Here is a 288,358-nt window from a genome sequence, read left to right as displayed (position 1 = left end):
ACAGACTGCCATAGGACTTCAGCCTGCAGCTCTGGCATCACACAACATTGCTGGGCCCCAGCTAGGCCTGGTGGTGGTTGGGGTGCACAGGGCTGGTGGCTGTTCCCCCCCCCCCCAACTCCCACCCCCTTGCCCATTCCCTCCCCTGAACAGACCTCTCTGCTGGGGGAGCTCCCTTTCCCTCAACTTCCCTTACGTTTTTCTTGGCCTTGGCTCATGCTGTTCCTTCTGCCTTGAATCCCTCTCTTCCCATTTCCACCTGGTAAAATCCTTATTTTTCAAGCCTTGTTTTAATGTCGTCCTGACCTCCCTGCCCTCCCCTGTCAGAATTAATTGCTCCCTCCTTTGTGTTGCTCAACAGCACTTATCACAGTGAATAGTAGTTACTTGTTTTGCGGCTCCGCCTGGGGGAAGAGATGGCAGAGGCCCCGTCTGATCCACCTCCTCCTTTCGGGGCACAGGGGCCACCCAGTGAGTGTTGCTAAAGCCCAATGGGATTGGGGCAGGGACTATGAAGCTTGACTGGGGGTCTGTGGGATGGGACCTGGCTTTTCCCTGCCTCCCTGCTGTCTGTCTGAGCTCTTTCTCCCTGGCCGGTCAAAACCAGATTGCAGGGACTATGACAGGATTCCCCTCAGCCGGAATGCGTCTGTCTTCTTTCCCCTCCACGCAAACCTCCCTCTTCAGTTGCCAGCCTGCCCACCTGCCTGCCTCCCGCCTGGTAACCGCTCTAGCCACCCAGCTCTCCCCATTTAGCAGCATCGGTGGATTTCATTAACTTGCTACTTAACCCCTCTCGCTCAGATCGGCTCTAAAGATGATAAATCAGGCCCAGGGCTCATCCCTGCAGCGGTCGTCCTCTCCACACCCCTCTAACGAGGCTCTGGCTGCCCCTATTCATCACTGGCTGCCCTCTCTTTCTCCTCCAGTGTCATTGCCTGTGCCTCACATGGACCGTGTCACTGTTGTTATAGCACAGACACTTTGGATTGAATCCTGGAACCAGATTTCAGGACAGCCCTTGGACCACCTCTGTCCTCCTGGGGGGCTGTGGGCCTTGGCTTCCCTGGAAAGTGGGGTTGGCCCAAAAGCAGCATCAAAGACTACAGGGGAGGATGGATGCCGGCCTGGGAAAGTTGGGGAGGGGAGGCACAGGGCTCTCTTCCTAGCCATGGAACCATGTTCATTTGTGCATGAGAGGAGGCAAGAGGTGTTCCCGTTGTGGCTCAGAGGGTTAAGAACCCAATGTAATGTCCGTGAGGATGTGGGCTTGATTCCTGGTCTCACTCAGCAGGTTAAGGATCTGGTGTTGTTGCAAGCTGTAGTGTATGTTGCAGATATGGCTCAGATCTGGTGTTGCTGTGGCTGTGGCATAGTCTGGCAGCTGTAGCTCCAATTAGACCCCTAGCCAGGGAACTTCCATATGCTGTGGGTGCGGCCCTAAAAAGATAAATAAGTAAATAAATAAATAAATAAGATTTTTAATATACTCTTTAAAAAAAACAGGGGGAAAAAGATGGGGCATGGGTGGGGCTTGAGTGGACCTGCATTCTCCCTATCTTACTTTTATTATTATTATTATTTCTGCTTTTTAGGGCTCCACCCATGGCATATGGAGGTTCCCAGGCTAGGGGTCTAATCGGAGCTACAGCTGCCGGCCTACACCACAGCCACAGCAATGCCAGATCCTTAACCCACTGAGGGAGGCCAGGGATCAAACCCAAAACCTCATGGTTCCTAGTCGGATCCATTTCCACTGTGCCGTGATGGGAACTCCATCCTTCTGCTACTTTCTTACTCAAGACCCTCCCTTCCCTCACTGCCTAGATCTTCCCAAGAGCCCAGCTTTAAATTTCTTCTGTGACCCTGCTCATCTCACAGGCACCCGCTCTGTCTCCACCTCCTCAGAGAGAGTGGGTGGGATGAGTATTTATTGCTGTACCAGTGCCCTGGGGACTTCACCCTTTCTCTGGGACTTCTTTATCATCCTCATCTTCCTAGCTCACCCTTCTTTTATTTTTTTCTTTTCTTTTCTTTTCTTTTCTTTTCCTTTCTTTTTCTTGAGGGCCTCACCCGTGGCACATGGAGGTGCCCAGGCTAGGGATCCAATCAGAGCTACAGCTGCCAGCCTACACCACAGCCACAGCCACGTAGGATCTGAGCCTCGTCTGTGACCTACATCACAGCTCACAGCAATGCTGGATCCTTAACCCACCAGGGATCAACTGGCAACCTCATGGTTCCTAGTCAGATTCATTTCCACTGCACCATGACGGGAACTCCTGTTAGGATCCTCCTCAATCTTTCCATAATCAGGAACACAGGCTCTGAGCCCAGACTGCAGGGGAGGCCCAGTTGTGCACCCGCTACCTGAAGCCTGTTGCTGCCTGCAAATTCCGGGTGAGTGATGAGGTGGCCAATGAGGACAGTGATCCCAAGTCAGGGTGTGGGCCTCACACAGATAGCCTCAAGGACCCCTGGGCTGCCATCATCAAATGCCAAGTCATTCTCTTCTCTTTAGATATGAAAGCTCTGAGTACGCCCTTAAAAGATTCCCAGAATCATCTTGCCTGACCTGGAGGTACAGCTACCCTCCAGCAGCAGTAGCTGGGAGCAGCAGCAGTGCCCGGTAGGAGTCCCTTGGGGCCAAGCCCTGGAAGCCGTGTTTTTACACTAAAAGACCTTGTTTCTTGTCTCATCCTGGTCATAACCCTGCTTAATAGAGACATTAAGATGAATGATTGAAGCTGCCTCTCTCCCTGCAGCCAGAAGGAGGGGCAGCCTGGGTGACCCTGGACAGAGGGGACCCTACGGGGAAGGACTGAGGTAGGAGGGAATCTGCAAAGTGCCCCCTCCAACATGGAGCCTCAGCTTTGGGAGGTTAAAGCCTCCTGTCCTGTTAGTCTCCCCAAAATCTGCCATCCACTGGGGCTTCTGTGCACTGATGGCCTTGGGCTGTGTCCTGCCTCCCCAGCGTTAGGGAGGGGCTGATGCAAGCAGGAAGAGCTACTGTAGCTGGGGGTGGGGCGGGGGAACAACAGGGACAGGGACTATCCTTTAGACAGGCTCTCTCTCTCCCTTCCTTCCTTCTTCTTTCTTTCTTCAGGGCCATACCCACAGCATATGGAAATTTCCAGGCTAGGGGTCCAACCTGAGCTGCAGCTGCTGGCCATAGCCACAGCACAGCCCCACATCCTCATGGATACTAGTCGGGTTTATTACCTCAACGCGAACTCCTCTTAGCCTTTCAAAGCTCTTTGTAAGCTTTTTTTTTGTCTTTTCTAGGGCAGCACCCATGGCACATGGAAATTCCCAGGCTAGGGATCTAATCAGAACTGTAGCCGCCGGCCTAGACACAGCCACAGCAACTCAGGATCTGAGCTGTATCTGCAACCTACACCACAGCTCACGGCAACGCCAGATTCTTGACTCACTGAGCAAGGCCAGGGATTGAACCCTCAACCTCATCGTTCCTAGTTGGATTCATTAACCACTGAGCCACGATGGGAACTCCTGTAAGCTCTTGTACATACAGGTTTTTGGATTTATAAAAACAGTAGATGGATTTCCTGTTGTGGCTCAGCAGTAACAAACCCAACTAGTATTCATAAGGACTTGGGTTTGATCCCTGGCCCTGCTCAGTGGGTTAAAGATCTGGTGTTGCCATGAGCTACAGTGTTGATTCCAGATCCTACGTTTGTAGACCTGCAGATACAGCTCCAATTCAACCCCCAGCCTGGGAACTCCCATGTGCTGTGGGCGTGACCATAAAAAAACAAAAACAAAATAAACAAACAAAAACAGTAACCAACACTTATGGGTGCTCTCTGCTTGTTTTAGGGGCTGTGGTTTACAGGCATTGCCCCACCCGACCCTCAGAGACAGCCTCATGACACAGGAAGAGTTACCATCTCCAATTTACAGATGAAAAGACTAAAGTTTAGGGAAGTTAAGCCACTTGCCCAAGGCTGCCCAGCTGATAAGTAGTGGAGTTGGGCTGTGAACCCAGCAGTCTGACTTCAGAGCCTGAGCCTGTAACTCCTGTCATCACACACTGCCTCCAGTTTTACAAACTGACATAGCCTGGAACTGGGAGGAGGGTTGGGGAGGACTGCGGGTTTTGTATCAGATGGGGAATTGATTTAGAGGTTGGAGACAACCGTTAGGGATAAACAGGCTCATCGCTGGATGGGGCTGCCAAGGAGGTGGGGCCCCAGGGAGCACCACCGAGACGGGCCTCATTTACCATGTTTATGACATGTCTGGCAGAGGGCAGCTCAGGGAAAACCACCCCTTCCTAGATGCTGCTGAACACTTTTGGGCAGAAAAATGTCTTGCTTTTTGTCCTCTTCCAGCCCTGTGCCCCCTGCACTTGATCCTTGGCTAAGTGTGGAACAAATATTTAATGAATAGCTTCTAAAATATGGAAGCTGGAGTTCCTCTTGTGGCTCAGTGGTAACAAACACAACTAGTGTCCATGAGGTTGCAGGTTCGATTCCTGGCCCTGCTCAGTGAGTTAAGGATCCGGTGTTGCCTTGAGCTGTGGTATAGGTTGCAGACACAGCTCAGATCTGATGTTGCTGTGGCTGTGGTGTAGTCTGGCAGCTGTAGCACCAATGTGACCCCTAGCCTGGGAACTTCCATATGCTGCACCTGTGACCCTAAAAAAAAAAAAATTAAAAAATTAAAAAATAAATATATATACACACACACACTAAATAAATGTGAGGAGCCACAGTAGCCTTGAACCATTTTCCGTGTGACTAAAAGTATGCTCTGTGAGTGGACACATTGGGGAAGGCGGGAGGTTAGACCAGAGAGATTACACTAAGACCTGGCTACTTCTTGTGTGGTCTGAGGAACAGCAAAAGCAGCTTCAGCAGGGAACTTGTTAGCAGTACAGAATCTGAGGCCTTGCCCAGAACCACAGAATCACAATTTGCATTTTAACAAGATCCCCAGGTGACTGGAATGCCAGCACATGAAAAGTTTGAGTTAGCACCACCGTAACTCAGAAATGCCCTAGTCACTGCCCTGCTTTAAACCCTTCCTTGGTGCTCTACTGCCTTCAAGATCAAGTCCAAACATTTTGAGAAGGCTTGCTTAGAAGACTATACATGAACTTAACTCTTGCCTCCTTCTTCAAAATCTTTTTTCACACTCTTTGCCATGCTTTCTGCTCCTGTAGTACTGAGTTTCTCCCTGTCCACCTGTGGGCCTTTTCTTTGCCTTGAGCCTTTGCTCATTTTATTCCCTTTGCCGGGATTACCCTCTCCTCTTCACTCTTTTCTTCCACCTCTCTTTGGCCTGGGAAGTTCCTACTCAACCTCTAAGACTTAAACATTACCTGCTCCGGGAACCTTTTCCAGCTGTGACTGCCCCTCGTCCTCAGACCTTCATTGCAACTGGCTCTATGACCACAGTTATCATCCTGAGGGACACTTGTGTCCTTACCTGTGTGTCCCCTTCATTAAAGTGTAAACCCCGTGAGGGCGGGAGCTGTGTCTGTTGCTCATGACACATAAGCTCCAGTGTCTTCAAGGAGCTTAGCACAAATCATGTATTCAAAGAATGTTTGTTGCGTCTTGAAAAAGTATACACTCACGATCTTAGTTCAGCTGGGGTTACTGGAGGAGATCCCCTGAAGGCCTCGGATGCCCTGCCAAAAGCCTACTGCATTCTCAGGTCCTGGGGGCTGTGGTCAGGCACTGCCTAGAGATTAAGAGTGCCAGGTAAGCCCCGCCTGTGGGTTGGTGAGTGCAGTTCAGGGCAGGACAGGGAGATAGGGTTTGGGGACTCAGGGAGGGGGAAGAAACAGCCACTTGAGGATGAGGAAATGCATTCTGAGACAGGGTGTATTTCTCCAGGAGTCTAGCGGTAGAAATGGGGATCCAGCTCAGAGAACACCACCAGCAAAGTCTTGGAGGTAGAACAGTGCAAAGCACCTCAGTACGTAACAATCAGTCCCTCTGGCCTGGAAGAGAAGAGTTAAAGAACTATAAGGAAATGAGGCTGGAAGCATCGGTGGGGGCATAAGTGCAGAGCACTCGAATGCCCAGACCAGGAAGGAGGAACTATGAAGCCACAAGGGGCCCAGTGTAAGGACAAGGCCCTCCTAGTTTGGGAAGGTAGGGAAAGGTGGAAGGCAGTGACAGGGTTTCATTCATTAAATCCTGGGGTGGGGTGGGGGGAGGAAAGCAGTGCAATGGGGATCCTAGTGGGTTTGGAGATGACGCTTGGCTACATCCAGTGTGGGGAGTCAGGCAACATGTCCTGACCCAAATATCTGTTTGAATCCACTGTTTTACATGGGGCTGAAAATCCTCTCAGAGGAAAGCAAATTTGAACCAAGCCTATAACTAGATCTGCAGGACTGGATAACCCATTGGACACTATATTGCTGAAAGGGCCAGCAGAGCTTCAAAGAGAAACTTAATATAGAGGCAAAGGGAGCCTGGCAGATGAGCTGGGTTCCACAATAGGACTAAGGGTTGAAGGGGGCTCATGGCTCTGGTTCAATATGGTGACTCTTATTCAACTCACCCCATCTTTGCTCCTCTGGTGGTGGCAGTGTGCACAACGAGAAGGAAAAGATCAGTTCAACTGGTGGAAGGAGCTGTCTCCGAAACACCCAAGAGCTCAAATCCTCCTGCTGTGGGGCTTCCTGTCCCCCTAACTGCATGTGATATGGAGAGAGCCTTTCTCCTTGTGAGAGAGTATGATGCTCTCACATTGTCATGGTGCCATGAGAACTGAGCACATCAAGCAGAGGCATTCAAGGCCAGCATCCGTGGTCACTTAGCAATGAAGCCAGTGGAACATAGTGGCTTAGCCTGCTCCATGGCACAACTACAACTGAGGCTTTTTTAGGGGAACATTGCCAGCCAGGTAGTGGTATTCCTACAGGAGCAGGTGGGGGCCTAGAATTAGCAAGATTGGTTAAGGTAAACTCATTGGTACCACCAGCTGGTATAGATGGTAGGGGCATCTGCATTGCCACAGACACACCACAAGGCAGTCCAGGGCCTAGAGCCACTGGGTGATGGCAGTTTGTGGATAGATCTGAAAAAAAAACGGAGGGAGCCTGGTCTAGAGGAGAGAAATACCACTTTAAAGGGACAAGGATGAGTGCTGGCATCTGATCAGTGATGGAAGAGATCCAGCAGGCAACAGGAGAGGGCTGAACTTGAAGCTGAATGGCAACGGGCAAAAGCTGGGAGGGCTGGTGGCTGATGACCAATCTCAAGGGAAAATTGATGAAGGAAACTTCACTCACTGGGCACCCCCCCCCCGCCCCATGCTGGTTGGGTGCTGTGGTAGGTGCTTTTTTCATTTTGTTTATGTAGGTATTATCTCCATGTTATAGTAAACAGTCTTTACTTATTCATCAAATAGACACACGTGCACTAGAAAGATGATTAAAACACAGCTTCTTCCTTGAGGATCTCAGAATATTTTAGGTGAGAGATACAGAGTGGGCCACTTAGACCAGAGGAGAGGTAAGCACAAGGTACCATGGAGCCACAGAGAGACTCCCCAAGTCACTGTATCAGCATGTGTCAGAGCCAAGCTTCACGTCCTGGACTGTCTGGCACCCTTTCACTCCAGCTGCACAGCTATAGGACTCTGAGTCACAGTCCGAGTTCTGAGGAGGAGCAGTAGCCCCTGCTGCTGGCATGGAGTGTTTAAGAGCAAGGAGAAGGTGGAGTTCCCTGGTGATACTGAAAAGGAGTTTTAACTAAAGAACAACCCCCCCTTGGCTAAGAAGGCAGCTGCAAGCCTTATCCAGCTGTGCTCATCACTATGCCACCCTTCTTGTAATAATGTAACAACTGTGTGCCCTCTGTCCAAGCCAGCAGCCCTGCTAATCAGGTACCCAGCATTGCTTATCAGTTCTGCTTCTGTAACCTTGCTGGCTCAGTTTCTTAGGGAGGAACACTGTCTGCTTGGGGGTGGGGGAGGTCCGGGATGCTTACATGGGAAAATCAAGACCTTGTAGTGTATAAAAGTTACTGAGAACAAAGACCTGGTGGTGCTCAGACTCTGGGGGTGACTCCTCTGAGCCCGCACCGGTGCTGAATAAACCTTGCTTTTCCATATCTCCCAGTGCTGTTCGTCTCCTTCCGTTGCCACAGTTTTTGCGGTTTCCGCAACAATAGAGGGGGTTAAGGAGACAGCGTTGTCACTGCTCTGGGGCAGGTTGGATCCCTGGCCCGGGAACTTGTGCAGGCCGTGGGTGTGGCCAAAAAGAACAAAGCAGGGGGCGCAAGGAGAAGACACTGGGAATTGGGATGCGCATGTACCAGGGCCCTGGGAGCACCTCAGGCCCAGAAGAGGTGATGATGACCAGGAGAGGAGAGGTCACCAGATCATGAAGACCCTCCCCTGGGACAGCATGGATTCCAGGTGGCAGTGAGTGGTTCAACCTATATAGGAATCACCAGGGCAAGCAAGAAATGGGGCTGTTCTCAAAGAAGCAGAGTGGTACCAGCACATGGAGGGTTTCAAAAAACAAGTTGGGATTGAGAGGAGGGGCCACATGGGGAGTGGCAGTGGGGATGTGAGACTGAAATCACACAGTCCTTGGGCTGGAAGGAAAATCTGCCCCGTCTCTAGGATTATCGTCTCCTTTTTGCTTCTGTTGAGTTCAGTGGATTTGACAGGACTGTCTGCCTTTCAGAAAACAGGTTTTTTTTTGCTTTAAAAACTGTTTTTTCCTCCCTTCTGAGCACCATATCTGGAAGAAGTTCCAATCTTTCCTGGGGATTCTTTACCTCTGACTAGTGGCTGGATAGCCTACACCAACCTTCCACTGTTGGGACAGGCCTGTGGGCATACCTCTGGGGCATGTGAATCACAACTCTTTCTGGAACAATGGGCAAGGCAGGGAGAAGTCAAGATGAGAGGGGAGGGAGGCTAGGGCCAGGGGAGAAAACATGAGCAGCTTGGGCAAGAGAGGCTCCCTGGGCAGGTGGCTCCATTTGATTTCTCCATTTGATTTAAAGGGGAGGCTTAGATAGCCGAGAAGAAAAAGGCTAACAAGAAAAATATTAAACTGCAGTGCATGCATCCCCAGGGACTTCCTGTTGCCATGACTGACCTCCCGGAGAGCGCCATTCGTTCCCGAGCATGGCAGCTTTATAGGCACTTGTAGGCCTGCAAAGAACACCAATTTGCTGCTACAGTTTGTTTTGATAACTGCAAGTTTCAATAAATCTATACTAAAATCAAAGGGAAAATTAACTAGGCCCCAGTGAGGGGCACAGAGATAAGGGAGCACATTACCACCCTGGCCTCAGCCACCCCACATCTGTCTCTTGGTTCAGATTCAGGTCACCAGGGAGATGAATGGCTCAGGCTCATGGGAAGAGTCCTGGGGAAAGCAGGGCAAAGAAGGCACGGTCGGGTCTAGCCCCCACTGCTCTTGGAGTAAAGACTGTGGCATGGGAGTGGGGGGTGAGAGGGTGGTTATGGTGGGAAGAGGAGTTGGAAAATGGATGAGGGAGGGGCAAGAATAACAGTAATAGCCAATATTTACTAAGTCTTTATGCAGGATGCTGCACTAAGCATTTTAATTCTAATAACAAGTAGGTCCCATTATGATCCACACTATATAGAGATGAAGCCACTGAGCCTCAGAGAATATGTCACTTGCCTAAGGTCACAGGGAGAGCCAGGACTCAAACCTTGGTGGGCTCTCTCTGAGATCCCACTCCTCATAACTCTCTTATGTAGCTTACAGGGACTGAGAATGGCAGCAGTTTTTCCAGTTCTCAGATAAAATGATTTCAGACCCAGTCTGGGTTCTCTCAGTTGTGACAAGTTTGGGGGTTGCCATGTACTGTCCTTGATTCCTGGGTTCCCTGCCCTTCACTTGTTGATTAAGGTCTCAATTTTGATGGCCATCTTGCTGTTTTTCTAGTGGTTTGATGGGACAGTAGAAGAACCAATGAAGTCCTCTTTGGCCTTTGCTCTCAGGGTTCACTTTAGCTCAGCCACTTAATCCAGCAGCCAGGCAGTCTACCCAGGGTGTATCTGTGCCTGTATTGGACTCAGTTCACCAGCCTTCAAAAACTCACTTGCCCCATCTGCATGCTGTACCCAGGGCCTTGGCCCCCTGTTTTTTGGACAGGCCAGGGGCTACTATTATTATCTCATTTACAAACACATCTGGTTGTTTTAGCTTCCCTTGGGAGGACAGTTAGGTCTTGACAGAGCTTCTAATGTGCCCACGGTGGTGAGACGGCAGTGGCCTAATTTGACTAAATATAGGTTCCTCTCACCATTTTTGGTCTCAGATGAACCACTACGCTTTGGGTGTCGGATGTGGTCAGGGATCGAATCCGCAACCTGATGGTTCCTAGTCGGATTCGCTTCCACTGTGCCACAACAGGAACTCCCTAGCTCTCTCTCTCTCTCTCTCTCTCTGTGTGTGTGTGTGTGTGTGTGTGTGTGTGTGTTTAAGCTTTGGTCATACTATTTATGTTTTCTTTCCTTCCTTCCCTGACTCACTTCCCTTTCCCCTCTTATTCTTGTGGTCCTGGGATTATACTTCCTGATGAAATTTTACCACCTCAGCTTTGCTTCAGGCTCTGTTTTCTAGGGAACCAGAGACCACGAGCAACCGCAATATAGCCAAAGGCTTGAGGGAGCCAAATGCTGGGTTAGGCAGCAGTGTGAGGCACCAAGTATATACTGAGCTCTTAAACTGTTCTATTATTTCAAAGCCTTTCGCCTGGTCTCTGTCCAAAAGGAGCTTACATTCCGGTGAGGCCCTGGACATTGTTCAGATGAACTCTAGAGCACCAAGGAGGAAAAAACACATTTTGGAGAAGTCAAGGGGACCATGGAAGGCTCCATGGAGGCCACTGCGGATGGGCCTTAAAGAAAGTCTCCAGTCCTCGCAGTGTAGGTTTACATCATTCTTACAACCAAGAAGGCTGGCTGTGCCCGAGACTCAGGACACACTCAGGATGTAACAAAACCAGAGAGAAGAGAGGCCATCTTCGGGCCTCTTACTTGTCTAATTTCATTTACCTATTTACTTATTTGTTTATTGTTTGTTCTTTCTCCCCCTCCTTGATGTACAAGCTCCTTGAGGGTACAGGTTTTGTCTTATTTACCCGTGAAGCCTCAGCAACAGAAACAGTGCCTGACACTTAGCAGAGGCACTATAAATATGTTGACTGATTCGATCATCTGGGATTAACATCCAGATAACTTTGACGGAGGAAAAATGTTATCCAGCTCCAAGAGTCAAGGAATAGGCAGATGTGCCTCTACCGTACTGACCTTAGGTTTACTGACTTTGGGTTTACTGATCTTGGGTTAAGTGACACTTGTCCCTGATGTTTATTCCCTCATTTCTTCACATTTGTCGTGTGCCTGCTTTATGCCTGGCACTGTTGTCGGTATTACTGTCACAGCATGAAAAATACGGAAATAACGCCTACCTTGAGGGAGCTTACAGACTTCAGAGAGCGACCATGATAACACACAGACAATTGTAAAACAATGTGATAAATTCTGTAGCTGCTGAGTAGAATTAGCTAATTCATCATGTGGGATTGAGGAAGGTAGGCCCTGACTGGGGGGTCACCAAGCTTTCCCAACTCAGGTGGGACCCATTCATTACATTAAGGTCAGACCTATCTCAGAGGTGACAGGGCCCAGAAATGGCATTAGCTTCTCATGTGAAAGTAGGTAGATGGCAGACAGAGGGCTTGGGAACGGAAGCTGGGCCCAGAAGATGGGGCTGATGCGGAGGCCGTGGCGCCGTCCCTGGCTTGGCCGAGGCTGGGCCTCCCAGCCCGGGACCTGGTGCCTATGATTTCCCAGAGGCGTAACCAAGGTGAGGACACCCTTCTCCGGCTTTGGCTGAAGTTACCTCCAGCTTCTGCAAGAGGCTGAGGGCAGAAGCGCCCACAGCTGAGGCCAGAACCCTCTTCGCCACGAAGCTTCCTGTGCAGCTGCCCCAAGCAACGCAGCTCCCTCTTCCCTGGGAAGCCCTTCAGGAGTCTAAGCATTTTCTCCTTCGCCTAACATCCCCCTCCTCTCAGGTCTCCCCCAGGCCCACCTGAGACGGTGGATGCTAATAAGGACTTGTTGAATGACCTAATCATTAGAGGATGACGTCTAAATACATGTCACCTGGTGAGACTGCGCTCCCCTCATGAGAACAGTGGAAGGTGGAAAAGCGGAAGTGGGCGCCTTGGGTCCTTCTAGGCCTTTAGGAAGTTTCATTCATCCATCCATTCATTCATTCATCCATCCATCCATTCATTCATTCATTCATTCTTCATTCATTCATTCATTCTTCATTCATTCATTCTTCATTCATTCATTCATTCATTCATTTCACAGCTGGGAAGTGAGGCCGCCTTCACCGCTAAGTACGTGCAACCTCGAAACTGCAAGTCCCACAGGCCGGCCCGGGGCGCCACCATCTTGACACAGCTTAGCGCGCACGTCGGCGGGAGGGAGAGCGTTTGGGGAGGAGAAGCCCCGCCTCCCTGCAGCCCATTGGTGGAGGGAGCCGGCAGCGGGCTCAGCGGTTGGCCACCGCGCCCGCCCGTCCGTCACGTCGGCCGGGGTCCGAGTGCGCGGAGCTGAGTCGCTGTGTTGTGGACTGGTGGTGCCGGCTGCCGCTGTTGAGGCGGCGGGGAACGGGCGGTGGGGAGCGGGCGGAGCTGGCCCTGCTTCTGCCTGGCCGGCGCCGCAGTCGGCGCGGGCCGCGCCCGCCGCGGAAAAACTGCGCTGAGCGCCAGCTCAGGCCGAGGGAGACGTCGGGGCCTGCACCTGGAGCGAGGCTGCCGCGCTGGCCCTGAAGAGGGGCGTTGCCATGGCGACAGCCTCTCCCGCAGCTGACGGGGGGCGGGGGCGGCCCTGGGAAGGAGGGCTGGTCTCCTGGCCCCCTGCTCCTCCCCTTACTCTCCCCTGGACTTGGATGGACCCGAGCTGGGGGCAGCACCCCGGGGTGGGTGATGCGGAGAGGCCCCCCAGATTGGGCCCTGGTCATGCATGCGGGGTGAGGGTCGCGGCGCGCAGTTTGTGCAGCCTGGGGTGCTCGCCCATGTGCTCACCCTGGGTGCACGATCTACTGAGTAACGTTCTGGTGGAGAGGGAGAAGGGCAGGGTTTTGCAAGACAAACCGGCCAAGGTGATTAAGGGTGCTGACTTCTTTCCTGGGATTACTTAGGAGGAGGAAGAGGGGTTTGACTGAAGAGGTGAGAAACCCAGCAAGTAGATAGTAGATGGAACATCCCCTTTACCCACTCCCCATCCGGTAGGCAGACACACAAGGCTAGCTGTTTACTTCTTAGTAAGTCTGTAGCGATGGTAGTGAGGGTGGAAGGAGTGAATAAGGAGGCTAACCTGGCTAGCTTTCTGTTTGCTTTTCCTGCAAGTGTTCCAGCAACAGCTGTTTTCTTAAAAAGGCATGAATTTGGATTGGGGCTTGACTGTGAACTCTTGTGAAATATAACTGCGACTTACTGACTTGGGACATTCTGAATGTGGCCCCTCATTGGGGACTTTTAGGTCTGGATTTTGCAAAATGGTAGTGCCCATCATTGCCTGTGCTGTAAGTCGCTGGCCCCCTCTCTGGTATTAGTTCTTGTCAGACGTTTTATTAGTCTCCCTGCGGAAGGGCAAAAAACCAGGAATCCCATTGGCTAAAGACTGTGTACACTATTTGACCTCTAGTGAGTTGTGATTGGTTGGATGATTTTTGTTTGTAGAGTTCCTAGGGGAAATTGGCTTCATCAAATTCTGCTTTATTCTGACTTTATTATACACAGCATGCCTTGTTTTAGTGGGTTCATGCCTGGAGCCTAAGTATGTTATACCTGAATCCCCTACCATTTAAAAGGCAATTTATAAACAGGGTCTTGGAATGTGACTCCACTAACGTGTGTGTCTGTGGTCTTGGTTAGAAACCCACTTGGCTGCCTTTGTCAGAGAGGTGGGGGCGGTGGTGGTGGGGGAAGGTAGCTGCTGGGAGGTGATTGATAAGGTTTCTTTTACAGATTCTGTGCTGCTTCTCTGGAGCTCAGAGCACTTTGGCAACTTAAGCACTCCAAATTAAAAGCTCATTAACAATTCCTGCCCAAAGATTCTGTAAATGATAATCGGCTACCTAGGTCACAGAGTTTGGCTGAGAGCTTTCCTTCTAATTTGAAATTTCCAAGTAAACGTGCTTTTATTCCCTTTCATTTTGGAAAGTGTTTTCTTTGGGTTGGGGTAGATTGGTGAGTGGCATTTTCCCAGGGGATCTGAGCAGGATAAAATGTTAAGAATGTAGAATGGTGGACAGGAATAGATTGCTTTCAAACCTAGCAGTTTCTTTGTTCAAAGGATGTTGCTAGCTGTAAGGGCACCTTTGCAACTTCTAGTCCTTTGGAAGATCTGATTGGTAAAAGGCATTAAGATTTGTGTGACCTCAAGAGAAACCAGAGCGTGGAAGATTTGTGAATTAAGTGATAAAAATGATAGGTATCCCTTGATAATTTGACCTGGAGTTTGGCTATCTTGACTTTTTTAGAACTTGAGGCAGACCTTAATGTATCCTGCAAGTGTTTCATGTGTGGCCATTTGCAGTATGGCCTGTAGCTTTGTGGCACCCAACCCTTCCTCCAGTCCTGGCCTCAGTTCCTGACTTCTGAATATTGTTAGCCTTTACCTGTGCCTCCTCTTTGACTAGACTAGGATTCTGGATTATTCTGAGAGCTACCACTTCATGGTCATCTTTCTCAGTCGAAGCTCAGATGTTTTAAATGTTCAGTTTCTAGGTTAAGATAAACTCCTTAGGAAGAAAAGTATGCCAGTAGAGTGCATGAAATTCATCATTCTTAAAATATATACAGTTGACCATTGAAAAATGCAGGGCTTAGGGATGCTGACACCGCCCTCCAGTAGTTGAAAATCTGCTTATAACTTTTGACTTTCCCCAGAGTTTACTAATTGCTTACTGTTGACCAGGAGCCTTGCTGATAACATAAGCTTGATTAACATATTTTGGAATGTTAGATGTATATCTACATGTATTTAAAGCATTCATGACATCCTAACTTAAATTTTTTTTTGGTATTTCTAGGCTATGTGGTTTAGCTGCAAATTTTTTCAAATTGTTACAAATTTCCAAGAAAATGTCCATTATATTTATTGAAAAACATCTGTGTATAAGTTGACCCACAGAGTTCAAACCTGTGTTACTCAAGGGTCAACTCTAGTACCAGTAGCTTCTGAAAGCTCTGTACCAGCCCTGTGCTTCCACATAGATAGCTGTTGCACCAAAGTAGTTTGACTTTAGGAGTTTGAAGTATAGTGTGGCCCTTCAATTATTTCAAACAGCATCCTCCTGGGGATTTGATCCTTTCTATTGAAATAGACTTGTTGCAGAGATGTGTATTTATCCACAGCATTGGGGCTTTCCAGCTCTAACAGAACCTTCAGCATCCCCGGCGGCCAGTCTTGGCATCTTCAAAGTAAGGAGAGGTGAGAATCCTGCTGCCTGATCAGCAGGCTTGACTTCTTCCTTATGAGTATATGGGCTTGGAGGGTGGGGAGTGGGGACTGGTGCAGATTGTATTTTCTGTAACTTTTTTTGGCAAGATGCCATATGCTGAAAGGCTACTGAAACTTAACCTAAAGTTTATAAAGTGGTGAGGGTTGGAGGTGGGTTGTCTAGACTTTCAAGTTCTGTCATGATTGCTTTGTGGGCATTACATAGGAGGGTTTACTTGAAGTTCAGGAAGCTTGAATACAGCTGGAATAATCCTTTATCCTGAGAAATGCACATCTTAAGGTAACAGGAGGATCTTGTTCATTTGACTCTTGATAAATGCATTTGACCAAAGCCCTTGGGATCTTGGTTTAATTTGGGCAGCTCACCTTTGGGTAGATGGTCAATCCCAGTTTAACTCCATTTTGCAAGGATTGGGGCTGGTTAAAACGTGGACTCTGATGATTGATATCCAGGATCTCAGAGGCTGTTTGTTGAATAACTAAGGTCCAGGCATTTTGCTAGGTCCTGGGATTGTGGTGGTGAACAAGACAGCCACTTCCCTGACACCAAAGAGCTTACAAAGTCATGGGAGAGACAGATAGTATAGAGGCAGTTATGAAGCCTCTGAGAATGCTAGAACAAGGTAGATGTATGTGTGTTAAGCGTACTTAAAAGGACCTCCAGCCCAGACTGGTGGGCTCAGGGAAGGCTTTTCAGAAGAAGAAACCTTCTCAGCTAGAATTTGATGAAGACATGAAGGTGTGTGAAGTGTGAAGGTCAGAGCGTTGTTGACTTTGAGAAACTGAAGTTCAGTGGGATTGAGATATAGAGTACTCAGTGGGCAGAGGGCAGGCGAGAATGGTGAGAAATGAAGGAGACAAGGTGAGCAGAGGCCAGGGCCTTATAAGCTAGCTCTTAGGATTAAATGGTGAATAGGAAAAAAGACTAGGTCAGCAAACCTTCTGTAAAGGACCAAACAGTAAATATTTAGTCTTTGTGGGTCTCTGTAACAACTGTTCATCTCTGTTCAACTCTGCTGCTATAGCATGAAAGCAGCCATAGTACAAGAATGAATGAGCTTGGCTGTTCCAGTAAAACTTTATAAAAACAAGTGGCAGCTGGATTTGGCCTATGGACCAACCATTGGGTCAGACAAATCATAGAAACAAGGAGATGCCATTACAAGGTTTAAGCAGTGGACTGATAGTAGATTTGTGTTTTAGAGAGTTTGCTTTGATCTCAGTGTTAAGAATGGATTGAAGGGGACAATCCCTGAGGCAGAGAGACCAGTAAGGAGGCGGCGGCAGTTATATGGGTAGCATTTGTTATCTTCACCTTTGAGTCAATGTATTGACAATTAAAAATTGAGTATTCCTGACTTTTTTTTTCCTTTTTTTTTTTTTTTTTTTTTGCCTTTTCTGGGGCGACTCCCGCGGCATATGGAGGTTCCCAGGCTAGGGGTCGAATCGGAGCTGTAGCCACTGGCCTATGTCAGAGCCACAGCAACACACGATCTTAGTTGCGTCTGCGACCCACACCACAGCTCACGGCAATGCCGGATCCTGAACCCATTGAGCAAGGCCAGGGTTCGAACCCACAACCTCATGGTTCCTAGTTGGATTCGTTAACCACTGAGCCACGACGGGACCTCCTGAGTATACTTGACTTTTGACATCTGTGTGTATACTGGCTCTTTTTCTAATTTCTTGGCCGTCTAGGTGAGCTTAGACATTGTCTGTCAGAGAAATTCGGTGATACCAGCTCCTTTTACTGAGACTAGAAAAGATGTGGGAAGGAGAAGTGGGTGTGGAATAGTTGAGAAGTTTTGGGGACCTCTTTTCTATTGAAAGAAGTAGGGAATGGAGCCTGGGAGAGATTATGGCCTTTGGGGTTGTAGCTTAATGTCAGTTGCTTTGAACTTCTTGAACACTACACTAGGAGAAGGACCCATCTTCCTAAGCTTACCAGGTATTGTCTCGTTCTATGTATGTCCTACTCAGCCTCTCCTTGCTTGTCGGATGATCTTTTTCTTGTTTTGGGAATGTCTCCTACTTGTGTATGATGGTCTATGTCATATGTAGGGATCAGAGACAGTATTTGTTGAGCATCTAATGGATTGTCTTTCTCCTCCTACAAGCCCCTGTGTACAGGGCTGGAGGGAAGCCTACTGATAACAGTGCTTATGTGACCTTGGACAAGTGACTTACCTCTTTGAGTTTAGCTTTTTTTTTTTTTTTTTTTTTTTTATTTTCCCACTGTACAGCAAGGGGGTCAGGTTATCCTTACATGTATACATTACAATTACATTTTTTCCCCCACCCTTTCTTCTGTTGCAACATGAGTATCTAGACATAGTTCTCAATGCTATTCAGCAGGATCTCCTTGTAAATCTATTCTAAGTTGTGTCTGATAAGCCCAAGCTCCCGATCCCTCCCACTCCCTCCCCCTCCCATCAGGCAGCCACAAGTCTCTTCTCCAAGTCCATGATTTTCTTTTCTGAGGAGATGGTCATTTGTGCTGGATATTAGATTCTAGTTATAAGTGATATCATATGGTATTTGTCTTTGTCTTTCTGGCTCATTTCACTCAGGATGAGATTCTCTAGTTCCATCCATGTTGCTGCAAATGGCATGATGTCATTCTTTTTTATGGCTGAGTAGTATTCCATTGTGTATATAGACCACCTCTTCTGAATCCAATCCTCTGTCGATGGACATTTGGGTTGTTTCCATGTCCTGGCTATTGTGAATAGTGCTGCAATGAACACGCGGGTGCATGTGTCTCTTTTATGTAGAGCTTTGTCCGGATAGATGCCCAAGAGTGGGATTGCGGGGTCATATGGAAGTTCTATGGATAGATTTCTAAGGTATCTCCAAACTGTTCTCCATAGTGGCTGTACCAGTTTACATTCCCACCAACAGTGCAGGAGTTTACACATTTTTTTAAAAGAGCCAGCAATTGGGTGATCTGGCCTTTGGCTTAGTAATTTTGGGGTCCTTGCAGTTGTCGTTGTGGTCATGTGATAGAAACCTAGCCCCTGGCTGAGGCAGCAAGCAGACAGGAGGAATTTAGAACTAAAGCAAGATGCTGCTCTTCCTAATGGAAAATTTTCAGAGAGCAGGAGTCTCATGCAGAATTCCAGACCTTTTTCCAGGGTGAACCTCAGCCCCAACACCATCAGTGAAACAAACTAAGTGAACAGCTACCCAAGGAAATTCAGCAAAGTGTGACCAGTCATTTCTTCTGGTCTTTCAGGGTCATTTATCAGTGTTGCTACCCTGTGGCCCTACGTCTGTGTAAAATGCCTCTTGAAATTTTTTTTTTAATTACTTTTTACCACCACTCTGGGAAGTGGGTAAGGTGGTCAGCATTATTGTCACTGCTGTGCATGTGAGGAAACTGAGGCCTAGGCAGGTTAAGCGTGTTGTCTGAGGTCATGCTGTGAGGTACTGTTCGAGCTGGTGCAGAGTTGCTTCCAGATGAAGTTGTGTTAGTTTATTGCTGGTGCAGAGTTGCTTCCAAATGAAATTGTGTTAGTCTCTTCCTTTGGGTGAGGGATGTGTGGTCATTACAGAACTGCAGTCGGAGGCATGCCTCGTCCGGATCTGCTAGTCTTGATTTGGGTCCCACTTCATCCACTTGGTCCTGTTGGGTTTTAATTGATGACTGCTAGGGACAGGCCTGCTGGGAAGCAGATTCTCTTTGGGTCATTGTTTTTAGTCCATCCTCCTTTGGGGACATTCTTGGGGGAGCCTTGGGTTACGAGAGATTGCTTTGATATGTTCAAAATTGTGCCTTGTGCCCCACAGCTACAGGTAAAATCAAAAGGCGGATAATTTATGGGAGTGTCAGAGCTGGCCGCTGGCACCTCAGGAGGCCATTAGTATGCCTGTTCAGACCCTCTGTGTCCTTGCAATTGATTCCTCTTTGCATGAGCCTGATTTGGGAAGCTGTAGATCTGTGGGTAGTGATTGGATCTGACAGTCCAAACACCGGTCCCTAAATGAATCCTTTTAATAGTATTCTGGCACCAAGGCAGTGCTCACTCACTCTCTCTAACCGGGAAGGACAGAATCTATATGTGTGTGTGGCGGGGGAGGGGGGGTGGGAAGAAGGAGCAGGACAGAAGAAAAGAAGCTTTTCCTGGTTCTTAGGCCCTGCTCTGTTTAGTCATGTTCTGATTCTAGAGCAGTTGACATCATAATTCATTCAGCAAACATCAGCTTCCACTCCCTTGGTGCCTGGCCCTGTGCTGGGAGGACAGAAATGAATAAAACACGGTCCTTGCCCTTAGGGTCTTTGTCTAGCGCCGTGTTCCTCAGACTTTGTGAGCTCATGCACTCTTCAGGTGGAGAAAACTCATCTTCTACTTTTCTTTAAGGCTACTTGGAATTTTAAAATGCACTCAAGGGTCTGACAAAAAACAAGTACAAGAAGTAATTTCTTCAAATATGCCTTTGACGCACACATACATATACACACGCCACACACCCCCGTACCTGCTCTATTCCATCCTTCTCACCTGACTCCCTGAAAATCACTGGTAAGAGGAGAAACACATAAGGAAAATCTTACAGTATAGTGAGACGGAAGGTATGAAATAGGAATAGACTGTGCTCCCAGATCACTTAGGCAGTTAACTTTCTGATGAGGTGTCAGAGAAAGCCCCCCAAAAGGGGGGCTTTTGAAGAAGGAGCAATAATTTGCCTGGTGAAAATGCATTTTAAAATGGAGAGAGTAGCACTTGCCAAGGCACAGATTTGCCAGAGGAAATGTCACATTTAGGGGCTTGAGCAAGAGCAGGGCTAGTTGTCACCCTGCTTCCTGCCAGTGCTGCTCTGTGAGATGGGAAGATTTGCTCCCCTGGGTTTGAGAAGAGGCTTTGAGTTGCTTGTGCTGCGGTTGTTTTAATCTAAGACACTGCTTCCTGTTTCCAGGGCTGTGATTTGTTTTTCTCGTTAAAAATGAATTTGGGTGATTTGGACAGACTTCATTATTGCTTATGGTTGAGTTTCTTTTAGTTAAAGTCATACCTTAGCTCAAAGGAAAAACAGAAGTTGGTATGCATTGTTAACCCTACGGCAGATGGGACAACCAGCCAAATGGAGGAAGGTGGGCCCTCAAAGGTGGGAGAGAACAGGATCCTGAAGGGCTGAGTACCTCTGGGCCTTCGTGTTCTCTTGTGTGAAATGGGAATTCTGGTGCCTGTTTTGCTTGATCGTTGGGAGACTTAGATAAGATGGCATATGTAAATCACTAATACAGTGCCTGGTTTATAGTTGATTTTCAGAAAATAGTGTTTCACTTTTCTCTTTCTAATGTATTAACAACAATTGCTCCCTTTTACTGAGAAACTGCTATTTTGTGTGTTGTATGGTTGAATCAGACCCCTGACAAATAGATTATTATAACTATTATTACAAAGAATGTGTGGTAGAGTCAGGATTTGAACCTGTGTTTGTCTAATACCAGCATTTTAACCACCAGCTGTATGACTCCTTGTTTCTGCTCCAGTTGCCCATCTTGGAAGCAGGGGCAGAGGAGGTTCTGGGCGCCTCCCTGCTTGGGTCAGATGCTGTCTGCAGTGGGAGAGGGATGAGAGTACCGCACCATACCCTGTCCCGCCTCCATTCCTGTCCTATTGATGGTGTGTTAGGAGGCTAACCTTTGCCCCTCGTGTGTGTGATGGGGTCACAGCTGATGTGCAGGTCTCTGCAAAGAGATGCTTCCCTGCCCCGGCCCCTTGGAGTTTGCCCCGGCTTCTGGGTATGGCTGATGGATTAACAGACAGCAAGCACATCCCAAGCAGGTACTTGTTTTTCTGTGCTGCCTTGAGCTGTTGAGACAGGTTAATCAAGGGTGAGAAGGCGCCTCCTATGCCTGCGGTGTTGCCGTCAGAATTGGGTGTTCTTGAAGGTCTTCAGTGACTTCAGCATCTGCTGCTGATGTTGGGCAGGTTCTCCCTAGCCCTGCCTTGGGGCAGAAGCCACTGAAGCTGCAGGCCAGTGGGGTGACAGGGTGTAGCGAGGAGGAGAGTGTTTTAAGGGGAGCACCCGGCTTTAGGGTGCTTGCTTCCGCTCCACTTTGGAGCCATCAGGAATTGGCACAGAGGTTCCAGGGCACGTCAGACTTTGTTCCCCCTTCGGCAGACTGGGCAGAGCCCTCAGATCCGAGGCCTCCGCTGTGAGACTGCGGAGGAGCTTGGGGGAGAGTGGTGGCGCCTGCTCCTTGTGTTGGGGCATGGCCAGGGGCTCTGAGCTGGGAATCAGGAGCCCTGGGGTCTGTACCCTTACTTGCTGTGTGAACCTGGGGCTGCCCTTTTCTCTTCCTGGGGCTCATTTTCCCTGGCTGGTTGGACTGTCTCCTCTTGGGTTTTCTTTCACCTTTGACAGTCTGATTTTCACAGAAAGTGCTCTGGCAGTAAGGATGCATTCGTCAGTTTGAACATTATGACTTTTGAAGGCATGCAGTTTATTTATATTTTTCCCAGGCTATTTCTAGCCACCTGAGACAGGGCCTGTGACTGAGCGAGTTCCAGACAGGTGTTCTCTGTGGATGCTTCTGTGGCTAGGGTGCCTGAGCCCTTGTGCTCCCACAGTCAGGTTGGGACAGGGACTTGCCCCAGGAATGGGACCTGGAGAAGCTGCAGGTGTCCCATGTGCTTCTCGTGTGCTGAACCCAGAACCTGCCTCAGTGCCCTGGAGTTTCTCTGGCATGTACCCCTGCCTCCCAAGCTGGTTTTATGGAACAGATTGAATCCAGGGATGGTAACTTACACCCTCCCCAGAGATCCCAAGTACATATAGACAGGGAGATGGGTGGGAATGGGCTCCCTATTTCATGATGGGCTGCTTTTCTGTCCCCCAGGCTCCCCTGGCCTGTATGTGGATATTAAAAGGTGGCCCCCTCCCTTCTCCCTTCCTTACTCCCTCCAGTAATGGAAGGCTATAAAATGTCTATTTACTCAAGAAGTGTAATGACTCCTCTGTGGTTTCGGTAATCTGGTGATTTGGTGCTTCTCTGGTCTCTCAGGTAAATACAGATGAAAGCTTTTTATAAAGGCATATCATTTTCCCTCATTAAATGTGTGTTTTGGCACATGCGTTATTTACCTGGCGGACAGTAATGGCTGCAGAGGAGCCATTGTGTCTGTTGTGTAAATATTCTGCACAGAAACTGTCTTCCGGGGGCTGTGGCACAGACCTGCTCCTCTGAATCTGGCTGGCCCTGTGGCAGTCCCTGTTTTCCCCTCTTATGCCCCACTGAGGGGTTGGTCCCTTTATTTGGAGGAGAGAATCATTCATTTTCCTCTTTGCCACAGGCTGCTTACTACCTTTAATTTGCTAGGAGGAGGAAATGGATGTTAGAGAATAAATGTGTGTAAATGTTGGTCTCTGGTGAAAGATGGCGTGCAGATAGATAGATGCCGAGCCGTAGACTGTTGCTTTTGAGTTCTGCCCCTCAACTAGATTCTGAGTCCCAGTGGATGATGTAAGCCATAGACTTATATTCTGTGAACTTGAGACCGAAGTGTAATGACATCAGTAGGAAGGGGAAATCCCTAAGATGTCAGAGGGTAGACAGGCAGTGGAGAGCCTCTGCCAGAGTGCAGGAGTGTTTCCCGAGCAGACTCTGCTGTTAGGAGTGGCCATTGAGGGGCGCTGGGCGGGGCTCTTAGGGTGGAGACTGCACACTTTGAGGGCTGGCTTTTGCTGGCCTCCCTACTGGAGGAGAGTGTGCAGCCTCCTTTTGTGGGCAGTACTGGGAGATGGCTCCTTTGTTTACTGTTTTCTGTTTCTTTTTTTTAAAAAAAAAAAAAAACAGCAAAAAACACCATTCCATGTGGATTAAAAACATTTTAAAAAAAGTTTGAAATAGGCCAAATTTGCATAAAAGTTGGAAGTAGGGCACAAAGAAATTTTTTCCTGAACCGTTTGTGAGTTAAGTTGCTGACCTAACACCGCATCACAGTAAATACTGTGCATGTATTTCCTACGTGCAAGGACCTTTTCCTGCCTAACCGTAATGCAACCATTACATCCGAAAATTAACACTGATAGTGTTAGTTACCTCCATCTAATCCTCAAACCCCATTCAGGTTTTGCCCATTGTCCCAGTAATGTTCTTTGTAGCAGAGTGACCCAGTCCAGGATGGTACGTTGCATTTAGCTATGAAATTTCTCTTTATTCTCCCCTAGCCTTTTTTTAGTAAATGTTCCTCGACACACATCACCTTGATACTTTTGAAGGTTACAGGCTGGTTGTTGTATAGACTGTCCCTCAAAATGGTTTGTTTGATATTTTCTCATGATCAGATTCAAGTTATGCTTCTTTAACAGGAATGTCACAGAAATGATGCTTTGTTTTTCTCATTGCATCTCGTGTGATGCATGATTTTGATCCATCCCATTACTGATGATGTTCATTTCGTTCACTTGACTAAAGTGACGTCTGCCCGGCTTCTCCTTTGTAAACTTACTCCCTGTTACAATGATGAACTTTGAAACTTGTGAAATCCCTTACCAAACTTTAATTTTAAAAATTTACTTATGTATTCATTTACTTATTTATATCTTTATGACCTCATGGTTTCCCTTTTTATTCAGTGCATTGTAGTCCATTATTTACTTACCAGTGGGAACCCCTTCAAGCTAGCTTCTGGGTCCTTTTGATGTGTTCCCATCATTCTTTGAGCATTTCCTTGCTTTCTGGCACAACAAGATGTTCTAGGGTCATCTTGTGCTTCCCCTGCCACAGCCCTGGAATCAGCCATTTCTCCAAAGATCTGAGTCGTTCAGTGGAGAACGTTATTTAGAAGACAACTAGGTGTCAGATGTGCTCCTTGCTATTGAGTGTTGCTGGTTCCTGGCCCATCAGTAAACAGAGCTATAAAATATATATACATGTGTGTATATGTTTGTGTGTGGATATATACTCTTCCTCACATTTCCATCTAGCTTTGCTTTTATATATTATTTATATATATCAGAAATTGTGGTTCACACTGTTACCTCCAATTCCAGTTCGACCCCATGGATTTTGATTTTCCCTTTCCGTATTTTAATTCTATCCTCTGAGAAACCCGGCCCCCTTACCCTTAGTATACGCCCTCTTTGGATCAATCCCTCTGTCTGTAACGAATCTCCTGTTGTTTCCACTGCCCTTTCCCCTTCGTGGGTGCTTCTTTTGCTCTGCCCACAACTCTCCACATCAGGCTCCCCCTCCATGTCGCCAAGCAGATGCCCTTCATACTGTACTCGGGCTCTGGCATGCTGCATCACACCTTCCTGCCTCTGTGGATGCCTCCCCACCTGCTGCTCTCCCACTTCAACTGATGTAGAACCGACTTTCCTCAGCCACGACTAATGGCTCTAGAGCTCTTAGAATTTCTCAGAAAGGGAAGAAGAGCTTCCTTCTGTTTCTTGCATTGAACTTGGTTTTTAGAAGTAAGGGGAAGTATGGAACCCAGTGACTGCTGATATAGGGGGCCTGGTCACCTAATGTCTGCTTTCAAGAGATATGGGTGAAATCACCTGAGAAAGCAAGGCCTACAGGCATGAGGACCTCTGGCCGTCCATGTGTTGTCCACTGGAAGAGATATGGCCTATATAGTATGCTCTATGGCAGGTCCAGAGCAATCTGGGGATGCAGGAGACATTGATGTTACCCTCTGAGGTGGCCTTATGCATTAATTGGATTTATAGGCCCAAAGTATGGGGGTCCAGCTTGGCCAGGGGGGCATAGGCCAGTAGGATTATAGTACTAGTAATGGTAAGCTAGTATTTATTGAGCTGTATGTGTCAGCCCCTGCTTGAAGTGCTTTACATGTGTCCTCTCATATATTCTCACTTAAGGAGTAGGAGCTGCTATTATTATTTTACAGGTGAGGAATTGAGGAACAGAGCTTGCCCAAGGTGCCATGGCAAATAAATGGTAAAATAAAACCTGGAAACCCTCCTAACCAAGGCACTTCTTTGCTTGTAGTATTTGGCAGGTGGGGTCTGGTTGACCATAGACACTTTATACGACATACATACACACTGGAGAACTTTAAGACTTTCAAAAGTCCTTACACATGGCCTGACTTTGAGGGGTTGGAGGAGAGTTCTAAGGCCCTGAGGGACTCTAGATCCAAACTAAAATGTGTCACACTGAGCAGACAGGTGTCTTCTTTCTTAGCAAGGCTTCCAGTACTGTTCAGGAGTGGGTGATGTGAAGAGTTATTTTGGATTCCAGCTTTCAAAGGGATGTTGGCCCATTTGCCTTTCCAAGGGATTCCATAATGCAACTCAAGCCAACCTTTGTCTGTCCTAGGCTGAGGAGTTTGGTTGCATTTTTGGAGAGGCTGTAAAACTTCGGTGAAAACAAGTACTGTGCTTGTGCTGGATCCATGAAGAACTTAAAATACTTTTTGGTCTTACTTCACAGGGGATCTCATCATAGGGAGAGGGAGATTGCGGACCCACACAGCAGGCAAGTTATTGTAGGTTGTTGCGTTGGTCCTGGGAGAGCCGGGACAAGAAGTGATACTTGGCATTGTCCATGCCCACTCAGCTAGCAGTGACCTCCTTGCCTCTAGTGTGCTCTGGATTTCACAGGCTGCCAGCTTCCTCCACCTGTAGGAGGGAGGGAGTCTTTCAGAGGCAAGCTTTTGGCTCAGAGTGATGCTTCAGAAAGCTTAGACTGTGGCCATTTCCATTCTGAGCAGCAACATGTCTTGTTAGACTTTGAGGATTAAAGTGGAGGGAATTTGAGTGTTGTGTATAAAAGGGGGAAAACAAAATTTCTGCTTTATTCTTTTTTTTTTTAAAGGAAACTTATTTGTGAGTAAAACTTAGGCTTTGATTTTTATATTTAGTTAGCCCTCTAAGGAGCAGACATTCTGCAAATTTAAAGGGAAAACTTGAAAAGTGATTTGGATTTTTTTTTTTTTTTATTTTGCACATGCCCACTCAGAAAACCTTACCAGCCTTTCAGCAATGCTCCCATTACTGCCACATCTGGGTTTTCTCTTTTTCTTCCCTATTTAAAAAAGTCCTGCAGTCATTCAAGGCCTCTGGTAGAGAGTGAGTCTAAAAGCAGCAAGTGGAAAGGCCTGAGGCTCTGAGGCTGTTGCCAGCTGTGCTTTGCAGGCTTCGTTTATTCCCCCAGAGCGCTGCTTACTGGCTGGGGGCTGGGGAATCACCAGTAAAAGGTGAGCTAGCTCCCTGTGACTGGCTCTGCTCCTTTCATGCTTTCACATTGGGAGAAGGGAGGGGGTATGTGGAGAGGTCAAGACATGGACGGGAAACCTGGGGCAGATGGCTGGTAAGGGAGCTGAGGAGAGACTCCCAGGCCTTTTCTGCTGTCTCTCTGAGTCTGCTCAGCTCCCAGGCCTCATTGTACTACTGGGTCACTCAGGTTACTTGGGAAACTTAGCTGTAATGTTAGCCATTGCCACCTGAGGAGTGACCACAGCCTTCTCTCTCCTCTCTTTTGACCTTTGGAGCTCCACTTAAAGATGAAGGCCAGTGCTGCGTCTGGCTTTGAGAAAGATCTGGGAGACTCGGAGCTGTCGTAATGCTGCAGGGCCAGTATGAAGGGTCTTGAACTTCAGCAGTGAACCCGGGGATGTAGGAAAGGGGCCTGAAACACTGGGGCGGGGTTCATGTTGTGTGACTGTTCCTGAAGCCTAGATGAACAGGCCGTGATAGGAGGGAGTAACCCAGGCTCTCTGTTCTTTTCTCCCCCCGCCCCGTTTTTCTTTTTAACTTTCCTCCCCTAAGTTTTAGATGCTTCTGGATGGTCAATGCTAGCACCTTTACAGACTGGAGCAGCTCGATTTTCATCATACTTACTTTCAAGAGCAAGAAAAGTGCTGGGCTCCCACTTATTTTCTCCCTGTGGTGTTCTGGAGTTCTGCTCCATATCCACCAGAAAGCTGGCGGCTCATGGCTTTGGCGCATCCATGGCGGCAATGGTGTCCTTCCCTCCCCAGAGGTATCACTACTTTTTAGTGCTGGACTTTGAGGTAACTGTTGCATCATTGCTTCAGAAGAGGTGGGGTGGGCAAGGAGGGAGGGAGCGTAGACTTGCTTTCTGGAACCCGAAGGACCTTTCTCATGTTTCCTTGGCTTTTGGCTACTCATCCGGAGTTCCTCCCTTTGAAGCAGGACCTGATTCAGGTATGCCAGGTAAGGTGTACCTTCGAGGTCTCACCCAGTGGGCACACCGTTTCTCCCTGGTCTCCGCCTTTGGGAATCAAAATATTTCCTTCTGTTCCATGCTTACTCTCCCATTTCCCTTCCCGCCTTCCTTTTCCTGTGGCTGCTGCATGTTCTTTTAAGGAGCACAGTGATAGTCAGCCTCCAAGGCGGCCCCCGGTGATCCTTGCCTCCTGATATTCATCCCTTTGGTAGTTCCCATCCCACACTGCAGCAGAGCCAGCCCCGGATAACCGAGAGACTATAGTGGAGGAAACCTTGTGTGACTTTGAGGCTACTTCAAAAAAGCATTGCAGTCTCCCTTGCTCTGTTGGGTCACTTGCTCTGGAAGAAGCCAGCCACCATGTTTTTTTTTTTTTTTTTTTTCTTTTTGGGGCCACACCTGTGGTATTTGGAAGTTCCCAGGCTAGGGGTTGAATCAGAGCTGCAGCTGCCAGCCTACACCACAGCCACAGCAATGCCAGATCCTTAACCCACTAAGCGAGGCCAGGGATCGAACCCGCATCCTCATGGATCCTAGTCAGGTTCGTTAACCACTGAGCCAGGAAGGGAACTCCCAAGCCACAGTGCTTTGAGGACACTCAGGCTGCCCTGGCGAGAGGCTCATGTGGACAGGAACTGAGGCTCTTAGCTCAAAGCCAGTACCAACCTGCCAGACATGTTCTTGGCACTGTCTTAGAGGTGATAACTCTAAGCCTTCAGATAACTACTGTCCCAGGGGACATCTGACTTCAACCTCAGGAGAAGCCCTGAGCCAGACTGACCAGCTGAGCTACTCCTGAATTCCTGGCTTGTAAAGGCTGTGGAGAGATAATAAATGACTATTGATGTTTGAGGTCACTATGTTTTGGGATGATTTGTCATGCAGCATTAGGTAAACTGAACAGATACCATTGTTGATGTGTCGGAAAGGAAAATTTCTTTGCTTGCTTTTTTTTCTTAGCTGCCGACTGTGTTCAGAGATCTTTTTACTTTTTAAAGTAGTGCTGCTAGGAAGCTGGGTTAGCAGCAGAGAGGCACCTATGCCAGGTGATATCGGGGTGCTTAGTTTTTACTTTGGGGGTGTGATTGGGGGCAGATGTGGCAGTCCATTATACACAAGTGGGGGACTTGGGTATGCTTAACTCTAGGACTATAACTTTTCTGTGTCGGGCTGGTGTCAGGTGTGTAATTTTGGGCTGCGTAGGCCTGTTGGTCTGGGAGCAGCTTTCAGTAGTGAGGAGGAGGAGGAGAGGACTGTATAGAAGCAGGCACTTGGGAGACAGGGCGAAGATGAACTGGGTTTCTTTCTTTTTTTTTTAATTTTTATTTTTTGTCTTTTTGCCTTTTGAGAGCCGCTCCTGCGGCATATGGAGGTTCCCAGGCTAGGGGTCTAAGGAGCTGTAGCCAGAGCCACAGCAACGCGGGGACTGAGCCGCGTCTGCAACCTACACCACAGCTCACGGCAACGCCAGATCCTTAACCCAGTGAGCAAGGCCAGGGATTGAGCCCACAACCTCATGGTCCCTAGTCGGATTCATTAACCACTGAGCCATGATGGGAACTCCAAACTGGGTTTATTTCTCATGGTTATTTTTCTTCTAGGAAGTGGTTCTATCTTTAGGGTATTTCCATAAAACCAATAGATACCACACACTTTTACCCTCCTCCTCCTCCTCCTCTCCTCTTTCCCATTCTCCCTTAAAGTAGTGGTCTGCTTTGGGGGAGGATTGGAATCAGGCCTGCTGAGGCTTGGGAAGACAGGAGCTGGATGAGGAGAGTGTCCTGGGGAAGGAACTTTGCAAGAAAGGGAAGTCGGCTCCGGAGCTGCCGAGCCACACGTTCTCAGCCTCTTGCTCCTACCCATGCTCTAGAGGCTTCTTCTCCACCTCTCAAACTACTGGAGATTCTAGTGGGTGTGCCTGGGTAGCAGGTGGGAGTTTAAAACGTCTCTCAGATTGAGAATGAGGGATCCACATCCCAGATGCCACATTATTTCCCTTCCTCATGATCTCATTCATTGAGTAAAGCCCTAGTAGGACCTGAACCTAAAAGCCAGCACGTCCCTGTTGCATAGGATTCATCCTTTTTTTTAATTTTTTTTTATTTTTTGTCTTTTGTCTTTTTAGGGCCGCACCTGTGACATATGGAGGTTCCCAGGTTAGGGGTCTAATCGGAGCTACAGCTGCTGGCCTACGCCGGAGCCACAGCAATGCCAGATCCGAGCCGCATCTGCAACCTACACCACAGCTCATGGCAATGCCCGATCCTTAACCCACTGAGCGAGGTCAGGGATTGAGCCCACAACCTCATGGTTCCTGGTCGGATTCGTTTCTGCTGTGCCACGATGGGAACTCCTCATCCTTCTTCTAAAAGTCTCACAATTGCTTGGCACCGTCCTTGTGACATTTCCTGCTTTCTGCTTCCTGGTACATGCGTCCATATGTTTGTTTCTGAATTTTTCAGTTCGATTATAAGCTCCGATAATTATGCAGCTCTGTTCTCTTGTCCTACAGAGAGTCCTGCCAGTATTGCTGAAGGTGAAGCTTGATTCATGTCTCCATTTGGTCTGTCAATATCACATTTCATCTGCCTTTCAAGGGCATTGTTCTTTTTATTTTTTGTTCTTTTAATTTATTTATTGCAGTGCTGAAGACTTAATGCAGTATGGTTTTAAATCACGTGTATCACCAACTTCCTCCCCAGATTTAGGCACGGAGGCCTTCCAGACCTAGGCTGAGATTGGGCTTCCTGCTGTCTACCAGGATCTGAGCCTGATTAAAGATTGTCTCCAGAATCAATGAATCCTGATGATGTGATTCCAAGGGCACTTAAGGAATTGGCTGCCCTGGTTCATTATTAGCAAAGCATTAGCTGTTGCTTTAGAGAACTCAGGAAGAAGCATTTGCTGTCTTGCTTATCTTTAAAAGGCGAATACGAATGATCTTGGAAATTATAGACCCGTTAGTTTACTGTGATTCAGGAGAAGACACTTGACCTGATCGTCAGATAATCAATCAGCAAACAGCTAGAAGAGCATAGGGTACTGAGTAATAACTTAACATGGGTTTGTGAAGACGAGCAAATCCTGTCAGATCAATCTAACTTCTTGCTGTGACATAGTGATGGATTTGAGTGGATCTAGGGCAAGTGATGAATGTAATGCATCTCTACTTCATTAAGCCTCTACGATGCTGTGAGCAACAGGTAGGAAGGTGAGTTTGGGGCCAGTCAGCTCTGTGGTTGAACTACCCACTGGACCATTCAGAAGAAAGGGATGGGCAGCTCAGAAGTGACTTGAAACATTGTTACTGTCAAGATTAAGTCCCCCCCACTCTCTCTTTTTTTTTTAAGATCTTCCTGAAAGTTTGCAGGTCGCAGGGTCCTGATAGGAAAGGTTGGAGGATGGATCAGAGAAGTTGTCAGCCCAGATAGGACATTGTCCTTCCACTGAGGTCATCCAGGTCAGGTTATCGTTGTAGCCTTGGTACTGTTTAGGTCTGTTGGTCAACAAGGGCAGTGGAGAAGTTGGAAAAGCTCATGAGAAGAGGAGCAAAAACCATCAGAGGCACAAAAATAAAACTTAGAAAAGAAATTGAATGTAATTTGTGTCTGATTTTTTTTGTCCAGACAGACGTAGTTGTTCTTAGGCATATGGTAGTAAAACGTGCTCTTCTTTTATTAATTAGGACAAAAAGTAAATGAACTTAAATGGAAGCAGGAGAGATCTGAGATTCGGGATTAGAACCAACTTTTAGAAGAGACAGTAAAAGGACCAGACTCTGGTGTCAGCTGAGATAAGCCCTCCCGCTCTGTCAGTGCAACCTGGTGATTGTTCACTTGATAGCGGTGCTGTATGGGCAAGGTCTGTGTGCCTCCTGGGGAGGCGTTTGGGCCGTGAACCACCCCAGCTCCTCTCCTGCCCAGCTCCCAAGTGTTGAACACTTGAGACCTCTGTAGAGTGCACTTCCGCTTCTTACGGGAGTGGGTCATGCCCCTCACTTGTGTAGGAGGCAGGGACAAGTTTGGGGTCAGGGGCTCTCAGGAGGCTTGACATGGGGTTCATTTCTCCATCTGTGTCTGGTTTTCAGAAGTCTGTGTGTCAGCTCGTTGGGACTCTCCTAAAGGAAGGCCACCACGGAAGCACAGGTTGCAAGCTCTGATGTACTTGAGTGACAATACTGGTTATAAACATGGTAGAACATCTGGTTTCTTCCATTTATCATGATTTTTGCTATTTATTTTTGTATTTTGTTCAGCTTGGTGAAACTGGAGTGTTTGGTTTCCAGAAACAGACTTTTCACTTTCTGGTTTTTGCACTCACTTTGTTTTACATGTTTTGATTGAGATTAATATGATAGGTATTCGTTGAATAGGAGACTGTTTTTCATTTGAAAAATATTTTTTCACTTAAATATTAACTTAGGTGGCTTAAAATGTTTTAGAGGGAGTTCCTGTCATGGCGCAGTGGTTAACGAATCCGACTAGGAACCATGAGGTTGCGGGTTCGGTCCCTGCCCTTGCTCAGTGGGTTGACGATCCGGTGTTGCCCTGAGCTGTGGTGTAGGTTGCAGATGCTGCCCGGATCCCGCGTTGCTGTGGCCCTGGCGTAGGCCCGTGGCTACAGCTCCGATTCGACCCCTAGCCTGAGAACCTCCATATGCCGCAGGAGTGGCCCAAGAAATGGCAAAAAGACAAAAAAAAAAAAAAAAGTTTTAGAGCCTGAAAATTTGAGGCATGCAATTCCTTTCTTGCTTTAGGAGTTGTTTCCTGACATGGAAGTCGGTTTTTATCTGGTTTGGAGAATCGTGGCTCTTTTGTCCTCGCCAGCAGGAGTTCATGTTGCTCATTTTTTGTGTGGATGTGCATCGAATGATGGTGGCTGTGACCCTGAAGCCCAGGGAGCAGCCTGAAAGCTTTGGTGGGAACTTTAATTGTGCAGCTTTATCCTGGGGGCAAGTTCTCTCACCACCTCAGTGTTCAGAAAAGTCCAAAGCAAATGTAAGTGAGGAAAATGAGGTACAGGCCACAGCGCACAGGGAGGAGGAAGTCACCTCAGCTGTCCAAATGGCCAGGGAGGGGCTGCCTGGGAGCACTCATCCTGGCTGCCGCCTCCCTCCCTCCCTTCCTGAGGCCCCCTGTGGCTGTCAGATCCGAGGCCTAGTCTCTCTCTCCTTGCTCTGCAGCAGCCGGGCTGACTGTTTTCCTTCTCATGTGTGTTCAGGTACCTGTAAACTTGGGAGAAAAATGACCTTTGGGGGTGAGGATTTCTGGTGTTTGGTCTTTGTCCACAGGAGCTTTTTTTTTTTTTTTTTTTTTAAAGGAAACCTTGAAGAGACTCCATCTGCATTTTGAGTTAAAACTATGAGTGAAGGAGTTTCTCTTTTATAGAAAACTGTCCAGATGCTGGGTTATTTTGAGGAGGGGAGGGTAGCGGTGGCGGGGAGGGCTGATGGTGCAGAAGGAATCATATAGAAAAGAGGCATTTGGAGGATTTCAGTATGACTTGAAGCTGGCTCCTCATTATTAGTCTTTTGTGAGAGAAACGTTTTGGAAAACTTCACAGGAAGTTGATTAAGATCCCTACAAATCACACTATGGATTCCCTTCTCTTCCATTCAAGGCCGAGAGGCAGGAGCACCCCCTACTCCCTGCCAACCCCCACCCCCACCCCCATGCACACACATTGCTCTCCTACCAGATTCAGCCTCTTTCTCTCTCTGCACTCTCCGAATGGATGAAAAGGCCATTCCCTAGAGAAAGAATCTACCCTTTCCTCCCCATTCCCTTGGCCTGGTCTTGGTTCCTCCAGGCTGGAGGGGTTGGGCCTGGCTTTTTAGCAGGAGGGCCCAGTTGTTGGTCCATTTGCCTGTGGCCCCAGTCAGCCCGCCCCTTTTTCTGCACAGACAGGTGAAGGCGCTGACGCTGTTCTTCTAAACTGGAAAATGAAATGCAAAACCGAAGTTAATGTAACATGGTTGAGATTAAATGCACCCAAATCAGGAAATTCAAAGTTATGCTTCCCATAGCAGCTATAACTCAGCCTCGTGTGGTGTGTGTAGTATTTTGTGTTAGTGCAGATGGTGTTATATGTTAAGGCGTTAAAGTTAACACCATAAGCAGAGCACAAAATGCTTGAGGGGGGCTGAGTTATGACTACCGTGTGAGCTGTAAGTGTTCTTGCATAGGCTCTCGACTCCTGGAATAATTTTTCCCCTGCCCATCAGGCCAATTATTGCCTTTCTTTTCAGTTATATCTCTGCTTTAATACATCTCTTCTTCCAGGGTCACCATAAATGAATTCTTCTATTGGTGGGAAAGGGGCAGCCCGCTAGGCCCTTTTGTCCTTTTTGTTGCTGCTTCCATAAATGTGGTGCTTCTCCCTCCCCATCCCCAGCCCCCTTGGCAGGTTGCCGTCTGGCTTTCCCTGTGGTCCCCTCATAGGGATGGGCCTCCCCCGGCTCTCACTGTGGCTCCTCCCCAGTGCTCCCCATATGGGAACAAACGTTTGCTGTGTCCAGGTCTTGGCCCTGTTGTAACTTCATGTGAAAGCTGAAGGGCCCTTTTCTATTTGGAGCAGACACAGCAACATAAAAAGTAAAATATACATCTCGGGGAGGGGAGCACTGCTGCATGGTGGTGCTACCTTGTGTTTTCGGCATATCAGAGGTACAATCGAAGGAGTTTATTTGCTCTATTTGGACGGCTTCTCTACCTTCCCCAGGGTTTATACCTTTAAGCTGCCATAGCGTGGGGTTAGGCTGTGGAGTTGCCTGGGGGTGGCACCAGGAACTTTCCTTGGGGAGTGTTCGGTCACTGGTAACAAAATCACCATGTAATTTAGTGCAAATCGGGACACATTCCCCCCGCCCAGGCTCTTCTTATCCTGGTGGCCCCTCCAGAGCAGAGACAGCTGTTGGAATGCAGATTTTATTAGATACTAGGCTAAGGTTGGTGGTGGAGAAGAGCTTTAAAGAATAGCGCCATTGCTAAATGGCGAATGAAATCAGGGACTGTAAACTAACAGAGACACTGAGCTGCCTTTCAGGGTTTTTGACGGACACAACAAAACCAAACAAGTTGGTAAAGGGAATGGGGAGGACCCGATGGCAACTACTTTAGAGGCACAAAAAGACTTCTTTTGGAGTTCCCTGGCGGCTCAGTGGCTTAAGGATCCAGCGCTGTCACTGCTGTGGCGCAGGTTCAGTCCCTGGCCTGAGAACTTCTGCATGCTGCAGGTGCTGCCCCCCAACCCCCCCAAGTCAAACAAAAGCCCCCTCTTTTTACTCTTTGGATAACAGCTTCAAGCTCTGAGTTAGATGATGGCACGTAAAGGCCAGGAAGGCTCCCTGCCCTCAAGGGGCGCCTAGTCAGAGGGAGGGCGTCTGTGTTACACCATGAAGCGGTGTGGTAGCTACCACTGCCTGGGTAAGTACTTAGGACAGTGGGTGCTTGGTGGAGGGGCCAGTCAGCCCCTCTTGCAGTGTGGGGGGGTGTTGCATAGTCTTAACATTAAGGGAAGGCCAAGAGGGCCAAGTGGAGGCCTCTCGGAAGCGCTGTGGCCGGAATGAAGGAAGGTGCTCACAGGGTAAGCCAGAGCCAGCCGACCAAAGGCTAAGAGACTGACCTGGATGGCCGGCTCATTTGTGGAAATGTTGAAAATGAGGTGGGGGGAGCACATTATTTCACCGATTGGCTCGTAGGGCTGTCAGTATCGGTGCTGTGCTATTTGCCATGTTCTAGTAGAAAGTGTTATTGGGGTGCTGCAGGTGAGAGTATGAAGGTGGCAAGAGATTTAAGAGAATTTTTGCCAGTAAAATGTGGGCCAAAAAGGGTGAGGGTCCGGGTAGAAAGAGGAGCTGAGGCCCTGAGGCCTTGTGGGTTTGGGGGGGCCGTCTGATACCTCAACTGCCACTGAAGGGAGGGCTGGGCTGGGCTGGGCTGCCAGGTCACTAGGGAGAGGCAGGGGCTGGGGAATGAGCTGACACCTCCCCCCACCCCACTCCACCCACCCAGAGTGCTGGCAGCTTGGATCTGGGTCTGCTGGGCATCCCCTGGGAGGACCTCCTTGCCTAGACTGGGGAGGCTTATGTCCTTCAAGCAGATGAACAGCTGCTGACTAACGTGGAGAGACGGGAGGAGGGCCTGGCTGAGAAGAGATGCTCCAACTGAGGTGACTGGGGGGCGTGGGAGGGGGGTACGAGCTGTCCCCCTAAGCAGCAGCAACAGGTCCACAGCCACGGAGAGAAAGCCAGTAGGGGTTGGCAAGTGGGGGCAGGGGCGTGAAACCCAGAGGAGCGTTGAGGGTAAGTCCATGGGCTTCACGTCTCCCTGCCCCCATCCTGTCTTGTTTTTTCTCCCCCCTCTGAGGATTCCATTTCTTGCTTTGTAGACTGAACTCGGTTGTCTGACATGAGGAAAGTGATTTTAGGAGATGCTTCCTCCATCTTTGTGTCTTATTGGGAAAAAGGATCCCGCATCATTTTGTCTTTTTTTTTTTTTTTTTTTGCTATTTCTTTGGGCCGCTCCCGCGGCATATGGAGGTTCCCAGGCTAGGGGTCTAATCGGAGCTGTAGCCACTGGCCTACACCAGAGCCACAACAACGCGGGATCCGGGCTGCATCTGCAACCTACACCACAGCTCACGGCAACGCCGGATCTTTAACCCACTGAGCAAGGACAGGGACCGAACCCGCAACCTCGTGGTTCCTAGTTGGATTCGTTAACCACTGCGCCACGACGGGAACTCCCCGCATCATTTTGATTAAGATGCCATTGGAATGATTATTTTTTATTCTCTTATCCTGGGTGTTCACAATACTTAAAAAGCCTCCACAGTCATACATTTATGTGATGAGTTTTGAACTCTAGCTGTGAAAATTGAGTCACTGCCTAAAATCCTGAAACAAGAGCGTTCCCAGATTGACACGCGCCCCCGGGCTGGCAGGTCTGCAGCAGATGGGTGAGCAGCCTAGGACAGGCGGAGAAGGGCTTGTGTGTGTTGAGTGCCGCCATGAGCAAAGCCTGGTTAGGTGCTGGCGGAATCAGGCGGGGTGGGTAAACTCCAGAGGGACAGTCAGACATCAAGGAAGCTCTTAGCCTGAAGTAGAGTTGCCCCTGTTTGTAGCTGGCAGTGGGTGATCTTGGTTTGTGGCAGCAAACTTCTGTTGCATGAGCTCCACACCCATTCCAGTGCTGTGGTCAGTGTCTCCTTCTGGCCGAGGACTCATCTGAAGGCTGAACCCTGCCAGGGGCTCTCACTGGGAGATGCTGATGTTGCTGAAAGGACGGGAAGTGCAGAGTCCATCGCAAGGCTGAGGGCGAAATTGGCAAGCCAGAGAAGGAGACGAGAAGGTGCTGTTGAGTGGTAGAGAGGAATCAGAAGTAGATGCTGGAAGCCAGAACCCCTGGGAGTGTAGGAGAAGGCGAGCCACGGGTTCAGTGTGGACATAGGGAAACTGTTAGGAGGCATGACTTGAAAGTGGGTTTGTGGATTGGACTGAGGGGGTGACGGTGGGGATGGAGAGGAGTTTTGTGCTGTAGCCCTTAGATGTGCTGGGAAAGAAGCAAGCTTGAGAACCATGCTCTTAAGTAGCTCATAGCTCTTTTGGATACTCATGGGCTCTGGTAGTCTCTGGTGATAAGACTCGGCAAGGAGCAGAATGAAGGAACCCGTGGTTGTTGTAAATGGAGGCAGGGAGACCTGACATAGGTGAGCGCCTTAGTGGTGCTTAGTTGCTCCTCTAGGATCTGTTTGAGGAATTGAAGACCATTGGCTTTTGAGAAGTAGGTAGTGATGGTTGGGTAGATAGGATGGTAACTGGCTGAAAATCTTGGAATCTTGCTCTCCAAAAGTGCAGTGCAGACTGAGGGCCATGGCTTGAGATTTCGATGTCGGAAATGGAGATGGTGAGATTGTGGTGAGGCATCTCCAGCTTGGGGCCTCTGGGTATCGTAGGAATTGCTATGATCCCGTTTGAGGTCTGTGGCTAGTGTCAGGCCTTTCTCAGGACCAGGGGCAGAAAGATAGCTCCTGCCTTATGTCTGTAATGAGAGCTGTTAGGAGAGGTATCCATTCTTGCTTCTTGGTTCATTTGTTCAGAAGGAAGGTGTTTTTCTGGGGCAGATAGTAGGTTGAGTGCTTTGTAGGTAGTGATGCCCTGGGTCTTGGCTGCATTCTTAAAAGGAGCAGGTGTTGCCATGGCAAGAAGACCTCTTGCTGGCTTCCTGACAGAGATGTGCCAGCTTGCTCTACAAAGCTCTGGGCTGTGACATGCCAGTTTCTCCCACCCTGGATCTTGGCAGCCAGGAGAATGAAATGTCTGATGGCAGGAGGCGGGGGTGCTTGACAGCTCTAAAGGGCTCACCCGAGGGCTTGAAAGTGGGCCAGGTAAGGGTTTGTTCTGAGAGAAGAGCTGAGACCCTTGGGCTCCGATTCTCACTTGGTCAGCATCTCTGTGACAGGGATTAGTCACATGGATGTTCTAGCTACACATTTGCTATTCAAAGTGTGGTCTGAGAACCAGCAGCACCCCGTCCCCCGGGAGCGCGTTCGACATGCAGACCCTCAGGCCCTTTCCAGCGCGAATTAGAGTCTGTAATTTGACCAGATCTTCAGGTGATTTGAAGTCTGAGAAACACCGCTCTACTCTAGACCAGTGAGTCTCAATCTTCAGCAAGTATCAGAATCACCTGGAAGGCTTGTTAAACCACAGACCACTGGTCCCACCCTCAGGGTTTCTGGCTCAGAAAGCCTGGGGTAAAGGCCAGGAATTTGCATGTCTCATAAGTTCCTGGGTGACGGAATGCTGCCTGTAAGGGACCATGCTTTAAAGCACTGGCTGCCTTAGCCGGGTCTATAAAATAGGGCTGTGATACCTATCTGCCTCCAGAGATGCCGGTTCAGATGAGCCGGTGTGTGAGAGAGGTGTGCAGGGCACTGTGGGCAGGATGTTGGTTTGTGTGTTGCTTGCCGTGATTTTGAAAATCTGCCGTCATGCCAGCACAACTCTTTCCCTGTCCTGGATTCTGGCTGTCAGATTCAGGAAGAGAACAGGGAAGCTGTGAAGACACCAGGAGCCCCTGGGCCTGGGGCTGGGGATTACTGAGTGGGCTTCCTGAAGCTCAGCCAGCCTCTGGGCCTCTGTCCAAGGTGCCTGATCAGAACCTGCTGTCTGCCTGAGTGAGCCTATCATGCCTTGCTAGTGGGTCTTCACTTATTTGTACTTATTGGAAAAATGATCCTTGTCAAGCCCAGCCTCTGATTTATCTTTTGATCCTGAGTATGTTCCATCTCTTTCCTCACCCCACTGGGTGATTAACTGGTCCCAGAATGTGGCCTCTCAGTCTCCAAAGTGAGGGGAATTGAGGCAGAGTCTGTTCTGGTGAGAAGCAATATTGCAAAGTGGCTCAGAGCACGGACTCCAGAACTGGACCCTCTGGATTTTGATCTGGTCTCCACCACCTGCTAGCAGTATGATTTACCTTGAGCCAGTTCCCTGTACTCTTTATGCCTTAGTTGCCTTATTGGCAGAATGGGGTTAATAGTGGTACCAATCTTACAGGACTGTTGGGAGGATAAAATGCAAGAGCTTAGAACAGTGCCTGGCATGTCATAGCTGTGTGTGTCAGGTCTTGTTAGTAGAATTACTGCTAGTATTATTTTGACTCACGGCCTCTTAGAAAGCTGTTGAGATACAGCAGGTGGCTGGGAGGCAGGCCCTGCCTCTCTGGGGAGCATAAAGAGAGCCTGCAGGCCCTCTGTCAACATGTAGACAGAGCCACAGAGCTATCCAAAGGGATTTTTTCCCCCACTAGAATGGTTAAGTTGGGCTTGGCGCCCTTCCACTTGCATGCCTTCCTGTAGTGCTGCCTCTGGGGGACCTCTCCTGCACACAACCTGAGATTTGTTTAAATTAATTCCATGGCAAATACGTGTATACAGGTAGCTACAGAGAAACCATTTGGTTGTTTGCTGCCCTGAAGAGTCAGCTTCCCTGAGGCCACTAATACCAGAAGTTATTTACAATTGAGTATCTAAAAATGTCTGAACTGAGGCTGATTTGGAGTCGTGTGTGTAGAGGTGGACAAAGACCCATATACCCCTGGGTGAGGATGCCGTTTCTAAGACTTTCGGTCTCCTTCAGTGATTCGTAGTATATATATATATTTTTTTAAATTCAGATTCCAGTAAAAGTAAATTATAATACACTCCCCCTTTCAAAAAAAGAATAGCAGTGTCTATTTTCAGCTTCTTTTCTATATTTTAATTGCTTTGGGGTCTGTGGAAATGGATGAAGAGGGACATGTAGGTGAAATATCAGCCTTTTAAAGCTCTAATTTTTTACCCTTCCTTGTCCTGAAACTTTGAGCATAAGCTCTCATCTATCAAAGTGTAAATCAGCAATTAAAACCCAAACAGCCAAATGCCAAAGATGACCCAAAGCGCAAAGCAACTGACAAGTCCGGACAAATCGACGGGTAATTTATAAGCCTTACCCTAAAATCTAATTATTTGGCAATTCGAATTTGCAGCCAGCCAGGGCTCGGCAATGAATTTAACCTGCCGTAAATTATTTAGGAGCATACTGTGGTGTAAATCAAAACCACGAGTATTTGTTTAGGAAATAAGTTCCTTGTGCATAAAATGTCTTTTTCCCCCCTTTTCCGAAGGAGAAATTGTTGAGCAAACCATGTTCTCATTGCAGCCCTCACTTCTCCCTCTCAACTTCTCCTCTTCCTTTGGCCAAGAAGCTCCTTGATCCCCTGGAGAAAAGGACCTGTCTTTGCATGAAACTTGCATCCAAAAATCATGGTTTGGATAAAATCCATGTTTTTGCCATCACATGATGAGGTTGCTTTTTGGGTTTTATTAAGCCTTCTAGTGCAGGGTGCCCACTTCGTGGACTTTGCGCCCATGGGTAGAGAGAAGGGACAGATTGGTTGTTACTGTCTCTGAAGTGGAAGAGTGCCAGTTCCTAGGTTCCTGAGGCGGGGGGAGCGTGAATAATGAACTGCTCATTTTCAAACAGGACCATAGACACATCAGCTCAGTCTAAGAAGGCTCTGTGCTTTGGGAAACCAGTGTGTGAGCATAGCTACACTGTTAAGCCCTCTGACCCGAACCCAGGGCGCTTCTGCTTAAAAGCCCTTTGTTGTAGTATCTTCCACTGTGATCTTATCACTGCACACATGTTAGTTTAAGGGAGTTTGAATACACAAAAAGCAACCTATTCCTTTGTTTTTTGTAATCTACTGATCTTGGGTGAAATTTCGTTTGAAATGCTGTTGTGGTTTTGTCCTCAGTTTATCACGAGAATCACTGGGGTTCCTACTTAAGCAATTAGAAAATAACTGTATTTAAAACCTCTGCTTCAGCTGAAACCTACTCATTTAGAAAGGTAAAAAAATATTTGGTGCTTCCTTTTTATCTCTCTGTCTTTCCTCCCCTTGAATTTTTTTTTTGAGTGAGCAGATATTATAGGTTTGGAACCAAGGATGCTTCAAAAAAATCCAAGTTTTTAGACTTAGGGCCTTGATTGTCATCTTGAGGCCAATTCCCATCCACCATCAGTAGACCAGTTTTTTGGGATTATGATGCTCTACCCTTGGGCAGCCTAGTAGTGCAGGTAGCTGTGGCTGGTGTAGGGTGACCAGCTGTCCCAATTTAAGCAAATTCGTGGTCCCAGGCAAACAGAATGTTGGTGGTTTGCAGCAGTTGAGGGAGAATGAGAGACCGCTTGGAGCAATATTTGTCTGCTTTTGAATCCTGGCTCTACCACCTACCCTCTTGTCACTTTAGGTAGATCCCTTCACCTGTCTGGTCCTAAGGAGAGCTCTATGAAAACAGAGTATTTTCTGTTAGAGCCATGCACTTGGCTTCTATCTTGCCATTTATCAGCCTCTTGTAGTTTACTCGCCCAAAGCTGAGAGTGAGGTCTGGGTGCTAGAACAGACCTGGTGCTGGAGATGCAGACTTGAAGGCTCATAGTTCTCGACCTCTCGTGCCCAGAGCTCAGCACCATCTGTGTCACTGCTTCCGCAGTGGAGGCTTTTCAGGAGCAGTCCTACAGGACTTTCTGCCGGGACGGTCTACGTTCATTGCTCTCCTAGGAGATGGGAGACTGAGCTCCTTGAAGACAGCCTTTCAGACTGAAAGATTCAGATCTTTCTCGACCCTTCAGATTTTGAAAGCCGTTAGTCCTGCTCTCTTTAAGACTCGTTTTCCCTATTTGGAGTCCCAGCTCTGTCCCTTCCTAGCAGCGTAACCTTGAGCAAGTGATGACTGCCTCTTGGGCCTTGGTGTTACAGTAAAATAGGGATAATGGTGATGCCTGTCCCAGCAGTTGTTAGACGGGTTCAGTGGTCATTCCTGTTTATTATTTAGCAGAGCGTCTGCCACATAGTAAAACAGTAAATGGAAAGAATGAAATGATTCTGTTTTTTGTGCATCTCTGAGGGTGTGGGGTCAACTCCTCTCTACCCCTTGCCCAGACTCTGAGCACCTCAGACGGAGGAGCCCCATCTCATTGTATTTGCTTGTGTGTCCACATCCAGCCCTGCCTGGTAAATAGTAGGTGCTTAATAGTATTATGACCCAGTGATGGTTATGCTGTGACTCATCTTCCAGGATTAAAAGGGTTGAGATCAGAAGATGTGTTTCAAAGCACACTGGAATGAAAATCCTTACACTGGTGTGTTCCTCCACCAAGGTATTTACCATAGTGCCTTGTTCATTATTCACTTCCATATGCGCTTGTTCTCATACTTCTCCAAAGCAGACTACACCTTATCTCTAAATCCCACTTCAGCACCCACCCAGTGTCCTGTGCAGAGTAGATGCTCAGGGCAAATGTCATATAAAAGTAAGGAATTGTGGGAGTTCCCATGGCGCAGTGGGAACCATGAGCTTGCGGGTTCGATCCCTGGCCTTGCTCAGTGGGTTAAGGATCCGGCATTGTGGTGAGCTGTGGCGTAGGTCGCAGATGAGGCTCAGATCCGGCATGGCTGTGGCTGTGGCATAGGCCGGCGGCTACAGCTCCGATTAGACCCCTAGCCTGGGAACCTCCATATGCTGTGGGAGTGGCCGTCAAAAGACAAAAGACAAAAAATAAAAAAGTAAGGAATTGTGAAATTATTATTAGGGTTTGGAAAGAGGGCTAGTAAATACAAACTGGTTCTTCTTTCTTTCATGGCACTACCTTTACACAAGCAGACACTCAACTGTTCCTTAAAAAAAAAAAAAAGCCTTTCAGGGGAAGGATGAGATTGAAGGAAGGGCAAAGGAGGAAGAGCAGGAATAAGTTTCATGATCTGAGCACCTGGCCCTAGAAGCTTGCACATAGGGCACACATCTTCCCAAGCTCTTGGTTGGAATTAATCAACCTTTGGCTTTGGGGTTCCCTCTCTGATCATTATCAGCTGAAAGCTGTTGAGGTGTTTGGCGTACCCCCTGTGTGCTGGCTACAGAGTTGTGCCAGCTAGCGCAGATTGAGGCTCCTCTCCTGTGAATGCGCTTTTGGGGCCAGTGTTTTGAGGTTCTGGGCTTGGCTGGGCAGTATGGGAAAGTAAGAGGTACCTCCGTGAAATTCTTTCCGTCCTGACTCCCCAAAGGGTCTTCTCTCAGAAGTTCCTCTTTTTCATTCTCAGTGGCTTAAAAGAATACGCCAGTGTGCAAGGTCATTGTTACAGGAGCTGATGGCGATGCTGAGGAAGGGCCCCTGCAGAGTCATGTTCTGTGACTGACCTTCTCTTTGGGCTTGGAGAGAAGGCTTGGCTGATGGGTGAGCAGCTTTAAAGAGATGTTTAGGACAGATCCAGTCTGCTGGTTCATGGTTCCAGGGCATCTCAGGGGTTATCCCTCTTCACATGGAGCTGAGGTTGGCTTGTCCTCCCTCTCTGGGAGGGTTACACTGTAAGCATTTAGGCTGGCTTCATTTCCCCAGGGATGAGGAAACCAGCGAGAGGAAAGACTGAGCTGCAGTGGGGAACCCAAAGGCCAAGTTTAAGAGTCCACTGGGGATGCTGACTTGGTGCTGGTCAGAGTGGGAGCTGAAGCGCTTACTATTTTATGATAAAATTCCAGATCTATAATAACATTTCACATATCTAAAACAAACCATGGGCTTGTAAAGAAGTGGAAAGAGATCAACTTTAAGCCATAAATTCTTGGTAATAGAGGGTTTTTTCCCTATTTATGTTTGATAGATATTTTTGTTTCCAGAGGAATGTCACCTCCTAATTTCATAATGTATCATGGACTTAAGAAAATTGAATTTAATAAAAGCCAGAGATGAATGGCATCCTTAAAGGTCCCAACACTTGTCTTTATTAGCAGGACAAACTGCAGGTCTCCAAACACTGCTTCTCTCCAAGTGAAAGTTTAAATGAAATGTACGGTTGTGTCCCAGGTTAAATCTCATTGTGGGCCCAGCTAACGCTGTTAGCGGGGAGCTGGCTGTGTTTGTGTCCTTAGACGCCGGGGCAACCCAACTCACCAGGCTATGGAGGTCTTTTTTGTTGGGAAGGAAAGTGTTTCTTCTACTTAGTGGCGGAGGAGGGCTGTATCAGGAATTTGGGAGTCAGATGCACCTGACTCAAATGAGCCCCACCTTCGAGGCAGCACTGGGAAATCTGGAGGATCTGATTTTTCAGGGGGACCAATGTGTATTTTGTGTGTGTGTGTGTACCTCGGTGTTGCTTTTCAGAACAAAACTCTTTCTCTGGCCTACTGTGTAGTGCTCTGGGGGGAGAGGTATTTGAGTTTAAGCAGGAGCCTGGGCCTCCTCCTCTGTCCCACCTCAGACTCAGTCTTGCAGTCTTTCTGCCGTTCCTATCTCTGCCCCATCTTCAGGGCAGCCTGGGACACTGTGCCCCCAGAACCTTTGCCTTTCTCTGTCATGAAGTGTGGCTGCCGTGATTTGGTCTTCAGTCCTGCTGTGAGGTGTTGGATAAAGATGCTCTGAAAACGAGCCCCATAGGGCAGGTATGTTTGGTGGGGAGACAGCTGGCTGCCTTGGAATATCCGGGAGATGGGCCATTGCTCCTGTCTCCCGCATCATCTGTTTCCCAAGGTGCTGTCAGGTGTCAGCAGCTTCGGTGTTGCTTGCCCAGCCATCCCTGGTGAGAGCCACTTGGTCTTGGCTTTAGCGATACTGGAAAGATCCACACAGGATTGGAGAGCTGGGGTAGGGACGCCACTGGAGCTGGTGGCTGGGGCCACGGAGTGGGCCAAGCCCCCCTCTTCTCTCTGCAGCGGGGGCCTTTTTCACACGCTAATTTTCCTCAGAGGATTTTGCTTTTATTTATTTTTTTATTATTTCCTATTTGTCTCTTCCAGATGTTTTCAGGGCCATTTTTTTTGTGTTGTAAACTAATTCCATTGATGTTTTAAAAATTTATGAAAGTGCTAATAAAAATGTCGAAGTGGTAAAAATGTTAGCTTTTCCTCTGCTTTGATTAAATTTTGCAAACTTTTTGCATATTAAAATGCAATCCTTTTTTTTATTCTCTCTCCTGGCTTTCCCTCTTTTCTCCGGCACATGCATGCGTGCTCTCTTCAGTCCCCCCACCCCTGGCGTGTTCCTCCCTTCCCAGGAGCGATGTATGAGGCGGGCTGCACAGCCGGAGTGCTGCAAGCCTGTTTACACACCAGGACCTTGGTGCCGTGCATCTCTATTAAATAATGGAGACAAATTAATCTTAGAGACACCAAATTGTCACTCCTCCTTCTCTTCCAGTGGACTGGGAAGGGCTGGCTAGGCGATGGGGGGGCAGGCTGAGGAGAGGGTGTACTGCTCAAAAGAAAGGTGGGGGGCACCAGCTCTTAGTGCTCTTACTCATTTTTCTCCTCTCCAGTATCCCCTTTGGCTTTATTAATCATTTATCTTTTTTTTTGTTTGTTTTATGAAAACTAATGAAACTCATCAGCTCTTGTTTAAACTTCATATGTGGAAATCTGTGCATTAGTCCAATGGCTGCTTGTCTATGTGGCTGGAGACCTAGGCCCATTCTAGGGTGAGGGAGCTGGGCAAGAGGAAGAGGGGCCTACTTTTCGGGGCTCCAGGGAACAGGCCTCTGCTGGAGAACCAGTTGGGGAACCTGGGCAGATGTTACTGTTGTCTTCCTTCCCCTTTCCAGGGGCACTGGGGATGGTGGGTGTGTGGAGTCCCTGGAACTTGTGAGGACGTTGACAGTGGGAGCGTCAGGAGTCTTAACTAAGCTTGAACCATCTCACTCAGTCTTGCATTTGGCCTGGCAGGAGCTCGTGAGTCCAAGACACCCCCTCATTCTTGACTCCAAGTTATTAAAAAAAACTTACTCCTCCTTTTTCTGTGCCTTTGCCATTCCAGGAAATCATCGAGTTCCCCATCCTGAAGCTAAATGGCTGGACCATGGAGATCGAGTCTACCTTTCACGTGTATGTCCGGCCTGTAGTCCACCCACAGCTCACTCCCTTCTGTACAGGGGTAAGGGCCCTGGGGCTGGGCAGCAAGTGCTGCCGGGACAGGGGCTTGGGGACCATTGCTGCTCTTAGGGAAAGCTTATGTCTTCTCAGGGGTTAGGGCAGGTACGCACTGGACCCAGCAGTTGGCTTTCTACAAAGCCTGCCACTCCCCTTGGACTGCACTGGTTACTGGGGAAGCCAGGGAGCAGTGGCACAGTCTGTCCCAGCTTTCCCCAACTTTGCCTTCCTTGTCATCCCTACCCTTCCTGATGACAGGTACATGGAGTCTAGGAGCAGGGTGGTGCCTCTGGGGTCAGCTTTTCAGGTTCATTTCCCTTGGGATCCTTGGCAAGAGGTAGAGTGTCAGCTTCTTGGAAGGACAGGTTCTGTTCAGGCTTTCTTAGCTTTCTGGTGGTGCTTTTCTGTCCTCGAGCACAGTGGTCCTGTGTGAAGCACTGATTGAATCTGTGGGAAGCACAGCTCTTCCATCCCTGAGGAAGGGAAGGCCAGTCCAGGAGGGGTATGAGGACTGCTTGGCCGAGGCTCACATGTCCTTAGCCTTATCCCAAGCTGATTCTATATGTGGCCGCCTTGCCAGCAGGTGAGCGTTGGCTCCATTTTACAGATTTTGAAACTGGGACTGAGATCTCGATCTTTGCTGGAGGCTCCAAAGAGTCATTGGTGAGAGGAAGCGCCCCTGAAGAGTTTGACTGTCAGGGCGACATGGAGAGGCCTTCTGTGGCTACTTTTCCCTGGGGTGCATCGTGTCACACGCTACAGTGGCCACAGGCTGTAGTGGAATCAGGTTCGGGTGTGTGTGGCAGCAGAGGTGAGGGGAAAACACAAGTGTTTCTGGAATTGTAAGCATTGGGGTCATTTGGGGTCCATTAGAGACTTGGTGCCTTCGTTTAGAGACCTGATTTCTCCTTGAGTGAAACAGGAAGAAAGACATTCTTGAGTAATCCTGAAACGGTTGCTTTGCTTTGGGGAGGCTGTGAAAGGGCAGTAGAAGGAAAATCCCCCTCGTCCGGACTCGGAAGAGGCGACACCCCAAATCACTCACGAGAAGGGGTCTTGATGCAAACAGCAAGAGGATTTTTATTCCAAGCGCGCTGGGGCCCACAGTCGTACGCCACGCAGGGGTAGAGGACTGTGGCCACGAGTGCGGAATCGGGGCAGCTTTTATGGGGTTCACAACAAAGCCTGCGCGTCGCAAACCAATCATTTTAAAACATCGAGAGCCCGCGCTCCGTGGACCAATCATTTTTTTTTTATTTATTTATTTATTTATTTTTTTAATTTTCCCACTGTACAGCAAGGGGGTCAGGTTATCCTTACATGTATACATTACAATTACATTTTTTCCCCCACTCTTTGTTCTGTTGCAACATGAGTATCTAGATATAGTTCTCAATGCTATTCAGTAGGATCTCCTCGTAAATCTATTCTAAGTTGTGTCTGATAAGCCCAAGCTCCCAATCCCTCCCACTCCCTCCCCCTCCCATCAGGCAGCCACAAGTCTCTCTCCAAGTCCATGATTTTCTTTTCTGAGGAGATGTTCATTTGTGCTGGATATTAGATTCCAGTTATAAGTGATATCATATGGTATTTGTCTTTGTCTTTCTGGCTCATTTCACTCAGGATGAGAGTCTCTAGTTCCATCCATGCTGCTGCAAATGGCATTATGTCATTCTTTTTTATGGCTGAGTAGTATTCCATTGTGTATATAGACCACCTCTTCTGAATCCAATCATCTGTCGTTGGACATTTGGGTTGTTTCCATGTCCTGGCTATTGTGAATAGTGCTGCAATGAACATGTTGGTGCACGTGCCTCTTTTAAGTAGAGTTTTGTCCGGATAGATGCCCAAGAGTGGGATTGCAGGGTCATATGGAAGTTCTATGTATAGATTTCTAAGGTACCTCCAAACTATTCTCCATAGTGGCTGTACCAGTTTCCATTCCCACCAGCAGTGCAGGAGGGTTCCCTTTTCTCCACAGTCCCTCCAGCACTTGTTATTTGTGGATTTATTAATGATGGCTATTCTGACTGGTGGGAGGTGATAGCTCATGGTAGTTTTGATTTGCATTTCTCTTATAATCAGCGATGTTGAGCATTTTTTCATGTGTTTGCTGGCCATCTGTATATCTTCTTTGGAGAAATGTCTATTCAGGTCTTTTGCCCATTTTTCCATTGATTGATTGGCTTTTTTGCTGTTGGGTTGTATAAGTTGTTTATATATTCTAGAGATTAAGCCCTTGTCAGTTGCATCATTTGAAACTATTTTCTCCCATTCTGTAAGTTGTCTTTTTGTTTTCTTTTGGGTTTCCTTTGCTGTGCAAAAGCTTTTCAGGTTGATGAGGTCCCATGGGTTTATTTTTGCTCCAGTTTCTATTGCTTTGGGAGACTGACCTGAGAAAATATTCATGATGTTGATGTCAGAGAGTGTTTTGCCTATGTTTTCTTCTAGGAGTTTGATGGTGTCCTGTCGTATATTTAAGTCTTTCAGCCATTTGGAGTTTATTTTTGTGCATGGTGTGAGGGTGTGTTCTAGTTTCATTGCTTTGCATGTTGCTGTCCAGGTTTCCCAGCAATGCTTGCTGAATAGACTTTCTTTTTCCCATTTTATGTTCTTGCCTCCCTTGTCAAAGCTTAATTGACCATAGGTGTCAGGGTTTATTTCCGGATTCTCTATTCTGTTCCATTGGTCTGTCTGTCTGTTTTGATACCAGTACCACACTGTTTTGATGACTGTGGCTTTGTAGTATTTCTTGAAGTCTGGGAGAGTTATGCCTCCTGCTTGGTTTTTGTTTCTCAGGATTGCTTTGGCAATTCTGGGTCTTTTGTGGTTCCATGTAAATGTTTGGATTGTTTATTCTAGTTCTGTGAGAAATGTCATGGGTAATTTGATAGGGAGTGCATTGAATCTGTAGATTGCTTTGGGTAGTATGGCCATTTTTACAATATTGATTTTCCCAATCCAGGAACATGGAATATCTTTCCATTTCTTTACATCTTCTTTGATTTCTTTGATTAAAGTTTTATAGTTCTCGGCATATAGGTCCTTTACCTCCTTGGTCAGGTGTATTCTGATGTATTTGATTTTGTGAGGTACAATTTTAAAAGGTATCGTATTTTTGTATTCCTTTTCTAATGTTTCATTGCTGGTATACAGAAATGCAACTGACTTCTGAATGTTAATCTTATATCCTGCTACTTTGCTGAATTTATTAATCAGTTCATGTAGTTTTGGGGTTGAGTCCTTAGGGTTTTCTATGTATAGTATCATGTCATCTGCATACAGTGACAGTTTTATCTTTTCTCTTCCTATATGGATGCCTTTTATTTCTTTTGTTTGTCTAACTGCTGTGGCCAGGACTTCCAAAACTATGTTGAAGAGCAGTGGTGAGAGTGGGCATCCCTGTTTTGTTCCAGATTTGAGTGAGAAGGCTTTCAATTTTTCCCCATTGAGTATTATATTTGCTGTGGGTTTATCATAAATGGCTTTGATCATATTCAGGAATGTTCCCTCTATACCCACTTTGGCGAGGGTCTTGTTCATGAATGGATGTTGAACTTTGTCAAATGCTTTTTCTGCGTCTATTGAGATGATCATATGATTTTTGACTTTTTTTTTGTTAATGTGGTGTATGATGCTGATTGATTTGCGAACGTTGAACCATCCTTGTGAACTTGGGATGAACCCAACTTGGACCAATCATTTTAAAACATCGAGAGCCCGCGCTCCGTGGACCAATCATTTTTTCTACAGTTCCGGAGGTCTGCATTTGCGCGGGCTCCTGGGCAGAGTGCCAGATTGCAGTTGAGATAGGTCACTAGGGCTTTCAATGTGTAATCAATTCTTCTATGGCGCCAGTCAGTTTTACAGAATCCAGATAAGCGATTAGTCAACTCATTTCCTGTTATCTTACTTAGGCCAGGATAGCAGGCCCTGGAACAGCAAGAAGTGTGACCTTCTACCTATTTACTGGCAGCGAGCAGGGTCTGGAATTCGGGGCATCTGGGGCTTTTTAGGAAGCTGGAGTTAGGGCTCTTTACTACCTTCTTGGGGTCTTGGAGGGTTAGGCGGCATTTTCATCCTTTCAGCTGGGGAAGGGCTTGCCTGCTCTTGCTGGGAGGGCTCTGTGGGCTCTGACCTAGCTCAGCTATGAGGTCTGAGGGTCACTCCTGGGCTTGATCATGCCGGTGACCCAGGTGGGCCTTTTGTTGGTAGGCATCCAGCTGCCCAGGTGTCTGGTCTCTCAAGCCTTTTGTTGTTCCAGCCAGCGATGTTGAGGCTTTTACTCCCTCTGGGGTCAACTTCTCCCCCCCACCCCCCACCCCTTTCCCCTGGGAGTTATCTATACCACCAGGGGGCGCTAATCTGTCCTTTTTGCCCCTTTTGGAAAAGAAAAAAAAAAAAAAATCACCATTTTAATGATGATGAAAATCCCCTGGGGAGTTCCTGGTGTGGATCAGTGGAAAGGAATCTGACTAGCATCCATGAGGATGCAGATTCGCTCCCTGGCCTTGCTCAGTGGGTTAAGGATCCAGTGTTGCCCTGAGCTGTGGTGTAGGCCAGCAGCTACAGCTCTAATTTGACCCCTAGCCTAGGAACCTCCATATGCCATGGGTGCAGCCCTAAAAAAACAATTAAAAAAAAAGAGAGAAAGAAAATGTCTTTCCTTATGGGAAGGGTAGGGAAGACTTTCCTTAAACCAGTCAGATACCTGAGGCCTCCGCTGGCTCAAAAGTATAATGTATTCTTCTCTTCTTTCCTCCTCTCCTCCTCCCTCTGCCTCCCCTTGGGGGCTCCAGCTCCAGCTGCCTGTCATAGACAGGTAGGCCTAAATGTGGGGAGGGTTGCTACTTGTTTTGGAATGGAACAGAGCACTGCTGGAGCTCAGCCCTTGGCAGGAAGGTGCTTGAGAATATTGGGGAAAAGCTTTTTTTTTTCTCTCTTACCCCCACAGCAGGCATACTACTGCTTCTCTTTTTGGGAAGGGGAAGGAGGGATTGTGAGACTCTGATGAAAGCTGTTTCTTTTTTTCTAGAAAGTTTCGCCCAAGGACATACATAATTTGGAGCGTAGTAGGCCCGGGGGTGGTGGGATCCTTGTCATGAAGCCTCTTCCGAATGTAAGGACGTAGCTGTGCTACAGACGTGATTCTGCCATTTTGTCTCAGGCTTTCAGAGCTCAAAGCACTTCCTGACCTGTCCAGCCTCATGTCTCCCTGCTTCATCTCCCCTCACTTCCCTTACCCAAAGTTTGCCCTGTCACAGTTGGCCTCGGTGTGTGATGGTCCTCCTGCCTGTGTGCTGCTCCTATCCTCCTCCTGGTCCTTCAGCACTCCGCTTAGGGTCACCTTCTCCGGGAAGCCTTCCCCGAGTCCAGGCTGGTTGTGCTCACCCCAGCCTAGCACCAGTCATTGCATTAAACTTTAATTATTTCTCTGTCTCCTTACTAGACTGTGCATTCCTTGTGGGCAGAAACTGGATCTGATCCATCTTCATCATATCATTAGGGCTTGGCACCAAGTAAAAATACCTGTTTCTCGAATGGATATTGTCAGACTCCCTCTCCCCAGAGCAGCTGTACAGTTGACTTGCTCTTTTGAGTAAGTAAAATCTTCTTTCGAAGACCTCGGGTCATAAATATTGCCCCATTTCTGTACTGAGTGGAATTGAGGTGCAGAGAGAGGCACAGGATGGGGCTGTCACCATTCTGAGCCCTCATCCAGGCCAGGAGCACATGCCTGTGCCGGGAGGAAGGGAGGTCGTTCCAGCCAGAAAGGGCCTTTCATTAGTAAGCACGAGGAACAACCCCGGACCTCCAGATTTTCTTGAGCAGCTCCTTCGGGAGGATTTTCTCTCTTGCACAAGAAGTTTTTAAGAACCTTGGCTGTGCGTGCTCGTGTACACACAGGAGCACATGCTGGTGTTGGGGGAGCGTGCTGGGCGGCAGGAAGAGGGCTCCTGCCTTGAGTGAGTCTGTAGCCCACATGTAGACATGCTGTTTAATGAACGTGTCTTAGCCTTCTTGAGTTCCTTTCTTAGTTCCAGTTGACAGTCTGCTTGGAGACATGGTTCTGCAGAGATAGGATGGGCTGTGCTTCCTTCCTTCTCACGCCCTTCCCCTGCCACCTCTAGAATCTGGTCCAACCCAGATCTCTGTCTCTGGCAGCTGGGCTGCTGCACAGTCCTTGACCATGTACAGTCTTTCGTTGTTGTCATTATGAAAAAAAAAATAGGAAAAATACTGATTTTGGTAAATGCCAGTAAAGGGCTTTGTCTTGCACCTGTACTTATAAAGGATGAGATTTATTGGTCTCTTTGTCTGAGGAGAAAGAGTGGGTTTGATTATCAGATTGCACACCAGAGACAAGTGCTTCTGTAATCAACAGACTGTCTTGGGGTCAGAATATGATTGCGCTGGAGATAAACTCTGAATGGAGGAAGCACTGGGTGCTGACGTGCTGTTGGCACTGAGTGTCCTGGGTTGCTTCCTGGCTGGGCTGTTTCTGAGGAAGCCAGCACATTCTTGGATAAAGCCCTTGTGCAGGTGGGGTACCTCAGTAACCAGCCATGTTATCAGTCAGGGTCAAAAGCCCCTTACCTTGTGGTTTCCAAGTCTGGAGAAGTGGGAGTTAATCTGTAATCCTTCAGTGAAAGGAGCCACAGAGCACACATTAATTCTTCCTCTCACCTCTCCTGCTTTAAGTGGTTGAGGTCTTTGAGTGCTATGTAGCCTGTGAGCCCTGGTTCTCAGCTTAATAATACTTGGCTTTGCTCTAGTACCTTTCATTGAAAGGATGTGAAAGTTCTTTACAAACATACATTAACCCAAATGGGAATGGACTTAAATAGCAGCATGAAACGTTTAGGTTAGGCCTAAGGTAGACCTTTACAAATTTTTTCGTTGTTGTTGTCGTGTCTCGCTCACAGTTTCATTCCTTTTTTTTCTCTCTTCATTTCTTTCTTTCTCTTTCTTTCCTTCCTTCCTTCTTTCTTTCTTTTTAGGGCCACACCTGTAGCACATGGAAGTTCCTGGGCTAGGGGTCGAATCAGCTGCAGCTGCTGGCCTACCCCAGAGCCACAGCAACACGGGATCCTAGCTGCGCCTATGACCTACACCACACCTCATGTCAATGGCACATCCTCAAACCCACTGAGAGAGGCCAGGAATCGAACTTGCATCCTCATGGATACCAGTTGTATTCTTAACCAGCTAAGCTGCAACAGGAATGCCCAGTTTCTTTCTTTCTTTTTCATTTTTGGCCTCCCCGAGGCATATGGAGTTCTCAGGCCAGGGATCAGATCCAAGCTGCAGTTGTGACTTGCACTGCAGCTGTGGCAATACCAAATCCTTTAACCCGCAGTGCCAGACCAAGGATTGAACCTGTGTCCTGGCATTGCAGAGATGCCACTGATCCTCCTTCCTCACAGTTTCTGATATGTCTTACAGGTTGTCAGTATCAGGTTCAGGGACTAACTTTAGATTTCACCCCCTATTCCTCCAGTGCTGCTAAGATGTAGTCTGTTGGAGACATTAATGCAGAGGAGTGAGGCCTCCTCCTGAAAGGATGCTTCCATTTAAACCAGTAGCTCAAGTACCTATGTCTCTGGGGGTTGCGTTCGAGTCCTTTAGCTGTAAGCTATGTCTTGTTGGACCATAGGTGGTCTGGGAAGTGTGGAGAGGAAGGGAGCTGAGCTCACTAGGTTCCTCCTGCACTGATGATGCCAGGACTGCTGACCACTGGAGAGGGGTGTGAGAAAGCCCCAGGATCCTGGGGCCACCCCCTTCCCTCCTAGAGCAGCAAGAGGTGGGCCTAGTCTGTAGGGAGAGACCCTGCAGAGAAGGGCCCTAGTTTTCCTTTTTGGTGTAGTGCTTTTTCCTGGAGCCCAGGGCAGGTGCATGTGCACCTGTACAGAGGCTGACCTAAATCCCATCTCCAGGGAGGGAGGGAGGGTTCTTGGCAGGGTTGCCAGTGGTTTCCTGTGTAAGTGAGACTTTCTGAAGGCCCTTCAGTATGCATCTGAGTGAGCCAAGAGAAGTAGACCTAACTTGGCCCCAGGGAACTCAGACTGGACACGAGACAGCATGCAGACCCTGGAGCTTTCCAAGGAGCGTGGCTGTGGGCCCTCTTTTCCAGGATAGTCCTGCCCCAAAGCCCCAGCTCTAGGCTTAGGGATGTGACTGCCATGGAAGAACTGAGCAGGAGAGAAACTAGGCGAGACAGGGCAGTGGCGGGCACATGGTGCCAGCCAGTCATCTGGCTGTTGGACCTGGTGTTGGCACCAGGCCTCCTCTGGACTCTGGCCCCTGCTTGAGACAAAACACAGATCTCAGGCTGCTCAGTGTCTGGCCCTGGGTGGCCGATGGGCCTGGATGCTGGCTGAGCTGGGACAGGATGGGACTACCAAGAAAACACAGGTTCCATGAGGGCAGTGTCCATGCTCCTTTTCGCTGCTGAATCCCTGCATCCTGAATGGCGCAGACACTTGTGGTCTCCGGGAGTAGCTGTTGACTAAATGAAAGGAGGAGTCTGAGCACTTCAAGGTGAAAGCTGCAGTCTCTGCCCGCCCCCGCCCCAGCCTCCGGGGACAACCTTTTCTTCTCTTTGGCTCAGGCCCTCCCTCTGCTGGGCAATTCTTTGGTCTCCCAAGCAAGGAAAGGGTGTGGAGGTGCCAGCCGGGTGGCATGCTGTGGGTTAAAGCCTCGAGGAACAACAGTGTAGTTAATCTTTCTAATTTATTTTCCTTTTAGACCATGGGAAGTCTGTAGGCAGCAGCTGTTACCCAATTAAAATACAGGTTAATATAAAAACAGTTTCTGGAATATAAAAGAGTTGCTGTGTCCTTACACTTCCTTAAAATACCATCTAATAATGACGTGATGAACTACAGAAGCCCACCTAGAGGAACCCAGCATTCTTAAAATGAAAATTTCTTCCCTAAAAGGTGTGTATTACCATTCCGTGTAAGTCACTATGAGAAAATAACCTTCCCTCTTAGAGCCAGCGGGTTCTGTGAGTTGGGTATTTGGTATTCATTAAATGTAATTATAGTTTAATTGGAGTCTAATCCCCATCCCCAACACTTAAAAAAAAAAAAAAAAAAGGAAGTTTCCAAGCAGGCTTGAGGTGCTCCTCTGTGTAGAAGTGGCCAGGGGCACCCTGGCCCTGGTGATTTCAAGCTGAGTCACGTCTTTGCGGGGGGCCTTCTGCTGCAGACCCTCCAGGCAGCCTGTCTAGTCTGCAATTGAGGGATATTTTCACTTCAAAACAAAGACAAAGCAAAGCAACAAGCTCGTTTGAACCTCAGCCTGACCTAGGTGGAGCTGAGGCCCTTGAGTTCTAGAAATTCTCTAGATTAGGTTTGTGGGCTTTTTTTCTGCTGAAGGTGCCTGTTTCCTGCCCGGCTAGCTGGTACTGAGGGCCCAGGCATGCAGGGTGAAGGGTGGATGCCTGGGGGCTCCCCCAGCCCTTCAGCACTGTTGAGGGGAGGTGCTGGACATTGGGGCCCAGAGAGGAGGTGGACTTGGAAGCCAGGGCCTGTCCTGTGTGAGCATTCCCCAAGTTCTACAGCAACTTCTGTGAAGCTTGGAGATGAATTGACTTCAGACTGTAATTTGCGGGGACTTACCGAGCCTCTTGAATACGAAAGGCACGTAAAAATCAGGTTTTTTACGAAACAAAAGCTAAAACAGTGGTCAGTGTAGCTGTGCATGTCCATTTCCGGACAGGACCTTGTGGGGAGTTCACCCTGTGTCCTGGGACTCGATTCCCAAGGCTCCTGTCAGATTCAGAGTTTGCAGCTGTGCAGTTCGGAGTCTTTCAAAACAGAAGGAGAAAGACAGAAAGGAGAGGATCCCGTCCAGCTCTGAGTGGCTGCGCCCAGGTTTTCCACCCATTGGCTCTTTCTCCTTCCTTTCAGCTCACCGGTGTTATTCAAGCCATGGTGGATGGTCAGCCAAGCCTGCAGTAAGTGCTGGAGGTAGGTTGAGTGACCTTTAATTCCTGACCTATGACCTTCTTCCTGCTGCCCCCCACCCAGAATGTAGCCATGTAATTTGACTATGATTATGGCTTGATTAGAATAACATTTGCTGTCACATCAGTGACATGCTCTTGAGAGTATTGAACCATTGATCTGTCATCTCCAGCTGTTCCCATCAGGGTTACTGACAAGATGTCCAAGCGCCACTGGGAGTGGGTGGAGCCCCTGCCCGTTCCTAGCCCATGGCCTGTGCCACCAGCTCGGGCACCATATGCTGGGTGGGTTGGGAGTAGGGGAGCCGAGCCCGGGGACCGGCAGTGTTGTTTAGCTTGAGTGTTGTTGTTTAGCTTGAGTGTTGTGGCATGTGAGCACTTGATTAACTGGCCCAGAACTCCAGGTCAAAGGCTTTTGTTTGCTGTCAGCTCCTCCAGGAGCCGCGGCTGGGCCTGCCTGCCTTACTGCAGCTTGCTGCTGGATGCATTGTTCCTGTCAGGGGTGCAGAGGCTGCCCTGGGTAATGATTCCTGATCAGAATAATTACAACAATTGCCTTTGTGAGGAAAATCAAATTAAAGGCTGTAGAACCCTTGGCAGAGACCACACCTGTGGGATGTTCTCCTCGGGGAGCTGGAAAAGGTTAAGATGCTGCTTTTTGTGCTCCAGCCTGAGGGAATAAGGAAGCAGTGCTTGGCCTCAGCCTGTCTCCCACCCCTCTCTGGCCAGGGGTTTTCAGAGAGGGGGAAGGTCCCGTTCCCATTCCCTTCTCTCTAGGGGGGAGGGGAGAAGAGAAAAAGCCTGTGGGTCTCAGTAGGTGCCGTATTTATCTTTAAGAGCCATAAGCCCAAAGCTTGGCCCCTGTGACCGGAGAGGGCAGAGCATATGGACAATAGCGGGGCACCTCTGCATTGGAGGTACAGCCTAGAGGAGGTGGGGAGGTGGCAGGAGAGGAGGGAAGAGCTCTTCCTCAAGCCCAGAGGGTCTGTCCCCTGGGGGAGGGAAATGAGGACTGGATTCCCTGGGGCTCCTTGGGATGGAACCAGGGCCAGAGAGACAGATTTAGGCTCATCTGGTGGACGGGCGTGTTCCCTGTCCCTGGGATTGTGCAGGCCCGGGCTCTGTAAGCGGTCAGGCTCCGGTGGGCCTGGGAGAAGATGACCCCTGAGGTGCCTCCTAGCCCCACTGATCCTCTTTTCGGGTGAAGAGATTTGCCCTTATGACTAAGAGGGCTCCTCAGCCTGGACTGCTCCAAGACCAGACTTGAGAAGAAGGGACCCTTCCATCCCTGTCTCTCAGCCAGCACCTTAGAACAAGGCTGGGGGACAGGCAGCCTTTTTGTGGCGTGTCTCTGGGTGGGGTGCTGGGAGGACGATGTATATTCTGGGCTAGCACCAAACCAGGGCTGTTGAGGTTATGGAGGTTCCCTCAGTAGCGCTGGTGGGAGGGGAGATTGGTCTTTAGGAGTCTTCCTCCTGCTGACCCCGGGCCAGCCCTGGAGCAGGGTGCTCAGTGGATACCCAGGCTCATCCAGGAAGCTACTTTCTGCTACTTGCTCTGATTTTGTGGGTGAAGAGGGAAGATTGCTGGCATTGGCCCAGAAAGGGAGTCTCAGGTAGGATAAGGGGACCAGACTGGGCTCTGCTTTGTCCCATTAGCTCTGAGTCGGTTGTTGAGCTAAAGAGCTGGTCCTTTCCCAGCCCAGGCCCTGAGCAGATGGCCAGCTGGATGTTTGCCTGACACTTTTGTCCTAAGCCGGGCTCAGGCGGGGCTCCTCTAGACCTTCAGAGCTGGGAGGGCTGCCTGGCTGATTGGGGGGTGTCTTGGTGGTCCCACCGATCCTTTATCCACTCAGAGAAGGGAAGGCCTGACTCCAATGTATCACGTCCTGGGACAGGCCCATAGCAGAAGCTGCTCATTAAATGTCTGCTGCATGAGTAAAGGGTCTCGACCCTGAGCTTCCAAGGACCCCAGTGAGCAGTAAGCGCTTCTCACGGGGAAGGCCTGGTCTTGCTGGGCATTGCCTCCTGACAGTCCTGTCCTGTTCTGCTCTCTTTTCCAGGACCCTGTGCAGGAATTGGGGCGTTGGGGAGCCCCCTAGCATGTGGGGCACTTACCTTGGGGATTTAAGGCCAGTGAACTGGAGCGTGATTAGCTGACTTAGGGAGCTCCAGGTTTGCCTTACCTCTTTTCTTATATAAAGTCTACCTTATATTCTTTAGGTGACTCTTGGGAAGGGATGTGTGCATGCATGTGTGTGTGTGTGTCTGTGCAAGGGGTGGAGCCAAAATGGCTGGGAGACAAACTGTTCAGTAGTGCAAAGCTCAGAAACTAGTTGCTGGGGCGACCCTTGAGTTGAGGATTCTGTGGTGGACATGCTGTGAAGAGGTTGTGCAGAGTCTGGCATTGGGGAGCAGCCCCGATGTCCCAGGAGGTAGGGCTCTTGTAGCCGTGAAACTCGATGAGATGCTTGGCCCTGCTCAAGGACTGCTTCGGCATGGGCCACGGCCTCCAGGATTTCGGAGATATCCAGGGAGCCCAGGATTCCCATGGGCTCTCTGTTGCCTGCTGGGCACACGAGGCTCTTCACAATCTGGCCTAACCTGCTCCCCCAGCCTCAATTCCTGCTTTTCCTTTCTGTCACCGACTCAGCTACACTGCTCTATACTCATATTTTAGTGAATCAGCAAATATCTATTGAGAAACCATTGTGCTGGGTTCAGGATTAAGACAGTGAAAGAACACAGATGTGCGTCCCTGCCTTCATGATGCCAATAGTCTGGTGGGGAAGGCAGACGGTACACAGTTGCTTCTCAGATACCAAATGTCTATGTTGCCTTTGCCTCTGCCTGGAGTATCCTTTCCTGTGCTCCACCCTGTCAAGCATACTCAACCACCAGGCTTGGAGTCTTACCATCCTCTTTAGGAAACCCTTCTGACTCCTTTCCCTGTAAAAGGTAGGGCTGGCCTCTGCCTCCGCTTGGTCCGATAGCATTCTGGGTGCCTCCCCACTGCTGCCTCTATAATGTCATATTACGATGATTTGTCTGTCTCCCCCCATCCCTAATCTGCTGTCTATTTTTAGGTAGGCACTTAGTACATTATTGCATATAATTCTCAAAACAACCCAGTAAGGTTAGTCATCCTACCTCATTTTATAGATGAAGGCAACTGAAGTTCAGAGGGGTTAAATGACTTTAAAATGACTTCCCATCATGACGCAGCCAGGATATGGAAGAGCCAAGGTTAGAACCCAGATGCGTCTGACTTTTCCAAGGCTCTAACAACTACGTGCTACAGCCTTTAAAAATAGTCCTCCTGTGTGAGTGAAGTAGCAGTGTGATCTGCTGTGCTCACGCCCCATGCCCAGGATCTTCTGAAAAATCGGCAATGATTCATGAATTCTTTATGATAATTCTCTTGTTATATACTGACTTTAGTATTTGTACTTCCAGTGTGAGTGCAAATAGTAAAACCGATCAAAGGGTGAAGGGAAAGAAAGACTTAAAGTGTGTTTGGGAGCAGTTTCTTTCCCTGTCTAGGCATTGAGCTCAGCTTTCAAAAGATTCTGCTGAATTTGAATCCCCAACCAGGAGAGAAGAAGCACAAAGTCTGGGGCCAGTTTATGAGTTTCTGGCACCTGGAGCAGGCAGTGCTCTCCCAGTTGTCAGGATGGGGCTCCAGCCCGGCAGAGGAGTCTCTTCTCTTGACTCACGGTGAAAATTAACTTCCCCTTCATTTGGCGAATACCCAAGTTCGTAAATTTGGGTAGTGAACACTGGGTAGGAGGGTGGAATGAATAAATGAGTGAATGAACCTATGAATTGGAGTTCCCTGCTTGAGGCCCCCTTCCAGCCTGTTCTCTTGGCCCAGGATAGCCTGTGTCGTGCTAGGCTGGGCTTTCGTTTGAGGACTGAAGGCATTTGGATGCACCGACTGGGATCTGTCCGTATCCCGTCCAGGGTGGGCTCCCAGGCGGTGGGGGAGTGGAGGGCCTCCCTGCCCACCACCCCCCACACCCGGGCTTGTGGGATCTGCCCGCAGGGATAGCCCTGCGAGCGCCCCCATAGTTCTGAGCCAAGGCTGAGAGCCCAGAGTGGAGCTGTGGCGGGTTAAAATTACAATTTTCTCTGCTCTGATTACAAGCAGCTTATCTGCGTCTCACTGTTGTGGCTCTTCACAGACTCAGGGAAGAAGAAAAGGAACATCTCATCTGTTCTTGTGTACTTTTCAGAGGGTCGATGAGTGGATGGCGAAGGAAGGCCTCTTAGATCCAAACGTCAAGTCAGTTTTTGTCACCTGCGGAGACTCGACTTAAAAGTCATGTGAGTATGAGCAGGACTCCTGTGCCAGCAGGGTTCAGAAGCTGCAGGACCAGGTTTTGCCTTTCACAGGCTCCAATGTTCAGGCCCACAGAGCAGCGGGTTCAGGGAGTCCCTGCATCTTGGGGGCCAGCAGGTAAGATGAGGGCTGGGAGCCCTGCCTTCTGCCTCTGGAGCTGGGAGTGGATAAGCCGAGGACCTGCCCAGCACTGCTGTTGCCTTCTGGCCTTTGCCAGGACGGGTCTTCCTGTGGTGGGGCTACCGGTTATTGCCCTGAAAGGAGGGAGTTAAAAGGGGGTCTTTCATTTCTTTTTAAACCAAAAACATAGTGTTTACTGTTCTAAATGCTTTAGAAATAGTAACTCATTTACTAACCCTAGATCCTCTTGTTATTCCTATTTTATAGATGAGGAAATTAAGGCCCAGAAGGTTAAATAACTTGCCCAAGAACACACAACGCCAGGATTCAAACCCGGGCACCCTGGTTCCAGGGCTCATTCTCTTAACCCTTCTACTAGGCTGGGCTCTCATCTGGTATATGAGGCCTGATGACCCCATGGAGAGCCTAGTGGTGGGGATGAGAGAGGGCTGCTTCTAGGAAGCTGCCCAAGTCCCCAGCCTCTTCTTTCCTCCTTTGTCTTCACTGCTTGTTCTCCTTTGTCTCCTGATCCTGCCCTGGTTGTAGAAGACAGAACTGGTTCCTTCTTGGGGCTGATGCTCCTGCCTCTTGTCTGTCCTCATGGATACCTGGCTTCAGGCAGCCCCTGGGGAAGGAAAGCGGAATGGAGGTGGTGGGGGCACTGTTTGCTGAGGATTGATAGAATTGATACTTCTGTGTTCTTTGTGACTGAAGGCGGCAGCAAGCATTGTGTGTGTGTGTGTGTGTGTGAGCGAGCTTTTGAGCATAGGGTGGGGTACTGGTGGGGGTAGGGAGTCGAGGCTCTGGAGTGACATTTCCTACCAATTCAGGCATTGTTTTCTCACCAAGGTCCTTTTTATGTGCCTTTTGGAAGCTGGGTGAAGTTCTGTACCCAGGTGGCTGTCCAGCCTGCTGTTGGACCCCACCCTCGAGGTGAGGTGGGAGGAAGAGCAAGGCCGAGTCCCATGACCACCCGCTCGCCTCGTCTCCCCGGTCTCTAAAGTTGTGCGCGCCTGCTGGCTGCTGGCTGCACACCATACAGCCCCAAAGCTTCTGGATAACGTTCACTGTCAGGGAGATTGTAGGGGCTGGGCCTGGAGGCAGAGTTGAATGCAGGGTGGGGGGATGGTCCTGTGGAGAAGATGAGGAGGGGGAGGAAGGCTGGTGCTCTCCTTGAGGGTATCCTGGGCAGCTTTGAGCGCTTGAAGTGGGGAAGGAACTTGGTGTGGAGCTCCAGCACAGGAGGAGCCATCTGCGGTGGGGCGGGGTTCAGGCTGACACCCAGAGTGCTGGTGTTTGGGCTCTGGTGGCCCAGGCCAGAGGCCCAGTTTCTCCAATTTGCCTTCAGAGACCCCTCTTCTCCCAGTGGTGTTTTCTCTTTGGCGTGTTCATGGCCCAGGCCTGATTTCACCACCTTCTGTGAGAGCTGTGAACAGTGTGATGCGTGTGGGCAGAGGAAAGCTTCCCTGTGCGTGACGTTGGGGCCTCTCTGGCTGGGCCTCCTAAGCTTGGCGTGGGTTTCTCCAGGAGAAGGAGAGGAATTTCAGAGGCTGCTGTCTTCTTTGGGTCTGGCCCTGCAGCACCAGTTCAGGCCTGGGCAGATCCGGGTGACTCAGGAGGCTGCTTTGCATCTTTGTGGGCACTGATGTAGTCAAGAAGAGGCTTAGGGTTGGAGAATCAAAGAAGATGTAAAAGGAAATCAAGTTTTAATGAGCATGGACCATAGCTCACCCAGTCCTCCTGACTACCTTCTTGGGTAGGAGGTGGTATCTCCCTTTGGTAGATGAAACAACCAAAACAAAGCAAAATTAAACACTGACGCTCCAATTGGTAGGCTCAGAGCTAGGCAGAAGTGAATTCTCAAGGCCACACAGCTTCCAAAAGAGGTGGTTCAGGCAGACTGGTGGCCAATTTGGGTCTGGGTCAGGAAGGCCAGTGAAGCTCTGAAAACCAGTGTGCAGGGAGGAGGCAGGAGGCAGGTGGCAGGGTTGGGGGAGGAGAGTTTATGGCTGCTTCTTAGGAGCAGGACTCTGCCTAACTGCTGGGAAGGCTCTTAATTAAATTGTAACAAAGTAAAGCAGCCAGAGAGGAATCTAAGCTGTGCTGCGTGACAGCGCACAGCTTCTCTGTGGTCTTGGAGCCTCTCATTGGATGGCTCTCATCAGAACCATCACCTTCCCAGGCGCTCAGCAAAGCCTGTGGATGAGCCTGACAAGGGTGGTGGGGAATTGACACCCACTACTTGTTAGGATGTGGCTTGCTTCCTATTTTGACATCCATTTCAGATTTAACTTAACATCGGGCATTCAGCAAATATTTTCGTTTCCCACCCTTGTTTCTCAGAGCCATGGTTGCTTCCTGTTGCCGCCCCCCATCCCCACCCCCAGCCAGTTTCATGTCACCTTTGTTGGAAAAAGTCTGATTTAGTGAGGCTCTGAGAAACAGGGACTGAAGTGGCAGCGGAGATCCCACTGGAAAAAAGAAATCTGCTTCCATCCTGACAGAATCATTTTGTGTCCGTCTTTTGTCAGCCTGGATGGGCTGAGATGCAGCTTTACATGGGCTTTGATGCTGTTGTCACAGATCCGGCCAAGGTGGGTTTTAATTTTGTGGATGCAGATTTGATTCTCCTTCGAAACTTGTTTAAGAAATGATACTTTGGGAATTCCTGTTGTGGTGCCGTGGAAACGAATCCAACTAGGGACCATGGTGTTGTGGTTTCCATCCCTGGCTTCGCTCCGTGGGTTAAGGATCTGGCATTGCCCTGAGCTATGGGGTAGGTTGCAGATGTGTTTGGATCTGGCATTGCTGTAGCTGTGACATAGGCTGGCAGCTGAAGCTCCAATTGGACCCGTAGCCCAGGAACCTCCATATGCCATGGGTGCGGCCCTAAAAAGACAAAAAAAAAAAAAAAAGAAAAAAAATGACATTTTTGGTTTTGGCTCAGTTGGCTTGCCTTCCCTACTTGACCTACCTTTCCTTCACCTTCCTGGGTGTTTCTTGAAGCTTCTCTAGAGTTTAGCGTTCTTTCACCAATTTCCTCTTTTCTCTGCTTACCTGGCCTTTTGGTTCTCTGGTTCTCTCGGTAAAAGGCTTCCATCTTTGGCCTGGTGGGAGCGTGAGGTGGAGGCAGCAACACCGGCACAGGTGCTGCCTCTGAGGAGCTCAGCTTTTCGCCAGTAGCTTGAAGACCTGGGTTTACCAGCTGAACACACAGGTAGACCAGAGGCTTTGCCAGTGGCCTGGGAGGCTTCGAAGAGGGGCAGGTTGGGGAGACGGGAGGGGTGCACTGGCGAGGGGTCAGGAAGAGCTGATGGGAGTGTGGATGTGGTCGGCAGCGCTGTCCGGGAAGAGGCCCTTCAGAGAGGGTCTGGATTGTCAGACACTGCTCTGGGGGCCGGGGCCTGCTCAGAGTCTATCGAGAGGACCCTCATCCAGCTCAGCCTCAGCTTTGGAATGGGAAGATGTCCCTTCATCAGAGGTTGAACGTCAGAACGCTTGGCTGGCATTTGACTTGAGTGTCTTCCCTACCTTCCTCCTGAGGCATGTGTGCCACACCCCTGATGACACTGTGCCGATGTGGAGCAGAACATCTGGAGATCAGAAGATACTTGCTCATCATTTAACATAATTTTGTGTGAGCCCATTTGAACTAATTTTGCAACCCAGGGTAGAAAACTATCTGAAAAAAAAAATAACGATAATTTATAAGACTGCCAACGGGGAAAGCACTTAATACTATGCTGTCTGGCCAAAGAAAATGAGATCTAGTCATTTACTTCAGTACTCTGACCTGAAGTTGTTTGTATTATATGTTCTTAATTCATCATGAAGAAGACCCAGTCAGGAGGCAGGTGGGAGCATCTGTGTGAAAGTCACACCTGAGTTCACACTCTTTTTTTTTTTTTTTAAGATGACTCATCCTTTTCCACATGACATAAGCCTCGCTCCTTGTGGTTCCAAGTACAAATAAACATGATGTCTCAGACTTAAAAAAGCAAAAAGCCCCTAGACACTTGCTCAGATTACCCTGCTCACTGTTTGATACAGGGCCATGTACTCAACAGGGATTACAGAGGGTCACACAGCCAAGACTGTTGAGAAGCAGAGACTGCTGCTACCTGGAGTGGAGTCCCATGGCAATGGGACCTCACGCCTGGGAGAGCACGGTCGGGCAGGGCCGGTCCCGAGTCGGGGGAGGTAGATGAAGGCTGAAAGGGTAGCCAGTGACATGCTCGCCGGCGCCAGGCTGGGCCCTCTTGGCATCATTCAGCAGAGTTGACCACTTGAAGCATTCTTTAGCTCTACCAGTGTTTCCTGATTCTCTGACTTTGCCGCCACATTCCTCTTTGCAGAGGCTTCTTTCCTTTTTTTCTTAAATTTAGTGTTTCTTAAATATTGGTGTTTCTTTGATCTCCTAGCTGTCTTGTCTTTTTATGCTACACACTCACGCTTCCCAGGGTGATCTCATCTATTGCCCCAGCTTCACCTCATCTCTGCGTGCTGTCTTCTCATCTTTTTCTCCATCTGAGAAATGGGAACTGACATGGCAGCAGTGATGCCACTGGAGAAAGTGAATCTGCTGAGTCTGCCATCTGAACTCCAAGCCTTCTTTTCTAGCTCCTAGTCTCTGTCTTACCTAGATATCCACAGACCCCTTAAAGCTCAGGTGGTATTTTTCTCCTAACACCTTGTCCTCCATCATTCTCTCAAGCAATGGTTGGTACCATCTATTCAGTAGTTCTGTCAGAAACCTGGGCGTCATCCTTGGTTCTTCCTCTGCCCGTAACCAGTTAATTGTCAGATCCTGTTGACCTTTTCTCCCAGAGGTTTCTCACAGTCGGTGCCTTCTTTCTAAACCCACTACCACTGCCCTAGCTCAGGTCACCATACTCTTCTCGAGTTCTTACGAAAGTCTTCTAGCTGATCTCTCTGTCTTGTTTGTTCTATTCTGTCCTCTTGATTGTGGCAGATTACATCACACCCGCTTCATACCCTTCACAGCTTCCCGTTGCCCTGGAGGCAAAGTCACACTGCTTATTGAAGCTTTCAAAGCTCTTGTTTATTTCTCCAGCCTCATATCTTGATGCTCTCTATGTATTGAGCCCCACCCCAGCCAGAGAGCTCCTGGCCAGTTCCTAATGGTCCCTCTTAACCTCTTTCTCTTGGTGCCTTCTTATGTGTTCCTGGGCATGTGTACTTACTCATACAAGAAATTGTATTGTAGCTGCCATGACTTGTCTCTTTCCTTAGATCGCGGGCGCCATTATAACCCTAGACAATGTTTGACTTGTAATAGTTGTTCCATAAGTATCTGTTGAATAAATGACAACCAAGCCATGGAGTGGGTCTGTGGACTCTGCTCAGGAAGATGGCAGAGGGTCCTGGTGGGTAGATTCAGGGAAAATGGAACGGAGGAAGGACTCTCAGGCCCTCCTGTACCAGCCTGGGAGTGAGAGGCTAGAGAACTGGACTGTTAGTGCCAGGAAGCTCCTGGGTTTTCCGCTGCCAGCTCTGGGTGTTGGGACCTCCACACGGTGGGCACTGGATGAGATGGCACATGGGTCTGGGCCAGGGAGGAGGAGTTTGGTGCTAGGCACCATGTGAAGGGCTTTCTCTGAGAGATTTGTGCTTCTAGGTTAGAGGGCTGGGACTGCTGCAGAAAAGTTTACATAAGGATAGCCAGCATTTATTGAGCACTTACTGTGTATATATATCAGGGGCCTTGCTGTGCTTTTTCTTTTTGGTCTTTTAAGGCCTGCCCCCATGACATATGGAGGTTCCCAGACCAGGGATCAAATTGGAGCTGCAGCTGCTGGCCTACAGTATGGCCACAGCAGCACCAGATCCTTAACCCACTGAGTGAGGCCAGGGATCAAATGCACCCTCTTATGGATACTGGTTGGGTTTGTAACCCTTTGAACCACAATGGGAACTCCCTTGCTGTGCACTTTATACATGAGACATGATCTTGTTTAATCCTTACTACAATCCTGTGAAATAAATCATATTTATAACCATTCCCGCCCCCCAACAAATGAAGAGCCTCAGGTGTTCTCTGACATGTTCTGCTTCCGGTACCTGGTCTGGTGTTGGCAGGGGTCTGGACTGTTAGGTTCCCTTTGATGTGTGGGTGTGGTTGCCCAGGAGGGGTGGTGGGGGATGCTTTGGGGCTGAGAGCCTCCTTGCTGAGCTACAGATGAATGACTCCTTGGGTTTGAAGGAAACCACTGCCAATATTACTTTGGTCACCTCTATCCTGTAGTTCGTTTGGAAGCACATGGGACATCTCATCGTGTCACTAAGCTCATGAGAACCTTGTCCATGGCTTTGCCATTTGGTCCCAGCACTGAGTTGTATCACCTTTGATTAGCAGCCTGCTGGGGGAAGGGGCCGGAGTGACAACTCCCTGGCAGTCTGACTTGTCTCATTTCCTGATACTTTTATCTGTCACTGCAAGGGCTCCCCTCCTGAACTAATTAAGTTTGCATGTGTTTAGACACGTTGCCAAATAGGGCTTAGCAAAGTGGAACTGAGCTACAACTCTTTCTGAGTAGGGAAGGAAGGGTCTATGAATGCTCCACCACAAGGGCCAGGAGAAGCCTTGATGACACGGAGCGGGCACCTGCAGATGATAGGCATTCTGCCCTGGACTCCTTGGGACACAGCAGCCTGCAAAGCAACCTTCTAATTGGCTGGCAGCAGCAGGTGAGCCCTTCTCCCCCCCCCCCCGCCATCTCTCAGAGAACTGGGCATTCTAAGAGGGCTGGGGAAGGATCGAGGGCAGGCGCTAAAGTGGGCTTTCTTTCCCAAGCACAAGTGACACTGAATGTTCAGTGGGATTTGCAGAGGGAGTTTTTAGGCCTGTGTGCTGTGTGCTGCTAGCCTGTACCTGCCCAGCTCCTAGGCCTTAAACAACCTGTGTGGCTGGTGGAGTGCAGACTGGCCTTTTTGCTAGGTCTGTGAGAAGTGCTTTGGAAATGGGGCCATGTTTGCCTTTTTGCCTAGGAGACCCCAGACCACGGTGCTCAGTGTCATGATCCTGTGAGGTGGTGCCAGGAGGAGGGAGGGGGAGCAGTACTGCTCAGGATCTCCCACCCTGGAAGGGGGTTCAGCCTAATGGACCATCACAGTGAGGTGCTGGCTGCCAGCATGTTCCCGTGTCAGACTGATGCCTGCCTTTTCTCTAGTGCAGGTGGCCTGGGCTCTGAGATGCCCTGTGGCAGAACATACTTAGTTCTTGCCCACACAACAGACATGGAAGGAATCTCTCATATGTTATGATGGCTCTCACTGCTTCACTGGTCCTGAGATGAGTGAGGCCGCCTCATTTCTGGTCCCCATTCTGATGCAAGGAGCGCCCCTCGACCCTCCATGAGGTTCTTGCCACGTCTCCTTGCTGGCAGGAGGGGCTGTAGGCACTCAGCCCTTGACCATTGCTCAGAGTTGGGATAATTCAGCCAGTCTCTGCTGAGCTTGTCAGGAAGACAAGTTAGTTCGCTGTCTGGGCTCTTGCAGGCAGTCTGTGGACATCCAGTCTGTGCCCCATGGGGGAATTTGACAGGCTGCTTCAGAGGGCGCCAGGACCAGCGGCACTCAGCTCGGCCATGTATGCCAAGCTCTGCTTCCTTGGAGCTCATGTGGGCTGGAGGAGAGGCTGCACGCAGCCTCCTGCAGGTCACCACCTCCCTGGCCTAAGACTCAGGCTGCTCTCCTTTGTGTTTGGAACAGTTTGGGGCTTTCCCAGGCCTTGGCCATTTGTTTGGGTCCCTCTGTCCTCTGGCAAATAGAGAGTGAAGGCTGGAGGGCTTATGTCCTAAACTCCAGGAAGAAAGAGCCACTGTTAATCCTGAAAAAGATTCTTCTTTGGGGAAGGTATTTCTGTGTTTTTTTTAAATACTCATTATGTTAATCTTGAGACCCAACTTTTTTTTTTAGTTTGTTTTTTTAGAAAGGGAGGTTTGAAATAGGTATAGTAGGGTGCATACAGTATACAAATGTGAAATGGGCAGCTGGATATATTTTTATATAAGTATATTCCTGTGTAATCAGCCCCCAGATCAAGATGGAGAACCCTTTCCACCAATCTAGGAGCTTCCCTGGTGCCCCTTCCCCCATCAGGTAGCTACTGGCTCTTCTATTTTACTTTTGGTTCCTTTGCCTGTCGTTGACTTCCACATAAATGGAATCATACAAGGTGTACTCTCTTGAGTCTGATTTCCTTTGCTCAACATAACATATGAGAGATTCCTTCATGTCATTGTATGTATGTATTGGTAATTCAGCCTTTTTATTGCCAGGTTGGATGCCGTTGTATTATTCCACTGCAGTTTATATCTGCTCCTTTTGTTGGACTACCTTCCTTCTTTAGCCCTTCAGTACATGTTTGTTCCATGACTATGTGAATATCCAATCTGGTATAAGCAGCTCCCTAGGCCTATCAGCATGTCCCAATCTCCCCCATCCTTTCAAACCGAATTGTCTGCCCTGTCTCTCGTGGCATCTGCACTGGCTGCCTTCTTCTCTTAACTCCTGTGATAGAGAGGGGCTGGCTCTAGGCCTGTGAAGTGGCCTTTGAGCCCTTGTGGCCCATTGCTTTATTCTTTCAGCAAATGTTTATTGAACACCCATTTCGTGTCTTACACTGTTCTAGGCATTGAGGATTTAGCAGTGAACAAAGAGATAAAACTTCCAAAACATCCTGCCTTCATGGGGTTTACATTTCAATGCAGGCAGCCAGCACTGCCCTCTGCCTTTTGGACCCTGATGCCAGGAGAATCTTAGTCTTGTCCAGGCTCCTCTGTCCCATGAGATTCTGTGGTGGTGCAGGGAGAGCTGGGTGGCAGTGGTCCTTGGCACCTTGACGGGGCCTCTTTAGGGCTTCTGTGGGCTTTCATCTGCCTTTTCTGCTGCTGCTTGGCAGTGAAAGGGTTTCTCAAGATTGGTGCTTCCTTGAAAAACTTAGGGTTTCCGGAGGAGACAGTTTTGGGGGGTGGGGGGATGTGCTTGGGCTGTGGGATGGAAATCCTGTGAAATCAGATTGTTATGATCATTATACAACTGCAGATGTGATAAATTCATTTGAGTAATTAAAAAAAAAAAAAAGATTGGTGCTTCCATCCACTATCCAGGAGTCTGATTCCCTCTGTGACAGGAGAGAATTAACCCCCATCTTCCCCGGCCTGTAAGATGAGTGACCTCTGTTTTGTCAGTGCTTGCCAATCTGTCCTCTTAATTCCCAGCCAGAGTAATGGAGACATTACTTTGTGCTAAAGAAAACCACCAGCCCTCTCCTGGGTTCTGTCCTGATCTGGGAAGCTCAGTGAGGATCTCCTTACAGCCGCTCAGGCACCTGGGGGTGACAGGGGAGTTGGCACCTGAGCAGCTTTGCTCCTGAACAGTGGCTGGCAGATTCACAGCTGCCATCCAGGCCAGTGGGGTGGTGCTTCTGAAATAGGTTTCTATCATTAGGCCCCTAAGAGCATGTGAGAGGCTGTGAGCACCCTAGGGAGGAAGAAGAGTCAGGAAGGAGGGGTCCTGGAAGGTGAAGGCTGGGAATTTGAGGCTGGGGCTGGTGGTGTAGTGGCCTGTGCCTGAGTGATCTGTGGACTCTGGGGACTTAGCTCTGTTGGGCTTTGAGAAGGGCACCTGTGAGCAGGTGGGATAAATTCTGTGTACCTGACTAAAGGGTGACACGACTTAGACTTGGTAGTTCTGTAAAACTGTTTCTTCCAAAGCCTGCAAGGATGTTGGTTTGAGGAAGAAAGCCAGCCAACCTAGAGAATCCCGGGAGCCTGACAGACCTTTTTCTCTGCAATTCTTTCTTGCAGGCAGCCCGAGGCAGCCTGTCTCTTTGTAAACAGAGTGATAGCAATGTGACACCATGGAAATAATTATTGACAAATCACGGTGCTGACTGCAAACAGCTCCTTGTCTTCAGAGGCATGTCGGTGCATTAGAGCAGGACTGGAGGAGCAGCACGTGGGGCTGAGGCACAGCCTGCATTCAGACGTTCTCCTCTTCTTCCCCCACCCTGACCCCTTTCTGCTGTCTGCCTTTCCTGCTCATGGCCTTTTCCCACTAGGTCAGCTAGGGGACCCGCTGGGTGAGTGGCATGTCTCCAGTCCTGTTTCCCCTGGGCAGGTGGCTAGGACTCCCGTCTTTGTCCAGGAACGCCTGGTTAGTGATGAGATCCAGGAGTTTTTCCACTATGGGGCCCCGAAAGGTGGAAGGATGCTCCTTTTTTGATTTACTCTCTGCTGTTGGTGATGCAGAGTATGTGCACCAGCTGGATCCAGAATGCGGGGGAAGCCTTGCGTCTCAGCGTTGGCTCAGCTCCCTTCCCCCACAGCCCTGGATTCTTCTTCAATTGCCATAGTCAATTTTTGGCAAGTTGACTTCCTCCATTTCCTCTTGGTTAGCAGGGAGATTGCGCTGACTGTCAGGGCTGTAAATAATGTTCTTGACGTGTGTGGCTGGAGGCAGCCCTGTGGGGTGGGAAAGGAGTGGAAGGAGGAGGAGCACTCTGATAGCTCCATCTCCATCACTTGGCCCTCTCCTCACTCATACAATATTTATCCAGGTGTGGGAGTCAGATGCAGCGACCTCAGGGTCACCCAGTCAAATAGCTTCAGAACCTCCCTGCATTGTAATTGCTGCAGTTGTCCTTTGCTCTGGAGACTTCTCCCCATTGTCTGCTCAGGCACACACTAATGGCTCTCCTCCCTGGCCCTGCTGGGAGGCATATGTGGGGTGGGGGGGTGTGGAGGGAGGGAGAAGGCGCATTGCTACTCCCCCCCAATAAGGGGATCTAGGACTTAATAACAAGTGTCTTTGGCTAGGAGGGGCACAATCCCACTACCCCCCCTCCCCAAATCTGGCTGGACAAGGAGACCCAGGTGGTTGATGGGCCCAAGGGGCTTCGCCCATTTCCAGCTCAATGAGCAAAACTGTGGGATAGTGACGCCTCTCCAGGGGAGCAGACCCTTGAGTACTTGGCTGAAGAGCATCATCCTGTATCCTCATGGTCAACGTTCATGGTTTGGAAACTTCTAAGAGTGATCATTCCTGTTGGTATAGACTGTATTTTGCCCAAAGACTGGACAGATGCAAAAGTCTAATTGGTCCCCCAGAGGGTGACACAGATGATTGATGATGGTAGCAAGTGTGCCCCACTTGGTGATTTAAGAGTGGCACGTGCCACGTGTCTTGACTAGGATTTTCCTATAAATATCAGTCACCGTCCACTGCAGTTCTTCTCTTCCAAGGAATCCTGTCGGAAACTGCCATCGAAGGCACACCCCACTGTGTGTCCTGGGAGGATATTCTAGCAGGACCCTGAAATAAGCCCCTGTTGAGAGTTGCTCTGGGCGCAGTAAGTACTGTGCTGAGGACTGTAGGGACCAGCAGGTGATGAGGACAGAAGGAGCAGCACGTGTGTAGCCAATTGCAGGCTAAATAATAAGTGTGGTAGAGCATGAGGACACTACAAGGAAGATACAAGCTGAATGTCATGAGAACCACAAGCAGCACAGTAGAAAGACCAAATGGGTAGGATTTATTTAGCAGGAAACTTTTTGGAAATAAAATGCATAAGCCCAATATAATAAAACATAGAAAAGTTGAGCTGTTCTGATTGAAGCTGGGGCAGGTCCCTGTCCATTCTTCCTCCTCTTGCCCCATTCCACGGAGTAGCCCGATGTCCCTCCTAGAACCCCAGAGCTCCATGGAGCATGGTTTAAAATGCCAATCAGAAGTGTGGTGCTGTAGGCCAAGGGTTACACATCCTATAGGAGTCAGGGAGCTGGGGTCAGGGCAGAGATCAGTGGGGTAAGGGGAACAGCCATGTCCTTGAAGCAGAGGTCAAACTGTATCCCACATCCTGAACGCCTGCGTGATGCTCTCCATGGAGCCTCCAGAGGGCATCATAGGCCACACAAAGCAGCCCAGGCAAAGGGTCAGGATGGCCACAGGCCATGTGGAGACTCTCATGGGCAATGAGTGCGGTGTCTTGGAGACCACACAAACCGCTTCGGAGCTCCTGAGCCAAACAGAGAAGAGCTCCCCAGCTGAGACATGGACCCGCATGCCCTGGGAACCTGTCACCTGCTCATCGTCCTCCCCGGGCCCACTCCTTGCTGCCCACTGGGGAAAGAGCGCTGACCAGGTCCTGGTGGTAGCTCCAAGCAGTCACCCAGCTACAGCAGATGGGGCACTGTGCCCTTTCCCTGGAAGAATTCTGGTGGGAGGGACTCTGGAGAGGCGTTGATCTTACTGTTTCAGTAGAGAGGGGCAGGGAGATAGAGTCTTTGATTTTGTGAAGTATTTGTGGCACTGGGGATGTGCATCTTGTGCTGTTCCACAGGGTGCTTGTGGCTCTTGTGTCCTTCATGTGGTCATTTATATGGACTCTGTGGGAGAAATGGGAGTAGAGATAGTTGGCAAGTGGACCATAAAGCATGGAAGTGCTCTAAGCATATACAGTGCCTTTTGGAGGCTTCGGGAAACTGCTTGCCAATGGGGATTTGAAGCTGGTTTTCTCTGGAAGGCCGGGTGGCTTGGTCTTCGGGGCATCCCTCTGCTCCCACCTGTGTTCTGGTTTGTTTGGGAACTCTCCAGAGAAGCATGTCTTGGAACATTTCCAGCTGTGCTGCCAGACCCAGACGCAGGTGACGACCTTTTGTCTGTACCATAGTGAAACCAGGAGGAAATTAAATGTCATTTGCCCCCTGAACATCAGGCTGCTGCCAGATCAGACACTGCTGATCAGAGCTGTGCCGAGGGTACCCAAGGGAAGGTGTGTGCTTTCAGCCGTGCCCTCTAAGCTGTGGAGACTCCCAGGTGATGGCCTGGCTCATGCCCAGGGCTTTCTCTGCCAGGCTGGGTTCACCCTGGCCTGGAGCCCAGCCCTGTGCTGCATGGCAGCTGTGGCCATGCCAGGCCAGAGGTGCATGTGTATTATGGTGGGAGGGAGTAGAAGCGCAGGACAGGGACACACAGGAGACAGGGAGGTGATCAGCCCCTCCTCAGAGAAGCTGTGTGCCGTTGCGGAAAGAGCAGGACCTTGAGGGTTAAGAGTGACCTGGGTTTCAGTCCTGGCTCTGCCACCTCCTCGTTGCAGGATCTTGGGCAAGTTGCATTACCACCCTTGAGGAACCTCTGTTTCCTCATTTGTCAAGTAGGCAATATAAGCAGCTGTGGCCCCTGACGTCTATGGGGGAAGTAGCTTCCTATTGGGACTGGTGCCAGAGGTACCCCCTCCCCAGATCTGGAAGGATGGCCCAGAGCCCCTTACCCATGGGTCCTCAAGTGAAGGGAGTTGGCTAAGGTTGATGGGAGGTAGGGTGGGGAGTGTTCGGCCAGGGAGGCCCGGGTGATACTTTCTCAGTGCAAGAGGCCTTTCCTTCTTGTTCGGTCCTCTCAACCAAGCAGTCCGAGGCCTTTATGAGAATGATACGGGTGATTCTGGTCCCCCTTCTAATTGGGGGATTCAGCTGGCTCCCTCTAGCCTCACAGTTGCCCTCCTCTTCCTATCTGGGGTGACCTCGGGGCTTGCCTGGAAGTCCTAGTGCCAGGTGTAGTTCTCAGCTCTGCAGTGACATTTTATTTTATTTTATTTTATTTAAATAATTTTTTTATTATTCAAATGAATTTATCACATCTGTAGTTGTATAATGATCATAACAATCTGACTTCACAGGATTTCCATCCCACAGCCCAGGCACATCCCCCGCCCCCCAAACTGTCTCCTCCGGAGACTATAGTTTTTCAATGTCTGTGAGTCAGCATCTGTTCTGCAAAGAAGTTCAGTCTGTCCTGTTTTCAGATTCCACATGTCAGTGAAAGCATTTTATGTTGGTGTCTCATTGTCTGGCTGACTTCACTTAGCATGATAGTTTCTAGGTCCATTCATGTTGCTAAGAATGCCAGTATTTCGTTCTTTTTAATGGCTGAGTAATATTCCATTGTGTATATGTACCACATCTTCTTGATCCACTCCTCTCTCAATGGACATTTAGGTTGTTTCCATGTCTTGGCTATTGTAAATAGTGCAGTAATGAACATCGGAGTACATGTGTCTTTGCGAGTCATGGTTTTCTCTGGATAGATGCCCAGGAGTGGGATTGCTGGATCAAATGATACTTCTATTTTGAGTTTTCTGAAGACTCTCCATACTGCTTTCCCCAGTGGTGGCACCAATTTCCAATCCCACCAACAGTGTACTAGGGTTCCTTTTTCTCCACACCCTCTCCAGCACTTACTGTTTGTAGACTTTTGGATGATGGCCATTCTGGCTGGTGTAAGGTGGTACCTCAGAGAGGTTTTGATTTGCATTTCTCTAATAATGAGTGATGTTTAACATCTTTTCATGTGTTTTTTGGCCATCTGTATGTCTTCTTTGGAGAACTGTCTGTTTAGATCTTGTGCCCATTTGTTGATGGGGTTGTTTGGTTTTTTTTGGTATGGAGCTGCAGGAGGTGTTTGTAAATTTTGGAGATTAATCCCTTGTCAGTCGATTCACTTGCAAAGATTTTCTCCAATTCTGTGGGTTGTCTTTTTGTGTTGTTTAGGGTTTCCTTTGTTATGCAGAAACTTTGAAGTTTGAGTAGGTCACATTTATTTATTTTTGTTTTTATTGTCAGTACTCTGATAGGTGGATCTGAGAAGATGTTGCTGGTTTTTATGTCAGAAAGTATTTGGCCTATGTTATCCTCTAGGAGTTTGATAGTGTCTGGTCTTATATCTATGTCTCTAATCCATTTGGAGTTGATTTTTGTGTATGGTGTTAGGGAGTATTCTAATTTCATCCTTTTCCATGTGGCTGTCCAGTTTTCCCAGCACCACTTGTTGAAGAGGCTGTATTTTCTCCATTGTCTATTCATGCCTCCTTTGTCATAGATTAGTTGGCTGTAGGTGCGTGGGTGTAATTATGGGCTTTCTATCCTTTTCCACTGATCTATATGTCTGTCTTTGTGCCAGTACCATGCGGTTTTGATGACTGTTGCTCTGTAGTATAGTCTGAAGTCCAGAAGCCTGATTCCTCCAGCTCCATTTTTCTTTTTCAGGATGTCTTTGGCTATTCTGGGTCTGTTGTGCTTCCAAACAAACTTTAAAATATTTTGAGTTCTGTGAAAAATGTCCTTGGTAATTTGATAGGGATTGCACTGAATCTGTAGATTGCCTTAGGTAGTATAGTCATTTTGATCATATTAACTCTTCCATTCCACGAGCATGGTATGTCTTTCCATCGATTTGTGTCATCTTTGATTTCTTTCATCAGTGGCTTATAGTTTTCCGAGTACAGGTCTTTTGTTTCTTTAGGTAGGTTTACTCCTAGGTATTTTATTCTTTTGGATGTGATGGTAAAGGGGATTGCTTCCCTATTATCTTTTTCTGATCTTTCATTGTTAGTATATAGAAATGCCATCGATTTCTGTGTATTAATTTTGTATCCTGCGACTTTGCCAAATTCGTGGATGAGCTCTAACAGTTTTCTGGTAGAGTCTTTAGGATTCTCTAGGTATAGTATCATGTGATCTGCAAACAGTGATAGTTTTACTTCTTCCTTTCCAATTTGGATTCCTTTTATTTCTTTTACTTCTCTGATTGCTGTGGCTAGGACTTCCAGAACTATGTTGAAGAGTAGTGGCGAGAGTGGACATCCTTGTCTTGTTCCTGATCTCAGCAGGAAATCTTTCAGCTTTTCACCATTGAGAATGATGTTCACTGTGGGTTTGTCATATATGGCCTTTATCATGTTGAGGTAGGTTCCTGTTATGCCCACTTTCTGAAGGGTTTTTATCAGAAATGGGTGTTGGATTTTGTCAAAGGCTTTTTCCGTGTCTATTGAGAGGTTCATATGGATTTTATTCTTCAGTGTGTTAATGTGGTGTATCACACTGATGGACTTGCGGATATTGAAGAACCCTTGTATCCCTGGGATAAATCCCACTTGACCATGATGTACAATCCTTTTAATGGATTGTTGGATGTGGTTTGCTAGTATTTTGTTGAGGATTTTTGCATCGATGCTCATCAGTGAAATTGGCCTGTGGTTTTATATTGTGTGTGTGGTATCTTTGTCTGGTTTTGGTACCAGGGTGATGGTGGCCTCATAGAATGAGTTTCGGAGTATCCCTTCCTCTGCAGTTTTTTGAAATAGTTACAGAAGGAGAGGTGTTAGTTCTTCTCTAAATGTTTGATAGAATTCGCCTGTGAAGCCATCTTGTCCTGGACTTTAGTTTGTTGGAAGTTTTCAATGTCAGTTCTTGTGATGGGTCCATTCATCTTTTCTATTTCATCTTGGTTTAGTCTTGGAAGATTGTGCTTTTCTAAGAATTTGTCCATTTCTTCTAGGTTTTCCCTTTTATTGGTGTATAGTTGCATATAGTAGTCTCTTATGATCCTTTGTATTTCTGTGATGTCCGTTGTTACTTCTCCTATTTCATTTCTAATTTTACTGATTTGAGTCCTCTCTCTTTTTTGCTTGATAAGTCTAGCTAGGGGTTTATCAATTTTGTTGATATTTTCAAAGAACCAGCTTTTTGTTTCATTGATCTTTTCTATGGTTGTTTCTATTTCATTGATTTCTGCTCTGATCTCTGTGATTTCTTTCCTTCTACTCACTTTAGGTCTTGTTTGTTCTCTCTCGAGCTGCTTTAGATGTAAAGTTAGCTTGTTTATTTGAGATTTTTCTTGTTTCCTGAGGTGGGCTTGTATTGCCATTAACTTTCCTCATAGAACGGGATTTTGCTGCATCCCATAAGTTTTGGAGTGTTATCTTCATTGTCATTTGCTTCTAGGTATGTTTTAATTTCTTCTTTGATTTCTTCAGTGATCCATTGGTTGTTTGTTAGCATGTTGTTGAGTCTCCACGTGTTTGTGTTTTTTGCAGTTTTTTTCTTCTTGTTGATTTCCAGTTGTATAGTGTTGTGGTCCGAAAAAATGCTTGATATGATTTCAATTTTCTTAAAGTTACTGAGGTTGGATTTGTAGCCCAGGATGTGATCACTCTTAGAGAATGTTCCATGTGCACTTGAGAAGAATGTGTATTCTGTTGCTTTTGGATGAATTGTCCTATAAATGTCTATGAAGTCCCTCTGGTTTAATGCTTCATTCAGGGCCTGTGTTTCCTTATGGATTTTCATCTGTTTGATCTGTCCATTGCTGTAAGTGGGTTGTTAAAGTCCCCCACTATGATTGTGTTATTGTTGATTTGTCCTTTGAAGGTTGTTAGCAGTTGCCTTATATATTGTGATGAACCTGTGTTGGGTGCGTACATATTTAAAATTGTTATATCATCTTCTTGGATTGATCCTTTGATCATTATGTCATGTCCTTCTTTGTCCCTGAAAATATTCTTCATTTGAAAGTCTAATTGTCTGATATGAGTATTGCTACTCCAGCTTTCTTTGGATCCCCGTTTGCATGAAATATTTTCTTCTGTCCTCTCTTTCAATTTGTATGTGTCCCTAGAAGTGAAGTGGGTCTCTTGAAGACAGCATATATATGGGTCTTGTTTTTGTATCCATTCATCCAGTCTATGTCTTTTGGTTGGGGCGTTTAGTCCATTCACATTTAAGGTAATTATTGATATGTATGTTCTTATTGCCATTTTATTAATTACTTTGGATTTGTTTTTGCTGCTCTTTTTCCTTTCCTTCTTCTCGTGTTCTTTTCTGCCAAGAGAAGTTCCTTTAGTATTTGTTGTAAGGCTGGTTTAGTGTTGCTGAATTCTCTCAGCTTTTGCTGATCTGTGAAGGTTTTGATTTCTCCTTCAAATCTGAATGAGAGCCTTGCTGGGTAGAGTAATCTTGGTTGGAGGTTTTTCCCTGTCATCACATGAAGTATATCATGCCACTCCCTTCTGGCCTGCAGAGTTTCTGCTGAAAAATCTTTGATAGCCTTATTGGGGTTCCCTTGTATGTTATTTGTTTCTTTTCCTTAGCTGCGTTCAAGATTTTCTCTTTGTCTTTAATTTTGGTCATTTTGATTAGTATGTTGTCTTGGGGTGTTCCTCCTTGGGTTTATTTTATATGGTACTCGTTGTGCTTCCTGGATTTGAGTGAGTGATTCCTTCCCCATGTGAGGGATGTTTTTGGCTATTATCTCTTGGAATATATTTTCTGTCTCCTTCTCTCTCTCTCCTACTTCTGGCACCCCTCTTGATGTGGCGTCCTCTTTTTCTTCAGGGGTAGGGTATCTTTTTTAAGGTTTCCGGTCCATTTGGGTGAAGAGTGCTCAGTCTTTGGTTTTGAATTTTGTTGTTTTTAGGAGAGAAGTTGAGCTCCAGTCCTTCTATTCTGGAAGTTATCTTTTTAAGCAGAGTTTCTAGGAACTAAGTGTTAAGACATGATAGTAAAGATGTCAAGACATCTAGGTCCTGGATTTATATAGTATTAAAATTGTACTGAACTAGTTAGTATTGAATAGTTCTACTTGAAATGGTATTACAGTCAAATAGCACTAGCCCTAAAAGAAGTATTCTCTTAAGACACCAGGTTATAGAATATATACAAATGTTAGAATTGGAACACATTTGATACTTCAGATTTAAGTGTAAAGGAAAAAAGAGCATGAAATTGTTCACACAAAATTTGGGAGTTCCAGGGAGTTCCCTTCGTGGCTCAGCATTTAATGAACCTGACTAGTATCCATGAGGATGCAGGTTTGATCCCTGGCCTTGCTCAGTGGTTTAAGGATCCAGCTTTGTCTTAAGCTGTGGTGTGGACTTCAGATGCAGCTCGGATCTGGCATTGCTGTGGCTATGATATAGGTGGGCAACACCAATTCTACCACTAGTCTTGGAACTTCCATGTGCTGCAGGTGCGGCCCTAAAGGAAAAAAAAAAAAAGAAAAAGAAAGAAAAGGTTGGAAGTTCCACTTCATTGTGTTTAAGGGTAAAAAAAGGGTGGGAATGTGCATTCACCAGATTTGGAGAGAGATTTCGTTTTTTAGTAAGAAATGTTTCCCTTCCATATGCTGTTAGGAGACTTACTTTGGATACTGGGGCTCAGGAATTCTGTGCACTGGCCAGAATTGAATAGTGGAAATATTCTAGGCCATGCCGTGAGTGTCCATTGCAGAGTTACAATTTAAGCACTGTGTTATGTTTCCATGGATAAGATAAGTAAATCTTGGTTACTGCTAGGAAACATCCCATTTTTAGATATAGGATGGCAGTCTCAGTTGAAGGAATTAAAACACAACTTGAAGAAAGCTTTCCACATAGGACAACCTTCCCTTGGAACAAAAGGTGGGGGGGAGGGGCAGGACTCACCACAGGCCTACTCATCAGAGGGGTCCCCACAGTGGTTGATGCCATCACACCTCCAGCTGTCCAGACAAACACCTTGTTCCCGCACTGCCACTACCCAGTCAGACAATGGTTCCAGGGGCAGCAAGATTCTCCAAATCCACCTCCACAGTCCTTATCGCCATCACATGGTTCCCAAACATTGCAACACTTGGGATGTCCTAGACACTGGATTTTTTGGTCTGGACACACTATCAATCTCTCTAAAAGGCAGGAGCTGGCTCAGTGAGATAGTACTGCTGTAGCATGGCCTTGTTTGTTGAGGGATTTCTTGTTTGCTCATGACTGTAATCCACGAAGAACCAAGAACTGAAAGGATGGGAGCCCTCCGAGATGTGGCCACAGCGTTGTATTTTTTTTTTTAATTACTCAATGGATTGTATTACATTTATAAGTGTACAACAATCATCACAAGCAATTTTATTGTCTGTCTTTTCTAGGGCTGCACCTGCAGCATACGGAGGTTCCCAGGCTAGAGGGTCTAATTGGAGCTGTAGCTACCAGCCTATGCAGAGCCACAGCAATGTGGAATCAGAGCTGCATCTTTAACCTACACCACAGCTCATGGCAATGCCAGATCCTGAACCCACTGAGCGAGGCCAGGGATTGAATACAGAACCTCATGTTTCCTCGTCAGATTCCTTGACCAGTGTGCCACGACAGGAACGCCACAAGCAAATTTTATGGCATTTCCATCCCAAACCCTCAGTGCATCCCCCCACCCAAACTGTCTCATTTGGAAACCATAAATTTTTCAAAGTCTCTGAGTCAGTATCTGTTCTACAAAGAAGTTTATTTTGTCCTTTTTTTAGATTCCTCATGTAAGTGATAGCATTTGATGTTGGTGTCTCATTGTCTGACTTCATTTAGATAATTTCTAGGTCCACCCGTGTTACTGCAAATGCTGTTATTTCTTTCCTTTTAATGGCTGAGTAATATTCCACTGTGTATGTGTACCATGTCTTCTTTATCCACTCCTGTGTCAATGGACATTTAGGTTGTTTCCATGTCTTGGCTATTGTATAGGGTGCTGCAACGAACACTGGATTGTATGTGTCTTTTTGAGTCCTGCTTTTCTCTGGATACATGCCCAGGATTCCTGGATCAAATGGTCATTCAGTTTAAGTTTTCAGAGGAAACGCCATACTGTTTCCCACAGTGGTTGCACTAATTGACATTCCCAACAACAGTGTAATAGTGTTCTTTTTTCTCCACCCTCTCCAGCACTTGTTGGTTGTAGATATTTTGATGATGGCCATTCTGGCTGGTGTAAGGTGGTACCTCACAGTGGTTTTGATTTCATTTATCTAATAATGAGTGATATTGAATGTCTTCTTGTGTGTTTTTTGGCTATCTGTATGTGTTCTTTGGAGAATTGTCTGTTTAGATCTTACGCCCACTTTTTGATGGGGTTTGTTTTTTTGGTATTGAGCTGTAGGAGGTGTTTTTTAATTTTGGCGATTAATCCCTTGTCAGTCACTTCCTTTGCAAATATTTTCTCCTATTCTGTGGGTTGTCTTTTCATTTTGTTTGGGGTTTCCTTTGCTGTACAGAAACTTTTAAGTTTAATTAAGTCCCATTTGTTTATTTTTGTTTTTACTGCCATTCCCCTAAGAGGTGGATCTGAGAAGATGTTGCTGTCATTTATGTCAAAGAGTGTTTGGTTTATGTTTTCCTCTAAAAGTTTTATAGTGTCTGGTCTTATATCTAGGTCTTTATTCTGGCTTTATTTTTGTATATTGTGTTAGGAAGTGTTCTGGTTTCATTCTTTTCCATGTGACTGTCCAGTTTTCCCAGCACCACTTATTGAAGGATCTGTCTTTTCTCCATTGTATCTTCTTGCCTCCTTTGTCATAGATTAGTTGCCTGTAGGTGTGTGGGTTTAATTCTGGGATATCAGTAAGTGGTGCACGGCTTTGATTTCTGAAGTTTCACCCAAAATAAGTTTTTTTAAAGTCAATAAAAGTAATCATGTTTCCAATTTTAGGTTGTTTTGAAAAATGTTGGAGTGGGTGAAAATAGTCGCCTGTAATACCAGAGACGATGTAACATCTGGGTTTAGCTCAGATGGCACAAGGCTATTTAGTGACAGGTTTGTTTCATGTGATACTGCTGATGCTAATCAAGGCTGCTAATGCACAGAGTGTGACTGATGGTAAAACTACATTGTACATGCCCCAGTCAACCTCCTCAGAGACATGTGAGCATCAGCAACACCATCACTGTGTCAGCTAATGGCAATACATCTCCCATCATCACACTGCCAGGCCTGAGAGTGTCCATGACATAGTTCCTCTGAGGGCCAGCAGTGGTGTCCAAGAAGAGGTCTAAAGGAAGAGGTGTTTGTCAGGGCACTAGTAGCTTTTAAATTTGGACTTCATATTAAGTATTGTCCCTAGCAGAGGAATAATTAGTTCCTGACTTGCCACTGGAGTCAACCCTAAACTTGCCTATCCTTTTTCATGTTACTTCTGAGGATAAAACTAACTACTTCTACCTTAGGGACAATCCCCTAGCAGATCAATAAAGCATATCCCCCAGACCATCATTCATCTGGACCACTGCTGGCCAGTAAAACCTCCTGTGACAACGGAATCATTTCACAACCATCGATGCTGTCCAAAATGGCAGCCTCTGTGTGTGGGGGCAGAGAACAGGAACACAGCATTCCCCAAGTATGGTGGGGGTTTTCCCTTTTTAATGAGGGATGTTCCCTTCCATAATCGCTGCACTGGGGTGCAAGGCATCCAGGAGAGACTTTCCTCGCACGTAGGTGTTCCTGGGTCCCTTCTGGGGCTTTGAGCTCTGTTGGCAAAGAGAGGTACTTGAACACCATTTCAGGAACGTTATTCAGGGAGACACCAAATGGATAACTGACTTCTAATGGTTTTATAGCTTTTGATCCCATTTGAAAGCTGTTTTTTTTTTTTTCAGTTGTATAAAATCTCTAAGCATAGAAAAGTTGGACTCGTTTATTGTAAATAAGAATAATTGTGTGCACTAGGATCTTCAAGGGTTTCCTATAAAGGACTTTCTGTATTATTCCAAGTAACACTGTCACAGACATTTATGTCTGCATTTAAGATGAAGAGTCAGACTTTTCGCTAGATTTTTTCATCCCAATTGCACTCCGCACTTGTCTGGACAACAGTGTTGCCAACATTTAAAGAAACATCCCTGGCCTTCTCCCATTGAAAGCCTGCAACAACTCCCAACACCCATCATTTCTGAACACCCTCTAAATGGGTGAAAGCCACAAGAATGGACTTTCAACCAGACTTTTAGCAATAAGGGCCAGGTGTCAGTAAGTGCATGCTACAGAACAAGGCCCAGGTGACACTGCTTACTTCACTGCTTATCCACCCCATCTGGGTACTCCTCTCTGTTGCAGAGCCAGGCCACAGGAAATCACAGGAGAATCCCAACACTCACAGCCTGCCTTGTCATGTTACACTGGATTTCATCTGCATTGGACAATGGAGAGGCAAAGCCATAAGAGCTCCTGGCTTCCTGGGGTCTTGCTTTTCATGGTAAGCTGCAGTCAACATTCTCTTCCCTCAGCTATTACTCATAATACCCTAAAACGCACGCAGGGTGTTTAGTACCCTAAAAGCCACCCAGATTTGCCAGTGACAATCTTGGGAACCACTCTTTCTGAGACTCTGGAGTTGTTTCTGGAGAGCTGTCATTCACCTCCCTACTGTCTTGTTAGACTGGCTGAGACTTAAAACTTGCAGTTGAAAAGATACACCTGCCTTTAGTTCTGATTCAGGTGTTTTAAAAAAGTTTGATTGAAGTATAATTAATTTATAATGTTGTGATAATGTCTACTATACAACAAAGGTATTGAATCACACATATACAGGCATCCATTCTTTTTCAGATTCTCTTCCCATACAGATGATCACAGAATATTGGGTAGAGTTCCCTACGCTACATAGCAGGTCCCCATTGGCCAATTATTCCATATATCAGAGTGTTGCAAGTTTAGAGGTCTAGGCTCATAGCACATGGCTTACTCTTCAGATGTGTAGCTAAAGGTTAAAATGAATTTAGGTTTGGGATCTCACATACCATCTTTGTGAGAATCTCAACAGCCTGGTCACAAATCTTTGTTTTCAGTTCTTTGTGGGTCATTTCTTTTTTTTTTTAAGCTTTTTATTAATTTATTTTTCCCCCCACTGTATAGCAAGGGGATCAAGTTATCCTTACATGTATACATTTTTTCCCCCACCCTTTGTTCTGTTGCAGTATGAGTATCTAGACATAGTTCGCAATGCTACTCAGCAGGATCTCCTTGTAAATCTATTCCAAGTTGTGTCTGATAACCCCAAGCTCCCAATCCCTCCCACTCCCTCCCTCTCCCATACTGGCAGCCACAAGTCTATTCTCCAAGTCCATGATTTTCTTTTCTGAGGAGATGTTCATTTGTGCTGGATATTAGATTCCAGTTATAAGTGATATCATATGGTATTTGCCTTTGTCTTTCTGGCTCATTTCACTCAGGATGAGATTCTCTAGTTCCATCCATGTTGCTGCAAATGGCATTATGTCATTCTTTTTTATGGCTGAGTAGTATTCCATTGTGTATATATACCACCTCTTCCAAATCCAATCCTCTGTTGATGGACATTTGGGTTGTTTCCATGTCCTGGCTATTGTGAATAGTGCTGCAATGAACATGAGGGTGCATGTGTCACTTTTAAGTAGAGTTTTGGTTTTATTCAAGTAATGAACTTATGTTATGGTCAAAATAAACCTATTATGGAATGTGGCACCCAGAGGAAAATACTTAGAAGGCCTGACTGTACTTAGTTTACTATGTTGTCCTAACTTTCAAAGAGAAAAAGCCAATCCTGGGCCCCAAGAAAACAGGCCACATGGCCCATTTAGCAGCAGACTCTGCAAGATGCAGTGAAGACCCAGCAGTCCTTCCCCAGGGAAGATGTGTGCATAGGAGGTAGAAAGTCATGTGCAAAACTGTGATGGGAGTTGACAATGGAAGCTCACTGTGTAGACCACACCTTCTTTGCTAAGGAATCCGATGTTAGTCACTTGTGTCCTTCTAAGATAGTGCTTTTAGCATGGTTCTCAATGTCTGATTTCTAAAGGCTGGCTTATAGAAAGCATTATGAATGAAAAACTCTGGACATATTGGTTATTAACAAATGGCTAACAACTCGGCCATTGAGTCACATACCACCCAGGCAATCCCACTTGACTTGACCAAACGCATTCAACTGAGAGCAGCTGAGGTCATAAACCCTTAAGATCGGATCTCAGGCTCAGCTGTCAGGCTGCTAGGTTGGCGTTTTGGTTAGACTGCTTACTAACCACATGACCTCAGGAGCATTACCGCCTCTCTCTGGATCTCCGTTTTTCTTGTCTATAAAATGAGGCTAGTAAATGAGTGATTCTAAGAGAAAGATACAAGGATTAAATGAGTCCAAGGCCACTTGGCACAGTACCCACCACATACATACTCATGACGTCTTAACTCTTTTGCTGGGCACCTCCAGAACCTGGCTAAGTCACAAGCCACTAGCCACTGACCTTTGAGAACAGAGAGTGTCTCAGTCACCCGGGAACCCCTAACCTCTTCCTTGAGCTCTGCCTCCACCTTAGTGATATCAGTAAATGCTGCTGGAAGTTGCTTGCTAACTGCATCTCCCAGCCAAGCTCCATTTCTCCTGGGCTATTTCTGGAAGGAAGCTTCTCTTCCCCATGTCCCTGGACTCGAAATGGCTAAATTTGCTGCCTGGTGGAAGCTGGGTGGTGACCCCAGCAGAAAAGAGGGCTAGAAAGCCAATCCCACTGCCCTTCCCTGGGTTAGGGAAAGAAAGAGCCTAGGAGGGAGAGTGTGCCCTGCCTTCAGGGGCTGAAACATCTTCCAGTCCAACCACTGAGTACCAGAGAGAAAGACATCAAAAAACATGAATTTCTCCACTGTGGCCACCCACCCAGCAGGCTTGTTAATGAGTCAGGGTGCAGAAGTAGGTGGGCCCTTCCAGATGACCCTGCCTCACCTGCCTGATGAAACGTGGCCGCAGGCTGGGGAACATGCAGCTCTCACCCAGCAAGGGCGCCCCAAGCTCTCTGCTGGTGCCCCCAGCCTCGTGCCTGCTGCCTGTGGGGCTGGAATGCAGTCCCTCCCAGGATGGCCTGCTTTTGGGCCCTACTCATTGGCCACAGATTCCCTTGGGCTGTCCAACAAGGCCAGCATAGGCAGCAGGAGCAGAAGGAGCACCCGGCATCCCATGGGCATGAGGGGACGGCACTGGGAACCTGACACAACAAGCGCTATGAATGGATGCCAGGGGTGAGCAGGCATAGTGCATGAGAGCCCAGGTGCTTTGATCTCGTGCTTCTGAGCCACACCAGTAATGGCAGTCGCAGAGTGGGCAGCCTGCATGAGGAATTTGCTTTGCCAGATCTCCAGACAGAGCCATGGAGGATCAGTGGGGCTACAGATGGAGCCACAGAGTGCTTCCCCTCCTTCTCCCAGGGGATGCTTGGTGACCTGGAGTGCTTGGGACTCCACGCCCCTCCTGCAGTGGGACAGCAGACTCACAGCTACCTCAGGACCCTTGCCAGACTTCCGTTCAAGGTGCACATGGTCAGCTATACGTAAGGCTTGTCAGACTTCATTTTTAAGTGGAAGTGTTATTGAGTTACAATGTGTTCATCTCTGCTGTACAGACACACGACTCAGTTATCCCCATATGCACATTCTTTGGAAAATACTCTTTTCCATTAGGGTGCAGTACATGGTATTGAATAAAGGTCCCTCTGCTAAAGGGTAGGACCCTACTGTTCAGCCATTCTGTATTTCATAGTTGGCTAGTCCTGAACCCAACTGAGCCCTTCCCTGTCCTGGTCGTTGGCAACCACAAGTCTGGTTTGTTTGTGAGTCTGTTTCCTTGATGAGTTCATTTGTGTCATATTTTGGATCCCACCTATAGGTGGTATTATATGGTGTTTGTCTCTTTCGGACTTACTTCACTTAGTAGGATCATCTCTAGGTCTATCCATGTTGCTGCACATGATACTCTTTCTATTTTATGGCTGAGTAATATTCTGTTGTGTATATGTACTACATCCTTATCACCTATAGATGGAGGTTAGGTTGTTTTCATGCCTTGGCTATCGTGAAGTGTGCTGCTATGAACATAGAGGTGCATATGTCTTCTCAAATTACAGTTTTCTCCAGATCAATGCCCAGGAGTGAGATTTCCAGGTTAGAAAACCTGTTTTTAGCTTTGGGAGGAACCTCCATACTGTTTTGCATAGTGGCTGCAGCAACTGACATTTCCACCAACTTTTCTCCACACCCTCTACAGCGTTAATAACCGATCTGACAAGTGGGAGGTGAGTAACTTAGAGATGTCTTTCTCTAATCATTCAAATGTGTATTTAGTTTGGCCTATTTTTCAATAGGGTTGTTTGGTTTTTTGTTTTGTTTTGTTTTGAGTTGTATGACCTATCAGTATATTTGGGAAATTAAGTCTTGTTGGTCACACCATTTGCAAATATTCTCTGCCATAGGTTGTCTTTTCTTTTTTTTATGGTTTCCTTTGCTGTGCAAAATCTCATAAATTTAATTAGGTCCCATTTGTTTATTTTTGCTTTTATTTCTATTGCTTTGAGAGAGACCTAAGAAGAAGTTGATGTGATTTATGTCAGAGAAGGTTTTGCCCCTACCTACTCTTCAAGGAGATTTATGGTGTCATGTCTTATGTCTAAGATTTTAAGCCATTTTGAGTTTATTTTTGTATAGGGGGTGAGGGTATGTTCTAACTTAATTGTTTTACTTGTAACTCCTTCACTTTCCCAACACCTCTTGCTGAAGAGACTTTTTCCTATTGTTCTTGCCTCCTTTGTTGAATATTAATTGACCATAGGTGTGTGGGTTTATTTTTGGACTGTCCATTCTGTTCATTAATTCATATGCCTTTTTTGTGCCAAGACTGCCATTTTTATTAGAGTTGTAGTTTTGTCTGAGGTCTGGGAAGGTTCATGCCTTCTGCATGAGGTCAGAAGTTTATGCCTCTTTCTTTGTTCTTTTCCACAGGATGACATGGGTCTTTTATGGTTCCCTATAAATCTTAGGATTCTTCATTCTAGTTATATGAAAAAAATGTTTTGGATCATTTGATAGGGATGACACTAAATCTATAGCTAGCTTAGGGTAGTATGGCCATTTTAACAGCATTCTTCCAATCCAAGAGCATGGAATAGCTTTCCAGTCCTTTGCATCATCTTCAGTTTCCTTAATTACTCTTTTATAGTCCTCGGCATATAAGAAATTTCATCTCTTTGGTCAGGTTTTTTCAGTGCAATTTTTTTTTTTTTGATTCATCCACAAAATCCCTGGAAACCTGCTGAAAATGCAGACTCTTGTCCTGCAGGTCTGGGGAGGAGTCTGAGATTCTAACAACTTTCAGGTGATGCCTTGGTTGCCTGCCCTCAGACCTCACTTTGAAAAGCAAGGGCTTGAGAGCCTCAAGCTGAGGGCACCCCTATGACTGCGGACCTCTGGGCTCCTGTCTATGTGGACTCCTCACTGCCTCCTGGCTTCCCACTTGCGCAATGTCAGTCTTCTGGACCTTGGGTCAGTGAGGACAGCTCTGAGACGGCAGTCCTCTTTGGCTTGAGATTCGTCCATTGTAAGTCCAGAGGAACAGCACAGAAGCCCTGGAAAACACCATTCACCTTTCAGTCTGTCTCACTGCCCAAGGGGTAATGCTTTCATAAACAGGTGGAAATGGATGTGTATCCCATGGAATGGGTCCAAATCAGGGTCCAACCTCATCCCTGTAGGATGGTGGATTGAGAGGACTCGAAGAATTGAGAGGTCATTTTCTCCAAATGTTGCCATTTAGGGATGAGATGGTGACACATTCTGAGGATGCCCAGACCACCCTCCCACCCGCTTAACTAAGCTGCAGTATTCCTCCTTTCTAGTCCACCAGGAGAAGGAAGTGACAGATACTTGTAGAGAACAAGGTGGAGTTTGAATTTTGAATGGAAACTGGCGAGGAACATTTCTAGTGTTTGGGAATGAAAGGCAATGGCAAAACACCAGGAAAAATGAGAGAAACGAATTGCAAAGTGCCTTGTCAGATTTTATTTGCAACATAGTACTCCAACACAGCTTTCTTTCAAATCATATGTCCTCTTCATGTTCACTGTGTTTCGCATCAGACCATCCTTTGAAGACATCAGAATGCCGTCTGCTATGGGATTTTCTTTAAAAGTCATTACATGCTTGCATTTCCTAAGCCAATTAAAAGGATCTTTCTGCTTTTAGCAAAAATCTAAGGTATATTGATTTCTGCTGAAACATTGCTGCTTTGTGCCAGGTTATTTGAGATGCTTAATGATGTTAAATGATGCAATAGAGTAGCTCAGAGGTACCAGACTATAGACCAGTTTTCCTCACTGGTCCTCAGGAAGGCATTGAAGCTAGTGGTAAGGTACCTGGGACTGGGGTGTGAGAGACCTGGGTTCAAATCTGAACTCTATGAGACTATGTATATGTATGTATGTATGTATGTATGTGTGTGTATATATGTATATAGAAATAGCAGCTTTATTATTACATACAGCCAGCTTCAGCTCTTAACCCATACCAGTGGAGGATAGCACATGTGATATAATTTAAATGTTTATGTTTACTTAAAATCTGTATCAAATATTTGAATGCAGGTCCTACAACAACAGGCGTGAAAATTCACAGCTTCCTTGAATTCAGTGAAGTAGGTAAAAACATTTCCTATGTTCCAGGCACTGTTCCAGGCACATCAGTGAACAAGACAGACAAAACTATGCTCCTTCGTGGAGCTCATATTCTAATCATGGGGGGGTGGGCAGTGGTATCTGTAGTTTGACAAAAAAGCAGAACAATAAGCCTAATGATGAAAGCAATCTACCTAGTTCTCTGTCTTCCAGATACCTAGGTTAAAGAGCCCTCTACCTGGAGGCATTATCAAGCCTCAAAAGGGGGGTGGGAGCAAAGCAGTCTCAGAGCACAGAGGAACAGTACAGCATCCAGGGAGCCCGAAGCAGCTGGATTATGAGGGACAGAGATCTGCAGAGTAGGGAGCTACACAGAAAATGGGCTTCTTCTATAGAGGGGTTCACTGGAGTCACTGGCCAAATTCTAAGCTGCACACGTACATGGTGAGCCTCATAGGTCCAGCCAAAGAGTAACTACTAAAGAGTTATAAACTGGACAACTCCTGACCTTGACAGGTTCAAAGGTATTTGTAGCAAATATGGAACACTTGGAATATTGCCTAGGTGCCCACAGTCCACTAGCCCTTAAGGGTGGATTATACTCATAAAATTATTAAGGTCCCCATCCCCCAGTCCTCCAACCAAAGAGGTTTTATTTGTCAATATTTACCCTGTCAATATTTACTATATGATAAATGAAAACTATTTTAAAGAATATTTACTCATTCAAAATAATAAATCTATTATATGTTCACATAAATGACAGTCACATTTTCTAAAATACAAACAATGAACGAACAGAGGCAGTATTTTATATTTTCCAAATCTCTGTAATTACATTAATAGAAGAAGGTAGCTATATTCTTATATGTGGGTTTTGCATTCCTTCTGTTATGATATATTGTATTGGCACAGTATATGAAGAAAACCTGGCCTCACACAGATTATGTGTCAGTCACAGAATTCTTTCCTTAGCTTTTTTAGATAATTGTAGGTCTTCTCCTGTTATAGGTTCAGTTGTGTTCTCCCTGAAGAAGATATCCACTTATGTCTTAACTCAGAATACATCAGAATGTTGACTATTTGTAAGGAGAACCTATAGAGATTTAATCCAGTTCAGGTGAGGGCATTAGAGTGGGTTCTAAGCCATGATGACCGGTGCCCTTAGAAAAGAGAAATTTGGGGAAGTTCCTGTCATGGCTCATCAGATGATGAATCCGAATAGAATCCATGAGAACATGGGTTTGATCCCTGGATTCACTCATTGGGTTAAGGATCAGGCTTTGCCATGAGCTATGGTTTAGGTCACAGGCATGCGTCAGATCCCGTGTTTCTGTGGTTGTGGGTTAGGCTGGCAGCTTCAGCTTCAATTCAACCCCTAGCCTGGGAACCTCCATATGCAGCAAGTGCAGCCCTAAAAAGACAAAAAGAGTGAAATTCAGGCACTGACTTCTATGGGAGGAAACAACATGAAGTGACGCAGGGAAAATGTTATCTGTGGATGGAGGCCGAGATAGGAACCATGCTACCACAAGCCAAGGAACGTCTGGGGCTGCCAGAAACTGGGAGAAGAAAGGATGGCGCCTTCCTCTAGCCTTCAGGAAAAGCATGTATGTACTGTCACCTTGATTTCAGATTTTTAGTCTCTACTGTAGTATAACACAACTTTTTTCTAAGCCACCAAGTAGTGGTAGCTTGTTTTGTTAGCCTATGAAATTAATACAGATACCAATAGCAAACACAATAAAGGTCATATTGAAAAAATCCACAGCAAACATCCTATTCAATGGTGAAGGTTTGAAAGTTTCTCTGCTAAAAATACAAACAAAGTCTGTGTGAACTCACCATTCCTTCCCAACATAATACAGGAAGTTATAGCCAGAGAAATTAGTCAAGAAAAACAAATTAAAGCAGTCTAAATTAGAAGGAAGGAAGTAAAACGATTTTTGTTTGCATTTATAATTTTTTTTTTACATTTTTTTCTTTTTAGGTGCACACCCTTGGCACATGGAAGTTCCCAGGATAGTGGTCGAATCAGAGCTGTAGCTCCTGGCCTATACCACAGCCACAGCAATGTGGGATCTAAGCCACATTTGAGAATTATACCACAGCCCACAACAATACTGGATCCGTAACCCATTGAGCAGGGCCAGGGGTTGAACCTGTATCCTCCTGGACACTAGTCCAGTTCCTTACTGCCAAGGCATGGTGGAAACTCCCTCTTTTTGTGTTTAATACAATCTTATATATAGAAGATCATAAAGATTCCACCAAAAAAAATCTATTCCAAGTATTAGACAAATTCAATCAAGCTATAGGATACAAAATCAGCATGTGAAGAGCAATTGTGTTTCTTTATCTTAACAAACAATATGAAAAGCAAATTTGAAAGCAGTCATATTTGGAGGTTCCCTTGTGGCTCAGCAGATTAAGACTGCAGCATTGCTGCAGCTGTGTCACAGGTTACAATGGCACTATAGATTCAATCCCTGGCTGAGGAATTTCCATATGCAGTAGGTATGGGGGAAAAAAAGCTATGATATTTGAAATGGCATCAAATAAAATGGAACATTTAATAATAGTTAAGTCAAGTAGGGAAAACATCCATACACTGAAAACAACAAAACATTGATGATAAACCTGAAGAAAATACGAATAAATGGGAAAAGGTTTCCATGGTTTTCAACTAGAAGAATTAATATTGTAAAAATGCCTATGCTACGTAAAGCTGCCCATAAATTCAATGCAATCCCTATCAATATTCCTATGATTTTTACACAAAAATAGAAAAAACAATTCAACAATTTGTATGGAACTCCAAAACACATCCAATAGCCAAATCAGTCTGGTCTGAGAAGAACAAATCTAGAGGCATCAAAAATCCTAATTTCAAACTCTATTACAAAGCTATAGTAAGAGTAGACACTGGCAAAAAATAGAGACCCAGTCCAATGAACTGGAATCAAGGAGCCAGAAACAAACCCAGTCATATACTATCAACAACTATTTGACAAGGGAGCCCGGAAGATGCAGTAAGCAAAATATAGTCTCTTCAATAAATGGTGCTGGAGGAGTTCCCATCATGGCTCAGTGGTAATGAACCTGACTAGTATCCATGAGGATGCAGGTTTGAGTCCTGGCCTCACTCACTATGTTAAGGACCCAGTGTTGCCCTGAACTGTGGTGTAGGCCACAGACATGGCTTGGATCTAGCCTTCCTTCGGCTGTGCTTTAGGTCTGTAGCTACAGCACTGATCCTACCCCTACCCTACCCTAGGAACTTCATATGCCATGGGTGTGGCCCTAGAAAGACCAGAAAAACAATGGCACTGGAGAAAAAGAAAAGAGGATAATGGCCTACAGAAGAATAAAATTGGACTCCTTTCTTATACCACTCACAAAAGTGAACTCAAAATGGACTGAAGTCTTAAATGTAAGACCTAAACTGCAAAATAACTTGAAGGAAACATAAAGAAAAAGCTCCTTGACGTTGTTGTGGCAAATATTTATTGCTTTAACACCAAAGGTGCAAGCAAGAAAAGCAAAAATAAACAAGTGTAACTAGAGCAAACTAAAACATATTTTACTAACAAAATAGCAGACTAAAAAGCAACGATAGACCAGGAGGACATATGTTTAAAACATTTTTGAAAGGGGGTTAATACACAAAATCTATAAATAACATAAAATAATAGCCATCAAATGAAAATAAAATTTAAAAATAGGCTAAATAAGTTTAAAAGGCTTTTGAAAAATCATGCAAATGGCCAATAGGTACTTGAAAAGATGATCAACATCTCTAAGCATCAGGAAATGCACATCAAACCCACAATGATGTACATATAACCTCACACCTATCAGAATGGCTATTATAAAAAGACAAGAAAAAATGTAAGGATGTGAAGAAAGAGTAACCCTTATGTTCTTTTTTTAATTACTCAATGAATTTATTATATTTATAGTTGTACAATGATCACAATCCAATTTTATCGGATTTCCATCCCACAACCCCAGGGTATCCCCCCACCCTCCAAACTGTTTCCTTTGAGACCATAATTTTTTCAAAGTCTGTGAGTCAGCATCTGCAACTCTTATGTTCTTTGGTGGAAATATCACCTGGCACAGTCAAATATAAAATAATTAAATTGGACCCCTATCTTATGCTACTCAGAAAAATTAACTCAAAATAGATTAAGTGCATGACTTGAAAACCTAAAAATCCTTAAAAAATCATAGTGGAAAATATCCCTGTCTATGGTCTTGGGAATAATGATTTTTTTACTATGACCCTAAAGGACAGGCCACAAAGCCAAAGTAAGTATAAATATGTAGGAGTTAGTCAATGTAAAACTCTGATGCAAAGCCAGGAAAAAAGAGAGAAAGGAAGGAAGGAAAAGGAAAAGAAAGGGAAGAAAGAAGAAAAAGAAAAGAGAAAAGAAATGAAAGAATCACCAAATAAAAAAGCAGCATATGGAATGGGAGAAAATATCAGCAAACTATCTTTTATAAATCACACAATTTAATTGCAAAAAAAAAATTAAAAATGGGTGGAGGATATGAATAGAATTTTTTTTCCAAAGACATAGATCTAAAGCACTAGACCATCTCAAACCTGTTAGCAAGGTACATTCAAAAGACAAGAGATTCCAAGTGTTGGAATGGATGTGGAGAAAAGAAAATCTTTGTGCACTATTGGGAAAAAGGTCAATTCAGCCACCATGAAAAGCAGTATGGAGGTTCCTCCAAAACTTAAAAGTATCCAGATGTCCCAGTATCATTTGCGGGAGAAACATTTCTTTGCCCAATGAATGAGCCTTACTCCCATTTCAAGTATTACTTGATTATTCCATGCAGGTCAACTTCCAGGCTCTCTGTGCTCTTCCTTTAGCCTATGTGTGAATTTTAATGCCAGTATCGTAGCATCTCATAAATATAGCCTTGTAATACAGTTTTAAATCAGAAAGTGCGAGGCACCCAATTTTGTCTTTCTCAGGTGGGCTGGGGCTACTTGGGCTCTTTTATGATCACAAACCAAATTATTAGGAATGATTCCTCTCTATCTGGAAGAAGATATTGCGTTGGCTTTGGGTAGTGTGCACATTATAACAACATTGATTCTTCTGGTCCATGAGCACTGTCCATCTTTGCCCTTGTTTTGTCTTCTTCCAAAGTCTTGCATTACAAATTTTTCACTTTTGTAGTGCTTTGTTCCTAGGTATTTATTGGTTTTAATGCAATTTTGAATGGGGAAAGGATGGTATCTTCAAGAAATGCTGTTGGGAAAATTGGAAAACCACACACATGCAGAAAAATGAACCTGGAACTTATCTTATAGCACTTACAAATATTAATGTGAGATGGATTAAAGACTGAAACATAAGACCTGGTACTATGAAACTCCTCGAGGAAAACAGGAAGCTACATTACACTGGTTTGGGCAAAAATTTTGGGATATGACCCAAAAACACAAGCCAGAAAAACAAAAATCAACACATGAGACTACATACAAACTAAAGAGCCTGCATTCAAAGAAACAATCAACAAAACACCTGCAAATTTATATTGCACAGGGGATTATTTTCACAGTGTATTTGGAGATGATACACATAAGAGCAAAAAAAGGTGCCAACCCCCCAAAAAGCCAATCCAATGTAAAAAATGGGCAATGCAACTAAATTTGTATTTTTTCAGAGAAGACATCCAAATGGCCAAAAGGTACATGAAAAAGTGTTCAACATTAGTAATCATCAGAGATGTGTAAATCAAAACTGAACTGAGAGGTCAACTCAGTCTTGTTAGGATGGCTGTCATCATGAAGACAGATGAATTTGCCCAGGATGAAGACAAAAGGACACCCTTGTTCACTGTTGGTGGGGATACAAATTTGTTCAGTCACTGTGGAAAAACTATGGAGGTTATTCACAAAGTAAAAAATAGAACGACATTATGCTCCAGCAATCCTTCTTCCTGGTATGTATAGGAGGGCCTTCCTCCTGCCCCTTTTGAAGTGCTGAGGGCTTTGGCCTGATGGGTGAACCTGTTGGTGGGGAGAGAGTTGCAGGAAGCCTAGCACCCAGGGCTGAACTTTCTGGGTCTGTTGCTCTGGGTCCATGGGATGTACAATCTTGGCTCCACGAAACCCCCACTCTATCTGCAGTCCATGGCCTCCCCCCTGTATGGTGTGCTGCAGGCACCGCAGTCACTGGCCATTCCCCCCACCCCACAGCTGCCTTCCCAGTGGAAACCCTGAGTGTGGGCTGCTGTGCCAAACTGGCCAAGGTCATCACAATGAGGTGCTGGTGATGCACCAGGAGGTTCAAGTCCTGCACAGCTAACTGCCTGGGCAGTATGAGGACAGCAGTGAGATGTCTGAGATGGAGATGCCCTGTGACCAGGTGTGGGCAACACACTGGAGGTGCCTGTGGGCTCCAGGCTCAACCTCACAGGCCTGGGCTACTTCTCCTGGCACTGCCACCATGGTCCAGGAATACCCCTATTTCTTCCTCCTCAGGTGAGCCGTGTACATTGTGCCCACCACCCCTTTGGCCTGTTGGCATGACCAGCCGAGGTCACCTTTATCTGGAGCACGGTGGCACCCTACTCCATTCTTTCCTGCTCTTCCTGGCATCTCTACAGAGATCCTGGCTCCCTCTGTCTGAGGCTGTTGGATAAACAGGGATTATTCCTCTGCTTAAAGGACAGAAGAGTGTTTTAGGCATAAGCTCAAGGTGGTTGTATACAACAAACAGCCAGGCCCTTCCCAATAGCAAGGGTTTATGGGCGGGGGAGCTGCTGGGGGAAAACCCTGGACAGTGTGCTTTAAGGAATGGAAAGGTAAATCCAGCAGGAGGCCCTCTCTGTTTGAGGTCCATGAAAGCTGGTTTGTGCTCCAGATGAAATGATTGTGGATGAGAATTCAGGCAATGGGTTGGTTGCATGGAAGCTGACTACCAGGTGGAACCCTAACATCTGTGGAATCATATTTCCAACTGGATTCAGTGGGAGTCATTTGGGATGGATGATTGGCAAAAGAAAACAAAAACATTTTGAGGGGTTCCCGTGGTGGCTCAAAACAAACTAGTATCCAGGAGGATGCAGGTTTGATCCCTGGCCTTGCTTGGGTGGGTTAAGGATCTGGCATTGTGGTGAGCTGTGGTGTAGTTTGCAGATGTGGCATGGAACTGGCATTGATGTGGCTGTGCCATAGGCCAGCAACTCCAGCTCTGATTAGATATCTGGTCTGGGAACTTCCATATACTGAGTGTGTGGCCTTAAAAAGGAAAACATAAATGAAAAGCAAGAACACTTTGGAATCACACCATTGTTGTAATTAGGGTTCTGCTCTTCCTGTAACTTTGAGCAAGTTACCTTATTGAGAATTTAGTAGCCTCCCATTTGTAGTGGGAAAAAGAAGGTTGGTTGAGACTAAAACCTAGGACCTCGTGCAGAACATCAGGTGCAGGTTCGATGCTGAAGGAATCATCACTCTTCTGCTCACATGTTTCAGTGTCAAGCTGGAATGTGTGGAATGCAATGCAGCTGTCCTCTTGTTTTCACTTATTTGAGTACATATCTCCTGCCAACAGACCTCAGGGCCAGGCTTTTCCTATCGCAAAACTTCGAGGGGCCTTGGGGGGTGGTTAGGGCCTGGGTGGGTAAGACCCTGTGTCATGGGGCTTTGAAAACTATGGGGATGAGTTAGGTAGGAGCCCTCTCTGATTGGAGATTCCTGGAACATTGTACAGTTCCATGAAATTTGGCCTGTGGCCATGATGACATGCCTGTGGATAAGAATTCCTACAATGGGTTTCACTGAAGTTTGAGATAAAAAGCAGGAAGTGGAACCCTAAATGGAAAGATTGTCTCCAGTTGAAGGGGCAGATTGATGCAGAGTGATGAAGAGGAAGCTCAGAATGGAATCCCCAGCTTCTGTCAAGATAGCAAATGAATGAATCCACAGTTGCAATGGGCAGTAGTTCCATTCTTCCCAGTTCTTTGAGTAGCATTAGGGATATTGACCATGGCATTGGCCTGCATACTCGCTTTTGGCTCTTGAGATCTCATGTCCCTGAGAACAAAAACAGTAAATTCCACAGAGGGATGTCATAAGCTCATGGCAACATATGTTTTCCATACTGAAGACAGAATGTCTAAGTTTAGAATACATGGTGTGTTGCGTGTTAACTTGGGTAGTTTACCTAGATTAAGTTGGAGTTTTAAAAACTTGATGAGAAGTAACAGTTTCTAAATAAAGTCATTGAGAGGTGAGACAGTACCCTTCTTGATAAAGAGAAACTTAACTGAGATTTTTTTCATGGTTTTCTTTAGATAAAACACTGGGAACCCAGATATAAAACTACTCAATATGAAAACTTTATTTTCCAAAGGAAAAAAAAAAGAGCTGGAGAACTTGAGAAGACATTCTTTTCCAGTTTTTTTCATGGAATACAGTTGTGTCCACCTGCTCTGTGGAGGTTGGCCACCTCTTTCCTCTTTTGCTCTGACACATTTATCAAATGTTAGGGCAGAAATAGAGAGTCAAATGGGACTCTGACAGATTTCTCCCTCCCAGGGCTGGAATGCCCTGAAATGTCTGCATGAGGGCTTACATGTCATACCTCCTGTGTTACTCTGGGACCCACTGAGAAGTGGACAGATTATGGTTGGTGTCACAGGAGAAAGCTTCAGTGGAGCCTCACCAAGGAGCCTCACATGCCCTCTCTGGGCTAGAGTGTAACTCCATCCCTTCCTTTCCTTTCCTTGATGGCTTTCTCTTGCCAACAGCCCTTTACCCCAGGCTCTGTAAAAGTGTTGACTTTGTACTGCACTCCCTGTGTGCCATACACCTTACTTTTATTTATTTACTTATCTTTTTAGGGCCACACCCACAGCATATGGAGGTTCCTGGACTAGGGGTCAAATGGGAGCTGTAGCTGCCAGCTTGCACCACACTCACAGCAACACCAGATCCAAGCCATGTCTGTGACGTACACAGAAGCTCTCAGCAGCACTGGATCCTTAAGCCACTGAGGAAGGCTGGAGATTTAACCCGCACCCCCATGGATACTAGTCAGGTTCATTACCACTGAGTCACAATTGCAACTCTTAACACCTTACTTTTTAAAATGCAATCCTTCAAAGTTCCCTTGTGGTCCAGTGGGATAAGTTTTGCCACAGCTGTTACACAGAGGTCAGAACGGTATGGGTTTGAATCCCTGGTCCAGGAATTTTCACATGCCATGTGTATGACCAAAAAAAAAAAAAAAAAAAAAATCAAAAGCAATCCTTACACCATCATTGGATATTTAGGTTATTCCATGTCTTGTAAGGTGCAAGACATGGAATAACCTTAATATCCATTGCCAGAGGAACTAAAGAAGAACTGGTACATATATGCAATAGGATATTAGCCAGAAAAAAGAGTGAAAACTTGCCATTTGCAGAAACATGGATAAATATAGCTACTAAATGGATAAAATAGAGATACAAAGTATGGTAAATCAGACAGGAAAAGACAAGCATCATATGTTGGGATTTATATATAGAATTTGAAAAAAGATTCAAATGAACTTATTTACAAAATAGAAATAGGCTTACAGACATAGAAAACAAACTTAGGGTTACCAAAGGGGAAACAGTGGAAAGGATAAATTAGTTCGAGATTAACTTATGTACTCAACTGTACATGAAACACAGTGGACATACGGCACAGCACAGAGTACTATATCCAATAATCTTATAGTAGCCTATATATATACAGACACACACACACACACTTTGCTGTACACCTGAATCACTCTGATGTACACCTGAATCACTTTGCTGTACACCTGAAAGTGACACAACATTTTAAATCAATGACAACAAAAATTTGTAATTAAAAAGTTAAGTGCTGTGGCCATCCTCTTTTTATACATTGTAATACTGAAGCTTAGAGAATTTAAGAAATTCATTTTGTGTCAGAAGATAAGTAACAATTACAGGACTGGTCTTTACAACTGCCTTTCCTTTCACCAAGAAATAAGAAACACTTTTCTATGAGTAGGAAGGCCACTTGGGAGACACACAAATTAACAAACATGGACATTTGCACACACTCGCCCCTCTTCACTCACCCACTCACCATTTGGAAAACCTTAGGGATAGGCTTATGCTGTGTGAGGCAGAGAAACAACTAGAAATAATGAGAGCTGAAGGAAGCAGTGTTGTGTAATTGGTGACACTGTCACAGGCTCCTACTGACTCTGGATTCAAGATGGTAGACTCCATGGGTGTCCAGTCTACAGCTCTGCTTTTTCCCTCTTTCCCATTAGGATGGACTCCTCTTGCCTCGTGGAGTCAGTTTCCAAGACACCATCTTCCCAGACGCTCAAGAAAACAGAAGAAAGTTTTCCTCTCTATCCCATTTAAACTGTTCCCAAGGTCAGCAACTGGTGACTTTCTCCAGGGACTGGGAGATCCAAGAAGATAATAAGGTAAGAATCGGCTGTACCCTGAGCCATAGCAAAAGGAGAGAATAGGTACATGGTGTATGAATGTTGTGACCAAGTCAAGTGTACTCTTCCAGAAGCCCAGACCTAAGAGTATTCCCTTCCTTCATCCCCTCCCTTCCAGCAGGTAACAAACAGTCCTCATAAACTTGAGATTCCTGAGGCTTTATGATTTGGCACAGGGGTCCGCACAAAGTGAGGGTACAAGATGGAATGAAGGTTGGCACACTGTGCCTGAGTGCCCCCTTCTGTAAAGTGGAAAGAGTTGTGTGTGTGCCCTATGACCGATGCACTAGGATTTAACTCTTTAGGAAATGTAAACATGCAAAGCCCTCAGTGTAGCACTTGACAGAGCAAGCAATCAATGTGTGAGCTACTGCCATTACTATCAGTAGTCCTATTACTTCTAGAGGTATTTGTATGATTGTTGTGATTGAGAGCATAGGGCTGTAAGGAATCTTCTAAGAGGAAAGCCAAAGTGCTCAAGGGAATGAAATGAAAAAATGGCCGTAGTTAACACCTCCGTGATTCTTATCTACAGTTATTGAGGTGTGGAGGTATAGGGGAACCAAGCTCATTGTAGAGCATGGGGGGAAGATAACTTGGGTCGTGAATATATAGAAAGGATCGTCCACCATGGGGCAGATGCAGGGACATTGTGGGGACTGTCACGTTCCCAAGGCAGTGGCATTGCCATGGCTGGGATGATTGTGGGACCAATGGAGGTGAGGCGGTGGCCCACCACACACAGTCCCTCATCTGAGATGCTTTTGGGGCCATGTGACAGGAGGCTGAAGAGAGTTCTGATGTATGGATGTGGGTGTCCTTTTTTTAAATATATAGGTTAAGGAGACATATTAGGAGGCCTTCCTTTTTTCTACCTGGGGGAAGTGTCTCTTTTATCGGGTGGGTTGGCCCGAGGTGGTGACCTTGTTCTTCCAAACCTCCTCATCCTCTCCCCTGGGCCTCCTGGATCCCAGAGGCCATCTTCATGTTCTTTGCAGAGAATGTTTCCAGATGTGCAGGAAAATCATTGATTGTTGAATTTTTCTGAGTGCTTGCCCTATGGTTTGTTTCCGAATTGGTTCTAAGCCTCTGGTTTTGGTAGTGGTGTTTGTTTGTTTTTTCCCTCTTCATCTGTATAAAGCACCCACTCCACAGTGAACAGGACCCACCAAGTGTAAGCCTGAGTATCCCCAGCCTGAGTAAGACCTTAGCATGTTCCAAATGAAATCATTTTAGCTTTGGTCCTTTGGCTGTTCATTTTGTAGGAGTTCATGTAATATTACTAAATCCTCGGTAGCAATAGACATATCAAGAGATCAGACATTGTTCCAAAAATACCTTGTGGCTACCCAGTTGGGAATTGAAGATCACAGAGTGAGATGAAGAGTTACGGACAATCACTTACTCTTTACTTAAAAAAGAAAAAAAAGAAAGAAAATCTAAAAATTCTCTGCTTGTTCTGTGTGCAGAGGTGCATCCTATTTTCTCTCCGACCAGGGACAAATATATCATGTTATGTCAGACACTGTCGGTGTTTTGTTCTATGATGGCGGGTGCTCAGTCCTAGGAGGGATCGGAGCAGCTGTTCAGGGTACCTTAAATTTTTTTCTTTTATTGTATTGAATTATAGTTGATTTACAAAGTTTTAATTTCTGCTGTGCAGCGAAGTGATTCGGTTATACACATATGCCTTCTTTTCCATATCCCTTTCCATTATCATTATCACAGGGCACTGCATGCGGTTCCTTGTGCTGTACAGTGGGACCTTGTTACTTATCCATCGTGTAGGATATACTCGTGTGCACTTGCTAATCCCAAAGTCCCACTCCATCCTTCCCTCAACACAAGTCTGTTGGCAACCACAAGTCTGTTCTCCATATCCATGAGTTTGTTTCATAGATACTGTTTATTTGTGTGATATTTAGATTCCACACATAAGTGCTATCATATGGTATTTGCCTTTTGCTTATTTCATTTAGTATAATAATCTCTAGGTCCATCCATGTGCTGGAAAGACATCATTTCATTCTTTTTATGGCTGAGGAATATCCCATTATATGTGTTTGTGTGTGTGTGTATCATATATGTATGTGGCATATATATCACATACTCTTTATGTATTTATCTGTGGATGGACATGTAGTTTTTTCCATGTCTTGGCTATTGTGAATTCTGCTATGAACATATGGGTGCATGTATCTTTTTGAAATTGTCCCGATGGATGCCCAGGGTGGGATTACTGGATCATATGGCAACTCTATTTTTAGTTTATTAAGGAACCTCCATACTGCTTTCCTTAGTGGCTGCATCAATTTCCATTCCCATCAACAGTGCAGGAGGGTTCCCTTTACTCCACACCCTCTCTAGTGTTTGTTAATTGCAGACTTTTGCAGGGGGTGTCATCCCCATGGTATACAAAAGTTCCCCAGACCAGGGATCAGACAGGGCCACAGCAGTAACCTGAGCCACAAGCAGTGACATTGCTGATTCCTTTACTGTTAGCCCACCAGGGAATTCCTGTTTATAGACTTCGAAGGATGGTCATTCTGACTGGAGTAAGGTGACACCTCATTGTCTTTTGATTTTCATTTCTTTCATAATTAGCATCATTGAGCATTTTTTCATGTGCCTGTTGAGCTGTATTTCTTCTTTGGAGAAATGTCTGTTTAGGGGTCTTCTGCCCCCTTTTCTTTTTCTTTTCTTTGTTCCTTTTTTGGCTGCCCTAAGGCAGATGGAAGTTCCCTAGCCAGGAACTGTTCTAAGTCCCTGTTATGACCTGCAGGGCACCTGTGGCAACACCAGAGTCTTTAAAACATTGTGCTGGGCTGGGGATCAAACCTGCATCCTGGCTCTGAGAGATGTGACTAATCCCCTTGGCCAGAGCAGGAACTCCTCCCAGTTTTCTGCGGGGATGTTTGGTTCTTTGTTACTGAGTTGTATGGTCTGTTTGTGTATTTTGGAAGTTACTACTTTGTCGGTCATATTATTTGCAAATATTTTCTCTCAGCCCATACATTTTTTTTCCTTTTGTTTATGGTTTCCTTTGCTGTGCAAAAGCTTATAAATTTTATTATTTATTTTTGCTTTTATTCTTATTGCCTAAGGAGACTGTCCTAAGAAAGTATTGGTACAATTTATGTCAGAGAATGTTTTGCTTATGTTTTTGGACTGCTTTTTAATGCCCTTTTCATCTACTCATTACAATAAGAAATTTCGGCGGCCAGATCAAACACAGAGACTTCCTGCTCATTCGAGCTTTTCTCTTATTGTGTCCTACACATCAACTTGACCCCTCCCACTTTGATGTCTTAGATTGCTTTTCCATAGCATGTTTTAGTTTTCAAAGACCTTCCATACACATACCCTTGCATGATGTGATCCCCAGTGCCATCAGACTGGCATCAGGGCTTTCCTTCAAAACATAATGAAGCAGCTTCAAAAGGTAAAGTCTACCACCTTGGTATCAAGTGGTGGTGGAGTGTCTTAACGGGGTCAGTTTTGAGGTGTGTTGGTCTTTGGACTCGTGGAGAAGGGGTGAATACCAGTCCCAGGGACCATGAGTGATGAGGGCGTCACTGCGTGCTCAGTGACATGTGATGGACAGTGCTGGAGAGGGTCCCTGGCAGAGAGGGGCAGAGTGGGCTGCATGCCCCATGGCTCCAACCAGCATGGGGGTATCCATGTGCCCTCCATCTATTCAAGGACTGGGCTTCCCAGGGAAAGCAAAAGAGCCATTTGAAGAGGTGCTTCATCACACCTCATATTCTTAGCTCTGTTTTTGTGACACTTGTTCATCTGAGTCCCTCACAGCCTTTGCACCCCAATTTTCATGACCTTATGAAGAGGCAAGGAAGCTTGGGTATTTTTTTGAACATGATGGGGCACAAGACAAAACCCAGGGTTGGGCAGGGCTTTTGTTTAGGCAACAATCTCCTGTTGTACTCCTGAGTCACCTTTCAGGCTGATGGGCCCAGGTAGCCTGGAACCTCACTGTATCACTAGGAGAAATAGAACCAAGAGGATCAATCTAGAAAAATGGAAAGACTTCTCTTGACTGATTAACTCACACAGTGTGTGAGCTTGAGGTCCAGGAAAGAGAGTGGTGTAGTTTCAGTCCACAGTGAAAGGGCTATAACCAGGGGGCCAGTGGTATGAGTCCTGGTTTGAGTCTGAAGGCCCATGGAAGCTTCTGTCAAGGGGCAGGAGAAGGTGCTGTCCCAGCTGAAGCAGAGGGTGAGAATTCACCCTTCCCCAACCTTGTTGTTCCCTTCAGGCCCTCAAGGGATTGGATGATGATGCCCACCCCCAATGGGGAAGGGCTTCTTCTTTCTTCTTTCTTTCTTCTTCTTGTTCTTCCCTTCTTTACTCAGTCTGCCAGCTGAATCCTGATCTCTTTCAGAAACACCCTCCAAGTAACAGCTGGAAATGCTCTCTGTGCATCCCTCAGCCCGGTTCAAGTTAACACAAGAAATTAATCAGCACACTCACCTGCAGTTGAGGTCAGCCAGGTGCCTGCAAAGCTGGTCTTGCTCTCTTTGGAGCATGTGTCACAGAGGCTCCTTTGCCAAAGATCCTGAGATAGAGACCTCTCGGTTGCTGCAATTTTTTTCTTTATATTGCCACACCTGTGATATATGGAAGTTTTCCAGCTAGGGTTCAATTTGGAGCTGCAGCTGAGTCCTAGGCCACAGCCAAGGCAAAGCTGAATCCAAGCAACATCTGTGACATAGGCCATAGCTAACAGCAACTTGAGGTGAGAAAAAAAAATTATATAGATGCTTATGACTTCAATTTTAAGTGTGAGTAGGGCATGAAGGTTGTTTTTCGAAAGGGTTCTAACTTGATAGAGATTCTTATGCAAGTATTTATAGGTTAGATGATGTGATATCAGGGATTTCCTTTAAAGTACTCTTTTATTTTTTTTAAAAATACTCTTTTAAATAATAGTTGTGGAAGGGCCAGTGGGTACATGAAACCAGAAAGGCAGAAAGCTGGGAATTGTTGAAGGTGAGCAGTAATGGGGAATGTGCAGGTTTACTGTACCCACCTCTGGTTGAGTGTGTGTTTGGTAATTTTCATAACAGCAAGAATCCTTTTATATGTGAAGAAATGAAAATAGGAGCTGGCAAACATGACATCAGCTAATAGGAAGACCAGGTTGCTGCTAATATGGACTATGAAAATAAGGAAATCTGGAGTTTCCATCCTGGCTCAGTAGTTAAGGAACTGGACTGGCATCCTGAGGTCAGAAGTTTGCGCCCTGGCCTCATTGAGTGGTTTAAAGATCCAGTATTTCCCTGAGCTGTGTTGTAGGTTGCAGACAGACACGGCTCAGATCCCACATTGCTGTGGATCTGGAGTAGGCCAGTGGCTACAGCTCCAATTGGACCCCTAACATGGAAACCTCCATATGCTGTGGGTGCCACCCTAAAAAGACAAATGAAAAAAGAAAGAAAAAGAAAAGAAAGAAAAGAAAATCCTGAAATCTTTTATAGGCCAGTAGGGACCATGCTACACAATGCCCTACACTGGCCAAGCTGCATGGCGCAACAAACAGTCCTCTTGAAGAGAGATGGAGCAATATACAATACTTTCTTCTTTTTTTTTTGTCATTTTAGGGCCCCACCTGGGGCATGTGGAAGTTCCCAGGCTAGGGGTCTAATCTGAGGTGTAGCCACTGGCCTATGCCAGAGCCATAGCAATGCTAGATCCAAGCCACATCTTCAACCTACACCACAGCTCACAGCAATGCCGGATCCTTAACCCACTGACCGAGGCCAGGGTTCTAACTGCAACCTCAGGTTCCTAGTCGGATGCATTAACCACTGAGCCATGACTAGATCTCCAACACTTTCTTTATTCCATAACTTATTCCCATATCTTTATATAAGTACTTAATTTTCCCTTGTTAAATTGTTTTTATAAAAATCCGAAATATGTTACAAAATGGAGTATAACAAACCCCTAGGTACCAGGTATTCCGCTTCAATAGCCATCATCACTTTGCCATAATTGTTTCATCAATTGTCTTTCCTTTTTTAAAGCTAAGACATATCAAAGCATTCAAGCAAATCCAAGTTTTTGAGTCATGATGCCATGGAGTGCTTCATTAGGCACCTAAAAAGAGGAAAATATTCTCTCACATAACCATAATGCCATTAACCCACCTAAGAAAATATGAAAGCCAACTTTATAAAAGTTCCTCAAATCCCTAAAACAGTCTTTCTTACTATTTTCTTTCTTATATACTTTCTTATGATTGAAACACTATATAAGCTGATGTGACTTCGATCTTTTTAAGTTTCATTCACACACAAACCTTCCCCTCACTCTTCCCTTTTTTTTTCCCCATGCCATAGGGGAGCTTAAAAAACTGTGTCTGAAGTCCTGAAGAATTTGCCACATTCTGAATTTGGTTGCAAAGCCATTTCTTAAGCTGTAAACCCCATGGCCAGGTTTTCCAGGGGAGCATCCTTTGATCTAGTGGAGCACCCTGTACTGCCTCATTTGGTGAGCCTGGTGGGTTTATACCTGTGTCCACATGACCCTACTCCTCCCTTGGATCCAGGTGAAGAAAGTAACTAACCACTTTGATCCCCAAGAAACAGGTTTTTCTCCAGGGGAGGTCCCTAATGGATTTCCAAGAAGAGCAGTTCTGCATCATCCAGTTAGAGAAAGAGGAGCTGGGAGGGCTGTGTAGGAGCTCTGCCTGGACAGAACACAAATTGATTGTTGAAGGAAAACAAAACAAAACAGTATTTGTGTTCCAGAAGAGGAAACTCCATCACAAAGGACTTGCTGAGGCTTATTAGCTGAAGAGGTTTCTATCTCTTATTGCAAGGCTTATAGAAAGAAGCAACCTGGGTGCTCAGATGTACTAGCTTAATAAGATTTTTATCAATTTTCTCTTCTACATGGAAAGAAAAGTCTGTTGTTACGGTCTGGATAAACGGACAAACATTTTCCAGGCCTTGGGGGCACTTGAAAATGTACCGAAAAACTTCTCATTCTCTTGTCTGCCTAAGTTATAGCAGAAGACAAAAACAGAGCAGGGCTGCTGTTTAGTCCAACTACACATTCATTTAGCCATCACTGGTAATTCCTCTCAGGTTATTCCTATTCATATACACTGCTTACTTCTTGAGAAAGGGCCCACTCTTGCCTTTAAAACATTCCTTATATCCCCCATATTTTAGTGTTGTAGTTAAGCACATGGAGTCTGGATGTTTTATTAGGTTTTATTAAAATTTTTATTTTTCCTTTTAATTGAAGTTTAGTTCATTTACAGTGTTTCAAGTATACAGCAAAGTGATTCATTTATATGTATCTATGTAGGTTTGTGTGTGTGTATATATATACATACACACATATATATGTGGCCTTTTTCAGATACATTTCCATTATAGGTTCCTCCAATATATTGAATATAGTTCCCTATGCTCAGTCCCCAAGTGGGTCCTTATTGTTTATTGTATATCCAGTAGTGTGTATCTCTAATTTCCAAAGTTTAAATTTACCCCTCTCCCCTTTCCCCTTTGAAAACCGTAAATTTTCTTTCCATGTCTGTGTGAACTTTGGAATCTGATGCTGGGCTCTAAATCCTGGCTTAGTCACTTTCTGGCCCTGTGATCTTGGGTAAGTCAATTCACTTCTCTGTACCTCAGTCCCTTGTCTCCAGAATGAGGATAACAGTAGTACATACCCCTTTTGAAGTATCGTTTGGAGACTTAATGAAGATAACATATGCAAAGTCTTTACAGCAGGCCTTGGTCCACAGTACCCAATGCATAAATGTCAGCAGTCGTTAATATAATTTGGTAGCCTTTGCTCTAAGTCAGCTTGCCAGGAATATGAACTATTTTAATGTTTCTTTCCTTCTTGTTCTTTTTTTTAAATTTATGCAGCATAAGGAAATTCCTGGGCCAGAGGTTGAATCGGAGCTCCAGCTGTGACCTGTGCTGCAGGTGGAGAAACACTGGATCCTGAGCCAGGATCCAGGGATCAACTTCACCTTCACAGTGACCTGAGTCGCTGCAGTCAGGTTCTTAACCCACTGTGCCACAGTGGGAACATCTACCATTTTATATCCCCTCTCTTTTTCTCTAGCAAATCTGCATAACCCCTGGGAGGGACATAACTGTTGTGGACTGAAACGTGTTGTCTTCCCTGCTCACCTTGCCCCCTGTCCCTCACTCACCGCTTTCTCCCTGCCCTGAATGCATATGTCAAAGCCCTAACCCCGGTATGGCTGAACATGGCCTCAGGACTTTTAGGGAAGTCACTAAGTTTAAGTGAGTCACAGGGTGGGGCTCTCCTTGTCCTTTCAGAGGAGGACTAGACACCAGGGATTTTGCTCTCTCTCTCCCATTCACAGAAAAAAGGCCATGTGAGGACACAGGGAGAACACAGCCTTCTGTAAGTCTGGAAGAGCGACCACACCAGAAACCAGTCCTGCTGGTGTCTTGATCTTAGACTTCCAGCCTCTGGAACTGTGAGACATCAAGGATGCTGGTTTGATCCCTGGCCTCCCTCAACGGGTGAAGGATCTGGTGTTGCCATCACAGTGGCGTAGGCTGGCAGCTCAAGCTCACATTTGACCCCTGGCCAGGGAACTGCCCTTTGACACAGGTGTGGTTGTTAAATGAAAAGAAAAAACACACAGGAAGAAGTTTTGAGGGTCATGGGAGGTGAGGCCCAGCGTTGGAATTTTCTCTCCTTTTCTTCTTACTTTTCCTTCCATGGTTCCCTAACAGCTCTTTCCCTTTCAGTCCGTGTTATAATCTAGCTGGCTTACAAGGCTTTCAATTTGCACAAACTCTCATTAATAAGATGCTTGCAGAACAAAGGGCCTTCTATTTTATGGTGGTTTTACTTGTAAATTATTATAAATATAAGTTATCTATAGTATGTATGATATATATATGATATGCATATTATAGGAATGCTATTATGTATGTATATGCTAAATGTATGTATATACACACACACACACACACACACACACGTTATTATCCCTATTTCGAAGTAATACCCTGTGTGTTTCCTCTTCTTACTACATCAGTAACAATTAAAGCAATATGGAGATAGAACAACTCCTGAATTTAGCAAGGAAAATAGAATGGTGGAGTTTGGGTCTCAGATTCACACATTGACTTGTGAAAACCTGTTTGAAATTTATGTGTGAATTTATTTCTCAGGTGTAAGGTGTTCAGAATCTGGAAGTAGAAATTACTTAAATTGTGCAATCATGTAGATGTAGGAAAATCAGGGCAATCTGGCTTTGGCTTTCAAATCATTTATCAAGGTTTTCCTAAAATGTTTTTTTTTTTCTTTTTAGGGCCACACTTGTGGCATGTGGAGATTCCCAGAAAGGGATCTAATTGGAACTACATCTGCTTGCCTATGCCACAACCACAGCAACACAGCATCCAAGCCATGTCTGCAACATATACAAGAGCTCACAGCAATCTCAGATCCTTAACCCACTCATTGAGGCCAGGGATTGCAGGGTTTGAACCCACAACCTCATAGTTACTGGTTCGATTCATTTCCACTGAGCCACAATGGGAACTGCTAGACTATTATTTTAAAAAAAAAGGCAGAAAGAGAGAGGCTAGAAAAGTTCCCAGATCAATAAATTTCCTAAGTAACTTCTGTGAAGGTACAATCTACCTCGAAAGTGCAAATGAACTGCAAAGAAAATGCAGAAACCTACAGAGTAATCAAGGCAGTTGACAAGCGTGGTTTTAAGGATGCCATGTCTGGAATAGGCTTTAGCCTGGAATGTGGAGAAAGTGGGTCGGTTGAGATACCTCCCTGCCTAGGGCTGCTTTTCTCCTGGGCCCCATGCATGAAAAAAACACCCTGCCTGAGGCGACCAATCCAGTGCAGGCATCTTCCTAGCATCTTGTGCTCTGCCTCCAGCTGCCCCTCCCTCTCCAGGCCTCATGTGCCTGTGTTGAGAGGTGTTGCCTGGATACCTCTCTGCTGAGCTGAAAGATTCTAAACTGCCTACTTTGCCAGTTGGCTCTGAGGGAGACAGTGGTGCTGACCTAGAGCACTTGTGTTGGGCTCAGGACGCAGTGAAAAGCCAAGAAGGAGGTGTGGTGTGTCTGAAGCCCATTGACTGGAAGATGAAGAAGCATTTTGGCTTCAACAGTAAGAAGCCTGTATTGTTCCGGGACTCCTCCACCAGCCCCTGCGGGGAGGGTGGTAATGGAGTCAACCAGCAGTCCGGGTACCACATCCGAGACAAGGATCTCGGGAAGATACACAGGGCAGCCTGTGAGGGCAATGTGGCCAGAGTCCAGCAGATCCTGCTGCTCAGGAAAAATGGCCCCAATGATAAAGACAAGAGGAACAGGTAACCTGGTGGCTGGGAGGGGGGGTGAGGGTGGGGGCAGTCCTGGGAGGAGCCTTCCTGTCAGTTTTTCCTCAGGGGCTCCATGGACACCTACGTGGCATCTAGTGCCCAGTAGGTTTATAGGCACCAAAAGCAAAAGCTTTAGCTGGTTTCAAAACTGCCCATAATTCCCTTAAAGATCACTTCACTGATGGTTTTAAAGTGATTTTACTGAATGAGTACCTGCAGTTATAGAAACAGAGTTCAACATAAACGGTATTTCATTTTTATTTTTTATTCTTGTCTTCTTTTTTTTAAGAGCTTCACCTGCAGTATATGAAGGTTCCAAGGGTAGGAGTTGAATCAGAGCTATAGCAGCTGGCCTACACCACAGCCACAGCAATGGTGCATCGAAGCCCTCTCTGTGACTTACACTATAAATTAGGTCAATGCTGGATCCTTAACCCACTGAGTGAGGCCAGGGATCAAACCTGCCTCCTCATGGATACTAGTGGTGTTTGTTAACCCCTGAGCCATGACAGGAACTCCAACAATATTTTAGATTTAATGTACACAATTTTATATCTGTAATTTTATTTGTATTTATTCATTTATTTATTTTATTTTGGTTGCATCTATGGCATGTGGAATTTCTTGGGGCCAGTGGCAGCTGGACCAGAGATGCCTGCATGTTGCAGGCATGGCCTAAGAACACATAAGGAAAGAGGGCCCTAAAATAGAGGCGTTCCCTGGTGGCACAGAGGACTAAGGATCTGGCATTGTCACTGCTGTGGCTCAGATCAGTGTTGTGGCATGGGTTCACTGCACATCATGGAGGAGCAGAGAAATAAAAATATTTCAATATGGAAAGTGAGGACAGTATCAGAAGAAGACACAAATGCCTATTCACACCTTTTTTTATGCTGACAAAGACCTTCCTAAGAATGACTCCAAATGCAAGAATTTTAGAGGTTAATTTGATAACATAAAAAATTTAAAACCCTCTCTATCAGAAAATAAGATTAACAAAAGAAAACACAATGGCCTTTATAAAATTTACAACAGAGTAGTATCAGACAGATGTGTGTGTGTGTGTGTGTGTGTGTGTGTGTGTGTGTGTGTGTATCATCATTTATAGATAAGTCATTGAAATCAAGGGGAAAAATCTCTAAGTTGCAGTTGGGCAAAGCAGCTTTTTTTTTTTTACATCTATAAGTGACCCTTGGATATAGGAAAAAAATATGTAATGTTGCTGGTAAGAAAAGGAATTTAAGTTAAAAGAGGAATGAAATACCATTTTCCCTTCACAAAGTATGTGAAGAAAAAGAACTGTGGCTCTTGTACTTAGTGGTGCTTCAAGTTTAAGTCACTTTTTGACTTTTCTTTGTCTTTTTCTTTTTTTCTTTTTGAGTGTGCCAGCAGCATGAGGAAGTTTCCAGGCTAGGAATCAAAACTGTGCTATAGCAGCCACCCAAGCCACTGCAGGATCTGTGCAACACCAGATCCTTGACCTGTTGCTCCACAAGAGAACTCCACTTTTGACTTTTCAAATAAGCACTTTGGTGATAAGTATTCCATTATAGAAATGTATATCCCCCTTACACATCAATTCTGTTCATACTCAGTAGAAGTAAATCCTTAGAGATAACTAGAGATAAATTAGAGATAAATAACATGCAGTGTGCTTTTTTTCAACACCGCTTAAAATAGCAATGTATTAGGAAGAATTCACAAAAAGGACTTTGTTTTTTTTTTTTTTTTTTTGTCTTTTGTCTTTTGTTGATGTTGTTGCTATTTCTTGGGCCGCTCCCGTGGCATATGGAGGTTCCCAGGCCAGGGGTTGAATCGGAGCTGTAGCCACCGGCCTACGCCAGAGCCACAGCAACGAGGGATCCGAGCCGCGTCTGCAACCTACACCACAGCTCACGGCAACGCACCAGATCGTTAACCCACTGAGCAAGGGCCGGGACCGAACCCGCAACCTCATGGTTCCTAGTCGGATTCGTTAACCACTGCGCCACGACGGGAACTCCACAAAAAGGACTTTGTAAGTAAAATGCAGTGCATCTGGTGTGGAGTAACATGTGACCATGGAAGGTGGCTTAGATAATGGCTGTACGTTGACCTGGCAAAGATGTACTTTGGTAAATCATTGAGACAAAAATTAATTGGATTACATATAAACACAAGAAGACTGTGGTCTTATCGTAATCAAAAATATGTACCAAAATGGAACAAAATTTACTTCTGAGCATTTGTATTACACATGAAATTTTCTTTTGCTTTTTAAAAATTATGTGATTTCTTCAATCAACCTGTAAAGAATTCTAGTAACTTCTTGTGATTAATGAAATAACCCTGGGAGAGAGCAATAATATGAATCTTGCATATAGAAACATAATTTCTCCCTTGGCATTTGTTTGCTCATTTGTTTTTTCTGAACTTTTTGGAGGATTGCTGTCTTCTGACCAGTCTTAGTCTCTTCAGAAGTAGAGGCAGGAGTTCCCTTGAAGTGCCACAGGTTAAGGATCGGGTTTGATTCCTGCCTGGGAACTTCCACCCACTGTGGGTGTGGCCAACAAGAAAGGAAAGGGAATCTTTTTATTTGTAGATTTTACTAGGTATATATTTAATTATATATGTGTATTTTCAGTCATCTTTGGCTTTGTTACATATGATATGTAAGTGATTATAGATTAGTCATTTTACTTTGTGTTCTTTGGAAAATAAAACATAGTATAAGTGATGAGTATCACTATTGCAAGAGTTTATAAGGTATTAGTCATGTGCTTATGAAAATAAAAAGTAAAAATAAGCATGTATAAATGGTTATTAATATGGAAAAAATGTTGCATTACTTTTCTAGATGTTTTCCTTAGAAATACTGAACACTCCATTCATTCTTTTAATCTGTTTGTTAATCAAGTGTGACTTGAATACCTATTTTGTAGCAGACGCATTCTACTCAGGGCCCTTCATCTACCTCTTAGAACCCTGTCCTCCTTAAAGGCTTCATATTGCCTCCTATGAGCAAGGAGAGAAATTTAAAATTAAAGCATTGACTTAATCTCAGCTGAAGCTTATCCTCCCTTCTTGCACACAAAAGCTTTTCCAAAGGTAGGAAATTGTAAAAGATAACCTCTACCTGTCCTTTTGAAAGCTGATAAAGTTATTAAATACTAATAATGATCTTTGGAAATGATGGTTTTCATAAATCTATAAATCCAAATGATGAATAAAATGAGCCATGCCTATGCACTGGAATCCTGAATTTTCTGGGGCTTAAAGTTCCCTGAAAAGCAGAATAAGAAGTACTTTTTTAAAAAAGTTCTTGGTTTGTTTAGTTATTTCTCTTTCCCCATACTGCTTTTGTTTATCATCATCATCATCATCATCGTTGTTGTTGTTGTCCTTTTTGGGCCACTCCTGTGGCATATGGAGGTTCCCAAGCTAGAGGTTGAACTGGAGCTGTAGCTGCTGGCCTGCAGCAGAGCTACAGCAGTGCAGGATCTGAACTGCATCTGCAACCTACACCACAGCTCACAGCAATGCTGGATCCTTCACCAAGGCAGGAATTGAAACTGTGTCCTCATGGATGCTAGTCAGATTCATTTCTGCTAAGCCACAATGGGAACTTCCTGTTTTATTAGTTTTTAAATTGAAATATATTTGATGCACAATATTGTCCATAATGCTTTTAGGAAGTAAAATGTATTTCAGTGCCAGCTGTGGGACTAGAACTGCAGTAGACCTGTTGTATAGATCATTATTGCACTTAATCCATAAGGCACCATGGACTGTATGACGCCCTACTCTTTTATGTACCAATAAGAAATTTTAGGAGTTCTATTATGACAGAGTAGGTTAAGGTTCTGGTGTAGTCCCTACAGTGGTTTGGCTCACATGTGTGGCAGGAGTTTGATCACTGGCCATGGAAATTCCACCTGCTGCAGGTGCAGCCAACAAAACAAACAAAGAAAACCACCCCAAAACCCCAAAGAAATTAAGAAATGTTGCCAACTCACAGATCTAGAGAACAACCTGCTGGGTACCAGGGGACAAGGAACGGGGAAGGGCTAATATAGGGTAAGAGGACTAACAGGTACAAACTATTAGGTTTAAAATAAATTACAAGGGTATGTTGTACAATAGGAGTATTGCCAATATTTTATAATAAGTATAAATGGAGTATAGACTTAATATTCTGTGAATCCACAGGTTGTATCAGTATACACATATAACATCTATTTACATTAACTCTACTTCAATTTAACACACAGAAACTGGAGTTCCTGTCATGGTGCAGTGGTTAATGAACCCGACTAGGAACCACGAGTTTGTGGGTTCAATCCCTGACCTTACTCAGTAAGTTGAGGATCCCACATTGCTGTGGCTGTGGCTAAGTGGGCAGCCGCAGCTCCCATTTGATCCCTAGCCTGGGAACCTCCATATGCCACAAGTGCGGCCCTAAAAAAAGACACAAAGACAAAACAACAACAACAAAACAAAAAAAGGCAGAAACTTCAGACAAAAGACATCAGGATAATTAAAACAGTAGAAAAACTGAGAAATGATTAAAAAAACATACTGCTGCTAATTATAGTTCTAAGACATCGTGAATTATTAATTGTATTCCAAAGTCAGAGATGCTTTATTCAGATTTTGTTGATGGGGAAATGGAGGCACAGAAAGGCTAAGTGACGGTTGAGAAGTGACAGAGTTCAAGTAGAATTCAAACCCAAGTGGAGCTGAATTTCTAGGTCATGTTCTTTGTCTTCAGAGATGTAGTTCTTTCATTAATGTGCTTGCTGAGTGATAAGAGCTAAGAAGTATTGCTCTTTCTTCAGAAGCAAAGTAAGTATTTCTCTTAAAGGGATAGGAACAGCATGTTACTGAATGTTTACTTCATTGTATGTTTTGAAATAGGACAGTGCAATGTCCTAAAAAGCCCACTCATTTTGATAGGACTGCTCTGCATCTGGCCTGTGCCAGTGGCCATCCAGCAGTGGTGACTCTACTAGTAAAGTGGAAATGCCAGCTTAACCTCTGTGACAATGAGAACAAGACAGCGCTGGTAAAGGTATGTAGTGGCCAACGATGTTACCAGGAAATGCATTTGATTCATGACTTAGAGTGAAAATGTGCTTATCTTCTTTCAGTCTAAGGCTTTGGTGAAACTTGTGGAATGTTTCCTTTGAATTCTCAGAACTTACCACCTGTTTCTTGGCATAATTACTGACAGGCTGTCCAGTGCCAGCAAGAAGAATGTACCAGTATTCTGCTGGAACATGGTGCCGACCCAAATCTCGTGGATGTCAAGGGCTACACGGCCCTCCACTATGCTGTCTTTGGTCAGAATATCTCCATCGCAGCAAAGCTGCTTTCGCACAAGGCTAACATTGAAGCAAGAGACAAGGTATGGCTCAACTAACTTCATTTTTTTTTCTTTTGTGTCTTTTGTCTTTTGTTGTTGTTGTTGCTATTTCTTGGGCCGCTCCCGCGGCATATAGAGGTTCCCAGGCTAGGGGTCGAATCGGAGCTGTAGCCACCAGCCTACGCCAGAGCCACAGCAACGAGGGATCCAAGCCGCGTCTGCAACCTACACCACAGCTCACGGCAACGCCGGATCGGTAACCCACCGAGCAAGGGCAGGGACCAAACCCGCAACCTCATGGTTCCTAGTCGGATTCATTAACCACTGCACCACGACAGGAACTCCCTTCATTTTCTTAAATACAAGTGGTTGTGGGGTTTGACGTACACGTATTTTATTTATAATGCTATGTATACTGAGTACTATGCATCAGGCCCTGTTACCTGGGAAACCACATCAGAGGCTAGAGAAACGTGGTGCCCACAGAAAGGGAAGAGCTTGGTCTTCCAGCCACCCTTGACACCAGAAGGAAAAACTTCCACTTAGGCGGGAAGGCTCAGCCTCCACCCATTCATTGGGCCATCATGTAACATTTAGGAGATGGATGCAGAAATCTGCATTTCTGGCCGCTCTTAAAGCATCAGTCTGGTCCCCCTTGAGCCCTTGGGACTGTTTGGTTTGCAGTCAGAGGCCAGCCCTTCCAGGTGGGGCCTGAGTTCCCTGTGTGCTCTGCTCCACTGAGGTCTTCACATACTTGAGTCACCTACTTTGCCTCCTGAAGCATTTAGGAGTTGACAATTCCTCTTGGACAGTTTCTTCTCATAGAAATTTGAAGATTGTAATGCCTGTCTACATTAATTTATAGTTGAGTTTTTATTTTACAATTATCTCTCAAGAATGGGAAGTTAGAACTTATACATTGTTATTTGTTTTTTTGTTTGCTTGCTTGCTTGTTTGTTTGGGGGCATATGGAAGCTCCTGGGCCAGGGATGGAATCTGAGCTGCAGCCATAACCTAGGTCATAGCTGCAGCAATGCTGGATTCCTAACTCACTGCACTAGCCTGGGGATGGAACCCTCCCAGTCTCAGAGAAAGCACCCGATCCTTAACCCCCTGGGCCACAGCAGGAGCTCCATCAGCTGCTTTTAAGAACTCTCTTTCTTTCCTTGTACATGTAAAGAATCAATTCCATTTGGAATATCTAGCAACCTTAGGTTAATCATGGCAGTCATTGGTTAGGTTAGGCATACTGCAGACAGCATTAGATCATTCTCAGCATTGTTCCTTAAAAATGCAATTGATTTAAGGGCTATGTTGTGTTATTATCTTGGAGTATTGTTTAGAGTCCTGGTAGAGCAAGAAAATAACTACACTTATGGTCTACCTGAAAAATACTGTGAGAGAAGCAAAATGCTCAGAACTATTGGAAGTGAGTTTTGGAGACTGACTTTGCAGTTAATCTTTCAAGGGGGTAGAGGAGGAGAATTTTAAAGAGAAGGAGCACTGAGGAGGAAGGGGGTCCTTTTTATGGACTTTCTGTAGTATCCACTTAAGTTCAGAGACTCTTTTCTATGTTTTAAATTCCATTTAGAAATGTGTCCTCTTGTACACTATAAATTGTTTTTGCTGTTTTACAGGATGACCTTACACCACTTTTACTTGCTGTCAGTGAAAACGAACAGCAAATGGTGGGATTTTTATTAAGGAATCAAGCAAATATACATGCGGTTGATAAGATGAAAAGGTATAGTAGTTCATTCTGAAGGAAAAAAGCATGGTGCTGTTCTAGAGTGGTAAGAGATGAAATTAATAGGTATAACTTATCCTCAACACGTCATCAGTGAGGGAAACAAAGCAATTATTCTGACTGGGTAGCATGAAAATCACTAGATCACAGGATATTTGTTTTTCTGTATCATATCCACTAAGGTCACATTCAACCTGATTTTTTGGTGTCAGATAATCTTAAAAGAGCTGAGGGATTTCATATTAGTCAACTTAAAAAGTTTGGACTCAATTTTTAATTTACACAGTATTAAATTTCTGAATGCCTTTATGATATATCTTAACCTCTACTTTGTATATATTTTTTCCTTAAAAGATGCATATGAAACATAAAGGAGTTGGTTTTGACTTTTTAAATTTTTTTCACCATACCTGTGGCATGTGGACATGCAGATCCAGGCATCAAATCCTCACCACAGCTACAACCAGGAGCCATAGCAGTGACAGTGCCCGATTCTTAAGCAGCCAAGACACAAGGGAACTCCTGAATTTGTCATTGGAATGAATCTTTGCTTTACATTGCTTTCTTTGAAGAATAGTGGTGATCTTACGTTATACTAACTGCCTGTTAATCCCTACTACCAGATATTATGGACTCATCACTTTTATCCTTTTTTATTTCTAATATAATTTGGTGTTTTTATTTTTTAAATTTTAATTGATAAGGTTAAAAGGAGGAAAGATAGCTTTGATCGAATAAACGTTTCCCTTAATGAAAACAAGTCGTAGGTGGGTGATGAAGGGGGAAGAGATGGGCTTTAGTTTAAGACTGGGTTTAAGTCCTAACATGCCTACTTGTTAGATGTATGACCTTGGGAACCGTACTTACTGTCAAGGAACATGTTTCCTGATAAGCAAAGGGAGGATAGTAATATATCCTTCAGGCATGGATGTTTATAAGAAAGATTCTATATCCTGTTTTTAGGGCCCAGCACATTCTTAGTAGCATCATTAACGATAACCACGACTGCTTTCATTGGCATTATTATTATTATTACTATGACTATTACTATGACTACTACTATTACTATTACTATGACTACTGCTATTACTATTACTATTACTATTACTATGACTACTGCTATTACTATTACTGTGACTACTACTATTACTATTATTATTACTATTACTATGACTACTACTATTACTATTACTATGACTGCTACTATTACTATTACTATGACTGCTACTATTACTATTACTATGACTATTACTATGACTACTACTATGACTATTACTATGACTACTACTATTACTATTACTATGACTACTACTATGACTATTACTATGACTACTACTAATACTATGACTACTACTATTAATATTATTATTACTATTACTATGACTACTACTATTACTATGACTATGACTATGACTATTACTATTACTATCACTATTAATATTACTATTGTTTTAAGCCTACAAATAGCTTTTTCTTAGCCTGACCTCTAGCTGATTCAGAAGCAAACGGTATGAAATGGAAGGAAGAAATGGGAAGAAATGGGAAATTCTTCCTTTAAATACTCACTCACTTCAGATAAGTGACCTCAGCATAATTTATTGTCCATCAGTGACTTTAAAGTAGCCACTTCTCTCACATGCTATTCCAGCAGGGCAGAAGACTTCTTTTTCGGCCCTTCATTCTAGCTTTGGATGTAATTTACAAAGATGAACCCTTGAGCATGTAAATGGTCAATTCTACATGGGTGGGCAAGATATTAACTTGATAAAACATATCAAAATAGCTGCTTAATTCAGTTAGCTAGAGTTCTGAAGCTTGAAGCTCTCTCTCTGTATTTTAGAACAGCCCTCATACTTGCTGTAAATTTTGCATCATCAAGTGTAGTCAGGCTGCTTCTTGAGCAAGGCGTTGATATCTCTCCTCAAGATCGCTATGGACGGAATGCAGAAGACTATGCTGTTATCAAGGGTCATCATATGTAAGTGTTTATATTAAATTACCATTTATATCCCTAAACTGAAGTGACAAATCACTTGCCAGTTCCTTGTTATGTGACAGGTGAGCGAGCATTCATAGTTTGATGCAGGTGGCTTGGGAATACCTGGGAAGTACTCCCCATCATCAGCTGGACACCAGGCCAAAGGCCAGACTAGTTTGATGTGGCCTGGGCACAGGATTCTTATTTCCAGTGCTGATCCTTAGGATGCTAACATTGTCTGTTTCATTCCAAGTGTAACCCCTATGTGTGGAGGACAAAGTGTGTCCCATCTCTGATTTTTTGAACTAGCTATCTGGGTCTGAAGTGTTCAGTTTAAACAGAAAATCCTATTTTTTGGTTTTCTTGGGGATTTCCTTCTCTACTCTCCCACTTGACTTTTCCAAGAACCTAAGTGATTCCCTGAGATGAAGGAGACAGTCCTCATCCACAGTCATTAGGAGGGAAAAAGTGATGTTCCAATCATTCCATTGTTTCCATTGATTCCATTGCTGCAGCATTGCTATGAAAACTGGCCTACACAGGGTCTCCTTGGCAGCTGAAACTCTGGAGTCTGGATGTTCTGTAAAGACCTTTTTTTGTCTTCTTGCCTTTTCTAGGGCTGCTCCTGCGGCATATGGAGGTTCCCAGGCTAGGGGTCTAATCGGAGCTGTAGCCACCAGCCTTTGCCAGAGCCACAGCAATGTGGGATCCGAGCCGCATCTGCGAACTACACCACAGCTCACGGCAATGCCGGATCCTTCTGGATCCTTCACCCACTGAGCAAGGCCAGGGATCAAACCTGCAGCCTCATGGTTCCTAGTCGGATTTGTTAACCACCGTGCCACGATGGAAACTCCTGTAAAGACCTTAATTAAAATCATTTTAATGGAAAAGGAAAAAGAAAGTTGTCCTGCAGTAAGGTCATGATGGATCTCTTCTCCCAGGATGCCCTTGTTTATCCTGGTTCCTCTGTCTTCATGGTGACTCACCCTTAGCCTGGATAGTGACACCATTTTCATTCCTCTCACATAGGCTTATGGCTCAGCCACTGCTCCACAGCATTAGCACCAAGTCTGGCAGCTCGGCCTCCTACCTTTAACCATGCACACCCCGCACCCTGCTGCCCAAGCTTTATGTGGAGTGCACATCGTAGCCCAGATCTTCACAAGGAGCTATTCTTGGAGGCTTTTGATTGTCTCTTCTCCTAGCAGATGTTAGTGGGAACCATTTAGGCTGTCAGAGAGATTCCAGTGATGCTGCAGGGAGAGATCAGACTTTGCTTTCTCCTTTAGTACCAGACATGAACCTTAAGGCTGCATTCTATCCTGTGGAGCATCTTAGGTTGTGGAAGGCCCCATGCCATCCTTCCCAGACTAGTAGGTGCCAGCTGGCCTGAGAGTCCATAGTTAAGCTCGGCCCCTCCAGTCATGTTTTCCACTGTCCTCAAAATCTTCCAGATGCTTTCCGTAGGTGTCAACCTTCAACATACTTTCAGATTCTCATTCCTAAAGATGCCATTCACCAGAAATCGCTGAATCTTGAGTAGGTTAGTGGACATTAGCAGAGGGAAGCCCTGGCCATGACTCATCAGTGCCCACCTACAAGTAGGGTTATGTCTTCCATGTAAATTGGAGATGACCATGGAGCTGAAGCATCCTTCTAATACAGACCTGCTGGTTCAGAGTTTGAGCAGATAGAGAAGGAAACAGTAGTGGTCCAAGCCAGGTCCTGACTTCTGTTAGGTTTCTGCTCTTGGTGCGATTAGCTACAATAATGGGGGACCAGGATGTTCTCTAATTTAATGAGGCCATATATTTATAGATAAATTCACTTACAAATGATCTCATAGCTGAGATCCCTAAATGGCAAACCACAAAGAGAGAACAGCTACTCACCATAATTAGAAACATTTTTTTTTCCCTGAAACCTACAATGTTGGACTATTACACCTATGAAAAAACACACATTGGGTTTTCTTTGGGGTTCTAATATACCTCTAGTGATAAAGTTCAAGAAGGAATGATTCTATTCTTTCGGTCTCTCTATGACGTTTTTGGGGATCTATTATCTCCTCAAATCCTCCCAATGCCCTTGTGAATCGAGGCAGTGAGACTCCAGTGTCATAGAAGAAGACGTTGAGCTGAAGAGATGCAACTTTTCCAGGAACAAGTAACAGTTAGTTACACAGCTAGGATTTCTCAGCTGCAGATACTTTCCATGTACCAAGCTTTCCCTAGTTAATTTATTGCACTTTCCTGCCCTCAATTCAATGACTACTTCACCGTGCTTTATTTTACTCTGTAATTAGATGCTAAGTAAAATACTTGTAAAACATACAAATTTGAAGTATATGGGACAGCTGAAGTTTTCACATTAGCTCTGGTATTGTCAGACATCAAAGAATTTAATATATATGGTAACTGGGTTTTACATGAATATTAAATAGTAATGCTATTTACCATATTCTTTTGTACATAGGAATCACCACATGATTTTGGAGTATAAACGAGAAATGGGACCTAAAACTCCTGCTCAAGATAGTAACCTAGGTAAGACTGCTGATAGGGAATTACTTTTAGTGATCTTACCATAGAGAAAGTAAGAGTGAGGACATTATGAGAATGAAAGAGCAATGAAAAGAACCTTGTGTAAATTGCTTCTGGACTTTTTTAGTTAATTAAATTCTTAATAGTTTAGCATCCAGAATTGTTTAAGAAATCAATTTACATAATTTAATATCAGAGACAGTGTTATTGAAAAGAAATGAATGCATTTAGCTATGGAGCTTAAAATCCTGTAAATAAGAAAAATGGTTTTTTTGTTTGTTTGTTTCTTTGAAGGCCACACCTGAAGCATAAGGATGTTCCCAGGCTAGGGTTCAAATCAGAGCTGAAGCTTCTGGCCCACACCACAGCCACAGAAATACTGGATCTGAGCACATCTGTGACCTATGCTACAGCTTAGGTCCATAACCTGATCCATAACCCACTGAGTGAGTCTAGGGATGGAACTCACATCCTCACAGAGACAACATTGGGTCCTTAGGCTGCTGAGCCACAAGGGAAACTCCTTTTCTTTTTTTGCCTGTTCTAAGGCCGCTTCCGCAGCATATAGATGTTCCCAGTCTAGGGGTCCAATCGGAGCTGTAGCCACCAGCCTTCGCCAGAACCACAGCAGCATGGGATCCGAGCTGCGACTGCAACCTACACCACAGCTCATGGCAGTGCTGGATACTTAACCCACTGAGCAAGGCCAGGGAATGAACCCGCAACCTCATGGTTCCTAGTCGGATTCGTTAACCGCTGAGCCACGACAGGAACTCTTTTTCTTTTTTTAATGGCTATATCTGGCCCAGGGATTGAAACAAAGCTGGAGCTGCAGAAATGCCAGACTCGATAACCCAGTGTGCCAGGCCTCAAGTTGAGTCTGCACCTCTGCAGTGACCCAAGCTGCTGCTAAATAAAAAAGAATTCTATGTTAGTGTGTTGCATTTGCTGTATAATCACATCATAACAAGTCGGTCTTGTTATAAAAATGGCCCTTTACTTTTTTACAACACACGGATTGCGTTTCATAGATGAGTACTAGTCATCGCATGGTGATTAGTCTCCGTACAAAAGTTACCTTCTTGGACTTCCCGTGTGGCTCACAACAAAAAAAGTTACCTTCTTTAAAACTGGGAACTTAGCAGTTGATTCCTGGTACTAGAAACAAATGACAAAAAACAAGAACTGCAGAACTGAGCCAGTGCTCAGCATACCAATAAGATATTATTTTTTAAAGCTACCTGCTAATAATACAGAAGTCTTGCCTGGCCAAGAAGTGCTGGTTATTTTGCATATTGTTACACCCAGCCAAGAGGTCTCGCTTTTACCAACTTCATTCCTCACAAGTCCAAAGAGAGTGAGATGGAATGACTTCATTGGAACCAGATATTTTCTTCTGTTTGTTGGATAAATGTCATGACACTGTAATTTTGTGTGAACAAGATTCTTCTTTGCCATTCGTTAAAGGATTATCCTAACAGTTCCTCAAGTAGCCCAACTTGGGACTCATCCAAATCTTAAAAAAAAGCAGAAAAATACCTCATGTGGTCAAAAGCACTACCATTCCCTGGATGTAGCACCTGGCACAGGGTGCCATCTGAACTGTATGGGGACACCTTAGTATTCCTCTGTCAATCAACGAACTTCCACATGCTGATGTTACAAGTTATTGGAGATAGAAAGATGGTGGTTGTCCTTCAAGTTGCTGATCATAGAGTTGTCCCTGCTTAATGTCTGTATTTTTCTAGGCAGGATTTTCAAAGAAAACATTTTTATTTCTTTGCTAATTGTTCCCTTAACAAATATCTGTCAAGTGTCTAGCAGGTATTAAGCACTATTCTGATGCTCTTGAATGCAATCATTTGAAACCCTGCTCTCCAAAACCTTGTTCGTATCATTGCCACGTTTATTCTTTACCAGACTTGATCTATGATAACTGTTTCCCAAAGCTACCTGGAGTTGATCACTGTCCAGATTTTTCCATTGTTTTTATTGGTGTTGGATAAGTACCAGCTATTTTAAGACCATGGTTAGGAAACAAGTTTTTAAATAGTGGGTGGTCTTTAAGGTAAGCATGCAGAATGAGGAGAAATTGGGCAGCTAGAGAGGCAGAAGGCCAGTGTTTGGTAGGAGAACCATCTGTTAGGATTATCTGTCCTACAAGAAGAACAGCCATGAAAAGCTTTAGATGCACGAGTGAGCTTAGCAGGATTTATAAGCAGCTCTGTTCCACTGGGGCACAAAGGGTGCTATGGGAATGGTTAAGAAAGAAGGCTAGTAGTTCCCGTCGTGGCGCAGTGGTTAACGAATCCGACTAGGAACCATGAGGTTGCGGGTTCGATCCCTGCCCTTGCTCAGTGGGTTAACGATCCGGCGTTGCCATGAGCTGTGGTGTAGGTTGCAGATGCGGCTCGGATCCCGCATTGCTGTGGCTCTGGCGTAGGCCGGTGGCTACAGCTCCGATTAGACCCCTAGCCTGGGAACCTCCATATGCCGCGGGAGCGGCCCAAGAAATAGCAACAACAACAACAACAACAACAACAACAACAACAACAACAACAACAACAACAACAAAGACAAAAAAAAAAAAAAGAAGACTAGAGGAGAAGCTAGAGGAAAGTAGGAGAGGCTCTTAACTCCACAAGGGGACAATGTGAAGGTCTCTTGGAGACAATCTGGGACACATTCTGCAGGGCCCCTCCCCCAAGGAATTTGAGTACCAGCCAATTACAAAAATGTGTCTCTGGAGAGGTCCCTGGTGGCTCAGTGAGTTGAGGATCTGGCATTGTTACTGCCATGGCCCTGGTTACAGCTGTGACACAGGTTAGATACCTGGCCTGGAAAAATGGTCACACCTACCTTTATAACTCTTTCATGACTGCAACAGGTGCCCCATGGAGGGGCAGGGAATGTGGTCTGGCCTGGTGAGGACATCTACTGGTGTTTGTCCAGAGATGGTCAAATCCTGGAGGCCAAGGGTGAGGAAAATTCTTGTCTTTCTTCCCTGCTTCTTGTGGAAACACTTGACAGTTTTTCTCAAGTGCTTGCTACGCTCTTCTAGATGAACCCTGGAATGAAATCTGGCAGCATCAGAGGCAAGCCATTGTCAGACCCCTGACTCTGATAGGGAGTCACCATGGCATGTTTTGATGGGAGTCTCTCATTTTGATCATAAGCTATTTAGAGACTAGCAGTGTGGGAAAAGTGACGTCTCATATATCTCATTGCAGAAAACTAAGATAATGCCACAGAGAAAATAGAAGGTGATATGCTGCATATCCTAGTTCTCAGTAGTTTGGAAATTTGGGTGATACCAGTAAAAAGTCAGTATGTGACTGTTTCTGTCACTCTTGATTCTCTTTTAAGTTGCCTTCTAATATCTCCACTTTTATTCCTGCCTTCTGAATCTCAACCCTAATGACAATTGTCTTGGGCTCTACTACTATTAGAGCACATTTCTAACATAACTTATGATCGACAAATGGGTCCAGTTCTTTTAACGTAATTGGCTGCCTATCCTAAATTTTTCTTGTATTGCATTAATTTCCTGTGCTAAACTGCTTTACAACTGTACCACAGTGACAGTGTTGCCGATGATGATCACTCATAATTTTAAAGTGTCTCCTGAATTGTCAAATACGAATTAAGTCTTACCCGGCATAGTTTTAATGTGGAATACATTTAAAGGATTGTGTTTTTTCAGAAATCTGTAACCTATGGTTTAACCAGAATATACTTTCCCTTTTCCCTTCTAAGAGAGTTTAAGAGTACTATTGATTTTTTTTATTTTATTTTTTTATTTTCCCACTGTACAGCAAGGGGGTCAGGTTATCCTTACATGTATACTATTGATTTTTAATAATCAAGTTGACTATTTTTGAGATGGAGTGGCTAACTCACCCTTCATCTCACCCTTCATCTTGGATGCAACTTTTTTTTAGCTTTTTGACTTTTCTGGTCAACACCTGCCCTCAATAGGTGCACCAAGTATTTAGTTTCATAAGATTAAGAAAAATAAAGAAATAAAAAGGACTCTATAATCAGAAGTACATTATTTTATTCTTATGCTAGTTATATGGTTTCACTTATCCCAGTTCATTGATGATTCCTGATTTTATTTTACTTCATTTCATTTCATTTCATTTTTGGTCTTTTTGCCTTTTTTAGGGCCATTTCCCATGGCATATGGAGGCTCCGAGGCTAGGGTCCTAATCGGAGCTGTAGCCACCGTCTATACCAGAGCCACAGCACTGTGGGATCCGAGCCGCATCTGCAACCTACACCACAGCTCACAGCAATGCTGGATCCTTAACTCACTGAGCAAGGCCAGGGATCGAACCCACAACCTCATGGTTCCTAGTCAGATTCGTTAACCACTGAGCCACAATGGAAAGTCCCCTGATGATTTTAAGAATGAATTAAACCCTACTTATTTGGAGAAGATTCACTGATGTTTTCATTTTCTTCATAGGAAAATTCATGCTATAGAACATGTTATTCATCATCAGGATGCTCTCTCTTTTTTAATTCTGTTTAAAATGTGGTTGTTGTTTGAGTCACATTATTTTCTGACATTACTGTTTCATCAATCCCTTTATAACTTTATTGAAATAGATCTAACAGCAGAGGAGTCTCCAAGGCAGATATCAAGAGAAACAGATTCAACACAAGGTATTCTGTGAAAGGACCTGGCTGTAATTCCACATAACACATTCATCCCAATCATAGCAATTTCATGTAAATAATGCAAATGTTTCAGTGGTTCTCCAAACCACACCAGGCAGGGTCAGGCATTTGCTACAATTCCCAGGATTCAGTGTGTGGTTGTAGTCAGGCTTGGGACTGATTACGGTGAAATAATACAAAACAAAATCAGCCCAGGGAAAGATGTGGGGAGTGAAGTCTAGGGGAAAGACAGGTGCACACTGGCAGGAGTCCTCTCCCTGTGGAGTTACCACATGGGCATCATTCCTCCAACATCAGGGGATGACAGGTTTCCTTCCACAGGCTCATCATTCAGACATGCTCTCTCTAGCATATGCCAAATGTCCAGACCCCCAGAAGGAAAGTAGGTGTTCTGCCTAATCCCCATTGTTTGTACTAACTGTGTAGGCACAGGAGCCACTCTCATCCCTGAGAGCGTGGTGGGAACTCTTTCCCAAATCAAGGTCTGCAGGCCCCAACCACTGGCTGGCCATTCAAGCAGAACTTTGCAAGGATGGCAGTCTTAGACCTGCTGTACAGAATCATTTCTACACAGCACTTATAGCCCCATTGTAATTTTTGGTGTTGTCTTAATATTTTATCTTCATAGCAAGTCATACAGGTAACAAGTAATAGCGAATGTTGCATTAGTTTCAGTTGCATCATGCATATGAAGGTGCAGTGCTGTTTTTGGGTTCATTTTGTACTTTTGGTAAATATTTAACATATTTATACAGCAATTCCTGTGACACTCTTAATTAGACTCTATTATAGGTAATTAGACTCTATGCTATTAAGAATTATACTCTTATTTATCTAGATATATGTCTTAGATAAAATAAGCATAATGATTTCTATCTTATACTTAGAATAAAGTTGTCTTTGAATTATATGGATGGCCCAGCTTGGATTCCTATTTGCTACATCCCTGTTCTATTTTAATTAGACATCAAAAAGTCATGACCCTAAGTCTAGTTTCCATCCCTCACCATCCAGGTGAACACCTTTACCTATTTTCTCTCCCCCATCCCCCTTTTAAGAGATTAGGTTTTGTAAAATCATCATCACATAGTCTTTCCTGCTTGTCTCACAAGTAGCATAGGGACAGAAAGAGTTCGTGCCCTAGGTTTTGCCATCCTTGTGATAGGGTGTTTTCATCTGAAACTGGAGAGCCGGAGAAGTTGTGTTATGTCACAGCATAACAGTGCAAGTGTGTTCTCCTCCAACTGCTCCAGGTGATGGAAGTCCAAAAACGTCCTGCTGTTTCAGTTTATAACACTGATTCTACTAATGCTCTCCTCTTCTGTCAGTCTCATAGAGTTTGGGTAGACCTATGGTCATTATAAAGAGCAGTTCACTTTTAGGCAACAAATAGAGATAAAGACCACTCTGTTTTTGCATTTGGTGAACATAAAGGAAGGGAAGTGGTTCTTGTGCATTAATTGCATATTAACAGAGCATATTTTGAATATTCCATAAGTTTTTGGTCACTTACAATATGTTTTCCTTTTTTTTGTTCCATAGTGCATGAGAGTTCTGAAGAAGACTCTTTAAGCAGGTAGGATTTATGGGTTTTTAAGAATAACATGTTTAGGGCACACAGAGGAAAGAAACTAACATCTGTTGTGTGTTCTCCTCTGGGTTAGGCACTGTGGTGTGTGCTTAATTGTTGTTACCTCATAGAGTCCTGACAACTGCTTTGTCACATGGCTGTACTATTATAGTTTATGTTTCATTAATTAGGTAACTGTGGTTTAAGGAGCTTGATTAACTGATCTCTGATTCTGTAGTTAAGAAGTAGCTTATCTTGTTTTGATGGTTAGCCTGGCTGTCTCCCAGACCCCCTCTCTCATCCGTCAGCAGAGACTGAGAAGTCCATGCAGCACTAGGGCCGAGATAGAGACCCCAATCAGATCAGCTCAGAAAGCCAAACCTAGTTCTGTAAGAGCTCTGATTTAGAGTTTTCCTAAGAAGGCTAGTTTGTCCAAGGCTTTGTCCTGATGTATTTGACAGTCACAGTGGCAACTAGTACCTTATTTTGACCATGAAAGTGTTAGGGCAGAACCCAGGTAGCTGTGGCCACAGAACCATGGAGTTTGACACAGGCAAGACCTTACTAGGCAAGTCTTCTTAGGTAGAATGATATCGACTTGCCTTAAGATGAATTTTTTTTTGAGGAGGAAAGTATCTATGTAGAGACCATGTTATTGAATTAAATTCCACATCTGTAGAGAGCAGATTTCTATTCAGTGTCTCAACTTGCTGACCTCCAAGTCTGGTTTTCCCCTCAGGTTAGGACCCTTGCCTGGTTCTCTGAAATTTTCTCTTTTGTTCCCAGAATCTCTTTTCTTCTTACATATCAGTCATAGACCTCAGTTGGGTGGCTTGCTCCACACCTGTGTTGGGAGTGGATGACAGAGGCTCCAGTAACCCGTTGGCTAGGAACAGGGAATTAGGGAGTTCCTGCTCATGGTTCTCTGAGCCCATCATTGTTGTAGAAACCATTGCCTTCATGGGCTGAAACCATAAAAATGGGCGACTGACCCTGAGGTCTGCAGAAGTGTGATGTGGGAGAGCAGCCCATAGGAAGGGAGATATTTAGCAGTCCATAAAAAACAACAGAAGCCTAGCTCCCAGGACTCTGTTTTTACAGCCCTCTCTCTCCTTGGGTATCTGGGTGCCTGGATAGGATTTTTGAGACCTGGCTAGTTTATGTGGACCTGAATAACCAGGTCTTGTATGGGAATACTAATTAGACTTTATAATTTTTATTTATGCACCCCTCTGGGAATAGTTTAGCATATGAATTTAACATATACATTTGTTCTTTGACTTTCATCTTCAGCCGCACCTTTGGCATGTGGAGGTTCCCGAGCCAGGGTTTGAATCCAAGCCATAGCTGCCACCTATCCAACTGCTGCTGCAATGCTGGATCCTTAACGCACTGTGCCATGGTGGGAACTCCTCTCTTTGACTTTTGTACATTCCACTTTCAAACATTTCAAGGAACTCCCTGTACTGTTCTAGAGGAAAGGCAAGGAATGGGGCCTTCTTGATAAGTGTTTTCGCTGCTAAAGAACCAAGACTGCCTTTTTTGACACACACAGATTAGTCTTTGAACCAAGGACAGACAATGGAGAAGGAACAGTGCATCTTTCTACTTTGTTTTAGGTCAAGTGTGTTCCAGTTTAACCGAACAAAAGATAAGCCCCTTGTAAACAGGATTTTCAGTTCCGCTCTTAAGATGTTTGGTGCAAACACATTAGTCTCAGGGTCTGCTGGCATATTGACTTTTACTCTTTGTTATGGGAATGAAGATTGGGTCTTTACTAGATATTTGATATGTCGGGAGTGATGGAAGCAGACATAAGTAGCAAAAATCTTGTTAAAAACAGAGGCCACTTTTTAATTATGTCAGGGACCTTTATTTAATACATAGAGACCCAATCCTCAACTTAATTTTGTTGGTGGTATTGTTTAAAGAAATGAACTCAACTCTACCCAATATTCTCAGTTAATCTATATAGGCAAAGAGTCTGAAAAAGAATGGATAAGTGTATATGTGTAATGGGATCATTTTGTTGTACATCAGAATTACCACAACATTGCAGAGCAGAAATGACCCCAGCATTGTAAATCAACTATACTTGCATCAAATGTCAAAAAGTAACTGACTCAGTTTTCTTGTATGTCTTTGCCATAAAGTTTTTCCAGCAAACCTCATGTTGATGATACATGGCCTACATCAGATACAGTCACTGATTTTGATCTCGAGGTAAAGTGCTCTTGTGAAATGAGTTTTCCTGCTGAATTTAATTTTGTGTAGTATTTACTCTGTAAAATGTATGAATGTTCTACCTGTCATTATTTTATGTTTGTAATGGAAAGCTGGTTAGAGGAAACCATTTTATAAGTATGACTAGGTGAGGTTGTTTGGTTTGGTTTGGTTATTTTCTTTGGTGGGGCATGAAGAAAAAACGAGCTGGAAATTATATAATGACAGGACAGTTGTGTTGGGAAAAGCTTTCCCACAATGCAGGGACTGTGAAATTTGTCCAAGGATAAGTGTTGTTCTGATGACTTTTCAGCCACACTGACATGACTTTTGGGATGCTCAGGTCTCAATGGAGTCTTTAGTGGATACAGTTCCTTGGTGGAATAATTATGAGCTGCTCCTGGGGCCTTTTACTTTCAAACCTTTATAGCCCGTGTCATCCAGGTTTTTTCCCTCCCTTGGACACCTTTCATTTTAGAATCAAAGAGTTGTTTGGAGAGTATTTGTTTTTTTCTCTGTTTCTATCTTTGGTTCCTCATTAAGACTAAAAGAATGGAGTTCCCTGGTGGCCTAACAGTGAAGGGTCACTGCTGTGGTGAGAGTTTGATACCTGGCCTGAGACCTTCCACGTGTTGAACTCCCACATGCCCTGAACTTGGCAACAATCACAACACCAACAACAAAGACTAAAAAAATATTTGAAATTTTGGAAATTGAGGAATTAAAATTCGGTTTCTCAAAATCATAATTACTATAGGGATTCCACCCTGTTTTCCACATCTTTTCCTTAATAGACTGTTCAAAATTCTTTATCTCTTGGAAGAATACATGTTTCCCCTTTAAGAAAAACAAGTTTTAGAAGCAGAGTCTCTTAACATCCATGTGGTAAAACCTACAATTTCAGAATTATAGTTTTTAAAACTGTCTACTCCTAGTCCTTGTGTCACATTCTAACATTGCAGATTTCAGATATTTTGTGTTGTAGTTATTTAAATATTCATTTCTATTTATTTAGTTTTCTGTCTTATGTCTTTTTAGGGCGACACCTGCAGCATGCAGAGCTTCCCAGGCTAGGTGTCTAATCGAAGTTGTAGCTGCTGGCCTACGCCACAGCCACAGCAATGCCAGATCTGAGCCGCATCTGTGATCTACACCACAGCTCACGCCAACACTAGATCCTTAACCCAGTGAGCGAGGCTAGGAATCGAACCTGCAACCTCATGGTTCCTAGTTGGATTTGTTTCCTCTGCAGCATGATGGGAACTCCTAAATATTCATTTTAAAGCCCCTGCATCAGTATAAACTGCTGGAGATTAGGAAACATAATTGTGCACCTCCTGGAGCACCTAGAAGAAAATCTTGAAAGGAAGAAGCATTTGAATAGTTTTTTGAATATGAATAAATGAATAGACAGCTGGAATTCTGTAGATGTTACAGGTAATATTATATGCATAGTCTATCAGGATTAAATTCTTTTTTTTGTCTTTTTTAGGACTGCACCCACATCATATGGAGGTTCCCAGGCTAGGGGTCGAGTCAGAGCTGTAGCCACTGGCCTACCCCACAGCCACAGCAACACAGGCTTGTAAGTACATCTGCAACCTACACTACTGCTCACGGCAATGCCGCATTCTTAACCCACTAAGCAAGGTCGGGGATTGAACCCATGGCCTGATGGATGCTAGTCAGGTTGGTCAACTGCTGAGCCATGAGGGGAACTCCAGATCCTTTGGAATTCTGAGAAGGGGACTTAAATTTATATTCCCTTTTAATGTTTATATTGTATAAGTTCAGTTGAGTTATATTGAGCAAGTATGTCATAAATGACAAGGGAATAAATAAGCAATATGTGGTAAACAAGAAAAATATTACAGTATATTTCTCAGTATCCAATTGTGAACTTAGAATTTTAGATGAAAATTCTTGGTCTTCTTTTTAGCTCCATCTCATGTTCCATTAATATATCTTTTAAGCCATACATTCTCTGTAGAAAACTGGTTACCAGTTCTTCCTCCAGGTGAAAAATAGATGTGTTAGGGACATTTCTCTCTTGATTTTTCTCTCTCTAGTACTAATTCACAACATTCAGGGAGTGATAGATGATCATGTTCAACTACATGAATGAAGTACTTTTTTCACAGTGATAAAATTGAAGTCCTTATTACAGCAGCATTTATTTTTTAAAAAGCAACTTTTTTTTCCCTTTTAGCACCATACCTGAAGCATATGGAAGTTCCCAGGCTCGGTGTCATATCCGAGCTGCATCTGCAGGCTTATGGCAGAGCCACCACAATGCCAGATCTGACCTGCATCTGTGACCTAGAGCACAGCTTGCAGCAATGTGGTCTCCTTAACCTACGGGGCAGGACAAGGGTTCCAACAACCCGCATCCTCAAGGATACAATGCCAGGAACATAACCTATTGAGGCACAAGAGGCATTGCAATAGGAGTATTTATAAACAAGTAGTTGTAGAGTAATACAAATCAGTATTATTAGGAATATACCATGAACACCAATCTATATTTTATATTTAATATATTTTGATAATTTTGTCAAGTTTGCTAGACAACAATACATTTGTATACATAAATCACTTATATTTTTATATATAATGAAAACATATAAACCAGAGGCTTTTGATTTATAGCATATTCCTAACAGCATTGACACATTACTGATCCAGTATATATAAATACTTTAATATATGTATAGATTGAATATTGAATGAGGGTCAAGATGAGAGATGAAACAGAAGGAGTGGAGTTAAGTGAGAACAGGGAACTCTGTATTTTATTTTATTTTATTTTTTATTACTCAAATGAATTTATCACATCTGTAGTTGTATAATGATCATAACAATCCGGTTTCACAGGATTTCTATCCCATGACCCAAGCATATCCCCCACCCCCCAAACTGTCTCCTCCAGAGACCATAAGTTTTTCAATGTCTGTGAGTCAGCATCTGTTCTGCAAGGAAGTTCAGTCTGTGCTTTCTTCAGATTCCACATGTCAGTGAAAGCATTGGATTTTGGTGTCTCATTGTATGGCTGACTTCACTTAGCATGATAATTTCTAGGTCCATCCATGTTGCTAAAAATGCTGGTATTTCATTCATTTTAATGGTTGAGTAATATTCCATTGTGTATATGTACCACATCTTCTTGATCCACTCCTCTGTCGATGGACATTTAGGTTGTTTCCATGTCTTGGCTATTGCAAATAGTGCTGCAGTGGACAAAGAAGTTCATTACATAATGATCAAAGGATCAATCCAAGAAGATGATATAACAATTTTAAATATCTATGCACCCAACACAGGTTCACCACAGTATATAAGGCAACTGCTAACAACCTTAAAATGATAAATCAACAATAACACAGTAACAGTGGGGGACTTTAACGGCCCACTTATAGCAATGGACAGGTCAACCAGACAGATCAATAAGGAAATACAGGCCCTGAATGAAGTATTAAACCAGATGGACTTCATAGATATTTATAGGACATTCCATCCAAAAGCAGCAGAATACGCATTCTTCTCAAGTGCACATGGAACATTCTCTAAGATTGATCACATCCTGGGCTATAAATACAACCTCGGTAACTTTAAGAAAATTGAAATCATATCAAGCATCTTTTCTGAACTCTGTATTTTAGAACATGGAAATTATTTCACATTCAAATTAGGAAAAGAAAGCTAAGTCCTGAATGAAGTGCTCAGACTCTTCTGAATGCCATATCGCTGATGTTGATGAAGAACTGAAAGAAAATTTGATTGTCACTTTTTTTTTGGTTATAGTTATCAGTTTTAATTTAAAGATGTTAGTTTTTTAAAAAATCCTCACTTTGAAATGAATAAAATGATGTGTCATATTTAGTCTAGCAAAACCTATATTCATCGATAATGCAAGTTGAGCTCAGTTTTATGCCTTGTCATATTTATTGTGACTCAAGATGTTTGGGCCTTTCTGTTTCTTGTGGTTTCTAACTTACCATTTGGTGTATACTTAACTTACCTAACTAATTGTATCTGACTGTTTGATATCATCTTAGTAGGTGTTTTTAATCTTTTGAGAAGAAAGAGGACATAAATAAGTATTTTACTCAGTCTTTCCACTAAGAGTATAATTTCTAATTATGTAAATTAGGTTCTTAATTTCTATTCGTTACATGAGAACATTTGAACCTGCAACACTCTTATTAAAGAAAAAAGGTATAGAAGTTATTTTTTTGGTGGAGAGTTCTGATTTATCTGTTCCTAATAGTATCTCCACATTATGGACACATATGAACACATCAAATGAATGAAACCATAGTTTATGATATTTTCTATGAACTACTTATTGTAATCTCATAGAAGGAAAAATGACTAGCAGAAAATATTAAATCATTTCTGGAAAATCATTTTTTACTTTCAAAATATCTCTAGCAATAGGTATATTTCACATAATTCTTCAAAACTTTATAAACTTCAGTATCTCTAGTCATTAAACTAACATGTAATTTTTTTTGTATATACATGTGAAACAAACATGTAAATTCTTTCACATCAAAAATTCAGAAATCCTCGTGACTTGATATTTCATTCCCTTTGTTCCTCATGTGAAATCTAGGTCCGCTTTGGCAATCATAATTGTATTCTAAATCTTTTAAATCTGCATCTTAAACAATCATAGACATTAATTTTTATACTAAATCATTTCTCCAACCATTAACTTGCATTCTGTAAGGTGTGTTTAGGATATTGGGGTTATTAGAATGCTGTCCCAGGAGAAGTCATGATATAGTGTGAATTTTATTCATTTCATTTCATTTCATTTTGTTGTCTTTTTAGGACTTCACTGGCAGCATATGGAGGTTCTCAGGCCAGGGGTTGAATCACAGCTGAAGCCGCCAACCTATGCCACAGCCACAGCAACACAGGATCTGAATTGCTTCTGTGACCTACAGCACAGCTCAAAGGAAGGCAAAATCCTTAATGCACTGAGTGAGGCCAGGGATTGAACTTGTATCCTCATGGATGCTGGTCAGATTCGTTTCTGCTGAGCCATGACGGAAACTCCAAAACTAGAGTGTGAAATTTAAAATATGGTTTTTTTTTATTTTTTCTTACATTATATTACTACTTAAGAACACCTCATCATTCGATAATCATGTAAGCCATTGCAGTTTAAAACTTTTTAGGATTCTTTTTTAAAAAGATATTCTTGTAGCATCTTGAATTGACATTTTACAATTAAAATTTTGGTAAAGTTAAAAATATCTATTGCTGTAATGTCCTAAGATGAGTAGTAGCACAGATTCAGGAAAGAGTATTTTTTATATCTTTGAAACAAAATGTTGACGTCAATCATTGAAAAATTGAATTTCAGTACTTCTGCTCTTGTACTTCTTTTCAGAATTTCAGAATTCTGTGTAGGCTTGCATTCTTTAATTATACCAGGTTAGCATATTTGGCAGATATTTGTCTTAATGTCATAACCTTTTCCTGAATAATTTTATCTATTTTGATGCCAAATGTGTTCATCCAGATCTTTCTTATAGGTCCCCTGTGTGCCTCACATTTGGAATGCCCCAAACTGAAGACACTGCTCCTTTACTATATATATATATATAACATTGGTGACAAACAAGATAGTACTGCATAGCAGGGTACTATACCCAATATTTCATATAACCTATAATGGGAAAGAATCTGAAATTATATATATATATATATATATATATATATAGAGAGAGAGAGAGAGAGAGAGAGAGAGAGAGAGAGACAGAGAGAGACAGAGATAGCTATCTGTCTCAATCATGTCCCTGTAAACTTCAAACTAACACCACATTGTAATTAATTATACTTTAATTTTAAAAAAGCCTTTGTCCCTGACTCTTTGTAGGCTCTCTGTCATTCTGTCATCTGTTTTCCCCATCCTAGTAAGTAGCATCACTGAAAAACTGGAGCAAGAAATCTCAGAGTCCAACCCTCCCTGAAATCACCACAGCCAGTTACCCAGCAAGTTCAGGATTTTCCACCTGCTTGCATTTTTCATGTCTTCTTTCCATAACTTGCCTTCTCACCTATCCTTGTGAAAACCCTTCTAAAACACATCTGTGATGATGTAACTCCTCTACTTATTTATGGATTCCCATCCCATAAAGGAGACGGTTCATGTTCTAGGAACGGTACCTGCTTTTTTCTATTTGGTTCTGATCCTTCAGGTTTGTCTCTCCCTACCAATTCCCAGTAACTGGGTTCCGGTTGTCCACATGACTGGTTCTGTTGTGTCATGCCTTGTCCTTTTGTGCAGGCTGCCTTTACTAGAAATGGCTTTCCATCCCAGCTTGGCCCCTCGTCTGTCTTTGAAGATGCAGCCCTGTTGTGGCAGCATTTCCTGAGCTCCCCAGATCCAGCTGAGTCGTCTCTCCTTTATGCCTTTACTGTAGTCTCTCCACTTCAGCTGTAGAGCTGGTGAGGGATGCTTTTCTGTGCTTCTTTGGTTTCAGGTAGCTCTGCCTCACTTGGAATGGAGAGCAGAATCTGTCTTTTATTGCTATTTCCAGCACCTCCCCGGACAGTGCCTACGTTTTCTAGGTGGAGTCAATGTGGTCTTCCTGACTGGTTGTTTGAATGAGGAAGTGAGTGCGTATGACGTTTTCTGAAATTGGGTTTTTGTGTCATTGTGTCTTCTTTTTACAGGAAGGAGACAAAAAGCCGGGAATGGAGCCAAAAGAAACTAGGACTGATGTTATGGAAAGTATCCCACAAGAGCCGCCAAATCTTGACCATTTTACCTCTGTTGATGGAGCACACAGAGAGAATAGAAGTGGTGAGTTAGTGACTATGGATTTTCTTTCCATGCTTAAAATCTAGTATAGGATTCTCTGGGTTAAAGATCTGGCTATCATCACTGCTATTGCAGGGGCTTGATCCCTGGCCCAGGATCGTTTGTGTGCCAAGGGTGCAGCTTTAAAAACTTTAAAATACAGAACTTTAAAAAGCTAGTAGAAAATCTTCAAAGTGTGTGAACCAAATACAATACTTATTTCTTTTCAAATTTTTTTTCTATCAAAAGTTTCCCAACAACCACCAACTTTATCTTCTTGAGAATGCTTCAACCTTCCAAACACTTTTCTGTTAATTTAACTTACTGACATATTCATGAATGGAGATAGATTTATGTGTATTTAACATTCATCCATTAACCCCAAATTCCCAGTCCATCCCACCGCCTCCCCCTTCCCCTTGGCAACCACAAGTTTATTCTCTTTGTCCATGGCTTTCTTTTCTGTGGAAAGGCAGGTTCATCTGTGACACATACATAGTAAGAGGAAAACATACAAATAAAATTCATAGTAGTAACTGTTCTCAATTATGTATCTGTGGCTGTATTTTATAGGTGTGTTGTCAGCGTCAGGATTAGAGGAGGAAGATATTGCATCATCTTTGGATACTGAGGTACTGTTTTCTAATATTACTATTGTGATTTTTTTAAATAGAAGGCCTGAGTGATGGGAAAACACAAGGGAGTGGGTGCTTTGTCTTGCCTTTCTCACCTTTGCGTTTGTCCATCAGATAGTTTTCATTTATAATTAATAAAATAATTCTGCGTGAAATATGATACTACCACATAGTACACTGCTATTAATTGGCAAGATGCAACTAATGAAGCCCCAGTAAAGTGCAAAACTAGGGCTAGGAAGCTATCAGGACTCAGTTTTTGCTCTGAATTTAAGTTGATCTAAAAACCAAAGCATTATTCCAGGTCAGTCTATGGCCACATTTATATATATAAATAAATATATATATTTGGAAGTGTAAACGTCCTAGTGTGATTCAGACAGAAACAGGTCAAATTGTAGTTTTTTTACCACTTCAACATTGAAAAGAGAGTTCCTGATACTTGAAGCTTTTTATTACATTTGAATTATGCACTAGATTTGCAAGGAACATTTAATGGGAACAAAAACATGGGGATGCAAATAAATATGTGGTGTTATGATAACAGCAGGTTGGTTTACCTATGTTTGAATAAGTACAAATCATTTTGGATAAAGCAGTGTGCACTAAGTTGCTTTATGACAGCCGCACCTGCGGTAATGCAAGGTAGCTGAAGGATTCAGCATTGTCTCTGGGGTGGCACGAGTTTGTTGTCTGGCCCAGGAACCTTCATAGGCCTTGGGTGCTGCTGTACAAGAAATTAAAAAGGATCACAGTGCCAGTTAGTGGTTTACTAAATGTGGAGGGTATTTTCTGCTTGTTTGGGTATTTTTTTGACACGTGGAAGTTCCCAGTCCACAGATCAAACCTATGCCACGGCAGGGACCCGAGCTGCCACATTAACAATGCCGATTTTTAACACGGTGAACCACAAGGGAACTCTGAGGATACCTTTTTAAAACCTGAAGGGCCGCAAGGTGAGAGCAGGGTTAAGAATGTGACAGGTAGAACAGGCATGTGGATTTCTGACTTGGGGTGTGTTAAGTTTCAGTAGACTGTGATCAGTGGTCTCCTACAGGTATATTAGTGCTTTGGTACTTGCGGCCCTCTCAAGATCTTAAATGTTTTGACCTTAAATAAATTCCTGTTGTTGAATACCAACTGTGGGCCTGGTCCTTAGACAGCGAATGTACCAGCTGAGGGGTTAGGCTGTCGTGGTAGGAGCAGAAAAACAAGGAGGCAGGAATCCTTCTGATATCACTGTAAGTCCCTCATGGGAAGGACCTGACAGGGAGACGGTTAGGTTAGACACCCGTGGGGGAGTTTGGTGGTGGACGGGAGTGAGGCTGGAATGGAGGTTGTTAGAAGAGAGCTGAGGGTGACGAGAGCTGCCACGGGAAGGATGGGAAGGAGCCAGCTAGGTGAAGGTTTAGAGAAGGGACCTTCTGGACAGAGAGAAGACTGGGTTCCTTCTGCACATCATTTCCCTCTCACATCTTGGAATGACCAGGAAACAGGTCATTCTTATGATCACTTTTTTCCCAGCCACACCTGGGGACACCCGCCAAGGCCCCAGGCCCGAGGCACAGGCCCAGGGCAAGCACCGGGTACCCCAGTCTGTTTCCCGCCTTATGATCATTTTGATTATTATTTTTGCACATAGAAGAGAAAATGTGCATAATAAGGCCTGGCACATTTGGGTGGCTAGTAAGTAAATATCCTCATTCTTCTCTTACGAAAGCTTAATCTCCTCTTTTGAAAAATTACGTAATTATAGTGACATTTTCTTGCTATTATTTAAACTTGAAAGTTTTCCTTACTGTTTTGTTATTACGTTTTCCGTTCAACTGTTTCTCCCATCAATAAACATTTTTATCAAAGAATCGATCCTTCTAAGCCCTGGTATAGCTAAATGAAGCAGCTTGTACAATATTCTGTTAATACTCAACAGGGTTTATATGCCAAAGTTTCGTTTCATGCCAAGTATGTTATTTTAGTACTAAAATGTTTCTGTCCTTAGAAATAGTTTAAATTTATAGCAGGTATACCTCTTTAAGAACTTGTTGAAATATGTGCGTATTAATGTATATATGTATTTTAAATATCCTCTTCTTTTGGTTGAGAAGGCAAAGTCGAGTTATGTGCTTTGAAGTTAATCCTTGGGTGAAATATGTTATTGTAATTCAGTATTCTGTGAGTGAAAATATTGACTCAGGCTTTCCATGCTCTGTGTACACAGTCAATAGCCAAAGGAGGGGATAAAAAGATAGAATTAATCTGGAGAGCATATATGAAGTTTTCAAATAAATGTTTGAATTTTCAGTCCGTGTTCTGTTGTTTTTATGTCTGCTTGTTTCTAAAGTAGGAAATTAAAAATAAAGTAGGAAATCATGCAGTTTCTTAGAGACTGGAAAATTTTATGCAACTTCTATTAATTTAAATTTTAACAGTGTGCCTCTGAGAGTCTTTCACAAAAAACTGTGTATCATATATCCAGAGCTGCAGATGAAAGAGGGAAAAAGAGAGGAAATAAAGAAGTTGAAGGTAAGAATGTTATTTTCTAAAATGAATTTAGACATTATGATAAAACAGGAATTCTGATATATGCTTTTTTTTCTTCAAACATTATTCTGTGTTGGTCATTTATGACTTCCTTGATTTAATAATTAATTAATTTCTCTTTATTTGTTTTTTGACTGCACCTGCAACATGAGGAAGTTCCTAGGCCTGGGATTGGCCCTGAGACACTGCAGTGACAAAGACAAATCCTCAACCTCTGGGCCACCAGGGAGCTCCCAGATATATTCTCCTAGCCAATGGAAGGCACCTGTTGAATGCACAGGGAGGAAACCGATGAGAAAGGAAGGAACCTGTGTGGCACGTTGGGTGTCAGCAACCGTTTAAACCACAAGTCCCCTTGAAGTAGCGAAATGATTCATTAGTTCCATTTCAGGATGCTCTACAACCTAAGGAAAGTCAGGAGACAGGGAAGCGGAGAAGAAGAACGAAGGATGAGAGAGGCAGAGACTACAGGGTGTGAATGAAGGAAGAGGAAGCAGGGTGCTGTGGTGTGAAGGTGGCAGAGTACAATGGTTCCTTAGAAAAAGGAGGGAGGAGGGTCTGAACTGTGAGATGGATATCCAGCAGCAGAACTTGTCGGCGAAGTACAGCCTAATATTCCCAGTCTTATGTTCTCATCGTGAGGAAGCATTCAGGACGGAGTTCCCTGGTTGAGCAGCACTGGGTGTTCCCCTCCGTGGGGGGTCATGGGCATATGTGGTCCACTGTGATCGCAGGTACATCCATGTCATAGGACAGGTTGCTGTTTTAGGGGATGGTGTCACATGGGCCCAAAGGGGAGGACTGGAAAGAAGAAGAGACCAGGGCATGGTACGGGTGGGATCAAGGAGACTGTAAACTGACAAAAAGTCCATTGGAAACTTACAACTTCTAATACATATCAAGGTTTGGGGAAGTGTTATAGTGAGGACCTTGAAGCTAGTTTTCAGAAGGGTTAATTAAGTTGAAGTAATGGAGAAGCAGACTCAATATAGACCAGACCTTCTCAGACTTAATGAGTGACTGGAGATCTTGTGGAAAGTGCATCTTCTGAGCCACAGGTGTGAGATTCTGCATTTCTCACAAGCTCTCAAGGGATGCCCAGGTTGCTGGTCTTCAGGCCAGGGTGTAGACTTGTGTTAGAGAACCCTGAGAGACAAGCCATTGGCCAGTTCAAGATCTGACATGATTAAGGAAAAGCATTCTTTTCTGTTCCTTTTTGGTTTTCTTCTTGCTTGCTCTGGCCTCACTGAAGGCGTGGGGATGTTCCTGGGCCAGGGATGGAACCCACACCACGGCAGCGACCTGAGCCACTGCAGTGACGATGTCTGATCCGGAACCTGCTAGGCTGCAGAGAACTCCTGTTTTCCTTTCTTTCTTCCCTGTTTATAGCTAGAGGGAAGCAGAGTTGAAGGAGAGATTATCCATGTGAGATACTACAGCCAAGCAGGGAGGAAAAAAGACGTGGTGGGGATGATCCTTCAAAAGCACGAAAAAGGGGCAGAAGGGAGACCACAGATCTAGAGATTGCCTTTGAAGAGGGGGGGACATAGTGAAAGGAAGGAGGGAGGAATGAAAAGCGTTAAGTGCATGATTGTGGAGTGAACGAGGAAGTTGGAGAGAACGCCTTACAAGTGGCTTCAGTGTACATGCACTGAAACCCAGTCAGATCACTGCTGCTCCATAGAATCCTGGAAGCAGGAGGGGTGCTAGCCCTGGGGTCCACCACAGCCACTCCTCATCACCCTCAGGCATCAAAGATAGAGGTGGTATTGGCATTTGTTATGCATGTGAGATTAATTGGAATATGGAAGCATTGGCTGCTGCTGTTGTTGTTTAAGATAGCTAATATTTTGTTAAGATCCTTTTCAACATTGGCATGAGATGCCAAACCCAACAGATTTTGGAAACAGAAGGAATTAATAGGATTCATTCCCTAAATGATAAATTGGGAGTATATCAGTAACTACTACACTGATTTTAAAGTAAAAATATCATTGATATCTAATAAGGCTGTTGCATTTGAATTTATTTTGTCCTTCTTGGTCATCATATTTCAATATTGAATATTTTCTATACATTATTCCTAAGATGTGCCTTATATACCTTCTTGCATGAGTGGATCAAGCAACTTTAAGAGGGCTCAACAAGAGGATCCAAGACATGGAGGCCTAGCAGTGGCCCACATGGGTACGGAAAATTGAATATTTCTATGCAGTATTACTCTACAAGTAAATATCCAAGGTGATCAATTCCAAACACTCTCTCTGATGAGAAATGATTTCTACCTTCAACTGAACTGACACCCCAAATGGGTACTTCCCAAATTAGAGAGCAAATTGAAGGTAATGCTAAACACTGGCAGTATAGTGGAGTCCATGCTGCTGCGGTATTGCAGGAAAGAGAGGCCACTGCACTGTCCCGTCAGCCTTCACTTTATCCTCTTGGGGTCATGATCTCTTCCTCTGATTAGAGATGACTTTTCTCCTCATCAGTCAGCCTGTTCACGTTGATGTATGTGCACTTTTCTATTGCACGATCCTTTGAAACATAACATTCCTTCCTTTTGAAATCTTACCTGCATGTCTTGTTAGACCTATATGCCCCTTTCTTTTTCAGGATCTATAATGAATTCATACTTCTCTCAGGTTCCTGTCCTGACTCCCCCCACCCAAGGGAGAACACCAAAACCTAACATATTCCTTGCCAAGGCCAAGCAGCAGAATTCCACGTGGTACTAACTCTGCACAAATGAATACCTAGCTTTTGTATTTACAGCTAATTGATACACGTCCATTTTGCCTTTTAGCTTCTCCTGAAAAGTATCCTCACTCGAAGGTAAATGCTTTTAGACTTTTAGCTTGAAATAATAGCTACAGATTGTATCACCTGTGTGTTATTTTTTAATCAACTCTAATCCAAACCCATTCAGCCTACAGTTGGAGTGAAAGATGCTGTTCCTAACAAAACAGTTGGAACAAAGGATTTACAAGCGTCCAGATCAGGTAAATTTTGCAATACAAATGTAACTCTGAAAAGAACACTAAAATGTTTGACATGGTCACAGTTTTCTTACTCATGATTCTGTTCTTATTTTTTTGAATTTAATGGAAGGATTTGACATAAATAAGGTAGATGTTATTGTTGGTATCTATGCTTGGAAAGGTATTTCCAAGCATAGGAGAAATGGGTTTCATTGTCCATTTATTTCTGCAGTTTTTGGTTGCTGTTATTAAATAGAGACAAACAGCAGCATGCCGTTTTGTGGCATGCTGGTTGAAGTGGATTCTCTTTTTTTAAATGTTTTTATTGTCGTTGACTTACAGTGTTCTGCCAAGTACAGCAAAAGGACCCAGCCATGCACACATAGGCATTCTCCTTCACATACCATCGTCTGTCATGTTCTGTGACACATGATTGCATGTAGTTCCCTGTGCTGTCCAGGCGGACCCCACGGCCTATCCATTCTAAAGGCAGTCATGTGCATGTACGAACCCAAACTCCCAGCCCCTCCCACTCCCTCACCCTCAACACGGGAAGATGTGAAACAGGAAAACTAGAAAATAAATAGGAATAACTTCAAGCCATTCCTGTAGATAATTCCCCTTCTCAGTTGCTACCATTCGTAAAATATTAAGCAGAGCCTTGTCCTCCAAGGACCCAGGATTTATGCATTTATTCATTAACAGTGATTGATTCTATGCATGGCCCCGATCATTTTTGTCTTTTGCCTTTTTTTTTTTTTTTTTTTTTTTTTTTTTGGGAGGGCTGCACCCACAGCCTATGGAGGTTCCCAGGCTAGGGCTCTAATCAGAAGTGTAGCTGCCAGCCTACGCCAGAGCCACAGCAATGTGGGATCCGAACTGTGTCTGTGACCTACACCACAGCTCAGGGCAACACAGGATCCTTAACCCACTGAGTGAGGCCAGGGTTGGAACCTGCACCCTCAGGGTTCCTAGTCAGATTCATTTCCACTGCGCCATGACGGGAACTCTCCCGATCATTTTAGATGTTACGTATTTCTGGAAACATCCCCTCGGTTCAATCCTGGAGCAGCCTTTTTGCTAATTAAAGCCTTCAGACTCCTATCCCTCCATTTATTTGTATGTCCTTCAAATGCGTCCCTACCGTGACCCTTCGAGTGATCCGTCTCAAGGGCATGTAGGACCATGAAGCACTCTAGGAAGCACATGAATGCCCAGGCATCTTACAGTGACACATGAGGCATTCATAGTCTGACTTTGGCCTGACCCTCTATCTCCAGCCTTTCCTGGCTGTCCTTTGCTCCTGTCATCTGAGCTGTTGCTGAGGCCCTCCTCACCTCTTCCTGGAGTGTAGACCAATATTTACCTGACTGTATGCTTCTCTTCCTGCCTCGGAACAGCCTTGCCTGCCCTCTCTCTTTCCTGCCCTCTGTTTCTTTGAATCTGACTGATCTCCCTGCTGACTGACCTCAGGCATTATCACTAGAAAGCCACCCCTGACACCTTTTATCTACCTTCTTCTTCTTCTTTTTCTTTCTGTGCTCACTATTGAGCAGGAACTCAAGAGACAATTACTGAGTAAAAGAAATAAGGACTGCTTATACAAAGATGATGTTTAAAAGCAGGTCCTGGATTTCCCAGTACAGCCCAGTGGGTTAACAATCTGACTGCAGCTGCTCAGGTCTTTTGGGAAGTGTGTGTTCAATCCTTGACCCTCAGTGCGTTAAAGGACCTGGGCTTGTGGGATAGGTAGATCTGAGCTATGGCTCGGATTTGATCCCTGGCTCGGAAACTTCCAAATACTGTGGGTGCAGCCAGAGAACCAAACCAACCAAAAACAACAAGCACCAAAAAGAACTTGTCCTCTACAGTCTAGAAGATAAGAGACATGTAAAAAATGATTTGCACTTCAGGTGGAAAAATTGACTACAAAAATCGGTAAAACGCTAAGGTAGCTCCAGGGGATGAGATCCTTATTTGTCTGGGAAGGATAGCCATAATCAAGGAGGCCTTCTCAAAGCAGGCCGAGTTTTAAGAAACATGAAAAGAAATGTGTCAGAGCAGTAGAGGAACATGTTTCAGAATAAGGAGCTGAGAAAAGCGTGGACATAACAGTTTTTGGAAACGCAGAATAATTTTGCAGTTGAAGTTTAGTGTGTTGTTGAAAAGGTGCACTTATCTTTTCTGTAGAGCAGAAATTGACAGAGCATTTTAAATCAACCATACTAGAAAAAATAAAAATCTTTAAACCATGATTTCAGTTGAACCATAAAAGCAGTGCAATTATGATGCAAACAGAGGATACTGTGACTTTGTCGGCTTGTCCTGGTTTTTTGTTTGGTTGGTTGGTTTTTGCTTCTTAGGGTCGAACCTGCAGCACAAGGATGTCCCCATGCTAGAGGTCAAATCAGCTGCCTACACCACAGCCACAGCTATGTGGGTTCTGAGCCATGTCTGCGACCTACAGCATAGCTCATGGCAGTGCCTGATCCCCAACCCACTGAGTGAGGACAGGAAGTGAACCCACATCTTCAGGGATACTAGTTGGATGTGTTTCTGCTGGGCCATGACGGGAACTCATGCCCTGTATTGTTACTCTTCATTGTGTTCCTTGATATTTGGTGGATGAATCTGTGAAGGAATGTTTGGGGTGTTTGTCTAGTACTGCACATGAGGCATGGATATGCTATTGTGCTGTTCAAGTCTGAGACAAAAGATTTCTATGAAAACATAATGAGTTGTTATATGCTGTCAGCCAAAGGGCTGCGATACTTCCCACTCACTGTGTTTTTCTGTTGGCGTGGCTTCTCGCCTGTGCCTTCACCCAAGGTCAGTTGATCACTTGCCTCCTAGAATGCTGAAGTAACCTCAGGACTTGTTGCTCTGCATTTCCACCTCCTGGAACTTTGGTGTACATTGTAACCACCATTATTAGGTATTTTTTTTAGAAAATTCGGTCTTGTCATGTTTGCCCCTTGCTTACAGTCCAGCTGCTGCTTTTCTTTGCCGTATGGCGAAAGGCCACAGTCAATCCTCTAGCTTCCTCTTGTACCCATTTTAGACCCTTCTTTCCACGGGAACTTTAGAATCAACATGTCTATTTCTTTAAGAAAAATCTGCTGGTCTTCTGCAAGTGAGTTCTGGATTATGTTGCATCTACAGACTTCTTTGGGGGAGAATTGACTTCTTTACCAATAGTGAATTTTCAAGCCTTGGAGAAAGACAATTTCTCCGTTCATGCAGATCTTCCTTGAATTTCTCTGTAATATTTTGGAGTTTTCAGGGTATAGATGTCTCCATCTTTTATGCGGTTACCTGTATGTCTTCTTTTTCAGGGCAGTTGTGATTAGTATATTTTAAATTTTAATTTCTGAGGGTCTATTCTGATGATAGGAACACGGTTGGATTTGGTGTATTCACTCTGTATCTTCCAACCTTACCAAGCTCATGTATTAGTTCTTGTGGATTTTTGGTAGACTCTCTCAGATTTTCGGTGTGACCAAAGGTTGGGAAGCCTCTTCATTCTTAAATGACTCTCTTACTAAAGACAGTTCATCTTGAAGACTTGCAGCCAGCACCTTCTCTGTCCAGCTAACCAGCTCATGAAGTTGTGCTATGAGTGTCGCCACAGACAGCGCAGAAATTCATGGAAGTGTCTGTGTTTTGGGAGAACTTCACCAAAGCAAGCAGCCTGACCCACAAGGTGGAGTTCACTAACTCCTATGATGTAACCATGCTGCCTGCTGATTCACAGACAGTTTTACTTCCTCATTGCCCATCGGATACCTTCTGTTGCTTGACTTTGGCCATGGCACTGGCTGGAACCTCTGGTATTGTGCTGAAGAGGAGCAGAAGAAGCTGTTCCTGTCTTAGTCCCTGTATTCCGGGAAGAGCATTCCGTTTCGAATCATCAGATACAGTGTTGGCTGTGGGTTTAATCATAGGTCTCTATCATTTCGGAGAAGTTCCCTTGTATTCCTGGTGTGCTGGTAGGTTTTCTCAGGAAGATGCGGAGTTTTGCCAAGTGCATCTTTTTACCTACCGACAGGATCATATGATGTTTCTTTTTAGTTTGTTAGTATGGGGATTGACATTAGTTGATTTTGAAAGAGCAAAACAGCCCTGCATTCTGCATTCCTGGGATAGACCCCATTTGGACGAAATGTCCTTTGAAGGTATTTTTGGCTTTAATTGGCTGATGTCCTGTTTAGAATTTTTACCCCCGTTTTCATGGCATAGCTTTCTTGTAATACCACTTACTGGTTCTGGTTTGAGGATAATGCTAATTTCATAGACCGAGTGGAGAACTGTGATGTGTCTTCCTTGTTTGAGGAGAATTTGTGTGGAATTGGTATTGTTTCTCCCCAAAACATTTGGTAGATTTCACCAGTGTAGCCACCTGGGCCTGGAATTTTCCTTTGTGGGAAGGTCTTTACCTGTGGCTTTAGTTTCTTCTTCAGATACAGGGCTATTTTGCTTGCTTGTTCTTTCTGCCTTGAGCTTTGGTAATTTTTCTCTTTCAAGGAACTTACCCATCTCATCTGAGTTGTCAAATTTGTTGACCTAAAGTTTATGATATTACTCTGTCATCCTGTTCATATGGGTAGACACTGTAGCACTGCTCATGTTGGAAATTGGTAATTTGTCCGCTCTCTCTTTGTTTCCTTACCAGCCTGGCTACAAGTCTATCCCTAGTGGTCATCCCCTGAAAACATTTGGTGTCACTGAGTTTTCCACATTGTACTATTTGTCCTCTTTCTCATTGATTTTTGCCTTTGATGTTTCTTATGTCCTTTCTTGTGATTTCTTGGAGTTTAATGTGCTTTTTTCTGGTTTCTTTCTTTCTTTTTTTTTTTTTTAAACAACCCAATTTTATTTTATTTATTTATTTTTTGTCTTTTTACCATTTCTTGGGCCACTCCCATGGCATATGGAAGTTCCCAGGCTAGGGGTCTAATCGCAGCTGTAGCTGCCAGCCTACACCAGGGCCACAGCAACGTGGGAGCTGAGCCCCGTCTGCCACCTACACCACAGCTCACGGCAATGCCAGATTGTTAACGCACCGAGCAAGGGCAGGGATCGAACCTGCAACCTCATGGTTCCTAGGTTATTTAGTTTCCAAATCTTTGAGGATTTTCCAGAGTTACTGTCATTCTTCATTTCCAGTGTCATTGCTTTGTCATCAGGGAACACACTCGGTATGACTTAGATCTTTTTGGCTTACTCCATTTATTAAGCTTTATTTTATGACCCAGAATATAGCCCTTTCTGGTAAGTGTTCTCTGGCTGCTTGAAAAGAATATTGGTGTTCAAGTCTGTCACATGCCTGCTGCTGTGCGGCCTGTCCATTCTGTCACTTTATTGAGGGAGGGCTATTGCCATCTCAGAATACAATTGTGTATTTGTTTCTCCGTGCAGTTCTCTCAATTTTTGCTTCATGGGTTTTATGGAAAATTCAGTTATTTATTTTTGACTTCATTTGTTTTTGGCCCTGCTGGTGGCATGTGGGAGCTGCCAGGCCAGGGAGGGATCAAACCCACACCACTGCAGGAACTCAAGTCACTGAGGTGAAAACACGGGATCCTTAACCCACTGCACCACTGGGGAACTCCCTCTTCTCTCATGTTCTGCCCTATGCTCTCTGTCTGCTTTGGTCCCACCAGACTCTCAGTGTCATCACATCCACTCAGGGAGCCTGGCGGCCTCCAGGTCAGCTCCTTCTGCCTGTGTTGTGGCCTGGACATTCTCTCAAGGCAGTGAGCTGGGGTGTTCTTCAGGCTAACCTCATGCGTTTTCAGGGAACATTGTCCTTCCTTGCCTGAAGCCCTTGGTCTGGAAAGGCATTTGTTATGTGTTCTGTTTGTGTTCCTTTTGCTTGTTTCAGGCAGGAAGGGAAGCTGGCACCTGTTCCTCTGTCTTGGTGAGAAGCAGGTTGCAGGTGGGCATGGGCACAGGCTGTGCACCGTCTACAGTGTTCTTCTTCCTTCTTTGCTCTGTGCTTCCAGCTCAGCCTTCATTTCTCAGTGTAGTCACCTCCTCCTTGGGAAATCTTCCCTGGTCCCTGTCTAAATCCAGTTATGTTATTGATCATGGACCTCTCTTGCCTCATAGTACCTCTCTGAGTTTTTCTCTGTTTGTCTTTCTCTTCTACTAGACTTTAAGCTGAGTAAGAGCCAGGCGTCTCCTGGGTTTTATTTGCAGAGCTTATTTGCATGCTTCTGCATTATACATATCCAATATGTATTTTCTCATGTTATGGAAGAGTGAATGTTAAAAGCACACCTTCCTTTATCCACAAGAATTACTCATGTGTTTTATTTCTGTTCTTGTTCTTTTTCTCCTGTATACAGATTCTGTTCCCTTATGTAAAATTCAGGGTGCAGTTCTTTCAAGTGAAAGATCACTGAAAGTTAAAAACAGCCAATGTGAAGTACTTGAAGGAAAAATCAAAAACATGGAAAGTAAGATCAGTGGCCTACAAGCAGAACTATCAGAAACAAAAGAAGTGCAATCCCAATTAGAGCAACAAAAAGTGGAGCAGCAACAAGAGCTCTGCAGCTTGAGGTACTGAGTGTCTTGGTTTTCGTATTAAAAGACATTTGAACTGTTTTCATGATGCAGATATAGAAGAGGTGTTTCATAAGTACTATATCTTCTAGGATTTTAGAGGGGGAAAGTCTTCATTAGTATTTTGGACTATGAGTTCCTAAAGATAAATCAGCAAGTTCTTAACAGTGAAAACTTCTAACAATTTAATGTATATTTTCCAAATAGTCATTTTCATGACTGAACTATCCTGCACTTTATGAAAGCCTCGTTGCTTGTTTATAAGATTGAATTTTGGTTGTTTTTCACTTTTCTGTATTGTATTTGATGATACAAGGAATACCTTTTCTATGAATTCATGTCCATTTTTAATTATGAAATTTGAAAAAATTCTTTTTTTTTTTTATCTTTTCGGGCCACCCCTGTGGCATATGGAGGTTCTCAGGCTAGGAGTTTAATGAGATCTGTTGCTCCTGGCCTACCCTAGAGCCACAGCCACAGCCATGCCAGATCCCAGCCACATCTTCGACCTACCTCAAGGCAACACCAGATCCTTAACCCACTGAGCAAGGCCAGGGATCGAACCCACAAGCACATGCTTTGTAGTGGGATTCATTTTCACTGTGCCCTGACAGGATCTCCTGAATAAATTCTTTAATCTCATATTATTTGGATAAAGTAAAAGAACTGTTAAAAAAAGTCTTCAGTCCATAGTTCTGTTGTTGTTTTCTTGTTTTTGTTTTTTCCTTTTCTGGTTGCACTCTTGGCATGTGGATGTTCTGGGGCCAGGCATCAAACTGGCAATGCCATGGAGACAAGCCATGTCCTTAACCCCCTGTGTCACAGTGGGAACTCCTCGGTCCGCATTCCTGAATTGTTCTCAGAGAAGATTATATTACTCTAGGTTTCTGCCCACAGGCATATGAAATGGCCATTTTTCTCAAGATAGAAGCTTTAAACATCTTTTGCATGTTTCTTCTTAACATCTGTGTGGATGTGGATAGAAGAAAAGTAAAATGGGAAGTGATTATTGATTAGTCAATGTATTTCTCACACAAAGATGAAATTGCTTCTGCGGTCTATGCTGAAAGCACATATTTTTCTGTATTGTTTAATATGGATCGTGTCTTGTTTGGAAGAGGGTTTGAAATAATTTATTAAATAGGTCGTATTTAACATGATAAGTTGAGATTGCCACAGAAGAAAAAAATCATAAAAAGCACAGGGCAGGGAGTTCCTGCTGCGGCTCAGCAGGATCACGATCTGGCATTGTTTCTGTGGCAGTGAGTTTTCGATCCCTGGCCTGGCACAGTGAGGTAAAGACCTGGCGTTGCCTCAGCTGTGATGTGTGGTATGGGGCCAGGAACTTCCACATGCTACAAGTGTGGCCCAAAAAGAAAAACAAATAATACGGCCATAGATATTAGACTCCTTAGCTTAGTTTGATTGTAGTAATCCCCAGATAGATGTTCTCTATAAGATGTCTGCAGATGATATCGTGCCCTATAGATGTGGGGACTTGTAGATGCAGAAGACATCTCCAGATGTTACCTTGCACTAGAAATCATTTGGGGGTACACGGAATAGTTCAGGAAGCTGCACGGACATTTCTAGTGAACTTATAAACTTGGTTCTAAACAACAGCTTCTTTTAGTTAGTAACTGCATTCTCTCTTCTAATGGAGAGTCGTTATGACTGTGTGGGAACAAAGGGTAGTTTTCACCTCTAATTTTCTGAATAATTTCCTGAATAATTTCAAATTTCATTTTCCGACACTATTCACTAGTTACTATTGATTAAAACTTACTCAGTAGCAGAATGTTTTTTCTTGATTGCTTTTTTTTTTTTTTTCTTTTTAGTGCTGCACCCGTGGCATAAGGAGGTTCCTAGGCTAGGGGTCGAAATAGATCGATAGGCCCTGGCCACCACCACAGCCGCAGCAATGCCAGATCCGAGCTGCATGTTTGACCTACACCAAAGCTCATGGCAATGTGGGATCCTTAACCCACCAAGCAAGGCCAGCTATCGAACCTGCATCCTCATGGATACTAGTCAGATTCATTTCTGCAGAGCCATGGCAGAAACTCACTCACTGCTATCTTTTAAGTATTACTATCTCTGTGAAGAAACCAAAGTGACAATTAACAATAGGAGACCCACTCACTTGCGAGAGAACATTTTGGAAGAGAATAGGAGAAAAAGATTGTATATACATGTATGTCTGGGTCACTTTGCTGTAAGGAGAAATAGTACATTCTCATTTAACTGTAATAAAAACTTTAAAAATTAAAAGCATGCGATGTAGAAGTGAAACATAGTTGGAGAACAGAGACAGACATATCATTAGACTGTTACACCCGTGTGTGAAGATCCAGATCATCGATAGAGCTTTTTCTTTCTAACAAAATTTTAAGGTAAGCATATTTATCTACAGATTATACTTAAAGCACGAAGAAGAGCAAAGAAAAAAGGCAGATATGTTATCTGAAGAAATTAGAGAGCAGTTAAGAAGAAAAGAAGAGCAATGTAGTAAAGAAACTGAATTGAAACAGCAACTTGAACTCACTCTTGAAGTACTACAAGGGGAACTGAAGACTGTGAGAAATAAGGCAAACCAGGTAAATTAATCCTTGGTGAAATTTTCACATTTCTAACACCATGTCACCAGTATTATTTATCCTGTCCCTTTGATTTAATATGTATCATTTAGGTCTGAAACAAATAAAATGTCATCTCTTCCTAATTATGAACCATGCCATTTACAGCTAAATTATTCACTTGCACTTCTTGGCTTCTAATAGCCCTGTATATATTTTATGAATGGAGGAATGCTAAGTAAATTGAGCTTACTCATGAAAGTAATGTTTGTCACTTTTGGTCGATGCAACAAAGTAATATTCTAAGCTGGTACAACCGCTATGGAGAACAGTACGGAGGTACCTTAGAAATCTATACATAGAACAACCATATGACCCAGCAGTCCCACTCATGGGCATATATCTACTTTTTTCTTTTCTTTTTTTCCTTCCTTGGCCATCCAGCAGCATATGGAATTCCCAAGCGTCATTTGCCAGAGACCAAACCTGTGTCCTGGCCATGCAGTGATGCCACTGATCCCATTGAGTCATAGTGGGCACGCCAACAAAATAATGTTCTTACTTCAAATCCATGACTTCATTTTGGCTTTTTGTTTGTTTAGCTCTGTTTGGCCCAGAGCATGCAGAAGTTTCTGGGTCAGGGATTGAACCTGCACGGTAGCAGTTACCTGAGCCACAGCAGTGACAACCCTGGATCTTTAATCTGCTCAGCCACCAGGGAACTCAAATTTTGAGTTTTTTATGTGAAAATACAAGCTAAATTAAAATATGATGCCTTTAGTCTATGATGGAATGAATGGCTCATAAAGGAGTTTTCCTTCACCGGACCTTACCTGCCTGTATTTTTGCTCTGTGATTAATTTAGCTATCATTTAATTTAAAACTTGAATGGTTCGTGTGGGATAAGTATCTTTGTGCTTAAAGAAGGCCACTTCCTTTCAACATTTTCTTTCTTAAATTTCTGCCCTTAAGCTTTTGACTCCTTTTAAAAGGTATGAGGCCAAAAACCTAAAGAAGTGTGTTGCCAGGTTGTAGAAGCCAAAATGTGTGTGTATGTACTTCTGTATGTGTATATTTTAAAGGCCAGCACTGAGTATCCCAGAAGCTGTACAGGATTTTTAGAGCCTATGTAAGTATATTTGTGGAGGCAGGTGGCATTTCTGGCCCTTTGGGTAAAGTGACGTTTTTTGGAATTTTGATGGCTTCCCCCACAGCACATGAAAGTTTCTGGGCCAGGGATTGAGTTTGCGCTGCAACTGCAGCAACACCAGATCCTTGAACTCACTGCCCCTGGCTGGGGATCAAACCTGTACCTCCACAGTGACTTGAGCTGCTGCAGTCTGATTCGTAACCCACTGAGACATAGCGGGAACTCCTAAAGTAACATTTTTAAGTCACATCCATTTGTCTGCAGCAGTCATGTCATGACATTTACGAAAGCCTCATCCAAGGAGAGGCCTTTAATATTTTCCATAGGAATTGATGAACTGTCTGTAATTGCAAAGCTACTACTAGTCATAATAGATATTCTTGGTTTTGCCAGTGATTTTGCTTCCTTGATAGATTAACAGAGACATTATCACTTCCACTGATGACAGGGAGGAAGCGGAGAGCCAGTTCAGAGACCTTATTTTGGATGTCATTCTCCCTGTGAGAATCTTACCACTATGCTCCATGTGGTATCCTATTTCAGTGCAAGGAACTTTTGAGAATAGTGACAGATATGCCATAATATACACTTAGTTACAGGGTAATAGTAAGTATTTTATTTTTAGTGAAAGAGTTCAATTGAATGCCCCACCTATTTGCCATAAATTAGTATTTTAATCTTAATAAGAGGAAATAAGAGTTATTGCTGCAGCAAATACTCTCATGATTTTCTAAGAAGAGCTCTATACATTTGACCTGATTTACCATTAGTGTATTCACCATTAATGAAACCTAAAGCTTATTTTGGGTTTCTGTGTGTTATACTCCAGAAGTACTTGTGGTTTTGTGTAAGAGGATTCACAGTAGAAACAGAAGACCTTGCTTATGTTTTTAATCCCTTCATTCTAGAAATGTCATAGAGAGGGAATCAATGTTTGCAGAAGTGCTTAGTACAGTGGCTAGATTTGTTAGTTATCAGTAGATGTAATTCTTGTAACTGACTGTAAAACATGTTAGGAAGTTTAAATATTTATGAACAATTCTCTGGAAAAACATTTTAGGAAGTTTGGTCTTTTCAAAGCGTGTACAGAGATAAGGCTCTTCCTGTGGGGTGGCTGGACACATTAGAGATCAGAAGCCATGGTTAAGTGGAGTCAGATTCATTCATCTTTTATTAGATGCTTTCTGGGCTTCTTGCAATTCAGAGAAAGTCCTTTCTAATCCCGAGCATTTTCAAACTTCTCTTGCAGTTTCCATTTTCCTTTCCATGGAGTGATTGTCTTCCATTCAGTTTTTGAACTTTGGGGGATTCCTGCTTGTGGAAAGTCTGAGAGATGTATGCAACCTTTATTTGTGTCCAGTTAGATTTCCACTCACTGCAGCCACTTCATTGTATAAACACATAGACTACTGTTTCATTTCAGAGGAAAGTATGGGTCAGTTTATTGAGTACAGGCTAAAAATCTCCTTTGCTTTTGCTTAGGTTTCTGATAGCCACAAAAAAAGTGACAAATCTGTTGCATGAAAATCTCATGATGCAAGATTAAATTGCCACATTAAAACCCACACCACAGCCCCAAACCACTGCAATGACAACACTGGATCCCTAACCTGCTGGGCAGCAAGAGGACACCCTTATTCTATTTCTTTTTCACACCCATTTCTTTATGAGATTTCAGGAGGTGGTAAAACTCTGCCAATTCATTGGTGAGGGTGGAGGAGTAGGTGGCAGGGCTGAATCTGTCCCCTAAGTAACTTAATGTTGATAAGACAAGAGGGTAACACCTTCTGTATCTTTCACCAAATTCAGTGAGCTGGAAGGTGTACATGTGAAGGGAAGAACGTGAGTCGATGTCTGTGGGGATAGTTTTTGAATTACCTATGTCGGAGTCATCTGTCATTAATATACATAATAATAGGGTGATTTATAAGATCAGTGATAGAGTATCTTATTAGGCAGTTATGGGACAACATCAACAGGAACTGGCTGGGAGTTCCCATTATGGCGCAGTGCAAATGAATCCAACTAGGAACCATGAGGTTGCAGGTTTGATCCCTGGCCTCACTTAGCAGATTAAGGGTCCCACATTGCTATGGCTGTGTTGTAGGCTGGCAGCTGTAGCCCTGATTGGACCCCTAGTCTGGGAACCTCCATATGCCGTGAGTGCAATCCTAAAACAAACAAACAAACAAAAAAAGAATTTAAAACATGATTACTGGCTGATATCCTAAAAAACCTAAAAAAAGCTGTCCAGGTCAGAGGCTTTGCTGGAAGTCAAGTCATGTTATCATGCTAATTTAGAAGATGAGGCAAGAGATTTAAAATAGAAATTACAAATTGCAAGTCAGGTATGTTTGAGATTGTTAAATGTGAATGTCCACAGTTAATGTATAAGACAAAGTGTTTCAGGAGACTAATTTTCAAGGACAGCCTTCTCTTTTATTTTCATTACCATTATTTCATTACCATTTTATTGTTTTATAATGCACTTATTTCTTAAACTCTGACTTTTATTCTGCTGTTTTGTATTATATAATTTTTCTTAGACTGTTTCCCCTTGGGGAAGTAGAGAGAACTTGAGAGTCTGTTTTTTTCTATTAAACAGTAAGTTTTAGTGATAGATCTATGACCATGATGAGGCAAGCCAGATAAAATTCAGAAGATAATGTTTAATGGAATGTTCCAGAAAACTGTCATTTCTCATCTTCACTTTTGTGAAAGAATGTAGAATGTGTGTCTATTTCTTTCTTGGATTTCACATCATCTTGTGCAGTGAGGTCATTATAAAAACCAGTTCAAGTTAGGGATTGCTTTTCTTTTCTTTTCAGATTAACTGTATTGTAAATGCATGGAGATATTTAGATCTTGTATAGTTGTGCAGCCAAAATAAAGAATTAGGAAATTATCTAGATGCTACCATTGGATTAAAAAAAAACTTTATGGAGATCTGCTTCATATGTCATATAATCCACTCCTTTAAGATGTGCAGTTCAGAGTTGTGGAACTTTTACCACAATCAGTTTTGGAGCATTCCCCCCAAAAGAAACCCTGTATCCCTTCAGGGTTGCTCACAGCCCCCATCTCCCTCAGCCCCAGGCAACCACCAGGCTAATTCCTGTCTCCACAGCTGTGCCTATTCTGGGGGTTTCATACAAATGGACTCCATGGAATTTTGTCCTTTTTGATTAGCTTTTTTATTTGACATAAAGTTCTCAAGGTTCCTCCATGTTAGATAGAGCCCATTATCAGCCCTTCCATGTCTGTTTGTTGTGGAATAGTACACTGTTACATGGTTAAAACATTCATCCATTCATCAGCTGATGGGCCTTTGGTTTATTTCCACATTGGGGCTGTGAATAATGCTGCTGTGAACATTCCTTTTCAAGTCACTGTGTTGACTTGTTTTATTCCCTGCTGTTGGATTTTCTCCTCTGAGTTAACTGGCTGATGTCACCTTTTCTTTGCCTTTTCTCATGCTGTCCTTTCTGTCTTTTGCCTTTCTTTTCCTGCCACCTAATCCTCCATTCATTCAGACAGGGCTTTCTGTCTCTCCTTCTGCATGAAGCTTCCTCTGACTATTCCTCCTGTCATTGACCCTATTCTCTTCATCCCTTGTCAGCTGGTCTGTGCAGAACAGTTTAGCCCATCATTTTTGCACTGTTGAAATTTTTTTCATAAGAGATAATCTTGTCTAAGTATAAATTTGTCTAACAGGGAATATGAAAGTATATAATGCATGGCACCGGTCCTTGCATAAATTGAAAATATTTTAGCTTAAGTGTTACTAGGATAAGTTTAAGCACTTTTATTACCATATGAATAATTTCCTTGTGGAGATATTGGTAAGACAAAGCTTTTATTAAATGGTATTTTAATCCATTAAATATAAATTGGAAAGTACTTGAACTAATAGGGAAGAATTGTTCAATTAAATGTTCATTTTTGCCCTCACTATGAAAAAAAAATCTAATTTTCCTTCCTTTAGTATACAGCTAAAAGTGGAATTTACAGATTGATAGCATTTCACTAATTGTAAAGTTCTGAGAATAGTTTTTCTTTTCTTTTTGTTTTGGTTTTTTGCTTTTTTTAGGGCTGCTCCCATAGCACATGGAAGTTCCCAGGCTATGGGTCAAATCAGAACTGCAGTTGCACAACCAGAGCAACTCAGAATTGGAGTCACATCTTGGACCTGCATCACAGCTCAGGGTCAATGCTGGATCCTTAACCCATGGAGTGAAGCCAGGGATTGAACCCAAGTGCTCATGGATACCAGTCAGATTTGTTTCCAGTGCACCACAGTGTGAACTTCCAAGAATAGCTTTTCTGAAATCCATTCTCCATAAGAGTCCTTGCTAGAATAGCTCGACAGAAACAGTTTCTGGGAATAAACTGATTCAGAACTTTGACCTAATAGCCATGCCAGTGGATTGATTCCTCCAACGGTCATGCAAGTCTTGTACACTCAGTCCAGGAGGTGCTCTTTGCATTGTAGTCCATGATCACTGCCCACTGAGTAGTAGAGAGAGGAAGTAAGTTCCAAATGACTGTAAGTGGAAAAAAGTACTAGTTGGAGGAATTAATGTAAGGTTTTGAAGTACTGGGTGGTATATTCTGGGCCTCAAGCTCCCCACCGACAGCCACTTTCACTAAAATGAAGACTGATTTTTGAGGGTGACTTGTATATGAGACCATGTCCATTGGCATGCTAGGTGCCTAAATATTAAATTGTTGAGAACATACAGTATAGCGAGAGTAATAATGCTGATGGCAAACCCTTAGCACTTGCTAGGTGCCACCCAGTCTTCTAAGTACATTATGTGTATTCCCCAGTTGAATCTTCCCAATAGCCCAATGAGGTAGATGCTATTATTATCTCCATTGTATAGATGGAGAAACTGAGACAGAAAATTTAAGTAATTTGCTCAAGGACACAGGGCTATTAATGGATGGGATTGGGACTGAGAGTCATGCATGCTGGCTCCTGAGTAGATACTGTCTCTAACTAGTCCATGAGACCTCTGGTTGTCACCAAAAGCAGTGTTAACATTCATAATCACTAGAAGAGCCACAGTGACTCACCTATGTGGATATTTAATGTTATAGTTGGGTATAGCTTAGAAGACAATAATATACATGTGGAGTTCCCACTGTGGCACACTGGAAACGAACCCAACTAAGAACCATGAGGTCACAGGATCAATCCCTGGCCTCGCTCAGTGGGTTAAGGATACAGCATTGTCATGAGCTGTGGTGTTGGTTGCAAACCTGGCTTGGATACTGCATTGCTGTGGCTGTGGCATAGGCAGCAGCTATGGCTCTAATTAGACCCCTAGCCTGGGAACCACCATATGCCGTGAGTGCAGCCCTAAACCACAGAAAAAATACATACATAGACACACATGTGTGTGTGTGTTTGTATGTGTGTGTATATATATGTTTGTGTGTATATATATTTACATATACCTGTATGTATATGTACATATATGTGTGTATCTGTGTATGTGTGTATAAGTACATGTGTTTTGTGTACATGCATGTGCATATATGTGTATGTGGATGTGTGGATGTGGATGTGTGTATATTATTTATATGTGTGTGTGTATATTTACACATAAATTTTACACATAAATGTTTCCTGTAAGGAAATTCTCTCTTTCCCTAATCCACCAACTTATAAATGTGAATATTTACTTGATAAAATAGAATTTAACACATGAATAATATGTTTAATACTAGAGGAGAGGTTGATAACGTCTAAAAGACCAGATAGCAAATACTTCAAGCTTTGTGGGCTAGAATGTCTCCGTTATAACAGCTCCTGTCTATTCTAATGGCATAAAAAGTAGCCATAAACAATATGCAGAAGAACAAGACAAGAAAACAGGTGTATCTGTACTAGATTATGAGTAGGTGAAAACATTGTTTTCCTTTATTTTAGTTGCAAGAAGCACAAGATCGATATATGGAGGCCGTGAAATGTACTGAGAAGATGCAGGATCAAATGCAAAAGTAAGATTTAAAGCAGCACAGAGAATAAGTAGGGATTAAGTACGAAGCACCTAGGCAGTACAGTGTAAGAATTATATCAGGAAAGACGACAAATAATACATCATTGGGAAGCTGGGTAAAAATTTCAGTTTTGTGGCGTTGTGAAATACAAGTTTTTCCCCATTATTTCTAAATTTTTCACATTATCCACAAAACACTACTAGAAAAACACAAAATGGCCAAAACATCTACCTTTCAAAATTTTCAGAATTTATGTAATGGAACCTGTGGGTGTTTGTTTACAATTGGTGTTTTTTTTTTTAACACTCTATGTGTGAGAATAATTATTTTAAAATATACATTTTAGGCTTCAAAAGGAAAATGCCGAGTTAAAAGATACAAACAAAATGCAAGCGGGCACAATTGAAGAGCTTCAGAGAAACCCGCCGGGTCCAAGTTCGGTAAGTCGGGTTTTTTCTGTCATAACCGAAAAGGAATTTTAATTGTGTTACTAATATTATATGAGACTATTTTAGAAAATAGGAAGAGTCTCATTGATGAAAAGCAGTTACGGCATCGATAGTGGCACTCTTTGCTACGAATAGCATAATTCCTCTTTGTAGAAGACATTAACTGAATTCATAAAATGAATGATTGTCGTAGGAAGATTTTAACTAGAAAGATTGTGGAAGCGCTCCCGTTGTGGCTCAGCGGCTTATGAACCCTACTAGTATCCATGAGGATGTGGCCTTGCTCAGTGGGTTAAGGGTCCAGTGTTGCCAAGGCTCTGGTATAGGTCTCAGCAGCAGCTCTGATTCAACCCCTCGCCTGGGAACTTCCATATGCCATAGGAGTGGCTTTAAAAAAAAAGGAAAGAAAGAGAGGAATTGAAAAGTTGAGGACTGAACATCCAGGGTTAGTGTCATTTAGAAATGAAATAGGCTGAGAGGAGGGCCTGTTCAGGTTTCATTGTGTAAGTTCAGTTGAGTTCTGTGGAGGAAGTATGTCATAAATACCAAGGGAATAGATCATCACTATGTGATAAATAAGGAAAAGGTTACAGTATATTTCTCAGTATCCACCAATTGGGAGCTTAGAATTTTAGATGAAAATTCTTGATCATCTTCTTGATTTTCTTTTTAGCTCCATCTTATGTTCCATGAAGAATATCTTTGAAGCCTTATATTCTCCTTAGACTTCCGGTTACCAGTTCTTTCTCCAGGTGGAAAGTAGCTGTGTTAGGAACATGTCTCTCTCAATTTTTCTCTCTCTCTAGTAATACTTCATGGCATTCAGGGAGTGGTAGATGATCATGTTTGATTACATGAGTGAATTATTTTATAGTGATAAAGTCAAAGTCTTTATTACAGTAGTATTTTTTTTTAAAAAAACAATCTTTTTTTTTTTTTCCTTTTAGGGCCATACCTGCAGCATATGGATGTTACCAGGCTAGAGGTCGAATCAGAGTTGCATCTGCATGCTTATGCCAGAGCCACCGCAATGCCAGATCCGACCTGCATCAGTGATCTAGAGCATGGCTTGTGGTCATGTGGGCTCCTTAACCCACTGAGCAGGGCCAGGGATAGAATAACTCACATCCTGATGGATACTATGACCAGTTCTGAACCCACTGAGCCACAAGAGGCATTCCAATAGTAGTATTTATAAACAAATATTTGTAGAGTAATACAAATCAGTATTATTAGGAATATACTATGAACACAAACCTTTGTCTTGTACTTAATGTATTTTGATTTTTTATAAAGTTTCCTAGACAATAACACATTTATATATATATATAAAGTATATATATATGTATCTTTTAATATATAATGAAAATATATAAAGCAGAGGCTTTTGATTATAGTATATCCCTAACAGTATTGATACGTTACTGATCTACTATATATAAATGCTGAAATATATTGTATAGATTGAGTGAGGGTCAAGACGAGAGATGTAACAGAAGGAGTGGAATGAAGTGAGAACAGGGAATCCTCTATTTCAAAATATGGAAATTACTGCAAATTCAAATTAGGAAAAGAAAGCTAAGTCCTGAATGAGGTGTTCAGATGCTTCTGAATGCCATATCGCTGAAGATGAAGAAGAACTGAAAGAAACTTTGATCTTCACCTTTTTTTGGTTATGGATGTTAGTTTTTATTTGACGTTGTTTCTTTTTTAAAAAAAATCCTCCCTTTGAAATTAATAAAATATGTGTTATATTTAGTCTAGCAAAACCCGTATTCATCGATAATGCAAGTTGAGCTCAGTTTTATGCCATTCCATGTTTATTCAGATGGAGATACTTGGACCCTTCTGTTGCTTATGGTTTCTGAGTTACTGCCTGGTGCATACTTAACTGACCTAACTAATGGTATCTGACTGTTTGGTATCCTCTTAGTAGGTATTTTTAATCTTTTGAGAAGAGAGAGGACATAAATAAGCATTCTACCCAGTCTTTCTATTAAGAGTATAATTTCTAATTATGTAAATTAGGTTCTTAATCTCTATTCGTTGCATGAGAACATTTGAACCTGCAACACTCTTAAAGAAAAGCGGTATAGAAGTTATTTTTTGTGGAGAGTTCTGATTTATCTGTTCCTAATAGTATCTCCACATTATGGACACATATGAACACATTGAATAAAAGAAACCACATTTATGTTTTTTTGTAATATCAACTGTTTGTTATAAACTCACTAGAAGGAAAAATGACTAGCAGAAAATACAAAATTATCTCTGGAAGATCATTTTTTACTTTGAAAATATCTCTAGCAATAGGTACATTTCACATTATTCTTGAGAAACTTTATAAACTTCAGCATCTCTAGTCACTTAACCAACATGTAAGTTTTTTGTATATGCATGTGAAACTAATGTGTAAATTATTTCATATCAAAAATTCAGAAATACTTGTGACTTGATTTTTCAGTCCCTTTGTTCCTCATGTCAATACTAGGTCCTCTTTGATAATCATAATTGTATTTTAAATCTTTCAAATCTCCAACTTGGTCAATCATAGTTTTATTAATTTTTGTGCTAGATCATTTTGGCAACCATTAACTACCATAAAATACTAGGTAGGCAACTGGAGTTATTAGAGTGCTATTCACAGGAGAATTAAAAACAAAGTGTGAATTTTATTTTATTTTATTTTACCTTAATTTGATTTAATTTTATTGTTTTGTCTTTCTAGGGCTGCACCCATGGCATATTGAAGGTTCTCAGGCTAGTGATGAATCAGAGCTGCAGCTGCTGTCCTATACAACAGCCACAGCAACTCGGGATCCCAGCTGCATCTGTGACCTACAGCACAGCTCACAGCAATGCCAGAATCTTTAACCAACTGAGTGAGTCCAGGGATCAAACCTGCATCCTCATGAATGGTGGTCACATCCATTTCTGCTATGCCATGACAGGAAAAACAGTGTGACATTCTAAATAGGGTTTTTAATTTTTTCTTACATTATATGACTGCTTAAAAACACCTCATCATTCAATAATCACGTAAGCAATTGTAATTGAAAACTCTTTTTTTAGGATTAACTTTTAAAAAAATATTCTTGTAGCATCTAGAATTGGTATTTTACAATTAAATCTTCTTGTTAAAGTTAAACATGTGTATTGGTGTAGTGTCCCAAAATGCATATTTGTACAGATTCAGGAAAGAGTATCTTTTGAATCTTTGAAACAAAATGTTGACATCAATCATTGAAAAATTGAATTTCAGTCCTTCCTCAGTTCTTGTTTTTTTCAAAATTTCAGAAGTCTGTGCAGGTTTGCATGCTTTCATTATTCCAGGAGAGCATATTTTGCAGATATTTGTCTTAATGTCATAACCTTTTCCTGAATAATTTTATCTATTTTGATGCCAAATGTGTTCATCCAGATCTTTCTTATAGGTCCCCTGAGTGCCTCACATTTGGAATGCCCCAAACTGAAGACACTGCTCCTTTACTATATATATATATAACATTGGTGACAAACAAGATAGTACTGCATAGCAGGGTACTATACCCAATATTTCATATAACCTATAATGGGAAAGAATCTGAAATTATATATATATATATATATATATATATATATATATATATATAGAGAGAGAGAGAGAGAGAGAGAGAGAGAGAGAGAGAGAGAGAGACAGAGATAGCTATCTGTCTCAATCATGTCCCTGTAAACTTCAAACTAACACCACATTGTAATTAATTATACTTTAATTTTAAAAAAGCCTTTGTCCCTGACTCTTTGTAGGCTCTCTGTCATTCTGTCATCTGTTTTCCCCATCCTAGTAAGTAGCATCACTGAAAAACTGGAGCAAGAAATCTCAGAGTCCAACCCTCCCTGAAATCACCACAGCCAGTTACCCAGCAAGTTCAGGATTTTCCACCTGCTTGCATTTTTCATGTCTTCTTTCCATAACTTGCCTTCTCACCTATCCTTGTGAAAACCCTTCTAAAACACATCTGTGATGATGTAACTCCTCTACTTATTTATGGATTCCCATCCCATAAAGGAGACGGTTCATGTTCTAGGAACGGTACCTGCTTTTTTCCATTTGGTTCTGATCCTTCAGGTTTGTCTCTCCCTACCAATTCCCAGTAACTGGGTTCCGGTTGTCCACATGACTGGTTCTGTTGTGTCATGCCTTGTCCTTTTGTGCAGGCTGCCTTTACTAGAAGTGGCTTTCCATCCCAGCTTGGCCCCTCGTCTGTCTTTGAAGATGCAGCCCTGTTGTGGCAGCATTTCCTGAGCTCCCCAGATCCAGCTGAATCGTCTCTCCTTTATGCCTTTACTGTAGTCTCTCCACTTCAGCTGTAGAGCTGGTGAGGGATGCTTTTCTGTGCTTCTTTGGTTTCATGTAGCTCTGCCTCACTTGGAATGGAGAGCAGAATCTGTCTTTTATTGCTATTTCCAGCACCTCCCCGGACAGTGCCTACGTTTTCTAGGTGGAGTCAATGTGGTCTTCCTGACTGGTTGTTTGAATGAGGAAGTGAATGCGTATGACGTTTTCTGAAATTGGGTTTTTGTGTCATTGTGTCTTCTTTTTACAGGAAGGAGACAAAAAGCCGGGAACGGAGCCAAAAGAAACCAGGACTGATGTGATGGAAAGTATCCCACAAGAGCCACCAAATCTTGACCATTTTACCTCTGTTGATGGAGCACACAGAGAGAATAGAAGTGGTGAGTTAGTGACTATGGATTTTCTTTCCATGCTTAAAATCTAGTATAGGATTCTCTGGGTTAAAGATCTGGCTATCATCACTGCTATTGCAGGGGCTTGATCCCTGGCCCAGGATCGTTTGTGTGCCAAGGGTGCAGCTTTAAAAACTTTAAAATACAGAACTTTAAAAAGCTAGTAGAAAATCTTCAAAGTGTGTGAACCAAATACAATACTTATTTCTTTTCAAATTTTTTTTCTATCAAAAGTTTCCCAACAACCACCAACTTTATCTTCTTGAGAATGCTTCAACCTTCCAAACACTTTTCTGTTAATTTAACTTACTGACATATTCATGAATGGAGATAGATTTATGTGTATTTAAAATTCATCCATTAACCCCAAATTCCCAGTCCATCCCACCGCCTCCCCCTTCCCCTTGGCAACCACAAGTCTATTCTCTTTGTCCATGGATTTCTTTTCTGTGGAAAGGCAGGTTCATCTGTGACACATACATAGTAAGAGGAAAACATACAAATAAAATTCATAGTAGTAACTGTTCTCAATTATGTATCTGTGGCTGTATTTTATAGGTGTGTTGTCAGCATCAGGATTAGAGGAGGAAGATATTGCATCATCTTTGGATACTGAGGTACTGTTTTCTAATATTACTATTGTGATTTTTTTAAATAGAAGGCCTGAGTGATGGGAAAACACAAGGGAGTGGGTGCTTTGTCTTGCCTTTCTCACCTTTGCGTTTGTCCATCAGATAGTTTTCATTTATAATTAATAAAATAATTCTGCGTGAAATATGATACTACCACATAGTACACTGCTATTAATTGGCAAGATGCAACTAATGAAGCCCCAGTAAAGTGCAAAACTAGGGCTAGGAAGCTATCAGGACTCAGTTTTTGCTCTGAATTTAAGTTGATCTAAAAACCAAAGCATTATTCCAGGTCAGTCTATGGCCACATTTATATATATAAATAAATATATATATTTGGAAGTGTAAACGTCCTAGTGTGATTCAGACAGAAACAGGTCAAATTGTAGTTTTTTTACCACTTCAACATTGAAAAGAGAGTTCCTGATACTTGAAGCTTTTTATTACATTTGAATTATGCACTAGATTTGCAAGGAACATTTAATGGGAACAAAAACATGGGGATGCAAATAAATATGTGGTGTTATGATAACAGCAGGTTGGTTTACCTATGTTTGAATAAGTACAAATCATTTTGGATAAAGCAGTGTGCACTAAGTTGCTTTATGACAGCCGCACCTGCGGTAATGCAAGGTAGCTGAAGGATTCAGCATTGTCTCTGGGGTGGCACGAGTTTGTTGTCTGGCCCAGGAACCTTCATAGGCCTTGGGTGCTGCTGTACAAGAAATTAAAAAGGATCACAGTGCCAGTTAGTGGTTTACTAAATGTGGAGGGTATTTTCTGCTTGTTTGGGTATTTTTTTGACACGTGGAAGTTCCCAGTCCACAGATCAAACCTATGCCACGGCAGGGACCCGAGCTGCCACATTAACAATGCCGATTTTTAACACGGTGAACCACAAGGGAACTCTGAGGATACCTTTTTAAAACCTGAAGGGCCGCAAGGTGAGAGCAGGGTTAAGAATGTGACAGGTAGAACAGGCATGTGGATTTCTGACTTGGGGTGTGTTAAGTTTCAGTAGACTGTGATCAGTGGTCTCCTACAGGTATATTAGTGCTTTGGTACTTGCGGCCCTCTCAAGATCTTAAATGTTTTGACCTTAAATAAATTCCTGTTGTTGAATACCAACTGTGGGCCTGGTCCTTAGACAGCGAATGTACCAGCTGAGGGGTTAGGCTGTCGTGGTAGGAGCAGAAAAACAAGGAGGCAGGAATCCTTCTGATATCACTGTAAGTCCCTCATGGGAAGGACCTGACAGGGAGACGGTTAGGTTAGACACCCGTGGGGGAGTTTGGTGGTGGACGGGAGTGAGGCTGGAATGGAGGTTGTTAGAAGAGAGCTGAGGGTGACGAGAGCTGCCACGGGAAGGATGGGAAGGAGCCAGCTAGGTGAAGGTTTAGAGAAGGGACCTTCTGGACAGAGAGAAGACTGGGTTCCTTCTGCACATCATTTCCCTCTCACATCTTGGAATGACCAGGAAACAGGTCATTCTTATGATCACTTTTTTCCCAGCCACACCTGGGGACACCCGCCAAGGCCCCAGGCCCGAGGCACAGGCCCAGGGCAAGCACCGGGTACCCCAGTCTGTTTCCCGCCTTATGATCATTTTGATTATTATTTTTGCACATAGAAGAGAAAATGTGCATAATAAGGCCTGGCACATTTGGGTGGCTAGTAAGTAAATATCCTCATTCTTCTCTTACGAAAGCTTAATCTCCTCTTTTGAAAAATTACGTAATTATAGTGACATTTTCTTGCTATTATTTAAACTTGAAAGTTTTCCTTACTGTTTTGTTATTACGTTTTCCGTTCAACTGTTTCTCCCATCAATAAACATTTTTATCAAAGAATCGATCCTTCTAAGCCCTGGTATAGCTAAATGAAGCAGCTTGTACAATATTCTGTTAATACTCAACAGGGTTTATATGCCAAAGTTTCGTTTCATGCCAAGTATGTTATTTTAGTACTAAAATGTTTCTGTCCTTAGAAATAGTTTAAATTTATAGCAGGTATACCTCTTTAAGAACTTGTTGAAATATGTGCGTATTAATGTTTATATGTATTTTAAATATCCTCTTCTTTTGGTTGAGAAGGCAAAGTCGAGTTATGTGCTTTGAAGTTAATCCTTGGGTGAAATATGTTATTGTAATTCAGTATTCTGTGAGTGAAAATATTGACTCAGGCTTTCCATGCTATGTTTACAGAGTCAATAGCCAAAGGAGGGGATAAAAGGATAGAATTGTTCTAGCGAACATATAGAAGTTTTCAATTGAAATGTTTGTATTTTCACTCCCTGTTCTGTCATTTTTAAGTCTACTTGTTTCTAAAGTAGGACATTAAAAATAAAGTAGGGAAATCCAGGTATTTTCTTTGAGAGAGATGAGGAGAACTTTATGCAACTCATTATTAAACTAAATTTTAACAGTGTGCCTCTGAGAGTCTTTCACAGAAGTACGTTGATCATTTATCTGGAACTTCAGGTCAAAGAGGTAAAAATAGAGTAAATGGAGAAGTCGAAGGTAAGAATGTTATTTTTTTAAGTCGAATTACATATGATAAAACAGGAATTCTGATATTTTTTTTTTCTCCAAACATTATTCTGTGTTGGTCATTTATGACTTCCTTGCTTTAGGTGTGAATTTTAATTTATCTGAGTTTTTTTTTTATTCCCCCAATACATTATTTTTTTTCCTACTTAACAGCATGGTGACCCAGTTACACATACATGTATACATGCTTTTTCTCACATTATCATGCCCCATCATAAGTGATTAGACATAGTTCCCATTTCTACACAGCAGGATCTCATTGCTAATCCATTCCAAAGGCAATAGTCTGTATCTATTAACTCCAAACTCCCAATCCATATCACTCCCTCCCCTCCACCTGGGAACCAGAAGTCTATTCTCCAAGTCCATGATTTTCTTTTCTAGGGAAAGGTTCATTTGTGCCATACGTTAGATTCCAGATATAAGTGATATCCTGTGGTATTTCTCTTTCTCTTTCTGAGTAACTTCACTCAGTATGAGAGTCTCTAGTTCCATTCATGTTGTGACAAATGGCATTATTTTGTTCTTTCTTATGGATCTGTCGAGTTCCATTGTGTAGATACATGACATCCAAGCAAAAAGAAAGAAAATGCTAAAATGTATTTATTTGTTTTTTGACTGCACCTGCAACATGAGGAAGTTCCTAGGCCTGGGATTGGCCCTGAGACACTGCAGTGACAAAGACAAATCCTCAACCTCTGGGCCACCAGGGAACTCCCGGATATATTCTCCTAGCCAATGGAAGGCACCTGTTGAATGCACAGGGAGGAAACCGATGAGAAAGGAAGGAACCTGTGTGGCACGTTGGGTGTCAGCAACCGTTTAAACCACAAGTCCCCTTGAAGTAGCGAAATGATTCATTAGTTCCATTTCAGGATGCTCTACAACCTAAGGAAAGTCAGGAGACAGGGAAGCGGAGAAGAAGAACGAAGGATGAGAGAGGCAGAGACTACAGGGTGTGAATGAAGGAAGAGGAAGCAGGGTGCTGTGGTGTGAAGGTGGCAGAGTACAATGGTTCCTTAGAAAAAGGAGGGAGGAGGGTCTGAACTGTGAGATGGATATCCAGCAGCAGAACTTGTCGGCGAAGTACAGCCTAATATTCCCAGTCTTATGTTCTCATCGTGAGGAAGCATTCAGGACGGAGTTCCCTGGTTGAGCAGCACTGGGTGTTCCCCTCCGTGGGGGGTCATGGGCATATGTGGTCCACTGTGATCGCAGGTACATCCATGTCATAGGACAGGTTGCTGTTTTAGGGGATGGTGTCACATGGGCCCAAAGGGGAGGACTGGAAAGAAGAAGAGACCAGGGCATGGTACGGGTGGGATCAAGGAGACTGTAAACTGACAAAAAGTCCATTGGAAACTTACAACTTCTAATACATATCAAGGTTTGGGGAAGTGTTATAGTGAGGACCTTGAAGCTAGTTTTCAGAAGGGTTAATTAAGTTGAAGTAATGGAGAAGCAGACTCAATATAGACCAGACCTTCTCAGACTTAATGAGTGACTGGAGATCTTGTGGAAAGTGCATCTTCTGAGCCACAGGTGTGAGATTCTGCATTTCTCACAAGCTCTCAAGGGATGCCCAGGTTGCTGGTCTTCAGGCCAGGGTGTAGACTTGTGTTAGAGAACCCTGAGAGACAAGCCATTGGCCAGTTCAAGATCTGACATGATTAAGGAAAAGCATTCTTTTCTGTTCCTTTTTGGTTTTCTTCTTGCTTGCTCTGGCCTCACTGAAGGCGTGGGGATGTTCCTGGGCCAGGGATGGAACCCACACCACGGCAGCGACCTGAGCCACTGCAGTGACGATGTCTGATCCGGAACCTGCTAGGCTGCAGAGAACTCCTGTTTTCCTTTCTTTCTTCCCTGTTTATAGCTAGAGGGAAGCAGAGTTGAAGGAGAGATTATCCATGTGAGATACTACAGCCAAGCAGGGAGGAAAAAAGACGTGGTGGGGATGATCCTTCAAAAGCACGAAAAAGGGGCAGAAGGGAGACCACAGATCTAGAGATTGCCTTTGAAGAGGGGGGGACATAGTGAAAGGAAGGAGGGAGGAATGAAAAGCGTTAAGTGCATGATTGTGGAGTGAACGAGGAGGTTGGAGAGAACGCCTTACAAGTGGCTTCAGTGTACATGCACTGAAACCCAGTCAGATCACTGCTGCTCCATAGAATCCTGGAAGCAGGAGGGGTGCTAGCCCTGGGGTCCACCACAGCCACTCCTCATCACCCTCAGGCATCAAAGATAGAGGTGGTATTGGCATTTGTTATGCATGTGAGATTAATTGGAATATGGAAGCATTGGCTGCTGCTGCTGTTGTTTAAGATAGCTAATATTTTGTTAAGATCCTTTTCAACATTGGCATGAGATGCCAAACCCAACAGATTTTGGAAACAGAAGGAATTAATAGGATTCATTCCCTAAATGATAAATTGGGAGTATATCAGTAACTACTACACTGATTTTAAAGTAAAAATATCATTGATATCTAATAAGGCTGTTGCATTTGAATTTATTTTGTCCTTCTTGGTCATCATATTTCAATATTGAATATTTTCTATACATTATTCCTAAGATGTGCCTTATATACCTTCTTGCATGAGTGGATCAAGCAACTTTAAGAGGGCTCAACAAGAGGATCCAAGACATGGAGGCCTAGCAGTGGCCCACATGGGTACGGAAAATTGAATATTTCTATGCAGTATTACTCTACAAGTAAATATCCAAGGTGATCAATTCCAAACACTCTCTCTGATGAGAAATGATTTCTACCTTCAACTGAACTGACACCCCAAATGGGTACTTCCCAAATTAGAGAGCAAATTGAAGGTAATGCTAAACACTGGCAGTATAGTGGAGTCCATGCTGCTGCGGTATTGCAGGAAAGAGAGGCCACTGCACTGTCCCGTCAGCCTTCACTTTATCCTCTTGGGGTCATGATCTCTTCCTCTGATTAGAGATGACTTTTCTCCTCATCAGTCAGCCTGTTCACGTTGATGTATGTGCACTTTTCTATTGCACGATCCTTTGAAACATAACATTCCTTCCTTTTGAAATCTTACCTGCATGTCTTGTTAGACCTATATGCCCCTTTCTTTTTCAGGATCTATAATGAATTCATACTTCTCTCAGGTTCCTGTCCTGACTCCCCCCACCCAAGGGAGAACACCAAAACCTAACATATTCCTTGCCAAGGCCAAGCAGCAGAATTCCACGTGGTACTAACTCTGCACAAATGAATACCTAGCTTTTGTATTTACAGCTAATTGATACACGTCCATTTTGCCTTTTAGCTTCTCCTGAAAAGTATCCTCACTCGAAGGTAAATGCTTTTAGACTTTTAGCTTGAAATAATAGCTACAGATTGTATCACCTGTATGTTATTTTTTAATCAACTCTAATCCAAACCCATTCAGCCTACAGTTGGAGTGAAAGATGCTGTTCCTAACAAAACAGTTGGAACAAAGGATTTACAAGCGTCCAGATCAGGTAAATTTTGCAATACAAATGTAACTCTGAAAAGAAGAACACTAAAATGTTTGAAATGGTCACAGTTTTCTTACTCATGATTCTGTTCTTATTTTTTTGAATTTAATGGAAGGATTTGACATAAATAAGGTAGATGTTATTGTTGGTGTCTATGCTTGGAAAGCTATTTCCAAGCATAGGAGAAATGGATTTCATTGTCCATTTATTTCTGCAGTTTTTGGTTGCTGTTATTAAATAGAGACAAACAGCAGCATGCCGTTTTGTGGCATGCTGGTTGAAGTGGATTCTCTTTTTTTAAATGTTTTTATTGTCGTTGACTTACAGTGTTCTGCCAAGTACAGCAAAAGGACCCAGCCATGCACACATAGGCATTCTCCTTCACATACCATCGTCTGTCATGTTCTGTGACACATGATTGCATGTAGTTCCCTGTGCTGTCCAGGCGGACCCCACGGCCTATCCATTCTAAAGGCAGTCATGTGCATGTACGAACCCAAACTCCCAGCCCCTCCCACTCCCTCACCCTCAACACGGGAAGATGTGAAACAGGAAAACTAGAAAATAAATAGGAATAACTTCAAGCCATTCCTGTAGATAATTCCCCTTCTCAGTTACTGCCATTCGTAAAATATTAAGCAGAGCCTTGTCCTCCAAGGACCCAGGATTTATGCATTTATTCATTAACAGTGATTGATTCTATGCATGGCCCCGATCATTTTTGTCTTTTGCCTTTTTTTTTTTTTTTTTTTTTTTTTTTTTGGGAGGGCTGCACCCACAGCCTATGGAGGTTCCCAGGCTAGGGGTCTAATCAGAAGTGTAGCTGCCAGCCTACGCCAGAGCCACAGCAATGTGGGATCCGAACTGTGTCTGTGACCTACACCACAGCTCAGGGCAACACAGGATCCTTAACCCACTGAGTGAGGCCAGGGTTGGAACCTGCACCCTCAGGGTTCCTAGTCAGATTCATTTCCACTGCGCCATGACGGGAACTCTCCCGATCATTTTAGATGTTACGTATTTCTGGAAACATCCCCTCGGTTCAATCCTGGAGCAGCCTTTTTGCTAATTAAAGCCTTCAGACTCCTATCCCTCCATTTATTTGTATGCCCTTCAAATGCGTCCCTACCGTGACCCTTCGAGTGATCCGTCTCAAGGGCATGTAGGACCATGAAGCACTCTAGGAAGCACATGAATGCCCAGGCATCTTACAGTGACACATGAGGCATTCATAGTCTGACTTTGGCCTGACCCTCTATCTCCAGCCTTTCCTGGCTGTCCTTTGCTCCTGTCATCTGAGCTGTTGCTGAGGCCCTCCTCACCTCTTCCTGGAGTGTAGACCAATATTTACCTGACTGTATGCTTCTCTTCCTGCCTCGGAACAGCCTTGCCTGCCCTCTCTCTTTCCTGCCCTCTGTTCCTTTGAATCTGACTGATCTCCCTGCTGACTGACCTCAGGCATTATCACTAGAAAGCCACCCTGACACCTTTTATCTACCTTCTTCTTCTTCTTTTTCTTTCTGTGCTCACTATTGAGCAGGAACTCAAGAGACAATTACTGAGTAAAAGAAATAAGGACTGCTTATACAAAGATGATGTTTAAAAGCAGGTCCTGGATTTCCCAGTACAGCCCAGTGGGTTAACAATCTGACTGCAGCTGCTCAGGTCTTTTGGGAAGTGTGTGTTCAATCCTTGACCCTCAGTGCGTTAAAGGACCTGGGCTTGTGGGATAGGTAGATCTGAGCTATGGCTCGGATTTGATCCCTGGCTCGGAAACTTCCAAATACTGTGGGTGCAGCCAGAGAACCAAACCAACCAAAAACAACAAGCACCAAAAAGAACTTGTCCTCTACAGTCTAGAAGATAAGAGACATGTAAAAAATGATTTGCACTTCAGGTGGAAAAATTGACTACAAAAATCGGTAAAACGCTAAGGTAGCTCCAGGGGATGAGATCCTTATTTGTCTGGGAAGGATAGCCATAATCAAGGAGGCCTTCTCAAAGCAGGCCGAGTTTTAAGAAACATGAAAAGAAATGTGTCAGAGCAGTAGAGGAACATGTTTCAGAATAAGGAGCTGAGAAAAGCGTGGACATAACAGTTTTTGGAAACGCAGAATAATTTTGCAGTTGAAGTTTAGTGTGTTGTTGAAAAGGTGCACTTATCTTTTCTGTAGAGCAGAAATTGACAGAGCATTTTAAATCAACCATACTAGAAAAAATAAAAATCTTTAAACCATGATTTCAGTTGAACCATAAAAGCAGTGCAATTATGATGCAAACAGAGGATACTGTGACTTTGTCGGCTTGTCCTGGTTTTTTGTTTGGTTGGTTGGTTTTTGCTTCTTAGGGTCGAACCTGCAGCACAAGGATGTCCCCATGCTAGAGGTCAAATCAGCTGCCTACACCACAGCCACAGCTATGTGGGTTCTGAGCCATGTCTGCGACCTACAGCATAGCTCATGGCAGTGCCTGATCCCCAACCCACTGAGTGAGGACAGGAAGTGAACCCACATCTTCAGGGATACTAGTTGGATGTGTTTCTGCTGGGCCATGACGGGAACTCATGCCCTGTATTGTTACTCTTCATTGTGTTCCTTGATATTTGGTGGATGAATCTGTGAAGGAATGTTTGGGGTGTTTGTCTAGTACTGCACATGAGGCATGGATATGCTATTGTGCTGTTCAAGTCTGAGACAAAAGATTTCTATGAAAACATAATGAGTTGTTATATGCTGTCAGCCAAAGGGCTGCGATACTTCCCACTCACTGTGTTTTTCTGTTGGCGTGGCTTCTCGCCTGTGCCTTCACCCAAGGTCAGTTGATCACTTGCCTCCTAGAATGCTGAAGTAACCTCAGGACTTGTTGCTCTGCATTTCCACCTCCTGGAACTTTGGTGTACATTGTAACCACCATTATTAGGTATTTTTTTTAGAAAATTCGGTCTTGTCATGTTTGCCCCTTGCTTACAGTCCAGCTGCTGCTTTTCTTTGCCGTATGGCGAAAGGCCACAGTCAATCCTCTAGCTTCCTCTTGTACCCATTTTAGACCCTTCTTTCCACGGGAACTTTAGAATCAACATGTCTATTTCTTTAAGAAAAATCTGCTGGTCTTCTGCAAGTGAGTTCTGGATTATGTTGCATCTACAGACTTCTTTGGGGGAGAATTGACTTCTTTACCAATAGTGAATTTTCAAGCCTTGGAGAAAGACAATTTCTCCGTTCATGCAGATCTTCCTTGAATTTCTCTGTAATATTTTGGAGTTTTCAGGGTATAGATGTCTCCATCTTTTATGCGGTTACCTGTATGTCTTCTTTTTCAGGGCAGTTGTGATTAGTATATTTTAAATTTTAATTTCTGAGGGTCTATTCTGATGATAGGAACACGGTTGGATTTGGTGTATTCACTCTGTATCTTCCAACCTTACCAAGCTCATGTATTAGTTCTTGTGGATTTTTGGTAGACTCTCTCAGATTTTCGGTGTGACCAAAGGTTGGGAAGCCTCTTCATTCTTAAATGACTCTCTTACTAAAGACAGTTCATCTTGAAGACTTGCAGCCAGCACCTTCTCTGTCCAGCTAACCAGCTCATGAAGTTGTGCTATGAGTGTCGCCACAGACAGCGCAGAAATTCATGGAAGTGTCTGTGTTTTGGGAGAACTTCACCAAAGCAAGCAGCCTGACCCACAAGGTGAAGTTCGCTAACTCCTATGATGTAACCATGCTGCCTGCTGATTCGCAGACAGTTTTACTTCCTCATTGCCCATCGGATGCCTTCTGTTGCTTGACTTTGGCCATGGCACTGGCTGGAACCTCTGGTATTGTGCTGAAGAGGAGCAGAAGAAGCTGTTCCTGTCTTAGTCCCTGTATTCCGGGAAGGGCATTCCGTTTCTCCTCATTAGATACAGTGTTGGCTGTGGGTTTATCATGGGTCTCTATCATTTCGGAGAAGTTCCCTTATATTCCTGGTGTGCTGGCAGGTTTTCTCAGGAAGATGCGGAGTTTTGCCAAGTGCATCTTTTTACCTACCGACAGGATCATATGATGTTTCTTTTTAGTTTGTTAGTATGGGGATTGACATTAGTTGATTTTGAAAGAGCAAAACAGCCCTGCATTCTGCATTCCTGGGATAGACCCCATTTGGACGAAATGTCCTTTGAAGGTATTTTTGGCTTTAATTGGCTGATGTCCTGTTTAGAATTTTTACCCCCGTTTTCATGGCATAGCTTTCTTGTAATACCACTTACTGGTTCTGGTTTGAGGATAATGCTAATTTCATAGACCGAGTGGAGAACTGTGATGTGTCTTCCTTGTTTGAGGAGAATTTGTGTGGAATTGGTATTGTTTCTCCCCAAAACATTTGGTAGATTTCACCAGTGTAGCCACCTGGGCCTGGAATTTTCCTTTGTGGGAAGGTCTTTACCTGTGGCTTTAGTTTCTTCTTCAGATACAGGGCTATTTTGCTTGCTTGTTCTTTCTGCCTTGAGCTTTGGTAATTTTTCTCTTTCAAGGAACTTACCCATCTCATCTGAGTTGTCAAATTTGTTGACCTAAAGTTTATGATATTACTCTGTCATCCTGTTCATATGGGTAGACACTGTAGCACTGCTCATGTTGGAAATTGGTAATTTGTCCGCTCTCTCTTTGTTTCCTTACCAGCCTGGCTACAAGTCTATCCCTAGTGGTCATCCCCTGAAAACATTTGGTGTCACTGAGTTTTCCACATTGTACTATTTGTCCTCTTTCTCATTGATTTTTGCCTTTGATGTTTCTTATGTCCTTTCTTATGATTTCTTGGAGTTTAATGTGCTTTTTTGCTGGTTTCTTTCTTTCTTTCTTTTTTTAAACAACCCAATTTTATTTTATTTATTTATTTTTTGTCTTTTTACCATTTCTTGGGCCACTCCCATGGCATATGGAAGTTCCCAGGCTAGGGGTCTAATCGCAGCTGTAGCTGCCAGCCTACACCAGGGCCACAGCATCGTGGGAGCTGAGCCCCGTCTGCCACCTACACCACAGCTCACGGCAATGCCAGATTGTTAACGCACCGAGCAAGGGCAGGGATCGAACCTGCAACCTCATGGTTCCTAGGTTATTTAGTTTCGAAATATTTGAGTATTTAGTTTCCAAATCTTTGAGGATTTTCCAGAGTTACTGTCATTCTTCATTTCCAGTGTCATTGCTTTGTCATCAGGGAAGATACTCGGTGTGACTTAGATCTTTTTGGCTTACTTCGTTTATTAAGCTTTATTTTATGACCCAGAATATAGCCCTTTCTGGTAAGTGTTCTCTGGCTGCTTGAAAAGAATATTGGTGTTCAAGTCTGTCACATGCCTGCTGCTGTGCGGCCTGTCCATTCTGTCACTTTATTGAGGGAGGGCTATTGCCATCTCAGAATACAATTGTGTATTTGTTTCTCCGTGCAGTTCTCTCAATTTTTGCTTCATGGGTTTTATGGAAAATTCAGTTATTTATTTTTGACTTCATTTGTTTTTGGCCCTGCTGGTGGCATGTGGGAGCTGCCAGGCCAGGGAGGGATCAAACCCACACCACTGCAGGAACTCAAGTCACTGAGGTGAAAACGCGGGATCCTTAACCCACTGCACCACTGGGGAACTCCCTCTTCTCTCATGTTCTGCCCTATGCTCTCTGTCTGCTTTGGTCCCACCAGACTCTCAGTGTCATCACATCCACTCAGGGAGCCTGGCGGCCTCCAGGTCAGCTCCTTCTGCCTGTGTTGTGGCCTGGACATTCTCTCAAGGCAGTGAGCTGGGGTGTTCTTCAGGCTAACCTCATGCGTTTTCAGGGAACATTGTCCTTCCTTGCCTGAAGCCCTTGGTCTGGAAAGGCATTTGTTATGTGTTCTGTTTGTGTTCCTTTTGCTTGTTTCAGGCAGGAAGGGAAGCTGGCACCTGTTCCTCTGTCTTGGTGAGAAGCAGGTTGCAGGTGGGCATGGGCACAGGCTGTGCACCGTCTACAGTGTTGTTCTTCCTTCTTTGCTCTGTGCTTCCAGCTCAGCCTTCATTTCTCAGTGTAGTCATCTCCTCCTTGGGAAATTTCCGTCTTGATTTCCTCATTGACGTGTTGGTTTCGTAGTACCTAGTAGTATGTTGTTTAGTCTCCATGTATTAGGTTTTTTCTCACTTCTTTTCCTGTGGTTGTTTTCTAGTTTAATGCCATTGTGGTCATAGAAGATACTTGAAATTATTTCTATACTCTTAAATTTGTTGAGGTTAGCTTTGTGCCCCAGTATGTGATCAATTCTTGAGAATGTTCCATGTGCACTTGAGAGGAATATATATTCTGATTTTTTTTGGTATAATGTCCCAGAAATGTCAATTAAGTCTAGTTTTTCTATTGTGTCCTTTATAATTCCTGTTGCTTTATTGATTTTCTGTCTAGAGGACATGTCCATTGATGTCAGTGGGGTTTTAACATCTCCTACTTGATTGTACTGCCATCACTTTATCCTTTTATGTCTGTAAATGTTTGTTGTAGGTATCTGGATGCTCCTATATTAGGGTCATATATATTAACAATTGTAATATCCCCTTCTTGTATGGATCCTTTAAGCATGAACTAGTTTCCTTCTTTGTCTTTCTTTATGGCCTATGTTTTAAAGTCTATTTTGTCTGATATGAGTGTTACAACTCCTGCTTTCCTCTCTGGTCCATTGGTTTGAAATATCATTTTCCATCCCCTCACATTCAATCTATAAGTGTCCTTTTCCCAACGATGAGGTGCTTGTAGGCAGCAAATTGAAGGTTTTTGCTTTGTCCAATCTGCCCTTCTGTCTCTTTTGATTGGAGCTTCAGTCCATTGCCATTGGAGGTGATTTTTGATAGATACGATTTATTGCCATTTTAAACCTTGTTTTCCAGTTGATTCTATGTTTCTCATTTGTTACATTCTTTTTTTGGTTGGTTGACTTCCATTTATTTTATGGTTGAATACTTTTCATTTTTTGTGACTGTAATATTTGGTTTTGATTAGTGCTTGCCCTGTTTTTTACTTATGTTCGTCCCTTCCTGTCTCTGCTTACTTTAGCCTGATACTCATATAGGCTGAAACACATCCTTATAAAAAAATGATAAAGAATCTTATTTTTCTTACTTCCCTTGCCCACACTGTATGAAATTGATGTCTTTTTTTTTTCTTTTTCTTTCAACATCGTCATGTTTAGATCTCTATGCTGGTTTATTTACATGACTGCTTTCCAATTGTGGTTTCCTCCATTCCTGATTTTCTTCTTTTTTTTTTTTTTTTAATTTAGAGAATCCCTTTCAGTATCTCTTTTAGAATGGGTTTTGTATTGCTCTACTCTTTTAGCTTTTGTTTGTTGGAGCAATTCTTTATTTCCCCTTCTGTTTTAAATGATATTATTGCTGGATTGAGTATTCTAGGTTGCAATTTTTTTTCCTTTCAGTGCTGTAAATATCTCTTGCCACTCCCCCTGGCCTGAAGTATTTCTGTAGAGAAATCAGCTGATAGCCTTATTGGGGTTCCCTTATAATTAGCACTTTGCTTTTCTCTTGCTGCCTTTAGAACCCTCTCTTTACCTTTTTCCATTTTTATTATAATATGTCTTGGTGTGAGCCAATTTGGGTTCAACTTGTTTGGGGCCCTCTGTGCTTCCTGTATCTTGATATCCGTGTGCTTTAGATTTGGAAAGTTTTCAGCCATAATTTCTTCACATATATTTTCAATCCCCTCTTGTTTTTCTTTTCCTCCTGGAATTCCTATTATGTGTAGATGGGCCCACTTTATATTATTCCATAGGTGTCTTATATTGCTTTCATGTTTCTTCATTTGGTTTTCTGTCTGCTGTCCTGTTTGGGTGAGTTCCATTATTCTATCTTCCACATCACTAATTCATTCCTCTGCATTGTTCATTCTGCTCTTTATTGCCTCAGTTTGTGTCTCTGAAATTGATTTTTCTAGTTTTTCTTGGCTCCTCCTCATAGTTTTTAGTTCCTTTCTGAGGAAATCTGCATTACTGTTCATATCCTCTCTTAATTCCTTCAGTATTTTCATTATCTCCCTTTTGAACTCCAAGTCTGTTTCATTGTTGGCTGCTTTAGGTGATTTTTCCTGTTGTTTTAACTGGAAATGGTTTCAGAGCTTCTTCATCTTGCTTGTGTGTTTTTGTTTTCCTTCTATGAACTTGGGGAAGTCAAACGTAGCCTTGTAAGTCTATTTCTATGCAAGAATACCCCTTTGTGTTTTTTTGGGGAGGGGTTGCTATTTCTTTGTTGTTGTTGTGGGAATTTGAATCTTTGCTGTCTCTGCCTTTGGTGTGAGCAGACTGTTATCCCCAGGATGCCAGCATGTTTTCAGGGAGAAGGGGACAATGGGTAGGGCCAGCATTCAGTGCTTGATCATTGGGCTCTCAACAGAAGCAGAGACCTGCAAGAAGGTGGCACAGGTTACTCCTATTTGCAGGGCTCTGAGCAGTGGTAATGAGCTCTAGAGGGATCTGCAATGTGAAAAGAGAATTTGGCCATAGCTGCATTAGGGTGCATGAGTTTTGGGGGGTGGGGTGAGAGCAATAAAGGCTTGTGTTGGATTGCAGTGCCCTCCTTTGAGGTGATTGGAACCACAGATGGTGCCTGTTCAGGGATCCCTAGTGGGGGTGGGCCATGGCCATCTCTAGCTTCTGTGATAACTGTGGTGGTTTGCTTCCACCGTCTGTAAACCATGTATGAGGTGATCCATCTTACTTAGCCCACATAGGAGGTCCTGCACAGACTGTTCCTAGTTTTAGGATCCTTGGAAGTGACAGAGCTCTGTCATATGGTTATTGCCCTGAGTAGTCAGCAGTGGCAACAGCAGGGCCAGTGTGTTCCCAAGGGTGCATGAGCACCAATAGTTGATTTGGTCACAATGCCTTCCTCTCTGATACCCTTGAGGTGAATGGGGTGGCAAGTGGTGCCTGTTCACTGACCCCTAGTGGTGTTGGGCCACTGTCACCTCTGGAGCCAGAGATAACTGCTGTGGCTTGCTCCTGCCACCTGTAAATCATGCAAGAAGGACCTTGCCCTGCTTAGCCCCCAGAGGATGTGCTGCACAAGGCCCTCTTAGTTGCAGGGTCCTAGGAAGGGACAGTGATCCAGCATCTGGGCCCCTCCCAGAATGTTTGGCAGTGGCATCTGCAGTGCATGTGTGCTCCCGGGGGAGCGAGATCAACATCAGGTGGTGTTCCGTTGTAGTGTCCTTCTCTGTGATGCCCTCTGAAGTAGTTGGAACTGCAAGTGATTTTTGTTCAAATATCCCTAGCTGTGGTAGGCCCCACCCACTTCTGGAGTCAGGGATAATTGTGGTGGTTTTCTCCCATCACTTTCTTGTCTGATCCACTTTGGTCTAGCAAGTGGCTTCCCACTGCTGGAGACACCAGGTCTGTGGTGGGCTAGAAAGTGACTTCTGGTCACAAGGGGCTGAGCCTGAGAGGCACAATCTAGGGTGGGTAGAGGGGCTTCCTGCAGGGCAGGGCAGCCAGAGTACTGTGGAACAACCAGAGCACAGTGGAGTGGTACTCAGTGTGGTGGCCTGGAGCAATGTGGCTCAGCACAGGGCTTCCCATGGGTTGGGCCTGGGCCTAGAGCCCTGCAAAGTGTGTGTCTTCCCACAGAGTGGGATGAGGTGGCCCGGAGTGATGCAGAGCTGTGCATGGTTTCCCCAGTTTGGTGCAGGCCCAGAGTGCTGCAAAGCAGCAGGGCTTGCTTCCTGGGGGGCGGGTGGGGTGAGGTGGCCCAGAGCAATGCAGAGTGGCCAGTGGCTTCTTGTGGGTCAGGGCAGGGCCTGGAGCATGGCTTCTGGGCTTCTGTGGGGCAGGGTGCTGCGCCAGGATGCTCCTCCCTCTGTGATAGGGGGCAGGTTCGCTCCTACTGGTGCACAAGGAGTTTTCTGTGGCAGTGACCCACCCCTTCTCCTTCCCCTCCCCAACAATGGCACCTTCTCTCTCCTGTGGGTCTGGACCTTCTCCCGGGTTCCCTTGGCCATGGCTTTCCACTCCCCAGCCCTTAGTGTACTGCTTCCCCCTCCCAAGGTGTACCACTCCCTAGTCCCTTAGGCTGTCTCCACACCACCAACCCCAGCCCTCTCCCAGGGACTGACCTCCAGAGTCTAAGTCTCAGTGCCCAGCCCCCAGCTGAACTTCTCAGGCTGTGGTGTCTGCACCAGTGGTTCAGATGATCTGTGCTTCTCTCCCTATGCTTTTCAGTTCTCAGACCTACTGCTGCACTTTCCTTGGCATCTTGGAGATCCCTCTGACTCGGCTGATCTTTCCACCAGTTAGATGGCTTCCCAGGGTGTGGGTTGTCTTTCTACTTCACACCTCCCTCTTGGGAATGCTTGTCCCATCCTGATTCCTTTTCTCTCTCTCTCTCTTTTTTCTTTTGTTCTACCCAGTTATGTCAAGAGTTTCTTGTCCTTTTTGGAGGTTTACATGCTTCTGTCAGCATTCAGTTGATGTCCTCTGTGAGTTGTTTTACATGTAGACGTGTTTTTTGATGGGTTTGTGGGTGAGGGTGAGCGTGTGCTCTTACTCTTCTGCCATCTTGCCTCCCATCCCCTCTTCTCTGAATTTTATGATTTCCTTCCTTCTGCTGACTTTAGGTTTTGTTTTTTCTTCTTTTTCTAGACCTCCCTCAGTCTAGTGATCACAAAAGCCCTTTTGATTTGCCGCTTGCCTACTCCAAGGAGATGAACGCCATGATTCAAAGAAGAAATCATGATATTTCTGCTGTTAAAAAAACTTCTAATCAAACCAAACCAGTACAGGATTGGTCCAAGAAGCTGTGGTATGCAAGTAATTTCCATGCTAAAAAAAGGAAAAGCATCAAGCCCAAATTAGAAACTTGGACTTGTCCACCAAATAGTAACAGAACATCCAAAATATATTTAAAGGAAGAATTACAGCAATCTATGCAAAGGTGTAAGAATAAGGTAGGCATATTACGTGTAAAGTTCCTGGCTTTGGACAAGAAAAACATCAACTGCAAAAAGGTTAAGCTTCATTTGTTTTGACTTTTTTTTTTTAATCATTATCAGTTTTGCCATCCATATCTTCCACTTATGAAGATAGCTTATGTATAAAACAAGGTCATCTAAATGTGTAATTGGGTGGAAAGAGGTTATTTCTGCCATCTAAATAACAGGAGTTCAGGAACATATTTTTGTGGGTTTTTGTTCCTTAACCAACCTAAGTCTCTCTTTGTCAGTCTTCCTTATGGACTATGAAACTATGTTAGCTACCATGTGACCTTCCAAGCCAGAGTAAGCACAGTAGAAATTGCTTAAGAAATATAATACGTTGGAGGTTTTTTCCCCTTTAAAATGCTGTGGCTTAAAAATAACTCGCACTTCCATAGAATGAGAAGGAATCAGTGGCTAAGAGAAGGGACATAAACACATATTTTGTACCTCTTCCTTGTGTTTTAATGTGTGCAGTCTTACCTGATTAACTTAGTCCCTCGGCACTTAGAATTCCAATGCATCCACTTTGAAGCATTTTGAATAACAAATCCATGTACGCTTACATGTTATGTAATTACCACTTTCAGGTGTTTCTGTTGAGCCAGACTTTTACATTATGTTGTTTCATAAAATATAATAAGGTTTGCTACATTTTGCTCCCATATGAGTTTATCATATAGGTAGTGTAACCCTCAGCAAAAAATCCAGTGTTCATCTCAAAAACAGAAAAGCGAGTATTGAGTTACATTGAGGTTTTATTTTCCCCCAGCAATAGATTTTTTAAATTTGTTTGGTTGTTCTATTGTATAAGAGGTGCACTGAGTTTTAAAGATAGACAAATCTAGAGATATTCACCTTTAAAAAATAAAGGAGATGAGCCCTGCCCCCAAGGAAGACATTAAATTACTTTGCCAAAGTCATACTTTTAACTTACCTGATTAATTTGATGAGTTTATTTAGTAATTCATCAGATTGGGTGTTATAGAATTGTATCATCTCTTGCTGCCATAAAATGCTAGGGAATGCTCCATTAGGGCCTTTGGGCAAATCATTTATCTTTCTTGATTTTATTCCCATTATCAGTAAGGAGAGGGGCTAAAGTAGATAATTACTTCTGTACCGTCTGTTAGATTTTATGGTTATTGAATATGAAATTGGGGAGCATTACTCATTTTCCAGAATTCTATAGTGACTAGTTAACAGTTTATCAGTTTCACTCTGCTCCTCATGTTTTGGTAAATGTTGGTTCATGTATTTTGGTGAACATCTTCACTCTTGCTTATCCCCAGGACCCAAATTAAAAACAGAATTATAAAAGGCATTGGAGGAAGCATAGATTTAATGTGGAAAGAAGAATGTTTCCTCTTTGTTCCCAAGTGGCACAGCCTCTAAATCTGGCTGATTAATACGACATCCAGGTGGGGAAGACAGAAGAGGACAAATTCTGTGTCCTGGCCTTGTTACTTCTCTGTCTCTGCCCATCAGATGGGGAAGACCGGATGTGACTAAGAAACATAACACCACCTTAGAAAGCTGTTTTTGAAATTTTGGAAATTCTATTTCTTTTCCTCAAACAGAACAAAATAGAATTTACAAAAGTTACTCTGGCTTGTAATGATACAGTAAACATAAAAATATTTTTAGCAGTTAAAACTAGAGCAGACTCTGAGGTGAGTAGCAAATAATGAAGACACAAAGTTCTTTATAATGAATAAAGTAGTAACAGTCATCCTTGGTGTCAAACTTTCATGGAAGGCTGAGAAAGAAAAGAAGCAGCACAGAAGCAGTGTGATGGCAGTATCAGAAAACAATCATGGCTCTGATGATGACAGTGGATTAATGCAACAGGGAGAGAGAGGAAAAACTAATCACCAGTGGTTTCCTACTGTGGAGAATGGAGATTCTGATAGGTAACTATGTATATCAGTATTTAACAGTAGGTTATTGTTATTTTCTTGTAAACACATTCTATTTGAATTAATGTTCATGATTAACAAATTTTATACAACTTCTAATACTCTTGTGTCTTAGCCTTCATATTAAATTGTTTAACACTCCACCTTATTACAGTATTAGAGTATTCCATATTGACTATATCTTGACCTTTTCCGTGTGTTGTATATTTAAAGATGTTTAGTGTTACTGATTAGCATCCTTTCATTTCAACTTGAAGACTCCTTTCAGTATTTCTTGTGAGGCAGGTCTAGTGGTGATAAACTTCATCAACTTTGGTTTGTCTGAGAAAGTGAATCTCACCTTGATTTTTGAAGGACAGCTTTTCTGGATAGAGTATTCTTGATTGGCATTTTTGGTTTTCCTTTTAGCATGCTGCATATGCCATTCTACTCTCTTGAAATCCATTGAGGGATTTAATGGGGTTCTCTTATAATTTAAAAGCTTCTTTGCTCTTACTGCTTTTAATATTCTTTGTCTTGGACTTGACAGTTTTATTGTAATGTCTCTTGGTGAAGGTTTCTTTATGTTGAGTTTGGTGATCTATGAGGTTTAGGAACTTGGCTGTCCAAATCTCTCCTGAGGTTTAGGAAGTCCTCAGCTATTTTTTTTTTTTTAGATAAGCTTTCTGTCACCTTCTCCCTATCTTTTTATCTGCCTGTCTTCAACTTTCTCCCTATCTCAACTGCATTAATTCAGGAAGTGTTGCTTTTGATGGTACCTGGTAATTCACATAGGCTTTCTTGGCAATTTTCATTCTCTTTTACTTTGTTCTCCTCTGATCGGATCAATTCAAAGTTCCTGTCTCTGAACTCACAGGTTCTTTCTTCTGCTTCGATTCTGCTGTCAGTGCTCTTCATCGTGATTTGCCTTTTATTCATTTTATTCTTTAGCTCCAAAATTTCTACTTGGTCCTTCTTAATTATTATTATTATTATTTGTTCTTTTTAGGGCTGTGCCTGTGGCATAAGGAGGTTCCCAAGCTAGGGGTCTAATCTGAGCTGCAGCTGCCGACCTATGCCACAGCCACAGCAATGCCAGATCCCAGCCACATCTGCGACCTATACCACAGCTCATGACAATGTCGGATCCTTGACCCTCTGAGCGAGGCCAGGGATTGAACTTTCAACCTCGTGGTTCCTAGTCAGATTCATTTCCACTGTGCCACTGTGGGAACCCCTAATTACTGTTATTTCTATCTCTCTGTTAACATTTTCATTTCATTTATTATTTTCTGATTTTCTTGGGTTGTCTTTCTGTGTTTTAGCTCCCTGAGTTTCCTTAAAACTGCTCTTTTGGCTCTTTATCATGTAGAACGCAGATCTTCATGTCTTTGGGATTGGTTAGTGGAACATTATTGTGATCCTTTGGTGGTATCATGCTTTCTTGATTTTTCAAGTTCCTTGAAGTCTTGCACTGCTGTCTTTGCCTTTCAAGTAGCAGTCACCTCTCCTAGTCTTTAATAAATGCCCTCTCCAGTGTGTCCAACCTTGTATTTTTTGCCCCAGTGGTGTGCTGGAACTTCTCTGCTGGAAACGTGGATTTCCACAAAGGCTCTCTAATCTATACAAAGTGTTTCCAGGGGCTTCCTGGAAGTGTCTATGTGTGGCTGCGGCCAGTTCATGGGTCAGGCTGGGTCCAAGGCTGGGATGTGCTCTGTATGTCTCTTATTCAATATACAAGATGGGCAGGGCTCTTTCTAGGACCTTTGGTGTCTTCTGATAGATCCTGTAACTTCCATGAAGCCAGTTTTGTCCATGGGTGGATTCCCCATTTTGGCTGGCAGGGGAGCAGGTTGAGGTACCTCTTTTTGTAGCGATGATGCCACTGTCACCCCAGAATGTGGATGTTATAAAAGTAACTTTTCACCTCAAGTCATTTCCTTGATTGCTTTTTTCAGGTTATATGTGCCCTGTGCTATTTTTAAAAAATCATTTAAATTAAGCATTATTATACTTGAAAACAAAAGAAAATATAGTATAAATGTAAATATTACTCCCATGTCTGAATCATTTGTTTTAACTATTGAACTCTAGATTTTTAGTGTAACATTTGAGGTTCTTCAGAATGTCTTTCCAGACCCATCTCTCTACTCATGTGCATGTATTTTGTACTTCACCATCCAGGTTCCTTGGAAACACCTAGATGTCATGTTCCTAATCATTGTGCTCACATTCTAATCTCTAAGTAGAAAGAGTTTCTCCCATTTCTCTTCCTCATGATCTCCTCTGTTTAATTTCACCTCCTCTCTAAAACCTTCCTTAGAGTCCCTCACAACTCTTCCGTATCACATTGTATCATCATTGTAAACTGTCTTTGAAGCAAGAGTTTGTGTTTCCTTGAATACGGTTGGTACTGCATAGCAATTTTTTTTTGAATTAATAAATTACTTAAGGTGGATAAGAGTAGGAATTTTACAAACATTGTTTTTTATTCTTTGTCAGTCAAATTATTAGACAACATTGTCTTTAAAATGGATTTTTTTTAAAGCAGCAGTTCTGGCATGCATATGAAAGAAGTATGGAAAAATGAAAGAGAAAAATGGTCATCAAAAGGACCTGTGATTCCACCAATATTTGAGAAGGCTGATTCACTGCCTATTGATTTACTACACGTGAATGATGACAGAAGCTTAAGTGAAAGAGATCAGGATGATGGCAGGTAAAATTTACAAGTTCTTTATTTCTAGGCGAAAAAAAGATTAGCATTGACTACTTTTTCTAGGAATAGAACAGCATAATATAATATGCGTGCTCAATTATTTCACTTGAACACTGCTGAATGGCTAAGATGAGGATGAGTGCCTTTGACTGGAAGTAGTTTCAGTGGCCCCATGGAAGCTACACTGGAGTGAATATGAGTAAACAACTCCTTAGAGAATATTGACTGGGAAAAGGGGTAGAGAACCTTGTGATAACTGAAGAGGAATGTGGAGTTCAAGGGAGTTTTCTTTCTTATGTTAAGATGGGTATTTCGGGAGTATTTTTGTATGTAGGAAATGATCTGGTAGAGGACGTTTACATTTGCAACATGAGAAAGCTTATTGGTTGTATTCCATTGCCTTTAAAATAGTATGGTGAACTAACTGCACAATCCTTCTGTTCATGTAGTTTAATGCTAAGGATTTGTTCACTGGCTGTGAAGTGTAATATACTTAAATAATTGAATATGCAGATGATTACTTAGAAGTTGTACTATCATACATATGTACTGAAATTATATAATCATAAATATGCAAACATCTAGGCCACACTGAATAGGATTTAATAATTCCTTGAGGATTCTAGATATTACAGGGTCTTTGCATCACTGATTTTGTGAGGTACTCTAAAACATCAGACTATGTTAACTTCATAATTGTTTGGATTCTAGGGAATAAGGGAAGATTTTGTTTAGAAACAACAGACAAGTAAACTATATAACAAGTCTATTGCAGATTACCACTTTTGGATGATAAAGTTCTAAATGGCATAAGCCATGCTTCCTGTGCCAAAACTGTCTTTTGACAGATATTGTTTGCTCAATAAAGATATAGTAAATGCATGAATAAACAGCTGAATGGGTGAATTAATGCCTGCTGATGAACTTCTTTTGAGAAAGCAAATCTTCATTGAAAGTAGATCTCTAGGAGTTCCTGTCATGGTGCAGTGTTTAACAAACCCAACCAGGAGCCGTGAGGTTGCAGGTTCAATCCCTGGCCTCACTCAGTGGGTTAAGGATCTGGCATTGCTGTGAGCTGTGATGTAGGTCACAGATACAGCTCAGATCCCATGTTGCTGTGGCTCTGGTGTAGACCAGAGGCTACAGCACCAATTAGACCCCTAGCCTGGCAACCTCCATATGCTGTGGGTGTGGCCCTAGAAAAGACAAAAAATAAAAAATAAAAATAAATTTAAAAAATGATTTCTAATACTGCCTAGGTCTAAAGTCTTTTTATTTTTAAAAACATGAGCAAGATTCAGAAATCATTTGTAATTATAGCTAGACATGGCATAATAATATAGGTTAATTTGCTATCCTATGACTTTAAAACACTTAAAAATAAATATTACTGTCTCAGCCTGCTCTAAAACACAAGTGTTGAAGGTTTCCTGGGTTTGAAATCTGGGTCTGTTACTAAAGAGCTATCCAGGTTTGGGCAAGTTGCTTAGCCTCTCTGTGCCTCATTTTCTCTCTGTGTAAAGTACCTATTGTATTACCTATCTCCCAGAATTGTTGTGAGGATTAAAATGCCTTTTAGACCCATAAAGTGCTTATAACAATGCATGGTAGTTGCTTCGTTAGTCCTTAAAAAATGAATACCATGATTTTTAAAAGGGTTTCTTTCAGAAAGTCTTAAGCGATATTTTCCAAATCGGTTAGCTTTTATTACAACAAAATAATAGCTAGCTTTCATTTAAAATGACAACAGAAACCCCTGATATACACCTTCCTAGCACATAATGCAAGTAATGTTATTAATGTTTTCCTCTTGTCAGCTTGATCTAACATTAATGCTTTTGTTAATATTATTATTGGTCTGTTGGCTTTGCCCTTAAATGTTACTCTTTCTATTTATTGTTCAATCCCTTTTGTAGAATCATTATTGCCAATGCAATGATTTTATATAAAAAATGAGTTTAGGTGTTCTTTGTATTTTAAGTATTTAATATTTGCCTGCAAAGAGTGTTTGTTTTTTTTTTTGTTTTTTTTTTTTTTTCAGGCCTATAAAGAGAACACCTAATGAAGAGAACAAGGTAATGTAAAAAATTAATTATAAAAAATATTATCCTGTAGTAAAAGGTAGTTTATAAAAGGTATAGTAGAGGGAGTTGCTGTGTGGTGCAGTGTGTTAAGGATCCAGTGTTGCTGTTGCATAGGATGTAGCTGAGGCTCAGATGTGACACCTGGCCCAGAACCTTCCACATGCCATGCATGCAGCCACAAAAAAAAAAAAAAAAAAAGAAAAAGGAAAAGTAGAGAGGAGTTCATTTGCAGCCCAGCAGGTTAAGGACTCAGCATTTTCACAGCTACAGCTCTGGTTGCTGTGATGGAATGGGTTTGATCCCTGGCCAGGAATTTCCACATACTGTGGGAAGGATTGAAAAAAAAAAAAAAAAGAAAATCTTGCTTTGTTGCAGAGAGTGCCTGTTGTGGCTCAGTGCTGTCCCTGTGAGGATGCAGGTTCAATCACTGGCCCCACTCAGTGGGTGAAGGGTCCAACTTTTCCACAAGGTGCAGCATAGGTTGCAGATGTGACTCAGATCCCTCTTGCCCTGGCTGTGGCATAGGCCTGTAGCTGCCACTCTCATTTGACTCCTAGCCCGGGTACATCCATACACTATGGCGTGGCTGGAAAAACAAACAAAAGTTTAGAAACATTATTAATAAGGTTATCCTTTCCATAAAAGTTTTTTTAAAGAAGTATTTATGTTTTTGCTTTCATAAAATATGGATATTTATCATCTCTGTACACCTATTTTTTATAAATATTTGGGAGACATTGTGAAAGATTATTATTTATTTGTAGGTCAAAGAGCAAATTAATTCTGTGGATGACTTTGATGACTTAACTCAGTTACCTGAAACAGCTTCCAAGGATCGTGAGTTGCTTTCCTCTAAATCTATGAATGCTATGTTGCTAATTGAACAACTTGGCACGGAGTGTAAAGGTAGGCCTGTTGTATACATAGAAAGCCTTTTTGTGTATAGTGTAGTAATACATACATAGCTTGTCTAGTACTGTACATGGACTACAGGTATGTTATTGTGCTGTCTGTCTCAGAAAAATGATTTACATAATGAGTTATTATATGCTCTCAGGCAAAGGGCTGTGATAATTCCCACTCACTGCGCTTTTGTGATTCTCCTTTTCTCCTGGGCCTTCACCCAAGGTCCGGTTATCATTTCCCTCCTAGAATACTGAAGTGCATGACTTCCGTCACTTCCCTCCTAGAATATTTGGGTAACCTGGGAACTTTTTTCCTTGCCACTCCATCTCCTGAAACCATAATTACTGTGTATTTGGAAAATGTTGGCCTTATCATGGTACCCCCTTGCTTAAAATCCAGTTGCTGCTTCTCTTTGCTGTCTGGTTAAAGCCACAGTCCCTTAACTTTATCTTGTGCCCATTTTATAGCCTTCTTTCCCCATGAATTTTAGAATCAGTTTGTCAGTTTCTTTAAGAATAATCTGATCATCTACTGGAAATTAGTTTTGGATTATGTTGAATTGACAGATTTATTTGGGGGAGAATTGACTTCTTAATAACAATGTTGAATTTTCAACCCTTGAACAATTGTTTTTCTCCATTTATAGAGACCTTTCTTCCTTGATTTTCTCAGGAATATTTTGTCATTTTTAGTGTATGGATTTTTCCATCTTTTATGAGAGTAACTGGATTTCTTTTTTCTCGGTGCAGTTGTAGTATATTTTAAATTTTAATTTCTGAGTGTTTATTCTGATTATAGAATTAGAGTTGGTTTCTGTGACTCAATTCTGAGTCCTCCAACTTTACTGAACTCATGTTATTATTAGTCCTAGTGGATTTTTGTAGATTCTCTCAGATTTTCTAAATAAGCAAAGGTTGTCAGGGTTTTTCATTCTTAAACTACTATCTGACTAAAGAGAGTTCATATTTAAGACTTGCAGCCAGCACATTCTCTGTCCATCTAATCAGCTCTGCCATTGAGCCATGGCACATAACCACAGACAACAGGTGAATTAATGGACACGGCTGCAGTTCAGAACTTTATTTACCAAAGCAAGCAGCCTGGCCCAGAAGGTGGAATTAACTGACTCCTATTACGTAGCCATGTTGCCTGCTGGTTAGCAGACAGTTTTACTTCTTCATTTCCCCTCCAATGCCTTCTGTTTCTTTATTTTGATCCATTGCACTGGCTGGAAACTCTAATATTGTGTTGCATAGGAGTAGAAGAAGCTCTTCCTGTTTGTTCCTTAACTCCTGGGAAGATCATTCAGTTCTTCTTCATTACAATATGATATCAACTGTGGGATAATGATAGCTCTTTATCACATAGAAGTTCCCTTGTATTCCTAGGTTGCTGGAGGTTTTTTAATCAGGAAAAGAGGTTGAGTTTTGTCAAGTGGCTCTTTCATCTACTGTTATGGTCCCAGGATGTTTCTTTTTCAGTTGGTTCATGTGGTGATTAACATTAATAGATTTTTAAATGTTAAAACAACCCTGCATTCTTGGGACACACCCCATTTGGTCATGATGAATTATCCTTTTAATGTGTTTTCAGATTTAATTTGTTTTTTGTTTTGTTTTGTTTTGTTTTGTTGGTCTTTTTGAGTGCTTCACCCATGGCATATGGAAGTTCCCAGGCTAGGGGTCAAAGCAGAGCTCCAGTACAGGCCTATGCCACAGCCACAGCAATGTGAGATCTGACTGGCTTCCACAACCTATGTCTCAGCTTCCAGCAATGGTGGATCCTTAACCCACTGAGCAAGACCAGGGATCAAACCCAAATCCTCAGGGATATTTGTCTCAGTCTTAACCCACTGAACCACAATGAGAATTCCTGTTTATTTTTAATTTAGAATTTTACCTCCATTTTCATGACATAGTTTTCTTTCTTCCAAGACCCTTGTCTGGTCTTGGTTTCAGGATAATACTAATTTTATAGAATGCTTTGGAACATATTTCTCATCTTCATTTTTTGAAGAGAGTTTATGTGGCATTAATATTTTTTTCTTTTACTTTTTCTTTCTTTTTTTTTTTTTTTCTTTCATTCTTTTACATATGGAAGTTCCCAGGCTCAGGGCAATGCTGGGTCCTTAACCCACTGAGTGAGGCCAGGGGTCAAACCTGCATCCTCATGGATACTAGTTAAATCTGTTACCACTGAACCACAACAGGAAATCCTGGAATTGTTATTTCTTACTCAAATGTATGTTAGAATTCATCAGTGTAGCTATTTGGACCTGGAATTTTCTTTGTGGAAAGGAGTTTAACTAGAACTTTCATTTGTGTTTTAGATTCAGGGCTCTTTATTTTTTTCTTTCTTCCATCCTTCCTCCCTCCTTCTCTCCTTCCTTCCTATCTTTCTATCTCTCTCTCTTTCTCTTTCTTTCTTTTCTTTCTTTTTTTCCTCTTTCTTTCTTTCTTTCTTTCTTTTCTTTCTTTCTTTCTTTCTTTCTTTCTTTCTTTCTTTCTTTCTTTCTTTCTTTCTTTCTCTTTCCTTCCTTCTTCCTTCTTCCTTCCTTCTTCCTTCTTCCTTCCTTCCTTCCTTCTTTCTCCTTTTAGGGTCCCACCCAGGGCTTATGGAAATTCCCAGGCCAAGGGGCTGATTCAGAGCCACAGATGCCAGCCTTTGCCACAGCCATAGCAACACTGGATCTGAGCCACATCTGCAGCGTCCACGGCAGCTGACAGCAGTTCCAGATCCTTAACCCACTGAACAAGGCCAGGGATCAAACCTGTATCATTATGGATACTATTCAGTTTCTGACCCACTGAGCAACAATGGCGACTCCTATTTGTTCTTTCTTGATTGAGCATTGGTAATTTCTCTTTCAAGCAAGTTACTCATGTCATCCGAGTTTTCAATTTTATTTACATAAGGTTTATAATATTACCCTGCCTTTCCATTGATATTTGTAGAATCTGTAGCAATATCATGTTAGCCATTTTGGAAATTGGTAATTTGTGCATTCCCTCACCTTTTTTTTCCTCACCAGCCTGGCTAGGTGTTTCTCACTTTTATTCATCCCCTGAAAACATTTGGTTTCATCGATATTTACACATTGTCTTATTTGTTTTCTTTCTCATTGAGTTTTGTCTTTGATGTTTATTGTTTCCTTTCTTCTGCCTGCTTGGGTTTAGTTTGCTTTTTTTCTAATTTTGCATGGTGGAGCCCAAGGTCATTGATTTGAGACTTTTCTTCCTTGGTAATATAGACATGCAGTACTATAAATTTTCATGTAAGTAAGCAGCATTTCATAAATTGTAGTGTGATGTGTTTTCATTTTTGTTCAGTTTAAAATACTTTGCAACTCCTCTTTTCATTGCGTCTTTGACTCGAGGGTTATTTAGATGTGTGCTATTTAGTTTCTGAATATTTGAGTGTTTTCCAGAGATAGGTTTGTTCTTGATTTACAACTTGATTGCTTGGTAGTCAGAGAACATACTTAGTATGACTTTGATCTTTTTGACTTACTCCTTTTGTTACGATTTATTTTATGCCCCAGAATAGAGTCCTTTTTGGGAAGTGTTCCATGGCTGCTTGTAAAGAATGTTGATGTTCAAGTCTTAATATCTCCATGCTGATTTTCTGCCTGTCTTTTCTATCACTTACTTGAGTGAGGGGTAATGAAATCTCAGACTATGATCACAAATTTGTCTGTTTCTCTTTGCAATTCTCTCAATTTTTGCTTCATGGTTTTTTAAAATTTTTCATGTATTTTTCATCAATTAATTCCCTTTTTGGCCATACCTGTGGCATAAGGAAGTCCCCAGGCCAGGGATAAAACCCACATCACAGCAGCAACCTGAGACACTGCAGTGACAATCCTTAAACCACGCACCGCCAGGGAACTCCCTCTCCTCTCATGTTCTGACCTAAGATCTCCATCTGCTTTGCTTTCACCAAACTCTCAGCATCATCCCTTCAACTTAGGGAGCCTGGTGGCCTCCACTTCAGTCCTTCTCCCTGTGTCATGACCTGAAAATTCTCTCAAGGCAGTGAGCTGGGATGTTTTGGGGCTAATAAGCTCATGTGTTTTCAGGGATCATTGTCCTTCATTGCCTGAAGCCCTGTGTCTTGAATGTCATTTTTAGTGTATTCTGTTTGTTTTGCTTTTGCTTATTTCAGGTAGGAGGGTAAATTGGTACCTGTTCCTCTGTTCCTCTGTCTTGGCTAGAATCAGATTGCAGGAGCATGTGGGCATGTGCTGCAGACTGTCTGCAGTGTTCTTCTTCCTCCTTTGCTCCGTGCTTCCTGTTCAGCCTTCTTGTCTCAGTGTAGCCATCCCTTCCTTCGGGAAATGTTCCCTGACCCAGTCTACGTCACATTTTGTGATGTGAGCCTAGAACTCTCTTGTCTTATAGTACCTATCTGAGTTTATCATTATGTGTCTTTCTCTTCTGCTAGACTTTAAGCTAAACAAGAGCCAGTGGTCTTATCTGTTTTATCTGCTGAGCTTAATATCATGCCTTCCACATTGTAGCTACTCAATATGTATCTGTTCAAGGTACAGATGTGTGGATGTACAAAGTACATGGTCCTTTTTCTACAAAAATAATTCTTATATTTTATTTCCCTCTTTCTTTTCTTCTGAATGCAGATTCTGTTAGCGTATTGAAAAAGCAGGATTCAGTTCTTTCAGATGACAGTTTACTAGAGATTAAAAAAAGCCACTATGAACTACTTACAGGAAAAATTAAAAAAATGAAAAGTAAGATCATTGGGTTACGAAAGGAGCTATCAGAAGCAAAAGAAGTGAAATCACAGTTAGAACACCAAATACTGGAGTGGCAACAAGAGTTCTACAGTTTGAGGTACCGAGCATCTTGGTTTTAATATTTGAAGACATATTTGAACTATTTTTATTTACTTTCATGATGCATACGTCGAAGCAAAGTTTTATAATTGCTAACTTACCTTCCAGGATTTATATGGGTGAAAACATCATTAGTATTGTGGAATATGGAATTCTTAGAAATAATACAGCAAGTTCTTAACAGTGAAAACTTGTAACAATTTAATGTATTTTTTCTAAATCATCATTTTCATGACCATACTGAAGTCCACCTTATGAAAACCTCATTGCTTATTTAACTGATTGAATTTTGGTTGTTTTTCATTTTTCTGTATTATACTTAATGCTCCAAAAGAACATCTTCTATAAATTCATGTCTTCATTTCTGATTATTTATTTTGAGTAAATTCTTTAATTTTGTATTATTTGGTTAAAGTATAAGAACTTTTTAAACATCTTCGATGCATATTTCTTTCGGTTCGTTTATTTGTTTCTTCCTTTTTCAGTTGCACTTAGAGCATATGAAACTTCTTAGGTCAGAGATCAAACTGACAATGCCACAGAGATAATCCTTACTCTTAACACATGGTGCCACAGCAGAAACTCCTCGATCCATATTTCTCAGTTTTTCTCAAGGAAGATTACTTTATATCTTGCTTTACATTCCCACACACAGACATATGAAATGGTCATTTTTTCTAAAGACAAATTTTTTTAAATACTTTTGCAATTTTCTTATGTGTGGATGGAGAAAAGATAAAATTGAAAGTGACTATGGATTAATCTATTCAACATCATTCTCTTACACAGATAAAGTTAAAGGATCTATGCTGAAAGCGCATATTATTCTTTATTTTTAAATGAATTAATGGGAATCCCATCTTGTTCCAAAAAGGGTTTAAAATGATTTATTAAGTAGATAATAATCAACAAGATAAGTTGAAAGGGTTTCAAAAGGAAAAACGTAAAAAGTGTAGGGCAGGGAGTTCCTGCTGTGGCACAGCAGGTTATGGATCTGCCATTGTCTCTGTAGTGCCACAGTTCGATCCCTGGCCTGGTGCAGTAGTTAATTAAGGGTCGGGTGTTGCCCTAGCTGTGACATAGGTCATTGCTGCAGGTCAGACTTGATCCCTGGTCCAGGAACTTCCATATGCTACAGGTGTGCCCCCGCCCTCAAAAAAATGGGAAAAAAGTGTAAGGCCACAGATCTTAGACTCCCTAGCCTGGTTTGGGATTATAGTAATGTGCAGAGAGATGTTCTGTAAAAGACATCTACAGAGGTTAGCTTGCACTATAAATCATTTAGGGGTACCTGTGATAGTTCATGAAGGTTCAATTTCATTTCGAGTTTGCTTGTAAACTTGTTTCTAAATAACACCGTTATTTAGTTTTTACTTAGAAACTAAATTGGCTGTCCTAATGGAACAGGAATTAGGACTATGTGGAGAAAAGGCCAGTTTTCAACTCTAATTTTACTGAATAGCTTCAAAATTTCTTTCCTACACTGTTCATTAGTTGCTATTGGTTAAAACTTACTAAGAAGCAGAACTTTTTTTCATTGCTATGTTTCAAGTGTTTCTATTTCTATGAAGAGACTGAAGTGATGAATTGAAGTATAAGACCTGGAAAGGAAAAAAAAAATGGAGAACATAGACATTTCATTAGTATACTATGAAGAACCAGATCATAAAATGAACCTTTTATTTCCTAACAAAACAAATTTTAAGATAAGCATATTTAACTACAGATGCACCTTAAAACAAGAAGAGGAGAAAAGAAGAAATGTTTATAAGTTATATGAAAAAACTAGGAAGGAGTTAAGAAGAAGAAAAGAAAGATATGATAAAGAAGCTGAAATGAAACAGCAACTTGAACTGACTGTCCAAGCACTGGACATGGAATTGAGGGCGGTGAGAAATAATCTGAACCAGGTAAATTAATCTTTGGTGCAAATTTCACATTTTGAACTCTATTTCACCCACATTATTTATCATATCCCTTTGATATAATATATGTTATTCAAGTTTAAAACAAACAAAAGTGATCTCATCCTAAATATGAACTATGACACAGCTTAAATGATCATTTTCTTGCAATTCTCGGCTTCTAGTAGATGCTTTGTATATGTTTTATGAATGGAGAAATGGAAGGTAAATTGAGCTGAATCATTAACATAATAATTGGCATTTTTGGTCCATTCAACAATGTAATCATCTTTTTTTTTTTTTCCTTTTTTGGTTGCCCTGCAGCATGTGGAGTTTGCAGGCAGATGCAAGCCACCACAGTTGCAGGTAACAAACCTACATCCTAGCACTGGAGAGACACTGCCAATCCCTTTGAGCCCCAGCGGGAACTCCAAGTAACATTCTCGATTCAAATCCCTGTGTGCATTTTGGTTTTTTGTTTGTTTGTTCTGCTTTGTTGGGGCTGCCCCTACCACATTCCTGGGCCAGGAACTGAACTCACACCATAGCAGTGACCCTAGCCATTTCATGTCTATTACTATTTAAAACATTTTAAAGAGGAATTAACGTTATTGTAGCAGCAAATAATCTCACGATTTTCTAAGAAGCGCTCTATAAATTTTACCTGATTTACCATTAGTGTATTACCATTAGTGAAATTTAAGGCTTCCTTTGTGTTTATATTTATACTACAGAAGTAGTTGTGATATAATGTAGAGGACTCATAGTAGAAACAGAAGACCTGGGGAAAACCCTTCAGCTTGCTTATATGTGTAAGTTCTTCATTCCAGAGTTGCCATAGTGAGTTAATTGCTGTTTATGGAAGTTCTTAGTATAGTGACTAGATTTGTCAGTTATCAGTGGATGTAACTCCTATAACTGTAAAAATATTAGGAAAGTGGAATATTTATGAAACATTCTCTGGAAAAAAGTGTTTGGGAAATTCAGTCTGTTCAAACTATGTACAGAGATAACGCTCTTCCTGTGGGGTGGCTGTATAGCTGAGATACCAGATGGAATTCTTCAATGTAGTCAGATGTATTCATCTTTTCTTTTAAGCCTTTTGGCTTTCTTGTAATTCAGAGAAAGGCCTTTCTAATTCTGAGCTTTTTAAAATGCTCTTGTGGTTTCTTTTTTATTCTCTTGGATTCATTGTCTTCAGTTAATTTTTTTTTTTTAATTTTGGGAGATTTCTGCTTGTGTAAAGTCTGAGGGATGTATCCAACTTTCATTTTTTCCTGTTGGATATCCATTTACTGCAGTCTTCTCATGGTATAAATATATAGTCTAGTCTTTGAGAGGAAATCAGGTGTCAATTTGAGTACTAGCTAAAAGTCTCCTTTGTTTTTACCTAGGGTGATGAGAGTCACGAAAAAGCAAAAGAACTGTTGCCTAAAAACCACATGTCACAGAATGAAATTGCCATGTTAAAACACGAAATAGAGGCAGTGGAAAATCATAACCAGGAAATGGAGAAGAAATATTTTATGGACATGAAAATTGTAAAAAAGAAGTATGCTGAAGTTCGAAAGACAATAAAACTTAATGAGGAAACATTAACAAAAATAATCTTGGAACGCAATGAACTGACAGCTGAGAATACAATGCTGAAGTCTGAACTGGAGAATGAAAGACAAAATAAAGAAAGACTGGAAAGGCAAGTTGAATCATACCGCTCTAGATTGGCTGCCACCCATGATCAAGTGCAAAGTCAGACATCAAAAAGAGACCTGGAACTTGCCTTCCAGAGAGGAAGAGATAAGTGCTTACCCTTACAAGATGAAATAAATTTGGATGTGTCTAACCTGAAAGATAATGAGGTGCATTCCCAGCAACTGTCTAAGTCTGAAGGAAAATCCAATGGCCTAGAAACCGAGCTCCATCACGGGAGAGATGCTCTCAGAGAAAAGTCTTTGGTGTTTGAAACTGTACCTGTACAGAGAGACCTAAGCCAAGCACAGTGTCAGAAGGAAATTGAACACATGCCTCCAAGTGAACAAGGCAAAGTGAAGAAGTACATGGACAAACAGGAATCCTCGAAGGGGAGATTATCCCAACTAGAGAGTGAAAACCTCTTGCTGCGACAGCAGCTGGATGACTTGCAAAACAAAAAGGAGAGCCAGCAGAAAAGGGTAATTAATATCCAGGACCAGTTTCAGAATACTGTGAAGAGTCTTCAAGCCAAAAGTGAAAAGCAATATCTGATGCTGGAGGAAAGAAACAAGGAGTTAACTAAGGAATATAGTCACCTAAAAGAGAGTATTAATCAGTATGAAAATGAGGCAATGGAAAGAGAAGTAAGTGTCCAGAAAGAAAGAGAATTGTCAGACTTCCTGAAGGAAAATTTGATGATGGCCACATTTGACTCTAGCTGAATATAAGAAAAATATAGGTTTATATAGGCCATATAGATATTTTATATGTGTGTGTGTGTGTGTGTGTGTGTGTGTGTGTGTGTGTTTAGGCTATAAATTAGCCTGAAAGCATAGCTTGTATCCAGAAACCAAAATTAGACCTGAGAGTGCTTGATGCTGAGTAAAGACAAGATGTCACCTAAGAAATTTTAAGAGATTAAGTTATAAATTGTTAATAGATAGAGACAGATATTAATTTATTCTTACACTGCTAGAATGATAATTTCAGTCGTTACGGTCACTCATTGTCATGTCACGGTGGAGAAGATCAACGCAATGCTCATACCTAGTATGAGTATTTGATATTAATATTCACGTGGACGGATGGCCTTGACAGCCCCATCCAGATTCCCAGATGGACTGAAGTGCAGGTGCTGTGTCTCATAGTGCTTTTCCTTCAGTAGGCTTTCATACCTGTTTCAATGGTACAATGTTATTCATGGTCATTGGAATTAAATTTGGAAATATTTGTCTCAAAACATGTGTTCTTATAATAACCTCTCTACTCTTTAAAGGCATCTGCTTTTCATTAAATCCTCATTTGGGACAAATGTGAGTTTTAACAAAACTGCATTTGATTTAATCTTCCCACTGCTACTGATAATTTACTTTGAACATGTGTACCAATGAGTTGCTCATATTCTCATTTTATGGCTCAATTACTATTATTTGGATATGAGTTTGTCCAGCACAGAACTGTAGCTCTCTGATTGATCAAATTTGCACTGGATTCCTATCCTCAGAGTAATGAGAGGTGACAGGGTTCTTGAGAGGCAGGAACAGAGTGGGTTGAGGCGAGGGCTGTAGGGGCTGTAGTCAGGGAGGCAGGTAGAGGCCAGGTTACCAAAGGGCCCTGAAATCCATGGGCGTGACCTCATTTGAGCACCAAATTGAATCTGTGAGGAACTCTGTTTTGGTTTTGTTTTGTTTTGTTTGAGTTTTATCAAAGTATATTTACAGTGAGAACTCTGAAGTTAATGGAAGCGAGGAGGGAATATGTTCAACAAGGTGGAATTTACCACTACCTGTTAGAACTGTGCACCTATTTTTTTTCTTTTTTTGTTTATTTGTTTCTTTGTTTGTTTGTTTTGAGGTGGGTGCTGCCTTCTGCATGAGTAAATTCCTGGGCAAGGAATCCGGCACACAACACAGCAGTGATCCCAGCCACTGCAATGGCAATACTGGATCCTTAACACACTGGGCCCAAGAGAATGCCTTTATTCTTTTTTATTCTTTCTTTTTTTTTTTTCACCTCCATTTCTTTATGAGACTTCAGGAGTTAGTAGAGCTCTGCACATTCATTGGCGGGGTTGGGGGAGTGGGGAGCAGGCCTGAATCTGTCTGCTAATAACTTAATGTCCTGAAGGCAGGAGGGTAACACCTGCTGTATCTTTAACCAAATTCAGTGAGCTGGAAGGTGTGCATGTGAAGGAAAGAAGAAGGTGGATTGATGTCTGTGGTGATAGTTTTCAAAGCACATATATTGGAGTTAACTATTATTAATGTAACTAATAATAAGGTGATTTATAAAATCAGTGACAGAGTATCTTACTAGGTGGTTGTGGAACAACTTCAACAAGAACTGGCTGATTCCCTAAAAAAGCAGTCCCTGTCTGAGGCTTCATTGGAACTCATGTTACGTGATTGTGCTAAATTAGAAGATGAGAGACAGGATTTAAAGAAGAAAGTACATCAAATGACAAGTAAAGTATGTATGAGATTGTTAAATGTTGATGTATAACATAAAAGGCTTTAGGATAGTAATTCCCATGGACAGCTTTCTTTTGTATTTTCTTTACAATTATTTTATTTCCATTTTATTAGCTTAATTACACACATTTCTTAAACACTGCTTTTGTTCTGCTCTTTGTATGCTGTATTTTTCTTATTCTATTTCCCCGTGGGAAAGTAGAGAATGATACATCACTCCTCAGAGAAGTTGAGAGACTTTGCTTTTTCTATTCAACAGTACTTTTTAGTGATATCTCTACAACGATGATCAGACAAGCCTGATAAAATCAGAGGAGAATGTTTAATGGGATGATCAAAAAAATTGCAATTTCTTACCTTCACTTTGGTGAAGGGTATGGCATCTGTGTGTATTTATTTTGTGGATTTCAGATTAACTTGTGCAGAGAGGTCATTCTACAAACCAGTTGAAATTAGGCTTTGCCTTTCTTTTCTTTTCAATTGAGCTCTGTTGTTGAAATATGGAGATACTCGGATCTCATGTAGTAGAGAATTAAGAAAATTATCTAGATCCTGCCACTGGATTTTTTTAAAACTTCAGAGACATAATTCATATATCTATAATTCACCCACTTAAATTGTATATTTCAGTATTTCCTATGTTAGAGGGTTATGCTACTATCACAACAATCAAATTTAGCATGTTTCCATCACCCCAAAAAGAAGCCCTGCATCCCTTAGTGATCACCCACAGCTCCCCATCTCCCTCAGCACCAAGCAGGTACCAGGCTAATTTCTCCACAGATGTGCCCATTCTGGGTGTTGCATATAAATGGAATCACATGGTATGTGGTCCTTCATGACTAGTTTTTTTCACTTGACATAAAGTTTTCAAAGTTTTACCATGTTTCAGCCCATTATCAGCACTTCCATTTTGTTCATTGTTGAGCAATACTCTGCTGTATAGTTAAAACATTGATCCTTTCACCAGTCGATGGGCCTTTGTGTGCTTCCACTTTGGGGCTATAAAGAATGCCACTGTAAACATTCATTTTCAAGTTAGGGTGTGGACCTGTGTGGATAATTTCCCTGCTGTTGGATTTTATCCTCTGAGTGAACTGGCTGATTTCACCTGTTCCTGGCCTTTCCTTGTGCTGTCCTTTCTGTCTTTTCAGTTTCTTTTCCTCTCGCCTAATCCTCCATTTATGTGGGCCTGCTCCCAGTCTCTCCTTCTGCAGAAAGCTTGTTTTCTCCATCATTCACCCTGTCCTCTTCAGCTGTTGTCATCTGGTCTGTGCAGGACAACTTAGCTCTTCATTTCACACTGCTTTAACTTGTTGTCATGAGCAATAATCTTGTCTAAGTATACATTTGTCTTTCAGGGAATGTTATGGGATATGCATGGCACCTCTCCTTGCATAAACTGAACATATTTTAGCCTAACAGTTATTAGGATTAGGTTAAGTACTTTATGCCAAACCAATAATTCCTTCTTAGAGATGAGATATAAAATTTTGTTTATTAAATTCTTTTTTAAGCATGAAATATAAGATAAAAACACTTAATCAAGAAGAATTGCTCAAGTGAATGCTCATTTTTCTCCCTCACTATGAAAAAAAAAAATTTCTAATTTGCTTTCCTTCATTATGTAACCAAAACTGGGATTTCCAGATGGAGAGAATTTCACCAATTGTAAAGCTCTGGGGGCAGCAATTCTGATTTTGATAGGCCATAACCTTAATTTTCTCACCCGAGTACTTGCTGGAGCAGCTGGACATAAACAGTTGCTGGGAATAAATTGATTCAGAACTTTGGGAAATATCCATACCAATGGATTAACATTTCCTCTAACAGTCGTGTAAGTCATGTACTATCAATCAGTACTACTCACTCAAGGTGCTATTTGCATTGTAGTCCATGGTCACTGACCAGTGAGTAGTACAGAGAGGAAGTAAGTTATAAATTATTATAAGTGGAAAAAAATAGTGGGTTGGTGGAATTAGCGTAAGTCTTTGAAGTTCTGGGCATCTGCTCTGGGCCTCAGGCTCCCCATTGTCCGCCACTTTCAATGGTATGAAGAGGGATTTCCATGTGACTTGTAGAGAAGACCATGTCCATTGGCATGCTATCTGCCTAAACATTAAATTGTTTAGAACATACGCTATAGCAACAGTAATAATGCTAATTGCAAACACTTAGCACTTCCTATGTGCCACCTGCTCTTCTAAGTACATTATATGCATTTCCCAATTTAAGCTTCCCAACATTCCAGTGAGGTAGATGCTATTATTATCTCCATTTTTCAGATGGGGGAAACTGAGACAGACAGAAATGTAAGTGGTATGCTCAAGGGCACACGGCTAATAAGGGGTGGGATTGGGACTGAGAACCACACATCCTGGCTCCTGTGTAGATACTGTCCAACTAGACCAAGAGAATTTCATAATCCCTGGACTGGCCATGGTCACTCACATAGGTGGATATTTAATGTTATAGTTGATATGGAACTTGGAAGACAAAAATATAAATGTTTATTCTAAGGTAATTCTCTGACTTTCCCCCTTTGGCCAGTTTATCAGTGTGTATACGCATTTGATAAAATTGAATTTAAACCATGTTGTGTTTTAGTACTAGAGGAGAGGTCAGTGACTTGTAAAGGACCAGATGGCAAATATTTCAGGTTTTGTGGGCCATAAGGTCTCTGTCATAACAGGTCAGCTCCATTCTTATGGCACAAAAAGTAGTCATAAAAGACCGAAATGGGTGAGGGTGTATTTGTAGGTAAAACACAATTTTGTTTTCTTTATTTTAGTTGCAAGAAGCACAAGAACTACATATAGAAGCTCTGAAGTGTGCTGAGGAGACCCAGGATCACATGCAAAAGTACAATAGAGCAGCACAGAAAATAACTTGAGTATAAGTATAAAGCAGATAAGCAGTATAGTATAAGAATTATATCAGGAATGATAATAAAGAATGCATCGTTGTGAAGCTGGGTAGAAAATTCAGTTTTGGGGTGTTTTGGAAGGCCAAGTATGTCCCCATTATTTCTAAGTGTTTCACATGATCCACGAAACACAACTCGAAAATTGGCATGATTGCCAAATCATCTACTTTTCAAAATTTTAGAACTTACATAAATGACTCTGTAGACATTTGTTTACAAATTGTGAGGTATTTTTAAAATCTATGTATGAGAATAATTATTGTAAAATACACATTTTAGGCTTGAAATTCAAACTGCCAAGTTAAAAGTGATGAACAAAAAGCAAGTTGCCAAAATTGAACAGCTTCGGAGAAACTCACTAAGTACAAGTTTGGTAAGTTAGTCGTCTAATTCCTGTCATACTGAAAAGGAATTTTAATTTTACTACTAGTAGTATGGACGGATATTTTATAAAATAGGAAATGTCTCATTGACAAAATGTATTTATTGGATTTACATTGATGCTACTTACTGCTGTAGCATAATTTCCCTTTATCAAGGACATTAACTGAATTCAGAAAGTTAGTGATTTTTGTGGTAAGATTTTAAATAAAAAAATGTGCCAGAGCTCCCTTTGTGGCTCAGCAAGTTAAGAACCCAACTAGAATCCATGAGGATGCAGCCTTGATCAATGGGTGAAGGATCCAGTGTCGCCATGATCTCTGGTGTAGGTCTCAGCTGCAGCTCTGATGCACCCCCTAGCCTGGGAACTTCCATATGCCACAGGGGTAGTCATTAAAAACAAACAAACAAACAAAAAAAACAGGTACAGAAAGGTTTAGGACTGAACCTCAAGGGTTACTGCCATGTAGACAGGAAGTGGGCTTAGAGAAGCATGGTTTCAGCTTATCAGTTGCTGCAAGTAAAGCAGGATCAAAGAGTAAAGGAAAAGGTCATTGACGACACTCAGAAAATGGTGAAATTGCAAGGCAGACGATCAGATTTTCCTAATTAACTCGGAGTTCAGAATTCTTTCTTGGTGTAGCAATTTAAGGATCCAGCATTGTCACTGTAGTGGCTTGGGTTGCTTCTGTGGTGCAGGTTTGATCCCTGGTCTGGGAACTTTGACGTCCCAGAGGCACAGCCAAAAAAATCCTGTTTTAGGGTAAAAGAAGGGAATAATTGATGAAAATCTGAATTTGTGAATGAGACCATTCACTAAAGAATGCTAGAATCCAACGGAAGGGGAGAAACTTAAAAAGCTGTAAGAATCAAGGAAGAGTTATATTTTTATATGCTGTATAGAAAAGACTTCAACTTTAAAGAGAAAAATAGCTAATGAAAAAGGAGGGGAGTTTTCTTGTGGTGTAGCAGGTTAAGGATCCTGCATTGTCACTGCAGCAGCTTGGGTCACAACCATGGCTCAGTTTTGATACCTGGCCCAGGAACTTCCACATGCTGCAGGCCCAGCCCCCCCGCCCCCCCAAAAAAAGAAAGCAAAGAAGAAACCAAAACTTATGCAAAGAGGCTTACAGATGACATATCTAATCCCATAGCCATGTGATCCTAAAAAGAAATGTAAAGGGAATTGAGTGGGAATTTTTCAAAGATGATTTTAGTAAGATGTGATGAACAAAACCTGGAGTATTATGAACTATGGATGAAAATGTTGCCAGGGCATGTTTAGAACTGAATTGTAAATATAACTACTTTTTGAAAAAGATTTTTATCAATACTAGTCTTTTATGTGTCAGAACCTCTGTTTTTAACACATAAATTTTGGCAATTTCAGTTTCAGAAAATGAAGAAATCATAAAAATGAAAAATTGGTTGTTTTAAGAAAAGTCATTATTTCTGCATTCTGTACTTGTGACATCAAGTTTATGAACTGTGGTTCACTAGAAACACTTATGAACTCATAAGAAATATGTAACCCTAACCCCAACCTTAACCCTAATCCTAACCCTAATATATGTGCATATGTATATATTTATATGATATATAATATATGTATTTTTCAGACACTCTCCTGGCATATGGAAGTCCCCTGGCCAGGGATCCGAGCAGCACAACAGACCTACACAACAGACACAGTAACACTAGATCCTTAACCCATTGTACCAGGCAGGAGGTGAAACCCACAGCTCTGCAGAGATAACATCAGATCCTTGACTTGCTGCACCACAGTGGAAACGCCAAAAAAATAATATTTTTAAGAAAGACAAATAAGTGTCTAGATAGGAAAAAATAACTTTGCTTAATTTATTTTTCCAAGTCTGAGCAAGAAAAGGAAGAATTACAGCAACTTATGGAGTTAAAACAGTTTCTGGAAAGCCAGTTGGATCGGCAAAAGAAGAAAAATGATGGATTAGAAAAAGAGATTACTGGGTAAAATTTTAATATTTTAAATCATTTCAATGATTAATTATTATTAAAACCTAGAAACAAGCACATTTTATATATGCATTTTCATAATTAAAGAAATTTCCCTTTTGCAAATGTACTGTGGAAACTAAAAGCACAGTCTGAAACTTTTCCAGTGTCGTACTATTACGCTTACACGCTAAGGATTTCCAAAACCGTCAAGACAGTGCCTGTTGCTTATAGTCACGCTAGTCTTCATTGTCTACCTTGAGTTTTTATTGTTGCAGGATATCCTTGCTCTTTTTGGTGATCTTCCTTCTTTTAGTAGTGTTCTTCCCCTTCAGCATGCAAGTATTTTAATATCTAAAAACCCATCTGTGTCATGTGTAATAACATCAAAGTTTATCTTGATTTGGCTTATATTTTCTTTCTGCCCTTTGAGTTAGAAAACATACATACAAATATATATATAGTTATGTATTTGAAGTATGACTTAAAGTACAATAATCTTAGTGAGCATGTTTTGACCACTCAGAAAATAAAGAAACGACTAGCGTTTCCCAATGTCTGTGAAGCCCCCACCCATCTTCCTTTCTGTTTATTTGCTGTGTACACTTCACCCTCAACATCCCTGGATTCAACCAACTTCAGAAAAAAAATTCCAGATAGTTCCAAAAGCAAAACTTGGGTTGGTCTCAGGCGGCAACTATGTACATAGTACTTACATTGCATTTACAACTATTTACATGTAATTGACATTGTACTAGGTTTCAGAAGGGATCTAGAGAAGACAGAATGTGTGTACTTGAGGATATGCAGGGTATATGCAGATACAGCACCATCTTGTAGAAAGGACTTGAAGATTTCAGCATCCACAGCATATGTGAGGGTCTTGGAAGCAAAACTCCGTGGATACTGAAGGTTGATCCTACTTAGGGTTGAATCTACTGATTCTCAGCAATGTTGTTTTCTCATTTAACTTTCTCTGTGTCACTTTGCATATTGTTAACATCTCACTAACCAAGATTTCCACATCTCTTAAAACAGTCTTGAGGAGCCTGTTACACATTCTCTCTCTGCTGATTTTCCTTCTTCTAAAGCCTGGCAGGTTTTTTCCCCTCAACTCAGACTCCAAAGATTTTTCTCTCTTGTTTCTTTTTTCTATTTTGAGTGAGTGACTTGATGTTTTCTGTGTGTACTTTATTTTCTGCTTGTAGGCTGTGATCAGTAGGTACCCAAATGTATTCTTCTATCTTTTCTAAACATTCACATATAAGTTTGTTCTTCCTTCACCTTGGGTGCTAATCTCTGGTGTATTCCCAGTATTTAATAAGATACTAAGTTAATGTTCCATATTAACATACTAAAAATTGATATAAATAATACCTTATTTATAAGAAATCTATATGAATTGTGATATGTACATACCTCTACTAACACTTTACCTACTGTGTATGTTTGTAAAATTCTTGATGTTATTTATCTGAAATTATAATTTAGTTATATTTTCAAACAATATTAGATCAAATAAATGAGAAAGGATCATAATTTACAGGATTGTTTATGTTATATGATAGAAGATGTATCTGTTTAAGTCATTATTAATTATTTACTCTTAAAGAACTTGACTTCCTCATTCTATACATTTCTGCAGATTGAAGGAATGCTTGGAAATGGCAAGAAGGGAAGTAAATGAAAATGAAAAAGGAGAGCCTAGTGCCCATGGTGTTGTAAAAATCAATCCAACTGAAATGGATATTCAGATAGATACGCTAAAACATAAGGTAATTTGTATTCAGTTTGGGGGCCCAAAAACTCTTAATTTGGGGAATTATAAATCACTCGGTACTTTGAGCAGTGAACCACAGATTTTCCCTTCAATCTTATAGATGTAATACGAGTAAGACAGACACCTTTTTTCCTTTGCAAAAGAGCACACTGTTAATTCTCTTCTGTCTTGAATGCTGGCCAGTGCTGTGAAGTTGAACAGCACACCATTCTTGACCCCAAAGCATCAGCCATTTTTTGGTGACAGCTTTATTGAAATATAAAATATTCATTTAAATTGTACATTCAGTGACATTTAGTGTATTCCTAGAGTTATACAGTTGTCAAATCAATTTTAGAACATTGTCATCACCCAGCAAAGAAACCCTATATCTTCTAGCCAACACCCTGTGCCAGTGTCCCCTTCCCCACTCTTCCCAAACCTGGGGAACCACGACTCTCTTCCCTGTCTCTGTAAGAGGATCTGCCTTTTCTGGGTGTTTCATATCAATAGAATCTCACAAGGTGGGGTCTTTTGTAACTGCCTTCTTTCATTAAGCATGTTTTCAAGGTGCATTGATTTTGTAGCAAGTTATTAGCACGTCCTTTCTTTTTATTGCTGAATATTACAGCATTTTAGGGACAGACCATATTTATTTATCCATTCATCGGGTGCTAGACCTTTGAGGTGTTTCCACTTTTTGGCTATTGTTAATAATGCCAGTGTGAACATTTATAACATAATACCAGGTTTTAGTATAAATGCATGTTTTCCTTCCTTTTGGGAATATTCTCATGACTGGTCTTGCTGTATCATGTGGTAATTGTTTAGCTTTTTGCGGAACTGCCATACTGCTTTTCAGAGTGGCTGCACCATTTTACTTTTTTTTTTTTTTTTTTTTTTTTGTCTTTTTGCCATTTCTCAGGCTGCTCCTGCGGCATATGGAGGTTCCCAGGCTAGGGGTCCAATCAGAGCTGCAGCCACCGGCCCACGCCAGAGCCACAGCAACGCAGGATCCGAGCCACGTCTGCAACCTACACCACAGCTCATGGCAACGCCGGATCGTCAACCCACTGAGCAAGGGCGGGGACCGAACCCGCAACCTCTTGTTTCCCAGTCGGATTCGTCAACCACTGCACCATGATGGGAACTCCCTTTTACATTTTTATCCAAAGTGTGTAACCATTTCAATTTCTATAAATACTTGTCAACACCTACTGTGACCTGTTGTTTTGATTATAGCCGTCCTAGACAGTGTGAAGTAGCATCTCATTGTGGTTTGGATTTGCATTTTTCTGATGACTAATATTGTTGGGGATCTATTCATGTGCTTATAATCCACTTGTGTATCTTCTTGGAAGAAATGTCTGTCTAAGTTTTTGCCCACTTTTAAATTGGATTTGCTTTATTACTGAATTGTAAGAGTTCTTTTTGTATCCTGGTTAACAATTTTTTTTTAACCAGATGTAGGATTTTCATGTTTTCTCGCCTTCAGAAGATTGCCTTTTCAGCTTCTTGATGGTGTCTTTTGAAACACAGAAGTATTTAATATTGAGGAAGTTCAGTTGATCTATTTTTTGTCTTTTGGTGTCATATCTAAGAAATAATTGTCAAATCCAGTCATGAAGATAACACCTATGTTTTCCTCTAAAGAATTTTGTGGTTATAGCGCTTGGATTTTGAATTAATTTTTACATATGGTATGAGGTAGGGGTTTCATTTTATTCTTTTCTGTGTGGATACCCAGTTGTCCCAGTACCATTTGTTTAAATGGAATTATTTGTCCCTCTTACTAACAGTCAACTGACGGTAACTGTGAGGGTTTCTTTTTAGATCCTCAGTGGTAACGCACTGATCTGTACGCCAGTGTGCCAGTGCTAAGTGCCAGTACTGTCAGATTTTAAGGGGAGTCTTTTCCACTCATCCTTCAGGTTAATACTTGTTTGATGTACTATTAGAAGGTGAATGTAGTGGGATGATATTTAACTACTGCTGTGGAGATTTTCTGCTTCTGAAGGAAGTGTGGCTAGCTTATTAGGCCTGCTGACTCCATGTCATGATGGAAAGTAGGCTTACAAAGATAAAGTCCATTTCTCTTCTGCCCTCTATCAGAACTACTTCTCTAACCCAGTGCCTCCCACTTCACTCCAGCTTTTATCAAATCCTAGTCACAGGATCTGCTGCTTTGGTCCTCTATGTGTGCTCTTATGTTTAACTCATTATAATTCATAGACTCATCCATAAACTTCACCATCTGGGAGGAGGAGATTTAAGTCTGTGCTGTCGGTTTTCCTCGTGGAAAGTCTCTCTAATCGTCATCTTGCAGTTCACAACTCAGTTCTCTTCTGACTTGGTTCTGGTGTACACCACTCTTCCTGATCGTGTTCTTGGCTCTCAGAACTCAGAGATCCTTGTTTCCACCTCCTTTTACTTCAAAAGAAAGAGATGCAGAGCCGTATCTATAACTAATACATAATTAATGGAATAAATATTTCACGCCATCCAAAGAAAAGTATTCACGAGTGCAGCTGTTAAAAAGTCAGATAATATTGAGAATTCCCTTGTGGCACAGCAGTGGCCCAGGTTGCTACTGTGACACAGGTTCAATCCCAGGCCCAGATGCACTCCCCCAAAAAACACAGGCAATATTTAATCAATTTATCAGAAACAAATAATAAATCCATAATTTGTATTTCACAGTTTCAAAGACTGTTTGTATGATATGGAGAAGCATTGTGGTAGAAATAAGAGGAGACAGTGTTACCTCCTCATGCAGACAAGCTTTAAGTAGAGAGAAAATTGTATTTAACTTAAATACTACCAAAGGACACTACAAATGCTTTACTAGTGAGGAAATTAAAAATGCTTCCATAGGGTTTATTTCCCCCCTGGGGAAAGGAACATGAATGAAGATTGAGTGCTCGATTAATAAATACTCAAAGCTGCCTATCTCTAGAATTTCAGTTACATGAGTTAAAAAGTCTGATTATGAAAAAAAAAGTCTGACTTTGGTGATTATACTGACTATTTCTAGTTGTTTTTCAGGTACTGTATTTCAACTCATGTGCCTCCTTGCTTACAAGTTTTCCTTAGCCTCAATCTTGAGGAGACCTTTTAAGGTAGTGCACGTGCCTATTTATAACAAATTGTAATTAAAGGGCACCCTAAAAAACTTCCTTCTCCATAGTTCTTAAGTGTTTCTTCTATATATCTGCTTCTTCTCATCAGATTTTTCGTCATTGAGAAATTAATCTGGAATTTTTTTTTTTGTCTTTTTAGGGCCAAACACAGCATATGGAAGTTCTCAGACTAGGCGTCAACTCAGAGCTACATACAAATCAGAACAAGCCTATGCCAGAGCAACAACAATGCCAGATCTGAGCCATGTCTGTGACCTACACCACAGCTCTGAGCAACATCAGATACTTAACCCACTCAGGAAGGCCAGGGGTCAAACCTACGTCCTCATGGATGTTATATTAATTCCTGCTAAACCATGGTGGGAACTCCTTAAAGTAATCTTGACATTTATTAGAGTCTTGATTATAGGAGCCCAGTTTCTACTGTATTTATGAGATATTTCTTATCATCATTTTTAATCCAGTTTCCTGTGTATCTGTTTTTCCCTAACAACTTCCCAGAATGTAGTGGCTTAAATGAACAGCATGTATGTTGTTCATACTCTACACTGGGAAGAACATGGCCAGGACAGTGGCCTCTGTTCCCATGAACTTCAGCTAGGGGAGCAAGAAGGCCAGGGGCTGGAATCACTTGAAGGTCTGTTCACTCACTTGTCTGATTGGTGGTGGTAGTGGTTGGCTAGTTTTATGTTTCGTCTTCTTTCCTTGCCAAGAGAGAAGCTGTCACTGTCAGCCTCTCCAAGGGCCATCAGTCTTCTCTTAACATCTTGCAATGCCCTTGCATTTTTATCCTTACTCTTTACTACATCATTGTACCTACAGCCAATTAGTTTTTCCCAACTCAGTGTCACAAATGAAAGCCCAGAATTAAACCCATGCACTTACAGCCAACTAATCTATGACAAAGGAAGCAAGACTATGCAATCGAGAAAGGACAGCTTGTTCAATAAGTGGTGCTGGGAACACTGGATAGCCACATGGAAAAGAAGGAAATTAGAACACTCCCTAACACCATACACAAAAATGAACTCCAAATGGATTAAAGACCTAGATATAAGACCAGACACTATCAAACTCCTAGAGGATAACATAGGCCAAATACTCTCTGACATAAACGACAGCAACATCTTCTCAGATCCACCTATCAGAGTATTGACAATAAAAAGAAAAACAAACAAGTGGGACCTACTCAAACTTCAGAGTTTCTACCCAGCAAAGGAAACCCTAAACAACACAAAAAGACAACCCACAGAATGGGAGAAAATCTTTGCAAGTGAATCCACTGACAAGGGATTAATCTCCAAAATTTATAAACACCTTCTGCAGCTCCATACCAAAAAAAAACAAAAAACAAACAAAAAAAAACCCATCCAATAATGGGCAGAAGATCTAAACAGACAGTTCTCCAAAGAAGACATACAGATGGCCAAGAAACACATGAAAAGATGTTCAGTGTCACTCATTATTAGAGAAATGCAAATCAAAACTACTATGAGGTTCCACCTTACACCAGCCAGAATGGCCATCATCCAAAAGTCTACAAACAGTAAGTGCTGGAAAGGGTGTGGAGAAAAAGGAACCCTAGTACACTGTGGGTGGGATTGTAGACTGCTGCAGCCACTATGGAAAACAGTATGGAGATTCCTCAGAAAACTAAAAATAGAACAACCATTTGATCCAGCAATCCCACTCCTGGACACCTATCCAGAGAAAATCATGATTCGAAAAGACACATGTACTCTGATGTTCATTGCAGCACTAGTTTCAATAGCCAAGACATGGAAACAACCTAAATGTCCATCGACAGAGGAGTGGATCCAGAAGAGGTGGTACATATACACAATGGAATATTACTCAGCCATTAAGAAGAACGAAATACCAGCATTTTTTGCAACATGGATGGACCTAGAGACTATCACGCTAAGTGAAGTCAGCCATACAATGAGACGCCAACATCAAATGCTTTCACTGACATGTGGAATCTGAAAACAGGACAGACTGAACTTCTTTGCAGAACAGATGCTGACTCATGGACACTGAAAAACTTATGGTCTCCAGAGGAGACAGTTTCGGGGGTGGGGGGGATTTGCTTGGGCTGTGGGAAGGAAATCCTGTGAAACCAGATTGTTATGATCATTATACAACTATAGATGTGATAAATTCATTTGAGTAATAAAAAAATGAAAAAAAAACATACTGGTGATTATTTTGGTTTGTTTTGGTTTCATTTGTTCTCTTATTTTTTGGAAAGTTACAAAGAATTACAAACCATGAGGCATTGTTTGGTTCAGGAAACTTGTGTGCATCATCTCGCTAAACTTTGGTTGGGCCAGGCAAGTGCAACCCCTGCCTTGAACACCTGGGGTCTCTTTCTGGCCTGAGCTCCTTCAAAAGAGGGGTCTGGCATCCAGGGTTAAGGGCCAAGGAGAAGCTGTATTGTCTTTTCCAACCTAGCCTTGCCGTTCACACAGCATCATGTCCCCCATATTCTGCTCAATAGGAGCAAGCCACTTAAGGTCGCCCCACATCATACCTTTTTTACAAGATGGATTATAAGTTGGATTTTCTAAAACCTATCTTTACATTTAAAAACCAGCCTTATCGATTCACTGGCCACAATTTTTTATGGTCCATCCACACACACAAAAAGACACATGTTCCTACCCAGTTCTCCCACAACTCTCAATTATGATGCTGTCAGGCTCAGGCTCAAGTCCCAGATTGTACCATCTTCATCAGCTACAGATACAGCTGAGGTACCTGGGTGTGGTTTTTAGTGTTTAGCCCCTTGACTACAGTCCTCTCGCTACGAAGATGTGGGAAATAAGGGGTCAAGTTATCTACCACCCACACACCCACCATTCTTGGCTCTTGTAGTCCAATGGTGGTAGCAGTGTTTTTACTTCCACAGTTCTCTTTAAAACTTTGAGTTTCCTGTGAATGTTATTGGGGTGCATTCCATTGCAAAAGCTGCCCTTACATGAATCTTTTGGAAGCAAGCTCTTCACCTTGAGCTTCCTGTGAAGTTCTCAATTCTTATGCTTTAATATCTTCCATAGAATTTGAGGCAGACATGAAATCTTTCCAAGGTCTTAACAAGGGGATTTACAATCTTGGCTTCATCTGTAGACCATGGTTTCCTGGTGTCACCATAGGTGTGATCTGAGCCCAGAAGCCATTTCTTTATTTTCATTGTATTTCACAGCTGGACACATGGAAGTGCTGTAAATGGGATACAGATATTTGAACCCAGTGAGTCCTGGTTTCTTTATAGTTAATCATCTTTTTGTTGGATTATCTTTCTCATTGATTCACTTTCAAATGTTGCATAGCATGAGTCCCCTTTCCTCTGATTTTCTGTTTCATCTTCTTCCCTTGCCAAGAGAGAAGCTGTCACTGTCAGCCTCTCCAAGGGCCATCAGTCTTCCCTTAACCATCTTGCAAAGCCCTTGCATTTTTATCCTTACTCTTCACTACATCATTGTACCTACAGCCAATTAGTCCTTCTCAACTCAGCATCACTGAAATACCAGTGAGTGCTTTGGTTTGTTTTGGTTTCATTTGTTCTCTTACTTTCTGGAAAGTAACAAGTCTTACAAACCTCGAGGCACTGTTTGGTTCAGAAAACTTGTGTGCATCATCTCACTAAACTTTTACTCTGGGAGATATGATTTCTCCTTAACCCTGTGAAACATTTCTCCTTGGAATGCACGTCAAATGAGCATAAACTATTTGTAGTTCTGAAAAAGGCTTATGGCATTAGAATCCAGATGAAAAAGATTCATTCCTTAGAGTCTTGTTTTCCAAATCTTGTTTTGGGAGCCATTTATTTACTCAGCTCTAAAGAATTCAGTATTCCTACAACTTCCTTAAAAATTATGACAGCTAAGATAGGGGGGAAGTACTAAGAGACTTTTTACTAAGAGATGACTTATAGTCATTTTACAGAGGAAAGATTTGCAATAACTACAGACACATAAAATATAAAATCAAGTGCAAATGTTGTGTAATAGATGATGACAGGAATGCTTTTATTTTTGTGATTCTCAGTGGTTTGAAATTCTACAGTGTAGATAGCATTTTATTGTAACTGAATTTATTTCAAAATGTGATATTGGTTGTGGGTTAAGCTATTCTCAGCCCACTTCCCTCATTCCACTGTATTACTCAGTGTCATTATTATTCTTCACTCTGTCATGTCAGAGTGATGATCCGAGAGCACAGCAGTAAACTGCATGTTCCCAATGTCTACATCTGGATGCAAAAATCAAGTTCTTCAACAGGAATTATTATGTATGAAAAGAACGCAGAAGAGATGTGGACAATTTGAGGAGAATAAACAGACACTGGAACAAGCAGTAGTAAACCTCAAGAGTCACATAGAAATGAATATGGTGGAACGCAGTCAGGTAGAGCACTGTGAACAGGAGATTGAAGAAAGAGCAAGACAGGAGATAGAAGAACAGTTAACAAAAGTCAACTTATTCCTGCAGGTTAATTTATTGATGTTTAATGTGCTGTAATTCACTTCATTCTAAATTACAACATGGTTGTATACATTTTATGTGTTTCCTCTGCTTCTCTTCTAATAGTTGGTTTTGTAGATTTCTGAGTGGACGATGGCATTTTTTCTCCCTTAAATTATTCCAGTTTCCATCATTATTATCAGTAAGTTGGACTTTCAGCTTACAATGATTGAGATGACGAAATCACACCAATTGGTATAATACAAGGCTGTTTGGAGGATAAGAAATTATTGTGATTGAAAACTTGTACTGTACTCTTGGATCACTCATGCAGTGCATTTTTCAATTTTTTAAATTTTAAATTGATCCTATGATTCTTTATGTCATCACATGACATGAGTACTAATATAGCAGCAATCACCTTTAATTTTATACTTCAGATATAATTCAGTTAATATTGGTGATAAACACTTTAAAGCAGAGCTTCTTTTCAACACATTTACATTTGCACTCTCAATCATTGACTCCAAACTAAGTGAGTAAATATACTAGAGTTACTCAGGTTATAATTATTTTTTAAATGTTTCCTTTTAATTTGCTTTAGACACAAACAGCATCTCAAGAAAACTTAGCGCAATATCTGGAATCTGAACGCTCCAAAGAAAACACTTCTCATGAATCTTCTTGTAAAACAGAATTGGAAAAATATAAGCAACTTTACCGAGAAGAATTAAAATTGAGAAAGTCGCTGGAAAAAAAACGAAACAAGTAAGTTAAAACAGAATCCTAAGCTAAGTGCTTTAGAGGCTTTGCCATGTAGACAGCGATATAATTATAAAATTTCTTGTTGGATTTCCTATAAATAGGAATGTTATCAAGTTTAACTATTTTTTGGAAGATGATACCTTAAACCAAAAGGGTCACATTCTGGCTTTTGATACATTTACTTTCTTGATTATGATATTTGCTGTCATCCCTAGAGGGTGCTGTGAAGGCAAAGCTCTACTTTAAAGTGTTTATCACCATCTAAGGAAAATGAAGTGAATGAAATTTGCATTTTGCAGACTTCACAGGACTAATCGGAGGCTGGCTAAAACCTGTGTGAAACGTCTGATGGAGAAAGAGCAGAACAGGTCTTTACCCCAAACATTTACTACAAGTCCTGTCCTGGAGCCACCTGGTGCTGAAAATATTCATAATAGCTCTGGGTTCAGAGGAAATACTACAACAAGAGAAACCTTGTTGTTTTCTACCTCACGTTCACGGCCTTCATTTGACAGCATTGTGACTGCTTTGATGAAGGTTAGTTACGTTATCCTTTCTTGCTTACATTTCAGATTTCTGATGTAATTTGTGTTTTTAATTCTGACTCGACTTAGGCACACTTAGTAAAGGCCATAAATATTTGTGCTAATAAAGAAAACAAATTTTGTAATTTTTAAGTCCCTAGATTTCTCCTTTTAAGAGATACCTATCAACTTTCTTCAATAAATGTAACATTGACAAATTCAAATTTCTTGAAAAGCTGCATTTAAATGCTTTTTTTTTTTTTCTTTTTAGGGCTGTATTTGCAGCATATGGAAGCTTCCTTTGCCGCAGCCGCAGCAGTGCAGGATCCAAGCTGCATCTGTGACCTCCATCAGAGCTCAGGCAACCCTGGATCCTTGACCCGCTGATGGAGGCCATAGATCAAAGCCCTTCCTCATAGATATTAGTTGGCTTGGTCACTGCTGAGCCACAACAGGAACTCCTTAGATGCTATTTTAGAAATTAAATATTATTGCCTAATAACCAAATATATACTTTCAGATGTTTGGCATACTTTATTACAGCTTGGCCATAGTTGATAGTAAGTTTCAAATTCTGTTGCACCCTAGTTTTTCTACCCCTCAGCATAAGTGACTGATTGGCATTCAAGCACTTAACCACACATGGATGTTTCATGCTTAAAGGAAGCCATGATAAAGCCTTTGCATGAATCAAGTAAACTTTAACACTAAACTAACAGATTTAGTTCCCATCGTGGCTCAGTGGGTTAAGAACCCAGCACAGTGTCGGAGAGGATGCAGGTTAAATCCCTGGCCTTGCTCATTGGCTTAAGGATCAGGCATTGCCCCAAGCTGTGGCAGAGGTCACACATGTGACTCAGATCTGGTGTTTCCCTGCCTGTGGTGTAGCCATTGGCTTCAGCTCTGATTTGACCCATGGCCTAGAAACTTCCATATGCCCCTGGTGCAGCCATAAAAATAAAGTAAAATAAAAGGTTCATTTCTGTTTATGTTTTTTTCTTTATTTTTTTTTCCTTGTTGGTGACTCTGCAGCATTTGGAGTTTCTGGGCCAGGGATCAGATCTGAGCCACAGTTGGGGCCATACCACAGGTCAGGCAATGCAGATCCTTTAACCCACTGTGGGGTCCAGGGCTAAACCTGCATCCTGGCATTGCAAAGATGCTCCCCTTCCCATTGCACCAAAGCAGGAACTCCCTCATGTCTGTGTTTAACTTAAAACATTGATCATTTTCTTACATGAAAGTACATTCTTTTTTTTTTTTTTTTTTTTTTTTTTTTTTTTTTTTTCAGACAATCTACTTTAATATTTATTTTTTTTTTTTTTTTTTTTTTTTTTTTTTTTTTTTTTTTTCCATTCTGAGACACTTGCTATTTTATTTTTTTTTTTTTTTTTTTTTTTTTTTTAATTTTATTTTCCCACTGTACAGCAAGGGGGTCAGGTTATCCTTACATGTATACATTACAATTACAGTTTTTCCCCCACCATTTCTTCTGTTGCAACATGAGTATCTAGACATAGTTCTCAATGCTATTCAGCGGGATCTCCTTGTAAATCTATTCTACGTTGTGACTGATAAGCCCAAGCTCCCAATCCCTCCCACTCCCTCCCCCTCCCATCAGGCAACCACAAGTCTCTTCTCCAAGTCCACACACCATGCACAAAAATAAACTCCAAATGGCTGAAAGACTTAAATATACGACAGGACACCATCAAACTCCTAGAAGAAAACATAGGCAAAACACTCTCTGACATCAACATCATGAATATTTTCTCAGGTCAGTCTCCCAAAGCAATAGAAACTAGAGCAAAAATAAACCCATGGGACCTCATCAAACTGAAAAGCTTTTGCACAGCAAAGGAAACCCAAAAGAAAACAAAAAGACAACTTACAGAATGGGAGAAAATAGTTTCAAATGATGCAACTGACAAGGGCTTAATCTCTAGAATATACAAGCAACTTATACAACTCAACAGCAAAAAAACCAATCAATCAATGGAAAAATGGGCAAAAGACCTGAATAGACATTTCTCCAAGGAAGATATACAGATGGCCAACAAACACATGAAAAAATGCTCAACATCGCTGATTATAAGAGAAATGCAAATCAAAACTACCATGAGATACCACCTCACACCAGTCAGAATGGCCATCATTCATAAATCCACAAATAACAAGTGCTGGAGGGGCTGTGGAGAAAAGGGAACCCTCCTGCACTGCTGGTGGGAATGTAAACTGGTACAGCCACTATGGAGAACAGTTTGGAGATACCTTAGAAATCTATACATAGAACTTCCATATGACCCTGCAATCCCACTCTTGGGCATCTATCCGGACAAAGCTCTACTTAAAAGAGACACATGCACCCGCATGTTCATTGCAGCACTATTCACAATAGCCAGGACATGGAAACAATCCAAATGTCCATCGACAGAGGATTGGATTCGGAAGATGTGGTATATATACACGAAAGTACATTCTTAATTGCTGTTTTGCTGGTGGCATTTTTATTTCAATTTTTATAAATGTCTTGCTGATGAGCAATTGTAGTACATTCCTAAATATATAGTTAAATAAAGTCAATATGTAAACTTTTTAAATGAAGTTCACTTACGTCTCTGTCTTGCCATGACTTAGATGAATGATGTCTAAGATGGCAATGATGGGGCATCTGTAAACTGCAAGGACATTTCATTGTGTATCAATGCTATTAAAATAGCCACTTTGAGCAGTGCCCATGGTTTATGGTTTTGAGGGTGTTTTCATGATCTTCCTGATATGAAGTAGCTTGGGCCCTCCTTAAATGATGTTTCAACTTGTTTCCTCACTTGGCTTCATGTCATAACAAATCATAGAAGAGCAAAGTTAAGATTCGTGGCACTGCAGCTAAGTTGTGTCTGAATGCTTCAGTGTTGAAACTGGACTCTAGGTTACAAAAATAAAATGTACATCATACACTTCAGTCAGTAGATAAGCAGGATACAAACTTAAACTTGTCTCATTAGTTGACACCCCAAAAATCATAACATGCATCATTTTACTGATGAAGATGAACGAGGGTTTGTGTGCAGAAGACGGAAGTCATGCAAGAGAAGAATTGCTGAGGAATTGTATGCTTTAATTTTTTTGGATGAAAGAGGTGTTTACTGTTTAGTATTTGTACTTAAACTGAAAAAATAGTTTATTTTAAACTTAATGTTGTATTTCTGAAGGTTACATAGCTCCCTTGTGGGGCCTTCTTTGTCAAATCATGCTGGAGTTAATAAGAGAGATTAATAAATATTCCTTCAGGAGTTCCCGTCATGGCGCAGTCGTTAATGAATCCGACTAGGAACCATGAGGTTGCGAGTTCAGTCCCTGCCCTTGCTCAGTGGGTTAACAATCCGGCGTTGCCGTGAGCTGTGGTGTAGGTTGCAGACGTGGCTGGGATCCTGCGTTGCTGTGGCTCTGGCGTAGGCCAGTGGCTACAGCTCCGATTGGACCCCTAGCCTGGGAACCTCCATATGCCATGAGAGCGGCCCAAAGAAATAGCAAAAAGCCAAAAAAAAAAAAAAAATATTCCTTCAAGAGGCAAAGACATGTCTCCATAATCACTATAGATAGGATGCCTTAAAAAAGTTCTTATGCAGGTATTGTTTTCTGAATTCTCAGTCAGACTTAGAAGGAAGGGGCCTTCTAGAATTGCTAGGGATGTAACTGTTTCTACTGGAAAACCTAAAATAATCCTCTGAGAGGAGTTAACATACTGTCTCAAATGTCAGAACGGGGTGGGTTCTGATCAAGGAGCTGAAAAACGAAGTGGAGCAGGACCTCATTGCTCCTCCCCTCCAAGTGCCACAGTCTGGATCTACTAAGCCCAAAGTCCCCCCTCCATCACACTCCCTCCCCCTCCATCCTGGCAGCCACAAGTCTGTTCTCCATGCCCAAGAGTTTGTTTCTTTCCTATAGATGGGTTCATTGCTGCCATGTATTAGATTCCAGAGAGAAGTGACCTCATAGGGTATTTGTCTTTCGCTTTCTGACTTAAAGATGAACATTTAGCATGACACAACAACGTGTCTCAACAGAATCTTGAGTCACATTTCCTTGAAGAAATAAGCCTCCAGTTTACATCACCAAGGCACTGCCTTCCACGCTGAAGTTTAACTCTGATCACACAATCACAACAGTTAAGCTAGCTTCTCAGAAGTCAGAGGCAGAGTTCAGAAAACTTGTTTGTTTCGCTTCTGTACTCTATATAACCCTGCATGCCCACTTCATTTTGTCCACATGGACCAGTGAGCAGGCATTTTATCTTTTGAAAGATAAGGGTAATTACTGAATTTCTTCCAGTCCTTTTTCATTATTTTTGCTCCCTAGACTTCATTTTTCACAGCTTAATCAACAAAGTCTTCCCCAGTACTTTCCTCTGCAGCAAAATAGACTTATTTAGTGCTAACAAACTAACAAGTGTAATTTCCTCACATGGGAACCTACTTACAACTGGATAATGAAGTGGTTTACATGGCTTGATTTTATTATACTTCCCTAGCTGCGTTTACTTTTATAACTTTCAAAATAAGAATGACGTCAAATTTTAACTTAAAAGCATCAATAATTACAGAAGGTTTATTGGAAATGAATGTGTATGTCTCTGAGTATGGCATGTATGCTTTTCTCAAGTTGGTCTCAAAAAGAGAGTGCAACCTTATTTTCCAGCCCATTACCTCAAATTTCATTTAACAGGAATATGTTATGGTTGATTGAATGGACGTATATTTGTACTTGTTGTGCTTTGTATTGTGATTGACTCTATTATATTTCTCTGTCAAAAATACTCCTTCCTACTTCTCCCTGGCTCAGAATAGGGATTGGGGGTGCTCTGGATCCTTAACCTGAGGCATAGTTCCAAATGTGGCTCCAATTTGACCCCTAACCTGGAACTTCCATATGTCACAGCTGTGGCTCTAAAAAGAAAGAGAAAAACAAAACAAACCCACCAAAAACTCCAAGAAAACTAAGGGTTGTTTTGAACAGTGTACATTAATTACAATGTCAGGGAAGAAGAAAACATTGCTATGAATGTTTTCTGGTCATCGTCCTTGCTGGAACTGTGGTGAGGTAGCTAGCCAATGGCACTTCTCCTTGTAAGGACAGAATGTGAGAAGGAGTCAGGCAGGTGGTGAACAGCTAAGTAGCCTCATCACTAACACATATTGATGAATTGTAGGATGGAGTTTAGATGTGCAGCCACAGTGGGCTTTGGGATTCTTCCTCCCCAATTGGGCCCTTTGCCTCCCAGTCTTCAAGGGAGGAAGCAAATGCTTGACACCTCTACCAGGGGCATGCTGCTTCCTACAGATGTGAGACCCAAATTCAAGGTGCTCTGGGCAGACACATCTTTTCAAAGAAGAGATTCCTTCCTACAAACTCACCCACTAGGTAAATCTCCTTTCCTCTCCTGAGGAGGGTAGAAGAGCTGTAAGTCCTCAAGCGGAACCTTTTGGCCAAGGAAATGAAGTTTGCCTATAATTTCTGACTGGATTTAAATTGCAGTTGGGGTTAAGCTCCTCTCTCTTGTATATACCAGATAATGGTAGAGATTGGAGAGAAGGACACTAAGTAATCAAGAAAAATCTGTCTTATAGTCTAAATATGGCCATAAATTACCTCCAAGGTGGAAATTGATTTGATGACTGGCTTTGGTAAAACAATTTTTATTTGGAGGAAATGAATATTCTTTTATGGAAGAATCTCTGTTTCAGCTGGCTTAATATCATTAAAGATTTTCTCCTTCAAGTTCCCTGTCCTTTGGTTAAAAAAAAAAAAAAGTGTGCGCTTTAGAAATTGAGTATATTGACCGCATATAATTTACTCTTGTCCATGCCTTTAAAACATAGGATTTAGTTAGAAAGTTACCATTTCATGTCCCATACCTCAAACATTATTTGGCTACATGACACTCTTCCATATCAATTTTCTCTAAGTTCTAGTTTAAAATCTGTGTCCTTTTCCCTAATCTGAGGAAGGAGCTGTCATACAACTCTAGACTGAGCAAGAAGACCTTTTGCTTTGTGACCCCAGGCAAACTGCAGTCTCTCTAAGCCTTCCTTACTTATCTCTTGTCAAATTAAGTTCTAACTAAATCACTTTCCTCCCTTAAGTTTTTTTCAAAAAAAGAAGCTTTCTTTCTGAAAAATGTTTTTTTGCATGAAACTGTATTATATAAAACAGAGACAAGCATAGAGCTGTTCAGCCAAAGGAGGGAAGGAGACTCTGAAGCTGAAACTTCTTTGGCCCTCAATCCTGACGTGCCCGCCCTTCTTCTTCAATGGGGAGAGTATGGAAACTACAGGTTAAGAGGGCAGCCTTGTAGTTAAAAATCTTTACTTACAGCCTGCAGATTCCTTGTTTTCTTATCTAATTTTCTCACTTTTCTTTGTTTTTGTGAAATGAAAAGTTGAAAGAACATTGCAGGTATATTCCATTGATTAAAGTTGGACTAAACTACTTCCTTCATCTGAACACAGTTCTTATCTAGAAATCAATGTAAAGGTCTCAAAAGTACACACTGAGGACAAGAGCTTTGGGCAGAAAAGACAGGAATCTTACACTGGTAGTTCCCTAATCCAACATGTGTAAAATGTGATTTACATTTTAGCATAGTGTTTATTATAAAGTAATTTTATAAAAATATAAAAATTGTATAGGTGATATGAAATTATTTCAGTAAAGCTTTCTCCTTTCACCTGCTATCAGCTATGACTTTCACAAGACCTATCTAGGAATGCTGCAACATTACTTACTTTATTAGGCCTCTCTATAATGCTGTTGTAAAAAAAAACTGCTATGGAAAACAGTCTGAAAATGTTGGAAAATATGCAAGGTAAACATTTGTCTTGGCAAGTACACTTGATGAGGGCGTTGTCTATCATGTTATCCTTATCACCACAGTGTACTATTTTAGATCCTGTTGAGTGAGAGGGTGCCTATTGTAAGAAATATATAATAAAAAGAATGCTCTAGGTGGAGGCATGTGCAATATAATTTGAAATATCCCCAGGCATTTCAGAATGAAGTGGATAAATATAATTAGATGTTCCCAAAAGCCAGCCCTCATTTCTAGAATGGAAACAAAGTTCCAGAGTTATGATTCAAGAATTCCATATTTTTTTTCTTGTTTCTAATTCTAGAAAGTCATGATCAGAAACCCAGGGTGAAAACTGGCTTAGCCCCTCTCTTATGCCTTTCTTCAAGCAGGTGTTTGGGGTTTTTTGTTTTTGCCACTAAAATTTTCACATGACGTTATAACAGAACCACTTTCTTCATTTTAGGTATTTAAGATTCTATGTTGAAAAATTATTACCATGGAACAGACCTTAAAATTTTAGTTTCATAAAAGTATAAAAATGGAAAGCTCATTTTAAGGAAAAATCCATTGATTAAACTTTAATAAAGGGAAGTTTTTCTAAGAATGGCAAAGTAATGCAGTGTAAAATTTGATTTGAATTGTTTAAACATCTTTGTACCAGAATGATCAAGCATTAGCCTTTAAAATTATGTATATTCAATACACCAGTATTTATTCTACTTTTCATCAGATTAATGCAAATAGCATTACATATGTATGTTCTACATTAGCTAAAATCGAAATAGGAATTTATTTTATTTTCTTGATGTGATGATTTTTCTATTTGAGCAATCCCCAAGTTAGATCTCTTCTGAAAGTATTATTTACAGGCCACATTTCATAAGCTATATATCATTTGTACAATAATGCTCTTGTTTAACTTCAACATTATAAATAACATTTGACTTATTTCAGAGTCAGCGGGAGATGGAAGAAAATATGAATAAAGAACTAGCAGAAGGTATGTTGTCAAAATTTATGAATTAAATTTAGGCATTGATTTCTGAAATCAACTGTAAATAGTAAATGGCAACTCTTCCCATTGTTTGCGTAACAGATACTACATTAAATATTTTTCCTATGCACATCACATTAAAAGTATAAAATGATGCACATTCATAATGAAAAATATACCCATTTGTTATTTATGCATCATGTTCCTTAGCTTTCAACAAATTCTCACAAAGTCTGTTTCTTTTTCTTTGTGTCTCTATTCTTTCTCTATTTCTGCCTTCCTCATGGCCCTGTCAACCTGCACACTGACACTGTTCTCAGAAAACATGGGGTCACCACCTTCTCAAATTTCTGGTACTGATTAAGGCCATTAAAAACCTGGACTCAGGCAATCACAGTTCATGCATGCAGCTTTCACTTGCCACTTGCGGGTGACATTTGAATTTCCTGTCATTAAAGTTGTCATTGGTTTAGCTTTTGCCCCCAGGAAAAGTTCCAAATTCCTTCGCATGGAATAAAAACACCCAAGTCAGTTTGGTTCCTGAGCAAGCATTCCACCTTACCTCCCTCCTCCCCTCCTCTGCCCCTTTTCTCTGTCTGGCATCTAGTCAAATAGACAGCTGACAATTCCAAACAGCTCTTCCTCACCTCTGCTCTTTGTGTCTGCTTCTTCCCTCCAGTTCCCATAGTTTTGCTATGTCCTTCAGGTATCTACTTCCATATCACCTGCACACAAAAGCTGACAGTATTGACACCAAGTTGGATGTCCCTTCTGAGGGTTCTGATCATGTCCTTTTGTACCTGTCACAGGACTTATGACTCTGTATGGAAATGGCCTGTTTGTCTATTTTTCCAGTTTAGAGTATGTGACTATTCAGGGTGGCCTGTGTCACCTTCCACTTGTAATTCCAGTGCTTGTCACAGTACCTTAGCACATGGCTGTTGACTAAATGAATGAGGAGTGAGAAAACCAGAAGCTCTGAGAGTTGGCCTTCAGAGCAGTGAGCTCAGCATGTAACCATGGGCAAATGGTCAAATAGTCATCGTGTGTTTTGTGCTATAATCATATGTAGATACTTTTCTTTCTTCTTAACACTTAGAAAGGTCTGTGTTATTTTTAACTCCCTTATATTTATTTAACTAGAAAGGATTTTAGATAAAGAATGCCATTCTTTCCTTTTCTCTCCAGCCACTGCTGAACTTGATTCTGTGTACCGGAGAGCCTCTCGACTGAGATCTACCGGTGACCTTTTGAAAACATCACACAGCCATATGTACAGATTCTGAAGAAAACTTATGTTTTCTGAAAAATAAAGAGTGAAACTATCTACTGGACAGTTAACATAACGTCTTTGTTGGTTCCTATTAAACATGTTGTAGAAATCCTTATTGAAGGAAATATTGTTGTATCATATGTGTATGAGAATTTATATAGTATTTTCAATCATTTTTCTTTGTATCTAACTTTTAAGTAGATTTTGTGAATAAAACCCAGCCCTATTGAGTTTTTCATTCTCCAACTGAGGCCAGATACCAGTTATTTAATGAGCAGACAAACCACCAAACCTTTCATTAATATTTAGCTGAGTTGGGAGTTCCTGTTGTGGCACAGTGGAAATGAATCCAACTAGGATCCAGGCTGTCACAGGTTCAATCCCTGGCCTTGCTCAGTGGGTTGAGGATCTGATGTTGCTTGAGCTGTGGTGGTCACAGAATCGGCTTGGACCCCATGCTGGTGTGATTCTGGCTTAGGCCAAGGGCTGTAGCTCTGATTCAAACCCTACCCTGGGAACTTCCATATGTCATGGGTGCAGCCCTGAAAAACAAAGCAAAAAGAAAAAGTATATATTTAGCAATGGTGATTAGATAGCTTTCTTGTAGTTTCCAGGTTTTATCACTATATATAGATGCAAAGATCTAGACAGACATGATTTCAATACACTGAAACTGTGGCTATTATCAATGTGTTGATGTATTACAATTGTTGCAGAATCATACAACTCATTCTGTATACCTTTAAACTCTGACACATAGATCTTTCCTCATGCAGCAATAGGATTTGCCTAAGGGATTTTCCCCTTTCTAATTTTTTTAATTTACTTTTTGGAAACAGTTTTAAAATTAGAATTGTTCCAAGCACCTGACTCAGACATCATCACCAAATTTATATGGAACAACAAAAGACCCAGAATTGCCAAAGCAATTCTGAGGAATAAAAACCAAGCAGATGGCATAACTCTCCCAGACCTCAGGCAATATTACAAAGCCACAGTCCTCAAGACAGTGTGGTACTGGTACCAAAACAGATAGACCAATGGAACAATAGAGAACCCAGAAACAAACCCCGATACCTATGGTCGTGGGGAGCCGAGAAAATACAGGAGCCGAGGAAGGGAGCTTGCCTGAGTGGTGCAATTCCAAGGGCAGGCTCCTAATCAGAAAAAGGGGCCTGCCTGAATGGTGCAGTTCCAAGGGCAAGCTCCTAACCAGAAAAAGGGGGCCTGTCTAAACAGTGCAATTCCAAGGGCAGGCTCCTAAACAAGGGGATACCTACCGGTACGGCACAATTCCAAGGGCAGGCCCTAGAAGACAATAAGGCTCCCCTGCTAACTTTGGTGGGGAACTGAATTTTCTGGGAAACAATTTCCATTTTGCATTGCTGAGTGGGGATTTTTCCATGGATGACTTAGTCTTTTCTGCTATTCACTTGTTGTTCAGTTCTTCCTTAATCTTTCCTGATTATTTGTTTATTACCCTTATTTCCCATTCTTATTTTCCTGTGGTGATTTGTGATTTAACTGAATTGCAACAATAATATGATAAAAATTTCATTCTAAGGGACTTTCCTCTATTTAAATACAAAAATTAAAAACATAGTGCTTATCTACTAACTAGTTATACAGTCAACTTTAGAGTTAGGATTTTAATGAAGTTTATGGAAGTTAGACACATATTATTCATGATCAGAAGAAACCTAGCTGTGAGTTTTGTCCTAGATTTTAGAAACTTTTAGTGGTAGCTGGCTAAGTTCATTTACATTTTCTCACACTGTCTCTCTGTCAAGGACACTTTGAAGATAGACGCTAGTCTGAAGACAAGATTTGTTGTGTCTGTAGCCTCTTCAGCTTGTGGGAAATTGGCTAGCCATGAGATGGTTTGTGCTGGGTCTCCTCTTTCCCACATGAATGTTTGTGCCTATTTGTCCTTGAATTGTACTTACTAAATTTAGTTAAGTTAAAGACTTTAAAACATGACATTTGAAACTGTACCTTGTGATCAAAAAAAAAAAAAAAAAAGCCTAATAGTTAACCAATGTACTTTTAACACTATGATGTAATCTGTAGTAAAAAACTGTCTATATAATCAACCACTTATGCCAATAAAATTTGAGCAGTTCAGCGCCCTGAAAGAAGGGACAAAGAGACTGTCTCCATTGCTTACGCCGACACCGTTCATCTCCTCTCAGGACGTATATGCCCCACCTGGTTGCAGGAGCTGGACTCCGGCAGATGCAAACTCTTGCTCATGGAGTGGATTTACAGTGAGATCCTGCCATGTAGCACTGAGAGCTATGCCTAGATACTTACAACACAGCATGACAATGGGAGAAGAAATTATGTATACATGTATATGTAACTGGGTTCCCGTGCTGTACAGTGGGAAAAAAAGTGTGCTGGGAGAAATAACAATAAAAAAATTTTTTTTTCAAACAATGAGTTTTATGGTTTCTGGTCTTACCTTTCACTCTTTAAACTGTTTTGAGTGGATTTTTGTATATAGCTTGAGTAAATGTTCTAATTTTATTCTGCTTTCTATTAGCTATCCAGTTTTCCCAGAGTAGTCTATCTTTTCCTCATCATATTTTTGCCTCATTTGTCATAGAAAAAAAAATGACTATGGTTTCATGGCTTTGTTTCCAGGCTATCTATACTGTTCCATTTGTCTGTGTGTCTATTTTTATATGATACTATATTGTTTTCATTACTGCATCTTTGTATGAGTCTGAAGTCAGGCAGCATGATATCTCCAGCTTTGTTCTATTTTTTGTTTTCAAGACTGCTTTGGCTATCTATGGTCCTTTTCTGGTTCCATACATATTTTCACACTTTTTCTGGAAAAACTACTTTCAGATCCAACCCATAAGAATTTTACCATATGATTTAATAACAAAATTTCAAATTAAGGGACTCTTTTCATTTTATTCATTATGTATGCATATAATTAGTCAACCTTCTGAGAAAGGAGCATATCTGCACACTCATCAAAGGAAAGGGAAACCAAATTATCTTTGTAAACCCAGTCAAATTCAAGGTGTCTTGTCAGGGATGATTGTATAGCCTTGGAAGATAGAAAGAGGGGCATGCACTCGAGCAGAGGGCTGGGTTGCTCTGTCTTTGATACAACACAAACACCATCTCTTTCCCTCTCTCCAGGACAAAGGTCAGTAGTCATATCACCCCCATAGAAGATTTGGGTCACTTATGCTCTAGGATTTTCTCCCATAATGCAAAACCCTGCCTAGAGCAGAGTTACCTGACCCACTGGGCATCACCTTGCAGCAAGTGGGACTTCATGAACTGGTGCCAATGCTGATGCTCTGGCCACTGCAAATGCTGTGAGTAACTAAGTCCTTCGTCTCTGACCCAAGAGTCGCATGTCCATTGCCAGCATCCATGAGACTCTGGTAAGCTAAGTTGTTAGCTTGTAAGTAAGGTAAAACCACAGCCCTGTCAAGCAGTTCCTGACAGGCCCTTAAAACAAGTAATAGTCTTAGGAATACAAACTCCTGACAGAATGTCCATGTTGTGGGGAAAACACACTGGAGTATTTGGTGTGAAGTATCAGATGTGAGTATTTGAGTCCAGCTGCTGAATATTTTCTAGATGTTTGGTATGACTGGAAAATAAATGACCTTTGAAAACAACCATGCCCCTAAAAGGATAGAAAGGATGAAGGGACATCAAATTTGGTTAAAGAGGCCAAGTCCTCCCCAGATCCTGCTCACCCAAAGTGATGATGCGACTTGCCCTCGTAGGACTACATGGGTTTTTAAGGGGCACTGTGGGGAGACTGTATGAGGAACCATGAGGCCTTGGGTATCATGGATGCTTGGATGTGGTAGAAACAGTGAAATTTCCAATTCCAGTTTTCCATACAACAAACACACCACAAAACTCTTAGAAGTAAGAAATCAATTCAGGGAGATGGCAGGATACAAGATCAGCAGACAAAAATCAGTTGTGTTCCTATAAATGAATAATAAACCATCAGAGTGAGAAATTTAGGAACACCATCTCACTGATAACAACATGCAAAGAACAAAATACCTAGGAATTCAAAGACAATGAAAATGTTAAGATGTGGAGTTCATGCTATGACACAATGGGATCGGTGGTGTCTTGGGAACAGTGGGCCACAGTTTCAACCCTGGCCTGGCAGAGTTGGTTAAAGATCTGGTTAAAGATCTGGCATTGAGCCTGGCTCCAATCTGATCCGTTGCCCTGTAACTTCACATTCCCTTGGGTGGCCAACAGTGTAAAAAAACAAATGTCACCATTGTGGCTCAGCAGCAGTGAGAAGGAATAGTAGTAACGAGGATGCGGGTTTCATCCCTGGCATCACTCAGTGGGTTAAGGATTGGCATTGCTGTGAGCTGTGCTGCAGTATCTAGCAGCTGTGGCTTGGGTCTAGCATTTTTGTGGCTATGGCGTGTGCTCCAGCTGAAGTTCCTCTTTGACGCATGGTCTGGGGCTTTTTATTCTGGGAGCTGGAATTCCTTATGATCCAGTTGATGCCAGGAGGAAATGGTGAGGAGAAGGGAGGAAACATGGGGGGAAATGAGGTTAAGAGGGGAGAAGCTTCCTGTGTGCAACTGACTGCTGTGAGTGTCTGTCTTCAAAGGACGTGGCTAAAGCTTGGTGTGGAAAACTGGTTTGTAATCACTTGTATGTGTGGTGAAGAGTAAATATTTCACCAAGTGGAAATGTTTTAATTTGATACTGTACATGTTATTACCTTTTTTCTTTTTATGTGATGCCTCTTCCTGTTGTTTGTTAAAAGTCCAAGTCCGTGGTCAAGTAGCTTTCCTTCTAGGCTTGCCTCGATAACTTTTTTCATACTTTTCTGTTTTAAATGTGTTTGTGGATAGTTTTGTGTATTTGTGCACAATTTAAAGGGTGTGTACATTCATTTCCTTGCATCTGGCTCTCTAATTTAGTCAATTGTTCTCTGTTTTTTGAGAAGTCCTGGGATATTTGCCTCCATCCCTGTGGATTTCCAAAGCCAAGTGGATTCAGCAGGACTGCTGGCCAGGAACTGGGCCTCCACTGACCTGTGGTGGGGTGCAGCCTGCATGTCCCAGTTTGCCAGCAGAGGGCAACAACCTAGCTGTCTTGTTGGTGCATTACCTGCCTGCTTTGCCCAGAGACCTGGCTGGCTCTCTGCACAGCTGACAGGAGCCTGGTCTCAGGACCCACTGGGGATCTGGCTTCAGAACAACACAGGGCTGCATTCTCACAGAGAGGGGCTTCATTGCCCTAAGACTTGCTGAGAGGTGCCACTGTGGCAGGACAAGTTGAGGGAAAAGTGGGGAGAAACTTCCTGTGCCTGGGCAACTGCTGAACTGCCTGGGGTGGGGTCCATATTCAGAGGACCCAGCCAAGGGAAGGGCTTGATGTGGCCAGTTGTGGGGTTTGATTCACACTGTGTGTGGTGCACACTGTTTCCGGAGTCCCACTGGGGTCTGTGTTTCAGGCAAAATTTGTAATCAATGACCTGAGCCTGGAGGTGCGGTATTTCTCCTGGGTTCTCTCTGCTATTCCTCTGGCCCAGGTGCCTCTTTTTGTGCCATGTCTACCCTGTCAGGTGATTATAGCCTCTTTCAATGGTTTGAAGTCAGGGGGTGAGTTTCTTCTTGCAGCTTCCCTGGCTTCTCAGGGATCCCCTTTGGCAGTTCAGGTCCTTTGTGGTTCCATATGAATGTCAGGCTTATTGGTTCAGTTTCTGTGAAAAATGCCATTGGAATTTTGGTAGGGATTGCATTGCATGTGTCTGTTTGGGTGAAGGGAGCATTTGAGCACTGCTCATTTTTGCCATGTCATTGCATCTTCAAATTCTTTATCCCCCTTTTAACATTTTCATTGTGCAGATTCTTTCACATCTTTGAAATCTTAGGTGTTTTTTTCTTTGGATGTTACTGATGATGAGATGGTTCAGATTGCCAAAGAGGTCCAGCAGGTGCTGGAGGTCAACCTGCTGAGCCTGCCCCCACTACCTGCTACAGGAGTACTGGGGTCAGGGCCATGGGGACAAAGATGCTGCTGAGTTCCCTGTTGGAGGCCAGGGAAGAGAAGAGCTTTCAAGTGGAAAACCATCCTTTGTGTTGACAGGATTAATCAGTCCAATAAGTCAGAGCAGGACACATTGGTTCCTCAGGTGAAGTGTGGGATGAGCAGGCTGAGTGGGGTGACCACGGAGAACCTCTCCTTCTAGGCTCTTGCCTCTCTTCTGAGCTGGTGGGTTGTGCTCTTGAGAAGCTTCCAGTGCAGGCTGTCTTAATGACTTAATATCTTAGTGACTGTCTTAATGTGGCCGTCAGCTCTCTGGGGATCCAAGTCCTGGGCACCGACTGCCCTGCCCTCCTCTGACTCACAGCAGCAACAGTGGTTTTGAGCCCTCTGTGTTCACAGAGGACAAAATTGTGGACACACTGGCCCATCTCAGGACCCCTGGGATACCCAGACTGCACTGAACAGACTGCAGCTGGTGGTACTGGCCAGGCTTCATGCCGAGAAGAAAGGTAATAAGGAATCTTCTGTTCCATCATATAATTTATTCACACTGTTTTTTCAGAATTCATTTCTGTAGGTTTCCTTTTCTTTTAAACACTGTATATTCTGAGTTTTTTCAATTGGTTTAAAAAAGGTAACACTGACATAATAATGCATTGTGTTTCAGGGTTTTGGTTTTTGTTTTTTCGCTGAACCTAAAGGATATGGAAGCTCCCAAGGCAGGAATTGCCCCCACACCACAGTAACGACCAGAGCCACAGCAATAACAATTCTGGATCCCTAACCTGCCGACACACCAGGGGACTCCCGAGGCTTAGGAGCAGAGTTAAGGATCTGCAAATTAGAAATGCTTCCTGGAGGTCCCATTGTGGCTCAGCAGGTTAAGAACCCAGCTAGTATCCATGAGGATGCGGTTTCGATCTCTGGCATCGACAGTGGGTAAAGGCTCCAGCATTGCCACAAGCTGCAGTGTTGGTCCCAGATGCGGTTCAGACCTGGCTTTGCTGTGGCTATGACATTCATGGGCAGCTGCAGCTCCTATTCAGCCCCTAGCCTGGGAACTTCCATATGTCACAGGTGCAGGCCAAAAAGTTAAAAGAAATGCTTGCTAAACATTTTAGAGAGGCTGTCAGGAAGTAGTATTTGGTAAAATATTTCTCTCTTATAGGGTGCTCAATTCTCCACAGACCACAGCACTAGACTATATATAAATGCCTAATAATGTGTTTCAGAGAAAAGAAGTCAGGCTCAAATGTATCTTGTGATACTTGCTCTGTTTTAAAAATATTCTTTCAGGGAATTCCCACCATGGCTCAATGGTTAATGAACCTGCCTATCATCCATGAGGATGGAGGTTTGATGCCTGGCCTTGCTTAGTGGGTTAAGGACATGGTGTTTCTGTGAGCTGTGGTGTATGTTGCAGATGTGGGTGGGATCCCACATTGCTGTGGATGTGGCGTAGGCTGCAGGCTACAGCTCCGATTTGAACCCTAGCCTGGAAAACTCCTTATGCCACAGGTGCGGCCCTAAAATAAAAGACAAAAAAAATGAAAATATTCTATTGGGAGCTCTCTGGTAGCTCAGTGGGATAAACTCCATCGTTGTCACTGCTGTGGTGCAGGTTTGATCCTTGGCCCTGGGAACTCCCACACACTCCTGAGGCAGCCAAAAACAAAAACAAACCCCAGATATTCTATTGATAAAAATGTATGATTCCAGTGAATAAAATGCATAAGATATATACAAATGGGAGATTCCATTTTGGAATAATTTTTTGTACATTAAAATAAAAAGTAAATCTCTCTTCATTGCCAATTTTCTTTTCATTGCTAATAACCATTTGAGGGCCTGTCTCCCTCCTTCCAGCCTCCCCAGCTGGCCCCAGGTCTTGTTCCTGTCACTCTGCCTGCTTTAGACCCAGCCCAGTCCCCTGCGCAGATGCCAGACTTTCCTGTGCAGGCCTCACCCCATGGCAATGCCCTCTTCCTTCCTGGGTCAGGCTCCCAAGGTAGAGAATGTCCTTCATCCTGGAAAGCTGACAGTTCAGTTTAAAGGGAAGGAGGTAGCCTGAGTGGGATCAAACCCAGTCCAGAAAAAATATAACCAAGGTCTTGGGCAGGGTCTCTAGGTATAAGTCACAGCCTCCTGGGCAGCAGAGACTCTAGCGGGAAAGGGCTGAACACTTAACAAAGGGGGCATCCCCACAAGAGTCCCAGTCCTGGAAGCCCTGGCCCTGAGCTCCCTCTGCTGAAGCACAGAGGTGGGCACTGACCTGCCAGGCCTCTCAGACCCCTCTCTGCCAGGTCCTAAGCTGGGCACCCCATTTTCAGATGTTCAGTGAAAGGACACTTCGTCTCTTCTAAAATTAGTCTGGGTGATATTTTCTCTCTGACCTTATCAGAAGATTTTCAAAACAGGTTTCAAGAATTCTAAATGCACTGTTTTCCAGCTTCTCCATTTTTTTCTGGATATTTATGTGATTCTCCAACTTTTCCAGTAAATGACCCACCTCCCCATCTTTTTGTTTGGTCAGACCCCAGCCAACCATGCCCAAATCAACCACCTGGGCCAAATGTACGTCATTGATCCTCCTGGAGGTTGTTTTCCTTTTTTCATTCCTCCAGTTGTACTGCCATTATTGTGTTTCATGTATATCCTTAACTATTATGTATCTGTGTGTGTGTGTGTGTGATATTTGCTTTCCTAACTGGAATTATTCTATAACTCTTTTAATTTGTTTTTTTTTTTTTTTTTGGCCATGCCCAAAGCATGTGGAAGTTCCAAGGCCAGGGACTGAATTCAAGCCATAACTGTGGCATCAGGGTCCTTTAACCCACTGCTCTGGGCCAGGGATCTAGCCTTCACCTCCACAGCAACCTGAGCTGCTGCAGTGGAATTCTTAACACCACTAGGCCACAGCTTGAACTCCAATGCTATAGATCTGAAGTTTCCTACTGTTCCCACCCAAAGGCAGGATTTAAGGCTATTCCTATTGATTTATATGTAAATCATATTCAGTGATTTACAAATGATTGGTTGGACCCCAACAGTAGCTCCTGACATCAGTTTGGTGGGGGCATCACTAGCACTTATCAGAAAGAAATACGCTCTTGGCCTTCGCACCATCTTCTGAGACACACGTGTGCTATGAGAACAAAGTGGAGGAAGAAGCGAATGTGCAGCCTGAAGCACAAAGGTAGAAAGATGAGGGAGAGGTCCACATAAATCTGTATACCCCCTGGAAACCACAGGAGCAGAAGGAAGGAAAGCCCAGAGGCCACGGACACTGGTACCATTTTTTTGGATGGCACGCCTTCTGTCTAGAACTGGTCTCAATGGATTGTGAACATCTTTTGTCATTATGATCTCCTCAGCCACTGTGAGACCCACTTGGCATATATAAAAATGGCCCCTTTGGGTTTTTGGCTCTGGACCTGTGACATTCTGGACCAGTTCAGGTGTCATTTGTGGCTGAAGGTAGCATGGGCACGATAAATCATCTGCTGTTTTAGCTGAAGAAAAAAAAAAGAAATAAAAATAGAATAGGAAGTATCAGAGTGCCTCAAACATAATTAGGGTACACACTGTTTTATGAATCTCTTTTCAAAAACAGATAGGTTGCTAGATAGAGGATGCAACTTCCTTTTCTCCAGCTTTCCTTCCGTCCTTGACCTGGAACTCAACTGGGTGTGAGGAGCATATTAGCTGGAATTTGTAAGTGGCCTCTTTACTTCCCTCAAGGAAGTCAGTTTGGACCTGAAGATACTGGTTTACAGAGACAGAGCGAGGATTCATAGACTATCTGGCAGTGAAGAAAAGTAAACTGAAAGTCTTAGGCTGAGGCTGGCTACTATGCCAGGATTGCCAACTGTATCCACACCCTAGAACCACTTGAGGAGCTTTAAAAAGGAAAAAAAAAAAGAGGAGACTGGATCAGGTGGGGAATTTGCAGGTCTGTGGCTGTGACTTTTACCTGGAGACCCTCACCCCTGCCCTTGGCTTCAGCTTTTCTGGACCAGGACACCCAGCTTGGCCTCATTCAGGGGATTAAGGATCTGGTGTGGCTGTGTCTGTGGCCTAAACTTCAACTGCAGCTCCTATTCGACCCCTAGCCTGGGGACTTCCTTATGCTTCAAGTGTGGCTTGAAAAAGAAAAAAAATGCACTTCGCAAATTCCCGATGTACCATTCTCCAGCTCCTACTTGTGTTCAGGATATTTATGTGATTGTCACGCTTTTCCAGTAAATGATCACCCTCCCCATAGTTTTATTTTGTTAGACCCCAGTTCTGAGCCCAGCCAATGTTTCTCAGATCATACAGGTGGGCATCCTTGCATTCCAGGGCCTCCTGGAGTTTTTTTTTTACTTTTGTCACTCCCCCAGTGGTACTGCCTTAAAAGTGCTTGATGTATATCCTTAGCTATTGTGTATTCCTATGTGTTTCTATGTGTTTGTGATTTTTGCTTTTTTTTTTTTTCCTTTGAAGGAATGCACCTGTGGCTTCTGGAAGTTTCCAGGCTAGGGATCCAATTCAAGCCACATCTGCAACCTATACCACAGCTGGAGGTAATGTGGATCCTTAACCCTCTGCGTGGAGCTAGGGATTGAACCCACATCCTCATGGATACTAGTTGGGTCTGTTTCAACTAAGCCACAAGGAGAACTCTGATATTTGCTTTTTCATGTGGCATTAAGCTATAAATCTTTCTTTTCATTCTCTCTTTTTCCCTCTCTACCTCTTTCCTTCTCTCCCTCCCTCCCTCTCTTTCTCCCTCTCTTTCTTCCTTTCTTTCTTTCTTCCTTCCTTCCTTCCTTCCTTCCTTCCTTCCTTCCTTCCTTCCTTCCTTCCTTTCTTTCTTTCTTTCTTTCTTTCTTTCTTTCTTTCTTTCTTTCTTTCTTTCTTTCTTTCTTTCTTTCTTTCTTTCTTTCTTTTTCTTTCTTTCTTTCCTTCCTTCCTTCTCTCTCTCTCTCTCTCTCTCTCTTTCTTTCTCTCTATCTCTCTCTCTCTTCTTTCTTTCCCTCACCCACAGCACATGGAATTTCCTGAGCCAAGGACTGAATGTCAGCCCCAGCTGAGGCAACACCAGATACTTTAACCCACCACACTGGATGGGGAATCTGTCCTGCACCTCCACAGCAACCCCATCTACTGCAGTTGGATTCATTGCCACAGTGGAACTCCAATGGTATAAATCTCATGTTTCCTATTGTTTTAACCCAACAGCATGGTATGAGGCCATTCCTATTGATTTATATATAAATCTAATTCAGGGTGTTAACAAATGATAGGATGGGTTCCATCAGTGGCCCCTGAAATCAGTTTGGCAGGGGCATAATCAGCACTTATCAGAAATAAATAAAATATAGCAGAAAATATCAGACTGCTTCAAAAATAACTAGGGTAAATATTTCACAAAACTCTTTTCAAAATAGACAGGTCAATAGATACAGGTTGCAATGTAAAAATTATTTCCTACCATGGATCCCAGTAGGAAGAGTTTAAGGCATTCCTACTGTGGTTCATTGGTAATAAACCCAACTAGTATCCATGAGGACTCAGGCTCAATCCCTGGCCTCACTCAGTGGGTTAAGACCTGGCATTGCTGTCAGCTCTGGTGTAGGTCACAGACTCGTCTCAGATCTGGAGCGGCTGTGGCTGTGGTGTCGGCTGGGAGCTGCAGCTCTGATTCAACCCTTAGCCTGGGAACTTCCATGTGCTGCAGCTGTGGCCCTAAAAAGAAAGAATAAAGAAAAGTAAAAGGTTGAGAGGTCAGGTTTGTTGTTTCTGATTTCTTTAGATTTTTCTGCTTTTCATCTACTGCATTTTATTTGTTCACATTAGTGATGAAGATGAGGTGACCTTACAACAGCCACCCCCAAGCACACTGATGAATATCTTAATGCGTGTGTGTCTGTGAGCAACGCCCTGTATGCTGTGGAAGCCTCCATGTACATCACCAGTGGGTGGAGCCAGAGGTCACACATAGAAAGGCTCAGAGACAAAATGAGGAGGCCTGAATCCCACAGATCATTACAACCATTTAAAGCACACAGCAAGAAGCCCGTGAGGGCAGAAGAGAGGCAGCAGGTTCACACACACACCTGGGATGGGGTGCCAGGGGGCTGGGAGGTATGGAGCACCTGCATCCTGGGTCTGCAGGGCTCACCTGTCTTGTCTCTCTCTCTGACCTTGGCCTTTTCCAATGAAAATGAGTCCTAAGGGTGACAGTGGAGGTTTGAGCAAGAGACCCAGCAGACAGAGGTGACTCAGGGAGAATGCACACACTCTTAGAATCAGAGGACTAGTCGGCCTGGCACAGCTGTAACTGACCATTTAGTCTGACCAACATCGGCCTGGCACAGCTGTAACTGACCATTTAGTCTGACCAACAGCCCTGGGCTCTCTGTGCCAGAGGACACCTAGACCAGAATGGATATTGCCAGGAAGCAGTTTCATTCAGATGGTGACTGTTACATGCCTGGGATTTTATACCGAGCGTTTTATAAATTCTTTGCGCTTTGCAAAAAGTGAAAGCATCAGGAAGGTCACATATTCTTCTCTATATTCCTCCAGACCAAACTCTGCTTCAGTTATTGGTCATTATGGTCAAGAATGCAGCATAGTTTATCAAGGAGGCTTTTGTTCCAAGCAGAGCTGCAGTCCTGTCTCTAAGCCAATAGAGAATCTGATGGTAGAAACAGGCAGCTCTTTTCAAGGGAGGGAAGACAGGGGATTTTTTTCAGGTGGCCTCCAAGGCTGCTGACTCTCCTGTTCTCTAAGCCATGGCTCCAAGGAAGGAGGCACATCCCAGGCCAAGGGAGGAGTAATGGCAGAGTATCATCATCACCTGTGCCTTCAGCAGAGAGGCGGTGACATTGCCAGATTCAGGGATTTAGCATCCCAGCCAGGAGGGGGCCCCTGTCCTCCAAATGCTGAGTTCTGATCATCACGCTCAGCTCTCAGTGGCCAGTAGGTGGCAACCAATCATACCCTTCACGCCACTTGCCAAGCGCAGGGGCAACATCCTTGGTTCTTCCTTCCCAGAGGAAAGGGCTGTGTTTTTCTAGGGACAGACTGAGGACGTGCTTCAGTGGCTTTGGGACACGGGCCCGGTGTGGGCCCATGTGCAGAAGCGAAGACCCCCATCTGCTCCTGAGGTCTGCGGAGGTCCCTGATGACTCTGATCCAGCTCAGAGCCTGCCTTCCCTGCACCATCCTGTGTTTTCCTCTCCACTTTCTCAGGTGACACCACAACAGGGCTTATTTTACAGCAGGATGTGGTCTTTAAGGGAATGGGCTTGGTGGGAGGAAGTGTGGGTGGTGGGGTGTCACAGACATGGGCTGTTTCTTCGGGGGAAAGCTGGCACAGATTCAGACATGGAAACACATGTGTGATGGTGGAGGGAGGACACAAGGTACAGGGACCCTCGTGTCCAGCAAGTTGGATGAGCTGGGGACCTGGGGATCAGCCTGGTGAGACACACAGAATCTCTGGGTGAGAGGGACAAGTTTGCAGTTATGAACATACTTTCATTCTTTTTTCCTCCTGTGCCCCCTGAAAGTTGTAGGAATGGCTGTTTTCATTAGTGGCATCAAGAGTGTTTGCTTTGGGAGTTCCTTCTGTGCCAGCCACAGTGGGTTAAGGATCCAACCACTGCTGTTTAAGTTCCAACTGGGCCTCAGATCTGACCCCTGCCCCAGAAACTCCATATGCCTGTGCCATAGGGTGGCCACAAAAGGGGAAAACATAAAATAGACTGTCTGCTTGCCATCATCCTCAAGGGCACTGAACTGTCCACTTCCTCACGTGGGCAGAAGAGCTTTCCTAACACCCCTTCTGGGTGGACAGCAGGGATAGAATGTAAAAGTAGCTGAGAATATTGAAAAAGGAATGGGACTTCTTTGCAAACTTTCGTTTTAAGTCTCATCTTTGAAGTATGTCAAAATATGAATGTACAGTAAATTACTTTCCTGGATTTCAAGAATTTCTCTCTAATATATTTAATAATCACCTCTTAACCTATCTTGTATCCAAATTCAAATGTTGCCATGCCTGACCTTTTCTCTTAACACAGTCACCATCTTACGTACTTGTAAATATCAGGTCATTGAAATGTCTTTTGCAGGTTTCCAAGGTTTGCAGTGTTAAAAATAATACTAGCCAGGCCACTACCAAATTTTTTATAAGAATGTAAACAAAAAATATTATGAATCATTTTTAGGAGATACAAACAAGTGTGGTGATTTTTAAAATACTAGCAGTTGCATACCATTGAGGAAAATTTAAGAAGAAATACATTCAAATGTAAACTTTCAGCATATGTAAGAGCCAAAACAAAGGCAGCTTTTTTTTCTTTTGTTCTTTTTCTAATGGCTGGCCCCTGAGGCATATGAATGTTCCTGGGCCAGAGATTGAATCTGAGCTGAAGCTGGGACATATGCGAGTAGCTGTGGCAACAATGGAACCTTTAAGCCACTGTGCCAGGCAGGTAATTGAAGCCATGACTCTCCAGCCACCTGAGGCAATGCAGTCTGATTCTTAACCCACTGTGCCACAGCACAAATACCACAATAACACCTTTTGATAAATTAGAGACTTTCATTTCAAGTACACTCTCTGATAATAAAATCTGAAGGCATTTAGACTCATTTTGTATTTCTCTATTGGTAAATTAGGATGTCTGTAGTATTATTTTGATCATAACACCCCTTCCAATAAAAAATGCTTCTTCTTATTATTTTTATTTTTTTGACTGTGACCTTGGCATGAGAAAGTCCCAGGCCAGTGATTGACTGTGCAAGCTAGCAGTGACCCAAACCATTGCAGTAAGAAAGCTGGATTCTTAAGCCACTGCACCACAAAGGAACTCCAAAAGTTAGCTTTTTAAAATAGAAACAAGAAAATTGGAGTTGTTTGATGGAGTTCCCATCATGGCTCAGTGGTTAATGAACCTGACTAGGATCCATGAGGATGTGGGTATGATCCTGGCCTTGCTGAGTGGTTTGAGGATCTTGCATTGACATGAGTTGTGGTGTAGGTCACAGAGGCACCTCAGATCCTCAATCACTGTGGCTGTGGTGTAGGCTGGCCCTTACAGCTCTGATTCAACCCCTAGCCTGGGAACCTCCATCCATATGCCATGGGTGTGGCCCTAAAATACAAAAGCAAAAAAAGGAAATTTGAGTTGTTTGAATATTATACAAGTTAATCTTAACTTCATATAACATTTAAACATTGCCTTTCAAATACTGAGTCTGCTTGTTTATTTTCCCCCGAACAGAGAATCCAACACACATTTCCCTTTCCTTCATGGACAGGTCATCATCATATGGCTTCAAATCCAGCTGTATTGCTTGGATTTATTTACTCTGTGGTAAAGAGGAAATTGTATTGCCCATCATGGCAGATTTTTAGGGTCTCGGGATGTATATGGCAAATATCACTTCCCCACCTTTTGATGTGTCAGGAACTCATTTGCGTGGCCAGTTATCCGAGGGCACCAATGTCAGGAAAGGGAACCTTCCTGTGGACCAGTGGGAATGGAGAAGCTATGATGAAGAAGGTGTCTTTGATCTTTCCACCATGTGCACACACACTGTTTTAGAACAAATATGCAGTGTTCTTAGTAACACACATCTTAGTCAATAAACATAGGATGCAGTATCTGCTCACAAAAATTAGCCCCAGGAATGGGATTTATGGGTGGTGGGGAAGGATGTTAGTTCATTACAATGTACGGCCTCATTGGTCCTTTGAAAGGAGGATTCACATGGATTGTCAAGGGCATGTACGAAAGTTGGAAATGATCTAAAAGTTAAGGAAGGGAGTTGCCACCATGGCCCAGTGAATTCAGAATCTGATTGCAGTGGCTCAGGTCATTGTGGAGTTGAGGGTTTGGTCCCTGGCTTTGCACCATGTGTTAAAAGGATCTGGTGTTGCCCCAGCTACAATCCCTGTCTTGAGAACTTCCATATGCCGTGGGTGTGGCCATAAAATTTAAACAAAACAGCAAGGAAGAGTTCTCTCCCTTGGTCTAGTAGTAGATATGGATGGATGTGGGTGTCATCCCTCAGTGACCATGAGACCATCTCAGACATCCAGGATGGTCTGTATTGTTACTCTCTCAGCCTGCAGAGAGGCTGGCAGGGAACACACTCCTTCACGTGCTTGGAGCACAGTGCCCTGTCCTGCAGTTGATGAGTCAGCTCTTAGGTGGACATATGGATTCTATCCTCTAGTTTCACAGAAACCAATTCTTACCCAATGAGCAAGACACTAAAGAAGATTCCCGGCAATTCCAGTTACTTGTCATTCTAAACCAGATGAACAAGAAAATGGCTTAGATGATGCTTATACTGTTAACAGGAACACTTTTTACAGTCTCTTTCTGCCTCTTGAAACCTGTTATCCAAATAGATCTGGTGAGAAGTGACCTACAAACTCCAACAATAATGTTTGTTTGAAGTAGGATGTAAGAGACCACTGTTAATGTTTATATGTCAGAAAACATGATCTCCTAGATGAAGTAGGTCTATTTCTGCAAAGATACAGCCTTCAAAGACTGAATCACGAAGAAGTAGAAAATCTGAAGAGAGCAATAATGAGTGAGGAAAGAGATAATCAAAATCAATCCTCAAAGTTTCCCCACAGAGATAAGCCAGCCCAGGACCTGATGACATCAAAAGTGAATTTTTGCAAACATTTACAAGAGAATAACCCTTCTCAAATTCTCCTAATTTAAAAGACAGAAATACAAGTAATCATTTTATGAGCCCATCATCTTACTAGTATTGGAGCCATTCTAAGGAACTAGAAGAAAACTCTGTGCCAATCACCTTGATGAATGTCATAGCAAACTAATAGGAAACTGATTTCAACATCACTCACAAAGGATCATATACCTTTATTAGGTGCAATTGGTTCCTGGAATAAAAGGATGTATTTTTCTTACATGTTGCATTGCAAAATATGCAGAAAGACCTAAATTAGAGAGCTAAGAGATGTTGGACCAATTTTTATGCCTTTGAGGATTGAAGCTTAGCCTGACCAGAGAATGAAGTAAACAGCTAACTCAATGAACCTGCTATAAGCTCTGCACCTGGGTGTGTGCTAATTGATGCATGCAGGATGGGAGATAGTATGGAACACATACTGTTAGGGCAAGAGTGACAGCTAGCATCAGTGCAGAGTGAGTGCAGACGTGGATGATAGTGGCTGTAATGGTTCTTTCTTCCCCATGTCTCCTGCTCCAGCCACACATCTTCCCTCATTTCTCCACCATGGCCACACTCCTCCACCCCAGCATCTGGGTCATTCCTCTTCCCTTTGCCTGGATGACCTTTTCCTGACTCTTCATGTGGCCAGCTCCCTGTTGCCTTTGGGGTTTCACTGTCAATGTTAGCTTTGAGGACAGCCTTTCCCCAGTTCCCTCTCTCAGTACCCTCCCCAGTCCACTCATGATTCTAGCCCATGTTGCCCTTCTTCCTTCTGTGTCCTTCTCACCATGTGAAATGGTCTCACTTGTGTATGTGCTGCTTGTCTGCCCTCCCCCAAAGAAGGTCAGCTCCAAGAGGGCAGACATGGAGTCTGTCTTGTGGATCACTGTGTTTTCTGCCCATTTCCTCAAAGTTGCTTTGAAAACAGTATTTCCAATGGTCCAGCAACTATCAGTGGAAAACACAGCTGCTTTATCCTTTCCTATTTGTGAATATAAAGGAATTTATGATTATCCATCCTAATGCAGTGCACATCTCTGTACATGCCATTGTTTGTCCCAACTTCTGGAGATTTTGTTCAGCAATGTCTCTGAAGCAGAATGACTTGGCTCCATGAGGGAGCATGAGTGTGTTTCAGGCCGCTTCTTATGCATGGCCACGGTGCATCCCACAAAGTCCGAGTGAAGACCTACCAGCAGTACCACTACCCCTGAATGTGAGTGCTGAGAGACAAGGAGTCTATAGATCAGCAGTACCCATAAAACACCTGGGGATCTGAATACAATGCAGATTCTGAGATGCTGCCTTGCTCACAGGCTCCCCAGAGAATTCCCCCAGAGGTTCCATCCTGCCTGCTCTCTCCTGTCAGTGTCTGGGCTCCATACTGATGCAGGCCCTGGGCACCTGAGCCTCTGCCTTGCCCGCTGCCTCCCAGGCCAGTAGCCCCAGCAGGAAAGCCTGTGCTTGTTTCTAGTCTGCTTGCCTTAGGCCCTGTCTCCACTTGGCTCTCACTCCAGGCCCCATAATCCCTGATGAATGTGTGGTTCTCTAAACTTTTGTTTGGGGAAGAGGGATTAGAATGGTGGAATAGAAGGACTGGAGCTCAACTTCTCTCATAAAAACAACCAAATTTACAATTAAAGACAGCATTCTTCACCCAAATGGACCAGAAACCTTACAAAAATATCCTACTCCAGAAGAAAAAGAGGAGGCCACATCAAGAGGTAGGAGGGGTGATTTTGTGCTATAAACAACCCCATACTTTCTCCACAGACAAGAAACTAACTGGTTCACAGAGATCCACCTACAGGAGTGAGAGTTCTGAGTCCAACATCAAACTCTCACGTGTGGGGATCTGGCATGGGGAGAAATAGCCCCAGAGCCTCTGGCATTGAAGGCCAGTGGGGCTTGTGTGCAGGAGCTCCACAGGACTGGGGGAAATGGAGACCCCATTCTTAAAAGGCACACACAGAATTCCACGTACACCGGGTCCCAGGGCAAATCAAAGTCTCCATGGGAATCTGGGTCAAACCTGACTGCAGTTCTTGGAGGACATCCTGGAAAAACAGGGGTGAACGTGGCTTGTTGTGAGGGAAGGACATTGAAGGCAAAGCTCTCGGGAATATTCAGCAGTGTGCCTCTCTCTGGAGGTGGGCATTTTGGGAAAATCTGACCCCACCCATCAGTCAGCTGCTGAGAAGCCCCAGGGCAAACAACAACCCAAGTGGGATCACAGCCCCACCCCTCAGTAAACAGGCTACCTAAAGACCCCTCAGGCACACAGCTGCCTCTAATCCCATCCAGAGGCTAAGCCCCACCTACAAGAAGGACTAGAAGGGTCTCCAACCACTAGTGGGCAGGCATCAGCCCATCCCATCAGGAAAGACTACAGCAAGCCCTCATAAGACCTTCAGCCACAGGGGGACAGACATCAGAAGTAAGAGAGGCTACGACTCTATTATCTGTAAAAAGGTCACCACACCAAAAACCTATAAAAATGAAAAGACAAATAAGTATAACTCAGATGAGAGAGAAAGAAAAAACCCCAGAAAATCAGCTAAGTGATGAGGAGCTTCTCAGCCTCCAGAAAAAAAGACTTTAAACTGTTGATGCCAAAGATGATGCAAGACATTGGAAATAAACTGGATAACTTACAGGAAACACTGACCAAAGAGATACAAGATATACAACTTAAGCAAGAAGAGATGCAAAATACAATAACTGAATTAAATCACTAGAAGCAGCTAACAGCAGAATACAGGAGGCAGAAGAATGAATAAGCGAGGTGGAGGACAGATTAGTGGAAATTACAGATGCAGAACACAGGAGGCAGAAGAATGAATAAGCGAGGTGGAGGACAGATTAGTGGAAATTACGGATGCAGAACAGAAAAGAGAAAAAAGATTGAAAACAAATGAAGAGAGTCTCAGAGAACTCTGGGACAATGTTAAATGCACCAACATCCATATTATAGGGGTGCCAGAAGGAGAAGAGAGAGACAAGGGGACAGAAAGCATATTCCAAGAGAGAATGCGTGGCTCTCAGGGATTCTGGGTTGGGGTTTCCACTCAGTGTGGATGAACTGATTCCTTCAGTGCTCAGGATGATCCATGGCCCTGGTTGGGCTAGTGGACATCTGGGATGATGTTTCTTGCCTGTCTGCTGTCTCATCTTCTGCCCATAGTCCCTCTTGTATCCTGCGAAACCCCCCTCCCCAATCACTTCCTAGTCCAGGTGGCTTGGGGGAAGGGAAACCTGTGTAACACCTGAATTCAGAGGGGAGCCTATCATCTAGATCAGACCAGTCCACAGAGTCCATCCCTTTTGTTTCAGGAACCTGTTCAAGGCTGGACCAGTGACGTGGTCCCAGGAAACCTGTGCCTGGACTTAGAACAGTACTCTTGTGGACAAGAAACTCTCTCCCCTCTGGGGTCTGCTGACTGATCAGAGGGGGAGGCCCTCATGGAAAACAGAACTAAGGTAAATCCTGATGTCATCGTTTTTGCCCCTGGATTCAGCTGGACCTGAGACTGACCAGAGCTCCATGGGGCTAGGTCACCTTGGAGCTCACTCAAAAACCATCAGAGCAAGGCACCAGCTTGCCCTGAGGTTTGTGTGTATCAGTGTGTTCAGCAAAAAATAAGGAGGAAAGAAGGCTCCCAAAAGAAGAACCCCAAGAGGGTACCTGCCTCCCCACAGACACCCACCTATACCCCAGGCTTGTGGGCACACACAGAGTCCAGGCCAGGACAGTGGGGATCATGGCTAGGGCGGGGAATGGCAGCCAACAGAGAAGAGGGAGCTCCAGGTAGATGGCAGGTGTTTGCACATTACTGGCATCTTTGCCCTTTTCACAATTTGCTTGGAAACCATGAAAACCAGAGATGCCTCAGGTGAGCAATAAGGAGCTGAATGGGAGGGAGTCCAAATCAGAAAAGTGCTATTTGCCAGAAAACCCCAAAGACCAGTCCACCAGTCCTCTCTTACCATCCATGGTCAGATATTCAAAGCCACTTTTACAATGGTTTCCTTGAGGGGAAACATCAAGAACAGGTCAAGAGTCAGACAAAGGGGATGAAGTCTTGGGAGAGGCCAGGGGAGGGAAGCCTGCTGAGTCTGTGCATTGGATACAAGGTGTTCTTGGGATGCGGAAAGAAATAAGTTGAAATGAGACAGGGGTGGTGGTTGCACATAACTGGGAATGGACTGAATGTTCCTGAGTTGCACAGTTTATAAGATTACATGGTCCAACTTTCTAATTTTATCCTTAAAACAGAATGTATACTATAAATAATATGCAAGATGAACAGGATTTAACGAAACATCCAAAGACAAAGCGTGAGAGGGGAAAGAGGGTAAATTTCAGGAGGGGGAGCAGGTCGTTGGGATTTTTGAGGAGCTGATGGGAAGGGCACTTGCAGGGGCAGAGGGGAACCTTGGGGAAGGTGGTTTTGTAAATTGGCCCAGGCCTTTGCAAGAGCCAGCACAGGACCTAGTGTAAGGGGGGCTGGAGCCACCAGTGCAGGCTCTCCCCGCAGGGCTGGTGACTTCTCTGGCCCGTGGTCTCCTGCAGGAGCTGGTGCAGTGCACCCCTCCAGTGGTGGTAAATGCAGAGCAACTGCAGCTTGTCCCTGCAGGGCTGATGAGTCTTCATGTGGACCTGTACGTCCTGCAGGAGCAGCTTCAGGTTTTCATTGTCTGGTGGTTGTCTTGGCCTCTGGCTCTGGGTTTCCTGCTGGAGCTGTGATAGAAGAAAACCTTCCCTGAATGCCTGCATTGCCATGTGCTCTTCCAAGGACAGCAGTCTTGCCAGAACCTTCCAGACCATTCCCCACCCAGCAACTTCCAGGTCTGCAGTCCACCAGGTAGGTGATGGGGGTTAGTTTTTGCTCCTGGCCCAAAACCACCTCTGGGGAATACCTGCTGTGTGGCCCAGAACTCAGGTTTCCCCACACTCACAGGGCTCCATATGCATCTTCTCACCTTCAGGTTAGGCCTTGAGGTGGGGGGCAAGTCATTCAGCAGCCTCAGAGACCGGTGGTCTCTGTCCTCCATGCCAGTGCTGGATATGCTGAGCTCCCATGAGCCTGGGTGAGGACCCCGGGGAGTGGCCTGGGTGGAGTCTCATCTGGAGGCCTTCTGCCTTCTTCTCCCAGCTCCTGGCATGTCTCAGGTGGAGGGCTCTGTAATGCCAGTGAGCGGCAGAGGGCCTGGCCCTGAGGTGTCAGAGCCCTGTGGGGCTATTATGTTATTTCTGCTGCTTCTGCCCCCTTGACCTTCTGCTCCCAGATCAGGTGAGGCCTTGTCTGCTCAGATGACCAACCCCCCATGAGGAATGAGACCATCCCTGGAGGGCTGGGGTACAGCTCTTGCACAGGGCTTGGCCCTGACTCTCCACACCCACTGCTTCTCCCCAGCCAGCTTTGTTCTGGGGTGTGGACATGACCTGCCCAGCAGCCATCAAGACACATCAGCCTGCTCTTGCTTGAGGCAGACCCACCCCTCACAATCCTCCTCTGCACACAGTCACCCAGGGAGGGGGCATGGGGCTGCTGCGTGGGATCAGAGAGGTCCCTGTGCTTGGCTCTAGGTCCCTCTTCCTGTGTTACCTCTGGGTCCCTGCAGGTAAAGGCCCAAAGGCTTCTGCCCTGAGTTCTGATCCATTTTCTCCTGGCTTCACAGATATTTTTTCTGCTGTGCCCTCTCCTGCAGCCTTGGCCTCAGGAGAATAGGACACAGCAGAACAAGCCCATTCCTCTGTCCTCTCCTGGAGAAGTGGGTGCCTGGCTACCCAGGTTCCAAGTTCTGTTGGGCTCTATTGCTGGGGAAGTGAGGTCACTTCCTGGGGTCCATTTAGCTGGTCTTCCTCCTCCCATGAAGCTCCCAAAGAGTACCTCTGGGTTTCTCCATCTCACCCCCCAACCCCATTCCAAGTATAAGCAAAGTGACACCAATACAACCCAGCCCACAGCTCTGGGGAAGCCTGAGTGCAGCCAGGACCCCAGATCTGAGGACACAGCTGGTTCAGACCCAGCTCCTCCGCCTCGCCAGTGATGTGATGCTGGACAAGCCACGTGTCTCCCAGTCACCCCAATGATCCACCTGCACAGAGGGGGCCATCTGGCATCTCTCTCCTAGGGAGGCCAGCAGGTCTGCAGCCCTAGAAACACCTCCAGTGCCTGGAATCCCCATGGCCTCCTTTCACATGGAACCACATCCATCTCCCATCTTCCCTCCATCCTCCTGAACTTGGAGCTTCTTGTTTTCAGCTGGATTTGTCAGATCCTTTGTGGAGCAATGAGATCCTCTCTGGCCAAGGCGGAATCATCTACCCTACACATGAGGAAGGAACAGGCATGGGTCCACACCCATCTCCTCTTCCCTACCTGCCCTGCCCCTTCTTGTCAGAAAAATGTGTCCCTCCTCCTGTCTGAAGCTAAACCCCAGGTAAAGAGCTCTGAAAGCTACTATACTCAACCATTGCCCTCATCCTCTCCTCCCCTTCCCTCGGGCAACCAGGAGCTCTTTCTCAGGATCTGTGAGTGGGTTTATGTTTGGTTGTGTTTGATCATTTTCAAAATAGATTCTACAGAGAAGAGACATCATAAGGTTTTGCTCTTCCTCTGTCTACTCTATCTCCCTGAGCATGGTACCCTCTAGGTCCATTCATATTGTTGCAAGATATCATTCTCTTTTATGGCTGATTCATATTCCATTGTTAATGTGCATACATACATGCATATATATATATACATATATATATAGTGTGTGTGTACATGTGTATTTAAGTGCATATGTGTCATATGTATATCATATGTGTGTCATATATACATGTGTGTATGTGTGTTTGTGCATCTCCTTTGTTCATCATTGGATGGACACTTTGGTGGCTTCCATATATTGGCTCTTGTCAAAAAACCTTCCATGTGCATACAGATGCATATAACTTTTTAAATGTGAGATTTTCCTTCCTTCAGACAGATACCCCCACGTGTACTTCCTGCATCATATGGTCGTTGTATATTGAAGTTTTTGAGCAACTTCCATGGCTGCCATAGTGGCTGTAACAAAGAACACTCCTGACAAAATGCAGGAGGGTCCCTTTTGTCCACATCCTGGTCAGTATATTTCATTTGTTGTCTTCGGGTGATCGCCGTTCTTTCAGTGCAAGGTGATCATCTCCTGGTTTGGATGTACGTTTCCTTGATGACCAGTCTTATAGATCATCCTTTTACAGGCTGGTGTCCATCTGTATAAATATTTCGGAAAAATTTTGGTATTCTGCCAATGTTTTAGTTAGGTTTTTGGTTTTTTGGATGTTGGGTTTTATTAGTTCTTAGTCTATTTTGGATAAAAATCACTTACTTTGTATATCCTTTTTTTTTTGTATATTTTTTTTTGTATATTATTTTTTGTATATCCTTTGCAAATATACAAAAAATCTCATGTGCATTAGAGTGCCCTTTTTTTCTTTTTTTTTGGCTTTTTAGGGCTGTGCCCACAGCATACAGAGGTTCCCAGGCTAGGGGTGGAATTGGAGCTATAGCTACTGGCCTGTGCCACAGCTACAGCAACATAGGATCCAAGCCACATCTGCAACCTACACCACAGCTCACAACACCGCCAGATCCTTAACCCACTGAGCCAGGCCAGGGATCAAACGTGCACCCTTATGTTTACTAGCGAGATTCCTTTCTGCTGTGCCACAATGGGACTCAAGGGTGCCCTTTGTGTGTGTGTGTGTGTGTGTGTGTGTGTGTGTGTGTGTGTGTGGTTTCCTTTGCCTTGGAGAAGCTTTTCAGTTGGATGGAGACCCATGCACTTATTTTTTTAGTTTCTTTTTCTTCAGGAGACAGATTGAAAACCAAATTTGACATCTCAAACTGATGTCCAAGAGCAAACCACTTATGTTTTCTTCAAGGAATCTTAAGGCTTCAGGTCTTCCATGGCTGTATTTAATTCCTTTTGAGATTATTTTTGTAGATGACATGAGGAAGGGTTGCTGTTTGATTCCTGTACTTATAGCTGTCCAGTTTTCCCAACACTATTGATGGAAGAGGTTGTCTTTCCCCCATGGAATATTCTTATCTCTTTAGTCCTAGATGAATTGATTCTATAAGTGTGAGTTGACTTCTGGGCTCTCAGTTCTGTTCCCTGGATCTGAATGTATGCCTTTGGTGCCAGTACTGTCTTGTTTTGATGATTCTATGGTTGTAGTTAGTTTGAAATCCAGAGCATGATAGGTTTAGGCTTGTGCCTCTCTCTTTGACTGTATCGACTCTTCGGGTCTGTTTAGGTTTCCATACACATTTGAGAATTCTTTGTTCTAATTCTCCAAATAATCCCTTTGGTACGATGATAGGAATGCCATCAAAATCTCAAAGTTTCTCTGGGCCATTGAATGGTTTGCACAGTCCAAATTGTCTGAATCCATGAGCAGGGTATATCTTTTTGAGAAGGGCATTTCTTTGTGTTGCCCTTACTTCCTTTCATCAATTTCTTTCCATTTTCTGAATACAGGTCTTTGACCTCCTGGGTCAGAAAGTACTCCTAGGTATTTTATTTTTGTGAATGTCACTGTCAATGAGGTTTTCTTATCTTCTGAAACTCTTAATTTCTTAAACTCTTCTGCTGAGAGTTTGTTATGAGTATATAGATATGCAAGCAATTTCTTTTATTTAGTCAATTAAGTGTATTACATTTATAGTTGTACAATGATAATCATGACCCAATTTGATAGCATTTCCATCCCAACCTGCAGCACATCCCCTTACCCCCCAACATTTCTCCTTTGGAAACCTTAATTTTTTCAAAATATGTGGGTCAGTATCTGTTCTGCAAAGAAGTTCTTTGTGTCCTTTTTTGAGATTCCACATGTAAGTGATAGCATATGACATTGGGGTCTCACTGTCTGACTAACTATAATCAGCATGATCATATCTAGGTCCATCCATGTTGCTAAAAATCCATTTTTTTCTGTCCTTTTTAATGGCTGAGTAATCATTAATATTCCATGGTGTATATCTACTGCATCTTCTTTATCCACTCCTCTGGCAATGGACGTTTTAAGTTGTTCCCATGTCTTGCCTATTATATAGAGTGCTACAATGAACACTGGAGTACATGTACCTTTTTGAGTCATGGTTTCTCTGGATCGATGCCCAGGAGTGGGATTGCTGGATCAAATGGTAATTCTATTTGTAATCTTCTGAGTCATCTCCATACTGTTTTCCTCCTTGGTTGCACAAATTTACATGTCCACCAACAGTGTACTCGGATCCTCTTTTCTCCACACCCTCTCCAGCATGGATTCTTTGTAGCCTTTCTGATGATGGCCACTCTGGTAAGGTGGTACTTCCTAGTGGTTTTGATTTGCATTTCTTTTCTCTAATCATTAGTGATGTTGAACCTCTTCTCATGTGTTGTTTGGCGAACTGTATGTTTTCTTTGGAGAATTGTCTGCATAGTTGTTCTGCCCCTTTTTTGGATGGGGTTATTTGCATTTTTGGTAGTGACCTTCAGGAAGTGCTTGTCAATTTTGGAGGTTAATCCCTTGTCAGTCACTTCCTTTGCAAAATATTTTCTCCCATTCTGTGAGCTGTCTTTTCCCTTTGTGTAGGGTTTTCTTGGCTGTGCAGAAACTTTTAAGTTTGATTTAGTCCCATGTGTTTATTTTTGTTTTTATTATCATGACTCTAGGAGGTGGATGTGAGAAGCTATTGCTGTGGTTTATATCAGAGGGTGTTTGGCCTGTGTTTTCCTCTAAGAGTTGTGTAGGATCTTCTGTTTAGATCTTGCATCCATTTCAAGTTTATTTTTGTGTATGGCATCAGGAAGTGTTGTAATTTCATTCTTTTCCATGTAGCTGTCCAGTTTGCCTAGCACCATTTCTTGAAGGGACTCTTTTCTGCATTGTATATTCTTGCCTCCTTGGTCATAGATGAGCTGCCCATAGGTGCATGGATTTAATTCTGGGCTTTCTCTCCTGTTTCAGGGATCTGTATTTCGGTCTTTGTGCCAGTACCATACAGCTTTGATGACTGTAGCTTTGTGGTATAGTCTGAGGTCCAGAAGCCTGATTCCTCCACCTCCATTTTTCTTTCTGAGGATGACTTTGGATATTCTGGGTCTTTTGTGCTTTGAAACCAACTTGAAGATATTTTGTTCTAGTTTTGTGAAAAATGTCCTTGGTACTTTGATAGGAATTGCATTGAATCAGTAGATTGCCTTGGGTAGTATAGTCATTTTGACAATATTGATCCTTCCAATTCAAGAGCATGGTAGGTCTTTCTTACCAATGTCAGGAAAGGGAATCTTCCTTTGGACCAGTGGGAATAGAGATGCTATGATGAAGAAGGTGTCTTTGATTTTTCCAACATGTGCACAAATACTGTTTTGGAACAGATACCCAGTGTTCATAGTAATACCCATATTAGTGAATAAACACAGGATGCAGTATCTGCTCACAAAAATTGGCTCCAGGAATGGGACTTATGGGTGGTTGGGAAGGATGTTAGTTCATTACAATGTACAGCATCATTGGTCCTTTGAAAGGATCCACATGGCTTGTCAAGTGTATGTATAAAAGTTGGAAATGATCTAAAAATTAAGGAAGGAAGTTGCCACCATGGCCCAGTGAATTCAGTATCTGAATGCAGTGGCTCAGGTCACTGTGGAGTTGCAGGTTTGATCCCTGGCCTTCTACCATGGGTTAAAAGGATCTGGTGTTGCCCCAGTTACAGCATGGGTCACAGCTGTAGCTCAGATTCAATTCCTGGCTCAGGAACTTCCATATGCCATGGATGTGGCCATAAAATTTAACAAAACAGAAAGGAAGAGTTCTCTCCCTTGGTCTAGTAGTAGATATGGATGGATGTGGGTGTCATCCCTCAGTGACTATGAGACAATCTCCACATCCAGGATAATCTGTATTGTTACTCACTCAGCTTGCAGAGAAGCTGGCAGGGTACCCCCCTCTTCATGTGCTTGGGGCACAGAGCCCTGTCCTGCAGTTGATGAGTCAGTTGTTAGGTGGTCATACTGGTTCTATCCTCTAGTTTCATAGAAACCAGTTCTTACCCAATGAGCAAGTGACTAGAGAAGATTTTGGTAATTCCAGTAAATTTTCATTCTAAATTAGAAGACCAAGAAAATGGCCTAGATGATGCTCATCCTGTTAGTAGAACTCTTTTTACAGTCTCATACTGCCTGTTGAAACCATAGTTATCCAAAAGGATCTGAGGAGAAGAGACCTACAAATTCCAATGATGATGCTTATTGAAATATGATGTAAGCAACTACTATGAGTACTTATATGCCAGAAAATGGGACACCCTAGATGAAATAGATGTATTTCTACAAAGATACAGCCTTCAAAGACTGAATCATGAATATGTAAAAGGTCTGAAGAGAGCAATAATGAGTGAGGAAAGAAATAATCAAAACCAGTCATCCAGATTTCCCCTCAAAGAAAAGCCCCAGCTAAGGACCATATGACTTCAAAGGCAAATTTTTTCAAACATCATTGCAGCTTTTCTGTCTGATTTCAGGGTCAGCCCTTCTCCCCTAGACAGAGGTCCTCTCCATGCCTTGGGTATAGCAACCAAAGGGATTTAAGGCTCCCATTGAGAAAGTAGCATAGGAGAAGTTAAAATTATTGGCTATGTCTCTGGAGCCCCTGGTTACAGATCTTATAGGAAAACTAAATCATTTTAGCGACATGTAAGAGCAAGTGGCAGTCTTAAGTATCAACTTATGTTATCATAGAAGCTTCTTTATGGAAATAGTAGTCATCTCCAATACCTTAAAGTGAATCATCTATGTCACTCATCTCTGTAAATGCTGCTAAGATTACATCAGAAGTGAGGCTTTGCTCCCCATATCGAAACTTGCCTATAACTCCACAGTCTTTGTCATTGTGGAGCTGGTACCCTCAGATACACCCACAGGAGAAACAGTCTGTGTGTTACAACAGAGCTGGCCACAGGGGCTTTATGCCATGGAACATTCATCCACATCTGATGATAGAGTCATAAATGAATGATCAAGGAACAATCTCTTGAGTATTTTTGCTCTTTGGGGCCACTTTCCATGTATTATGTGGAGATCACTGGGCTGGGTGCTGGAATAGAGAGGTCCCTGCCTCCAGAGAATCCCACACATGCGAATGTATCTCAGCAGATCCATCAACACAGGGACCCAAGACATGTGGCTGCTACAGGATACTTCTCTCTGTTACCCTAGCAACATTCTTAGGGATGTGTCCCTTGTCAAGTCAGCCAGAACCTGATTCAGAGTGAGTGGTAAGGATGTGGATAAATCAGAAGCCATGTGCACTGCTAGTGAGAACATCAAATGGAAAAGAGTTTGATGGTTTCTCAAGTTAAACAGAGAATTTACCATATGATCCAGCAGTTCTTCTGGTATATACCCCAAAGCAAGGACTGAGACATGTGTACACCAATGTTCATAGCAGCATTATCCACAATAACCAAAGGGTAGAATCAACCCAAATGTGCATCAGTAACAATCAGTGGATAAACAAAATATGGAATTGGTTCCAGGATCCCACAACCATACCAAAATCCGTGGATGCTCAAATCCCTTATATAAAGTGGTGTGGTATTGGCATATAACCTATACATATCCTCCCATATACTTTAAATCATCTCTAGATTACTCATAATACCTAACAGTGCAAATAGTTGCTTGCATGCAGAAAATTCAAGTTTTGCTCTTTGGAATTTCTGGAATTCCCTCCCCCACCCATACCCCATATCTTCAATCTTCAGTTGGTTGAATCTGTGGATACAAAACCTGCAGATACACAGAGCCAACTGTATACATAGAGTGGAATGTAATTTGGCCTTAAAAAAAAACAGCTTCTGATATGTGCTACAACATGGATGTTTAAAGACAGGCTAAGTGAAATTAGCCAGACTCAAAAGGAGAAATAATGTATGACTCCATTTCTATGCAGTGCTAGAACAGGCAATTCATAGACAGAAAGTTGATAAATGTTACTAGGGAGGGGGTACTGAGAGTTTGCCTAATGGGTACAGAGTTTCTGTTTGGGATGGTGAAAAAACTCTAGAAATTGATAGTATTGATGATTGCACCTTATGAATGTGGTTGATGGCAACGGATCACACACTTAAAAATTACTGAAATGGCCAGTGTTGTGTTATGTGTATTTTACATAAATATAAAAGTTGTAGGAGTTCCAGTCATGTCACAGAAGAAATGAATCTGACTAGGAGCCATGTGGTTGTAGGATTGATCCCTGGCCTCACTCATTGGGTTGAGGACCTGGCATTGCTGTGAGCTGTGGTGTAGGTTGCAGACATGGCTTGGATCCTGCATTGCTGTAGCTCTGGCATAGGCCCATGGCTACAACTCTGACTAGACCCCTAGCCAGGAAACATCCATATGCTATGGGTGCAGCCTTGAAAAGATGAAAGACCAAAAAAAAAGTTGTAAAGATGAGCCAATGAATTCTGACCACCACAGCTCTGACCAGCTCTAGTCACCAGCCAGCTCCACATGAACTCTGGACACCCCAGTTTGTGCCCCTGCACTGCCTTTCACAGCTCCCATTGGCCAGAGAGCACTTTTTACCTGGGGGAGACAGGATAGTGGTCACTATGGTTGAACATTTTGTAAACCATGCTATGTCACAAACCTCTGTACTTGCATGAGGAGTAAGGGCTGGTTAAGGGTAACCTTTGACCTACCCTCTTACCTGGCATTGTGGAGGCTTTGGAGGAAGCTCAGAGAAGAGGGCAAGTTAGGAACCAACAGGACATGGGAGAGGTGTTTCTTTCTGGGTGGACAGTCTGGACAATTTCCAGTGTTGGTATATTGTTCACCCATGGAGGGACCAGCCACCTCTTTTCTGTCTTCTCTAGAATTTATGGACAGCTGGGACTCTTAGCTCAGGAAGTCATATAATTATGTACTAATTCCAGTGAATTATCTCTGCAGGAGGACCAGAAGGTGGTAATATTTCTATAATTCAAGGCAAGCCTATGCAGGAAAGGAAGTTATCTTCTTAAGCAGAGTTTTCAGGAACTAAGACTTAAGATATGTTAGCAAAGATGTCAAGACATCTAGGCACTGGATTTAAATAGTATTAAAATTGTACTGAACTAGTATTAAATAATTCTACTTGAAATGCTATTAAAGTCAAATGGCACTAGCCCTAAAAGAAGTATTCTCTCAAGAAACCAGGTTATAAAAAATATACAAATGTTAGAATCTGAACACAGGTGATATTGAGGATTTAACTGTAAAGAAAAAGAGTGAATGGAATCATTCACACAAAAGTTGGAAGTTCCACGGGTTCCCATTTTGGTTCAGCGGTAATAACACCGGCTATTATCCATGAGGATGCAGATTCAATTCCTTGCCTCACAAAGTAGGTTAAGGATCAGGTGTTGCCATGAGCTGTGGTGTAGGTTGAAGATGCAGCTTGGATCCCGCAAGGCTGCAGCTCTGCTGTAGGCAGGTGGCTGCAGCTCAGATTCGACCCCTAGCCTGGAAATTTCCATATGCTTCAGATCTAGCCCTAAAAAGGAAAAAAAAAAAAAGTAAAATAAATTTTAAACAAAGGTTAGAAATTCTACTACATTGTGTGTTATTCACCAAGTTTGGCGGAGCTTTCTTTTTCAGTAAGGAATGTTCCCCTTCCATATGCACTATACAAGGATGTAAGGCATCTGTTAGGAGACTTCCTTTGGATACTGGGCTCAGGAATTCTGTGCAAATGGCCAGAATTGAACAGTGGAAACATTCTAGGCCATGCCGTGAGTATCCATTGCAGAGTTACTATTTAAGCACCCTGTTATGTTTCCATGGATAAGATAAGTAAATCTTGGTTACTGCTAGGAAACATCCTGTTTTTAGATATAGGATGGCAGTCTCAGTTGAAGGAATTAAAACACAACTTGGAGAAAGCTTCCCGTCCTTCTCTTGGAGCAAAAGATGGAGGGAGGGGCTGGACTCACCACAGACCCTCTCATCAGAGGGGTCCCTACAGTGGTCAATGCCATCACACCTCCAGCTGTTGGGGCACACACCTTGTTCCTGCAGTGCCACTGCCCAGCCAGTCAATGGTTCCAGGGGCAGCGAGCTTCTCCAAATCCTCCTTCAGAGTCCTTATCACCATCAGAGTTCCCAAGCATCGGGACACTGGGGATCTCCTGGACACTGGATTTTTCGGTCTGGACGTGATGTCTATCTTTCTAAAAGGCAGAAGCTGGCTCAGTGAGGTAGGGCCACTGTACCATGGTTTTGTTTATTGAGGGATTTCTTGTTTGCTCATGACTTTAATCCAAAGAAAACCAAGAATTGAGAAGGACGGGAGCCATAAGAGATGTGGCCATGGCTTTGTATTCTGAAGTTTCACCACAAATAAGTTTTTAAAAGTCAGTAAAGATAATCATCTTTCCAATTTTAGGCAGTTTTTAAAATGTTGGAGTGGGTGAAAACAGTCACCTGTAATACCAGAGTACAGTTTAACATCTGGGTTTAGCACAGATGGCACAAGGCTATTTAGTGACAGGCCTGTTTCACATGATATTGCTGAGGCTAATCAAAGCTGCTAATGAACAGAGTGTGACTGATGGTAAAACTAAGTTGTACATACCCCAGTCAACCTTATTGGAGCCTTCTGAGCATCACCAACCCCATCACAGAGCCAGTTAATGTCAATACATCTCCTAGCATCATACTGCCAGGCCTGAGTGTGTTCATGACATTGTTGCTCTGAGGGCCAGCAGTGGTGTCCAAGAAGAGACCAAAAGGAAGAGGTGTTTGTCAGGGCACTAGTAGCTTTTAAATTTGGATTTCATATTAAGTATTGTCCCTAGCAGAGGAATAATTAGTTCCTGATTTGCCACTGGAGTCAACCCTAAACTTGCCCATCCTTTTTCATGTTACTTCTGATGACAAAACCAACTTCTTCTGCCTTGGGGACAATGCCCTAGCAGATCAATAAAGCCCATCATTCATCTGTAACACTGCTGGACAGTAAAACCTTCTGTGACAATGGAATCATTCCACAACTATCGATGCTGTCCAAAATGGCAGCCACTGGTCACAGGCAGCTATTAAGTGCTTGAACCATGGCTAGTATGATAGAATTTTGCTCTTGTATTCATTTAAAGAAAAAAATAAATAAATAAACTTTTTTATATTTTTGTTTGTTCCGAGGCTAAGGGTTGAATCAGAGCTACAGCTGCTGGCCAACACCACAGCAACATTAGCTCCAAGCCACATCTGTACCCTGCACCACAACACAAGGCAACACTGGATCCTTAACCCACTGAGTGAGGCCAGGGATGGAACCTGCTTCCTCGTGGATACTAGTGGGGTTCATGAAACACTGAACTGTGACAGGAACTCCATATTCATTTAAATGAATTTAAATGTGGCTAGTGGTCCTCTACTGGACAGTCTAGTATTATAGGTTCACTTTGAAATCTTTTGGTGTTTGAGACTCAATATTTAAGATCTAAGGCAACTTGGGACCTGGGGTTAGGAATTTAATTAGATCTTCATGTATGTCACCTAAGTCTGGCTGATGCAAGTAAACTTGGGGAGCTGGGGTAAAGTGTATGGGAGGCTGAGCACAAGGTATTTCTGCAAGTCTGAAATTTTACTCTAACTTGGAATAGTGCACATTTTTTATATCCAAGGTTTCATGTTACTTGCAGTAAGTGAGCTCCCCAGGAATGCCTGTGGGGGTAGAGAAAAGGAACACAGCACTCCCCAAGTATGGTGGGGGTTTTCCCTTTTTAATGAGGGATGTTCCCTTCCATAATCGCTGCACTGGGGTGCAAGGCATCCAGGAGAGACTTTCCTCACACGTAGGTGCTCCAGGGTTCATTCTGGGGCTTTGAGCTCTCTTGGCAAAGAGAGGTACTTGAACTTTATTTCAGGAACTTTATTCAGGGAGACACTTACCAAATGGCTCCCTTCTGTTGGTTTTATATCTTTTGATTCCATTTAAAGGCTGTTTTGCTTCTCAGTCTTGTAAAATCTCTAAGCACATAAAAGTTGGACTCGTTTATTGTAAATAAGAATAATTGTGTGCACTGGGTCTGCAAGGGTTTCCTATAAAGCAAGCACTCTCTGTATTATTCCATTTCAGGTAACACTGTCACATGTCTGAATTTAAGACAAGGAGCCAGCCTTTTTGCTGGATTTTTCCATCCCAATTGCCCTACACACTTGTCTGGACAACAGTACTGCCAACATTTAAAGAAACATCCCTGGCTTTCCCTATTTAAAGCCTGCAACAACTCAGAACACCCAACATTTCTGAACACCCTCTAAGTGGGTGAAAGCCACAAGAATGGACTTTCAACCAGGCTGATGGCAATAGGGGCCAGGTGTGGGCAGTGCATGCTACACAACAAGGCACAGGTGACACTGCTTACCTCACTGCTCATCCAGCCCATCTGGGCACTGCTGCTCTCTGTTGCAGAGCCAGGCCCCAGGAATGCACAAAGGAATTCCGCCACACACAGCCTGCCTTGTCATGTTACACTGGATTTCATCTGCATTGGATGACAGAGAGGCAAAGCCATAAGAGCTCCTGTCTTCCTGGGGTCATGCTGGTTTGCAGTGATGATCTTGGGAACCACTCTTTCTGACACTGTGGAGTTGTTGCTGGAGAGTTGTTATTCACCTCCCTACTTTCTTGTTAGAATGGCTCAGATTTAACCCTTGTGGTTAAAAATACAACTACCTCTAGTTCAGATTTGGACTTTTAAAAAAGGTTTATTGAAGTATAACTGATTTATATTGTTGTGATAATTTCTGCTGCACAACAAAGTGATTCAGTTATACATATACACACATCCATTCTTTTCCAGATTCTTTTCCCATATAGATTATCACAGAATATTAGGTAGAGTACTCTATGCTATATAGCAGGTCCCCATTTGGCAAATTATTCCATATATCAGAGTATTGCAAGTTTAGAGGTCTAGGCTCAAAGCACTTGACTTTAAGATGTGTAGATAAAGCTTTATATGATGTTAGGTTTGGGAAAGTGAACTTAGATTTCGTATCCCATATACCGTGTTTGTGAGAATTGCAACAGCCTGGTCACAAATATTTGTTAAGTTTTCAGTTCTTTGTGGGTCACTTATTTTTATTATCAGTTTCATTCAGGTCATGAACTTGTGTTTATCAATCCTGAATGATTAATGATCAAAATTGACCTGTTATGGAACGTGGTGCTCAGAGGGAAATACTGGGAAGGCCTGACTGTACTCAGTTTATTATGTTGTCCTAACTTTCAAAGAGAAAAAGCCAATCCTGGGTCCCATGAAAACATAAGCCACATGGCCCATTTAGCAGCAGACTCTGCAAGATGCAGTGAAGACCCAGCAGTCCTATCCCAGGGAAGAAGAGTGCATAGGAGACGGAAAGTCATGTGCAAAAACTATGTGATGGGAGTTGACAATGGAAGCCCACTGTGTAGACCACATCTTCTTTGCTAAGGAATCAGACTTTAGTCTTACTTGCATCCCTCCAGGATAGTGCTTTTAGCATAGTTACTCAATGCCTGATTTTTAAAGACTGGCTTATAAAAGCCACTATGAATGAGAAACTCCAGAGGTATTGGTTATGAACAAATAACTAACAACTCTGCCAGTGAGTCACATTCCACCCTGGTAATCCCACTTGACTTGACCAAACCCATTCAACTGAGAGCAGCTGAGGTCATAAACCCTGAAGATGGGATCCCAGGCTCAGCTGTCAGGCTGCTAGGTTGGAGCTTTGAATAGAACTCTTACTAACCACATGTCCTCAGGAGCATTTCCGCCTGTCTCTGGACCTCTGTTTTTCTTGTCTATAAATTGAAGCTAGTAAATAAGTGATCTTAAGCAAAAGATACAAGGATTAAATGAGCACAAGGTCACTTGGCACAGTACCCACCAAATACGCATTCCCGACATGTTAACACTTTTGTTACTTTTTTGAGCAGATGTTTCCAGAAGGATCCCAGTTAGGGCTGCAGTGAACCCTCAAAGACCCACACTGCTGGATGAGTCCCACCTGGAACACTGTTTTACCTGGAACACTGTTTTACCCTGGTAAGCCTCAGTTTGGGGACCAAATGTGTGCATGGATTCTAACATCATCTGCGATGGGTCCCAAATATTACTTTTCAAATTTAGGTAGATGCTTGCTGTGAGTACATTATACATGTATTACTATATTTCCATCTTAAGTTTATGGTAGCTTTCTCAGCTCTGTCAAAATACAAATTATCATGACCACGTGCTGCTCTACAACAGACATCATAAAGATGTCTTCACACCAGAAGGCATTGGAAAACAACATTTACTGAAAAGGTAGGTAACATAAAAAGCTCTTTCAGGAGTGGAGCAAAGAGACCACACAGGACAAGGGCTTCATGCCACAGCAGAGATGCCACACCAGGTTAGGCAAAACCCCCCGAGGGTTAGAATACCTCCTGGAGGACAAACAAGCAAGAGATTATGTGACATCTCTTCCAAACCAGTTAAAATATCATGATGAAGAAAGTTAAAAAAATGATTTAAGGAGTTCCTGTAGTGGCTCAGTGGTTAATGAACCCAACTAGTGTCCATGAGGTTGTGGGTTTGATTCCTGGCCTTGCTCAGTGGGTTAAGGATCCTGTGTTGCAATGAGCTGTGGTGTATGTCACAGACATGGCTCAGATCCCATGTGGTTGTGCCTGTGGCTAGGCTGGCAGCTACATCTCCAATTCGACCCTTAGCCTGGGAAGCTCCATATGCCTCAGGTGAGGCCTAAAAAAGACCAAAAAAAAAAAATGAAGGTCAATTAGGAGCACCTGTCAGGAGAGATGGGCAATCCTGCAGGCCCACAGGGTAGTTTGACAATGGCTGGGCACTTCCAGAACCTGGCTCAGTCACAAGCCACTAACCACCCACCCTGTGAGAACAGAGGGTTTCTCAGTCACCCTGGGACCCCTCTCCTCTGCCTTGGACTCTGCCTACACCAAAGTGGCATCAATACGTGGAAGTTATCACACCTTGGGCCCACTCTCCATTTCTCCTGGGATGTTTCTGGAAGGAAGCTTCTCTTCCTGATGTTCAGAGCCTCCAAGAGGCTAAATTTGCTGCCTGTTTCAATCTGGACAGAGGCCCCATCAGAAAAGAGGGCTAGAAAGCCAATCCCACCACCCTGCCCCATGTTGGGGAAAGAGCCTAGGAGGAAAGGTTTGTCCGGCAGCCAGGGGCTAAAACTGCTTTGTTCCCACTGCTTGAGGACCAAGAGAGAAAGACTTCCAAATACCTCAAATTCCTCCCCTGAACCCACTCACCCTTCAGACTTGCTCAAGAGTCAGTGTGGAGAAGTAGGGGGGCCCTTCCAGATGGCCCAGCCTCACTTTCCTGATAAAAGGTCACCACAGGACCAGAGACATACAGCTGGCACCCAGGGACTGGATGCAATCCCTTCTGGGGTGCCCTGCCTATGGGCCCAATGAACCAGCCATGGACTCCCTCGAGCTGTCCAGCAAGGCGAGCATAGGTGAAAGGAGCAGGAGGAGTGCACAGTGTCCCATGGCCATTAGGGGACAGCACAGGAAACCAGGCACAAGGTGCACTATGCATGGATGCCCTTGGTGAATGGGCTGAGTGCATGGGAGTCTAGGTGCCTTGACCTCATACTCCTGGGGCTCACAGGGGAAGCTGGTGCAGAGTGGGTGGCATGTGTGGGGTGTTGGTTTTGCCAGATCTTGGGTGAGAGCCACAGGGAAGCAGTGGTGCTTCAGACAGAGTCACAGATCACCTCCCCTCATTCTCACTGGGGATGCTTACTGCTCCTGAGTACCTGGGACTCCACGCCCCTCGTGAAGCCAGAGAGCAGACATGATGCTAACTCAGGACACTTGCCACACTTAAGTTCAAGGTAGGAATGGGTAGCCATACTTAAGGCTGCTCAAACTTCTTTTTTAAATTGAAGTGTAGTTGATTTACAATGTGTTCATCTCTGCTGTAAAGAAAAGTGACTCGGTTACACATACATGCACATTCTTTTGGAAGTACTCTTTTCCATTATGGTTTATCTCATGGTATTGAGTGCATGTCCCTCTGCTATACACTAGGACCTTGCTGTTCAGCCATTCTGCATTTAATAGTTTGCATCTGCTAGTCCCAAACTCCCAATTTAACCCTACCCCGCTCCCTTTGTTGGAAACCACAAGTCTGTTTCCTTGATAAGTTCATTTGTGTCATATTTTGGATCCCACATATAAGTGATATTGTATGGTGTTTGTCTCTTTCTGACTTACTTCACTTCATATCATCATCTCTAGGTCTATCCATGTTGCAGCAAGTGGCAATCTTTCTTTCTATTTTATGCCTGACTCATATTCTGTTGTGTGTATGTACTACATCTTTACCACCTGCAGATGGATGTTTAGGTTGTTTTCATATCTTGGCTATCGTGAATAATGCTGCTATGAACATAGTGGTGCATATATATCTTCTTGGATTACAGGTTTACCCAAATACATACCCAGGAGTGAGATTGCCAGTTAGAAAACCTGTTCTTAGCTTTTGGAGGAACCTCCGTACTGTTTTGCATAGTGGCTGCACCAGCTTCCATTTCCACCCACAGTGTAGGAAGGTTCCCTTTTCTCCACACTCTCTCCAGCATTCATGATAACCATTTGGACCAGTGTGAGATGAATCGTTTTGATTGGTATTTCTCTAATCATTAAAATGTTTATTTATTTCTGCCTATATTTCAATTGGGTTGTTTGGTTTTTTTCATTTTGTGTTGTATGCGCCATTTGCATATTTTGGAATTTAAGCCCTTGTTGGTCACACTGCTTGCACATATTTCCTGCCAGAAGTTGTCTTTTCATTTGTTTATGGTTTCCTTTGCTCTGCAAAAGCTTGTAAATTTGATTAGCTCCCATTTATTTGTTTTTGCTTTTATTTCTATTTGCCTTGGGAGAATGACCTAAGAAAAAGTTGGTGTGATTTATGTCAGAGAATGTTTTGCCCCTCTGTTCTCTTCTAGGAGTTTATGGTGTCATGTCGTAGGTCTAAGACTTTAAGCCAGTTTGAGTTTATTTTTGCGTAGGGTGTGAGGATATGTTCTACCTTCATTGTTTTGCCTGCAGCTCCCTAACTTTCCCAACACCTCTTTCTGAGGAGACCTTTTCCGATGGTCTATCCTTGCCTCCTTTGTGAAGACTAATTGACCACAGGTGTGTGGGTTTATTTTTGGACTCTCCATTCTGTTCCATTAATCCATATGCCCTTTTCTGTGCCAAGACACTGGCATTTTCATTAGCTTTGTAGTATCATCTGAAGTCTGGGAAGGTTCATGCCTTCTGCATGAAATCTAAATTTATGCCTCTGCTTTGTTCTTTTCCACAGGATGACATTGGCAATTCTGGGCCTTTTATGGTTCCATATAAATCTGAGGATTACTTGTTCTAGCTCTACAAAATGTGTCATGGATCATTTGATAAATAGACACATTAAATCTGTAGGTAGCTTTGGGTAGGATGGCCATTTTAACACAAGACTTCCAATCCAAGAGCATGGAATAACTTTCCAGTTCTTTGAGTCATCTTCAGTTTCCTTAATTAATGTTTTATAGTCCTTGGCATATAAGAAATTTTACCTCCTTGGTCAGGTTGATTCCTAAGGTTTTTTCAGTATGATCTTTTTTTTTTTTTTTTAATGCATCTGCAAAACCCCTGAGAACCTCCTAAATATGCAGACTGTGGTCCTGCAGGTCTGGGGAGGAGCCTGAGATTCTAACAACTCTCAGGTGATGCCTTTGGGGCCAGCCCTCAGGCCTCACTTTGAATAGCAAGGGCTTGAGAGCCCCAAGCTGAGGGCACCCCTGTGGCTGCAGACCTCGGGGCTCCTGTCTACGTGGACTTCTCACTGCCTCCCATCTTCCCGCTTGGGCAGTGTCAGTCTTCTGGACCTTGGGTCTGTGAGGACAGCTCTGAAATGGCAGTCCTCTTTGGCTTGAGATTAGCATGCTGTAAGTTCAGAGTAACAGCACAAAGGCCCTGAAAAACACCATTCCCCTTTCACCATTCCTGTATCACTGCCAGGAGGGGAACACTTTCATAAACAGGTGGACATGGAATGGGTCCAAATCAGGGTCCAACATCATCCCTGTCAGATGGTAGATTGAGAGGACTAGAAGAATTGAGAGGTCACTTTCTCCAAATGTTGCCTCTTAGGGATGATATGGTGGATAACAATGAGACTTGTGACACGTTCTAAAGAGGCCCAGGCCACCCTCCAACCCCCTTACCTAAGCTGTAAAATTCTGCCTTTCCAGTCCACCAGGAGAAGGAAGTGTCAGATGCTTGGAGAGAGCAAGATGGAAACGGTGAGGAACATTTCCAGTGTTTGGGAATGAAAGGCAACAGCACAACACCAGGAAAAAAAAAAAAAAGAGAAAGAGAGAAATGAATGGCAAAGTGCCTGATTAGATTTAATTCAGCAACACAGTACTCCAGCAGCTTTCTTTTAAATCATACCTCCTCTTCATGTTCTTGGTTAGTCCCATCAAAGCACACTTTGAAGACATCAGAATGCCATATGCTGTGGAATTTTCTTTAAAAGTCATTGCACGCTCTGATTGCATAAGCCAATTAAAAGGTCTTTCTGCTTTTAACAAACATCTAAGGTATATTGATTTCTGCTGAAATGTTGCTGCTTTGGAACCAGGTTATTTGAGATGCTTAATGATGTTACGTGATGCAGTAGAGTATCTCAGAGGTATAAGACTGTAGACTGGTTTTCCTCACAGGTCCTCAAGAAGGCATGGAAGCTAGTGGTAAGGTACCTGGGACTGGGGTATGATAGACCTGGGTTCAAATCTCAACTCTCTGAGATGATATATACATGGAAAGAACAGCTTTATTATTATAAACAGCCAGCATCAGCTCCTAACACAATCTGAGGACAGCACAGGTGATACAAATAACTTAAATGTTTACTTAAAGTCTATCAAATGTTTGAATGCAGGTCCTATAATGACAGGCATGAAAATTCACACCTTCTTTGAATTTGTTGAACAAATTATAGACACCTCCATATGTTCCAGGCACTGTTCAATGTACAACAGTGAACAAGACAGACAAAACTATGTTCCTTCATAGAACTCACATTGTAATCATGGTTTGGGGGCAGGGGGCAGTGGTATCAGTAGTTTGACAAAACAGGACAGTAAGCCTAATGATGAAAGCCATCTACATTGTGCTCTGTCTTCCAGATACCTAGGTTAAAGAGCCCTCTACCTGGAGGCATTTACCAAACCTGGAGAAGGCAGGGGTGGGTGGGATGGGAGGGTGGATCACAGTAGTTTCAGGGGACAGAGGAAGAGCTCAGGGTCCAGGGAGCCTGAAACAGCTGGATTATGAGGGATAGAGTTCTGCAGAGTAGGGAGCTACACAGAAAAAGGGCTTCTGTAGAGGGGTTCATTGGAGTCACTGGCTGAATTCGAAGCTGCACGTGTAAGAGTGAGACTCCACCATAGGTCCAATCAAAGAATAACTACTAAAGAGTTATAAACAGAACAAGGCCTGACCTTGACAGGGTTAAAAGATATTTGTAGCAAATACTGAGTACTTGGGCCATAAGTGCCCACAGGCCACTAGCTCTTAAGTGAAGATTATGCTCATAAAATTATTAAGGACCCCATTCTCCAGTCCTCCAACCAAAGAGGTTCCATTTGTCAATATTTACTCAGACCTAACAATATTTACTATATGATAAATGAAAAAAAATTTTAAAGAATATGTATTCAGCCAAAATAATCTATTATATGTTAACATAAATGACAATCACATTCTCTAAAATACAAAAAATTAATAAAGGCATTATTTTACATTTTTCAGATCTCTTTAATTAGATTAATAGCAGAAGGCAGCTGTATTCTCATATATGGGGTTTGCATTCATTCTGTTATGACATGTTGTTTTGGTTGCAGTATATGAAGAAAATCTGGCCTCACAGATTATACATTGGTCATAGAAGTCTTTCCTTAGGCTTTTCAGTTAATTGTAGGTATTCTCCTGTTATGGGTTCAGTTGTGTTCTCCCTGAAAAAAGAATCCATTTAAGTCTTAGCTCACAATACCTCAGAATGTTGACTATTTGGAAGTAGAATCTATAGAGATTTAATCGAGTTCAGATGAGGGCATTAGAGTGGGTCCTAACCCAGTATGATTGGTGCCATTAGAAAAGGGAAATTCAGGCACAGACTAATGGAAGGAGAACAACGTGAGGTGACACAGGGAGAATGTTATCTGAGGTTGGAGGCCCAGGTAGGAACCATGCTGCCACAAGCCAAGGAGCGTCTGGGGCTGCCAGAAGCTGGAAGAGACAAGGATGGCCCTTTCCTCTAAAGTCTTCAGGAAGAGCGAGAGTCTGCTGTCAGCTTGGTTTCAGACTTTTAGCCTCTACTGTGGTATAACACATCTCTTTTCTTCTAAGCCACCCAGTTTGTGGTAGCTTGTTATGTTAGCCTACAAAATCAATAGATACCAACACCACACTTTAATAAATGGTCCTTTCTTAAAGGTGAGCTGTAATGTGGAATCTGAATCCATATCAACAAGCATATCCTACTGTACTTATTAAAACCTATTGGCCTATTTTATATTCTGAACGGATCTTCCATCCATGTAAAACTGTAGCATCATGCATTGGTCATGTGGAAAATATTGGTTCATTACATTATGCTAAGATTACAAATGTTGACAACTTCTGTCATACAATATTTTCAAATTGAATTTGTTAACATCACTACAGATGTCATTAGAAATGGTTTTTAACTCTTGGGAAGCTATCAAACCCATGGTGATGGATCGATCCAAGATTTCTAATTTTCCCATGAAAGCTCAAATTTGATCATTGGGAACAAACATTGTCAGTCATTTTCCTTGAAAAGACATGTATACAGTGTTTGGTTTTGAGGAATATGTCTGCCCAGAATTCGAGTTTGAGTAACCAGGTGTGTATCGGTCAAGTAAAAATGGTGTTCTATGAAAAGAGTGACCAGGTGTATTTACAACTCAGAAAACTGCATGAGTATTTCCCTCCTCAAACTTTGGTATGCAGCAGAGGGCTTATGCTGACTTCTCATTCCGTAAGAGAGTATTCAAAAGCCATGCAGGAATTCTCTTGTGGCCCAGCAGGTGAAGGATGCAGCTTTGTCACTGCCGTGGCATGGATTCCATTCCTGGCCAGGGAACTTCTGGTGCCATAGGTGTGGCCACAAAAAATATTTTTTAAAAAACCATACACCCCAAGGTTAAAATTTAATCCACTTAATAATTTCTACTATATCTAATCAAATATATGCTCTTTTTTTTTTTTTTTTTTTTTTTTTTTTTTTTTTTTTTTGCTTTTTAGGGCCATACCCATGGTATATGGAGGTTCCCAGACTAGGGGTCAAATCAGAGCTGTAGCTGCTGTCCTATACCATGGGCACAGCAATGCCAGATCCAAGCTATGCCTGCAACCTATACCACAGCCCACAGCAATGCTGGATCCTTAACTGAGCCAGGCCAGGGATTGAACCTGCGTCCTCATGAACCCTAGTCAGATTTGTTTCTGCTGAGCCACAAGGGGGCTCCACATCCTTAAGTGAAACAGGCATATTTTAAAACAAGTGTGATGGTGAAGTGTAAAGTGACCACTAGTACAGATTTGTGCCACTACCTAGATTCACACTTAAAAGCCTGTGGTTTTATCCACCTTTAGTTTTTTGCTTATTCATTTTTTACCATTAGTGCAAATATCCACACACACTCAAAAATGTGCATAGTAGTTTGGTATTATGTTGAAAACAGCTTTGACCTTGCAGACCCACTGCTATCCATAGACCATCTCAAAAAGCTCTCATGGAATTCCCATTATGTCTCAGTGATTAACAAATCTGACTAGGAACCATGAGGTTGCAGGTTTGATCCCTGGCCTCATTCAGTGGGTTAAGGATCTGGCAGTGCTGTGAGCTGTGGTGTAGGTCTCAGACATGGCTCAGATCCCACATTGTTGTGGCTGTGGCTGTGGTGTAGGCTGGCAGCTATAGCTCCGATGATTAGACTTCTAGTCTGAGAACCTCCATATGCCACAGTGTGGCCCTAGAAAAGGCCAAAAAAAAAAGTGTCATATCTTGAATACATAAAGAACTCTTACAACTTGATTAGAAGCCAAATGATAACATTTTTAAGTAAAGATTTGCAGATCCACTTCCTAAGACTAGAGATATGAATAGGAAATAAATACTTGAAGAGATTTCTGTATTTCTAGTTGTAAGGGAAATATAGATTAGAACCACAAGTAGACACAGCTTGCAGTACTTAGAAAAGCTAAAAATAATTCCTTTTTTTTGGTCTTTTTAGGGTTCACCCATGGCATATGGAAGTTCCAAAGCTAGGGATCAAATTGGAGTTGTAGCCACCAGCCTTTGCCACAGCAGCACCAGATCCAAGCCACTTCATGACCTACATCACAGCTTGTGGCAACACCAGATCCTTAACCCACTGAGGTAGACTAGGGATCAAACTTGCATCCTGGAGTTCCTGTCGTGGCGCAGTGGTTAACGAATCCGACTAGGAACCATGAGGTTGCGGGTTCGGTCCCTGCCCTTGCTCAGTGGGTTAACGATCCGGCGTTGCCGTGAGCTGTGGTGTAGGTTGCAGACGCAGCTCGGATCCCGCGTTGCTGTGGCTCTGGTGTAGGCCGGTGGCTACAGCTCCGATTCAACCCCTAGCCTGGGAACCTCCATATGCTACGGGAGTGGCCCAAGAAATTGCAACAACAAAAGACAAAAAAAACAAAAAAACAAAAAAAAAACAAAAAACTTGCATCCTCATGGATATTAGTCAGGTTGTTAACCCACTGAGCCACAAGGGGAACCCCTGAAAATAATAATATTTTTTTGATTGGTAGTACCATGTGTTAGGCAGGATGTGAAGCAGCTCAAACTCTTTTCCGTTGCTGCTAAATCATCACTCAATTGAGTGGTGATTGACAGAAGTAAAGTATGGCCTGGCACACTACTGCACATGTACTGATGAGGGGGTAGAGGGGCTTTTGCTCATTATTGTAGCAATGCCACAGCTGGCTCATTGTTGTAGTGGTGCCATGGCTGGCCAAGTCTTCTCAGGGTTTTTCCTAAAGGCAAGAACAACTGAGAATACACTGGGGATCCTTCTGCCATAAGCCTTTCAGATGTCCCTCCCAGCATGGCTTATTGCAAATGACTGACTTTCAGTAATAGAGAATCAACTCCTCTGAGACAGCCCAGAAACTCTGGCTTTTTCATCCTGGTCACTGATGGGTTTACAGTGTTTTAGCAACAGTTTCCCAGAGTAGACATCACTTTAATGGTGCTTTCTAGGTGGCAGGGCTCATGTACCTCAGAGACACTTTAATAGCATTGATTGCTGTATTTTCTTTTGAAGGATGGGTGGGCATATTTCCCGAAGGCTGTACAAATCTCTGCGTTGAATGTGTGGTGGGATGACCCATGCACCTAGGAGTACTAGTAGCATTATAAGGTATCTAATGATGGCCTGTGTAGGATGTTGGACATATATTTAAATTCCAAACTTGTCAGAAAATTTGCTTTTTCATTGTCCCCATGTTTACTTAGGAAGACAACACAACAAAACTTGGCAAGTCTGAAAATGTTCCAAGATCCTCAGCTTGGCCTGTACATCTTGTTATGATAGTTATGGGTGAAAGAGAAGGTTTTGCCCTTTAGATGTCAAATCTTGTTTTTTAATAGGTATCTTTATGTCATATTTAAGTTTTTTAAAGGAGTGTTTCTCAAAATGTAGCCCATTTGTGGTGTAGTGGGTTAAGTATATCTGGTGTTGTCACTGCAGTGGTGTCAGGCCCTGGAACTTCTGTATGCCATGGGCACAAGAAAAAAAATGTAGCCCAATAATATCTTGCATTAAAATCACCTGTGGTACTGCTAACAATGCAGATTCCTAACCTTAATTTATCCCTCGAGGATGAAAATCACAAGTAGGATGAGTAGGGGAGATGGGATCTTTCATTTGCACTTTTGTCAAGCTCCCCCAGGTGAGTCTCATGCATATGAGAGAGAGCAACTACATTAGATTCTCAGAAGGATATTCTTCACCATAAAGATGCCAGTGAAATGAGTTAACAAATTCTGAGATTTCCTTTCTTTTTATTTCTTACATTTACTGTGCATCTCCTAAGTACCGAACACCACGCTAGGTGTTGGTGGGATGTAAAGATAAATAAAGCATGGAGCTTCCTGTCCTGCTAAGGGAAGAGCAGAGTGCCCACAGTAGCTTGATTAGGAAAAAACCACTGAAGCTTCTAATTGGATTGTGATTTGGCATGAATGTGTCTGGATATATACATATATTTTAAAAGTTAAGGAGGGACCATTTTTACAGATCCATCTCAGAGACTGCTATAAAGTCTGAGGCCCACAAAAAGAATGGAATTCCAAAAAGCACTTAATTCAAAACTGTTTTATTTGTAAAGTTTTATATATTTTTTCATGTTATTTTCCATTAGAAGTTCCAAAAACTTTTTTTCAATTTTTTTTAGTCTGTACCCATGGCATATGGAAGTTCTCAGGCTAGGGGTCAAACTGGAGCTGCAGCTGCTGGTCTACACCACACCCACAGTAATGCTAGATCTGAGCAACATCTGCAACCCACACCACAACTCAAGGCAACACCGGACCCAACCCACTGAGTGAGGCCAGGGGTAGAACCTGCATCCTCATGGATACCAGTCAGATTTGTTTCCACTGCACCACAATGGGAACTCTCTAAAAGCTATTTTAAAACAAATTTCCTCAGTGTCTCAGCTGGGTTCCTGGAGGCAGAGCCTGAGACAGAGATTCATTCAGTGGGGTTTAGTGAAAGAAAACCTTCCTGAGACACTATAGGGGAGGGAGGGTGGCAGGAGAGGGCAGTGGAGGAAGTTAGACAAATGTGTAGTTTCAGGAAAAGCCTAGCCTCGGCCTCACCTGGCCCCCACATAAAGCACTCGCACAAGAGTGGGCACGTGCCACAGAGGCCTTCTGCACACCTGGTCATTGACTGATTGCCCACGAGCCACCCCCAGCAGCCCCTCAGGCCTCCTAATCATCTCCCGTCAGCCAAGGGCAATCCTCCCCCAAAGGTGCAGCTGTGAGCCAGTAGCAGCCAATATTCACGTCAGCTGGGGATGGGTACTGCCCAGGAAAGGGATGAGGCAGGACACCAGAGGCATCAGTCACATTCACCCAATGCCCAAAGTGATTCTCCCTTTATGCTGCACTGACTCTGTTCAGGCTCTGCAGTCAGACTGCCTGGGTTCAACCCTCAGCTTCATGTCTTATTTGCCGTCTTACATTAGTTTCATTGTGCCTCAGTAATCTCATCTTTAAAATGTAATTTATAAAGTCAGCCATTAGAAGACTTCAGGGAGATAATGAGACAGATAACCAGCACCAAGTAAGCATTTTGTACAGTGATTGGTGTACAGTAAGCACTCAATCCATTTTACCAGTACTAGCTATTATGTTCATTCTCTCATTATGCTCCTCATTAAGAGCTTGATTACCTTTTGTATAGGTAGTTAGCTTCCTGCCTGGTTTCTCTGCCACAGACACTACCTCCCCCTCCACCAAAAAAACACCATACGTTTTTCAACCAGATACACATTTTTCAAATTTTTCTACACACATAAGCACATATACGACAAGCTCTCTTCTTAAGAAGTTGCTTGCAGGATTTCCTGTTGTGGTGCAGTGGAAATGAATCTGACTAGGAACCATGAGGTTGTGTGTTCAATCCCTGGCCTCTCTCAGTGTGTTAAGGATCTGGCGTTGCTGTGAGCTCTGGTTCAGGCTGCAGATGTGGCTTGGATCTGGCCTTGCTGTGGCTGTGGTATATGTTGTCAGCTCTAGCTCTGATTTGACCCCTAGCTTGGGAACTTCCATATGCCTCAGGTGTGGTCCTAAAAGCAAAAGAGAAAAAAAAGTTCCTTGTGGCAGATCCCCTATGGCACATTGGGTTAAGGATCCAGTGTGGCCACAGCCTTGGTGCAGATTGAAGCTGAGACTCAGGATTGATCCTTGGCCTGGGAACTTCCACATGCCCTAGGTGTAGCCGCCCCCCCCCCCAAAGTTTCTTTCATCATATTCTCTCTCTGCTCAGAATTCCATCACCTCCATGCTGAAAATCCCCATTTTAGCCTGCAAGTCAAGTCATTTGGCTCTTCATTGTCTTTGCACTTTACCTCTATTAATGGTTCTTAAAATTTTGATCTCATGACCTCTTTTTCTTCTTGACAGTAGGTTATATCTACTGACATTTACTGTATTTGAAATTAAAATTGAGGAACATTGAAAAGATGTATGGATTCATTAAGAAAGTGCAAGCACATTACATTGTTGACAAAGTTTTATGAAAAATGTATTTTTCAAATTAAACAAATTTAGTGAAAAGAATGTCACTCTTTTTCATTGTTGCAAGTTGCTTTAATATCTGGATTAATAGAAGGCAGCTGCATTCTGATATCCATTTCTGATTCAGTATGTTGCTTTGGTTCAAGTATATGAAAAAAGAAAATCTGGCCTTGTGCAGCTAATGTAGTTGGAAAAGGGAAAAGTATTTTAAAAGCTTTATGGATAACTGCAGATATTTTTCTAAGATACAGTACTAACATTCAGCCAAGTTTCTCAAAGATGAGCTACAAGGAGACATCTGAGGCCATGTCGACTCTGTCAAAATCAGAGTTTTCTCATATCTGTTACATTAATATCCTTGGGCTATTGCACTGAGAAGACCTTTTCCTTGGGCATGATTTTGATCTCAGACTCCCCGAAGGATCTTAGGCACCCCAGAGTTCCTCAGACTGTACTCTGAAACCATCTTCTAAATAAACCCTTGACATTCTGCATCTATCATTTTTCAAATATACCTAGGATTTTGTTTTTATTCCAGTAGAGTGAGGCCAACAGATCAGGGGATGATGGCCACTGAAAAGACAGGTCATTACCTACAGTTCCCAAGAGGAGGGGGCACACTATGCCATGCAGGGCCACAGGAAGTGCCAGGGCCAGTCAGGAGGCAGAATGAGCAAGGGGTAAGTATGGGCAGAAGGCTTCACTGTGGTTTTTGTGGGAAGGAATGCATGAGGCAGGGTAAGCAGTGAGCGCATTTACAATGATTAGGTAGTTTGAATGATTTTGGTGGGCTCCAGGCTGGAGGTGAGGTCTGTTGCTGTTCTCTACCTGGCCCTAGGGGAGGCATGGTGGTGTCCTGTCCTGCAGGAACCTGCTAAAAGGAGACCAAAGGGGGTCTGGGTGAGGAATCGACTGGCTTGACTCTTGGAGGAATGCTTGTTTGCTCTCGGGTGTGTCGTTTGCTATCTGTAGGAGCTACCTACACTTAAAGGGGGAGTCTCTCCTTGGATCTGAAAGGGCTCAGGGTATCAAAGTATCATGAAATATAAAAAGTCAAAACCTTGATTAAAACAGCCCTCAGCTTAGTTTACTTTCCCAAAATATACTAGATATATTCCCGACACTATCTCTTTTATTGTTTATCCCCATTTTTTTTGCCCATTTGTACTCTTCTCATCCATCAAGACTGAGCTCAAAGCTCCTCTCTACGTTGAAGACTTCCCCAATAATTCAGTGATTAATCAATTGTACATTTCTTTGCAACACTGCTCAAAATATGGTCCTATGTTGTTATTTAACTTTCCTTGGGTATAATATATTCAATGTCCTCAACTAGATTGACAATTTCTTGAGCTCAGCAACCTTATTTTACACTCTTTACTATTGTTTATATCTGCCCAAGTGCCTTCCTTTACCTGCCTGCAGACACCACTGAGGAATGAGCCTCTGGCACTCTTGCTCTGTGCTTGCCAGCATCTCCTCCTCTTCTCTGCTCCTGATTTCTTGGCCAGTCCTTTCTGTGGTCCTTCCCTTTGGACTGGATAGATGTCTGTATTGCTTATTTGGGGCTACCCTTGCCTCTCCTTGTCAGCTAGTCTGCACTTGCTTCTCGGATCACATTTGCTTCTGTTCATATTGGCTCTTCTACCTCTCCTGGGATATTTCCCCCCACTTTCCTTTAAGTTGTGGGAAGGGTGAAAGAAGCCAGAGCCCTGGCTTATTGTAGACCTTGTACCGATGTGTGTGGAACTATGGCTTTAAAGTCTTTTGGGTCACACTCTTTCCAGTGATTTGGAATCTTTTACACATGATTTTCCACATCAAAACAATCAACACCTTGGAATTCCTGTTGTGGCTCAGCAGAAATGCATCTGACTGGCCTCACTCAGTGGGTCGGGAAACCGGCATTGCTGTGAGCTGTGATGTAGGTCACAGAGGAGGCTCTGATCCTGAGCTGTTGTGACCGTGGCGTAGGCCAGCAGCTACAGCTCTGATTGGACCCCTAGTTTGGGAACTTACATATGCCATGGGTGCAGCCCTAAAAAGCAAAAAAGGAAATACATAAATAAAGCATATTAAAAAAAAACCCCAATACTTGAAAGAGACTTTTCTGTGTTCCCCTCTCCTTCTGTCTTAAAATCTTTAAGATAATTTATGAAAAATATCTAAACATTTTGTTTTCCTGGCCATTCATATACAGTGGGAAAGCCACCTCAATTTCTGATTTGGCTAAATGAGTCCTATTGGAAAGATTATTATGAAACAAATCTTAACACCTCATGAATGCCATGTAACTAAAAAACGTTAATTACAAGATTATGGTGGAGTATTTAAGATCTATATTTTCCTATCTTTAGCTCTGACTCAATATCACAACTTAACTTATAGATAGGCTAGGTGTAGTCAATAGGCAAAAACATTTTTAAAGACATTTAGAGATCTGCCAAAGAAAGAGAAGTATTTTTCATTTATCTTTGTTTTAACCTCTAGGTCCTTTTAGGAATAAAAAGATCATGAATATTTTATTTCCCAATGGGGGCAAGAGTAGGTAACACATGTATTGAGTGCTACCGTGATAAATTCATTCACTTATCGGGGTTTCATTTTGACAAATCTCTAACAAGTGATATACCTAGATTCTGAAATAGGCTGATGAATTTGGGAAGCAAAGTTTATTTCCTGTTAAGTGGAACATGAAACATGTTCAGCTTATGACCAAAGGTTAGTCCTAAAATACTAATTTGGTAGTGGATTAAAACTCCCATACAGGATATTTAGTAGAACAGAGCAATTTACTTGATTTTGTGTGATATTAGTTTTCAGCATCTAAGATTTGACTCTTAGACCCTGGGGATATTTTTGAAAGAACATTGTCCTTTATTTTCTCCTAACAACTCATTGTGGCTCATCTATCAATTGATCTTAATCTTCTTTGGAACCGCTTAACTTTGAGGACTTTATCAGCCTGAGTTTTTTAAATAGTATCTCAAGTTTATTGTCCACTGTACATGTATTTTGTCAAGTTATGTTCATTGTCTTAAACACACCTCTTCCAAACTACAAAGAAATCATTCCTAGTTATAATACGTTAATATTTAGAGGTGTATTGTCACTGTATCTGTCTCCTTCATGGTTTTACATACTGTTTGTTTTTTAAATGAAGATTATAATGCTTAATTTTGGCTAAATTTTTATAGGCAGGTTAAATAATGCATCACAGCATTTTGAAAAGTAGTGCCATGTATGTGTAGCTACAGTTTATGAAATATGATCATATTCCTTCTCAATATCCATATTTCTTAAGTTATAATCTTACTCATTTGGCTGGTTTTCAGATAGTAGACCTCATATAACCCAGCACTGATGATTCCCTCCCTGGATATTTTTGCGAGACATTATAGTCTTGTGGAGGCGCCTTACAACTAGAACCATGAAAAAGCCATAGACTCTGGCTTTATGAAGAGGTAAGCAAGTATTTTTTGTACCATTTCCAAATGTCTTCTCTATTTTAAAAATCTTACATACCTTAAAAAGAGGAGGGTCAACCACCACTGCATTTGTTTGTCATGTAAGCTCAACAATGTCCCTTGCTATTTATAGCACTTCTATTTAAGTACCCAATCATGTTTAAATTTATTGATCAATTTATTGGATAAGCAGTTTAGCCTAATAGTGATAAATAGAAGTAGTAAAAATATCCCCCTCCTTCCTCAAAAACCTTCTTTCAGTCCTCACCCTTGATCTTTTCCTATAGTGATCACACTGGTATCTCTAAGAGGGAGACCTACAGTAAGCTTGGATGCACCCTCCATTCTTATACTGACCCTATGATAATTACAACTTCCCTTAACACCTTCTTCCTTCTCCTCCTACCCTCCCCTGTGACCTCCTCCTCTTCCTCCTCCTCCTCTTCTTTTTCTTCTAATGGCCACACCCACAGTGTGCAGAAATTCCCAGGCTAGGGGTCTAATCAGAGCCACAACTGCCAGCCTATACACCACAACCACAGCACACAAGATCTGAGCCAATCTGTGACCTAGGCCACAGCTTTGGCAACACCAGGTCCTTAACCCACTGAACAAGGCCAGGGATTGAACCCACATCCTCTCAGAGACTGTGCCAGGGTCTTGACTGCTGAGCCACAGTGGGAACTCCCTTCCCTTATTTTCCTTAATTGGGCCCATCATCTTTATAGAAGGCCCTTTTATTTCCCCAGTGACCTCAGCTACTGAAATGATCTACATAGTTTACCTGAAGGGGCAGTTAGAAGGGACACAGCAGAGAGGAGGATGCTGGCATGAGGCACACGCTGGGAATCAGAGACGCTGAGTGCAACAAGTAGGTTCATAAGGGAGACACCAAGAAAGATTCCTCACAGGGCTTGATGGTGGCCAAGGAGCTTCCAGAAGGGTGTCTGAGGCCCTGCCTGTGGATGGAATCAAGCAGTTCAGGACACCCAGCCTATGCAGGTGCATTTGTTCAGCCAACAGTTGTTTGCATATCTGCTAAGCCAGGCACAGGTAATACAATGAATATTAAGGTGTAGCTCTTAGCCCATTAGAGAGGTGCAATTTGACAGTACATATAACTTTTTGGTGCAGACAGAGCTTAAAGCTTTTTAAGGACACCTTGTCTCTACACTTAATCTGAGACTTATAAAATATCTTATTAAAAATATGACTATACTTGTGGAAACTATGGTGAATTCCAGTGACAAATATGTTCTCTTGTGCATTATGCAAACCTTTAAAATGCCCTTGAATTGACAACGGCCCTTGACTTGGAAAGAACAGATAAATCTCAACTAAAGTAAGAAAAAGTTGAGACATTTTGGGAAAAAGCAACTTAAGCTGCATGCATGGTGGGTGAGAAGGCATGTATTCATTATTCCTGAGAAGCGGATCTTAGAATTTTTAAGTTGGTTTTCTAAAGCACTTGGTTTATGCTCAATATCCTTAAGAAATTATCAGAAACCAAACAGGAAAATATAATCCTATGGGTAGTCTCTCCTTGGAAAGGATCTAAAAAAGGAACTTAGGAGTTCCTGTTGTGGCTCAGCAGATTGAGAACCAGACAGAGTGTCCATGGGAATGTAGGTTCTATCCCTGGTCTTGCTCAGCAGGTTAAGGATCCGGCACTGCCACAAGTGTACGTCGTCGCAGGTGTGGCTTGGATTCAGTGTTGCAATGGGTGTGGCCTACATAGACTGGCAGCTGCAGCTTCAATCTGACCCCTAGCCTGGAAATTTCCATATGCCACAGGTGTGGCTGTAACAATAAAAAATTAATTAAAGGGGAACCCAAACTGGATAGGAGACAAAGACTTTTTTTTTTTAAAATACGCCCTCTTTATTTTAGAAAAAGATTTAAAAATATAGGATCTCAGAAACATATAGCTAAGAACAAAGAGTGAATATATTCTGAATACTAAAATTAGGCTATACCCTTTAAAGCTAAAACAGGTAAATTTTAGAATAACTCAAACAACTACCCAGTAGCATGCATAAATTGTGGCTGCATATTGCCTGAAAGCGATGTTTTAAATCTCAAATGCCTGTTGATATTTTATCTATCTTTAGTTCCCAGGCCAGATGACTGCTCTTCTGACTGTACCTCTGCAGAGATTCATGGAGTTCTGGTCATCGTAGGCATGATAAACACTGTTGAATGACCAGAACACATACAATTAAGTATAAACACACAGTTAAAGTATCTTCACATTAAAACTTAAAAAGGAGATAATGTGTTATACTCTCATGATGGATAAGTAAATATTAATTTTTGGCTGCACCCACAATATGTTGGAAGTTCCTGGGCCAGGACTGATCTGGGACACAGAAGCAACCTGAGCTGCTGCAGTGACAATGCCCAATCCCCAACCTGCTGCGCCACAAGGGAACTGCCTAAATATTTCTAAAAATAGCACACCCTGAGCTGCTGGACCTGGTGGGGGAGTAGGGTCATTCTCGCCTTGAGCTGGGGTGCCTGGAGCTCTGAGTTCGTGTCCTGGGCTGTGCAGAAGCACGGGTCGGGTTCGGATTTCCTTTGCCGGCTGGGGCGCAGAGAGGGGACGGTGCCTGGATCCCTCACCACAGAGGAACCGCTGGTCCAGGCCGGGGGATGCCCTCGCTGACCCCTGGTCCCCAGCTACCTGCAGCTGGCCTGTAGTCATGGCAGACCACCTGCTGCTCACCGAGGGCTACCGCCTGGTGCAAAGGCCACAGCCTACCACGCCTGCCCAAGGCCCTCATGTGGTCTTGATGCTGCAGCCATACTGGGACCCGGGCCTTGACAAAGGGTTGCTGCCACGGAGGACTCCGCCCCTGCCCCCACCCAGGGCTCTGACGTATGGGGCCTTTGGGCAGCTACCGACCTTCTAGTCCTTTCCGGCTGTGCCGCTGCAACCACCAGCCAGCCAGCAGCATGCACCTACAGCCCAGGGTGACACTGTACCCAAGTCTGGAGACCACGAGACTATGCACCCACCCTGACTCCCAGTCCCCTGGGAGCCCCGCCTGGGCCTGCAGCCAGTGCCAGGAGTCCCAGCTCTGCCACCACCACCACCCATGCACCCTTTGGGCTGCATGGACACGGAACTCATTGATGAGGAGGTGTTGACATCGCTGGAGCTACAGCTCAGGATGCAGGGTATGCGGGAGCTGCCCAAGCTGCCAGAGCTCTTCCTGGGCCAGAGCGAGTTTGACTGCTTCTCAGACTTGGGATCTTTGCTGCCCACTGGCTCTGTGAGCTGCTAAGTGATACCTGCCTGGCATGGCCAAGAGAAGGGAGTTGCCTCACCGGACTCTGCACCCAGCACCGGGACCCCCGCATGCACCTTCCATGAGGGAGAGGCAGCGGTTAAGAGCCAACTCTGGGGGCCTGGATGCCTGGCCTCACTGCAGGCCCTGCTTCCTGCAGGATGACAGTTTGGTCTTATCTCTCTGACTCAGAGCCACAGGGCAAAAGAGAAGGGGTCTGGACACCCCTTGAAACCTCCTAGCTCTTGGATTCTGTATCCTCTCCTCTCAGATCCTCCAACCCAGCTCCCCAATCTGAGCCATTCCAGGCTTCTGCCTGATTCCCCCTCTCCTTGCACAGCCCACTGTGTTCACTGTGTCCTGGGAGCTGCACAACCACCTGGCCCCTGCCCTGGAAGCCTGGGCCCTGAGGTCATTTGTTGGGCCTCCTGCTCTGGGGAGGGGCAGGTTGTACAGCTCTCACCCCTACAGAATGGGCTCCAACACCAAAATAAAACTGGGCCACTTTCAACTCAAATAAAATAAAATAGCACACCCTGGTTTACTGATATTCATCGGCAAAATGATTTAGTAAACAAATGCTTTTTATTAAACTCTTACTGTAGGATATACAAAAATTTCAGAGATTATAATGAGGTATTTTCATACGACTTTTTAAGATAAATAGAATGGGCAAGGATTTAAATTTGGCCAAATTTTGTCCCTGAAATTTGTTTTAATGTTGCCTCTGTATCTTGGAGTTAAGGCCAGTCCAGGTGACAGGAAGTGAAGCAATGTCTCCACCTACATGCAGAGTGTGGTAATGAAGCTGCTAAAGGGGAAAATGAATAATGCTCCAGTTTTTAGAGCATCATCAAGTAAAAATTAAGCTAACTTTTGGTGTAATTACATTATAGCACTCCTCAGTGGTATTTTCAGCAACGAATGTTACTGAATAGAGTCAGCCAATTCAGCTAGGGGTTCTGTGAAGCTAGGCCTTTGCAGCCATGGGCTTTTATCATAAACCCCATCAGTATTTTTCTTTAAAAAAAATACACACGTGGAGTTCTGCTCAGTCGTGCTCTGTGGGTTATGAACTTGAGTAGTATCAGTGAGGATACAGGTTCGCTACCTGGCCTTGCTCAGTGGGTTAAAGGATTGGGTGTTGCTTTGAGCTGTGGTGTAGGTCACAGATGTGACTCAGATGCGGTGTTGCTGTGGCTGTGGTGTAGGCTGGCAGCTGCAGCTCTGATTCATGACTCCTAGGCCCTGGGAACTTCCACATGCAGCCCTCAAAAAAAGAAGAAAAAACATATATATACACAGCCGCTGGCCTACACCACAGCAACAGCAATGCCTACATGTGCAGCTTGTGACAAAGCCAGATCTTTAACCCACTGAGTGAGGCCAGAACTCAAACCCTCATTCTCATGGATGCTAGTCAAGTTCTTAACCCACTGAGCCACAATAGGAACTCCTTCTCCATCCTTTTTAACATGACCTTTTAATGTTTTTATCATTTATTTATCCTTTAATTTTCCATGTTATCTTTCTCTCTCTCTTGCTCTCTCTTTTTTTTTTTTTTTTTTTTTTTGGTCTTTTCTAGGGTTGCATGAGTGGCATATGGAGGTTCCCAGGCTAGGGGTCTAATCAGAGCTGTAGCTGCTGGCCTAAGTCCAAGCCACAGCAACTCATGATCCAAGCTGCATCTGTGAGCTACACCACAGCTCACCACAATGCCAAGTCCTTATCCCACTGAGCGAGGCCAGGGATCAAACCCACAACCTCACGGTTCCTAGTCGGATTTGTTAACCACTGAGCCATGATGGGAACTCCTCTTTTTCTCTTTTTTCAGCTTTTTTCTAGTGACATACTTTTATTTTTTAAAATGTATTGATTTGCTTACATATTAATCTACTTATATTGAAGTATAGTTTATCCATGTTATCTTTTTCACAAGCTGATTTCCAAAATGATTTTTTCTATATATAGTTTCTCTTTTTACTTTGCTAAGGATTCAACCTATCCAATTTGTGAGAGTTCATTCAAGGTAAAATTTATCAAACACCAAACATTCCAAACACCAAATGGGTTGGGCTAACTACCCTTAAGTAAAATATTTTAAATAGCTACCTAACAAAATACCATGGCTCTATATGCTAACAACACCAGGTATTTCCCTATCTTTTTCCTATGTATTCTCTTCCATTAATCCATCCTTTTCATAAATCACTCCCCCTTTCTGTATATAACTCATTTGAGGGCATTTATCATGCCAATTTCATGGCACCCACCACTAGTATTTTGCAAATAGTAGGCACTCAGTGTTAATTAAATGGGAAATGTGCATTACACTTGACAAATGCTTTTGTTTATGGCGCAGGAGTGGGGAAGATAAAGTTCCACAAAGGAAAGAAAAACATAAGAAGTATCTTAGTGGCTATGTGGGCTCTGCTTTGTTCTGTCATCCAGCTTGATGGTGGGGGTCAGAAATGTGGGAGAACGAATCACAGAGGTAAAGGACAAGTTATCAAACATAAGGTTGTTCATTGTGTCTTAGTTCATGCTGCTAAAACAAAATACCAGAAAGTGGGTGGCTCATAAACAACAGAAATTTATTTCTTCTGGTCCTGGAGGCTGGAAGTCTGCTATGCCTGCCTGCATGGTCAGGTTCTGGGGAGGCTCTTCATCTGGGTTGCAGACTGCCAGCTTATCATATCCTCCCATGGCAGAAAGAGAGTGGGATAGGCTCTCTGGCCTCTTTCTTTCTTTTTTGCTTTTTAGGGCCACACCCGTGGCACACAAAGGTTCCCAGGCTAGGGGTCCAATCAGAGCTACAGCTGCCAGCCTACACCACAGCGAGAGCAATGTAGGATCTGAGCCTCATCTGCAACTTATACCACAGCTTACAGCAACACTGGATCCTTAACCCACTGAGCAAGGACAGGGGCGAACCGGCATCCTCACGGCTCCTAGTTGGGTTCATTAACCACTGAGTCACAAAGGGAATTCCCTGGTCTCTTCTTATTAAGGGCACTACCTTCATTAATGAGGGCCACACTCTCATAACCTAATTACAGGCCAATGGCCGCACCTCCAAATCTCATCACATTGGGGGCTAGATTTCAACCTATGAATGGGGGAACACACACATTCAATCTATAATACAGTGTTTTCAAAATTTAAGTAATGGGCTAATTGCTTTGGAGGGACACAGAATAAAAAAACCACACAGATCCTTAGGTTGTGCTTTTGGGGAGTTGCAATTACTGCACAAGATAAGCCAAAAACATATTAAGTGCTGAGGAGTGCGATGCTGACCATCTGTTCAATGCAAGTTGCAGAGACATTAAAGACTTATGGACTAGCATCAAATGAGGAATGCTTCTTGAGAAGGTGGGTGTTGAATTGGATCTTAAATTTCCAGATGTGAAAAATAAAAAGGGGTAAAAGATAAGTGAAAGAAGAAAGCATGCATTTTTAGAAAGAGACGTGTCATGAGACACAAGCAATACAGACAAAAGATACTTCTATTTCTTCCAACTGATTTTCACAATGTTGACTCGTTCTTGCTCTGTCTTAAATGCTAGCCACTATCCACATGTGGCCATTTAAGTTTGAATTAATTAAAATGAAATAAAATTTTAAACTCAGTTCTTTAGTTGCACCAGACATGTTTCAAATGATCAATAGCCACAGATGGCTAGCGGCTACTATGTTGAACAGTGCAAATACTAAACACATTTAATCAATTAATAACTGCTATAAGGGCTACTAAGAACATACTATATGAAAAACTCTCTTGATCCCACTTAATAGTCATAGCAAATTTATGACATATATACTTACAAATAAGAAAACCAAGGGTCTTAGAACTGAAGTATTTTTGCAAAGTCACGTAGTCAGTGGCAAATCCGTGATGTGACATTTCATCTGACTTCAAAAACTGATTATTTAAGCCAAGGAAAACAGGGTTACTGGGTAGGGAAGAAAGAGTTATTTACCGGAGGTGATAGAGAGCCCAGATTGAAATTTCTGTGCCAAGCAGAAATCCAGTAGGTTCTTAAGTGAGGGAACAAACTCACAAGAGTGATGTTTCAGGATAACAAAGTTGGTTTTGTGTGCAGGGGCTAGGCTAGCCCATATGATATCTTTAGAAGAAAAGGTCTCTTCTCTGCTATGGATGTAGCCTTATGGGTTCATGACTCAGTTGACAGAGCATGAAGTAGCTCTCAGCCCCTTCTCACCCTCTACAATGGCTGCCCTTTTTCAAAGGGAACATTTGTTAAGGCATGGAGGGAAAGAGAGCCTGGAGGAGAATGGAGGCGATGCCAAGGGGAGGGGGTGGATGGACAGCAAAAAAGAAAGTTTGAAGAAAGAAGAGAAGCAATTAAGTTTTGAAAAATTGGAAAAATAAGAGCAGAAGTAGAGCTTATTCTAAGGTTTCTAGCAAATTGGTCCAAAACACTGTAGTTCCCATGATAGGAAAGATGAAAAAGAGAGCCAACTTCCAGAGTTCCCATTGTGGCTCAGCAGTTAATGAACCTGACTGGCATCCATGAGGACACAGGTTTGATCCCTGACCTCACTCAGTGGGTTAGGGATCTGGCATTGTCATAAGCTGTGGTGTAAGTTGCACACAGACACAGCTCAGATCCTGCACAGGTCAGCAGCTACAGCTCTGATTGGACCCCTGGCCTGAGAACATCCATATGCCACAGGTATGGCCCTAAAAAGACAAAAATAAAAAAGCCAACTTCTGCTTTCTGGTCCAGCACCTAAAGAGCTTAAGAGTTGTTGCTTTGGTCCACACAATAAGGAAAAAAAGCTGGACTGAAAATCAACAACTCTTCTGGCTTCATCAGAGAACTGAGGTCACAGGGCAAACAGCTGCCCCCAAATCAGAGAGTCAGGAGAATATAGAGAATCACAACCTGCTAGAGCAGAAGTCTCTGCCAAAACCAGTGCTGGGATAAGAAAGCTGAACTGTAATTGATGCATTGCTGGAGGCTCACTGTGGACAAGTCTCAGAGTTAAACATCTCAGGAGGACCCAGTAATAGGGAGGCTCCCACATTTTTGTAAGTTTTACTTCTAGTTGCCCTACTAGGTTCCCAAAGCGAAGATCAGAGAAAACCCCCTTGTGCTTCTGGCAGTGGGAGGGGGAAGGAAAGTAGCCAGTTTGAAATAAGCCCAGAGCATTCGGTTCTTCTCAAGGAGTCTTGACCTCAAGAGAAACTATTTTACCAGAGCCTAACTGACCTGGCAGAAGAGAAACACCAAATTCCAGCACCATCTAGCCTTGTCTCATCTAAGAGGGAAAAGCGTAAACCAGAGAAGGACTTATGAAGGTAACAGCTGGGGCCCAAGGTCAATAGATCATAGGATTACGGAACACGTCCGCTCCCCCAACAATTCACCACATCAACAGGGTTCCTGTGTAATGAGTGGACTACAACTGAAAGAACTCCATATTTCAGACTTTATTTAAGCAGCCTCTCAGGAACCCAAAGACAATAGGAGACAAAAACAAGGACACCAGAGGATATTTAGTCTCTGACACCTATAGCTACAGCAAATAGTAAACACAGCCTAACGCCTAGCCAGATAGACAAGCATCAGAACTAGACTCAGATATGTTAGGGATGTTAGAATTACCACACCAGGAATTTAAATTAACCATGATTAGCATGCTAAAGTGCTAATGGGAAAAGTGGACAACTTGCAAGAACAGGTGAGTAATGTAGGCAGAGAGATGGAAACTCTTAACAAAGAATCAAAAGAAAATACTAGAAATCAAAAATACTGTAATGAAAATGAAGAATGTCTTTAACAGGCTCATTGGTAGCCTGGACATGGCCAAAGAATCTATGAGCTTGAGGACATGTTTGACATCCCTGTCCTGTCTGAATCTAGCTGTTGTTCTTCCTTTGGCTGTGCTGCTGGCATACGAAAGTTCCCAGGTCTGGGATTGAACCTGAGCCATAAATGTGACAAGACAGGGTCCTTAACCCACTGCACCACCAGGGTCCTCCTGAATCTAGTTTGGATGCTTCCTCTTCAAGATGTTTAGTGAATTTTGGCTGAAAGCCAGACATATAGTGGATAAAAGGAACTGAGGGAAAACAGCCTTTAATGTGAGGTTTTTTGTTTATCTGGCTAGGGCTTAGGTTGTGCTCCACACAAGACTTACTCAATCAGAAACTCTGTAGTAGGGTCCAACAGTCTGCTTTTAATAAGCCCTCCATGTGGTTCTGATGCCAAATATTGAAAACTATTTCTGTAGCATCAAAATTACTAAGTCAATTGGGGTTGGCAGTAGGTGGAAGGGTGTGCACTAGCTGCTCCAATAATTCTAGCATGTGAGAGAGGTAAAGGCAATTATAGCAACCATGGGTTGGGTGTTGTTTGTCACAGTTAATGGGCTGCAGGAGGGAAATGACAATCTCAAGTTAGCCAACTCTCTACTCAAGGCACACCATGAAAGCTAGGAATCATCTAAGGCAGCCTATAAAGAGAACTTCAGAACTAGGGTACCTTTGAGAAAGGGTTAATTCTAAGACTGTAGCAGAGAATATACAGAATGAGCCTGGAGCATCTTGTAGTACCAGAAAGTAAAGAAATGCTCAGGAAAAAAAAAAGAAACACATCAAAGGGACATAAGAGTCAACTGAAAGAGCTCCTAATGACCAAAGCTAGAACAACGGTAGCAAAAACAAACAAGACAGTAAATAGAGAAGAGACAATTTTTCCTTACAGAGGAAGTCTAATAATTCAACCTCTACAGAAGGTGAAACTTAAGGCCCTCCCTTCCCCTTGAGGCTGGGTGACACTCAGTGACCTACTTCCTAAGAACAGAGTAGGAAAAGAGAAAAATATTGAGTGAATAAATTTGGCAAATGCTACATTTAACCAAATGCTAAAAGTTACCATCACCAGATGTCATGTGCTCCCTACCATGATGTGATGAGGATACTCTACCTCTGTGATATTCTTTCCAAAATCCCACAATACCCATTTAAGCATGAGAAAAGCATCTTTAGGAAATGCTTAGAAAATGCTTAGATTTTCGCAAATTAGGACAAACTTAGATTCAGGCACCATCCACGGGCCATCTGGTCCTCACTCCTCAAGATTGCTACGGTCATGAAAAAAAAGGAAAGAAACT

The 288,358-nt window shown here is 43.1% G+C and overlaps 2 protein-coding genes and 1 pseudogene across 33 annotated transcripts; all 3 read left to right on the top strand.

Moving 5' to 3' along the window:
• Positions 1–12,580: 12,580 nt before the first annotated feature.
• LOC110257498 (ERI1 exoribonuclease 3) lies at positions 12,581–87,267 on the top strand. 5 transcript variants are annotated; one of them, XM_085003039.1, is made up of 11 exons: positions 12,581–12,976; positions 15,420–15,495; positions 25,934–25,978; positions 27,271–27,515; positions 46,038–46,105; positions 56,068–56,127; positions 58,186–58,297; positions 60,358–60,448; positions 83,291–83,429; positions 86,331–86,506; positions 87,100–87,267. In XM_085003039.1, the coding sequence occupies exons 1-7, from the start codon at positions 12,842–12,844 to the stop codon at positions 58,280–58,282; spliced, it is 726 nt and encodes a 241-aa protein (XP_084859165.1). In that variant the 5' UTR covers positions 12,581–12,841; the 3' UTR covers positions 58,283–58,297; positions 60,358–60,448; positions 83,291–83,429; positions 86,331–86,506; positions 87,100–87,267. The 5 variants fall into 5 exon arrangements, with proteins under 5 accessions (XP_084859165.1, XP_084859169.1, XP_084859167.1 ...); XM_085003043.1 differs by lacking the exons at positions 25,934–25,978; positions 83,291–83,429; positions 86,331–86,506; positions 87,100–87,267 and adding an exon at positions 54,899–55,092 and having other exon boundaries at positions 27,271–27,484; positions 46,038–46,154; XM_085003041.1 differs by lacking the exons at positions 25,934–25,978; positions 27,271–27,515; positions 58,186–58,297; ... (1 more) ...; positions 86,331–86,506; positions 87,100–87,267 and adding exons at positions 54,899–55,092; positions 63,089–63,178 and having other exon boundaries at positions 46,038–46,154.
• A 12,683-nt stretch (positions 87,268–99,950) lies between these two features.
• LOC110257476 (ankyrin repeat domain-containing protein 26-like) lies at positions 99,951–228,404 on the top strand. Of its 28 annotated transcripts, none has more exons than XM_085003032.1 (43): positions 99,951–100,112; positions 108,038–108,174; positions 108,508–108,820; positions 115,441–115,555; positions 115,718–115,891; positions 117,487–117,593; positions 119,437–119,574; positions 122,053–122,123; positions 128,349–128,382; positions 130,530–130,599; positions 137,290–137,419; positions 137,990–138,048; positions 140,481–140,574; positions 143,399–143,427; positions 143,522–143,594; positions 149,924–150,137; positions 152,554–152,737; positions 159,805–159,875; positions 160,222–160,315; positions 164,911–165,040; positions 165,611–165,669; positions 168,110–168,203; positions 170,806–170,904; positions 171,524–171,552; positions 171,647–171,719; positions 182,352–182,656; positions 184,442–184,596; positions 187,130–187,300; positions 189,342–189,375; positions 190,149–190,290; positions 194,927–195,140; positions 196,869–197,052; positions 197,371–197,412; positions 198,441–199,382; positions 201,055–201,207; positions 204,001–204,071; positions 204,415–204,508; positions 206,390–206,502; positions 208,133–208,262; positions 216,457–216,620; positions 216,917–217,154; positions 224,946–224,991; positions 226,174–228,404. In XM_085003032.1, the coding sequence occupies exons 6-43, from the start codon at positions 117,535–117,537 to the stop codon at positions 226,269–226,271; spliced, it is 5,100 nt and encodes a 1,699-aa protein (XP_084859158.1). In that variant the 5' UTR covers positions 99,951–100,112; positions 108,038–108,174; positions 108,508–108,820; positions 115,441–115,555; positions 115,718–115,891; positions 117,487–117,534; the 3' UTR covers positions 226,272–228,404. The 28 variants fall into 28 exon arrangements, 14 of the variants coding, with proteins under 14 accessions (XP_084859158.1, XP_084859161.1, XP_084859157.1 ...); XM_085003035.1 differs by lacking the exon at positions 130,530–130,599 and adding an exon at positions 126,735–126,791; XM_085003025.1 differs by lacking the exons at positions 99,951–100,112; positions 108,038–108,174; positions 108,508–108,820 and adding exons at positions 110,147–110,496; positions 126,735–126,791; positions 142,681–142,779.
• Positions 228,405–280,502: 52,098 nt separating this feature from the next.
• LOC146395123 (cbp/p300-interacting transactivator 4-like) lies at positions 280,503–281,290 on the top strand (annotated as a pseudogene).
• Positions 281,291–288,358: the final 7,068 nt, after the last annotated feature.

Source organism: Sus scrofa, chromosome 17 (assembly GCF_054392235.1).
Source record: "Sus scrofa isolate SSC_HxYL_T2T_F1_AM1 chromosome 17, Sscrofa_HxYL_maternal_Yorkshire_Landrace_v2.0, whole genome shotgun sequence".
In the NCBI taxonomy this organism is placed as follows: Eukaryota; Metazoa; Chordata; class Mammalia; order Artiodactyla; family Suidae; genus Sus; species Sus scrofa.
Note: the sequence above shows the minus strand (reverse complement) of the source record. Positions and strands in the feature narration are given on the sequence as shown.

What these genes read in the sequence shown, in the direction of transcription:
- LOC110257476 (XM_085003025.1), top strand. Translation starts at nt 110,267, where the DNA reads ATGAAGAAGCATTTTGGCTTCAACAGTAAGAAGCCTGTATTGTTCCGG. An exon ending in ATGCAGGATCAAATGCAAAA is followed by an intron (nt 159,876 to 160,221) that starts GTAAGATTTAAA and finishes TATACATTTTAG; the next exon opens with GCTTCAAAAGGAAAATGCCG. An exon ending in TTGTGACTGCTTTGATGAAG is followed by an intron (nt 217,155 to 224,945) that starts GTTAGTTACGTT and finishes GACTTATTTCAG; the next exon opens with AGTCAGCGGGAGATGGAAGA.
- LOC110257498 (XM_085003039.1), top strand. Translation starts at nt 12,842, where the DNA reads ATGGCGACAGCCTCTCCCGCAGCTGACGGGGGGCGGGGGCGGCCCTGG. An exon ending in CATCTTCAAAGTAAGGAGAG is followed by an intron (nt 15,496 to 25,933) that starts GTGAGAATCCTG and finishes CTTACTTCACAG; the next exon opens with GGGATCTCATCATAGGGAGA. An exon ending in ATTGCGGACCCACACAGCAG is followed by an intron (nt 25,979 to 27,270) that starts GCAAGTTATTGT and finishes TCCTCCCCTAAG; the next exon opens with TTTTAGATGCTTCTGGATGG.